The sequence below is a fragment of the Microtus oregoni genome, unplaced genomic scaffold (assembly GCF_018167655.1).
Source record: "Microtus oregoni isolate MIOR12 unplaced genomic scaffold, Mior012 000018F_ref0000195, whole genome shotgun sequence".
NCBI classification, from domain to species: domain Eukaryota; kingdom Metazoa; phylum Chordata; class Mammalia; order Rodentia; family Cricetidae; genus Microtus; species Microtus oregoni.
Window position 1 is genome coordinate 40643518 of NW_024543077.1, and position 288358 is coordinate 40931875.

Below are 288358 nucleotides of genomic sequence, written 5' to 3' on the forward strand. Positions count from 1 at the left end.
TGACAGCTGTGCAGATGTCCTAGAACATGGGGTGGGGAGGCTCCGGTAGGACGCCCTGAGGAAAAAACAAACCACTAATCATTTTCAGAAGGTTCAACAATTCTTGAGGGATTTTGAGGGCAATAAAAACAAAGCATATGTCTATTTTTAAAAATTAGCTATCTCCCCCCCCCCCTTCCCTTGTGAATGGAGGACATGATCCAGGGTTGCTCGGGTGCCAGGGAAGTGTCCTGCTATTTTCCCACATTCCCAGGCCCAAATCAGCCTTCTAGCTGTATCTGGTTTTCTTTTTTTCTGAAGATTTATTTCTTTTTTTTTTTTTTTTTTTTTTGGATTTTTCGAGACAGGGTTTCTCTGTAGCTTTTGGTTCCTGTCCTGGAACTAGCTCTTGTAGACCAGGCTGGCCTCGAACTCACAGAGATCCGCCTGCCTCTGCCTCCCGAGTGCCAACGCCCGGCTCTGAAGATTTATTTCTGTGTGTGTGTGTGTCTTTGTGTCTGTGTGTGTTGTGTGTGTATGTGTCTGTGTGTGTGTGTATGTGTTGTGTGTGTCTTTGTGTCTGTTGTGTGTGTATGTGTCTCTGTGTGTGTATGTGTTGTGTGTGTCTGTGTGTGTTGTGTGTGTGTGTCTCTGTGTGTGTATGTGTTGTGTGTGTCTGTGTGTGTATGTGTTGTGTGTGTCTGTGTGTGTTGTGTGTGTGTGTCTCTGCGTGTCTGTATGTGTTGTGTGTGTCTGTGTCTCTGTGTGTCCATATGTGTTGTGTGTGTCTGTGTCTCTGCATGTCCATGTGTTGTGTGTGTCTCTGTGTGTCGTGTGTGTCTCTGCGTGTCCGTATGTGTTGTGTGTGTCTGTGTCTCTGCGTGTCCGTGTGTTGTATGTGTCTGTGTGTCCGTATATGTTGTGTGTGTCTTTGTGTGTCCATGTGTGTGTTGTGTGTGTCTTTGTGTGTGTATGTGTCTGTGTGTCCGTATGTGTTGTGTGTGTGTCTTTGTGTGTCCATGTGTGTGTTGTGTGTATGTCTTTGTGTGTTGTGTGTATGTCTGTGTGTCCGTATGTGTTGTGTGTCTGTGTGTTGTGTGTGTATGTATCTCTGTGTGTCTGTGTGTGTATGTCTCTGTGCGTCCATATGTGTTGTGTGTGTCTTTGTGTGTCCGTGTGTGTGTTGCGTGTGTGTGTGTCTTGCATGCATGCACACGAGTGAAGGTATTTGTGGAGGTCAGAAGAGCTGGTAGAGTTGCAGAAGGTTGTGAGCCAGACTCTGTTGAGAATCACACTTGCAAGAGTGAAAGCTTGTAAGGAGAGGGCAAAGATTGAATTCAAGTTTCAGGCAAGCCTCCCCCCAGGCCTCAGACATGTTAGGCAAGTATTCTCCCCAGAATCACACCCCACCCCCAGTCTTTATTCACAAGGTGGTGATGGTCATGTGCTTGTCTTACCAAGTTTTCAAAAAGTAGCTTTTCTGAACGGGTTACCAGCTCATGGAAAAAACAATTTGGTTTTAGATTCTAACACTTGTGGGTTTGGTGTGAGAAGTCCTTCTGTATATGTGTTGCTTTTATTGGTTAATGAATAAGGAAACTGCTTTCGGCCAGTGGCTTAACAGAATATAGCCAGGCTGGAAAAGATATATACAGAGAGTAGGCAGAGTCAGTGAGACGCCATGGAGCCTCCAGAGGGGAAAGACGTGAGATTCCAGCTGGAACTTGGCTAGTAGGCCATGAGCCTTGTGGTAAAATATAAAATAATGGAAACGGGTTAATTCTAGATGTAAGAGTTAGCTAGCAATATGCTTAAACTATTGGTCAAACAGTATTGCAAATAGTATAGTTTTTATGTGGGGCCAGCCTGGTCTGCAGAGTGAGTTCCAGGGCAGCCCAGTGCTGTTACACAGAGAAACCCTGTCTGGAAAAGACAGACGAGTCTAGGTTGTGATAAGGATGGATAACTTTGAAATATGTCTTGTGATTCATGCAAAGAAATACCCCTTTGTGCTCACACACTTCAGTAAATGTCAGGTTGCTTTTTGTTTCTATTTTTGGTGTCTGTTGTTGCTTTCAAATTAGATATTCTGCTCATTTAGGCAATATTTTGTTACCACAGTATTTGGAATATAATCTGACTTTCTGGCATGTACCTGTAATCCCAGGACTTTGAGGGCTGAATCAGGAGGATTAAGAGTTTTCGAGCAGCAGGCTTAGGAGTTGGCTCAGTAGTTAAAGCCTTTCCCATGCAAATGTGAGGCCTAGAATTTGGATTCCCAGAACCCACTTAAGTACTGGGTGGATGTGTTGACCTGCCTGTAATTCCAGAACCCAGAAGGTGGAGATGAGGGATCCTCGGGACAAACTGGGTAGTTAAACTAGCTTTATCTTGAATTCTCCACTCAGAGATTCTGCCTCAGTGAATAGGTGGAAAGCCGTGGAAAAGACTCCCAACACTTCCTCTTGCCTACACACCTGGGCATAAGCGGACATGAACTCTCACTTGTATTTGCCCACACATCACATATATAAACACAAATGTTTATATACCACATATACATATGCTTTAAAAAGCATAAAAGGAGCTGGGCAGTGGTGGAACACACGCCTTTAATCAAATCTCTGTGAGTTCAAGGCCAGCTTGGTCTACAAGAGCTAGTTCCAGGGCAGGCTCCAAAACTACAGAGAAACCCTGTCTCTAAAAGTCAAAAACAAAAACAAAAAAAACCCAAAAGTACCCCCTTCCAAAAAAGCCTAAAAGCCTGGGTTACCTAGTGAGTTTGAGGCCAACCTAGGCTACATAGCAAGACCCTGTCTCAAATGACAAAGCAAGTATATTAAAGGAGTTAAGTTTGAATTCCTTACTAGGGTATACAAACTTCTTCCGAGTCTTCCCTCTGAAGTACCCTTGCTTTCCAGATGCTGGCCTTCTTCAGCAGCTTCTGCTGCTGCCTCCTCCTCCTCTTCTTCTTTTTTTTTTATAAATTTATTTTATGTTTATTGGTTTTTTTGCCATGGGTGTCAGATCCCCTGGAACTGGAGTTACAGACAGTTGTGAGCTACCATGTGGGTGCTGGGAATTGAACCCAGGTCCTCTGAAAGAGCAGCCATTGTCTCTTAACCGCTGAGTTATTTCTCCAGCAATTCTTTTGTTTTTTTCGAGACAGCGTTTCTCTGAGTAGCCCTGGTTGTCCTAGAACTCACTGGCCCAGGCTGGCCTCAAACTTAGAGATCAATTAAGACTGGACAGGTGACAAGAGAATGGAGCGTCTCCAAGCAGAGGAAACAGTAAGTGTGACGGGCTCAGATGAAGATACCCGGAATTTGGGGAAATGAAAGAATATCGGTGTGTCTGGAACCTACTGAGGAAGAGTTAGGCAGAGAGGGGCCAGGACAGGTGTGGAAAGCCTTAGCATTGGTTGGCATCTGAAGAGAGACAGAAAGCTGTGCGGTGGAGTGAGCTGGTTTTGTGTGGGTTTTTTCTGCTTGTCACTCTGCTCCTGAAATAGGGAAAGTGCAGGCTGGCCTACAGAGCAGGCTCCTGAACAGTCAAAGCTACACAATAGAGAGACTGCCTCAAACAAACAAAATAAGACAAAGGAAAGGAAGACACACGAACAACGTGGGTAGGTGGAGGGGATAAACTGGGGGGAGGGTAGGAAATTTGGAGAAGCGGGGTGCTTGGAAAAGTAGCCATGTAGAGATTGTCTAGGAAGACTGGCTAGGTGAATTCAGGGTAACAGGTCTATTTAAAGGGGTGGAAGTGTAGAGAATGTTCCTTTCACATGAGTTTCAGGAAGTCAGATAATAAGGCAGAACGGTTTACTGGTTTTCTTGTAGGCTAAGATGACCTCTGGAGTTTTGATTCAGACCACGGAGTGTCATTTACTGCAAGAGGAGCTATCTAACGGCAGGCAAGTGTCCAGGAGTGGATGAGCCCTGTGTGGCCTGGGTTGGAGACAGATACAAGATCTACAGGAGAGGCTGGACAGGCAGCTAAACAGCCGTCAGTGTGATGAACTGTTTGAATCTAGGCACAGATATCACTGTTCCGACTGAGAGGCCCGGTGGACCGGTCCTGAGGTTCTTCCCTTCAGGATCAGAGTACACAAGCCATTGAGCCTTGAGGATCTAAGGTAAACAAGCAGTAGGTTTTCAGTAGAGACCATCGATCAGCAGTTTAAGCTTTGATAACCCTCTTCTTAAATAGGAAATAGAATTCATATTTCTTGGAGAAAATAACACCCAATAAATCCTATCTTAAAAATTTTATTCTATTATCATGTATGTATGTATGTATGTATTTATGTTTTCAAGACAGGGTTTCTCCGTGTGGTCCTGGCTGTCCTGGAATTTGCACTCTTGACCAGGTTGGCTTCGAACTCACAGAGATCCACCTGCCTCTGCCTTCCGAGTGCTGAGACTAAAGGTGTGCGCCACCACCGCCCTACATATCTACTTATTTTTCCTTCTAGTATTTTATGTTCATATTTTGCATTGCTGTATATAATGTAAGACGATTTCCAATTCTTTCATTTTCTTTTATTTTTTTCCCCTTTTATTTATTTCTCCCACTTTAAAATGGAAAGAATTTATGGTCATACTGATCAATTTAGTGGTATATAAGTTCTGTTCAATCACTTTTTAGAAGCACTTGAAGGATGGAAATGGTTCTATTAAAATTAAAGGAGTTTAAAAAAAAACTACAGAAAAAATAAGACTCATAAAAACCCATTTCAGTCTGACAATTTTTGTAGAGAAACCTAGTATTTTGAGAGTTCCGAGCAACTCTCCCAGGACAGCGTCAGAGGCCCTGGCAACCTCCAGGAGTGGCAAGTGATAACAGCGGCTTCCAGTGGTGGCTTCCACAAGCTATCTTAAGAAGTTCCTATGGGAACGAGCACCTATGCCCCAGCCAGGATACCCTGCTGCCACAGTGACCACTGGAACCTCTCAACCTCACCTATACCTAGAGGAACAACCACCAGAACTGTGGTACTGCCTCAACTTGGAGGAGTGACCGCCGGAGCTGTGGCCCCACATGCACCTCGAGGAGCAACCATCTGAGCCTTGGGCCATCTTGCTCCTGTAGGAGCCATCACTGTTCTGCTTATACCTGAAGGAGCATTCAACAGAGCCACAGCCCCAACTACACCAAGTGGAGAAAGAGGGACTCCCTGAAACACAGGCTCCATCTATACCAATTGGAGGAAGAGATGGGTAGACAACAAGGTAAGAAACACTCAACAACATAAAGAGCGATACGCACCACCGGAAACTAGTGGTTTACAACAAGACCTGAACACCTCAACACAGATGAAGCAGAAGAAAACGACCTTAAAAATAACTTTATGAAGACGATTGAGGCCCTTAAAGAGGAAATGAAACATTCCCTTAAGGAAGTGGAGGAAAAGACAAAGAAAAAATTTGAAGAAATCAACAAATCTCTTAAAGAAAACCAAGAAAAAGCAATCAAACAGGTGAAGGAAATGATTCAAGACTTGAAAACGGAAACAGGAGAGATAAAGAAAACACAAACCCAGGGAATTCTGAAAGTAGAATATTTGGGTAAATGATCAGGTCGCACAAATGCAAGCATAAACATCAGAATACAAGAGATAGAAGACTCTCAGGCATTGAAGATACTGTTGGGACCATTTGGCGTCCTGGCCTCCAGCTGCTCTTCCCTGCCAGAGATCTTTCCTTCTGATTTGAGTTACTTAAAGCTGTGTCTAGTTGTTTACCAGCTCTGCTTCACTAGCTTGTGTTGCCATGGCCTTGAGGATCAGAGGATGAGGTTTTCACCTGTTGGCCCACCTGACTGTGTTGGGTATTTAAGCCTTCAGGGTGGTATTGAATAAGGGGCTTCTTACCAGTGACTAGAGGTCCGTGTCTCTGTCTGTGTGTCTTTGTGTGTTTCAATCTCCAGCCCCTTGCCTGAGGCTCATGAACTGTATGGTAGCGCATACAGCGCAACACGGGTGTTGTGTGCTGCAGATACCATAGAGGAAATAGATTCTTTGGTTAAAGAAAATGTTAAATCCAACAAATGCTTAACACAAAATATCCAGGAAACCTGGGATACCATGAAAAGACCAAACTTAAGAATGATAGGGATAGAAGAAGTCCAACTCTGATGGAGGAAGGTCATTGGCTAATAAAGGAACTGTCCTGGCCCATTTTATTGGTTAGAGGATAGGTGGGAGGAGAAAACAGGACAGAACGCTGGGAGGAAGAGGAAGTGAGGGCAGAGACTCCACAGCTCTCTCGGGAGCAGACGCCTCGGAGAGAGACACCATGCCCCGCTCCCGGCATGAAGCTCCGACCCAGGATGGACTAGGCTAGAATCTTCCCGGTAAGACCGGTTCTCACAGATTATTAGAGATGGGTTGATCGGGATGTGAGAATTAGCCTGTAAGTGCTAGAGCTAAAGGGCCAAGCAGTGCTTAAAAGAATACAGTGTCTGTGTAATTATTTTGGGGCATAAGCTAGCCATGTGGGCGGCCGGGTGTGGGGGACGCAGCCCTGCCGCCCCATATTACCACATATGGCGCCCACGTGGACAACTGCTTCCACATAAAGCCTGAGACAGCTTGGGAAGTAATTCTAGAACAAAATGAAAGCATTGTGCCTGGTTTCTTGGTAGCAGCAATTTCTCGGTTCTACTCTGCTTGCTAGAGGCAAGCAAGCGCCTCATTTAAGAGAGGCTTCCTGACTCAGCTTTAGCTGCAAAGCCTGCAGCTCATTAAGAGGTCCTGCCACGAAACACTTAAACGGTGTTGACGAAAAGCTGAACACATGCTTTTCGGTTTTCAGCCATAACAGGAAAAAAGCTGCGCCATTTAAAAATGCCGGCTTTCTGGGCCGTCCTGCCAGGGCAAACTCTGACTATTTGAGGCAGGAGGGCCGGCTACTGAGAGAGGACTTGAGTGTTGTCTGTTGTAGCTCGCTTGCTGGCTACAGCCAGTACCTCAGCCATGAGGCTGGAAAGCTAAGGAATGGGCTGGATCCAGCCGGCAAAGCCACACCTTTAATCCTACTGATATTGCTTGGTAAATTAAAGACTCGTGTGGTCAGAAAAAGAGAGATATACAGTAAAGAGAGATTCAAAGACAAAGAAAATTTTTAAATGGTTTACAGTGTGTTAAAAATATATGCAGACTAAAAGTTGAAGTTCTTAAAGTAAAAAACATAAAAAAAAGGAAGAGAGTTGTTGTGTGTGGTAGCACACGCCTTTAATCCCAGTGCCTAGAAGGCAGAGACAAACAGATCTCTGTGAGTTCAAGGTGTAGTAGTGTACACCTTTAATCCCAAATGCCTGGGAGGCAGAGACAGGCGGATCTTTGAGAGTTCAAAGACAGCCTGGTCTACAGAGTTACTTCAGGTCAAAGATACAGAGAACCTGTCTCAAAAAGCAAAGAGTTAAAAGTAAAAAGAAACAAAATAGAGGTTAAAACAAAGCTGTACAAAGATGGAAAATACACAGAGAATCTTGATACTGTATGCTATTATGCTCTCTTTGAATTATTTAAATGCTGAGGAAGGAGCAACAGCTGCTAAAAGATATTTATTTATAAATGCTGCTGAACTAATCCAACATAGATATTTTGAATTTGAATCTAAGGATATGATACTTTGGAAAGGAGTTTCTTATTTTGTTTTCACAGAGGATGAGACGCTGTTCATTTCTTCTATCCCGATATGGTATGATGGACCACGCCCTCCTGAAGGGTTGCAGTGAACATCTTTAGAAAATTGCTTCGCTCAACTGCCAACTGAGATGAAACTAGCACACAGGTTATACCATGAAAGACCTAATTAACGACGCCCCCATTCAGCAGGAAGCAGTTTGGAGAGAAATAACTGCGCCCATATTCCCAAATAATGTTTATAAATGTTCTTTTACATTTAAAGGGGGATATGATATAGTTATGAATAATTTACATTAGTATAGATTCTGCTTTATTGATAGAGATTTAAGGTCAATTTTGTTATATATATAAGTGTTTCTGATTTTGATTAAGGTATTGTGATTGTGTAGTTCATTTAAATATGTACTGTATAATTAGGAAATATAGGTTGTTAATGGATAATCATCGATAATAGTAAAGCTTGTAGTCATGTTAGTTAGATTTTCTAGATATATAGAGATATATTTTAGATAGACATTCTTCATGTCTTTCAAAGTTTACAGAATAGGACATTTAATGTTTTAATAACTGAGGACTTTTCATGACAATGAGACACTCTGCTCCTGGCAGCACCAATCTACTTCAAGAGGAAGATGGGCATCGAAGAGGATCCTTATGGAGTTTGATAGCCACTTGGGCAAGAAACTGCTCTTGCCTGGACTATTGCATAAACTGGACACAGAGAACCCACAGAGAGAGGACTACTGAACTTGCCTAAGGTGAGATGATCTTTCGGGGTTCCTGATTCATGAAAGAGTCTGCGAGACATTCTGCAGGACACAACAGATAGTGACTGAACTGACTTTGAATTTTCCTGCTTTATGGAAATGTCTGCTGGATACCATGGGCCTGAAGGCTGAAGATGGATGCCCCAACGGTACAGAGGAACTTTGGGTGACTGTCCAGGCAGCGAGATGTCTCTGTCATTTCTAGAGTTTTAAAAGTTGTTTTTTTCTTGTTTGCTTAGGTAGTATTCTATCTTTCTGGAGTCTTTGACGGAGTTAAGAATAGTTAGTTATAGTTATAGTTTTCCTTAGTTATGATAAAGATTATTGTAACTTTTACTTTATAACTGTTTTGTTATATGTAATTTTGCTATGTTAAAGTTAAAGCCTTTTTTTTTTTTTTTGTTTAAACCGAAAAAGGGGAAATGATGGAGGAAGGTCATTGGCTAATAAAGGAACTGTCCTGGCCCATTTTATTGGTTAGAGGATAGGTGGGAGGAGAAAACAGGACAGAACGCTGGGAGGAAGAGGAAGTGAGGGCAGAGACTCCACAGCTCTCTCGGGAGCAGACGCCTCGGAGAGAGACACCATGCCCCGCTCCCGGCATGAAGCTCCGACCCAGGATGGACTAGGCTAGAATCTTCCCGGTAAGACCGGTTCTCACAGATTATTAGAGATGGGTTGATCGGGATGTGAGAATTAGCCTGTAAGTGCTAGAGCTAAAGGGCCAAGCAGTGCTTAAAAGAATACAGTGTCTGTGTAATTATTTTGGGGCATAAGCTAGCCATGTGGGCGGCCGGGTGTGGGGGACGCAGCCCTGCCGCCCCTTATTACTACACAACTCAAAGGCACAGAAAATATATTCAGCAAAAAATCATAGGAAAAAAACTTTTCCAACTTAAAGAAGGACATGCCTATGAAGGTACAAGAAGCTTACAGAACACCAAATAGACAGAACCAAAAAAAAAGTTCCCTTGTCACATAATAATCAAAACATTAAACATTCAGGATAAATAAAAAATATTAAGAACTGCAAAGGAAAAAGGCCAACTAACATATAAAGGCAAACCTATTAGAATTATATCCTACTTCTTAATGGAAATAATGAAAAGCCACACATTATGCAGATACTAAGAGACCACGGTTGCCAGCCCAGCAAAACTTACCCAGCAAAACCTTCAATCACCATAGATGGAGAAAATAAGATATTCTATGACAAAACCAGATTTCAACAATACCTATCCACAAAGCCATCCCTAAAGAAAGTGCTAGAAGAAAAACTCCAACCCAATGAAGTTAGCTACATCTACAAAACCTCAGGCAATATATGATCTCACAGCAACAAATCCCAAAGAAGGGAACTAACAGATGCCATGACTCAAATGGACTTAAGAGACATCTATAGAGCATTCCACCCAAACACAAAAGAATATACTATCTTCTCAGTACCTCATGGAGCCTTCTTAAAAATTGACCACAATCCAATCTCTCTCATGAACATTGATGCAAAAAATACAATAAAATACTGGCAAACTGAATCCAAGAACACATCAGAAACATCATCCATTATGATCAAGTAGGCTTCATCTTAGAGATGCAGGGCTGGTTCAACATATGAAAATCTGTCAGTGTAATCCACCATATAAGCCACATGATCATCTCATTAGATGCTGAAAAGCCTTTGGCAAAATACAACATCCCTTCATGATAAAGGTCGTGGAGAAATCAGGGATACAAGGAACATTCCTAAACATAATAAAGGCAATATACAGCAAGTCAACAGCCAACATCAAACTAAATGGAGAAAAACTCAAAATGATTCCGCTGGAATCAGGAACAAGACAAAACTGTCCACTCTCTCCATATCTATTCAATATAGTACTCAAAATCCTAACTAGAGCAATAAGACAACAAAAGGAGATCAGGGGATACAAATTGGAAAGGAATAATTCAAACTTTTTCTATTTGCTGATGATAGGTTAGTTTGCATAAGTGACCCCAAAAGTTTTACAGCAATAAACACCTTCAGTAATGTGGCAGGATACAATATTAACTTTAAAAAAAATCAGTAACTTTCCTTTATACAGATAATAAATGGTCTGAGAAAGAAATCAGAGAAATTTCACCCTTCACAATAACTACAAACAACATAAAAACACAATAACACAAACAACTCCAACTAAACATGTGAAAGATCTGTACGACAAGAATTTTAAGTCTTTGAAGAAAGAAATTGAGCAGGATATCAGAAAATGGAAAAATCTCCCATACATATGGAGAAGTAGGATTAACAGCGTAACAATGGAAATCTTACCAACAGCAATCAATGCAATACCCATCAAAATCCCAGGACAATTCTTCATAGACCTCGAAAGAATAGTACTAAATTTCATATGGAGAAACAAAAAAAATCCAGGATAATCAAAACAATCCTGTACAATAAAGGAACTTCTGGAGGCATCACAATCCCTAACTTCAAGCTCTATTACAGAGCTACAGTAATGGAAATAGCTTGGTATTGGCATAAAAATAGACATGTGGACAAATGGAATCGAATTAACAACCCTGATATTAACCCACACACCTATGCACACCTTATTTTTGACAAAGAAGCTAAAAATATAAAATGGAAGAAAGAAAGCACTTCAACAAATGGTGCTGGCATTACTGGATGGAGGTCAACATGTAGAAGATTGCAAAGACACTTCACCATAAATCCATCCACACTGAACCCATAGAAGAGAAAGTGGGAAGTAGCCTTGAATGCACTGGCACAGTAGACGACTTCCTAAATATAATACCAGTAGCACAGACACTGAAACAATTAATAAATGGAACCTCCTGAAACTGAGAAGCTTCTGTAAAGCAAGGGACACAGTCAGTAAGACAAAATGTCTGCCTACAGAATGGGAAAAGATCTTCATCAGCCCCGCATCAGACAGAGGATTGATCTCCAAAATATACAAATAATCCAAGAAACTAGACATCAAATTACTAAATAATCCAATTAAAAAATAGGCTACAGATCTAAATAGAGAATTCTGAACAAATGAATCTCAAATGGCCAAAAGACACTTAAGAAAATGCTCAACAGCCTTAGTCATCAGGGAAATGCAAATCAAAACAACTCTGAGATATCATCCTACACCTGTTAGAATGGTTTAGAAAAAAAACACTGATGAAACAGCTTATGCTGGAGAAGTGGAATAAGGGGAACACTCCTCCATTGCTGGTGGGAATGCAAACTGGTACAGTATGGCGATTTCTCATAAAATTAGGAATCAATCGACCTCAAGACCCAGCAATACCACTTTTGGGTTTATACCCAAAGGAGGCAACCCTCACACCACTAGGACTTGTGCTCAACTACATTCATAGCAGCATTATTTGTAATAGCCAGAACCTGGAAACAACCTAGATTCCCCTCACCCTAAGAATGGATAAAGAAAATGTGGTACATTTACACAATGGAGTACTGCTTAGTGTTAAAAAGCAATGGCGTGCCTGGTGGTGGTGGAGGAAACCTTTAATCCCTGCACTCATGAGGCAGAGGCAGGTGGATCTCTGTGAGTTTGAGGCCAGCCTGGTCTACAAGAACTAGTTCCAGGACAGCTGGGGCTGTTATACAGAGAAACCCTGTCTCGACCCGCCCCCCCCCCCCCAACCCAACCAACCAACCAAACAAGAAAAAGACAAAAAACAAAAACCAATGGCATCTTTAAATTTGCAGGCAAATGGATCGAACTAGAAAGCAAATCATAATCAGCTGTCCTCTGACCTCCACATGTGTGCATGCGCGTATACACATACCAAATGCATAAATGTAATAAACAAATAAAACATGGGTGTACCCAGCTCTTTCAAATAGTTTGGAGCAAACAGAGGCCTAAGCACTTTATAAACTTGCAAGCTAATAGCCATCTTTTTCAGGTGTAAGGGAAGCCTGAACTAATTGATTCAATGCTTGATTACTTTAAATCTATATAGGAGGGTAGTTAGCACCATTTGATAACTTCATAGATACCATCTAACGTGTATTCTAATCTGCAAATGTAACCTTTCTGAGATTTGGATCTTTGTACAGTTAAAAAAAAAAAACCAAAATAAGCAAACAAACCAAAAACAGAAAGGATGTAAAATGCCAGTAAGACTAAATTTCTTTTATTTTCCAGCCCTGCCTATAGGTAGATGGAATTAGGATAGAACAACAAAAAAATTGGGGCCCCCAGAGAGACGTGAATACGTGTTAACTCACAGCTGGAACTGTGGTAAGGAAATGAGTTAGGGGTGGGGGGGAAAAGGCTCAGATCAGAGCCGACCATCCCAGGGGACGCCTCGGTCCCGTACAGCCCGTCCCTCTGGCCATATTCCAGCCTCGGGTCCCAGGGGCTTCCTCCAGCGGGAAGCAGGGACGCGCGTGTCCGGGCGCGCGCCTACGCGTGCACTCACGTGTATACACACACACACACACACACACACACTCGCACGCACACACACTCGCACGCACGCACGCCCGCCCCGCGCCCGCCCCCCCCCTCCCGCCACGGCCAGCTTCCTCCGCCGCCCGCCCCCTCGGGGGCGGGGCTCTTTCTCTTTAAAGAGCCGACGCAGCCTCGGGAGCCGAGCGGCGCGCAGCCAATGAGCGAGGCCGAGCGGCTCGAGCGCGCTGACGCCGCACCAATCAGCGGCGGCGGGGGGCGGGGACACCGGAGGCGACACTATTGTTGATGAGGAGCCGCGGCGGCGGCTGCACCACCTCGTCGCTGGCCGCCGCTGCCCGCGCGCCCCCCGTCCCCGAAGTCAGGCTTCGTCAGCCGCCGGCTCAGGCCTTCCCTCGGGCCTCGCGCAGCCGGGCCCCGCAGCCCAACACCCTCCCCACGGCGCTCGCGGGCCGCTTTCTCCGGGGCGGGGGGGGGACCATGTCCCAGCGGGTGAGGCGCAATGGGTCTCCCACGCCCGCGGGCGCCCTCGCGGGTGGCGCGGTCGGCCCGGCCGGGGGCCCCGGGAGCCGCCTGCAGCCCATGAGGGCGACCGTGCCGTTCCAGTTGAAGCAGCAGCAGCAACATGGCAGCCCCACGCGGGGTGGTGGCGGCGGCGGTGGCGGCGGCAACAACGGCGGCGGAGGCGCTTCAGGCCCCTCGGGTGGCGGCAGCGGCGCCGGCCTGCGCACCGCCTCGCGCAGCATCAGCCCCACGCGCGGCGGCGGCGGCGGCGGCAGCGGGAGCGCGGCCGCGCGCACCAGCCCCACCGTGGCCACGCAGACGGGCGCGTCCGCGACGTCCACGCGCGGTACCAGCCCCACGCGCGGCACGGCGCCTGCGGCCCGAAGCAGCCCTCCGCGACCGCAGCCGCCGCCGCCCCTGCTGGGCACCGTGTCGTCGCCCAGCTCGTCGCCCACCCACCTGTGGCCCGGCGGCGAGGTGAGTGCGGCCCCACCCCCCGCCCGCGTCCGCCACCGGAGGAGGTCCCCCGAGCAGGGCCGGCCCTCGGCGGAGAAGAGGAGCCCCAGCGCCCCGGTGTGCAAAGCAGGTACGTGGAGGGCAGGGGTCCCGCGGCGCGGAGCAGGGACTGCAGCAGGGCTCCATCGGGGCGGGGCTGGGCGTGCGGTCCGCCACCCCCGCGTCGTGCCAGCGCGGGTAACCGCGGTAGAGGTGGTGCCGCCGCTAACCTTGGGCCTGAGCCCATTTGTGGAAATCATAAACCCTGGGATCTGGCCTTGCGTCGCTCCTGCTCACACTCACTCGAGGGTGAGGCTAGGGCTGGTCTGTCACTTTTGTTTTAGTGACGTGGTTAAGGCTTGCAAATAGCCCACGAGTGCTGCTCAGTGTTTTCTGTTCCAGAAAACAGTTTCGGATCTGGAGGAATGAGTGCCACAGCAAAGGCGGATTTGGATCATTGAAGAGTTGTGGAGCTGGGAGTGGTTTTTGCATTTCATAAGACTTAATGAGTAGCAAGAAGGGAGAAGTTAAGCAAGATTGTTTTGGGGTGTGTGCATAGGTATATGTATATATACGTATGCTCACCTGCAATTACATATATATGTAAATGATAAATAGCTAGCCTGAGGGTCTGGGTGTCTTTCTGAGATAATGGTTTTATTTCTCTCGTATTGTTTGTTTGCTTTTTCCCTTTTTGAAACAGAGTCTCACTTGCCCTGGCTGGCCTGGGACTCGCTGTGGAGCCTCTGCTCGTCTTGACCAGTCGCTCAGTCTGCCTCTGCCTCCCTGCAGCTGGAATTAAAGCTGTACCGGTCATGACCGGCCCCGTCTTGTTGATTGTACCTGACAGTTTTCTTGGGGAAGATTCTGGATGGAGGCATTGGTTTCCAGTGGAGTCAGTTCAGAAAGGGTAATTCAAAGGAATATTTAAAATAATAATTGGGAGTTTCAGGAGATTAATACCCATTTCCTAACTAAGTCAGTAAGAAGAAGTGATTTAAGAAATATAGAATGTGACTCGTTCGTACTTTTTTTCATGAAAGGCTTAAAAGTTTTTATTGTATTTTATTTCGTGTGTGAGCGTGCGTGCATTTCCATGGCCTGTGAGTGGAGGTCAGAGGACAGTTTGGAGGTGTTGGGTCTTTCCTTCCATGATGTGGGGTCCAGGGCATCCGACTCTGGTTTCAGACTTGATGGCAAACACCTTTACCTGATGAGCCATTTCACCAGGCCTGTGAAGGATTTTAGACAATATCTCTTTAAGAAAGATTGCCTAGAAAAATGTTAGGTAGTATTGTCTACACTACTAGAGAGAACAGTTCTAAACCTTTTGGGGATACAAAATGCTTCTGGGTCTTTTATTTTTGTCTTTGTTTTTGTAGATAGGCTGGCCTCACCAACTGCCTCTGCCTCCTGAAAGCTGGGATTAAAGGGGGCACTACTTTACCTAGCCACAAATTGTTTTAAAAAAACATTGTTAAGAGGACTCTAGGTTGCAGCAGTGGGCAGGTGGTTTTCATACAGAACCTCGTTCTAGCTTTCACACTGGCCTCTCTACAGGTTGAGAACAAGTGGTGGCAGGTGAGATTTGACTCAGCTTGCACGCCACAAAGAACATGCCTTCAAATTATATCAGGGAGCTTCTAATACATAAGAGAAGGTCTGGGAAATGCATTGCACACCAAAATTACATGTATGTAGTTAATGAATCTGAACAAGATTCCTGCAGTCTGCTTTTGGGTTTCTGGAGCCAGGATAGCGCATCTTGTGTGTGCTGCTTAAGTGGGCAGTAGACGTGGAGGAAGGGGCAGGGTCCCTCAGTCTGATGACAGAGTGTGTTGCTCTTTACAAGTGTATCCTGAGTAGAACTCAGGTCAAATAGTCAGAATGTGAAGGAGAGTGCCCCTTTATGTTGATTTCTAGGGTTCCAGGCTCCTTGTGTGCTCATTCTTACTTTCCAAAGCTCTCCGCGCTCCCCCCTCCCCAAAGAACCAAAACCCCAGAAAAACGAGTAGTTAACTCTTTAGGTGTGAGGGGTATTGCTTGTTGTTAGGTCTTTCAGTCTTCCTCAAGCATAGATGTCTGATGGCTTCTTTTTGGGATATATTCTTTTACACTCTAGTTACATCTGTTCAAAGTGGGGAGAATGTTTTCAGTTCAGCTTTTTGTAGCACAGATCCCCTTTTTGATTAGATTCCCACCAGTTTGCAGGCTTCATGAAATGTAAAAGTTCTCACTGTAGAAACGAAGGTGCTTTTTTGTGTAGGTCTGTCACCTCATGTGACTAAGGTGCTTGGGTTCATCTCCATGAGGTTGCTGGTTTCTGGGTGTCTTACGGGTGGGCAGACTGTCCCATCTGCACCAGGGCTCCAGTATTACAGAGTTCCCAAGTTGGAGACCTTGGGATCTCCAGCTGGTTGATTCTCTGGAATATCTGATCAAGAATGTCTTTCTCGCCGGGCGGTGGTGGCGCACGCCTTTAATCCCAGCACTCGGGAGGCAGAGGCAGGCGGATCTCTGTGAGTTCGAGACCAGCCTGGTCTACAAGAGCTAGTTCTAGGACAGGCTCCAAAACCACAGAGAAACCCTGTCTCCAAAAACCAAAAAAAAAAAAAAAAAAAAAAAAAGAATGTCTTTCTCTTGACTATGATGAGGGCACCCAAGCACCCATTGATGGTAGCTATTTAAATGGCCGACTCAGAGCCTGCTGTTTTCTTAGCAAAGCGGTTTGTCTGGGTAGGGTACTTTCAGAAGGTAAGTAGGCAGCGGGGCTAATGTTGAAGTTTTTTTGTGCTTTCCCTTTTACTTGACTTTATCTAATTTAGCATAAGAACCGTCACGATAAGCTTTGGGTAGACTCCGGCTTTTGTGCCTGTGTTCAGTCACTTAACGATCACGTGGTATGGAGAAGCGAGTAACATGTTAGTGATAGCGTCCATGTTGTGTGAAATTTATTTATTTTTACATTGTATATGTGAGTTGTGTGTATACGTTGGTACATACGTGATAGGGTCACGTATGTGATGGTCCAGGTGGCATTCTGCTGGAGTCTGTCCACTTTTTCTACCCTTGGTTCCGGAGGATTGAACTCGGATCATCAGGCATGGTGATTTACCTGCTAGTAGCTTTAGTTATTTAAAAATTGTAATTATATTTTATTTTATTCTGTGTGTGTTCATCCACATGGATGCCAGGGTTCATGTTGCATTTATCTAATTCTTTATGAATAAATAGTCAGGAGTCAGATATTGGGATAAGAACCTGAATGGCTGGAGAAGTCACAGAGAAACTAACTACCTGTGACCTGTGTCTTCAGTTCCTCCATCCAAAAAAGACTGAGATCTCTCTAAGGATTACCTCCTTATTCCTGTCTCTCTGTCCTCAGTCCTCCAAAACCTTTATGGTTAATTTTGCTCAGCTAGTAGCTTCCTCCACCCTTTGATTCAAAGCAAACTTTATTGCCAGAATGCGATCAAAATATCACACAACAGGTTCATGTGTGGAGGTCAGAGGACAGCCTTCAGCCTTCGGGAACTGACTCTCTTTCCACCATGAGGATCTCCGGGATCAAACTCATGTTGTTAGGCTGGGTGGCAGGCACCTTTACCTGCTGAGCCATCTCTGTCCCCCTCTTTTTATTTTTAATTGACTAATAATTGTTTATGAGACATTTGTTTTCTATACATAGATCTTTTTTTTTTTTTTTGTAGCCTGTTCTGGAACTAGCTCCTGAATGCTGGGATTAAAGGCCTGCATCACAGTCTGTTTTGGAAATTTAAGCTTACTGTAGTAGCCGCAGAAGGTGTCTGCTGCGTTATCACAGCAATGCAATCATGCCATAGTTAACTGTATGTAGTTAGGATTTAACACTGCATCCTCATTGTTATTTACATTTCTCTTGAGAATAGAGCCATGCTTGGTGTTTGCATGTGTAGGCTTTGACAAATGTTACCTTTTAATATAGGTTTATGTGTGATTTACAGTGGTGATGAAGCAGACTATTGTCACTTTCAGGCAATAGTAAAACATGGGATACACATATTTTATGCATTTATGATATGAGCTAGCATTTAAACTATTTCTAGGCTATGCAGTGTTTCTGCGAGCTTTTTCAAATTTTAGCAGTCTCCACCAAAATCCTTATGTCAATGGACTGGAGCAGTTCAGACCTGTGTTCTTCCGTGTCAGCTGTAGCCACCTATGAATCTGCCATCTGGCTGTGCCTTGTGTCCTTTGTAACAAATTGGTAATACGTGTAAATGAATTTTCTGGGTTCTGTAAACACTCCAGACTATTACTAAACCTTAGAAGGTCTTCTCGGGAACTTGTGATCTGTTGCTGTTTGGTCAGAAGTCCAGGACTTGCATCTGAAGAGGAGGGGGCAGTCTCCTGAGGTCAGGCTCTTCTTATGGCTTAAATGTTAATGTCCCCACATGCTCCTGAACTTTAGGAGGAGGGATCTAGCTGGAGGAGAGTTACCTTGAGGGGGTCATTTGTGTTGTGTCTTACCCTGATCTCCTGTATTCCATTTTCTCTGCTTGTTGGCTGCCATGATACGGAATAATGTGCTCTGTCATGCCCTCCTTGCCATAATTAGGATTGATATCTCTGAAACTGGGAGCTAAAACAAGTATTTCCTTCAGTTGTTTCTGTCAGGTATTTTTTTTTTTTTGCTACAATGATAGGAAAAGAAACTTGGACAGCCCTGAAGCTGTGGCTGGTATCTGCCCTAGCTCAGGGTAGTTAGAATCAGAATTGGACTCTTAAATTTCCAATTGGTGACCACAGAATTGGTTGGTGCTTGAAAACACCCCAGGGTGCTTGTTAAAAGTCAGTATTGCTGCCTGCACTCCTTTAATACCAGCACTCGGGAGGCAGAAGCAGGTGGATTTCTGTGAGTTCGAGGCTAGCCTAGTCTACAGAGCAAGTTCCAGGATTGACTCCATAGCTATTGAGAAACCCTGTCTTGAAAAACAAACCCGAAAAACAACAACAACAAAAGAGTCAGTGTCTGGGTCTAATTTTAGGTCTTGAAAGTCCCTCCTAGTAGTGCAGAGCCTTCAAAGACCTGGCTTGAAAACCGTGGGGGGAAAAATCAATTTAGTATTTATGTGATTTTTGTGCTGTGACTGATGTTGTTGATAACAAGATGTGTATTGTTTTGTTTTTTTGTAACAGGATTGTCTATGTATAATCCTGGCTGTCCTGGAACCCTCTGTCTGTAGACCAGGCTGGCCTTGAACTCAGAGATCCCCCTGCCTTTGCTTCCCAAGTACTGGGATTAATGGCATGAACCACTACACTGGGTTTAAACCATTTTTTTAAAAGATGTATTTTCTTTTACGTTATGTGCCTTATATGAATATGGCCATTAATTGGGGTGGGAAAGTGCCAAGAAAAGATGTAGTACATCCTTTAAAAAATGCATATTTTAAATTGTATATGTATGTGTTTAAGCATTCTTGTGTCAACATGAAGTAGGTGCCTGGGAGGTCTGAATAGGATGTTGGCTCCTCCGGGAGCTGGAGCTACATGTGGGTTGTGAGCAGCATGGTGTTGGGTGCTGGGATCTGAATGCATCTTCTGGGAGGATAATATGTGCTTTTAATCCTGAGCCATCTTTACAGCTCCAGGAGATGCACTTCTTTGAACTGGTAGGCATACTCAAGTAGGGCATCAAAACTCCTTATTTGTGGCAAGTTTGAGGTCTGTTTTGTAGTACTTACTGAAATAACTCTGAAAATCCAGCATCTCTCTAACATTTGGAGGATAGTTGCTGATCTCACACTTTCAGGGGAATCATTTTGGCTTGTAATGTATTTTTTATAATTAAAGATGAAGCATCGTAAAATATTAGTTCTACATTTTGGCTTGTGTAATTTTCACTTAAGTTCAGTTCTGCATATTTGGTTGAACTAACTACTGTTACTGTTCAGTACAAACATATTTTAAAAAAACTAAAATCCTTTACAGACAACAGTTAAAAACAAAACAAAAACCACAGTGCTCCAGAGATTCAAATTAACCAGGCAGGACAGGAGCATGAAACATAAGTATATATGTATAATGATTGCTAGTGTTTAGAGTGAATAATTCTTCAAGCATGGGTATAGAAGTTGTCTCCGAGAAGGTGGCTTTTGATGATTGGAAAGGGAAGAACTGTACTTGGCTGTTGTCTTAGAGCAGTGACAGTACATGCCATGCTTAGTCATGTATCACTTAAAATATACAATCTAGGGGGATATTGGAGTAGGAAAAGAGTAGAAGACGTATTTCAGAATATCCCTGAGTAGAATAATATGAACTACTTCAATTTGGACTAAAATGAATCAGAATATTTTCCATAGTTAATAATACTTGTTCTGGAGCCAGACGGCCATGGTTCACATCTGCCGTTGACATTTACTGACCAGCTCTTAACTTAGGTAAGTTTACTGCTTGCAAAAAGGAATACTCCATAATACTTAACTCTAATAGAAGATTGTCGTTAGAATACAATCCTTGTAATCTGGGTGTGGTGGTGCCAGCAATCAGATCAGACTGGTCTCCATAGGGAGTTCAGGACAGCCAAGGCTACATAGTGAGACTTTGCCTCACAAACAAAAACTTACTAAAAAAAAATCTTTGTTAACTGACAATAGGATATAAGTCTTCTTAGTGTTAAGTATTTCTGTATAATCTTTGCCATCTTATCAAGGTAAATGCTAATTTATTTATATTCTTAGACTAAGGTATGGGTTCTAGTGTAGGTTTACGATGAATGAAGTAAGAATTTTGAGATGGGAGACTATGGAGGTTAGTAATTTACAAAAGTATCAAACACCTGAATTGAGATGTGGGCATGGCACCCGCGGGAATGATCAACGACCTTTTGATGTCATGTATTGGATGTGGGATTGAGAAGAGGAGTTGAGAATGGTAGTGGAATTGATTCTAATTGGTAGACAAGCAAATTTAGAGTAGAGAAACAAGCCGAAATCTTAGACATCTTTTGTGCCTTCTGAAAATCTATGTAATTTTCTATAATATGCCTAATAACACTTTTAGAACTCATGAATGAAGTTTGAAAGGGGGTTAAAAGGGGCTGGAGAGATGACCCAGAGGTTAAGAGTACCGACTGCTCTTCCAGAGGTCCTGAGTGGTGGTGACATGGTGGCCGACAGCCATCTGTAGTGAGATCTGGTGCCCTCTTCTGGCATGCAGGCATACACACAGACAGAACACTGTATACATAACAAATAAATCTTTATAAAAAAGCACTTGGGAGGCAGAGGCAGGTGGATCTCTGAGTTCGAGGCCAGCCTGGTCTACAAGAGCTAGTTCCAGGACAGGCTCCAAAGCTACAGAGAAACCCTGGCTCAAAAAACCAAAAAAAGAAAAAGAAAAGGGGGCAAGAAATTGGGACTCAACTCACCTCAATTCAGAATGCATCTGTTAAACACTTTTTGCTGTTTGTATATGGACACACCTAAAAGGATCAGTTGCTGGAGTGTATGTGATGATGGAGAAAACAAGCGTGTCAGGGTGTTTTGTTTTTGTTTGTGACAGCTTGGTGGAGATTGCAGGTGTGCCAGAGAGGAACTCTGAGAACTCAATAGGAGGAGAAATAGATTGGTACTGAGAAAGTACAAGAAAGCCTGCATTTAAGGGAGGCGGTGTTAAAGATTCGTTTAGATTCTGTGAAGAGAACAGTTAGTCTGAGTTGATAGAACAGGCTTTTGAATTGGCGTGTCTCAGTCAGTTGATGGTGGCTGAAAGTGTGCTATCAGCATGCTGGGCCACAGATCAGACCAGAGTACCGAGGGAGGGAATAGTGTTTGTTATTTTTGTTGTTACCGTGTTGTAATATCACAGCATTTTAAGAACAGGTTTATTTTTGTTTTCTTTTTCTGGTTGTATGATCCCCCCCCGCTTGTTTTTTGGTTCATAGTTTGAGGGTATGATCCGTTGTGGTGGGGAAATTTTATGGTCTCAGGAGTGTGAGGAAGCTGGTCACATTGTGTAGTCAGGGAACGTAAAGATAGAAGGAAGCACAGACAGGAACACCACTGATGCTCAACCCCTTTTCTCCTTTTTATTCAGTTCAGGATCCCAGCCTATAGAATGATGCTGCTTATATTTACAGTGGGTCTCTCTACTTCAGTTAACTGGGTCTAGAAACTCCCTCATAGACATGCCCAGAGGCTTAATTTCTTGAGTGATTCTAGAGCCAAGTCGACTATGCTGTCATGAATCCACCCCATCAATCTGCCACCCAGAGATCACTTTTAAGATATAATCCCCCACCCCTCGTTTCCATAGGCTCTTGGCTATCTCTTAATGTAAAACAAATTCCATCTGACTTCCAGCGTCCCCATAGTCTTCCAAAAGACTGTCCAGAACTGTCCAGAAGAGTTAAGTGCAGAGCATCTTCTGAGATGCAGCAGACCCCTCTCTCTCTCCCTTCTCCTCCCTCTCTCCATCCATTCATCTATTTATTTATTGACTTTTCTAGACAGGGTTTCTCTTGTGTAGCCTTGGCTGTCCTGGAACTCGTTCTTCTGCCTCTCAAGTGCTGGAATTAAAGGTGTGCACCACCACTACCTGGCTCCCCACACTCATAAATCTTTAATGTCTGCAAAACCAGTAGCATGTTCATGGCACTCTGAGTTCTGCTTGAACCCCCTTGCATTAACTTTTGACCGTATTACAGACTGACTTTGGGGAAACACTTCCCTAGGCACGGTGTTGCTGGCAGCACACCTCTTCTTCAGTGGTATTCTCAGTTTAGGTACTCAAGTGAACGTCACAAGGTGGAACCATCATTAGGTAGAGTCTCCGGCAGGGCACCTTTCCTGATATCCCAGGTGGCTAGCATCATTTCTTTTTAGTGGGGCGTAAGCTCTTCAACAAGACAGCTGCTTTCAAAACTGCCTTGTCTGTAACTTTGTAGGCACACTCTTTTTCTTGCCAAATTGTGTATTTTCTTATCTTTCTGCTGTGCCTGTTGCTCCCTTTCACTGTGGACCTGAATAGGGAGTAGTGACAGCTGTGGCCAAAGCCTGAATGCCACTCGGGTTCTTAGGACATGGGCTGAGTGAAGCCAGGTGTTTTGCCGACACACCACCTGAACGAACTCTAGCCCAAATCCTAGTACAGTCCTCTCTCACCTTTGAAACCTCGTGGGTCAGGCCCTCCTTGCCCATGTTTATCTGAGTATTGTCTTTCGGGTTCCCACCAGAATGGCTGATTGGGGCTTTCTGCTTAGAATTTGGAAGTCTTACGGCCCGAGGTTCTAAACTCTTCCACATTCCTAAGAGCCTGAGTCAGGTTGACCAAGGACCCTCCACAGCCACCCCCAGGCCACCCCTGTCTTTGTGTCACATTCCTGTCTTAGACAGAATCCCTGACAGACGCAGTTTAAGGGTGGGGTTGCTCTGTCTCACAGTCGAGGTACAGTCTGATATGGTGGAGCAGTGCTGGTGGCAGGAGGGTCAAGCGGATGGTGAGATGGGCCTGCTTTAAAGAAGGAGAAAGGTAAGTGCTAGCGTCACTCAGTCCACACCCATGGAATGGTGTGACCCTCAGTTGGGGTCGATCTCTTCCCACCCCAGTTAACCCAGTCTAGACCCTGTCTCATAGCGCGCTCGCTCACTGGCTTGATAACTAACAGTGGATATTAACCAATTAACAGTGGGTATTAGCCAATTAACAGTGGGTATTAGCCAGTTAACAGAGGGTATTAACCAGTTAACAGAGGGTATTAACCAGTTAACAGAGGGTATTAACCAGTTAACAGAGGGTATTAACCAGTTAACAGAGGGTATTAACCAGTTAACAGAGGGTATTAACCAGCTAACAGAGGGTATTAACTAGCTAACAGTGGGCATTAACCAGCTAACAGTGGGTATTAACCAGTTAACAGGGTATTAACCAGTTAACAGAGGGTATTAACCAGCTAACAGAGGGTATTAACCAGTAAACAGAGGGTATTAACCAGCTAACAGTGGGTATTAACCAGCTAACAGTGGGTATTAACCAGTTAACAGAGGGCATTAACCAGTTAACAGAGGGTATTAACCAGCTAACAGTGGGTATTAACCAGCTAACAGAGGGTATTAACCAGCTAACAGAGGGTATTAACCAGCTAACAGAGGGTATTAACTAGCTAACAGTGGGTATTAACCAGTTAACAGAGGGTGTTAACCGTCTTATGTTGCTGTGATGTCAGTGGAAGGAAGCAGGCTGACAAAGCGCTGTGCTAGGAGGGTCCATTTATTCCAGGATGAGGAAGATTTCAGCATGTTTGTTGTTTCAGTAAAACAGGGAAAAGTGCAGGTCATGGGATGATGGCCGTGAAAGATGGACAGGTGTTGGCGCTAGCACCTGGTCTGGAAGTCTCAGAAACCACTGACAACGCCTCTTTTATCTACTAAGGAGGGAAATGGGCTTGGGTGTGGTGCAAGATGACAGATAGCAATAGAAGGGAAGGAAGTTGAGAAAGGCAGCTACTTCTGTCTTTAAACTACTGGGGGAGGGGGAATACCACGCTCGTCTTAATGCTATGTTTTTAAAATTAACTTTTTAATCAGACTACTTGTAAATAATTAAAAATTACAAAAGTGGTATACTTATAATCAAATCTCTTTTATTCTCACTCCTGCAGCCCTTAGAACAATAATTTTCAACTCTTAGCACTTTTTCTATGTTTAATATTCATATATGCATATAATGTGCTGATCAAATCTGCCTCCCATTTCCTCTTCTTGGGGCTTGTTTTTGGTACTTACTTATTGCTGCTTTAAGGTTTTTTTTCCGCCTCAGTTTTATTTATTGTAATGATTTATTTCTACAGAAAATTCAGGCTTACCAGTGGTCTTAGGGTTTTATTGCTGTGAAGAGACACCATGACCACTGCAACTCTTACAAAGAAAAACGTTTCATTGGGGCTGCCTTATATTTCAGAGGTTTAGTGCATTGTCATCATGGTGGGAAGCATGTCAGCATACAGGCAGACATGGTGCTGGAGAGAAGCTAAGAGTTCTGCATCCGGATCCACAGGCAGCAGGAGAGAGTGCTACACTTGGCTTGAGCATCTGAGACCTCAAAGCCCACCCCCAGTGACACACTTCCTCTAACAACGCCACACCTTCTTATAGTGCAACTCCCTATGAGCCTGTGGGGCCGTTTTCTCTCAAACCATCACACACCAGTAGTTGTTATTCATTGTTAATGTTTAAATCCGATTATGTAAGTACTGTTTGTATCAGATCCTTGTGGTGTGCTATAGTTGTGTTTCCTTCCTTGATAATGTTTTACGTTCCTTTTTGCTTGCTTGCTTTTGAGACAAAATTTCTCTGTAATAGCCTGGCTATCCCAGAACTCACTTTGTAGGCCAGGCTGGCCTCAAACTCACAGAGATCCACCTGCCTCTGCCTCCCAAGTGCTGGGATTAAAGGCATGAGCCACCACCACCCTGATTTTCGTTCTTTTGTTTTAGTTTTATATTCCTTGAGGTGAAAATCACTTTGTTGGTTTTTTTTTGTCATTTTCTGTGTATTTTAACATAAATTTATTCTGAAACTTTTGATAATAGAAACTTTCAAATATTTAAAAATATATCAGGTTTGCACCTGTCTTAGTCACTGTTCTATTGTGAAGTGACATCATGACCAAGGCAACCTATAAAAGAAAGCATTTAATTTTGGGGCCTTGCTTACAGTTCAAAGGCTTAGTCCATTATCATTGTGTCAGGGAGCATGGCAGCAGGCAAGAGGTAGCTGAGAGCTGCATTTGTTCCACAAGCAGAGTCTGGCGTGGGCTTTTGAAACCTCAGCACCCACTCCCAGACACAGACTTCTTCCAACAAGGCCACACCTTGCAGTCCTCCAATACTGCCGCCTCTGATGATTCAGCATTCAAATGTATGAGCCTGTGGGGGTCATTCTTATTGAAACCACACCAGCACAGCACAGCACAGCACTCATTCTGTTCTAAGCTGACCTGCGGATCTGCTCTGTGCCATGGTTGTTACCCGGAACTTCCCTGAGAACTGTCTTTGTGTATTGTTTCCATACTCTTAAATTTTGGCCAGTACTGCAGTTACACCACTCACGGCTTATATGTTGTTAGGGATCAGACTCAGGCAAGCACTCTCTCAGTTGAGTTACCCTCCGAGCCTTCGAATACTCTTTCACATTAAAGTTTTGCTGTGCATTCATTGAGCTAAATCTCTACCTGTAGCTTATTAAAAGGTGATTTTTTTTTTTTCGGTTTTTGAGACAGGGCTTCTCTGTAGTCCTGGAACCAGCTCTTGCAAACCAGGCTGGGCTTGAACTCACAGAGATCCGCCTGCCTCTGCCTCCTGAGTGCTAGGATTAAAGGCCTGCGCCACCACTGCCTGGCTAGAAGTGTGATATTTTTAGTTGGCCCATTTTTATTTGTGATCTTAAAGTAATATTTTTGGGTGGGAGGATAAAATGTTTTTGGAGCCCTTGCCTTCAGAGAGCTAACTGTAATTCTGCAGTTTAACTGCTTGGCAAAATGTGTCCTTCTCATTTCTTCTACCCCCTTTCTTCCTTTGCAGTTATATGACTGTGTTAACGTCTAAATAGTAAAGAATACAAGCATTTACTGATGTTTAAGTTCTAGATCATATCATAGAAATCCAGTTGACCATTGTTATAAAAAACAACTTTGTGTATTTCTGCATTTGTATAAATGTGATTGCCACATAAATTTATTACAGACTAAAGATGAAGGTGAACATTTTCATCATTTTCTACCTTCTAATTACAAAATAGGAGTTGCAGTGTAATGTTCTCATACACGCCATCGTATTCACATTTCACCCTTCTCCCAGATAACTTGCCTTCTGCTTTCATGGTGTATGTTTCCCAGTAGCACCCACAGGGTCTCAGCATTCTCTGACCTCAGACTTACTGTATGGTTAAGGATGGTCTTGAACTCCTTATGCTTCCGCCTTCTAGTGCTGGGATTGGGAGGTGTGTGTACTATGTTTATGCACTAGGAAGCCCTTTATCAACCGAGCTACACCTCCAGCCCACTCCCCACTTAAGACAGGTTCTCAAGTAGCCTAGGCTAGCCTTGAGCTTATTAGGTCGCCTTTGCTTCCCAAGTGTGTTTTTTTTTTAAATTTATTATGTATACAGTATTCTCAGTATTCTGTCTGCATGTATGCCTACAGTCCAGAAGAGGGCACGAGATCTCACTACAGATGGTTGTGAGCCACCATGTGGTTGCTGGGAATTGAACTCAGGACCTTTGGAAGAGCAGGCAGTGCTCTTAACCACTGAGCCATCTCTCCAGTTCCCCCCCACCCAAGTGTTGAGAGTACATGCCCAGCATTATTGCCTCTCTTGTGCTCCAGAGCTTTCTCCTTTCTCTCCTTTGTGCTTCTGTGTCGTGTGTGTGTGTGTTCCTTAATGCTCTCAGGCTTGGCTTATTATTTTTTTTAAACCTAGAGGTACATCATTATGTCATTCATTTTTATTACACTGGATTTTTAGTGTAAGGGCTCATAGTAATAAACGTTCCTCTTAGAAGTGTATTAGCTATATTCCAAGGGTTCTGCTAAGATGCACTTGTACTTTTCATTCGATTGTAGGAATTTTAAATTTTTTGTCCTGATTTTCTCAGTAGCCATTGGTCATTCTAAAGTGTACTGTTTAGGCTCTTGAATTAGTTTTATTCTGCTATGGTCCAATACTTGTCCATACTGGGTGTCATGGTCTAAGCTGATGAGGACCACTGAGTGATGACAGAAGACTGGGACCTTGGGTATGACAGTAACAAAGCACCTAGGACTGCCCAGGGTGGGAACACCTGGAGAACTGCCACAGAAGCGCTGCCCGTGATGCTTGAGCATTGCCGGGGCATCAGCGATGATGGTGGTCTAATAAGGTACCAGAAAAGATTTAGATTCTTTTGTATTTGTTAAAACTTACTTTGTTATCTGAGGTGTGGTCTATCTTAGAAAAGTTTCCTTGGGCTACGGAGAAGAGTGCATTCTACTTTCGTTGAGGGAGTACTACATAGACAGTTAGGTTCATTTGATCTGTGGTGAGTTCAACTTTGAAGTTTGTTGATTTCGTTTGTTCGAATACCCAGTTGAAGACGACAGGGGTATCAAAATCATCTATAAATTACTGCATTAGTATCTGTTAAGACTTTTAATGCCCATTAGTGTTTGTTATATTTAATTAGGAGCCCTAGTATCTGGCACATGTTAAATTTATATTTTTGTATTAATATACAGTGACCTTTATCTGATTAATTTTGTTTTGAAGTCTGTCTTTTCATATATAAGAATAGTTGTGTCCGTTTCTTCCACCTCCCAAGTGCTGGGATTAAAGGCGTGTGCCACCACTGCCCAGCTAGTTTTTGATCTTGTCAGGCAATCTACATGCTTTATTGATGAGTTAAGACTGTTTGCTTTTTAAGGTTCTTGGGACATAACTACTAATTTCTGTAATTGGGTCTTAGCTGGGTTCTTTTCTTTCTCCCTGATTTGCTTGTACTATGTTGGGCGTGATTATTAGTTCTCACTTGTTTATGTGTTCCTCTCTTTTCTGTGCTCTTCAAGACTGAACAGTATTCCTTCCAGGATCTCCAGCAGTACTGGCTTTCATGGTCACGAACTGCTTTAGCTTGTTCTTGTCATGAAATGTCCTTACTCCCAATTTAAAGATTCATTTATTGTATGCGTCACAGTAAATCAGAGGATAACTTGCAGGAATCTTTCTTTACTTTCATCATAGGGGTGCTAGGGTCAATCTCAGGTTGTCACGTAGGCACCTTAGCCCACCGTGAGCCTTCTCAGCAACTCCCTTCCCTTAATTTTAAAAGACACTTTGCTGGAGGTGAATTGTACAAAGTAAGCAGCCATCTGACCTCACAAGATAGTTTAGGGAATTTAAGTTCAGTTGTCTAGTTTAAAAGATATTCTTGCTGTCATAGCTTGTGTTTAGTTTCTGGAGTATCTGGAGGTAATGACTGGTGACAGCTGAGCCACAGAGAAAGAATATTGGGGGACATTTCATAGTGATTGCATGGAGGGGCAAGTAGAGTGTTGTCAGAAGTAAAATTTCTGTTGTATCTTCATATGTATGTTCACCAAGATGGTTCTGTTTTTTCTTTTGGAGAAACATTATCTATCTTAGGGTTCTCTGAGTTTGAGGCCAGCATGGTCTACAGAGTGAGTTCTAGGATAGCCAGAACTGCAGGAAAGATTGTGTCTCAGAAAATAAAGCACTGCTTACTCTAGCAGGGGTGGGAAATATTTTGTCTTTCAGAAAAAAAAAAAAGTACTTGCGGTCTTAGGGTTTCTATTACTATGAAGGAAAACCATGACCACGGCAACTCTTAGAAGGAAAACACTTAATTGGGGTGGCTTACAGTTTCAGAGGTTTAGTCCATCATGGTGGAACTTCGTGGGGTGCAGGCAGACATGGTGCTGGAAAAGGAGCTGCGAGTTCTACATCTTGATCCTGTAGGCAGCAGAAGACTGTCCCACACTGGGCATAGCTTGAGCATATATGATCTCAAAATTTGCCCCCACAGTGACACACTTCCTCCAATAAGGCCACATCTCCTAATAGTACCCCTCCCTATGGGCCATGACCTATGGGGTTCTTCTTCAAACCACCACGTCTGCTTTTCCATATCAGTTATGTCTTCTGCATGGGTGGGTCTTCATCTTAGTGCCACATAGTGCAGAATTGTTCTGTTTTATTCTCAGGAAATACCTTAAGAAATACTAGCGTCGAAAAAAAACAAGAGGATAAAATTTGCTGCTGCCCAGTGTGTTTCTGGGATAAAAACAAAAGATGTCTTCCTCCTAAATTCTCCAATTTGTTGTTTTCTGGAAGCTATTCTGTTGACCAAATCAATTTGAATTATAAAAAAATTATTCCTGGAGATATTTTGGCAAAAACGGAACATAACTAAGAAAAAAGTTCTTTATATTGTTTTAGATGGAATTTTTAGGTACGTCATTGTGAAAGTATTTCCTTCAATCATCCTCCAGAAAGAAAGAAACCAACCAGCCGACCCCAAACTGGATGAACATTGCCTTTTTGGTAGTTGTAGAGAAGATAGGGTGGGTGTTGGTGGTGTCTAGCTCTGAAGCCCATGCTGGCCTTGACCTCATCATCCTCGTGACTTTCAGGTGAAGGGATCACTAGCGCACGCTGCTTGGTCTGCTTCCCTCCCTCAGTCTTTGAAATCTTTAACCTTTGAAAGCTTTATTGGGCCCCATACCAAAGCAGTGTTAAAGCAATTGCTTCGTGTGATTTTTGATTTTTTTTTTTTGTTTGTTTGTTTACTAAGGTGGTGGTTCTCCAGGTCTGAGGTATTTGTGTAAACTGTCAAGATGTTCAGTTGTGGTTTCTACAGTGTTTAGTTGTAAAGATTCTACAATGAAAACAATAGACATTTGAGTGTAAATAGAAAATTATATTAAGTATACATTCGTGCTCTAGAAAATATTCCCCGGCTACGACTCAGCTCGTAGATTACTAAGATGATAGGAGAACTGTTAAAAGACAGAAAGCAGCCATGAGTGATACAGCTGTGTCTGCAGTGCCTCCCAAAGGCACATGGGTGACTACATGTGCACATTGTGTGCATACACAAAAGAAATAAATATTATTTTAAAACTTAAAGGGCTAGCAAGATGATTCAGTGGGTAAAGGTGCCAGCCACCAAGCCTGGCAACCTGAGTTTGATCCCCAGGTCGCACATGGTAGGAGGAGAGAAATGACTCCTGCAAGTTTTCCTCTGACCTTCATACATGTGCTGAGGTAAGCATGCTCTCTCATGTGCACACACACAAGTAAATGCATTTAATACTTTTAAGTCCTGTAAAATTTAAACATGATTTGAAACACATGTAAGGTTGTCTATATACACTCTGTAATAGGCAGGTTCCAAACAGCAATCAAATCTAGTGAGTCTTAAGGAAGGAGAAGTACAGACTGCCTGGAAACTCAAGTGTCTTCAAAGCTGAGACTTGAAGAACTGACATGAATGAATTATTTGGGAGGTGAAGCAGAGTGTACCAAAGGGTAGAGGCAGAAAAGAACACCAAATAGATCAGAATATGGGCAGTATGATCATCCTCAGACAGGAGAAATGTACATTCCCATTTTCTGTACCACAGTGCTAACAGTACAGCCATCTACATCTGAGGCCTCTGTACAGACTTCTTTTTATTTCATCGGTGACAAAACCTTTTTCCATTCTATTCACATTGGCCAGGTGTAGTGGTCTTACCTACACTTCCAGCTTTAGGAGCAGAGGCAGTAGAATCAGGAGTGGGAGGCTAGCCTTGGCTGCATAGCAAGCTAGAGGCCAGCATGGTAATCTGTACTTATTTATGACGGCTTTCTTGCTACAAATAGCAGAGGTAGTTATAGAGACGATAAATTAATTAAAATTAAAAATATTTACTGTTGGGGACTGGAAAGATGGCTCCGTGGTTAAGAGCACTGACTGCTGTTTGAGAAGAACCAGGTTCAGTTCCCAGCACCCACATGATTGCTAACAACTGTCTGACTCTTTCACACGGACGTACGTGCAAGCAAAACATTGATAAACATGAAATAAAATAAAATACATTAATTAAAAAATATTTACTATTGAGCTGGAGAGTTGTGGCGCAGGCCTTTACAGGCAAATCTCGGTGAGTTCAAGGCCAGCCTGGCCTACAGAACTAGTTCCAGGACACAGAAAAACTCTGTCTTGGAAAACAAAACAAAAAACCCAAAACAAAAAAGCTCTACTATCATGTCCTTTCCAGGGAAGAGTTTGCTTTTTTTATTTGTTGGCTTTTCAAGACAGTTTCTCTGCTTTCCCCTGACTATCCTGGAATTCATTCTGTAGACTAGGCTAGCCTTAAACTCAGAGATCCAATTTCCTCTGCCTCCTGTGTGCTAAAATTAAAAGCGTTTGCCACTATGCCTGACTGAACTTTTAAAAATTTCAATAGGATGATATACTGTTTACAAAATTGCACACTTTTTGATGAATGTAGGTCCATGTGTTTATGTATAGTTGCATGTTTGTGTTGATGCTCATGTGCATGTGTGGAGGATAGAGGACCTTTCTCCTCTCCCATGCTCCCCATGCTCCCTGTTTACTCAGGAGATCTTGTCTTTTTCTACTTCCCATGTAGATTATATCCATGTAAGTCTGTCTTTGTTATCTAGGTTCTCTGGGGTTGTGGACTGTAGGCTGGTTTTCTTTGTTTTATATCTAAAAGTCACTTATGAGTAAGTACATATATTTGTCTTTCTGGGTCTGGGTTACCTCACTCAATATGATGTTTTCTAGATCCATCCATTTGCCTGCAAATTTCAAGATGTCATTTTTTTTTTGTGTGTGTGTTTTTTTTTTTTCGCGTTGTAGTACTCCGTTGTGTGAATGTACCACATTTTCCTTATCCATTCTTTGGTTGAGGGGCATTTAGGTTGTTTCCAGGTTCTGGCTATGACAAACAAAGCTGCTATGAACATAGTTGAGCTCATGTCCTTGTGGCATGATTGAGCATCCTTTGGGTGTATACCCCAAAAGTGGTATTGCTGGGTCTTGAGGAAGGTTGTTTCCTAATTTTCTGAGAAATCACCATACTGATACCCCACATCCTCTCTAGCATAAGTTGTCATCAGTGTTTTTGACCATGCTTTTAGGTGTTAAAGTGGAATCTGAGTTGTTTTGATTTGCATTTCTCTGATGACTAAGGATGTTGAGCATTTCCTTAAGTGTCTTTCAGTCATTTTAGATTCCAGAGGACGTTTCTTCTTGATTGTGCTTAGAAACGCCATCCAGTGTGGCCTACAGCTCAGTAATCAGACTAGCCAATGAGTTAACTATCCTCCTCCCTCTGCCTCCCCAGTGGTTGGATTACAAGCTGTGCCACCATGCTTAGCATTTTTACATGGTTACCTGGGGTCCAGTTTAAGCTCTCATGCCCGTAAGGAAAGCACATTTTTCACCTGAGCTGTCTTCCTGTCCCTCAACTTTAGTTGAGTTTGGAGTGCGGTTTTTTTTTTTTTTAAACGTAGAGCTCCTTCTTTGGGATGAGTTGTATTTACCCCCCCCCCCCCCCCCCAAACCCCTCGTGTGTGTTCCCAAGCCTGCTTGTGGAAGCCAGAAGTTAATGTCAGGAATCATCCATGAGGCAGGGTTTGTTTATGAAAACCAGAGCTCTCCAATATGGCTAGTCTTGAAACCATGTGCTCTCGGAATTCTGCCTTTACCTTCTGAGGCTGGACTGTGTGGTCATTTACGTGAGTTCTGGGGACGCCAGCTCGTCCTCATGCTTGCATGGCAAGCGCTTTAACCACCGAGTCATCTTCCCAGCCTGTTTTACTTGTTGAGATAATAAACTTATAAGAGCAAACTATTAGTTTTTGATCAAATTATGTTCTCTATATAAGTATCATGATTGAACACTTAAATATATAAGAAAGAGGTGACAAGAGATGAGAGAGGTAATTACTTTTTGTGCTATTGCAGAGACAATTCTAATTTTCTTAAAGATGTTTATTTTATTGCTTATTTGTTTATTATATATGCATATGTCTGTAAGCACCCTCAGGGCGTTGATCCCCTTGGTGACAGACTTACAGGTGATGGTAAATCATCTGATTTGGGTGCTGGGAACCGAGCTCCAGTCCTGAAAGACCAGCATGCCCCTTAACTGCTAAGTCATCTCTCATTACCTAATTGTATTTCTGTGTGTGTAGGGGGACATGCCATGGTGTGCTTGTGGAAATGAAAAGACAGTTTTGGAATCTGTTTTCGTCTCCCTTCTTATGGGTTGGAGGGATCAAATAAGTTGTCAGACGTGTGCAACAAATGCCTTGACCTGCTGAGCCATCTCCCCAGCACCTACGTTTTGGTTTAATTCAAATTTTTGCATGGTTGCTCAAAGCTGTACTCTTTTCCAGGACAGTCTGGTCCACTTAGTGAGTTCCAAACTAGCTTGTGCCACAAGGTGAGACCCTGTCTCAGTCAAACAAAAAATCCTAAGAATCCAAAAGAAAGGACTGCTGTAACACTTTCATTTTATAGAGAAGGAAGTTGATAATGCAGAGATAAGCCGCACACCCAAAGCCAAGAACTTGCATTCAGTAATTAGCAGGTTGGGGAATTTTTCTTTTTCTTTCCTCTCCCTTTAATTCTTTTTTTTTTTTTGGTTATTTTTGATGTCTGTCATGTAGCCTAGATTGCCTTTGAGCTCATTCCTTCTGGCATGTCCTGCTGTGCGTAGCCAGCTCAGGATTTTAATTCATCTGGTGGTGGAGCCTGTGTTTGCACCATTGTATTTTACTGCCTGTTTGTGGGCATAACAAGGGGTGAGGTGGGAAAATTGGTCAAGGTTCAGATGCTATATTAACATAAATCACTTTTAAAAAGAGAAATACAGGCCAGGTGGTGGTGGTGCTCACTTTTAATCCCAGCACTTGGAAGGCAGAGGCATGCGGATCTCTGTAAGTTCTGGTCTACAAGAGCTAGTTCTAGGACAGGCCCCAAAGCTATAGAGAAACTCTGTCGAGAGAGAGAGAGAGAGAGAGAGAGAGAGAGAGGAAAGAGAAGAGAGAGAGACAGAGAAATAGGTTATTTTCCTATAGTTATTCCACAGCATATAGTTTACAAACTATTTTTGTCAGGAAAAGGTAAAACCTGTAAGAGTAACCCGAGCTGTGAACCTCTGAGCCATCTCTTCAGCCCCACCTTAAATCTTGTTGATTGCCATGGTTGTGGGAAACAAAGTATTAGATGGTGTTTAATATTCCGGGAGTGCCCTCCCTCAGGCTCCTCGGTTCTCTCTCCAGCTCAACCAGTCTTCAGTTACTTCAGCCTCTGTGTGTTCTGCTCCTCAGTCCTTTCAGAGGTTACCTTGTCCAAGCTTCTGCAACATGTTTTGTGTGTTAGCACCGGGGGTATTTGTTGGCTTTGGGTGCCTTACTTGCTCTGTTAAAGCAGCTTTCCAACCTCAGAAACCCTTTTCTCTTCTTCATTTCCGTATCTGTAATAGATGCTCAGTGAATGAAGGCAGCCCTGAAGGGCCAGCTGGGGGGGTTGGTCCAGAAGGAACTCACTTTTTTCGATTATAAGGCAGGCAGTTCTAAATACAGGTCACATAGAAGTAGGAGAGAGACTTGAAGCAAAAGATGTGGGCATCAGCATGCACAGTGTCATGTGTATATTGGCTGCCTAATTCTGAAAGTGCCTTCTGAAGTCTGAAACTTAAAAGTTTGGTTGAAATTGTGTATACCTTTTGTATTTTGTTCCTTTACTATCTCTCTTTGAAAACGAATGTTAATACACAGGTTTTTTTTTTTTTTGAATGCTTATGGATCTGCTAATTTTAGTGTGTGAGTGCTTTAAATCTTATTTTTAATTCTTTGTAAGCTAGAACACAGAAAGAGGCCCTGGCATGAACTAGGGTAGTGTACACTCTGATTATATAGTTGGCTGAAGCTGTGCCTGATAGAGGGCTAAGTCTGTACTTCATTGTAAAGCATTTCTTCTTACTATTTGCTTTGCATCTTAATGTAATGAGAAAAGCATTGCCGGTGCTGGTTGTACAGTGATGAATTAAGGGCCAGTCTTTCTAGGTGTGGCATACCGTGGTAGTTTCTTCTATGGCTGAGGCAGGAGGATCACAAGTTTAAGGCCAGTCTGAGCTACGTAGTACCTTGGGAGCTAGCACCAATTTTTTTTTTTTTAAAGTCAGGTTGGGTAGCTTACACCTGTGAAGCCCAGCACTTGAGAAGCTGAGGCTGGAGGATTACAGCAAGTTCCAGGCAAAACCTGGCCTACATGTAAATTTCAGACTAGTCAGAGCCGCATAGCTAGACCATAGGTCCAATATCATATATATATATATATATATATACATATACATACATACACATACATGTATATATATAAAACCCACTAAGCCGAAACAGTACAGGGCTGGTCATTGCAGAGTTTTTAAAGGCTTTGCTTCATTTCTTTCTCTTCATAAGCAACCTTAAAAAGATTGTCTTCTTTTTCTTTGCCCTTCAGACTATCTATCCAGTGAGATTTCTACCTGATCACTTTATTTACATTTATCTGGAAAGGAAGTATAATGCTCTCTACATGTTAGGAGTTTCTCATCTATTTGTATGTGCACACATATGTCACATATATACGTGGAACATCTTTTATTTATTCTTTGACAATTTCATACATGTAAACAATACATCTTGGTCATATTCATCCCAACCCCTTTCTCTCCCACTTCATTCCCTCCAGAAACTTCCAGCACACCCTTCCTTTCATGTTCTCTCTCTTTTTTGGGGGTAACTTAGTGAGTGTTGCCTGCTTGTGTGCAGGTAACGACAGCTGTAATGAGTTCATGAGCACAAGGCTGTGTCGTGTCCAGAAGATGGCATTTCACAACACTCCCAATTTCTGCCCCCTCCCCCAGGATGTTCTAGGGTGTGTGTGTTCTTGATACAGACGTCCCAGTTAGGGCTGAACACCCAGGAGTCACTTACTGGGTAACTGGATCTCTCAAGTCTCTCCGTGAGCTGCTGACACTGCAGAATTTTAAAGCCTCCACAAGCTTGAGGATATCTCTAATCTATATTTTGAAGCATAAATATTTAGAAGACAGTTTGACAGCTTGTCTATTTAACAACAGCAGAGGAGACAGAAGCTGAGACGCAGTCTGAGGATTTAGCAGACGTAAAAGGTCTCTCTTGTAGCACAACTATTATAAACCCAGAGACAGATATTGGGGCTCAAACTGAACATCAGAAAAGCAGAACAGCCAAGCAACTTGAGAGTTTTAACCTCTACCAAGGCTCAGACAAACAAAGGGGCGATCCTGTCCTCAGTGTGACTGCAAACTGCAATGCTCTCTACCAAACCTCAGACTGCAATGAGCCCTTGTCTCCTCCTGCCTTAAATACCCCTCTGCCCAGCCATATCACTACCATCTCCACCTCCCTGGTGCTGGGATTAAAGGTGTGTGACTTCTGAGTGTTGGATCACCTTTGTGTTGGATCACCTTTGTGTGAGGTCTATTTCTTTTTTAGATAGCTGCAATCTCGTAGCCCAGGGTGGCCTTGAGTCCTGAAATTAAAGAGGTGTTTGCCACCACTCCCTGGCCTCTAGTGGCTTATCTCTGCACATTGATCTTCAGGCAAGCTTTATTTATTAAAACACAAATAAAATATTACTATACTCTCTAGTGGCTGCCTGCTCTGCTTCTCTGATCTCTCAGCTTTCACCCCCTTAATACCTTACTCTGGGTTTTTATTATTAAGAACAATTAGAATTTGTTCTACAGTTTCTGTTTTGTTTTTGTTTTGTTTTATATAGGGTCTCTGTGTGTAGTCCTGTCTGTCCTGGAATTCACTCTGTAGCCCAGGCTGACCTCAAACTTACAAAGATCCTTTTGCCTCTGCCTCCAAATGCTGGAATTAAAGATGTGAGCCACTGTACCCAGTTTCAAGCAGTTTTTAACTGCGGTTCCCTCTTTACCTGGTGGCTTTAGGTTGTGTCAAGTTGACAATAAAAGCTAAGACAAGAGGTAATCTCTAATTCAAGGTCTCATTGTAAGATTTAAAGGAAGTAATGTATAGAGAACTGTCAGTGCTCAGCAAATGTTAATTGCTCAGTGTTGGTTGTATTCACTATTTGTTTTGCTCTTTATTATATAGTCCTTGACTCAACAAATAAAACAATTCCTGGAGAGATTTGTGTATAATTTCAGGTGACAAATTGTAAGTCAGTTGAAGCTGAAGTATGAGTACGTGGACATGAAGATACTTTTGTTTCTGGTTCTGATGCTAACACTGTCTCTCCTAAGGCAAACGGAGAAAATGGGACAAAAGATAGGAAGCAGCTGTTAGTTTGGGAGTGTACAAAGCAGCTTACTGCAGAGAAAAATGGAGCCTGCTGGGAAGAGACCTCTCTGAAGGGCTGAGAGGTGGTGGTGGTGGTGGCAGTGCCCAGAGAGAGCGTTGTGCCAGCCCACACGCTAGGGTAAGCTTACACGGTTGCTTATCACATAGCAAACGTGTGGGAACGTGATTTCTGACAGACTTCCTGTGTGCACACAGGGGCATCTCAGAACGTGGTGCCTGATTAGATTGGTGGGATAGAAATAGGCTTGAGGGAGGTTGCATTGACCGGAAAGAGTTAGTCCTGGTTTCACAGAGGAAGGATTTACATAAAAAAGACAAAACTTCAGAGTCTCCTTCTGTCTTTGCTTAAAGGAGTTATGTAGAACTTGCTTATCAAGAAGCTCCCTCAAGGCTGGACAAGGAATGACCCGAGAACAGTTTTTAAACAGAACGTGTTTAAACACTGGCCAGACAGAGTGATATTTTGATCTTTCACATGTTTAGTAGAGTCTCTAGAAGGATCATGCCTTGATAGTAGGGCTAAATTCTAGAGAAAGGGTTATTCTCATTATTTTTTTTTTCTTAAAGTAAGATCAAAACAAGCTTTAAAGGATCAAGTTGATCTATAGATTTTGTAACTGACTTTCAAAATAAAGCCCAATAATTTTCAAAGGACGATAGAAAAATCCAAGTACTTGAACATTGTCATAGTATCTGGAATCTAATAAAGCAATTTATTCAATGCAAGAATATGTGAACTGTAATGAAGAGATGGTAGAATCCAAGAAATAAGTGAAATTGGCAAGTTTTATTTAGGGTTTGTGTGTGTGTGTGAGCGAGAGAATATGAGAAGATTTTGTGTGTGGCCATGTGTGTGGATCTCAGGACAACTTTGTGGGGACTGATTTTAGAAATCATTGAACTTGAAAGCATAATGATAGAAACTACCTAAAAAACACAGAATAAAGACTCCAACAATATAGATGGAATTGTACTTCCAGAAATAAAGGTGGAGAAAAGAGAATCTTAAAAAAGACTGTTGAAAATTTTCACCTTTATAAAAATCTAACCTAATTGGTTGAAGTTCAGTTAATCCTGAGAAGAATAAACTCATAGGAGATTATTTAAGGCAGATTGTAACCAAACAACTGAGAAGTTGTGTTGGATAAAAATAGCTGAGAAAATGTTATTGAGGAACAACAAAAGAAGAAAGATTTCTTGGCAAAACCAAAGTAAGGCAGAAAACAGAATGGAATATTTTGAAATGGTAGGAGGTAAATTGTAAAACCAATTACCACACACAGCCAAAATGTCCTTTAAAGGCTATATGTACTTTCCATATATGGGAAATTGTCCTACCGGGAGTAAAGGTGGCTCTTTGTGGGGAAGGGAAATGATATCAGATGGAAACTTACCTTTACAAAGGAATCGACGGCACCAGAGGCAGCAGACGAGTGAGATAAACACATTTTTATTATTATTTGATTTCTTTACAGGATGATTGCTTTATTACAGAATTATAACACACTGTGGCTCTATAATGTATGCATAAGATCTGTGACCACAATGATACAAAGGACAGAAGCAGTAGTGGAAATAGTCTTAAGTTGTATGTAAAATGGTATAACCTAATTTGAAGACATGCTATGATACGGTAAATGTGCATATGGTTAAAAGCCCTTAGAATAATTGAGCAAAACTTAAAAGAAAAATATAGTTAGTGTGTCTGTAGATGTTTAACTAGTCAAAGTTTGGAAAAGGGGAGAAAGAACAGACGGTTGGGACAGGGAAGAAATAAATAGCAAGATGGTAGATCGGTGTGATTGCATTGGTTGGTGTAAACATTTCAGTGTGTGGTGATGCACACTTGCTATCCTAGCTCTCAGTAGCTGGAGGCCTGAGGGTGACACAGCTCAAGGCCAGCCACTGTTAGTGAGTTTGAAGGCAGCCAGAACTACAGGACCCTGTCAAAGGAAGGAAAGAACAGACTTTAAGAATATCACTAAGGAGAAAGAGGATCATTTCTGCTGTGTGATCCCCCAAATGCCCTATATTAGGGGTTCAGTCCTAGATCCAGCATGTTTGTTATGTGTGCCACTTGTAGAGAGAGGTCAGAAGAGGGCATTGGGTCCTCTGGGACTGGAGGTAAAGGTGCTTGTGAGCCACCTTGTGGTTGCTGGGAATTGAACCCAGATCCTCTGGAAGAGCAGAAACTACTGAGCTATCACTAGAGGATGGCCTTTTGAAAATTTGTGGGAGTAGGGTGGACTTTGTTAGGTTTGCTTACAGTCTTTTCATTTTTACACTTGAAAAGTTTCCTCCCTTTCCCAATATCTACCTTTTCTACTTGTTGATTTTGTGGATAATAGAAGTTCTACAGGTATGCAGATATAACACAACATAGCAAGGGCCACAGACCTTGTACAAAGGAATATCTAGCGGTCAAGATTTCAGATGCTCTGCTAGTGTCATTGACGTTTACAGAGAACCAGTTTGTCTGGAACTGGGAGTTGGAGCTCTGAATTCCAGAGCTCAAGGCATTGATTGAAAATTTCAGTGTTACGACTTGCTGTGCATAGTCTTTTCATAGACTTTGTTTTTTAAAGAACAAGTTAAGCATGTTTGAGCCATTGTTTGGATTTACTTTGAGCAGAAAAGTGTCTGAATTTATTGCACATACCTGTTAATAGAAGACACACCAGAAGACATTTTCTTCTCTGCATATCAAATCTGCCACATTTGGGATAAGTGATGATTTTTCCTCATAACTAAGGACATTAATGTTTCCCCTGTTGGCCATTTACAGAGACGCTTTTATATATCAGGTATCTTAACAGTGGAACGAAGCAGACTTGCTTTTTACTCTGTTGCTCTGTTTAAGAAGCACGGGACTTTTTCCTTGACTCACTTCTGCCTCAGCACATGGGAGTGGGGAGCTTTTGTTTCTTGGGTATGGGCAGCTGTTGAAGGAAAATTTCTAGAGGAATGACTTCATAAATTAGCCAAACTAAAGAAAGGGATATGAGGGTGATCTAAGCAGAGAAAAACAGACCTGGAGACTTGGCACACACTGGAGACTGCTGTTGACAAGATTCTAGAGGGATTGAGACTGAAGATAATCTGCCAGGTCATAATCTGTCAGCTATCAGGGGCTCTTCCTCGGACTTCTTATAAATACAGCCTTTGTTCACTGAGGCTGGGGATCTTTGAGATTCCCTCCCCACCAACCTCTTCATAATTAATTAAGGCAATAAATTTGTCAGTTTTCAAAACTTGGATTGAAAGAGAATAATGCCAGGGTAGGGGTATAAACTGTTGTGAGCAGGCTGCGACTTACTCTGTTTTCCAGGTTGACCATTGCACCATAGGCTTTAGAAAATGTGTGGTTTAAGGGAAGGGGTGGGGTTCTACAGAAAATGTTCAATATTTTTAAAGTTTTAAAGGAAGATTTATTTTTATCATTTTATCTTATGTATATATTTGTGTGTCTGTGTGAGGAAGATTTATTTTTATCATTATATATATATATATTTGTGTGTGAGGAAGTTATATCTTTATCATTATATATATAAATTTGTGTGTCTGTGTGGGGTCTGTGCACACACATATGTGCAGATTCCTGAGGGTCCAGATCCTCCTAGAGCCAGAGTTAGAGACGCCAGAGGTCCAGGATGTGCTTTTAACTACTGAGCCACCTCTCCAGCCCCTTTTAAAGTTAGTTTTTTTCATTGTATTTCTTTACGTGTGTGTGTGTGTGTGCGCGCGCGCGCGCGTGCATGCGTGCATGTCAGTCAGAGGACAGATGGGAGTCAATTCTTGCCTTCTACCTTGTGGGGACTTGGGATCAAACTCAGATCATTAGACTTGGTAGCAAGCGCCTTTACAGGCTGAGTCATCTCTTTGGCCACAAGGAAACGTTTAGGATTTTACTTGGGACTGTATGTAACTCTTCCTTTCTCTGAGTCATTATAAAAATAATAGTCCCAACAGTCTGAGGGTGGGGTTGGTAGAGGTTACTTCTTGGGCAATCGGAAGTCCTTGACATGAAATCAGGCCCATTTGTGAGGTTTGTTTGATTAATGTTCTAACAGGAACTGAAGCAGTGACCGTTGTTGTTGGTGAAGTGTGCCAGACAACTTTACCTGTTCAACTTTCCACGAATATGCACAGGTTTGCTTAATTGTGGATGTTCTTTTTGTCCCCAATGAGACGGCTGTCTTGCAGCTATCCCAGGTGGTGATTATTTAGTTAGAACATGTATGATCATGTATATTGCTTTTCATTTCTCACAGTAAATCGGGTACACATTTTCTTGAATTTATGAATTTGACATTTCTATTCTGTTAAATCAAAACATGCTGTATGAAGAAGCTGTAGGTACATGGAGAGATAGGGATAGTTCTTTTGGTTTTTTTTTTGTTTTGTTTTTTGTTTTTCTTTTTTGAGACCAGGTTTCTCTGATAGCTTTTTACAACAGGCATTGCTTTAATGAAATAGTTGCCTTTGTGAAAGCAAATTATTATATGAGACATATGTGTTGAAGTACCTCTTGGGACAAGCACCAACGCAGCTGCTGTGTTATATATAGTCATGTTTTGTTAGTGGATATGAGTCTGGTAACTAAACCTTTTTTTTAAATATTTATTTATTTATTTATTATTCATACAGTATTCTGTGTGTATGCCTGCAGGCCAGCAGAGGGCACCAGACCTCATTACAGATGGTTGTGAGCCACCATGTGGTTGTTGGGAATTGAACTCAGGACCTTTGGAAGAGCAGTCAGTGCTCTTACCCTCTGAGCCATCTCTCCAGCCCCCGGTAACTAAACTTTTATACTTAGTATTCTCACACATACATGGCCTTAAGAAGAGCAAGGTGCTGGCCATTATGTAAATCTAGAATGATAATATTGTTCATACAGTCTTCTTTGTGCCTGTTTGTATGTGTACACACGCACATAAGTGCATATAGGGAGTTATTCTTAGTTACTCTCAACTTATTTTCTGAGACCATGTCTCTCACTGAACCTGGAACCCATTGTTTGGCTAGCTTGGGGCCAGCACTCCACAAAATTCTTCCTGTCTCCTTTGTAGCAGTGGGATTACACGCACACGCTACCATACCAGTTTTTTACGTGGTGATGGAACTCAGGTCTTCATACTGAATGGCAAGTGCTTTACCGACAGCCATCTACCTCACTAGCCCTTTACTTACTGTTTTTTAGCCTGAGTTTGACCTGCATCATTGATCTCAATAGTTGAGAAGCTGAAGCCGGAGGAGGGTAGCTTGAACCAGAAGTTGAGGCCTGCTTGGGCAATATCATAGCAAAAAGAAAAAAATAAAATAAAGCCCATGTTAGAATTAAACTTAAGCATAAATTAACCATGCTTACACTTACCTGACTTCCTTCCCCCCCAAAAATAAGAACAGTGAGTGCGGTTTCTTCTGGTGTGTATAGTGAATGCATTTGTACATGTTTAAGAGTGTGCGTGTGTGTGGCCGGGCAGTGGTGGCGCACGCCTTTAATCCCAGCACTCAGGAGGCAGAGGCAGGTGGATCTCTGTGAGTTTGAGGCCAGCCTGGTCTACAAAGGGAGTTCCAGGACAGGCTTCAGAGCTACAGAGAAACCCTGTCTCGAAAAACAAAACAAACAAACAAACAAAAAAAAACCAAAAACAACAACCAAAAAAAAACAAAAAGTGTGTGTGTGTATGTGTGAGTGCCCACACATGCATGCGGAGGCCAGAGGTTGAAATTGGTGTCTTTTTTTTTTTTTTTTGAGACAGGGTTTCTCTGTAGCTTTTGGTTCCTGTCCTGGAACTAGCTCTTGTAGACCAGGCTGGCCTCGAACTCCCAGAGATCCGCCTGCCTCTGCCTCTCGAGTGCTAGGATTAAAGGTGCGCGCCACCACTGCCCGGCTTGAAATTGGTGTCTTTGAGAAAGATTTTATTGGGTACCAGGAAAATAATCAGTTCTGTAGAAAACTTCTAGGCTCACTCCCTAGAGATTTCGATTTGGTAGTTTTAGCTTAGGGTCCAGGAATGTGTATTTGTGGAAAGAACCTAAGAAACCTCAATTCAGATCTTAATATTACAGCAGGTAGCTGTCTACTAGGCAACCCCCACTCCCACTCTCTTGTCCCTCCGCCCCATGCCTACCATGGTTTTTCAGATGGGGAGAACGCCTGCTTAACTGGTGATGCATAAATGATACACAGATGTGAAGAAAAAGGGTTTAATGATTAAATTGGGGCTGGATTTCTATAATCCCTTTGATACTCTGATTGCTTTGTATTTACATCTTAAAGTGATATGCTTTCCTTCTCTTTCCTCTTTTAGTAGTTAATGTCTTCCTTCTGTAGTGCTCCTTCCCATTAGCACCTGTGATGTCATTCTTTGGTCTGCCTTCTCGCTCTGGTTATGGAGAGAGCCTTATGATCCTGAAGAAACCCTAGCTTTGGTCACACCATGGTCAAGGGCGTTCAGGAGATAAAAGCAGCTGAGTTGTTGGGGCCAACAAGCATTGGGGGAGATTGACCATGAAGTAGCGTTTGAAGCTGAATATTGGCACGTGCTTACTTTGAGAGCCGGTGACAAGAGTTCAGCTCTCCAGGCTGAATCCCGTGCTTTTCTTCATTCCAGTCACCCTCACCCTAATTCTCATATTGTCATCTAGTGTTTTGGTTCGATTCTGATTTTAAGATCTCTGAATTAGTAGCTGCTGTTGGGTAAATGCCTTTTTTACTGTATCTTGAATTCTAATTGGTCTTAGTAAGAAAAACCTGGAGTCAGATTTAGGGGTAAACCCGGAAACATTAGAGATTCAGAGCAGCTAGCCACTAGAAAGACTTCTTACCTCTACCGAATCCTCAGACTGAATGGGCTAAGCTCTCTCTGCAAGTCCTCAGCCTGGATGCCCTGAGCTCCTGTCTCCTCCCGTAATTCATTCTTCTCTCTGCCCAGCCTGTTTCCACCACTCTAGTGCTGGGATTAAAGGTTTGCGCCACCACTGCCCGGCCTCTGGCAGACTAGCGACTTGGCTGCTAGCGACTTGGCTGCGCACTCTGTTCTTCAGGCAAGCTTCATTTGTTAGACCACAAACAAAATATCCCCGCGTTTTACAAAGCGTACTGCTCAGCAGTTCGCTGCTAAAGAAAAATGCTAGGCTGAAGGGTAAAGGTTCTGATCTAAGAGCATTTTCCTATTTTAGAGCATACCCCATAAATGAAATTATAGTATATAGCGATTTGGAGTCAACTGTGAGTTGTGTTATCAATACCTGTTCCTTCTGTTTTTGTGGTAGGGTTTTGGCCTGAGCCTGGGCTTTGCATATTAGCTTGTTCCTGTTTGTTTACTTTTATAAAATGTAACACTTAGTTTCTTCTTTTCCTCCTAAACTTTTTTTTTTTTTAAGTAAATACTTTTGCTTTATACCTAGGTGACAAAACTCGCCCACCTTCCTCAAGCCCCTCCAGTATTATCCGGCGCACTTCCTCCCTGGATACGCTTGCTGCTCCTTATCTTGCTGGGCACTGGCCCCGAGATAGTCGTGGGCAAGCAGCACCCTGCATGAGGGACAAAGCCACACAGGTAGGTTTCTTTTACTTGTTCTATCTACTCTTAGGCACATCAGAATTTCCTCAGAAGTGTTTCTGAGGTTCAGGTTCCCTGGCTGAGCTTCCAGATACTCTCCTGAATTGTGTTTCCTTGGAATGGAATGTACTTTTCAAGAAGGTTTCAGAAGTAATTCCCTTACAGATAGGTAATGGTGGGTGTACTTTTACCCATTTGTTACTTAGAAGTTAGGGTAGAATTTTACAATATTTTCATATCTGGAATTTGGGTTTGAATATTTGTAATAGTAGGTTTACTCTGCATAGTATTTAACATTTTTGTGTCAAAAACTTCATATACTGGGAAATTGTATTATATCACTAGTACTCTTTAATTATTGTGTGTCTGCATGCCTTTGCCATAGAGTGTGTATGGAGTCAGTTCTCCCTTTCCCCGTTACATGAGCTCTGAGCTTGAAACACAGGTCGTCGGCAGTGCACCTTCATAAGTTCCATCACAGGCCCCATTGCTAACGGATCCATGAGTGTAAACGTCTCAGAAATGGAAGTTCCATACTTTTACATTTATAAAACTGATTAATTAAAGGAATTTTAGAAAGTTCATTCATATAATGATTCATATTCATAGTTAAAGAATTGAAGTTCAATAATGTGCAGGCTTTTCATGATTGCATGCTAGTTTGGAGTTTCTTTTTATAGTATTACCACATTGTAATTAATTAAATATTTGTATAATCCTTTTTTAAAGACTACATAGATTTGTCTGGAGGGAAAGAAAAGATTCCTGTTGTTTTTTTTTTTGGTTTTTCGAGACAGGGTTTCTCTGTGGTTTTGGAGCCTATCCTGGCACTCTTGTAGACCAGGCTGGCCTCGAACTCACAGAGATCCGCCTGCCTCTGCCTCCCAAGTGCTGGGATTAAAGGCGTGCGCCACCACCGCCTGGCTTCCTGTTAATTTTGAAGATAAAGAAACTATGACAGTGAGAAGTTATATAAGGTACATAGGTTCTCAAGGCTAGGAAGCAGAAAAGTCTTAGAAATAAACTTGACCCCAAAGCCATAACCTTAACCTGGTGCTGGGATTAAAAGTCTGTGCTCCCACACCTCGCCTGAGAGCACAGGAATACTAACTACTGCTACCGTTCCTCTCTATACTCTGCTAACAGCCTACACCATATTAATAATGGACATGAAAGGGAGGTTAAAGTATTTATAATTAGCTAGTGCTAAGGCACCTTTGGAGAGCTTGTGGCATTTGAAATGTGCTGGAGAAGTGGCTCAGTGCTCAAGATCATTTCTCTTGCACCCGCATGGTGGCTCTCAGTCATCTATAGGCACACAAGGTGTACATACATGCATGCAGGCAAAACATTATACACATAAACAATAAAATGTTAAAAGACTAAAATTTGTTCTAATAATACTTCTGACTTTAGCTACATTATTTAACAGAATAAAGTCCCGATGCTATATTGTTAACTACTTCTTATTAAAGTAACTTTTCTCTCCCCTCTACATAGACCGAGAGTGCGTGGGCTGAAGAATATGCCGAGAAGAAGAAAGGGTCTCATAAGCGCTCAGCGTCCTGGGGCAGCACAGAGCAGCTTAAAGAGGTCAGCAGTGTCCTGTGGCCAGTTCCTCTCCTGGCCAGGGAGGGCACACATGTGTCCGTGCTCATGTGTGAAGGGTGTATGTGTGTCTGTGCATGAACATGTGGAGACCAGAGATCTGTGTCACTCGACCTTTTGAGATAGGTCTTTGACCAAACCTCTTGCTGTACAGTTGTTTTGAGCGGCCCCATCAAATGAGAGTAAAGACTCACACCCAGATTCCTTGGTCAAATAAGCAAGTGTTATTTTCTGTCAGACAGGGCTCTCTCTCCTAAGCAGGGTTTGGGAATATAGCATTGACCATAGAGAAAAGTGGGACTTACATAGCCCTCCAAAATGGCAAGACCTACAGGGTTTTCAAGAGGAATTTCAGAATTGACCAAAAGCAGCTTTTTTTTGTTAGTTTTTTTTAAAGGATTTTCTGGGCTTAAGGTGAAAGAGAGGGAGGAGAGGGAGAGGATGAAAATGGAAGCAGGAACAGGCTTCATATTTCATCAAAACATAGAAAGCCGAGAGGATAGAAAGTGGTGGAGTAAGTTCAAAGCCTCCCCCAGTGATGTATTTCCTCCAGGAAGGCTCACCTCCAAAAGGTTCCCTTCTCCTCAGACAGCATCATCTGGTGGGACCAAGAGTTCAAGCACATGAACCTGTGGAGGACAGTTCTTACTGAAACTAACACCCTTGACTTGATTTGTAAATATCAGTTAATTTTTGTATTGGTTTGAAACTCGTCGAGTGGTGGAGCCTTCTTCCTTTAATCCCAGCTGAGTTTGGGACCAACCTGGTCTACAGTAGAGCGAGTTCCGGGACAGCCATAGCAGTTACACAGAGAAATTCTATCTCAAAAAACAAAACAAAACATTTTTGAAACTCAATAAAGAAATCTAAATAAAAGTTGATAAATGGTAAAGGCAACAAGGGAATAAGTTATTTCTAAGCACAATTTAGAAAACTCTTTAGTACTTGAGAAGCTTCAAGATTAAGAACAGTGTTGAGTACACTTCCGTTTCTCTTTAAAGGAAATATATACATGTATGTGTGAATATATATATTCAATTAGATTTTGTAATATGGTTTAAAATTTCAAAGTGTTAAGGGTGAATTTTACTGGTTCTTATTAAGCAAGAATGTGTTTATTTGGTATGGAAAACACTTTTGATTCTGCCTGTTTTCCTTCTTTTCAGATTGCAAAATTACGCCAGCAATTGCAGAGAAGCAAACACAGCAGTCGTCATCATCGAGATAAAGAGAGGCAGTCTCCATTCCACGGCAACCATGCAGCTATTAATCAGAGCCAGGTAAGGAAAGAAATGGCTTTTCTTGTAAGTGGTTTCCAATTGTTTAGGGCAGAATGTCCAAAGCCATGTGAGTAGTAATGACAGAGACTGATACAGAAAGCCTAAATTACAGTTTGGTCCTTTATATAAAAAAGTTTTCTATTTTGAGTTGATAAATTCTCATGATTATTAGTTTATATAGGTTGTATGCAATAGAAAATGAGTAAAGGAATATTTTTTGAAATATTTTGAATGTTGTAAACCTATAGTTTGATTCTAGCTCCTAGTAGGTTTTTCCCAAGTATAATACTATACTTAAAAAACGTGATTGAGGGGGTTGTAGTTAAATAGAATTTATTACTCTAGCAGAAGAATGCCCAACTTATATCTCCAGCTCTGGGGAATCCAATTCTTACCCTCTTCCTAGGCATCTGTATTCACATGCACAGACACACACAGATGTACAAATACACAATTAATTACAAAGTAAATCTTAAAAAATAGAAGTATTATTGGATGTTATTGTTTGTGAGAATCTGAAATGTTAACTGTCAACAAAGATATAAACGTTAATATGGAATAACTGTCGTCATTGGAATAGTAACGGAAAATCACCATCTTTCCATTCAAAGGGCTAGAAACTCATGATTTTACTGTTCTCATCCTTTCTAATTAACTCGAATAACTGTTAATTTCTTTAAAAGTAAGACTGCTCTGTATTCCCGATTGTATTTTCTTTCCAGGTCAATTTAGGGTTAAGATTGAATTTTACCAAATTAAATGGTGCATTATAAGAGGTGATCGGGCTTTGAAGTGATTTTTGAATACCATTTTATTAAGCCGGGCGGTGGTGGTGCACACCTTTAATCCCAGCACTCGGGAGGCAGAGACAGGTGGATCTCTGTGAGTTCGAGGCCAGCCTGGTCTACAAGAGCTAGTTCCAGGACAGGCTCCAAAGCTCTACAGAGAAACCCTTTCTCAAAAGAATACCATTTTATTAATGTGAAAAATTTTAGCTAGGTATACTGACAGAAACCTGTAATCTTAGTATTTGGGGAGGCTGAGACAGTTATATGTAGCAAGAGTTTCTCCTAAAAACCAAAAAGCAACAACAATAACAAAATCATAATTTTTTTTTTTTTCTGGGAGACAGGGTCTCTCTAATTTAGTCCTTGCTGTCCTGGAACTCGCTCTGTAGACCAGGCTGGCATTGAACTCTGAGATCCTCCCACCTCTGCCTCCTGAGTGCTGGGTTCAATGAAGTGTACCACCACCATCCAACTAAAAGTTGATTTTTCTTAATAAAAGTTACCAAGCTTAGTCTTGTAAAATGGCTCAGAGTACAGCATGCTTCCAAGCCTGAAAACACCCATATTTAGTTACAGAGCTCACATGGTAGAAGAAGACAATTGACTCTCTGTAAGTTCTCTCTGCTCTTCACTCGTGAGTGGTGCATGTACGTGCACACCCGACACACACACTATTAAAGAAAAAAGATGAGTTTGGTGGTGCATGCCTTTAATTCCAGCACTCAGGAGGCAAGAGGATATCTGAGGTGGAAGACAGCCAGGCTGTCTAGGGAGTTCCAGACCACCCAGGGTTACATAGTGAGACCTTGTCTCAAAAAGCCACACCCATATAAACCAAAAAAGAAAATTTATCTAGCTTGAGTTTTTATACTTAACAAATAAAATACTTGTCTTGTGTATTAGCTAACCCCAAATCAGGCAAATCCTGACTGTTCTATTGCTCATAATGTTGTTTAATTGAAACTCTCAGACTATAAACATATTAAGTTATTGATACGGTGTTGCTGAGGTAGGTTCTTTCTCTAGAGGAAAAAAAATAATTGAAGCCATTCAAACTTCCGAACAGTTTATTAAATTTGTTGGCATTGTAGTACTCATTAGGAAAAATGGCAGTAAAGAAATAATCTCATTTTGAAGGGATGTAAGTAAATAGTTCATCATAATGCTGACAGGATGAAGTCACCGTGCCAGGGTCTCTCTCTGAACTGACGGTGAGTCCTTCTGAAAGGCGTCTTAGAGAACGTGTTGTCTGGTTGGAGTTAGCCCATCTTCAGAGGTAGATAAAGTCATGGCCACAGTAGGGGTAGCAGCAAAAGATTGGGAGAGGTAGACCAGGAAGCCTGGAAGGTTTCAGACTCGTTATTAGCACAGTGGCTTTGTTCTCCTGTACCAGGGAACATGTTTTCTAGTGTTGGAATAAAGCTCATGATCTCAGGCGCGTTTTGTAGTGACCATTGTAGGCTTGGAGGGCATGGTATGATGGCTCAGGAGAAGACAAACACGCAAGTCGGGAAATCATTAAAGAACTCGTAATGTGAGTAACGTGAACCTGGTCATAGACTAGGAAATTGAGACCCTGAGAGAGCTTACGGGACAAGTTTGGGTTCTAACCTAGACATTCTGACATGAGGTTCTGAGTTTTTATGTTTGCTGACTGATGGCTGCTAAATAGGTAATGATGAGAGATGAATAAAAGATGAAGCCAATTTTAGCCTCTGAAGTACAATTTAAGTCAGGGTCACGTCTACCAAAAAGTTACCTTCTGGGCATGGCATAGGTCTTGGCTTCGGAACTCACTACACTGGTTCTCAGCAGAAAGCCTGCGTGAGGCTGTTGCCCATCAACATTTCGTTATCAGCGTGGAGGGGCCCATGAGGCCCCCATACCTCACTGAGGCTCTATTGGCAATAATGGTGATGGGAGGAAGGGGCAGCATTTCCTTGAGTGGTGTGGCCACTGATTAATAAACTGTGGGTCATACACAAAAGAAAACATGGATTCGGGGATGGGGACTTGCTGAGTAGAAAGGGTTGCAGTGGAGAGGGGAGTGGGTGAGAGGAGAAAATGGGGGTGGCGTGAGAACCTCTAAAATTCATTGTATGAATGTATGAGACCATCAGACAGGGGTGGGAAGCGAGTCAGAATGGATGGGTACCGCGCACCGCACCCCCGTGTCTGCGCTCTGGCACCCAGTTCGCGAGCTTCGGGCATGGGTGCTGGAGGTTAAAATACAGACACACATAGACAGAGAGACAGCGACATGGGTCATCCTTGATATAGAGATAGCCACGCCCCAGCCAAACCCACCAGAAACCACTCTCCTGCCATCAGAACTCCTGAAGGTCTCGTGCTCAGAGCAGCTGTAGGCACTCAGATCAGGGGAAAACAAGAAATTCAGGATCTGAGGTCTCGCTGCTCCCAACAGATGGGAGACCTACAAGAGCCACAGCTGAGAGTGGGTCGAAGAAGCAGGGCCACAGTGCAGTTCTGGGTTAGCTGTGGCTCCCAGAACACAACAGCAGAAGCCACTAATTAGAAGATTTGTTTCATTTACTTTTTTAATCACAATAAGAAAATATGTCTCCCAAGCTGTTTTTTTGTAGTTCTGTTCCTGAGGATCCAAGGAGTACTGTTTGGTGGGAAGAATAAGTGGCTAGGAGCCACTTGAACGTAGATTTCCTGTTTCCCAAGGATTCTTGTACTCTGTTTGTTTTGTTTTGTTTTGTTGTTTATGTTAAAGATGATCAGAAGTAAAAGATAAGAAATAAAACCTCATGCTAAGTTTGTGTCAATGAGGTGAATGACTGGAGACCTGCTAGCGTTTGTCTCTTTGGCCAGCTCCCTGTCAGACACATCGCTGTCGGGAACTCGGAAGATACCCCCAGGAACTCTGCACTGTGTTCTATTTTGAGCATCTTGTTAGGATGCTAGGCAATATTTTAAATTATTTAATATTCTGTAATTATTTAATGTTACCTATTTTTTAAAAAGTTACACTGTGACAATGAAAATACTACTAGTAAGAGAAAATCAGAAATGAATTTCATAGAAAAGAAAATTTTATTTATTTGTTTATTGGTTTTTAAAGACAGGAGTCTCTGTGTAGCCCTGGCTGTCCTAGAACTAGCTCTTGTAGACCAGGCTGGCCTCAAACTCCCAGAGATCCACCTGCCTCTGCCTCCCGAGTGCTGGGATTAAAGGCATGCGCCACCACCGCCCAACTTGAATTTTATTTGTTTCCTGAGCAGAACATATTAAAGCCTATACAGTATTGGTGTAAAGAAAGTTGTTTGCAGTTATATCCTCCTATTGTATGGACAGATTCTGGAAGGGGCTCTGCCTTGCGTATCCTGGGAGTTAAACTTCCTTGTCAGGCTTGGTGGCGAGCACCTTTACACTCAGCCACCTCACTGGCCCATGAAAGTGTTTCTGAGGTTGATGTTATTGCAGTATTTGCCATTTTCATAATGGCCTTTCTAGTGTATGACAGGTGTGGGCAAATCTCTTGAGAGTCGGTCTTCGCTGCCTGGGGGGTTTGAGCTCGAAAGACATCTCATATATCCTAAGATGCAAATCTGGTTGCTTTCAAGTTCTGGAGGTCTGTGGGAGTTGTCTGCACTTGATTCTGAGTTATGGCCCCTTGAAAATTCTTTGTCCCTCTTCACCCTTGCTTAGGCTCCTGCTCCAAAGAGCACGCTTACTCCCGCCGGCCCCATCACCAAGTCGACAGGCTCTCGGTTCCGGAACAGCGTGGAAGGACTGAACCAGGAGATCGAGATCATAATTAAGGAAACCGGGGAGAAGGAAGAGCAGCTTGTTGTAAGTAGTCTTCATCCTCAGAGGGGCCCACTGTGAGCACCAGAGCACTGAGACAGGTGCCATTTTTGCTACACTTTTATGGAGGGTGGGCAAACTGTTTGTAAGAAGCCTTTCTGCTCCCTGATTGTCGTGACTCTCTGGTTTGATTGCTAGTCTGCATCTTCATGAAGTGCACTTAGAAATAATCTACTTGGCCATTTCACACAGAAAAATTGATATTTAAACTTAAAAAAAAAAGTATTAGAATGTATTTATCCCAGCATCTGTTCTTTAGTGAGGAGGGAATTAGTTTGAAGAAATACTTCACTATTGCAGAAAACTATTTTAACTGTGTAAAGATATATTACATTCTTTTATGTTGCATTTGTCTGACTCTGAAGCTGTGTTACTTTGCCTGTCTAAAGCACCTGATTGGTCTAATAAAGAGCTGAACAGCCAATAGCTAGACAGGAGAAAGGATAGGTGGGGCTGCCAGGCAAGGAGAATAGATAGGAGGAAGGCAAATAGAGTGTAGAGCCAGAAGAGGGGATGAGAGTGCTCCAGGTGCCAGCCACCCAGCAAAAGTGGAGTTAGAAGAAAAGAAAGATAATAAAGGTAGCTGGGCGGTGGTGGCGCACACCTTTAATCCCAACACTCGGGAGGCAGAGGCAGGTGGATCTCTGTGAGTTCGAGGCCAGCCTGGTCTACAAGAGCTAGTTCCAGGACAGGCTCCAAAGCCACAGAGAAACCCTGTCTCGAAAAAAAAAAAAAACAACAAAAAAACAACAACAACAAAAAAGATAATAAAGGTAAAAGCCCAGAGGCAAAATGTAGTTGAAGAGAAAAGGGATCATTTAAGTTAGAAAAGCTGTCTAGAAACAAGCCAAGCTAAGGCCAGGCATCCATAAGCAAGAATAAGTCTGTTTATATTTATTTGTGACCTGGCTGGTGGGCCCCCAATGAGCATATAAAATTCTCCTTGAAGGTGAAGACAGCTGGGTGTGGGTCCCCTGTAGTCCCAGGTACAAGGTTTCCAGCTGGCTTATATAACTGAAATCATATCTCAGACAAACAGAAAGGTAAAAGCTTGAAGTTTGAAAACACTCGACTCCGTGGGATGGAGCAGGCCTCTCCTCACTAACTCCCTCTCACTAGAGAGAACGGCTGTGATTAACCCTTCACTCACGAGGAGGCGGCTTTGGGGGGAACTGGCCAAGGGCCCAGCTAGCGTGGCTGACTGTCAGTTTCACCTTCGCCTCTGCTGGGAACCTTGTGGCACACCGAAATTCCTCCTTTTCTGTGATAAATTTTTATAGTAGTTTTATAAGTGACAGTGCATGATAGCATTTGGGGCAGCAGACGTTGCCCTCTTGTGTGCCATGCCCTCAGAAGACAAATATGTCACAGTCGGATCAGCGTGGAAGCCACTAATGAGAAAGGGAAAGGCCCAGTAATAGAAGGGTGGATGCTTGCTTGCTTGTTTTTGAAATGTTGTTTTGCTATGTAGCCCCGCTATCCTGAGAATCAAAACCCTCCTGTTTCACCCTCCCAAGTGCTGGGCACATTTGTGGCTTAGAATTTGATTGTTGAGTTTCTGACTGCAGAGGAATGTGACATTGGGTACATTGCTGGTCAATTTCAAAAACATGTATTTTTAAATTTCGTAACAGCCCCAAGACATCCCCGACGGTCACCGTGCTCCTCCGCCCCTCGCCCAGAGGAGCAGCAGCACCCGCAGTATTGACACCCAGACCCCGGGGGGCGCAGACAAGGGGAGCAACAACAGCAGCCGCTCGCAGTCTGTGTCCCCCACATCCTTCCTCACCATCTCTAATGAAGGCAGCGAGGAGAGCCCCTGCTCCGCTGATGACCTGCTTGCTGATCCCAGGGATAAAGGTATGATGGGGTGCAGTTGCCTCGGGGGGTGACAACAGGGTACTTCCTGTCTGAGCCTACGGCTCTGTTGCTTCTCTGCGGGACACACGTGTCATTCTCTGTGGGACACATACATCGCTCTCTGTGGGACACACACATCATTCTCTGTGGGACACACACATCATTCTCTGTGGGACACACGTCATTCTCTGTGGGACACATACGTCACTGTGGGACACACACGTCACTGTCTGTGGGACACATACGTCATTCTCTCTGCGGGACACACACGTCATTCTCTCTATGGGACACACACGTCATTCTCTCTGTGGGACACACACGTCGCTCTCTATGGGACACATACGTCATTCTCTCTGTGGGAGACACACGTCATTCTCTCTGTGGGACACATACGTCATTCTCTCTGTGGGACACATACGTCATTCTCTCTGTGGGACACACATGTACTCTGTGGGACACACGTCAGGAATTTTGGTCAGCAGGAGCTCAGAACAATTGGAGCACATCTGCCTTCGCTGAGGTGCTCGGATGGTGGTCTAGTTAGACTTTTGTTTGTATCTTTATTTTGCAGAATTTATGGTGAATATGGCTTCCTTATTATTGTGTAGCCCAGTGATTCTCAACCTTCCTAACACTGCGACCCTTTGATACAGTTCCTCGTGCTGTGATGACTCCCAGCCATAAAATTGTAATTTTGCTGCTGTTAGGAGTCGTAATGGAAATATTTTTGGAACTAGAGGTTCATTAGGGGTTGTGACCCTCAGGTTGAGAACTGCTGGACTAGAGGATTATTTTCCTGGAAAGAACTTTGTTCTTGATCATTTGACTCATTGGAATTTTATTACCTTAATATTTTTTAATTAAATGTGAAGCCTTCAATTTAGTGCTTTTTATAGGATACTTCTAGCAAGGATTAACTTGCTTTATCTCAAAACAAAATGTTTAAAGCAAACTGTCAGTCAAGGCTGGAAAGGTGGTCCAGTGGTTCAGAGCCTTGCATGCAGAGGATCACAGTTCAGTTCTCAGCACCTACATCATCTCTAATAACTCCAGTGGCAGGGGATGTAGGTACACAGGCAAGCAATTGGGCAACCCATACGTGTGAGAATTTTAAAAAAAATTTAAAGTAGGAGGTACTAATACATAAAAATAACCTAAAACCAGAAGCAATTTGAATATTAAGTACAAAATCTTACCTTTTAAAAGAAACATGTGTGCTCTTCTAGAGGACCCAGGTTCCATTCCCAGCAAACCACTTGGTGGCTCACAACCATCTGTAGTGAGATCTGGTGCCCTCTTCTGGCCTGCAGGCATGCATACAGGCAGAACACTGTATACATAATTTTAAAAAGGCTCAGTCGATAATGCACCTAGTATACGAACAGGAAAACCCAGTTTGGATCCAGAGCGCCGTGTAAAGGCTGCACCTCTGTTAATATGAACATTCACTTCCCACACACGTGTGCAAGGATCAGCCTTGCTGAATTTCTTCTGTTGAAGATGATGTAAAGCGTTTCCTGCATTTTTGAGAGTTGATTGTTACTCTGAGTATATAATTGTCAATGCTTTGCATAAGAGCATATTATACAATAGTAGAAGTGTGTGTGTGTGTGGCCATTTCAGAAATAGTGTGAAGTTGGGGCTGGAGAGATGGCTCAGTGGTTAAGAGCACTTGGCTGTTGTTCTAGAGGACCTGGGTTCAGTTCCCAGCATCCACATGGCAGCTCACAGCTGCCTGCAACTCCACTTCCAGAGGATCTAATACCTTTACACTAGTGCACATAAAATAAAGTTAAATAAAATTTTTTTAAAAAGAAATAGTGGGGCTGGAGAGATGGCTCAGAGGTTAAGAGCATTGCCTGCTCTTCCAAAGGTCCTGAGTTCAATTCCCAGCAACCACATGGTGGCTCACAACCATCTGTAATGAGGTCTGGTGCCCTCTTCTGGCCTACAGACATACACACAGACAGAATATTGTATACATAATAAATAAATAAATATTTAAAAAAAAAAAGAAATAGTGGAAGTTTTGTCCTAATCTTCAACCAGTGTCATTTTTTAAAGTGAAACTGAATTCAGAGACACAAACATCACTTTTCAAAATCAAACACTTAAACACAGTACTTAAAGGGGTACTCTTGAATACCGCATCTTGAGGAATTGTAAAATTTGGATGTAAGCATCTTTTCCACAGTAAAAACACTGGCTCATACCTGAGAGTCATGACTCTAAGCTGGAGTGTTCATGTGGTCTGATGGCGTGTGCAATGAGGAGTGCGCGTGTTGTGTGACGGCGTGTGTGCAATGCAGAGTGTGCATGTAGTCTGACGGCGTGTTGTGTGACGGTGTGTGCGCAATGCGGAGTGTGCGTGTGGTCTGATGGCGTGTGCAATGCAGAGTGTGTGTGGTCTGATGGCGTGTGCAATGCGGAGTGCTGTGGTCTGATGGCGTGTGCAATGCAAAGTGCGTGTGGTCTGATGACGTGTGCAGTGTGGAGTGCGTGTTGTCTGATGATGTGTGCAGTGTGGAGTGCGTGTGGTCTGATGGCGTGTGCAGTGTGGAGTGCGTGCTGTGTTCTAAGCCCAGGCCGCTGTGCTACAGGGTAAGGGACTGCGACTCCTGGGATTCCATATGTGTTTGATGTTTTGGGTTCTGCACTAAGAAACCTTTTATTCTTGCCAGCTTTTCTGTAACCCACATTGAATTATGGGGCACCCTATGGGGTCACAACCCATAGCTTCATCAGTTGAGTTGTAAAACAGGCTGTGATCGCAAACGCCTACAATCTCAGCACTTGGGAGGTGGAAGATAAAGGGCTGTTTTAGGTCATCTTTCGCTATATGGTGAGTTCAAGGCCAGTCTGAAGTATTTGTCAAGAAAAAAAGCAGGCTGGATTTTAAACCACATTTGTAGACTGTTGCTAATTAAGACTTCAAAAAAAAATTGTTAAACTTGATGGTGGTGATGGTGCACGCCTTTGATCCCAGCACTCAGGAGGCAGAGGCACGAGGATCTCTGAGTTTGAGGCCAGCCTGGTCTACACAGAGAAACCCTGTCTCAAAAAAATCTAAAAAAATTTTTTAAAAAATGTTGATTCTATGTTTGATTGATAGTATCTGTTAAAATCTGCCCCTTAAACCCATCCTTTCTTCTTTAGCTGTCCTAGAAATAATTGTGTTTTCTGGTGCCTTTGATTTTTAGAGAAGAGTGACTGATGGGCACCTACGAATTTCTTTTATTAAAAAATACGGTCACAGCATTATTTCCAGTCAGAAATTTATAGTTTAGATGACAGGTTGAATTTTAGAATACTTATATAACATACCAAGAAATTTAAATGACTGTGGTATGAACTGAGGACATGAGCACTGAGCACAAGCGTGAACTGGGAGTGAGTTCAGAAAATGAGTAGGATTTATCTCTTGTAGATGATGGCAGGTGTGGGCAGAAGGAAGTGTCTGGTGTACTCTGAGACCTACCAGAGGAAGAGCAAGGTGAGGCTGGGAAATTGGCAGGGCAGGCCAAGAGTTAATAGCAGGCAACCATTGAAGAGTCATTTCAAATACATGTGCTAGGGAAAGTAGATACTGCTTGAGTGTATTCAGAGAGTACATGGCATATAAATCAGGCAGCCAGATGTGTGTGCAGTCCAAGGTGAGTGATGAGGCCTTGTCAGGAATGCAGTAGATGCTAGGGTGGAGTTAGTGGAGAAAGCATTCTCCCTCCCTGCCTTCAGACAGTTCCTGTGCACAAGTCCAGGATTATTACTTACAGTATCAGTATGCATTTTATAATGGTGTCTTTAATAACTCAATGTCTTTTTTTTTTTTTTACAGAGAATGGAAACAACTCTCCTTTGCCAAAATATGCAACCTCACCAAAACCTAATAACAGTTACATGTTCAAAAGGGAACCTCCAGAGGGCTGCGAAAGGGTCAAAGTCTTTGAGGAGTGCTCGTAAGTACCCCACATAAACACACACACTCGTAAGTTAGAGTTTTCAAACAGGTTGAAAGAGTAGTGTAGCAGTCACAGGTCTGCCACAGATTACATAATTGTTAGCATTCTCTGAAATGTTTGCTGAAAATAGCCCCAGAATTCTAGTAACGTGTGTATTAGCATTCTAAAGAGCGATGCTTAATATCTGCCAGCATTCAGTCATTTCAGTTCTGTGTGTGTGTGTATGTGTGTGCGCGAAGTGAGTGAGAGCTCTCTCCTAGCAGGGGGTCCTGAGGCTTGAGCTCAGGTTGTCAGGCATGGGTGAGCCGGCTCCCCTGACTCCCTAGAGTCCCTTCTGTGACTTTCTGCATCTCAACCCAATCACTTATCTGTTTACTTACGATTTCACCTTCATCCATCTTGTCAGCTGAGAACAGTATTGTTGTGTTGTTATCAACTTTTACAATTTTTAAATTTTTATGGAATATCATCAAGACCAAAAATATTTGTGGGTGGGGGAATAATTTTTGGAAGACCTGGCAACAAGGAAGAATTTTGCTTCAATTATAACTTTAAAGACGAACTGCAAAGATGGTTCAGAGGTTAAGAGCACTGGCTGCTCTTCCAGAGGTTCTGGTTTCAATTCCCAGCACCCACTTGGTGGCTCATAACCATCCGTAATGAGATCTGGTGCCCTCTTCTGGTGTGCAAGCAGAACACTGTGTACATAGTAACTTTTGTTGTTGTTTTTTGAGACAGGGTTTCTCAGTGTAGCCTTGGCTGTCCTGGAACTCACAGAGATCCACCTGCCTCTGCCTCCCTAGTGCTGGGATTAAAGGCACAAATCACTACTGCACAGCCATAATAGGTCTTGAAAAAGAGAGTACTGACTGACTGCTCTTCCAAATGACCTGGTTCCATTCCCACCATCCATGTAGCAACTCACAACTGTCTATAATTCCAGAGGACCCGACGGCGACACCCATGGCAAAACACCAGTGCACACTTAAAAAACAAACAGGGCTGGAGAGATGGCTCAGAGGTTAAGAGCACTGACTGCTCTTCCAGAGTTCCTGAGTTCAATTCCCAACAAACACATGGTGGCTCACAGCCATCTGTAATGAGATCTGGTGCCCTCTTCTGGCCTGCAAACAGACAGACAGAACACTGTATACAAAATAAATAAATAATTCTTTTAAAAAAACTTCAAAGACTGAGATATAGCTAACAGTTTAAGGCTCCTGGGTGGTTCCATCCCCAACATCACAAAAAACTGAAGCAAGCTTTCTGTTGTTTTGATTTCACGTTTTCCTTCTTTTTATCTAAAAATCTTTTTTTTTGGCTTTTCGAGACAGGGTTTCTCTGTGGCTTTGGAGCCTGTCCTGGAACTAGCTCTGTAGACCAGGCTGGTCTCGAACTCACAGAGATCGCCTGCCTCTGCCTCCCGAGTGCTGGGATTAAAGGCGTGCGCCACCATCGCCTGGCTTTATCTAAAAATCTTAATAGTTGGTTCAGAAGAATACCTTTTAAATTTTTAATTATACTTGAAAAAACTGGTGTGGAAGTGCAAGCTTTAACCCTAGCACTGTAGAGGCAGAAACAAAAACCCAGAACCAGCAAGCAAGCAAGCACACTTGGAAACCACTGCTCTTCAAGGGGTAGCCCTGTGGGGTTACACACTCTTGGTGTCGTTGGTGTCTTTGGTGTCTCTCTTCAGAGTCTTGGAACAATTATGTTGGAAAACATATTTGTCTCCTAGCATGTGGGCTTTCTTTTGCTTAAGTAAATGCTTATCTTACGGACCTGTTTTTAAAAAATGTGTCTGTGTCTTAAAAATGATATTATTTCCAGTATTCAGTGGCTTACAGGATTGGTTGTCTGTTTGTATCCAGGCCAAAACAACTTCATGAAATTCCAGCCTTTTACTGTCCTGACAAAAACAAGGTGAATTTCATTCCTAAGAGTGGCTCTGCTTTCTGCCTGGTGAGCATCCTCAAGCCGCTTCTTCCCACACCAGATCTTACCCTCAAGGGCTCTGGCCACAGCCTGACAGTCACCACCGGCATGACGACCACTCTGCTTCAGCCCATCTCCATGGCCTCCCTGTCAGCAAACACAGAGCAGGACAGGGTGTCTCGAGGAACCAGTACAGTCCTGCCCTCGGCCTCCCTCCATGCACCCCCAGAACCCATCGAAGAAGCCGAAGGATAGGTTCTGGGAACTGAGACCCCCGCGGATCATGTGACTGTGATGGTATTGTGTCCTCCCGGTTGGCTGTGAAGTGCTTTGGCTTTCCAGTGATGTGTGACCACGAGGCCACTGGAGAACGCGTCCCCTGTGAGTGCTCTGCCCCACGCATGAAGGCCGCCGACAGTACTCGCCTCTGTTCTGGAAGCACTGGCTGAAACATGGAAGGAACAGATCACATTTTCATTTGTTTTCAAATTAGACTTGTTTAAAAACAAAACAGACATAAAACCTAATCCCTACAAACACGATTTCTGAAGGGAGATGTGATTGATGCTGCAAGAAAACCATCTTTTATATGAAAATGACTATTTTATAATACCAATGTCACATTGTCTGAGTATCAAACAGGACGTTCAAAGGGTTCTTTGGTGGCTTCTGTTTCTTCTTTCCCTTTTCTAGATGTTGCTTTTCTCGGCTGTTTTCAGCGTTGGGACCAAAGGGATTGTTGACGTTTCCCCAGCAATGTCAATCTCTTGACTGTGTTCTTCCAAATAAGAATTGATAGGTAAATGCATTGAACCAAGTATATATAAAAAGATAAAAAGCAATATTCGTACATTATGTGATTTATGTTTTTTGATGTCAGAAGTTTGTGCTTTGGGTGAAGTATTTGTGAAACTGCTGTTTTCTGCACTGTCCTGCTCACATCACCGTGTGTGGTCAGCGAAGTGAGTCTGAAGACAGATGCTTTAACACGAGTCAGCGAGCCAAAAGAAACTGAAGTGTGGATCGTTAGCTAGGAGTGTGGCGCTCTCTGGTCTTCTGTGAACTGTGTGTCACGTGGTTCCCTCCTTTGCCGGGTGTCACTACCTTGAATCAACCCTGTATCATAGCCCCAAGAGACCCTGAAATGGCTGTGCATGGATTTCCTCCTCTGCTTTCGTGGTGGTGTTGTCTTGTGGATTTGGTCAGGGTTAGTAGTTTGCCGGGAGTAATCCATTGAGTAGCATTGGTAGCTGAAGAATCCTGAGGACTGACTTTTTCTTTATGGTGGTTGGCACTGAGATTTGTTTGCCTACACATTTTGCCAGTCTCTTCTCCGACATTCTACACACCGGAGGAATAGACAAGAGGTTTGGCGCTTAAACGGCTGGTACCTTCGGGAAATTTTACACAGTTTTGGATTTAGGCTCCTCTGATAACCATTGCCAGTGTCCTATGACAGTATTTAATTTCTGGGGTGTGGTAATAAAATGAAGGAGTCGCTGTTTGGAAGTGAATCCTGTCAGTGTTGGTGAAGCACGGTTTGAACCCCGTCACACACTACAAAGTTTTAAAGCCTGCAAGAGTGGACTGCCACGTGGAAGGCTAATTCCACACACTGGTCCAGTCTTTCCAGAAAGACCTCGAGGTACTAGCTGTGCATTTCCTGCCAGGTGTCAGTTACCTGGCACTTTGACTAGTCTCTCCTTAATTTTAAATGAGGATATTTTAGGTTAATCAGATAACTTTGAGCATCTATGTGAATCCATCAATTTTTGGTTACGAAGACTGATAAATTTTGTTACTTTTGCCACCCAAAACTTAACTTTCTGGGCATAGCAAATCGTTGTTTCTAAGTCAGAACCTCAGTTGTTTGGGGTATAGACTTTTTGGTTGGTTGGGGTTTGTTTTGTCATTCCTGTTGACTTTACTATTTTATCAGTATCAGAAGTACAGAAGAAAGGCTCATGGCAGTCAGTTGAGTTGATCTGAACGGAGAATGAGGTGTTTAAAAGCAAGAGCTTTGTTTGTTTTATGTAGACCTAGCTGGTCTGGAACTTGCTACGTGGACCAGGTTGACCTGGAACTCAGATCCACCAACCTCTCTGCCTCCCGAGTGCTGGGATTCGAGGTGTGTGCCACCATGCCCTGCTTGTCATCTTTCTGATCCTGTGGGTTTCTCCCACTTGAATTCTATTATATTTATGTTTTATTATTTTGTTGTTGTGCACCACCACTGTCTCAGTTTTCAGAGTGTTAGTGTGTAATCGATTTCTCCCTGCCGTGCCGTGCTTGTTGGGCAGGCGAGCCCTGCAGTCATGCGTACCCTCACGTAACACAGTGGACACAGGTCTCGGGTCAGTCTGCTCTTGGAACTCTGAAGTTTGGCTGGAAGAATATTGTGAATTTACAAGTAAATGAATTGTACGGCAGCCAAACACTTTGAGTTTTAGAGAAATAGAACCTGAGACCTGAAGAAAAAGAAAGGTCTAGGTCCCCCAAAAAACTCTGAACTGCCAGGGCCAAAGGGCTAATTTTTAAGCACATGAGCTTTATTGAAGTCTTAAAATATGTTAACCATAGGTCCACCTAGCTATTTTACTTAATTCTTAATTTCCAGGTGGTTGGTCTTAAAAATGGGTCTACTCTCCATAGAGTTCACAGACCCTACTCCATCATGAGGGTTATTCTGTAGAAACTGTACAGCCGTAGAGACAGTGGAAATACAGTTTTTTCCAGTGCTGGGGATTAAACCCAGGGCCTCGTGCATGCCAAGCAAATGCCGTCACTGGCTTATGTCCCCAGTCCCTAATTTAAATTTTTAACTAAAGAAGTTTACTTCCATTGCAGTAAAAGTGGGTGGCATGTATTCTCCCCCCTTTGGCCAAAGGAGCTGTCCCCTAGTTATTTGTCTATCTACCCACCCTCAAGCAGTTTCTGCCCTGCCATGATAACACAGGTTTACTGCCTCTGAGGTGGTAAGTCTGTTACTTACCATTGCTTTATGGGCAATCGTGTTTATTAAAATAATAGTTTTGCTTTCTTGGGTTAAATATGATAAGAATGTCAAAATTCTTTCTTGAACAGATTCTTCCTTTTGTTTACTGTGTTTCTTAGACCCTAGGACCATAGCCAGACCTGCCTCTGAGAAGATGCTGTTGTTCACTGGGGTGAATCTGGCAACAGGGAAAGGCTGCTTGTCTTTATTTTTTATTGTTTATGTTTTGATTAAAGAAACAGTTGGCTTTTCCTAAAAGTTGTTCTAAAAGAAAATGGCAGAGTGTATAGCCGTCTCTGGGATTAGAACTGAGGCGCTAAGGTTTTCCTTCAAGGAAACTAAATTCAAATTGTCATTACTAAATTTGTAAAGTTGAGATTCATTCCTTAATGTTGGATTTGGGGCATGTCAAAACTGGACCAATGGAAGTGCTGAATTTGCAAAACAAAGCCAAGATACGTAACTGCACTTTAAGGTTTCTGGGTAACTCTGCCTTCATTCGCGACCCGCAGAGCGGCTCTGAACAGTATTTTGTTTATACAGTCCTGTTGGAGATATATAATTTATGTTTTTTAAACTCTGCATCTTTGTCTCTGTTGATGTAAATCTTTTTTAATGCAATTTTTTAAAGTTATAACAAAATTCTCCCCCGAAAACAGCATTTCCAGCTATAATAAGTATTGTTGTGGACTGTGTCCCTGCAGCTGAGCACTTCCTGCTGCCTCACAGGGGATCGAACTCCTATGTCCAAATAAAGTCTGTTGTTCTTGAGTTCCCGTGTGTTTTTATGAATATTGCCACAAACTCACATTTCATTTATTTATTTATTTATTTATTTATTTTTGTGACACATATTCTAATAGTTCTTAATAAGAACCCAGAGTCAGATATCAGGGGGTGAAAGCTGAGAGATCAGAGAAGCAGAGCGGCCAGCCACTAGAGACCTTTTACTCCCTCAGACCAAAAGGGGTGATCCTGTCCTCTGACTGGACTGAACTCCCGTCTCCACCTCCCTAGTGCTGGGATCACCTTTGTGTGAGCTCTGTTTCTCTTTTAGACAGATCCCTCTTGCCTCCTGAGTCTTGGGATTTAAAGGTTTGGCCACCGCTCCTTCATGGCTTAGCTCTGCACTCTGATCTACAGGCAAGTTTTATTTGTTAAACAATATCACACGTTTTTAGCATTTCTAGCCTGATGGAGCATTTGTGTAGTGTGTTCTCGTCCACAGGTTGGCCGCTTCTCCCGGCTCTGGAAGTGGATGTAACCTATCCTCGTGGTAAGTACAAAGCAGACGTGACCACACACAAGCACACAGACTTGGGTTCAGTCACAAGTAACCCACTAAGTCCATGTTTGCTGCAGCGCATTTAGCTGGGGAAGTCAGTAGTCTGTAGTACATGGAGGAGGCTTTTTCTTTTAATTGCTGCAAGATTGTTTGATCTCAGCAGTGTTGAGTCTGTGTCTACGGAGTAGAGCTGGCCAGGTTCGACCAGTGAAGGAGGAGGCGTGTTTATAAGTGAAAGATTTGTTAAAATTAGTAAAGTACATATTTCTTTTTTTTTTTTTTTTTTGGTTTTTCGAGACAGGGTTTCTCTGTGGTTTTGGAGCCTGTCCTGGAACTAGCTCTTGTAGACCAGGCTGGTCTCGAACTCACAGAGATCCGCCTGCCTCTGTCTCCGGAGTGCTGGGATTAAAGGCGTGCGCCACCACCGCCCGGCCTAAAGTACATATTTCTGAGCCAGGAATGCTGAGGTAGGAGGCTTACAAGTTCAAGGCCAGCCTCTGCTGTGTTTGTGAGATTGTTTCAAAAGAGAAGCCTGGTTGTTAGGAACACTAGCTGCTCTTCCAGAGGGCCTGGGTTGGGTTCCCAGCCCCACATAGTGCAGCTTCCAACCATACTAAAACCTTGTAAACCTATTAAGGACCTCTTACTAAATTCCAGCACTTGGGAGGCAGAGGCAGGTGGATCCCTTGAGTTCGAGGTCAGCCTGGTCTACAGATGGAGTTCCAGGACAGCAAGGGCTACACAGAGAAACCCTATCTTGAGGCAAAACAAAAAGGTAAGTACAAAATAAATGTGCTGTTTGTGTATATTGTATGTACCACACACACATCCACATATACTACCTCTTAACTGTAACTCACCCCACCCCTACCCCTGCTTTTTTGAGACAGTACTTACTCCTAAATTGCCCAAGCTAGCCTCAGACTCATTATGCAGATTAGGCTGACCTCAAACTCATGATCCTTCTGCCTTTGCTTCCTGTATGTTTGGGATTACAGATGTGTGCTGCTACGCCCATGTCAAAATACCGTTTAATTTTCTAATGTGGTGTAATACCATTGGGCCAATGGATAGTCTTTGTATCTCTTTGGTTCAGTGTTTTTAAACAATGGTCTAGACTTGAATTAAATAATTCAGCCTAGCAGAATAGAAAAGTTTTCTCCAGTGTAGACAGTTGAGCTCTGGCTGTGTAGGTGCTAGGGGAGCTGTCTACCACCTCATAAAATAGTTATACCTCATAAAACTGTCAGAGGTACCCAGCAGGGTATAATGCAAAACTGTTTCTTACTGAAGAGTACGATAAAAACAGCAAAAATTACTGCATTAGATGCAACTTCCGTGTGGTTTTTGGGGGTTGCTAATGATAACGGAAAGCATTTAATGGGGGGCTGAGAATGTTGGAGAGGAACAGACGGATCTGGCACTGGCGCATAGTAGCTGAGCGCTTCACGTCCTGATCTGCTGGCCGCAGGCAGGTGCTAAACCCACCACAGTGACCCATCTCTGACAAGGTCACACCTCCCAATCCTTCCCAGACTCTGCTACTGCCTTGTGATTAACCACAGTTGGTTTGATTTTAGTCCATTTGAAACACACAGGATTGGAGAAATGGCTCAGTGGTTGAGAGCACTGGCTGTTCTTCTGAGGTCCTGAGTTCAATTCCTAGCACCACATGGTGGCTCACAGTCTCTATGATGAGATCTGGCATCCTTGTCAGGCCTGCAGGCATACACATAGACAAAACACTGTACATAATAAATCTTAAGGAAAAAAGAAAACACATAGTAAAAAGGTTTGTTGTAGCCAAGTGGCGGTGGCACACGCCTTAAATCCCAGCACTCAGGAGGCAGAGTGGATTTCTGTGAGTTCCGAGGTTAGCCTAGTCTTCAGAGTGAATTCCCGGTCAGGCTCCAAAAACTACAGAGAAACCATCTTGAAAAACAAAGATTTGTCATGAATGTTCTTATGAGTAAAAACGAGTGTTTGTCTCCACCTGCCTGGGGCAGCCTTGCTGGAGAGGCCTCAGGTGGTCTGGGGGGTTAGTGCTGCCTCTGCTGTTTAGTGGCCATGGAACTTGGAGCCTGAAGTCACCGTTCTGAACTTAAGGAGCTGCTGTCCCTTGATTAGGTTATTAAGAGACGAGAGAACTGGAAGAGAACATCTTCCCTTTTTTGTCAGGTAAGCGTAATCATAAAGAAGAAGGATGAGGGGTCGGTGATGGAAATGGTCTCAAATTCACTGTAGTGCCCACGGTATAGTCAAAAGACGCAGCCCAGACCTGTTGTCAGACACTGTTACTTCACTCTTTGTGGTCTCCCCAAGAAGCAAGGGACTGATGCGCAGATAACAAAATAGGAATGAAGTAGCCAACCCAGGTCACGCCTGCGAAGTGTCAGTCTCCAGAATTTTCTCTAGAACGAGCAGCCGTGTGGCACTCACCTGTACCGGCAACACTAAGGCATCCGGCAGCGGTTGCCGGTCACAGCCTTGTCCTTGTGGGCTCCGCCAACTCAGCGCACCGAAGGAAGGACGCCGCGGAGATACCAGGTCGTGACCTAAGAAGTTGGTAACACATGCGCTCTGGTTTCTGATTTTGCTACATCTGCAGAAGTGAAAAATGTTTTTCTCTAATCTGGGGAACTTTCCTTTTAGAGAATCTGAAATTAGCTCCCATCGTGTGTAATCTTGTTGAGATACTGCTGCTTGCTGGCACCGTGCTGTGGAGGGGGTGCAGCCCCTGAGCGCTCTAGACAAGTACTCAGCAATATCCCCCAGCACCCGGGAGTTCAAGGACAGCCAGGGCTGTACAGAAATCCAGTTATAATAAACACTTCAAAAGCCTGACTAATGGCATCAAGCAGGTCTTTTACTTTGAGTTAAAAAAAAAAAAAAGATTTATTTTGTATACAACATTCTGCCTGCAGGCCAGAAGAGGGCACCAGATCTCACTATAGATGGTTGTGAGCCACCGTGTGGTTGCTGGGAATTGAACCTCTGAGCCATCTCTCCAGCCCCGTTTTGACTTTGTGTTTACTCTTTTGGCCAGTGAGTGAGTGGCGGAGTATGTGCTGACTGATGGCTCAGAGGCCCCATCCATGGTGCATGGAGTTTTCACTGCACTTTGTAGCTTTTGGAATGGTGCAGAGGCCACGGAGAGGTATAATCCACTTTAACCTCCATTTTCTCCTCAGCCTGAGCATGGCACATTTAAACTCCTGTCTGTGATATGTCTTAATGCATTATTTCTAGTACAATTGGACTAATGTTTTTAGTTTGATTTTCCTCCTAGTTTCTTTATCCCAAGAGCCAAGTCTATTTCAGTGCTCAAAGTGTAGCCCTGCCACTTTACACTTTATCCTTTTATTTTTTATTGAAAAAAGATATATATATATATATTCCTTGTTCTTTTACTTGTTTTGATTTTCATATTTTGGGAGGTTTTGTTGGTGTTGTTTGATACAGGGTTTGTCTGTGTATCCCTGGCTGTTCTGGAACTCACTCTCTCACTATGTAGAGCAGGTTGGTCTTGAACTCACAGAGATCCACCCGCCTCTGCCTTCCAAGTGTAGGGATTAAAGGCGGAGCCACCACTGCCCAGCTTGTGTTTGGGAATTTCTTTCTGTTCTTGTCTTCAACAGATCAGGCTAAATGCCATGGCATTTCATGGGTTATTATTTCTAGTTCTATTTCAGATTTTGATATTTGATTGAATTCATTATGGAAAACAGATCATTCTTTTCTTGTACCTTGGATTGAGCTCTTCTGTGCAAATTGTTCTTTTTTTTTTTTTTTATTTGAGACAGGGTTTATCTGTAGCCCTGGCTGTCCTGGAACTTAACTTTGTAGATGGAGTTGGCCTCGAACTCAGAGATCCCCCTCCCACCTCTGCCTCCACACCTGGTTATTCTTTTATTTTTAAGGATTTGTGTATGAGAGACAGACATATGGCAGAAGATTGAGACCAAAGGTCAGCATGGTGTGTCTACCTGTGGTTCTCCATCTTTATTTCACATTGTGTATGTGTGCAGATGTTCGTGGGTTCTGGAAGAGGGTGTCGTGAGTCATCTGACGTGGATGTTATGAGCCAAAATGAAACAGAACCTAACATTGGACCGTCTCTCCAACACCTTTACCTTAATTTTTAAGATGGTGTCTTTCACTGAGCCTAGAGCTCACTGGACTGGCTGGCCAGTGAGTCCCCAGGATTTGCCGTCTCCACATCCAAATGCTGGGTGACTGAACAACCATCACTTCACCCATGAGCCAGCTAGTCCTTAGGGCGTCTGTAGCAGCATCTCATGCTCTTTGGCAGAGGGAGGTCCAGAAGTAAATCTCAGATTTTTTTTTCATATTTATTTATTTATTATGTATACAATATTCTGTCTGTGTATGTGTCTGCAGGCCAGAAGAGGGCACCAGATTTCATTACAGATGGTTGTGAGCCACCATGTGGTTGCCGGGAATTGAACTCAGAACCTTTGGAAGAGCAGGCAATGCTCTTAACCACTGAGCCATCTCTCCAGCCCCCTAAATCTCAGATTTTTAAATAGGAAAATAGTGTGAACTTAGATTGAATACTTTAGAGAACACATTGCTTTATGCCATCTGTAATCTGTATTAAAAGCAGCTCAGAAAGAGAGCACGTTTAAACTGACTTTGTCCTAATACTGTAAGCCTTGTGTATTTCTAGATCTATAAAATAGGGAATATGGCTGGGTGTGGTGGTGCACACCTTTAATCCCAGCGCTCAGGAGGCAGACGCAGGTGGATCTCTGTGAGTTCAAGATGCGGTGTTAGGAACTGCTCCTGTTGGTGATGTGGAAGTTCCTGGAGGTTTCACATCACTGCAGCAGTCTGAAACTGTCGGGTCTGTCTTTGCTCCATTTCCATCCTGCTATTAATGACGGAACGAGGTGTCTCTATGATCGTGTGTGAGCGAACGGAACATCGCATTTATCTTCCAAATGCAGAAAAGCACAAGTTTCTCTAATTTCAGTAAAGCGGACTGAATTCGCTCGTTCTACGTTGTAATCAGGGAAAAAGCTTTCTATTCTGTTGCTATTCCCCCGAACAGAAAACACCGCCAGCATCAAAAAACTAACCCCAAATGATCGCCGCTTTATATCCTATTAACCCACTCACAGCAAACTGACTTGAATGTAAAACACTTCCCAAAGAAACACGCCATGCTCCTGAGATTCAGACGTAAGTTTGGTTTCTCAGTATTGCAAACTCGGGAGTTTCTAAAAATTTCCACATACAATCAACAGCTTTCACGTCCAGCACAATAAATACACGGGCTTCTCAGACACCAGACCCTCTGTCCTGTCCTGAACACATGTGTCTGTGTGTGGTGGTAGTGAGACTCCTCTCCACAAAGGCCAGTGCTGCACAGTTGCTGCCTTGAGACCCCTGAACCTGGGGCCCCAATCAGGCATTGAGAAGTCCGTCATCTGAGTGTCCGATGGCGTCTGGGTTGGAGAGCGGATCCAGGTCTGCAAATAGATTGAACCAGGCTGACATGTCTTGGTTACCATTGTTGGGGGCTAGTGAAAAAGAAAGACATTGAAGAGATTCAGCTTTTGGCAATAATATTTTTGTACTACGTTAGTGATTTTTGACGCAGATGCTCCTTAATAATAAAGTTGGCTGACATCGATTCACTGTGTTCCCTTAAAGACAAATTGAAAATGCAGGAAATGTGTGCTTTGCTGAGCCTGAATTCAGTGTCTCGGGGATGGTGACAAGGATCATGTGAGAAACAATCTCAGGTGATTTATAGAAGGCTCTCAGGTAAGGTTGCAAGTTACAGTAACTTCCTCCTGAGAAAACTTGAACTCTGCTAAAGGCCTCTTTATTGGGGCTGGAGTGATGGCTCAGTGGTTAAAAGCACTGGATGCTCTTCCAGAGGAACCAGGTTCAGTTCCAAGGACCCACATGGCAGCTCACAGCTGTCTAACTCCAGTTCCAGGTAATCTGACTTCCTCACACAGACATACATGCAGGCAAAACACCAATGCACATAAAATATTTAGCCTTGCGGTGATGGCGCAGGTCTTTAATCCCAGGAGGCAGAGGCAGGTAGATCTGAGTTCAAGGCCAGCTTGATCTACACAGCCAGTTCCAGGACAGCCAGGGCTATACAGATAAGCCTTGTCTCAAAAAAACCTAAATAAATAATGTCATACTTGAAAAATGTTAGACATAAAGGAAAAAAACTCTAATTTTTATTTCTCTTTTGAGGCAGGCTCTTGCTGTGTAGCTCAGGCTGGCTGCAGATTTGTGATCCTCTAGATTACAGGTATGTTCCATCATGCCCAGTGCTTGTCAAAACATTTGCTAGCAAGGGCTGGGGAGATGGCTCAGCAGCTACATACATTACATACATGCCAAGTTTGATCCCCAGGGCGCACATAGTAGAAGGAGAGAAACACACATGTTTTTCCCTCTCTAAAGGTAACTTTAAAAAGGTAAAAAAAAAAAACCAAAACAAAACAAAACGGCTGGGTGGTGGTAGCACATGCCTTTAATCCTAGCACTCAGGAGGCAGAAGCAGGTAGATCTGAGTTTGAGGCCAACCTGATCTACAGAGTGAGTTCCAGGACAGGCTCCAAACCACAGAGAAACCCTGTCTTAACCCCCACCCCCCAAAAAAGTTAACACATTTTGATAAGAACATTTGATAAGAAATCCAAGTGGTTTTCTTGTATGTTTTTGCGTGTGCTAGTTTGAATGTAATTGGCCCCCATAATCTCATTGGAAGTAGCACTATTAGGAGGATGGCTTGGTTGAAGTGCGTATGGCCTTGTTGGAGGAAGTATGTCACTGTGGCTGGGCTTTGAGGTTTCTTATGCTCAAGATACTACCTAGTGTGTCGGATGACTGCAAGATGTAGGACTCTGAGCTACTCCTCCAGCATGTCAGCCTGCACGCCACAACACTCCCTGCCGTGATGATGGACTGAACTCTGAAACTGGAAGTAAGCTCCCCCCATTAATTTTTTTTTTTTATGAGTTGTCATGGTCATAGTGTCTCTTCACAGCAATGGAAACCCTAAGACAGCTTGGTTTTGGTTTTTTGAGACAGGGTTTCTCTGTGTAGACTTGGCTGTCCTGGAACTAACTCTGTAGACCTGGCTGGCCTTGAACTCACAAAGATCCGTCTGCCTCTGTCTCCCGAGTGCTGGGATTAAAGGTGTGCACCACCACTGTCCTGCGGTAGGTCATTTCCAAAGGCCCTTGTCTTTGGGGTACTGTATTCAAACACCATGACCAAAAGCAGCTTGGGGAGGAAGTTAGGACAGAGGCTGAAACAGGGCAGGAACCTGGAGGCAGATCTGATGCAGAGGCTGTTTACTGGCTTGTTTCCATGGCCTGCTCCATCTGCTTTCTTATCAGTCCAGAGATGGAACTACCCACAACGGGCTGAGCCATCCCCCATCAATTACTATTTAAGAAAATGCCCTATAGGCTTGCCTACTGCCTGGTCTTAGGGAGGAAATTTCCCAATTGAGTCTCCCTTCTCTTTCATTCTGGCCCATCCTTGTGAATATGGGTATTTTCTTCTCATTGTAGCCACAGTATTGCATTCTTATTTTTTTTTTTTTTATGTGTTTTGTTGGGGCTGTCTTGTTGCTATTTTTGTTTCTGTAACAGTCTTGCTACGCAGCCCAGGCTGGCCTGGCTCATCCTGTTACAATGTTTGAGTACTGGCATCTGGGGATTAGAAGTATGTGTCATGGCTGGTGCACATGTCAGGTTTACATTGTTTCAATTATGTGATAGACTGAGTCCACTCTGTACTTGATGGATGAACACTCTACTTCTCAGCTGTCTCTGGGTCCTGGATTTCAGTTTCAGCTTGCATTTACATTAACACTTAATGAGTTAATTTTTTCTCCCTTTTTGTTTGTTTGAGACAGGGTTTCTCTGGGTAGCCCTGGTGGTCCTAAAACTTGCTCTGTAGACCAGGCTGGATCCGCCTGCCTCTGCCTCCCAAGTAAGTGCTGGGTTTAAAGGTGTGTGCCATCACTGCTTAGCATGAGTTAGTTTTTTTATTTTTTTGGTTTTTTGAGACAGAGTTTCTCTGTAGCTTTGGAGTCTGTCCTGGAACTCGCTCTGTAGACCAGGCTGGCCTCAAGCTCACAAAGATCTGCCTGTCTCTGCCTCCCAAGAGCTGGGATTATAAGCATGCGTCACCACCGCCTGGCTGTGTTAATTTCTAAGTTACAGATTTTTCAATATTACTATTTACCCAGAGTTGACACCGCCTTTTCCCTACTCTTCCTTCCCTGACAAAGCAAAGCAGCCTCCGACATACAGGTAAACAGTGTCTTTCTCACGACCTCTGCTTGTTTTTGTTTGAGACTGAGACTCACTATATGGCCTAGGCTGGTCTTGAAATCATAAAGATCCACGGGCCTCCACACCCCGAGGGCTGGATTAAAGCCTGTGCCACTATGCCCGGTAGTGTCTTCACTTTTTGTGTTTGGTGAGCCATGACTGTCTTCCACAAGTCCACGGTAGTGTCTTCTTTTTTTAATATTTATTTATTGTGTATACAATATTCTGTCTGTGTATATGCCTGCAGGCCAGAAGAGGGCACCAGACCTCACTGCAGATGGTTGTGAGCCACCATATGATTGCTGGGAATTGAACTCAGGACCTTTGGAAGAGCAGGCAATACTCTTAACCTCTGAGCCATCTCTCCAGCCCCCATGTGTCTTCACTTTTTGTGTCTTCACTTTTTGTGTTTGGTGAGTCATAACTGTCTGCCACAAGTCCACATGCACTGTTTGTCCTCCGCCATCTGCACTGGAGCAGGCTGAGGAACAGGTACAGCTCCTAGCACGTCCAGGCCAGCACCACACACACAACCTATAGCTACATAACCGGGGGCCACTGGGACTGCAACCTTTGCTCCCTTTTTGGTTATTGGCTTCTGTGAGGTAAACAGGCCTCCTTCAAGTCCCGGCCATGATATACTCTGTTGCCACATGTGCAGAAGCAGTGACCAACTGACCACAGACTAAAGCTCCTAAACCATGAGCCACAATACAGCAGAATGCTAGTGTACAGAGAGAGGAAACAGATCACGGTCCAGGCGCTGAGGATGCAGCGAGCAGGTTGTCTAGCATGTAAGGCCCTAGGTTCTATACCCAGCACCACAGAGGAGGAGGGAGGAGGACCGGGAAGAAGGAAGCAGGGAGAAAAAAATTATGATTCAACAACTATAATAAACATTATGTAAAATTACTAATGATTGATATTATAGGCCTTCACCTATAATCCTAGTTCTCAGGACGTTGAGGCTGGAAAATCAAGAGTTCAAGGCCAGCCTGGCTACACAGTGAGGTCCCTGTCTGCCATTTAAATTATTTCAGTTCAGAGCTGGGTAGTGGTGGCTCATGCCTTTAATCCCAGAATGTGGGAGGCAGAAGCAGGAGGATCTCTGTGAATTCAATGCCAGCCTGGACTACAGAGCGAGTTCCAGGACAGGCTCTTAAAGCTACAGAGAAACCCTGTTTTGAAAAACCAAAACAAAACAAGAAACAACAACAAAAAAATTCAGAACACACAAAATACAGAACCAGGTGTGGTTTGCAGGGATTATGGTTGCCAAGTGTGGCAATGTTCTGAAAAACCAAACACTACATAGGGATACTTTATTTTTTCATTTTTTTAAAAATATTTATTTATTATGTATACAATATTCTGTCTGTGTTTATGCCTGCAGGCCAGAAGAGGGCACCAGACCCCATTACAGATGGCTGTGAGCCACCATGTGGTTGCTGGGAATTGAACTCAGGACCTTTGGAAGAGCAGGCAATGCTCTTAACCTCTGAGCCATCTCTCCAGCCCAATTTTTTTGTTTTTCTATAATGCTAAATTTGTTGAAAAAATTTAAAGTATTGCTATCATAAGAATTTTGAAAGTCTGCCCAACACTTGAACAATTTGAGCAAAAAATGATTAGGTTATAGTGATTATAAACTACAAAAAATAATTCAAATGGATAAGAGATTATGCATGGGAAGAGACAAGCCAGTTTAGAGCAGTGTAGACCAATCGTGTGTTCAGGAGGATACCACCTATCCTTACGTGGCAATCATCAGGCCAAATGATGTGCCCTGTCACCAAAACACAAAGCCTGTCCTTCCAGTGACAATTGGAGCATCTGAAGCAATGAGATCGGCGGATGGGGAAGCTGGATGGCAGCCCATGTCGGTACACAGCGCTAATCCCACAGATTTGAGGTTGTATCCGAGGTGCCTGGGTCATTCCTATCCAAGTCATCTTCTGAGCTGGGTGGCTAAGTGATGGAGCACATGCCTACCACGGATTATGCATGGCTTTTTCACACTATGAGGCAAAGTGGTCCTTTTCTAAATTCTCCTGAATTTTACTATTAATGAATGCAAAGAAATGACTTACATTTTAATTTCTTTGGACGCTGTGAAGGCAGTGGCAGGGTATCTGGGTGTTCTGATCCCTCTTGGGAGCCCCAGCCTTTGGGGGAGGACAGACAGAGAAACAAGGGTCAACAGCGAGATCCTCCTGTCTGTGCCAGAGAAGCTCTTGATTGGCCAAGCCCTCTCCTTAGTGTGTAGCTTAATAGAGAGTGAAGTGTGTTTATAGCTAAGGATATTGAGAGAGGTTTGCAGTTTCTACACTTTTTCTGATTTGTTGGATTACTGTTTTTCCTTCCTTTCCGTATTTGATATTAAGGATTGCTCGTTTACTGTGCTAGACATGATGGGCTAATAATGCCCATTTTTACTTTTAGGATATTAACAAATCCTTTAATCACTTTGCATATGCCTGTGGTTTGCCTTTAGATTCAGTGTGAACAGAAGCGTTTTACTATAAAGCACAGACATTGACTGCTGCTGGATGTAATGGAAGTTTTTCAGGACACAGTATCTGGGGGACGAGATACAAGGATATAAGAGAAACTACACAGCTATGAAAACAGGAACCAAGTCACTTCAGTCCCAGAGGATGTGAACACCACTGCCGTGTGTGTTAGAAAGTTCAAGGATTGGATTAGAAGACGTGAGTCTGAGATCACGTGAAGACCGAACGGGAGCTGAAGGAACAATAGTGGCCTTTTAATCCCAGCACTCTGTGAGTTACAGCCCAGCCTGGTCTACAGAGTGAGTTCCAAGACAGCCAGAGCTACACAGAGAAACCTTGTCTCAAAAATCCAAAAAAGGAGAAGGAGCAGAAGAAAGCAGCTGCTGCCGCCATGGTTCCCTCAGGGATCTGGAAGTACTTGGTGGGGCTGGAGAGATGGCTCAGAGGTTAAGAGCACTGACTGCTCTTCCAGAGGTCCTGAGTTCAAATCCCAGCAACCACTTGGTGGCTCACAACCATCTGTAATGGTCTGCTGCCCTCTTCTGGCCTGCAAGTGCACATGCAAACAGAAAACTGTACACATAATAAATAAAGAAAACATTTTAAAAAAAAGTACTTGGTGGTGGAAAATGGTATTTTGCAGTGAGTTGGAGGTGAGAGAGAAGATGCAGACATATTTATCCCAAAGGCCGCGCTGACACCAGAAGTGTGGAGGGGGAGCTGAGGGGTTGATGATGGATTCTTGCAGCAACACAGGCAACCGTGTGAAGTTCTGAGTGGACTGGAGCCAGACTGGGCTCAGTGTGACAACAACAGCCCAGGTCCAGGGGCAGACGACTCCCAACGTGTGGCCATGGACACAGGGCAGTGGGATTGCTGGTGACTCCTCCTCTAGACAGCCCTCTGCCCATATCCCCACCTACTCCAACTCCAGTGTCCTCCACTCCGGCTGCCCCCACCTCTTTTTCTCATTCTGAATCTTTTTTTTTTATATAGCTCTGCTTGGAGTCTGAGCAGTTATTTATTTTATTTATTATTATGTATACAGTGTTCTGCCTACACACCAGAAGAGGGCGCCAGATCTCATTACAGATGGCTGTGAGCCACCAAGTGGTTGCTGGGAATTGAACTCAGGACCTCTGGATGAGCAGCCAGTGCTCTTAACCTCTGAGCCATCTCTCCAGCTCCTCATTCTGAATCTTGTAGGTAAAAATATACACCAAATTTTTCTAGGGGTGGTGGTGGCATCATCTGACCCAGGAGTGGGGAACACATGGGTTTGGAGGAGGCAGCGAGGACACAGCCCTTGTTTCAGACTTCTTGATAACCACAGTGCTCTTTGGATTTGATGTTTTTTTCCTGTTGACTGCTGTAACTGCAGATTTTATCTTGTAGTGGTGAAGTTAAAATCAATTTCCCTTGATTCTAGCATCAATAACCGCAATAGTTTTGCTTAGCAAACACAAAGCACGCGTCCAAATGTCTCGTCAACACTTACTTTTGGAAGCTCCTTCCGCATGAAGGCCGAGGTCCAAGAGCTGTGAAGGGAGGAACTGGGAGGATCCCACCGGAGGCTCCTGGGCTGTGAGGCCAGCACTGGGGCTCCCGCAGGCTGTCTGGCATTCCTGGGTAAGCTCACTAGCACTCGAAGAAGTGGGGCTCAGGAGGCTGTTCAGAAATGCGAATTCCTTCTCAAAGTCATCTCCTTCCAGCGAGTCTCTAGGCAGAGCTTTTGCCACTGCTGGTTGAGAACAGAAAGAGGAAATGAGAGGAGGATGTAGAAGAACTAATTCTGCTTTTCCCTTATGGCATTAACATGATTTTAAACAACTATATTTGCACGGACGTTGGTGGCTCACTTTTAATCCCAGCATTTGGGAGGCAGAGGCAGGTGAATCTCCGAGTTTGAGGCCAGCCTGGTCTACAGAGAGGGAGTTCCAGAATAACCAGGTCTAAAGTCTCAATAAAACCAACCAAACAAAAACCCTTTCCTATACTCTTCCTCCTTCCTTGATGGCAGTCTCAAATTTGGCTCAGATTGTTCATCCTGTTACCAGTTTATCAAGAGATTTTAAAATTATAGTTGGATTGAGTCTGCGGTCTTTTCCCAGGGGTCACAAACTATGTAACAGTTCCCTTCTTACACCCAATGTGGTTCCTGGGCAATGAACTCAGTCATCAGGTTTGCTGGCAAGAGCCATTCCACCCACCCCCAACCAGACGTTTTGGATGGGTGTTGGGGATCCAAACTCAGGCCCTTGTGGACATCTGCGCAATCCCTGCCTTGTTTTCATATTATTTTATATGTATAGTGTTTGCCTGCATGTATGTACATGTACCAGTGAGCATGGTTGTTGTCCATAGAGGACAAAGAGGGTGTCAGATCACATGGACCTGGAGTTACAGATGGTTGTGAGCCACCAAGTGGGTACTGGGAATCCAACCTGGGTCCTCTGGAAGAGCAACCAGCATTTTTAACCACTGAGCCATCTTTTCAGCTCCACTATTAATATTTTTTAGAGATTTATTTATTTATGTATATGGGTGCTTTTGTCTGCATGTACATCTGTACACTAGAAGGGGCACTGGAATTCATGAAACTATAATTCTAGAGAGTTGTGAGCCACTATGTGGCTCCTTGGAATTAACTCAGGACCCATTAAACACTGAGCCATCTCTCCAGCCTTCTGCTTGCTGTGGGATAATGTTTTTTGTACACTGTAAAGATTTATCACTCATATTGGTTTAATAAAACATAGATTGGCCAGTAGCCAGGCAGGAAGTATACACGGGGCAACCAAATAGAATTCTGGGAAGTCAGTCACCAGCCAGACACAGAGGAAGCAAGAGAGAATGCCTCACTGATAGAAGGTGCCAAGTCATGTGGATAAACATAGAATTAAGGGTTAACTTAAGTTGTAAGAGCTAGTTAATAAAATGTCTGAGATAGGGCAGGAGAGATAGCTCAGTGGTTAAGAGCATTGCCTGGTCTTCCAAAGGTCCTGAGTTCAATTCCCGACAACCACATGGTGGCTCAAAACCATCTGTACTAAGGCTTGGAGCCCTCTTCTGGCCTGCAGGCATACACAGAGACAGAATATTGTATACATAATAAATATTTTTTTAAAATGTCTGAGATAATAGGGCAAACAATTTGTAATTAATATAACCTGTGTGCTTTGGGACTGAACAGCAGTAAGACAGAAACCTCCATCTATACTCCTCTTAATATTTTTGTGTGTGTGGTTTCTTTTGTTTCTCAATACAGATTTCCTCTGTGTATCTTTGGCTGTCCTGGAACTCATTTTGTAGACCAGGCTGGTCTCAAACTCAACAGGGATTCACCTACCTCTGCCTCTCAAGTGCTAGGATTAAAGGTGTGCACCACCATGCCCAACCTCCTCTTAATAATTTTAATAAGAGGGGCTGGAGAGATGGCTCAGAGGTTAAGAGCACTGGATGCTCTCCCAGAGGTCCTGAGTTCAATTCCCAGCAACCACATGATGGCTCACAACCATCTCTAATGAGATCTGTCGCTCTCTTCTGACGTGCGGGCATACATGGAGACAATGTTGTATGCATAATAAATAAATAAATCTTTAATAAGAGTGCAATTCTGCTTCTTACTACCTAGCTCTGGAATTCTTTTCTCAAGCCATAAATCTTGGGTTTTCCTGAGTTGAGGTCCCCAAAACATTTAGGGGGCCTGTCTCTTCAGGGTGCTGGAGGTGACAATAGAGTTGTTCTTCTGTCCCTTATCACTGCAGAGAAAATGGTAGTTTCAAGCCAAGAGCACCTAAGGTCCAGCTACCTCTCCTCACAAGCACTCAGTTTCGAAGGGGCCACTCAGAGGTCAACCATCAAACAGAACAGGATTCATAACCCTCTTGCTGTACAGAATTCAACCCTAAGAACATTCTCAGAGATAGAGAAGCTGTGCTAAGAGCCCCAGGAAAAAGTCAGTCTTGCCAGACATATAGGCTAAACCATAGCCAGCTACTTTGCCTGAAAGAACCAGGGGGAAAAGCTCAAGATAGCCTCAAACTGGTGGCAATCCTACTGTTTCAACCTTAGAGTGCTGAGATTTCAGGTGTCAGTCACTGTGCCCCAGGGTGGAAACCTGAGGCAAACGTGGACGCAGGGCGCCATCTAGTGGTGAAGCAGTGGAAGTGTCCACTGGCTCAGAGAAATCACGCGGGTCGCCATCTAGTGGTGAACCAGTGGAAGTGTCCACTGGCTCAGAGAAATCACGCGGGGCGCCATCTAGTGGTGAACCAGTGGAAGTGTCCACTGGCTCAGAGAAATCACGCGAGGCGCCGTCTAGTGGTGAAACAGTGGAAGTGTCCACTGACTCAGAAATCACGCTGGTCGCCATCTAGTGGTGAAACAGTGGAAGTGTCCACTGGCTCAGAGAAATCACGCGGGGCGCCATCTAGTGGTGAACCAGTGGAAGTGTCCACTGGCTCAGAGAAATCACGCGGGGCGCCATCTAGTGGTGAACCAGTGGAAGTGTCCACTGGCTCAGAGAAATCACGCTGGTCGCCATCTAGTGGTGAAACAGTGGAAGTGTTCACTGGCTCAGAATTCACACGGTGCGCCATCTAGTGGTGAAACAGTGGAAGTGTCCACTGGCCCAGGAAATCAAAACTGACATTTTGGAAGGGCAGCCACAAAGTCTTCAATGTGAAAACACAGTTTGTGGATTAAAAGCCAGGCAACTGGAGTAGAAAATATGAAACTGGGGAAACAAGAAATGCAGCACAGCACTAAGGAGTCAACATCCAGTCATTGTAGTTCAAGAGGGAGGTGAGAAGGTCAAATAACCAGAGACTTCCCAGACCTAGAGGGGGCTATGAAGGCACAGGAAAGTCAGAGGAGGATATTCAGTAAACTCCCCAGTGTTAAAGCAAGTGTACATAAAGCCGTCTGGTTCTGCTTGGAGCAGCCTATGCCACAGAATACTCACAGCTCAGGAGATGGTGTGAGGTGTTCACGGTATCCATGGAAACTGGTAGCCAAGAATACCAGACCCAGAAAAGCTGTCTTGTAAAAATGAAAAAGCAAGCGAGGCGCTAGTGGCACACACGCCTTTTATCCCAGTATTCGGGAGGCAGAGGCAGGTGGATTGCTGTGAGTCCGAGGCCAGCCTGGTGTACAGAGCGAGTTCCAGGACATCTAGGACAACACAGAACCCTTGTCTTGAAAAGGGGGAAGGGGAAGCTAGCGAGGAAAGCAGTACACACATAACCCAGAAGGCATAAAACTCACATATTTTACAATTCTGTAATACAAACATGATGCATACGCTATGCGTGCCATTAGCAATGGCCTAACCAACAGATAGTGAAAACAACAGTAACTACATTGTTAAGAGAAAGGTGTAAGATGAGTCCAGCAGATATGGCACTTGCTGCCCAACAGACAAACATTTGATCCTGAGGACAAGCAGTAGGAGAAGGGAGTCAACTCTCACCTCTGCACGTGGACCGCGGCGTGCGAGCATCCACATACACAGTCCCACACTCAAATAAATGTAACTTTTTTTTGTCTTGTTTTTTTTTCAGGACAGGGCTTCCCTGTGAAACCCTGACTCCTAGAATTCTCTCTGGAGACTAGGTTGGCCTCAAACTCAGAACTCAGAACTTGGCGGCCTGCCTCTGCCTCCCAAATTCTGGGATTAAAGGCATGCACCACCACCAATTGCAATAAATGCAATTCTAAATAATCAAAAACAAAGACTGAAGCCAGGTACGGTGACATATATATATATATATATATATATATATATATATATATATATATATATATATTTAGGTTTTTCGAGACAGGGTTTCTCTGTGGTTTTGGAGCCTGTCCTGGAACTAGCACTTGTAGACCAGGCTGGTCTCGAACTCACAGAGATCCGCCTGCCTCTGCCTCCCGAGTGCTGGGATTAAAGGCGTGTGCCACCACCGCCCGGCCTGACATATACTTTTAATCTCAGCCGGGAAGCAGAGGCTGATGAACTGGATCTCTGAGTTCAAGATCACTCTGGTCCAAAGAGCAAGTTCCAGGACAGCTGGAGCTGTGTACAAGCAAGAACCTGTCTTGAAAACAAAACAAAACCCAAAGGTTGGGCACTATGGTGCACACCTTTGATTCCAGTACTTGGGAGGCAGAGGCTGGTGGATCTGTGCTAGTTTGAGGCCAGCCTGGTCTAAACAGAGATCCTAGCTCAAAAAATTAGGATATAAATTGAGACATCAAAAATTCAAAATAGGCCTGAGGGTGTAGCTCAGTTGATAGTGTCTTGCTGGGCATGTACAAGGCCCTGGGTTCAGACCCTAGAACTACATAAGATAGGTATGTTGGCACACCTCTATAATTTCAGCTCTCTGGAAGCAATGTAAAGAGGATCTTAAGTTCAGTGTCATCTTTAGCCAGTTTGAGGCCATCTTGGGCTACAAGAGATTCCACAAATGTAGACGGTTTTCGATTTTTTTGTTTGTTTGTTTTTCAAGACAGGGTTTCTCTGTGTTGCTCTGGCTGTCCTGGAACTCATTTTGAAAGAGATCTGCCTGCCTCCCTGAGTCCTGGGATTAATTGTGCACCACCACTGCCTGGCTGGGATTTCATATTTTTAATATTTATGTATATGAATGTTTTGCCTAATATGTGTGTGTGCGTGTGTGCATGCGTGCACCATATGTATATCTGGTTCCTTGATCTGTGAGCTGCCATGTTGGGTATTGGAAACCAAACCCAGGTCCTCTGAAAGAATCAGCAAGTGCTCTTAAAACTTCTGAGCCACCTCTCCAGCTTCTAGAAGATTTTTTGAAACTAGTATTTTCACTCTTTGTGATCAGTGTTGAGTTGTGACTATTACAATATTGCATCTTTTAAACATAAGTCTTAAGGTAATCCACAACGCAAAGACTGCAGCTGACAAACCAAAACTGAAAGGACTCAAAGCACACTCTGCCCCTCAATGGAAGAATGGATAAAGAAAGTGTAGAACATCTACACATTAGAGTACTACTCAGCGGTAAAAAAAAAAAACAATGACATCTTGAATTTTGCATGCAAATGGATGGAAATAAGAAACGCTATCCTGAGTGAGATAACCCAGACCCAAAAATATGAATATGGTATGTACTCACTCATTAGTGGATTTTAACTATAAACAAAGGACATTGAGCCTATAGTTCACGATCCTAGAAAAGTTAATAGGGTGAACCCAAAGAAAAACATCTATAGATCCTCCTGGAAATTGGAAGCAGACAAGATTGCTGGGCAAAAGTTGGGAGCATGGGAGTGGGTTGGGAGGAAGGGGAGAGAGAAGGGAGAAGAGGAGGGTTGGGGAGAGCTTGCAGGAGTGGGATGGTTGAGACGGAGGAAGGGCGGATATGGGAGCAGGGAAGGAGAGATCTTAATTGACAGAGCCATTTTGGTGTTGGCAAGAGACTTGGCTCTAGAGGGGATCCCAGGTATTCACGGTTATGTCCCCAGCTAGGACCCTGGGCGGTGGAGGAGAGGGTGCCTGAACTGGCCTTGTCCTGTAATCAGACTGATGACTATCTTGAATATCACCATAGAACCTTTGTCCGGCGACAGTTGGAGATAGAGACAGAGACCCACATCAGAGCACTGGACTGAGCTCCCAAGGTCCAGTTGAAGGGCGGAAGGAGGGAGAATATGACCAAGGAAGTTAGGACAACGAGGGTTGATCCACCCACTGAGACAGTGTGCCTGATCTAATGGGAGCTCACCAAATCCAGCTGGACTGGAACTGAACGAGCATGGGATCAAACTGTACTCTCTGAATGTGGCTGACAATTGGGGCAGACTGAGAAGCCAATGATAATGGCACTGGGATTTATCTCTACTGCATGTACTGGCTTTTTCAGATCCTATTCTATTTGGATGCACACCTTCCAAGGCCTGGATGGAGCGGGGAGGGCCTTGGACTTCCCACAGGGCAGGGTATCCTGCCCTCTCTTAGGACTGGAGGGGGAGGGAATGGGGGAACAGGAGGGAAGTGGGAGGAGGGGAGGAAGTAGAAATTTTAAATGGTATTATTTATAAAGTAATAAAAAATAAAACTTTTGGAAAAAGAAAAAGTGACAAATTATTTTGACATTAAAATATAGCCATTTCAGGTGAAGGCGTCTGCCATCTTACCTGGTTCTCTCTCACCGCTTTCTTCCTCTTCTGACAAAGCTACCCTACAGTAAAAACAGAGACATTAGTTAAAATACGTTTGAGGATCATAGCTCTCAGGTTCATGTAATTATAATTTTAATTCAGGAGGTACATAAAACTTGTCTGGTAGGTCAAGTCTGTAACAGAGTATGCCCTATTTCTATAGATTTTATATATCTGTACAGACTGTAAAAAGCTTTATTCTTACCTTCTTTTTCCTTTTTTATGGGGGGGGGATTTCAAGACAGGGTTTCTCTGTAGCCCTGGCTGTCCTTGAACTCACTCTGTAGACCAGGCTGGCCTCAAACTCAGATCCACCTGCCTCTGCTAGGATTAGAGACCCGCACCACCACCGTCTGGCTCCTTGTTCTGGTTTCCTACCCCTTATTTCAGGAAACACTAACTCAGTCTTTATCAGGATTTTAGGCACTGGACCAAAACAAGGCTGAAAATTCCTTATTTGGAAATTTGAACTCCAGAATGTCCACAGCCTTTTGAACACCAAGATGATAGGAGAAATGGAAAACTTCGTTACCACGAGGCTTGTTTTATGAACACACGATTTAAAGGAGAGTAACATTGCCTCAGGTCACACACAACTCACACCAGTTCCTTTCCTGTCTACCATCTCTTCTTTTTAGTAAGGACATCTAAAAGAGCAGGGAACATGTGTAGAATTATGCGGAAATTTCTGGAGTCTTTGCTCTCACTGAAGAAACCACTGCATGCCAGCAAGCTGACTTTACTGTGTTTTAGAGTATTGCCTATAGACTTTGAACCTTATTATTTGAATTAAAATTATCCTAATCAATTAAAAATATATAAGAAAGCATAAATAAATTTTATGTTTAGACTTGGATCCTATACCTAAGATATCTCAGTATGTTTATGCAAATATACCAAAATTCTTTTTTAAAGTCTGAGAGTTGGAACACTTGTACAAACACCTCGGGTAAGCGCCCTTGCTCTGTGTATCCCAGAGCTTCTGGCTGCAGAGCGTGGTGTTCCATTTTAAACCACTGGGGCCTGGGGTGGCCTTTACTTAACTTGTAGGAACTAAAATAGAGGAGACAAACACCCCACTTTGTGGCATTCTACTTTAAATAATAAAGTGATATTTGCCAAAGAAGATAAGACAAGCTAGCTGATGACATCCCTAGTCAATGGTCACTTCAGTAGGTATCTAATATGCTGAGTTAGAACACCTTGTAACAGGAGTGGAGCATAGAAACAGGAGAGATTGAGCTGTTCTTCCTGGGCTTTGCAGCTGTCAGTACCGAAGGCTTTTAATACGTCTTAAAAGACACTTAAAGACTAATACAGTAGCAACTTTAAAAAATACTAAGAACAGGGGAGCTGAAGAGATGGCTCAGTGGTTAAGAGCACGGACTGCTCTTCCTGAGGTCCTGAGTTCAATTCCCAGCATCCACATGGTGGCTCACAACCATCTGTAATGAGGTCTGGTGCCCTCTTCTGGCCTGCGGGCATACATGGAGGCTGAACACTGTGTACATAATAAATCTTTAAAAAAATACTAAGAACAAAAACAAAAAAATCCTTTCAAAGTAAATAGAAACTTAGGATTTGGAATGAAGTTTCCAATGATAGTATACATATATGATATGTTTAAACAACTTGGATGAAAATGTTTGGGACTTTGCTTGATTGATAAAAGAATAGCTTTATACTATTGAAGATGCATAAGATTTTCAATAAAGCTTCTCTGTGAGAATAAAAAAACTCCATTCAACTATTTAGTCCTGACTTATTGTTGTTTTGTTTTTGTTTTTTGAGACAGGATCTCACTGTGTAGCTCTGATTGACCTGAAACGCACTCTGTAGGCCATGCTGGTCTCCAACTCACAGAGATCCACCTGCCTCTGCTTCCTGAGTGCTGGGATTAAAGCTATGCACCACTACTTGGCCTCATTCATGATTTCAAATGTCAACATGGAATCAAGGTAAGCTTAAATTATATGTTTTATACATACAGACATTTAGTTTGGATTCCCCAAAGAGAAATAATATGGTTGGGAATCACCACTCAACAGTACCTGTCACTACCAGCAGAGTTTGGCGCTGTCTTGGGCAGCAGAAGAACATGGCCGAGCACAGGGAAGCGGGCAGAGTAAGGCCTTAGCCCCTAGTCTCAGCTGTGTCCTTGGAGATGGGCTTCTCTAAGTGGCTAAGCTGGGCCCTGCCCCTGCTCCTGCTGTCCCTTCCAGGCTCCCCAGTGGAACTCAGTTCTCGGCACAGTGCACAGCCCTCCTCGTGAGAGTCTGGAGTCGTCACCACAGCGTTCGCTGACTTACTTGTTGAGGTTTGCAGTAAGACAGCTGCCTTCTGCGTCTTCTTCCTTGCTGTCTGCAGTGACATTGCCTGGTTTGTCTTGTAGTCGCTAAGGATATAAAATGTAATAAGTAGATTGAAAAAAAAAATCTATTCCTTTTTTCAAACAAAAGGAGCGTAAAAACGTTAGACAACCGTATAAAATAGAAATAGTTCTGAATAGAGAGTCACGAGAATGTGGTTGGTGTAATTTGCACTGAGCCCCTTGCACACCGTTCTTCATCCTGGCAACCTGTGGTGGGTTCAAGGAAAACACACTGCGCTGTTGGCCTGCACTGCAGTCCTCAGCACATAGCTAAACATGTTCCACTTCCATTCTGAGGAGAAATCAGCCACATAATTTTGCCTAAATAACATACTATCAACTGAAGCATTTATTATATAAAAATTTAAAAAGCAACTTTAGCAGGGCAGTGGTGGTGCACGCCTTTAATCCAAGCACTCGGGAGGCAGAAGCAGGCTGATCTCTGTGAGTCTGAGACCAGCCTGGTTGAGCTATTTTCAGGACAGGCTCCAAAAACTACAGAGAAACCCTGTCTTGAAAAATCAAAAAAAAAATTGCAACAAACAAACAAACAACCTTTAATCAAGGGCAGCCTTGGGGCTGAAAGGTGTTATCTTGTCAAAAGACTTTTAAAAATGAGTGGGCTATGGTGGTTTGTGCCTTTAATCCCAGTGTAAGTCCTCTATGAGTTCAAGGCCACAGTAAGACCCTGTCTCAAAAAAGGAAAAACTTAAAAGATGTAGTGACATTTCATTTGTATTTTAATGAATAAAGCGTGCCTGAAGATCAGACAGTAAAACAGCCCCACTGGTCAGCAGTGGTGGCACACACCTTTAATCCCAGTTGCCACACTAGTTTGCCACAGAAGCCAGGCGGTAGTGGTGCACACCCTTAATCCCAGCACTAGAGAGGAATATAAAACAGGAGGAGACAGGTCTCAGACATGGTCTCATTCTGAGATTCCTGGAGGCAGGATCGCCATTCTGGACTGAGGTAAAGGTAAGAGCCAGTGGCTGGCTGCTTTGCTTTTCTGACCTTCAGGCTGAACCCCAATATCTGTCTCTGGTTTTTTATTGATCATGCTAAAAAAGGAGAATGAAGAAATGAATCAGCAGTTCAGAACACATGCTGTCTTTCCAGAGGACCCAAGTTCAATTCCCAGCACCCACATAAGGCGGCTTGCAACCACCTCTAACTCCAGTTCCAGAGTGATCAGACACCTCTAACGTTTGCAGGCACCCGTGTACATGCATACACATGCATGCGCGCGCACACACAGACACTTCATCCAGCTGAAGCAAGAATGGCAAGTTAAAAGGCACTTAAAGCTGGCCCATCAGAACGGAAGGAGTGACCATCACAGCATGACCTTGTTGAATAGCACACGTGACTGGGCGCTGTGAAATACGGAGAAACTAATCACGTGTGAGCACACTTTTCACATATCCTCTTTTGTTTCTCTGTGAACCTGCAGTGGCACCATGTCAGGGCCACGCTGTGTGATGTGAGCGCCAGGAACCTCAACTGTGACATCAGGGTAAAGGCAAGAAGGAAATCTGCCTTAAACTTCTGAAACTGACAGGCAGGTAACCTGGCCTGCCTTTCTATCACTTGTTACTTCAATTGTTTTCCTTTTTGTAGATTTTGATAGCCCCTGTGTATTTTCAGGGTTTTGTTTGTTTGTTTGGGTTTTTGACACAGGGTTTTCTCTGTGTAAAGTTGGCTGTCCTGGAACTCGCTCTGTAGGCCAGGCTGGCCTCAAACTCACAGAGATCCACCTGCCTCTGCCTTCCAAGTGCTGGGATTAAAGGCGTGCGCCACCACCGCCCAGCATATTTAATTTTTTTTAGTAAATTTCATTCTATACATCTTTTTAAGAAAGACTTATTCTTAATTGTGTGTGCAGATGCCACAGAGCCTGGAAGAATATGATGTCAGGCCCCAAAGCTGCTGGAGTTATAGGAAGCTGTGAGCCACCCAACATGGATGCTGGGAACCAAACTTGGGTCCTCTGCAAGAGCTGAACTCTTTTCTTTTCTTTTCTTTTCTTTTCTTTTCTTTTCTTTCCTTCCTTTCTCTCTTTCTTTTCTCTTTTCTTCCCTCCCTTTCTTCTTCTTTCTTTCCTTCCTTCCCTCCCTTCCTTCCATATATATATTACTGAGTCACTGCCTCCAGCCCCGCGTCTCCTGTGTTTCTACTCTTCTTCCCTCTCCTGTCACACCAGTACCTCAGCGTGCAAGGTCCCTGTGTATTTTAGTGCAACTGGTGACTTCAGAACCTAGAGGGTACAGATCCTAAAGAGAGGGGAAAATGTTTCCCAAGGTTTCATGAATTTGGAACTTAGCTTAGCTAAGGGCAGTTTCGGTGTTATTACCTAATAAAGTGTGATACAGCTGAAGAAGTGAACCCAGGAGACATACCTTGAGAGCGACGAAGTCATATGGATGAAAGTCAGCATAAGCCTCCTGGATTTGGGACATCATTTGAGCTGTTTTCTCCCAGAACCCAAGCAATGTTCTCTGCGGAAAAAGGAAAGAGAACACTACAGTCCTGCCCCTTCTGAGACTGTTTGAGGCTATAGTGTTCAACAGCAGACAGGAACTGATCAAACTGCCCAAGTATGGGGAACAGAAGGAACTATGGCTCACAGTTCTTCACTAAGGTTAGCACCCGAGTCTGCATAGACATATACCAGAGAAGGACTATAGCTCATAATAAGAGAAAGAAAACCAATGTACTCCAAAGGCATAAGAACATGAATCTCCATGTGTGTAATCTTTATGTTAGCATATATAAGCATTTATGTGTGTGTGCTTACAGAGGTCAGAGAACACCTTGAGGGAGTTGGTTCTCCCCTACCATGTGGGTCCCAGGGATCAAATTCAGGTCATCATGCCTGAGAGCAAGCATCTTCACATGTTGAACCATCTTGGCCCATGCGAATCTTTTTTTGAACGTTTTGTTTTGGTTTGTGAGACAGGGTCTTACTATGTAACCTTGACTGGCCTGGAACTAGCTCTATACACCAGGCTGGTCTAGAACTCGGAGATCCACCTGCCTCTGTCTCCTGAGGGCTAGTATTAAAGGTGTTTGCCACCACTGCCCTATAAGAATCTTTTCATTACAGAGAATATTTCCTACTGAATTTGGCCTTTCATTAAGGCCTCAAGAAAGACTTGACCCCTCAAAATGTGTTACTTAGCTAACTCAGGTAATTTGTAATCTTTCTTGTTGCTTCAAGATTCCTGTCTCAAGACAAAGGCTGAATAGCGAGAACAGAGAAGCACCGGAGCTATTAGCTGTTGAACTACAGATCGTCAAGGCTTTCGTTTCACCTCATCTTTTCTTGAGTCTTGAATTCCATAGTACTAAATGGAGTTAAGCATATTGCTTTAAGACAGCAATGAATAACCACCTCCTTCCACTATTCCTTCCTTATTCAAATACAGTTTCTACTTGCTGTTTTCAAATACACAGCAACCTCAGCAACTACTACTTGTAAATAGCCAGCATTCATCGTAGATTATTCACGTGACTTTAGGGCAACATAATGCACGTTGGGGTATTTGTTTAACAATGCAAAGATGTGTTGCATTTGTTTATGTTGTGGAATATTTGTTTAATTATGTAAATATGTCTTGTATTTGCTTAACCATGCAAAGATGTGTTACATTTGTTTATGTTTAGAATATTTGTTTAACTATGTAAAGATGTATTGCATTTGTTTAATATATAAAGATGTGTTACATTTGTTTAACTATATAAAGATGTGTTGCATTTGTTTAACAACCTTGCCTGTCTAAGTCACCTGATTGGTCTAATAAAAAGCACAATGACCAATAGCAAGGGAAGAGATATAGGTGGGACTTCTGGGCAGGGAGAGTAAGTAGGAGGAGTTTAGGCTCAGGGGAAGAAAGAAAAAGAGATGGCAGGGGCCAGACAGACAGACATGGAAGAAGCAGGAAAAGCAGGATATACAGAATGAAAGAAAGGTAAAAGCCCCGAGGCAAAACATAGATGAATAGAAAGAGGTTAAATTAAGTTAAAGGAGCAGGTGGAGCAAGCCTAAAGCTGAGCCTTCCTAATTAATATTAAGTCTCTGTCTTTATTTGGGAGCTGGTTGGCCGCCTAAGGAAAATTTCGCTACAGGTGAGACTTGAGAATTTAGTCACGTCGGATGGCAGATCAAAGGAGTACATGATCTCGACTGGGCTAACTTAGGTTTTTAAGCCCAAATTATCATTTACTTAATTGTCATTGGTTTCATTTTATTTATCTATCTATCTGTTTATTTATTTAGGTTTGTTGAGACAGGGTTTCTCTGTGTAACAGCTCTGGCTGCCCTAGAATTTGCTTTGTGGACCAGGTTAGCTGCAAACTCAGAGATTTGCCTGCCTCTGTCTCCTGAAATTAAAGGCGTGAGCCATCACAAATGAACCTTGCTTCATTTTCTTTACTTGATACAAAAGTTTTCAACCTTTTTGGACTATGGTGTTCTTTTTGCTTTTTTGTTTAGTTTGGTGACAGAGTCTGGATGTGAACCCTCAGTCCTCCTGCCTGTGCTCTGGAATGCTGAGATTACCTGGCTGCCCCTACAGCTGGCTGCACCTACATTATCACTGCCTCAAACAAAAGTATATGTAACCAGAGTTTATGAGCCTTAAATTTCACCTCCTCACCATTTTTCCTTTCTTTTCCTTTTTTAAATTTTTTTTTAATTTTAATTTAATTTTCTTTTTTTGAGACAGGGTTTCTCTGTGTGGCCCCAGCTGTCCTGGAACTCAATTTATAGACCAGGTTGGTCACTAACTCAGAGATTGGTCTGCCTCTACCTCCCAAGTGCTGGGATTAAAGACTTGCGCCACCACTGCCTGGTTTACCGTGCCCACTTTCGACCTCAGAAAGTCTCTAAGTCTTTCTGCTAGGACCCCAAAGAGGACAGTGTCTCTCGCAGTCAGAGCCTTATGGTTGGTTCTCTGTCTCATTTACAACTGTCACTGGAACCTGACCAATGACATCAATTTTCTTGTACCATTAGAGAACTTGTAAAAAGGAATCCCACTACTTCTCCTCTGCGAGAACGTGCTGACCATGAGTGGGGGGGGGGGTACCTGGTAAGTAGTGAGAGAATGAGACAGCATATTGCAGCGACTGGCTCCAAGCAGATCCACTTTCTGACAGACATCCATCTTTAACTTGTCAAAAGAACCTTTGCTATTTCTCACTTGGATCTGTACCTGCAATCACAAAAATGTCCATTATTACCAGTACCAAAAAATGGAAATCTAATGGGCCTGAAATTAGTTTCTCCAGAACACGGGATTGTAACAGTTCCTTTCTCTGTCATTATCATTCCGTGATTAGTGAGAGAGACTTTAGCTACTTTTTGACAATTGTAGGCAATTCTTTCTTATATTTATCTTTTATATATTTGCTCATTTGTGTAGCAGGGGGCATGTGTGTGTGGAGGTCAGAGAACAGCATGTGGGAGTTGGTTGTCTCCTTTCACTATGTGGGTTCTGAGGATGGAATTCAAGTTCTCAGACTTGGAGGTGGGCGCTCCAACCCTCAGAGTCACTTCCCTGGCATCCGATAGCTAACTACTGGAAAATCATTTGGTTAAGAAGAAAACAAGTGCCCCAGATAAAAATAGATGCTTGAGATGTTTAGGATATGTACTGTATATAGTAAGAGTAGAAACAAAATTTGGAAGGGCTAAGGAGGTGGCTCAGTGGGTAAAGGTACTTGCCACCAAGCCTGGTGACTTGAGTTTGGTCCTCGGGACCCACACAGTAGAAGGAGAGAACCAACTCCCAGTTGTCCTATGTCAATGACATGTATGCTGTGGCATGTGTTCTCACACATACAACATAAATGAATAAATGTAATAAAAAGTTTTAGGGAAAAGCATATTCTAGTGATATATGTGCATTTCACAAGCAATAAATAAAATAATAAATTTAGAAGAACAAGTAGAAGATATGGTCAAATGTTGGGAGGCATTACTATTTCTAAATCATTGAGGTATTTATAGATTTAAATTGTTTCTTAATAAATGTCATCGGACAACATAAACACTGACTTTGAAATGTTTATTCATTGACTTAACTAAAATTTACAAGTTGTCCAGTATATGAAGCACCATTCTGAAAACTGAGCTTTGGTGACAAACAAAACATGTGTTCACCTCACCGCTGTCAGGCAGGGAGGGGCAGAGAAAAGGGAAATCTCTGCAGGAGGGACTCTGAGCCTGGAAACGTACTGAAGACGTGAACAGAATTTGAACGACCATTGAACCACCAGGAAGGCCCGTGGCGAGCTGGGGTAAAGTTTGCACAGGAAGGAGGGGACAGCTACACTAAGACTCTTGGGGCGAGTGGCCCAGGACAAGGGGCAAGGCTCAGAGGAGCAGGGCCTTGGTGAGAGGGGTCAAGTGTCGGAAAGCTGTGCGGGGGATGAAGGGCCAGACCTCTGCAGGATTCGGAAAGGGGACAGACAGGAATCTGTACTTTTGTCTTATGTACATGTAACAGTCTGAAAATACGGAATTCAGCGCTCCAGAGCTTTCTCAGTGCTGTCCAGACACACTCAGGAACTAAATGCTGTCGTCAAGGGTTACCAGGGAGTAGGACTAGAGGCTGCTCTGGCTGCAGGAGGAGCACTTGCTTATTTCACAGGACTGCTGACAGGAGCCAGTGAGCTGTGCTTGCTAGAGTTATGTCATCGTTTACAGCTGAGAACACACCACCACCACCACCACCACCACCACCACCCTATCGCGTGCAGTGTGTACACCTGTAGTCTCAGCTCTCGGGAAACTAGGCAGGAGTGTGCATTCCTGCCCAGCCTGGGTTAGACAATGAGATCTTATTTTTTTAAAAAAAGGCTAATATTTTATTATCACTGTTAAATTATTCTGCATTAGTTCTCTATGTTAGTGTCAAGAAAAGGAGGGCTGGAGAGATGGCTGCTCTGCTCTTCTGGAGGCCGCACAGCCATCTCTAATGGGATCCAGTGCCCTCTTCCGGTGTGCAGACACGCAAACAGAAGCACCCACATACAAAAGAGACATGAAGAGACCCAAAAGAAAGGAAAGGGATACATTTTCTTACTTTTCTAAACTTTTCCATTTGTTTTAAGGTGTCTGGGTCGAGCTCCTGGGATGCATCCTTCATCCACAGCAGGGCTCCTCTGTATTCCGTGCGAGCCTGCTCCATACGATTAATGGTCATCAAAGTGTCAGAAACGGCCCTCTGGCTGAACGTTGCTACTTCTTGCTTAAGACGAGACAGGGGAGTGCACAAGGCCAATCTAATAGTAGAGAGGTAAAGATCAGAGGATTGCACATCTGTAAACAAAATTCTAGACACATTGCAACATGTATTTACCACGATGATGAGTCACAAGTATGCCTACAAGATTGAGAAAGCAGACTGAGTTTCTAGGAGAGATGTTCCTACAGGTCCACCCCTTTTAACTTTAGGAAATATGACTTGGTAGCATTGCGGGTGTTGATCCAGATAAATAACCCAGCAGGCACGCTACCATCTAAAAAGAGTTCTGAGACCACAAAGGACTCCTCACAGAGCGCTCAGTTGGCAAGTGTAGGGAGAAGCAGGGCTTTAAAGGTTATATTAAAATGCTAAGAACTGAGGAGGATACAGTTCTTGACAGCTGAGGACAGGAACACAGGTGTGTAAGGAGCACAAATCAAACCCAGCTATGCTAAGGCTGCTTTCAATACAGTGGCTCAATTCTTTTAAGGAGGATTTCTACACTAATACAGCACTGCAGAATAAAGTTGGGCCAGACATCACACTGCAGAACCCGATGAGGTCAGTGTTCTCATTCTTTCTGTATTACAAGGATTTGAGCTGTATCTAGAGAATGTGTGTGTGTGTGTGTGTGTGTGTGTGTGTGTGTGTGTATGAGGTAGTCTTTGTAATACAGATCTTTATGCTAAACACAGTGAAATAATAAGTAGAAAGCATATAGTTAAGAAAGAAGAAAAACCAGGCTGGGTTTGGTGGGACAGGTCTTTAATCCAAGCACACGGGGAGGCAGAGGCAGATGAGTATTTATGAGTTCAAGGCTAGCCTGGGATACATAGTGACCTTTTCTAAAAAAAATAATAATAATTAAATTGAAACTTTTTAAATTTTTTTTTATCATAGATAGTATATGTCAACAAAAGTGACTTGAGGGGCTGGAGAGATGGCTCAGAGGATAAGAGCATTGCCTGCTCTTCCAAAGGTCCTGAGTTCAATTCCCAACATCCACACGGTGGCTCACAACCATCTGTTATGGGGTCTGGTGCCCTCTTCTGGTCTGCAGGCATACACACAGACAGAATATTGTATACATAATAGATATATATATATTTTTTTTAAAAGTGACTTGAGGAAGGTGTAGTGCAAGGTTCCTGTGTCCACTGGGCTGCATGAGGCCCGGGGGTGACTGTCAGCATCCCAGAAAACAGAAAGGGAAAAAACAGTAACACGTATTTTAAATATTAACCATTCTGTGACTCTATTATAGTAAACCATTTGAGAAATAGAAAGGTAGCTCTAAATGCTGCTTTTAGGGATCAGGCAACGAAGAACATTAATTTTTAAGTAATTCTTTTGAGTGCAAATGAATAATTAAAAGCTAGGCATAAAATATATCTCCCCAAACACATTTCTCGTGAATGCCTTATTACAAGCTCTCTTTGCTAACTGTGGGAACTGAGCACACGCGTCACAAGCAGATGCGACGACAGTGAAGGAGGAAAAGCCGGGTGAACCTTTGCTTGGCTGAAGAGCACAGAGCCTTGCCAGCTGCGTTCATCATTTTACCAGCTTGAGTGGTGTCCCGTTCTGCTTGGAACTTTAAAAAGAGCCCGAGTTCATTTTCTTCCTCTGATATAACTAGAGAAAAAAAAATCACAGTTTAGTTCATTGCTTCGTTTCATCGTTTTCTTAAAACATACACTAGGCAGGAGACACGATTCTACAGGTAAAGGGGCCACCAATGCTGACGGCTTGAGTTCAATCCTTGGGACCCACATGTGGAAGGAGAGAACTGACCCTGCACACACGTGCTATGGCAGACACACACACGCGTGCACACACACACACACACACACACACACACACACACACACACCACAGGATGGTTGCTTTTTTTATACAAAGTATTTGTTTCTTGTTTGAAATTGAATTGTCTTGGTTCCCACTCTGGTTTTTTTCCCAGTGCTCCCGATCTTAGACCCACAAACATCTACAGTCCTGATGTCACCTGGTGCACTACCACCCAGCATGGACCATGAAGGGATGGTCCAGAGTGTGCTGCCTGATGTGAGAAGAGATGGAGGAAAAACAGACTTTGACTAATCTGACTACTTTCATATCTGTCATAGCTAACAAAAAACAAAAACAGCGGGGCCGGGCTAAGAGTGGGTGGAACTCGAAACATGTGTTCTGCACACGTGAGGCCCCATGTGTACACAGAAGTAAGCTTAGGTTTTGGTTTTTTTTGGATTTGTTTTTGCTTTTGAGACAGGGTTTCTCTGTGTAGCCCTGGCTGTCCTGGAACTCACTCTATAGACCTCGTTAGCTTTGAATTCACAGACGTCCGCCTGCTTCTGCCCACTGAGTGCTAGAAATTAAATGTACACACCACCATCGCCTGGCTCTGAGACAGGGTCTTAGTATGCATAGGATAGCCTTGGCTCCCTGTGTAGCCCAGGTTGGCCTCCAGGTCGTGATCTTCCTGCCTCAGTCTTTTAAGCACTGGGATTGCCTGGCTTGCATGTTGTTTCTAGGAATACATTTTTGTTTGTTTTTGAGACAGTCTCCCCTACAGAACCCTGGCTTTCCTGGAACTCAGAGATCCACCTGCCTCTGCCTCCCAAGTGCTGGAATTAAAGGTGTGCACCACTATACCCAGCCTGGAACTCATTATTATTACACTTTACAAAAGTGTCAGACTACATTGTTCCTCACCACAGAGTGGATCCAGATGTAGAACTCTCAGCTCCCTCTCCAGCACCATACTTTCATGCCACCATACTTTCTGCCATGATGGTAATAGACTTAAATTTTGAACTGTAAACCAGTCCCCCCCGCTCCATTTAAACATTTTTTCTTTATAAGAGTTGTCATGGTGTCTCTTCACAGCAATAAAACCCTAAGACAGCATCCAGTGTAGGCAGTACTGCATTATCAGATCCAGCACAGTGGCTCAGTGGGTAATGGCACTTGCCACCAAGCCTGTGACCTGAGCTTTGGTCCCCAGAGTCCACATGATGGAAAGAAAGAATTGGCTCTCACAAAGTGTCCTCTGACTGCATGCCCTGACATGTGTATAACCTAACCTCAAGCAAGAAGTAATTAGTAAATAATAGGAAAGTTAAAAGAAGAGCACATTCTAGGTGTAAAAAGAAGCAATAGAGAGAATATACAGAATGCTGAATATTATAAGAGCACAGGGGAGTTATAAAGGAGAGGGAATTTGAATTTAGGTATGGGGATTAAGGGAAGGCCTCGTCAAAACGATGGCCTTTGAGGAAAGTCTAAGGAAAGTTAGGGAGCATATGATGCAGATATGCCTGTCGTAAAAGAGAGCGACACAATTCAGTGAAAGGGTTTCAGGACATGAGATCAGAGAGGTAGCCACATCTAGTAAGCCACTATAATTGAAGTAGAGAAAGAAATTCAATGGCCAAGTTCCAATCGGAAGTGGTCGGGGACAGAGAAGAGCCTGCCAAAGGCAGGATGCTGAATGAAGTTGAAGAGGAAGACCACAGCGGGGTGGGCTTGTGGGAGCGGAATAAAGGAGGGGAACTGAGGAGGGGGTAATCAGCCATGGGGATGAGAACTGGCTTTTCCTTCCTGTGACCTTGACAAGAGATGCTGGAGGAGAGGAAAGAGCAGAAGGAAAAAAGACAAGTGCGGGGGGATCTGCCTGGAAACTGAGCGGTCAGGAAGGCGGAGGCAGGAGGATTCCAGGCCAGCTTGGGCTACAGAGCATACAAACAACATTATCAAACGTTCCTGTGAGAGAAAAAAAAGAATGAGGTACTGATTGTAAAATCTACAGGGGCCAAAAGAGGTTTTGAAAGATGGAACAAACCTTAAAGTTCACCAAGAGTAAAACCAGAGTAGAAAGTGAGTCTGGGTTAAGGGATTTAATGAAGTAAAAAGGAAAAGATGGACACTGGGGATTTGAGAACAGGTCACTGTCAGTATTCATATTTTTTAAATTTTAAATAAAACCTCATTAAATAGCTTGATAAACAACTACTTTACCATTAAGTGCTCATTTTCAAAAATGCATACCAACAATCATTATTTTAAATGGGAATTATCGGATAGCTATGATGTCATACCATTGAGTCTTAGCTGATATTTCTCAACTATCTTCAGAAGTTCATTGCATGTCTCCTGGATGGAGTGAAAAACCTTGAAAAATAAATTTTATTAGGACAATTTAAAGAGCAATAAACAAATACAACTTTTAGCACTTCAAAATGAGAACATTTGCATAAAAGTATCTATTGGGTTTACTTCATAAATTATGTCAATTTTCTTGGCTGTGATGTACCTCTCTTAAACATATGTTAATTATGTCCATTTCATAAATATCATGTCTATTTTTATTGACTGGGATGTACTTCAGGCTTAGTTTTATCATTGATATAGAAAGCACATGGATAAAAAGAGATAAATGTGTGGAATTTATCTATAGAATTTGTTCTCCCTTCTGCTCCCAATTATCTGAACATGAGAAAGTTATATACAATATAAACAATTTCAACAACACAGGAAAAAGAGAGTACTTTAGAAACAGGTGATGCTCAATATGAGGCTTTTTCTAATAGTGTCAAAGCAAAACAGTCCAATAAGTTTATTACAAAAAAAAAAAAGATGTAGCCGGGCGATGGTAGTGCACGCCCAGCACTCGGGAGGCAGAGGCAGGCGGATCTCTGTGAGTTCGAGACCAGCCTGATCTACAAGAGCTAGTTCCAGGACAGGCTCCAAAGCCACAGAGAAACCCTGCCTCGGAAAAAAAAAAAAAAAAAAAAAAAAAGGATGTATTGGGCTGGGCAGTGGTGGCAGATGCTTTTAATCCCAGCACTACAGAGGCAGAGGCAGCCTGGTCTACTGAGTGAGTTCCAGGACAGCCAGGGCAACAAAGAGAAACCCTGTCTCAAAAAAAAAAAAAAAAACAACCCAGAAACAAAACGACGGTAACAAAAAGAATGTATGGGACAGGCGTAGTGGTACAGCCTGTGATGGCAGCAAAGGGGGAGGAGCCCTATACTGTGGTCACGCATAGCCACCACACGTAAAGCAGCACATGCAAGTTTATAGAATTCTAAAAGTTTAACTTCTGCTGTGCTTTGAGTCAAGATGACACAATGTAGTATAAATTCTAAAAGTGGCAAGAATTCTGGAAGTTCTCACCGTAAAGAAACACCACATGTTTGAGCTGTGTAACTAAAGCATTAACTATCAGATATATGGATTGAAGGTTTCATGGTATCCACTTTATAAAAAGATTTATCTTTACTTTTATGTGTTATGTGTTTTGCCTGAAGGTGTGTCTCTAACCACATGCTTGTCTGGTGCTGCTGCAGGCCACAAGAGGGTGTCTGATCCCGAGACTGTGGGTGCTGGTAATCAAACCTGGGTCCTCTGTAAAGCAGCCGGTGCTCTTAACTGCTGAGTTTTCTCCAGCCCTCTCTCCATTAAACTCTTATGTTTTTATGTATCAGTTAAACTGAGTTAAGAATAAAAAGAATATCATGACACCAAATACAAACTGCTTTTGGAAAAGGCTGGGATGTGGCTTAGTGGTTGAGCACTTGCCTCCCATGCATGGGTTCAACCCAGAACTGCCAAAGAAAATTATTTGAAAATAAATTATTAAAATTACAAAAGCTTGCTTTTGGGTTATTTTTGTTTGGAATTTCCCCTCTTTGCTACTGTAGTTAATCAGAAACAGAAAATTAAGAAAATATCTGGTGAACTCTGACTTCAAAGTTAAGCCCACAAGATGAAGCCATATACCTGGTGCAACTCTTCATACATAAACTTTCCTATGTGGATTTCAGAGTGATCTCCTCTTACCCGGTCTTAAGCTGAAGAAATTCCGTGAACTGTCCAAAGGACCCTGACGTTTCTAGATGGGAAGTTCCACCCTCAGATTATTACGTTCTCAACATCACTAGGGAGCGTCACTGCTAATGTATGATTAAACCTGGGGAGTATTTATAAGAGTCGCTGGAGGAATAATAATAACTTTAGATGTGCTTGATAATGAATTAGATTTGGCATCTGGTCATGGCCATATAAAACTCAGTTTTTGGGGCTGGAGAGATGGCTCAGAGGTTAAGAGCATTGCCTGCTCTTCCAGAGGTCCTGAGTTCAATTCCCAGCAACCACATGGTGGCTCACAACCATCTGTAATGAGGTCTGGTGCCCTCTTCTGGCCTGCAGGCATACACACAGAAAGAATATTGTATACATAATAAATAAATAATAATAATAATAAAAAGCTTTGTAACAAAAACCCTCAGTTTTCAGGGGCTGGAGAGATGGCTCAGCAGTTGAAAACAAATAAAAAAACTGGCTGCTTTTCTAGAGGACCCGGTTCACCTCCCAGCACCATCTGTAACTTCAGTTCCAGGGGATCTGACGCCCTCTTCTGGCTTCCCCAGGCATGTGGTGCAAAGACACACATGGAGGCAAAACACTTACCATACATGTAAACTAAATAAAAAACAAAAATCAAATTTCAATGCATGAAAGATTACAAAATGATACAAACAGACTGCCCATCAAGATGAGGTGATTACGGCAGGAGGTTCCCACAGTCCTGCAAGACTTCCTACTACTGTATGTTATTTTCATGACGAATTTTACTTTTTACTTATGTTTTTTGGAGATGGGGGAGGGGTCTTATGCAGCCCAGGATGGCCTTGAGCTCACTAGATAGCTGAGGATGACCTTAAGTTCCTCATCCTCCTGCCTCCAACTCCCAAGTGCTAGGATTATATATGAGCCATCAAGCCTAGAATTTTTTCAGTTTTTAAGAAAAATAGTATAAATATGGAAGAACATAGCTGATTGCCAATATGTGTAATGGTCAGCATTACAATAAAATGTTATAGAGTGCCTAACCATATAAAACAACACAGAAATAGTTCCTTCTGTGGGATTGTGTGTGTAAACAGTTCTGAGTGTTACTACAGCAGTCTGCTCACATCCCCACACATGAATCACAAGGATTACTCTGCAACACAAATAAATAGCAAATGCTTCTTTTCATTTCCTGCTTTTTCAAGACAGGACTTCTCCACTGTGGGTGGAGCCATCCCTGGGCTGGCAGTCCTGAATTCTGTAGGAAAGCTGGCTGAGCAAGCTATGAGGAACAAGCCAGTAAGTAGCTCGGCCTGAGGACCCTTCCCTGTCTGGGTTTCTGTTCTGACTTCCTTCAATGACGGACTACAGATGTGGAAGAGAATAACGGAAGTCTAAGTCAAATCTCTCCTCCCCAACTTGCTCTTGGTCATGGTGTTTCATCACAGCAGCAGCAACCCTAAGACGCTCCTTAAACTCCTTGGTGTGCATGTTTGCGATAATCTCCCTTGGAGTCCCAGATAATAACCAGTTCCACACAATACACAGTCTTCACATTTACCTCAAGCTTAGCATCCAGTTCTGCATCAGATGCAACCACATGCTCGTCTTCCTTCTTTCCTGTGGCTTTGATAAAGACCTGTTTAGTCTTCCAGTACTTCTTCTGCATTCTGTTCATCACCGACTGCTTATCTTCTGCTCTGAGCTGCCCACAGGAATCCATGGAGTAACTAAAACACACTAAGATTAAGCTTCTTTTAAAAACTTACCAACAGACTAAAAAATTACATTTAAAAACTTACAAGACTGACACCTAGCTGGCTTGTCAGTATTTAATTGACAAACCAAAATTGATATCAAATATAAACATGATAATGCTTGCTTTATATGATCTAGGTTTTTTCTATAATTACAACTATAGAAAGAGAGAGATAAAAAGATTAATATTACTTGTACTTTTGTTATGAAGCAAAAGTGTTAAAATTGTTATTCTATAGTTATGACTGGAAAGAATTCTATTTAATCAATATCTAATAGCAAACATTTCTTAGTTTATTACTCCCTCTAGTTTTTAATTTTTGCAGCATACTGAAGAATGAAATTTGCATACATATATACATTTTAAATATATTTACAAAAGATGTTAGATGAATATAACTTAACATTTTAGATATGTAAAGATTCAGATACATGCACATCTTTAAATATTAAATAAATACTGTAATATCCATAAGACAACAGAAATGAAAACCTTAGATATGGAGGAGACATGTTATTAAGAAAGGGACAGACACTGTAAGCCATCATCATAAACTTGATGGGTGGTTGCTTTAACAGAGATGACACAGCTACATATAAGAAAATGAAATGTGAAAAGCATTTTGTAAAGATGTTTAAAAGAGAGACAATAATAATTGCTTGATACTAAAGCCCAAAGTATTCCTGTGGGCCGGGGGAACAGAGCGGAGATGTCCGTGACTCAGTCGCTTGTCCTTGTCAGCAAAGAAACAGACTCGCTTCCCTTTCATTTGGAAACACTTACTAATTAAGTTAAAAGTAGTCTAATGTCTAAACTCCCAGGGCCAACAAGAGCAAGAAAGCCTACCACAACACAAAAGCTAGGGAGAAAAGAGGAAGGCAGCCTGACAGACAGCAGACCCCAATTTACTAGAGTAGGATTGCAATATTTAAAATCATATACAGGGGCTGGAGAGAGGGCTCAGTGGTTAAGAGCATTGTCTGCTCTTCCAAAAGTCCTGAGTTCAATTCCCAGCAACCACATGGTGGCTCACAACCATCTGTAAAGAGGTCTGGCGCCTCTTCTGACCTTCAGGCATACAGACAGAATATTGTATACATAATAAATAAATAAATAAATATTAAAAAAAATAAAATCATATACAAACTTCCTTTTAAGCACTAAAAATCCAAAGTCATAAAAAAGGCTAGAACGCAGGGTTAGAGTATTTGCCTGACATGTTTGAGGCCCTGACTTTAATCCCCACTAGTCCAGAATCAAACCCAATTAAAAATAAAGTCCTGAAAAACTAAAAACTACAATCCACAACCCAACCACCCATTTTAGGTGATGTGACATTCTCCTCAAACAAAATGACACAAAAGGTAAAAAAAAAAAAAATGTGTCAAAAGTAGATCTTACCAATGTATACCAAGAGTTAACATGTGGTATATATCAATAAATCATAGAAAATATTGAAACAAGTCAGAGATTCCAGTTACAAACTTCAAGTAGTCTAATTAAAAATCAACTACATGGGGGCTAAAAAAAATGGCTCAGGAAGAGCACTGGCTACTCTTCCAGAGGACCTAGGTTTAATTCCCAGCACCCACAGGACAGTTCTCAACCATATATAACTCCAGTCCCAGAGGAGTCAATTTCCTCTTCTGGTCTCTGTGGGCACCAGGCATGCACATGGCATACGTGTACACGGACATACATGCTGTCAAAACACCCATACAAATTTTAAAAAAATGAGTAGAGGGGATAGAGAGATTTCCCGGTGGTTAAGAGCACTGGCTGCTCTTCACAGGGTTCAGGTTCAATTCCCAGCATCCACATGGTGGCTCATGATTGCCTGTGTATACCTCCAGTCCCAGGGGAATCTGATGCCCTCTTCTGACCTCCGGGGGCACTAGGCATGTATGTGATGCATATAAAAATATACAGACACACATGGTGCACATAATACGTGCAGGCAAAACATCTACACATAAAATAATAAATATTTAAAACAGGGGTTAGATAGCCAGTGTGGTACACACCTCTATAATCCCAGTACTTGGGAGACTTGGGCAGACCTAGGATACACAGTGAGACTCTGTCTAAATAAACAGACAGATAAATCTGGCTGAAATCACGTATGGACAGAAGGAATACAACAAAAGTGGACTCAAAATGAAACTATAAAAATGATCAGATTTAAGGAGAGACAAGTAGGTATTGGGAAGAGAAAAGCTATAAGAAAAAGACAAGATAGAGTGGGACAGAAAACACCCAGAGAAATACAATACCCCTCAAACTTGTGGATGACAGTCATGATGTATAAATGCAATGAGCTGGATAAACCTAGGTAGGATAACACAAATAACACAAATAAAATCTTAAGTAGGTACATCATAGACAAGCTGTTTAGATCCAAAGATGGAAAAACACTTTCAAAGCACAGAAAAATGTTTAATCATTCTTATTATTCTTTATTATTATTATTATTATTATTATTATTATTATTATTATTATTTTGAGATAGAGATTTTCACTCTAGCTCAGGCTGATCACTAATTGACCAAGTTGGCCTTTAACTCATGGTGATGCTCCTGCCTCAACATCCTGAGTGATGAGATAACAGACAGAAGCCACTGGGCCTGGATAAGAAAATCTATCTTGAGGGCTGGAGAGATGGCTCAGTGGTTAAGAGCACTGCCTGCTTTCTAAAGGTCCTGAATTGAATTCCCGGTAACCACAGGGTGGCTCACACCCATCTGTAATGAGATCTGGTGCCCTCTTCTGGCCTGCAGGCGTGCATGCAGGCAGAATACTGCATAATAAATAAATAAATAAATAAATAAATATTTTAAAGAAAAAAAGAAAATTTATCTTGAAAAACAATGAAACAAAAATACAGATGAGAGCTAAGTTTTCAATAAAATAGCAAATTTAAGTAAAATAGAAAGCTAAACTTAAGATATTTGAAGGAAAAACCACATTGACGCGTAATTCTATATTTACGAAACCATCCATTAAAAATAAGCTATTGTGGGAGTGTATACCGAAATCAAAGAACAAAAGAGGTTGAGGCAGGAATACCATAAGTTCCAGGCTATCCTGGGCTACACAGTGGGACACTATCTTAAAATAAGAAAAAAGCAAAGATGCAAACAAAAATGAAGGCATTTTCAGATACAAAACTCAGAGAATTAATGGTTAAGGTATTTCAGAAATGCCACCATCTGGCTAGATTATAGCTTCAGCGTTTGCCCATCACTCCTGTTGCGTGAGTTCAATCCCCAACATGGCTAACAACAGGAATAGCATATGTTTGGGCACACACGATAGCGCTGGTATTGTTGTCACTTCTGGATGGCGAACTTTGTCATCAGAAATGTATGGTCACGGCGTGATATCTCAGGATAGAGTTCAATTCCAGAACTCACACCCGCCTCCTGAAAGTTGTTCCCCCATCATGGTACATGCATGCACACACCAATAAGTTTAAAAATGTAAAATGCCAATAGTTCAGCCAGGCCAAGTGGCTCAGGCCTTTAATACCAGCACTTGGGAGGCAGAGGCAGAGGTAGGGGGATCTTTTTAACTTTGAGGCCAGCCTGGTCAACAAAGAGAGTTCCAGAAGAGCCAGGGCTATTACACAGAGAAACAAACCCTGCCTTGGAAAAAAAAAAAAAAAAAAAAAAAACAAGCAAAGAAACCAAAATGTCATCAGTTCATCGTTAATTGATGGGAAAAGAAAATGTGGCATATTTACGTAATAAATATTACTCAGTCATAAGAGAGTTACTGACAATGTGTCTGGACATGCTGAGTGGAGTAAGTGGGGACCCAGAACACAAAAACAGCAATACAGCACCCTTCAACCTGCTTCTGCCGCCATATTGCCTTCTCTTCCTCCCCTCTCTGCATTTGAAGGATCCTTGTGATTACATCTAAGCTACCCAGACAACCTGTTTCTACCTCATGAGTCCTACCAACCTGAGAAGTCACTTTTGCCACAGAAGGTAACAGCTCTCTGGAATCCAAGACCCTGGTGACTAGATGTTATCCCAAGTTTTTATCCTTGTTTAGCAAAAGAAAAGGCTCAGGTAATTCACTTGGGAAAGGTACCTGGAAGTCTTAAAATGGCTTCGTTCTGATTTCATACAAGAGAACTGGAGAAGGGTCTTTTCCAATGTTTGTAATACTGGTTTATTGATGCCAGTTTTCATGTGAGTCTGTTTATTGTTCCGGAAGGGCAGACTATGTTTTCTAGAGGCTTTCATGGTCGACCCTTTATTTCACAATGATAGCTATAGATTTCCTCTGAGGCAAATTCAGATTACACTTCATTATGTTCATGGAATTTCTTGGCCACAGCTGGGAGGGGTGCAGAGATGGTGTCACCTGAACATCCGAGTGCTGCCAACACTCGGAACTCTCATTCCGTGAATTCTGGGGCCTGTGCTCCTGCGGGAGGGAGGGAGCCAGTGTACCCCATCCTGTGCGTCACAACATTTACAGCAGGGCAGGTCTGCTCTGAGAGCCATCGTCCCATGAGCGAGCCTCAAAGCACTTGTTCACTTCTCTTCTGGCAACTTTGTTACCCTGTTTATTGTGCCTGGTGTGTGTGTGTGGGGCGGGGGGAGGGAACACATGGAGGTCAGAAGACAACTTACAGGAGTTGGTTCTCTGTGTTTCTAAGGATGCAATTTAGGTTCTTAGGCTTGGAGTCACACCCCTCCCTGCTGAGTTATCTCTTTTCCCCTTGCCTGAGGGGGACCATCAGCTATTCTTTTGACATGCTATTGGGTGTGTGTAGGAAAGTGACTAATTACCATTATTAGTCCATAGACCTGGGGAAACAGACTACATGACTTACAGCAGCTTGTATGTGAATATTCTACCTGTTCTCTATTTTGCTTTAATGTCCAACATTTTTATTGTTATTTTGTCTTCCAAGAATACTAAGATCCCTCATGTACCCAGAGTGCCTTCTGGTGTTTTGTTGGCCGCACACACACGTGTTGTTTGCTTTGATTATGTGCTTGCCTTAGTATCATCCTAAAGACTAGTAAGGAAGAACGGGAGGCAAAGTGTATTGATCCTGCCATTTTAAAATACAAAGTTTATTATTTATACTTTTGGCAGTTAGTCACCCTCCCCACCGTCCTTCTGGAATGCTTGTGTTACACGTAGGAGCCTTTCTGGTGCATATCCCCAAGCCTTGTCTCATATGCTTTGCTTGTCTTTGGTTCCTTTTCCTATGTCCTCTCCATATGGCGGCTTACAGCAGAACCCACATAAATGCTGGGCGTGGTGGCCTGTACCTGTAACCCCAGATCTGGGGTGGGAACAGGGTAGACTAATCCCAATGGTTCACTAGCCAGCTAGTCTGGTCAAAATGACAAGCTCCAGATTCAGTGAGACCCCTGTCGTGAAAAGGTGGACAGTGGTAGAGGAGGACCCTCAGCTTTGACCTCTGGCTGCCACATATAAACATACAGGCAAGTCAGAGCACACTCACGTGTGTATGCGCGCGCGCACACACACACACACACAGACACAGACACAGACACACACAAAAACACACTCACACTCTCAAAGAGCAAGAGCAAAACGGTAAGCAATTCACAAAAGAACTTTAAAAGTTCAATGAATATACAAAATTATATTCCACCAATAGCTAAAGAAATACAAACAACCCAGGTAAAAGAGGTGGAATTCCAAGCCAAACAAAGAAATACAGTGTAATCCTGTCTCAAAAGAGAGAGGAGAAAATGTCAGATGAGCTATTACTTCAAAGTACTTAAAGCTTTGAAATAATAGTTTACATAACTCTTTTCTCTAAAATTAAAATATCTCAGATGCAAAATTCCATATCTTAAAGTTCTGATGTCAATAAATAAATGTCAGATATAATGATGAAATACAATCAATTTTAAGGAGACACTCATGTCCGATAAGCATGTGCTCTAATCTCATATAGATCCATTTTTGGCAACTTGAGTGAGCTCTGAAAAGCTCACTTCTAACTTGCCGAATCCTTGAAACCAGAGCCAATCACAGGACAGCAGAACAGACAACTGAAAAAATGGGAACATATTTATGGTGGCTACAGTTCTTTACAGTTTTTCTGGGCTTCGCCTGTGAGAACCTGACTGAAGAATTTATAAATGGCCCTCATTCCTCAGTGGTGTAGAACTAATTCAGCAAGATCTAAAGTTGGGGAATCAGTTCTCAGACCTTTAACCACCTTTAGATAGGTGGAAGTCTGGGAGCTCTTCTGTAGATACTTTGTTTGCAGAACTTCCCTAAGGTCTGCATGGAACACAGCACTCAGGAGACCCCTGACACCACACATCAGCACCTCCCTTGACGAGAGAGCTGATTTTTTTTTATAGATTTATTTATTATGTACACAGAGTTCAGCCTCCATGCCTGCAGGCCAGAAGAGGACACCAGATCTCATTACAGATGGTTGTGAGCCACCATGTGGTTGCTGGGAATTGAACTCAGGACCTTTGGAAGAGCAGTCAGTGCTCTTAACCTCTGAGCCATCTCTCCAGCCTGAGAGAGCTGATTTTTAAAATGTCTGTCCTTTGACTTTAACTGCAGGATTAAAAAGGCAAGCAAGGTAGGCGCCCGAAAACCCACAACAGCTTGTGGAACATTAAAAAAAAAATTCTTGCCTAGACACAAGGCATGGTTACGTAGAAAAGAATCAGGGCACACATCAGACTGAAGTAAACCCATCATCCCTCAGCCTTGCTGGCCTCAAGAACCAACGGAAACCGCCGTACAAGCAATCAGTTACAGCAGCACTGAGTTACAGCAGCACTAAGCAGTCAGTTACAGCAGCACTAAGTCAGCTACAGCAGCACTAAGTCAGTCAGCTACAGCAGCACTAAGTCAGCTACAGCAGCACTAAGTCAGTCAGCTACAGCAGCACTAAGTCAGTCAGCTACAGCAGCACTAAGTCAGTCAGCTACAGCAGCACTAAGTCAGTCAGCTACAGCAGCACTAAGTCAGTCAGCTACAGCAGCACTAAGTCAGTCAGCTACAGCAGCACTAAGTCAGTCAGCTACAGCAGCACTAAGTCAGTCAGCTACAGCAGCACTAAGTCAGTCAGCTACAGCAGCACTAAGTCAGTCAGCTACAGCAGCACTAAGTCAGTCAGCTACAGCAGCACTAAGCAGTCAGCTACAGCAGCACTAAGCAGTCAGCTACAGCAGCACTAAGCAGTCAGCTACAGCAGCACTAAGCAGTCAGCTACAGCAGCACTAAGTCAGTCAGCTACAGCAGCACTAAGCAGTCAGCTACAGCAGCACTAAGTCAGTCAGCTACAGCAGCACTAAGCAGTCAGCGACAGCAGCACTAAGTCAGTCAGCTACAGCAGCACTAAGCAGTCAGCTACAGCAGCACTAAGTCAGTCAGCTACAGCAGCACTAAGCAGTCAGCTACAGCAGCACTAAGTCAGCTACAGCAGCACTAAGTCAGTCAGCTACAGCAGCACTAAGCAGTCAGCTACAGCAGCACTAAGTCAGTCAGCTACAGCAGCACTAAGCAGTCAGCTACAGCAGCACTAAGTCAGTCAGCTACAGCAGCACTAAGCAGTCAGCTACAGCAGCACTAAGTCAGTCAGCTACAGCAGCACTAAGCAGTCAGCTACAGCAGCACTAAGTCAGTCAGCTACAGCAGCACTAAGCAGTCAGCTACAGCAGCACTAAGTCAGTCAGCTACAGCAGCACTAAGCAGTCAGCTACAGCAGCACTAAGCAGTCAGCTACAGCAGCACTAAGTCAGCTACAGCAGCACTAAGTCAGTCAGCTACAGCAGCACTAAGCAGTCAGCTACAGCAAACCCTCCTAACATCAGCACCCAGAGCCCAAAGACTACAACAGCCAGGTGAACTGGGAGGGCCTATGGTGCTCTGTTTGCATCACTTTCAAGCAAAGATCAGGCTAGAACAGAACAGCTCCATCCAGCAATAACTAATTACAAAACAAATAACAAGGAAGAGCAGCACTCTGTGCAAGAAAAAGGAGAAACTGCCATAACAGAAAAAAAAAATAGGAAAAAAAAACCCAGTTGAAATTAGTTCCGTAAAACAGAGGTTTGAAAAGCTTTGGAGACAAAAAACAAGATACCCCCATACAACTGATCGTAAGGACTGAAAGCAACAAGAGTTAAGAAAAAACAGCTGGGACTGAAGAGATGGCTCAGAGGTTAAGAGCACTGACTGCTCATCCAGAGGTCCTGAGTTCAATTCCCAGCAACTACATGGTGGCTCACAGCCATCTATAATGAGATCTGGTGCCCTCTTCTGGTATGCAGGCATACATGGAAAGAATGTTGTATACAAAATAAATAAACCTTTAAAAAATATGTACTGAATTTTGAACTACATTACCAACAACTACAGGCAGAAGGGCTGTCTGGAGCAGCAGTCTGGGGAGATTTAAATATGAAAAGTCCAAGGTAATGTGGCTTGAAACAGCATAGTTAGTCAAAATAAGGATGACTGATCTAATGCATACAGTAATTCTGGACAGAGAAATACTGATACTTGGAATAGCCAAAGTAAGAGGGATGTAAAACTAAAATTGAAAGGCTTTACCATGCTCCCGGAAAAACTAATTATGATCCAGACTGTCTCATGAATATTATTCAAGTTCAAAGGAAAATAGAGTGCTCTCAGCACTTGGACAGAAAAATCGGTGCCACCTCCAAATTAAGTAATTTATACTGGTTCAGACACCCACTCTCAACATAAGGTGGGGAAGTGACAGTTAAGGGTTAACTCTTTGGCATGTCACTGTGAGCATCACAGGGAGAGAAAGTAAGTACTGTGTCAGGTGCTGAGGGACAAAGTACCACACGGAATTGTCTACTAGCTAGGATATATAGGAATAGGTACATAACACTCCGTTGTGTGTGTTATTGATGGATATACATTGTTTTCAAACTTGGCATTATCTCAGACAATACGAGGAACATTTAAAAGATATACAAGCATGTTTATTAGATACGTTCCCAGAAGCACAAAGGCATAGGTGTATTTTGAGGTGTTAAGGTTTTGCAACGCTATCCTCCATGTTGTACCAACCAGCACCATTTCCCAACGGCATGGGTTTATGTTGTACTGTGTCACATTTTGGTGAATTTCAGTATTTCAAATTTTTCATTATTGTCTTATGGTATTACGGGATGTTGTTCTTCTTGTCATCAGTACAACTATGATTACCTTACAAGAAATCCTCACAGGATTAGCTCTGCTAAATTCTCTCCTGGAAATGGGGGGCAGCGTTCGATGGGCTCATGAGGCACAGAGACGAACACAGGGGCTCACAAGGCAACACACACACTCGTGAGCCCTCCCCTCCCCAAGATATAAAAGCAGTTACTTCTGAATGGGAAGCTGCTGTCTGGTGGGTAGTGCCTATAAATAACCTCGGTCAAACTCTGGGTCACTGAGCTAGACTTGGGCCGAATCACTCAGTTTCTGTCATCAGTGTCCTATGTAGGGTGAGTCACACAGCACATGGTGACCTTTGATGCTGTAATTATAAGTAGTTTGGGGGGCAATGACCCCTTACATAGCTAACGGAGTAAATGGATGTGTTTGAACTGCCCAATCCATCAGCTACTCCTCCATTTCATTCCCTTTCCCTGAGGGCAAACACTATTGAAATTAGGTCAGCTGATAACACTGTAGTGGCCTCTACCTGTTTAAGTAAACGAAGAACGGCGTATCTCTCACTTTAAACTAGAAATTAAGGTGGAAAAGCTAGGCTGAGAGCTACAACAGGCTGAAGGACGGATCCCTACATTAAACACGGAGCCTGATTGTGAATGAAAGCGGTATTGGCATTCCATTTGTATTTTAATAAATAAAGTTTGCCTGAGGATCAGAAAAGCAAAGCAGCCAGCCACTGGCTCTTACCTTGACCTCAGTCTGAAAAGGGTGATCCTGCCTCCAGGAATCTCATAATGAGACCGAGAGCTGTCTTTTCCCATTTTATATTCCTCTCTAGTTCTGGGATTAAGGGTGTGCACCACTACTGCCTGGTTTCTATGGCAAGCTAGTGTGGCTACTGGGACTAAATGTGTGTGTCATTGCTGCCTGGTCTGTAAGGCTGGCCAGTGTGGTGGTTTTACTTTTCTGGTCCTCAGGCAACCTTTATTTATTAAAATGCAGATGAAATGCCACTACAGAAAGCAGACACTCTTGAAGTAAAATCAAAGTGCCACCCCAGAACACACGTGTAATGAGGAAGCAAACCAGGATTACAGAAAGATCTGGTGGTTTGGACAGATCATGGCAGCTAAGCATCTAATCCAGAACATCTAATCTCTTCAATTTGATAAAGTTACAATTTATCTGAGAGAGCTACAGGGCAAAGTCTGTAGTTAACAGAGTCTGGGTCATGAGACAGTTGTGTAAGTGTGGAGTTTTTGGTGTTTCATTTTTTGAGACAGGGTCTTGCTTTCTTCATTAGCCTGGTTGAAAATTCTCTGGCCTCACTCTACTGGGTACTGGGAACACTGGCGTATGGTATAGCACCCAGCTCTGATTCATGAGGAATAAGGTACAGATATCCATGCCACCTCTATAACACTGCCCTGATTAGTTTCAACTGTAAACTTGATACAACCTAGAGTCACCTGGAAAGAGGGAACTTCAGTTTAAGGACTGCCTCCATCTGCTGGGTATTGTGGCGCACACCTTTAATCCCAGCATTCATGAGGCAGAGGCAGGCAGATCATCCGAGTCTGAGGCCAGCCTGGTCTACAGAGCGTTCCATAAGCAATGTTTCTCTTCTATGGCTTCTGCTTAACTTTTCACTTGTGTTCTGCCCTGGCTTCCTTCAGGGATGAACTGTGACCTGGAAGTGTGAGCCAAAGAAACCCTCCCCTTCCCGGAGTTGCTTTGGTCATGGTGTTTATCGTGGCAACAGGAAGCAACCAGGGCAGGCATGAAGTGCAAGGTGAAACAGGCAGTGCTGGCGCATAAGCCGCAAGCTGCCAGAAGGTCCAGCTGAGACTGTTGAGGAAGTAGACACACACCAAACAACAGGTTTAAAGGGAGCTGAGAAAGCCTTCTGTTGAAGAAGACCCAGCTGGAACTTTCACAGACAGAAGCCAGTGCCCGGCTTTGTCCAAGGACAGGATGACTCCCTTGTTCGGGGCTTAATATGACTGATGACTAAGTTGAAGCCAGTGCTTCTCGGTCATTTAAGAATCAGTCAATAAAAGGCTAGTTCCTGGACAGCTAGGGCTGTTGCTGAGAAACCCTGTCTTGAAAATCAAAAAAAAAAAAAAAAAAAAAAAAAATAGAAGTTAAGCTGGGCAGTGGTGGCACATGCCTTGAGTCCCAGCACTAGGGAGGCAGAGGCAGGTGGATCTTTGAGTTCTAGGACAGCTTGGGCCATGAAGAGAGCCTATCTAGAAACTGCCACCCCCCTCACACATAAGTCAGAGTAATCATCTACTACCTCTGGTTCTTCCAATCTCTCCACTTCTGCAGTGACCCCAGAGCTGAAGCGGTGGATAACTAGAAGGAAAGAGTGTCTTCTGTGCACAGAAGGAGAGTTGCACAAGTGATCTCCCAGAGGTTGTGACAGCATGCACAGCTTCTGCCCAAGCTCACACAAGACAGTCCCAGCATAGAGAGGAGAGATAGGTACAAAGTTGCATCCTCCACGTTCCTGTGGATGGACACACATCCAAGGGCAAACAGGCAGCACAGTAGTATTTCCTGTTGTCTCGGGTGCTGAGGCAGGAGGATTGCTTGAGCCTGAGTAACATGGTGACATACCATGTTATATTTATACTTAAAAAAACTTTTTCTAGGGGGCTGGAGAGATGGCTCAGAGGTTAAGAGCATTGTCTGCTCTTCCAAAGGTCCTGAGTTCAATTCCCAGCAACCACATAGTGGCTCACAACCATCTGTAATGGGGTCTGGTGCCCTCTTCTGGCCTGCAGTCATACACACAGACAGAATACTGTATAAATAAATAAATAAATAAATAAGTAAACCTTTTCTACTGGTCATTGGCAACACACCTAGTCCCCCAAGAGCTCTAATGGAGATTTACAATGAAATTAATGTTGCTTTCATGTCTGCAAATATAGAAGACCCAGGAATCACTTCAACTTTTAAACCTTATTATTAAAGAAATGCACTTTACAAATCTGTAGCATCCATTCCCATTACAGACTGAGGAAATTATGTAATGACATTTTTGAAAGAAGTTGGCACTTTAGATGTTTTGATTCATGATTTATGAGAAGAGATCAAAGTATTAATATTAACAGGTGTCTCAGATGACGTTGAGGGGTTCAAGGCTTCAACAGAAGTGACTACAGATGTGGTAGAAGCAGCAAGAAAGTGCGGAGCCTAAGGATGTAGCTGAATTACTGTGACCTCGTGATATAAAACAGCAGATGAGGAGTGGCTGTTCTGTATTTTTTGGAGACAGGGTTTCTCTATAGCTTTGGAGCCTGTTCTAGAACTCACTCTGTAGACTAGGCTGGCCTCGACTCCCAGAGATCTGCCTGTCTCTGCCTCCTGAGTGCTGGGATTAAAGGCGTGCGCCACCACTGCCTGGCCGAGGAGTGGCTTCTTGAGATACAACCTGTATAGTGACAATGAAAGATTTAGACTATTACAGAAGCTTAGCTGATCCGTGGCTGGAAGGGAGCAGCTCCATTGGAAGAAGTGCTATGCTACCAAGCAGTATTAGTATTTCAAGCTACAGACGATCATTCCTAAAAGTTAATCACTGATGTTAAAAACAACAACAACAAAAAAAAAACAAAATAAAACAAAACTGTTACAGCCACTCCAATCTTCAGCAACTCAGCAAGACTTCTTCCAGGAAAACAGCCACACTGGATAAAGGGGCAGATATAGCACTATTTAGCTTTTAATAATGTATTTTTTTTTTTTTTGGTTTTTTGAGACAGGGTTTCTCTGTGGTTTTGGAGCCTGTCCTGGAACTAGCTCTTGTAGACCAGGCTGGTCTCGAACTCACAGAGATTCGCCTGCCTCTGCCTCCCGAGTGCTGGGATTAAAGTAATAATGTATTTTTTAAATAAAAAAAATCTATGTAATTCTTTTAGACTTAAGCTACTGCACACTTAATACAACAGAGTATACATTTAAAGAATATAAAAATAAAAATTTAAAGAAGACAGTGAGTGTTAAAGCAAAAGATGATTTTACTCAATGTATAATTTTTGTTTATTAATTAAGTTTAGATTGGCTGGGGTGTGTGCCTGTAAACCTGGCATTTAGGAGGTAGAGGCAGGAGGATCAGGAGTTCCTGTCTTGGAAACAACAAAATTTTTATATGCATTGGAAAACTACAGGATAATATATCTCACTTTATTGTGGCGGTTTAAAACTGAATCAACAATATATCTAAACTGCTTGGCCAATGTTGAACTGGGGCCATAATCTCAAATTACAGTTCCAAATGCCATTAGCAAGAATGCTGAACTCCTGAAATGTCAGTCCCCAAGGTCTACATGATACAAAAAACATATTTGGAGTGGGTACAAAGCTAGGTATGCGTGGAAGCCAGCACCCTAAACAAGATTTTAAAAAATTAAAAATAGTAAACTGGGAAAAAGGGCAAAATTTAAGTGATAAATAAAAAAGGCCAAACAACAAAAATAAAAATAATATTTAACAAAAGCCACTTCACATAAAGAAAATTAATTTCCAGTTTTAGAAACATTTTAAAGTTCTTTACACATACCATCTGGTTTTTTTTTTTAAATTTTGTTTTGTTTTTCGAGACAGGGTTTCTTTGTGGAACCTTGGCTGTCCTGGAATTCACTCTGTAGACCAGGCAGCCTTGAACTCAGAGAGATCTGCCTGCCTCTGTCTCCCAAGTGCTAGGAGTAAAGGTGTGTGCCACCACCACTTGGCCCCATTTGTTTTAAAGAATATAAAAATAATAAAAATTTAAAGAAGACATAGTATTAGTGTAAAGAAAAGATTTTACTCAATGTATATATTACAGAGAACCAGAGTTTGTTATTATTAGTATGAAACATTATAGTATATTATGTTTCACATTTTGATATTTGCTCTTACTTTTGTCACTGAAATTAATTTTTATGACAAACATCTATGTAGTGATATTTTGTTATGTTTTAGCAAATACAGTTTGCCTGAAGATCAGAGTGTTGCGTTAAACCACTAGAGGTCAGGCGGTGGTGGCTCACACTTTTAATCCCAAAATTTGGAAATCCCATGCCTTTAATCCCAGAACTAGGGAGGTGGAGACAGGGCTGTAAGGGCCGAAGAGACAGAGCTCCGTGCGGGCTGAGGTGCAGTCTGAAGCAGTCAAAGGACGCAGTCCGAGTAGGCAGTCCGTCTGAGGACTCCTTAGAGGTAAAAGGTCTCTCTAGTGGCTGACTGCATTAATTCTCAGATCTCTCAGCTTTCACTCTCTAATATCCTACTCCGGGTTATTATTAAGAACAATTGGGGGCTGGAGAGATGGCTCAGTGGTTAAGAGCACTGGCTGCTCTTCCAAAGGTCCTGAGTTCAATTCCCAGCAACCACATGGTGGCTCACAACCATCTGTAATGAGGTCTGGTGCCCTCTTCTGGCCTGCAGACATACACACAGACAGAATATTGTATACATAATAAATAAATAAATAAATATTTTTTTTTAAAAAAGAACAATTGGAATTCGTACTACACATCTACAATGAAAATACGACTTCCTGCTTTTCCTATCAGTCTCATGTTTAGAGTTTTGCTGTCTGAACTGGGATCTCAGCACCCTTCTAATTCTAGGATTATAATGATTTACCTAGCAATTACAGCTGCTGGTAATTAGATAGTGCTCTGCCCATAACAGCTTCCAATAGCTACGTAATCAACCATTTTGCACTGTTAAGTAAAAAGAGTTCAAAGAAAACTGGGAATGTTATACACCGATAATAAATATAAGAATGAGGTACCTGTGGCTGCTAATTGTGATGTGGAGACGATTAAAGTAATACCACTTTACAAAACATCGCTTGAGCCAGAATCAAATCAATCAGTACCTGAATACTTAGAACCCAAACCACAGAGAAACATCATCTCCCCACAAATTATTTCAGGGACCTACAGCTGCTAACAGTTATATGTTTTGTGCATGAAAAGCATAGATTACATGAAGTGCCCCCACCCCCCACCCGGGTGGCAAGCCCACAGCCTCACGGGTAGGATGCCAAGCAGGATTATTTTTCCCTTCTCCATCTTTCCTAGAGCATCAGGTTTCGGTCGCCCGCATCGTCGCCCAGGTGAGGTCAGTGGTCAGAGACACCTGGCCTGCTTTCCCCTAGCGGAATCCGAGGCTGGGGTCCCCACCTGGGAGAGGAGGCGACGCGTCTCGCACTTTGCCCTAAAGCACAGCAATGCTCAGGTTCTGCTTTCACCGCGTCCACCGAGCAATGAGGCTGTCAGCAAGGCGTCCCGTAAGGGAACAATAATCAAATCAATTAAGCACGACGTACAAAGGCGGCCAGCGGGACAGGCTGTGAGCAACTGCCCCAGCGGAAGCATCCAGGCCGGCCTCAGGCCGCGGCTTCTCCCGCAGGCGGCGAGGGAGAAGGGGCCGGGTCCGCCCAAGCCGCCGCCTGAGGCCGGCCCGCCGAGAGCGTCGGAACCGGGCGAGCCCCCGCGCCCCCGCCCGCCGTTGTCATGGGAACCAGGTCTGTCCGCCGCCGCCGCCGCCCTAAGGGAGCGGCGGCCCCGAGATTCCCGGACGCTCACCGCGCCGCCGGAGCCGCGCTGCGCCGCTCCTCGCCGCCCGGGCCGCGCTCTGCCGCTCCGAGCTCCTCCGCGCGCCGCCCCAGCCGCCGCCCGCGAGCTCCCGCCCGCTCGCCCGCCGCGCGGGTGCGCCGAGGTGCGGGCTTCGACGGCGGGAGATTTAAAGCCACGCCCGGCGAGCTCCGGAGTTATCGGTCTCAGCTGGCGAACTCCGCCCGCCCTGGAGGAGTTCGCGGAGGTGACCGCCACGGTGGGCGCGTGGAAGCCCGGGCCGCCCTCGCCTCCCAGCCCCCGCCTTCCCCGCGCCGCCTGTGCGCCTCGGTCGCCACTCAGTGCTGGTGCTCAGCGCGCGCAAAGGCTTCGCGTGGGACTTTAAACCCTCATTTTTAAAAGGTGTAAAGAGGGGCAACTGTTAATAACTGACTTCAAAAGGCCCTATACAAAATTGTAGTGCCGCGTGTGACAGTGAATGATAAACCAGTTTTCAGAGTAAAAAGCAAATTCTGAGCCTGAAAATCTCAGAAAAGAATGGAAATGAGCGGTGGCGGGGAGGAGGCAGATATCCTTAATAAATAAATAAATTAAAAAAAAAAGAATGGAAATGAGGCAAAAGGAAAATTGTTTTGATAGGGAATAATAAACTCAAAATGCTCCCCTTTTCAAGTTTGACACCCAAGTTCACCTTTCCTATAGGGTACAGTACACAAGTTCATTGTGTATAAGATACACAGGCTAGCAAGAAAAACACCCAAAGCTTACACTTGGGATAAATAGTCTTGAGGAATTATGGAGAACTACGTGAGGTAAAGGTCCAGGTAAAATATTAATTACGAAGCGCTCGCTGTAAAATCAGAAAAAGAGATACCTTTTCTATAAAAGGCTGATTTGGACCAAAACTTTTCAGTTGAATTGAGATCCTTACCCAGATATTTGAATTTCAAATAATGGGCAAATACTTGAAGCTATATACATTTTTTGCCACCCGCTCCCCCCACCCCCAATGTGTCAGTAGCATTTCTTGCTGTTAAAGTCCAAATCCTTGAAGGATTACGGATTAGCAGGTGGCAGACATAGTTAATTAACTGTATGTCCTCGGATCTTTCCTAGGCCATATAGAGATGGGTAGGTGGGTCCCCAGTTTTTTCTAAGGCTACAAAGAGTTCTAAACAGCCAGGTGCCCAGGGCAAGGAGTTAAAATGGCAGCCATTGCAATCTATTGAATGAATCCAGCTGTCAGCAAAACACAAGGTGAGCAAAATGAAAAAAAGACTCAAGCTGGGCAAAAACTGATGTGGGAGGTCACTTAGTACAACCAAAGCTGTATAGCCCGCAGTGCTGACCATCTGTGTAATGGAGGTCCCTGTGATTTAAGCTAGAAAGGTCCTATGGACAGATGGCCCTGCAGGAAGACTGGAATAACCTACCTCCACCACACCCTTAGCAGCTGCAGGCTGACAAACTCATGGCAGCCTTTTAACTCCCGCAGGATAGGAAAGCAACCCACCCGCTTGATTCAATTTAGGTTGCTCAATGTTCTTCCCCTCCAGCTCCAGGTTAACCCCACTTTAGGCATTAAATTTTGTTTTGAAGACAGGTCTCACTGTGGAGCTCTGGCTGTCCTGGAACTATGTAGAGCAGGCTTGCCTTTGTCTTCCGAGTGTTGGCATTAAAGGCATGGGTTACTAAGCCGGGCTTTCATGCATTATTTGTAGGTACACACACAGATTCAGTCCACGAGGGCTGCCTGGCTCTCTTAACAGAGCAGACAAGGCCTCCAGTTTTGGCATTGTTCTTCAGAGGAAGAGAACTAGACTCTGGTGGAGTCAGCCAGCTCCTATATGCTCTCGAAGAATACTATCTTCAAGGAGACAGACCGTTGGGAGGTTTGCCATGCTCCAGCCTCCAGGACTTGCAGCTGCGAAGAGGAAGGACGTGTGTGTGTGTGTGTGTGTGTGTGTGGTGGTGGTGGTGGTGGGGGGGGGAAGCACGGAGTGGGAGGATCTGAACCTTTCCTGTCCCAGTCTTTCCATACTTTGGTGGTAGATGGAAATTCATTCTTGCAGCTGCCTCCAATCTGAGACTCCGCCAGCGACTTTTAAGTCTAGCCTCTGATATCTGCCTTAATTTCATTAGTGACCTGCTGTCTGCAGACCGCACAGAGCAGAGCCAGTCCCTCAGTTGACATTCCACTGTCACCAAGACTCTCAATTGCTACTTTCCTGTTTGAATTGTTCCCGCATGGCAATTAAGTTTCCTTTAGGTATACACCCACTCCATTCCAGGGAGGGCAAGACAAGAACTCATAGAACAGACGGTCCCAATATTGTTTGGGATCCCTTCTAACCAGCTTATTTGGCCTCTTAACACCTCGTGTAGGTTTCCTCAGAATTCAAATGTGTCAGTGCAGTGCCTGCAGAGGCACAGGGAGAGGAGTTTGGGCGCTGTCGCTCACGCTGGAGTAGACCTGTCATTGTGTCACCACGCTCCTAAAGTATGTCTGATAAACTCAGGCTTCACTAAGCTGGTGGAATCCTCTTTGGTCCACTGTCTACAGTGAACAGATGTGTTCGTCTCCCCAGGAAGTTACACAGAACATGTGTATCATGTTTATGTACCAGTCTGTTCTTTCCCTTAGATGCTTCACTGTTCCAGTCTCATGTATTTCTGCAGCCTTACCTACTAGCACTTTGCCTAATGCATCATTAGGTCCCTTTATTCCCATCTTTATTCTAATGAATGAAGCAAAACAAAGTTGCCTAACGGTGAGCTGACAGGTATTATAATTTTTTTTCTAGACAGGGTTTCTCTGTATGTATCCCTGGCTATCCTGGAACTAGGCCTAATTTTAAATTTAGGAAGTTGCTGAGTGGTGTTAGTAGTAGTTCATCCTGATTCTGATTTTGAACTAGTTATGAAGCCAGTCATGATTTGGAAGTCCTAAAGCTCTTGCTTCCAGTAAGTACTGGGGTTACAAGCATGTGCAATGATGGTTTTCTGAAACAAGGTTTCTCTGCGTAGCTCTCTGGCTGTCTTGGAGCTCACTTCGTAGACCAGGCTGGCCTCAAACTCAGAGGTTCACCTGCCTCTGCCTCCCGAGTGCTGGGATTAAAGGCGTGTACCACCACTGCCTGGTGCAATATTAGTCTTTTCTAGGTTTTTCTTCAAATAGAAAAAAGAAGGGACAAAGTTACTTACTGTATTTGTAATATATCCTTTTATAACAGTTCAAAGGCAAATTTTAATTTCAAACCAGTATTTTTAAAAGTGTACTTTAAAACTCAATTAAATTTTTGGGGTCTGCATAGGGTAAACAATTCAGACCACACATTTATTGTGTTTTATAAAAAGGAAAGACAAAGAGTAAAATGCAGCTATTATGGAAGATGAACCATTATACACATATTAAAGGGCTGCTTCCTATCTCTGCATTGACAGTGGTAATGGAGGACTAGCCACTGACTTCTTTCTCTTTGAGACACTCATGCAATTCTGGCTGCCTAAGAGTTCACTATACAGTGGGGTGTGGATGACCTTGAACTTCTGATTCTCTTGCTGCTAACCTCCCAGGTCCTGGGATTACAGGAATGCCCTACCACACCGACTTTCTTTCCACGTGTTAGAGACAGGACTCAGGGCTTTGCACATTTTAGGGAATCCCTCTCTCAGCTGAGCGACATCCCCAGTCCTCTCCAATTTCATTCATAGTTTATGACACAACAGTAAGACACGGAAGACAAAACAAAACCCAACAATATTTTTGAACAATCCTTCATGTTCAAGCCCCTACATGGGAAGTAGTAGGTGAGTATCTGTAGGAATACAATTTGTTGTCTGCTCCTCCACTCAGAAGTAGCTGTGTGAAAAGAGAGAAAAGTAAATATAAGTATACAGTAGCTAGACATGATTAAATACGACTTTCATTTTGTTTTTTTTTAAATATTTATTTATTTATTTACTTATTTATTTATTATGTATACAATATTCTGGCTATATGCCTGAAGGCCAGAAGAGGGCGCCAGACCTCTTTACAGATGGTTGTGAGCCACCATGTGGTTGCTGTGAATTGAACTCAGGACCTTTGGAAGAGCAGGCAATGCTCTTAACCACTGAGCCATCTCTTCAGCCCTCATTTTGTTTTTTTTGAGAGAGGATCTGTGTAGCCATAGCTGTTCTAGAACTTACTCTGTATACCAGGCTATCCTCGAACTCACAGAGATCTGCCTGCCTCTGCCTCCAAATGCTGAGATTAAAGGCACATGCCACCACTGCTTGGCAAGACATTGCCCACACGAAGTGTGCATATGAATATATATACAAGATATGTATGTATATGCGTGTGCGTGTATATATATCTTGTATTCTGACCATATTTTCTATCTATACCCAAACAGTTTTGCTTCTTCTTTGATGTCATATACATAACACAAACGATTTGATGTATGTTAAACTGCACAGCTTGAAACAGTATTTAAGGGGACATATTAAAACAAACATCTCCGCTACTAGGTTGAGCATCCCCAATCCAAAGGTCTGCAGTGTAGGTTGGAGATGTAGCTCACAGGTAGAGCACATGCTGATACACACAAGGCTTTGGGCCAATTTCAACGATGTAAAGATGCGTTGCTTTGCCTGCCTAAGGCACCTGATTGGTCTAATTAAAAAAACGAATGGCCAATAGCTAGGCAGCAGAATCAAAAGGAAGTTCACATTTAGGTTTGGGACCCATTCTAAGATATCTCATAAATGTGCAAATATTCCAAAATCTGAAAAGCTGCACATCCAAAGCATTTCTGATAAGGAACACTCAATCTACATCACTATACAGTGTACAAAATATTAAAAACAATCAATTATTTTGGTTGAGACACATCATGTTATTTTACTTCCAATGAAGTATTTGCCAAGGTATATAATAAACTAAAATAGTTTTAGACTTAAAAAAAAACAACAACAGGGGGCTGGAGAGATGGCTCAGTGGTTAAGAGCATTGCCTGCTCTTCCAAAGGTCCTGAGTTCAATTCCCAGCAACCACATGGTGGCTCACAACCATCTGTAAAGAGGTCTGGCGCCCTCTTCTGGCCTTCAGGCATACCAACAGAATATTGTATACATAATAAATAAATAAATAAATATTAAAAACCAACAACAACAAAGGCTCCGTTTGCTTTTTGAAGATAGGTTTTTACACTATAGCCTAAGCTGGCCTCAGATTTGCAGCAATGTTCTTGCTTCAGCCTCTAGAACTGAGATTACAGGTGTGAGCTACCACATTTAGAAATAATCACGTTGTAAAAGAGTATATTATTTTCAGGCAAATGTACACTGCAGATTATATCAAGTAGCTCTAGGACCTACATTCTGAAAGAATTCTTGGACAAGAGATAACACATGCACATAAAAATGATTATAATTTTTTTTTTTTTTTTTTGTTTTTTGAGACAGGGTTTCTCTGTAGCTTTGGAGCCTGTCCTGGAACTCCCTCTGTAGACCAGGCTGGTCTCAAATTCACAGAGATCCTCCTGCCTCTGCCTCCTAAGTGCTGGGGTTAAAGGTGTGCACCACCATTGCATGGCTGATTATAATTCTTGAAGTACATTTTTTAATCCATTTCTATTATGTAGAATTAATTATGTAAACTACACATGCAATTCCAGCACTCGGGAGGATGAGGTAGGGGAGGCTGCTGTTAGCTTGAGGTCAGCCAGGGCTACATATCAAGACCTGGTCTCATCACAAAAAACCTTCTAAAACAGGTATTTCAAACTAGAAATACTGTGATACAATCAGTTTGAAGTAGTGAATTTATGGACCATATGGGATTTGGATATATAGCCAAGTAGTAGCCCACTTGCCTAGCATAGGTGAACCCCTGGGGGTTCAGTTCCCAGAACTGCCAAAAGAAACAAAATGATATATTGGGGGGGGGGGGGGGAAGACTTGCTTTAAAACTTCAACTTTTGTTACTCTTAAAGAGCAAATCTGTTTTCAGTTTTTTGGTATGAGATGTAAAAACAATTTTTTTGTAGCACAAGCCTGTAATCCCAGCACTCAGGGGGCAGACACAGGCGGAGCTCAGAGTCTGAAGTCAGCAGTGTCTACACGGGGAGTTCTAGACAGCCAGAGAAAGACCAGATCAGATCAGACCAACCAGAAAGATCCTGTTAACTTTAAGCATAAGGTCTATCCTTTCTTCACCAAGTAATTTGTAAGTTCTTACCCCTGTGTCTGTCCAGTCCACACTTAGAACTTTGTCTTCATGAGCAGCTAGATCATAGAGAGGAGCCTTACAACTAAAGATGAAAATACACACGTTACATGCATGCAGTGTTTCAATACAAACATACAATTAGTAATACTTCTCATTTATTATAACAAACACTCAAGAAAAATGCTATTTAAATACAAAAATTTATTCACAATAAGGTCAATTTCACACTTTTATACTTTATATTTCTATCCCAAATCTTTTCCTTAAGTTTGGTATGTTTATATTCCTAAATACATAAAAGCCAGATGGGCAACAGACACAATCAAATCAAAACTCTCAAATTTCCCTCATAAACCTATTTTTCTAAAATATAAAAACAACCACTTAATTATTTTGTGCATGGGTGTTTGCTGTGCACCATACACTCATGCCGTGCCACAGCGGTCAGAGTTCCAGATTTCGGCTCCCATTACCATCCAGTCCTGCAGGGGGATCCAGATAAAGGATAAAGTCCCCAGTGCTAAGACTACCAGCATGCCCAACACCATTCACGTTGTTTATCTAGGTTCCAGGGTCCTCATGTGTGCAAGGCCAATGCTCTACTTACTGAGCTATGCCTACAGCCCAATCCTGGGACTTTTTTTGAGTATTAGTATTTGTCACACGAGGTAGTATGAACCAAACCTGGGTCTTCTGGAAAAACAGCAAGCGCTCTTAATTGCTGAACCATGCTCCAAGTCCCAACATTTACCTTCTTGTGTCCCACAGCTTGACAATGTTATCTAGAGAGCCTGAAATCAGCTGCTGTTCATGGGTAGGAGACCACTTCACTGATGTTACCCAGCCTGTATGTGAGGTGAGGGACAGCGACACCAAAGAACCATCTGGATGAAGACGAAGAAAATGCAGTGGTTTTAGGAAAGAGAAGCAGAAGACACCGAAAGAATTTTCATAGAAACTTATCCTTTTAAATATTCCCCACTGGATACAACATACCTTTAGTTCGGGGATCCCACAGTCTAATATGCCTATCTGTGCTTCCAGAGGCCAAACGTTTACAGAGGGGAGAATAGGAAATACAATTAAACACTTTATTTCCTGTCTGAAAATAAAAGGAAAGAACATTTAACCAAAGAGAAATTTATTACTGACAAGCTCAATGTTAAGTAGAGGAACACCAAAATTAAGTCTTACCAAAGTTGACTTAAGGCCACCAGACTCAACATCCCACACTCTAATTGTGTGATCCCAAGATGCACTGCAGATTTCTTCAGTATCGGACCAAAGCACCGAGGAAACTGCTTCGGTGTGGCCAGAGAGGGTCACCAAGGGAGTCTAGAAATAAAAGGCCCCCAGAAGAGAAAAATATCTTCACCACAGAGTAACTGAAACAAGAGTAGATTTTAGGGTCAGGTGTGATGATGTACTCAGGAGGCAGAGGCAGGGGGATCTCTTGTGTTCCAGGCCAGCCAGGGATACATAATGATACCCTGCCAAAATAAAAGAGATGTCAATGTCTAAAGTAGATAGGCCTGATTTTTCCCCAGTGGATTATTGTTTTTATAGTAATTCTCCAAGATAGACATTTCTCTCTTTGTCTTATATATGAAGGGGCTCAGTGGATAAGTGTCAGCTGTCAAGACTGATGAACTAAGTTTAACCAAGGGACCCAAATGGTGGAAGGAGAATCAATTCCCAAAAATTGTTTTCTGACCTTACACATATGACATCACACACAGTAACATATACCACATAAACTAAAAATTGAAAAAGAAAATCTTGAAACTACTGGTTTCTACATATAAACAAGCTAAAAATATGACCAGGGATTTCACAATTCAGTATCAAAGCACTATCTAGGGCTTAAATTATATTCTACTGTATTTAAACAAAAACAAAAGTACAGTGCTACATAATTTCTTGTCTATTTTCAGACAATGTTTCATATAGCCAATGCTGGCCCCAACTCACTATGTAATTGAAGTTGGTCTTGAATTCCCAGTTCTCCTGCCTCTACCTCCCTAGTGCTGGGATCATAGGCATGTGGCAGTATGCCCAGCTCTAAATGATACACTTTATTTAAAGTCAGGGGATAGAAAGATGGCTCAGCAGTTAAGAGCATTGGCTATTCTTCCAGAGGACCTGGGTTCAATTCTCAGTCACTCACATGACAGTCCCAGAGGATCTGATGCCTTCTTCTGGCCTCTTCAGGCAACAGAATGCATACAATATAGAGACATACACTCATACTCATAAAAATAAATACATTTTAAAATAAATTTATATATAAGTTAGTACATAGCTAGATGCAGTGAGGCGAGCGTTGTAGTTCTGGGTACTGGAGAGGTTCCAGCAAAAGGACTGGTTGAGCCCAGAAATTTTAGGACAGCTTGGGCTACACATGAGCTCTTCTTGCTTTCAAAGAGGCATACATTAAGTATGTTAGATAATGTCAGCCAGTTATAGCTCTAAAAAAAAGTCATTATCTCAAGTACTTGTAGGCACGTGGAACCCAAAGTTGGGAAACTTACAACACCTAACATTCAACAACAAGGAACACCTGCACAGCATCTGTCTAGCATACACGAGGCGCTAAATTCAATCCTTTCCTTAAAGTTCTAATTTGTAAGCATGTGTCTTCATTCATAGCTTTTAAAAATGTTTTTATTTATTAATTGATTGATACTTGTTTCTTTAAGACAGGGTTTCTCTGTGTAGCTCTGGCTGTCCTGGAACTCACTCTATAGACCAGGCAGGTTGGCCTTGAACTCTCAGAGATCCACCTGTCTCTGCCTTCCGAGTGCTGGGATTAAAGGCGTGCAGCACCACTGCCCAGTACGCTTAAGCTTCTTAATGTATGTTAAACTTTAATTAAGAGCAAACAAACATAAAACCAAAACTGTACTGATTTCAGTGAGAAAATCTGTGTATAGGTTTTCTGTCTGCATTGTCACCATGTGCACGCCTGATGCAAGAGGAGGCCAGAAGGGTGCATTAGATCCCCTGGATCTGTAGTTACAGGAAATTGTGAGCTGTCATTCAGAAATGAGAAATCAGCCTGGGTCCTCTGGAGCTAGTGGTCTATTCTGCTGAGTCATTACTCTGTCCCATCTTAGTTTCAACAGTTTTATATTTATGTTAGTGATGACTATAATAACTAATGTATGGTCATACGCTCAATGGCACAGCTGACTCACCATTCTCCTTTCCATTAAATAAACAAGGTCAGATAGCATAACAAACACCTTTATATCAAAACGGGATCAAAGTCAAGCTCATAAAAGCAGACAGTAGAGTAGTCATCGCCAGATTTGGTAGAAATGGGAAAATATCAGTCAAAGAGCACAAACTTTGTTATAAAAAATTGAAGAGCTAGTGCACTGTGGGAGGTGATGGACATAGTAATTTGAATATGATAATCATTATGTAAGTGTATCTAATTACATCAAATATATTCAATCACGATTTAAGGTGGAAGAAAAAAAGTCAGGTATAGTGACACATTCTTGAGTCCCAGCAACCAGGAAGCTGGAGAACTACTGTAGTTTGAGACCAGTCCAAGCCAGTGAGTTCCACATCAGCCTAAGCAAGAGTCCGTCTCAAACTAAACAAACTCTGTTTAATGAGATCTAACTGCTAAACAATAGAATTAAACTTCACATTAATGACTTCTAGTGATTCAGGATACAACTAGCAGCTCTAAAATGGATTTTATCTTCAGTATATGAAATAAATAGTATTAGACAGTCAGATAATTACTGCCAATCAAGAGTTAATGATAAAAATGTACCATGATAACCCTATCACTCTGTAAGCTTGATTCAGATGTTACACTATCCAAATTCTCAGAAAAAAAACCAGTACATACTGAAGGAAAGCATAACCATGGTTGAAGCAACAAGATAAAGGAGAATACAGGCAAAACAGGAGGTGGGTGGAGAGCTAGCTCAGCAGTTAACAGCACTGACTGCTCCTCAGAGGACCAGGGTTCAATTCCCAGGACCCACATGGTGGCTCACAACTGTCTGTAACTATAGTTCCAGGGGATCCAACACCCTTACACAGGCAAAATACCAATGCACATAAAAATAAAAATAATTAAAAAAAAAAGATTTGCTGAATTATCATAGTTTCATCAAACAGATCAAAGCCAAATATAGTCAATGCTCACAAATACTTTAACAGACAGACTATTACAGAAAACGACAATTAGTCAAATGCAGAAAATAACTGATCATGGGATGCCCAGCTCCAATGGATACATCTACAACACAACTCCTGTACTTAAGGCTCAGGGAACATTGTAGAAGAGGGGACAGAAAGATTGTTAAAAGCCTGAGGACCATGAAATCTGAGATTGTCTCTCTTAAAAATGACAGGGAAGCTTCATCAATGACAGCCTCAGCAGTAGGGCTGCCTAACTAAGACTGGACAAGGACTCTATCACTATAGCCATGCTAACACAGAGGGAGGCAATCTCATGGGGCCTCACACTATGGAACTAAGGATGAGAATGATAGAAATATTTTCTTCCAGAGATGAGCTTCTTAAGGATGTATACATGGAAGGAGTTGGAGGTTGGCTAGGAAAGGGAGAAAATGATGTGATTATTATTTTAATTAAAACAAAAACAAACTTACCCTTGTTAGCCCCAATTGCTCTGTTTTCTGCTTTTTTCTTGGCCGATTTGTGGATTCTTCTATTTCATCTTCTTCATCTGTAGGAACTACATCATAGAAAATAGTATTTAATATTGAAAAATTTAGTTATTATTAATGGTAAACTTCAAGAATGTCCTACATTTTGGGTATACAGTTTTCTTTTTTGACTAATTAGGGAATGCATATTCCTTGTTGTTTTGGTTAACACAAACTGTATATAAACATTCTCTCTGACCACTGGGGACTGTAGCAATGTTAAAGCACCTGACCAGCACACACGCGGTCCTAGACTCAATTCTTAGTAGTAGCAAAAGTAAAAACATTTCCTGGACTGGCAATCAAATATGGAAAAGACTGTTTTTTTTTTAAAAGCATATTAAAAAAACTCAAAATTAAACTGTTTGAAATCTTACTGTTTTTATGCTCATTGTTAAGAATATGGACCATTTTATCAGAATGATGAAAAGCTGCTTCCTGTTCAATTTAGACTAAGTTACTATGGCCATATTATACTTATGCCATGCAGAAAATAACGTAAACACAGGTTAGAAGATGTACTTTAGCCATGCTTAATCTCACTATTTCCTTTTTTAAAAAATAAAAATGCTTCATAGTTGTTTTGTAGTGCTAGAGATCCACGCTAGCGCCAGGCAAGTACTTTATCAATGAGTTATTTATGTCCAGGTCCTTGGATAATTCTTAATTCTTTTTTTATTTGGAAAGATCTTTGTTATAAACATCATTTAGTCAGGGAGAATACTAAGACTGAAAACTATAGATTTTAATATTTTGTAACTTTCATGAATATTGATTTATTTTTCCTAACTAGATTATAAATCCCTTAACAGTAATAGCTGTACCAAACAGTATCTCATTACCTGATACTATCAAAGAATAAGACATTTCATAAAAGGAAAACAATTGAAACTAAACTACATTCTTTTTCAAAAATTGTTTGCTTTAAGCATTTTTATAACATCTACTAATATGTATATTTTCTGCCATATTACACATAATTATTTAAAGTTGATTAAACTGGTTCTGAACTCATTAACTACTTTGTGAGATTTAATTGGGGTCTGAACTGTAAACAGCAATTCCACCAGAAGTAATGGGGTCTTTTGATCTTTTTACATATACAGCTGTTAGGTCTCAAAGTTTAAGAAGGTGTGTGGGTTTGTCCCCATTCCTTTTGTTCCCATCAGCATTTCCTAACTTCTTTTAAGAATCTGTCCTCTCCTGCATCTGTATTTTCAAAATAAGCTGGTATGGTGGTGCATGATTGTAATCCCAGCATGAGGAACACCGAGGCAAGAGGATTACAAGTTTGAAGCCAGGATGTTTTATATGGCGAGTGCCAGGCTTCAGGACAGTGAGGGATCTATAAAAAGATCCTGCCTCAAACAGAAAATTTCAAAGACATTTTTATATGTATGCATGTTTTGCCTGCATTTATGTGTGTATACCACATGTGCCTGGTGCCCAGGAGCCAGAAGAGGGTGTCAGATCCTCTGACACTAGAGTTGAGGATAGCTGTGAGCTGCTATGTGAATGTGTGAGCTAATCTGGGTCCTCTGCAAGAGCAGCAAGTGCTCTTAATCACTAAACCATCTTTTCAGTCACTCAAAACTCATTTTTAAGTGACTTAAGATGAGTTAAAACTACTCAAAAAATAACTTCCAGGTTTTTTTTTAATTAAGTGCATTCTCAGATATATATATATATATATATATATGTAGCAATCAGTGACTTTCAAATAAAAAGGTGGTAGAGTTCAAAAAGAATCAAAAAACTTAAAACAAATATAATTTGTCTTCATACTATACTTCTTTTTGTATATACTAAAATACTTTGGTCTATTTTTACAGCAAATATGAGAAGTAAAAGTTTCACTAAAATTCTAGAAACATGATTAATAAGTCAAAGTACAAAAAAATATTTATACCTGTAGACCAGATCTTTAGCATCTTATCCCAGGAGCCACTGCAAAACTAGATACATATGAAGGAGAAAGCATATGTAATAACTTACATTATTTGCCCCTTGCCCCCATTTTTACTTTCCAAATTTTGCTTTGCTTGTTTCATCTCTGTACACAGGCTCTGTAATCGTTACTACTCGATAATCATACTTGGCTTCCCAGTCTTCTGGAAGCTGTGGCCTTGATCTCCATGATAACCAGCTGCCATGCTTATAAGCGCCCGAGTCCCACACAGCTGCTTAGATCAGAGTGGGCAACTAACCTATACTGAGCACCTTTACAAATAAATCCTGAGAAATAAAGTTGGACATTTTCTAGGGGAAAGAAAACATATTTCCCTGCAAGGGACAAGGGATAAAACTAGAAGTATTTCATGTAGAGAACACCGGAATATGGCTCAAATCGAACACAAGTGACTTGGGAACACACAAAGGGTTGAGGTATGCCCGCTACATTTAGCTCTCATTTCAGAGCTTTGAGGCCCAAATGCATTATCACCTTCTTGTTCTGACTTGTTCGTTCTTTCTTTGGCTATTACAACTTTTCTTTTGTGTTTTTAACAAACTGAAGATGAGTTTCTGCCCATGTATAAGTAAAATATAGGTCTAACTTCCTAGTCAAAAGACAAGAATGGTTAATTCATGTAAATCTGTACTCAACAACATATAATCTCTGTGACTCAAGATAAATCATAAACCTTTATCATTGAGTGCATCAAACATTCTTTGTTACTCAAAGTTGCAGAACACTTTTTTATTTATTTATTTGTTTGTTTGTTTATTATTTATACAGTTAGCCAGAATAGGGCAGCAGACCTCATTACAGATGGTTGTGGGCCACCATGTGGTTGCTGGGAATTGAACTCAGACCTTTGGAAGAGCGGGCAATGCTCTTAACCACTGAGCCATCTCTCCAGCCCCTGCAGAACACTCTTTTTTTTTTTTAAATAAAATATTTCTTTATTTATTATGTATACAATACTCTGTTTGTGTGCATGCCTGCAGGCCAGAATAGGGCAGCAGACCTCATTACAGATGGTTGTGAGCCACCATGTGGTTGCTGAGAATTGAACTCAGGACCTTTGGAAGAGGAGGCAATGCTCTTAACCTTTGAGCCGTCTCTCCAGCCCCCCGCAGAACACTCTTAAATCTGCGATTCTCCAATGCAGCAAAGGGAACTTTCAAATAAAAGAGAGTCTGCAACCCTTCATAAGGCAATGAGGTCATTACTTTTTGGTTTGTATCCATTTTGTTATAATAAAGAATAGGCCAGGGTGGGCAATGGTGGCTCATGCCTGTAATCCCAGTATTCGGAAGGAGGCTGAAGCAGGCCAGTCAAAAGGGATATGAGGCCAGACTGGACCACATAAGTAGAATTTCAGGACAACCTGGGCTACAGTGTTCTTTGATGCAGTGAGAACCTGCATCAAAGAACAAAAACAACAGACTGAGGATTTAGTTTCAGGTCAAGTATAAGATGTATGTTAACACTAATAATAAAATAAGCCGTTAACATTAGCCTTAGTGTGCTAAGGCTTGGGTATCATCTAGATGTTTAATAGATGACAGAGCACTTTAAGAGAATTTGATAAGGGCAGGAGAGATGGCTCAGAAGTTAAGAGCACTGACTGCTTTTCCAGGGATCCTGATTTCAATTCCCAGCAACCACACGGTGGCTCATGAGATCTGGTGCCCTCTTCTGGCCTGCAGGCATACATATAGGCAGAACACTGCACACATAATAAATAAATCTTAAAAAAAAAAAAGAATTTAATAAATTAAAAAAATTGTCAATGACTATTATTTAAGGTTATCTAAAGAAATTACTAGTTTACTTGGTAGGTCTCTCTCTCTCTCTCTCTCTCTGTAACCCTGGTTGTCCTGAACTCACCCTGTAGACCAGGCTGGCCTCAAACTCTGAGATCTGCCTGCCTCTGCCTCCTGAGTGCTGGGATTAAAGGTGTGCACCAACACCGCCGGGCTTATTCCAATTTTTAAAATGTAACTTATAGAATATAATAAAGACAGATATCTAGAAGAAGTAAATCTAATAAATATATCTATCTTATTGTATTTACTTTAGATATAAAGTCTTGCTATTTTTTAGGCTCTGATTGTTATGGAAGTTAGAAAATCATTAGGACTATATATGTATGTATATATAAAATGTTTACTCAGCTGCTTACATTCTAACTCAACACAATAGTGGCAACACACTGGCTACTCACTTTAGTTCCTGAGCTGTTGACTGCTATGGAGTCCACACTCCCAGCATGACCTCTGCAGCAGTGTAGGGCTTTCACTTTGTTCTTCTCCACATTCCATTCCCATAAGAGAACCGTCTGATCCATTGAGGCACTCAGTAGCAAGCAGGACAAACTGTCTGAAGAAAAGAGAAAACAAGAAACAAGTTAGTACAAAACCTTAACTGCATCTTATTTTGTAATCACTCAGCATCTTTGTGACTGTTTTAATAATAATCAGATGGACTGATTTTGAAAGAGAGTTATCATAGTAAAGAGGAAAATGCACCTGCAATCCCAGCCCTCAGGAGGCCGAGGCAGAAGGGTGGCAGTTCCAGGCCAGCCTGGTCTGTACAGTGAGATCCTGTGACCATACCACCCCCTGCTGTCGCCAAAAAGAAAAGATTCTTTAAAAGTAGGAAAAATGCATTCAATATACTTAATAACTAGAACATGTACAGATAATTTTAGTAATGATTTACTTCTGTAAATTCCTGGATTTGAAGCTAGTAACATGCCTCAACAGCAGTGTGCTTGCCCAGCACGCACAAAATCCTGGGTTCAGGTTCAAGGACCAGGCAGAAACAAACAGCAATCTATGGATTTAAAAATTATTAATTCTTGCTGGATGGCGGTGATACACGCCTTTAATCCCAGCCCTTAGGAAGTAGGGGCAGGTGGATCTCTGTGAATTTGAGGCCATTCTGGACAGCCAGAGCTACACAAAAAACTAAAACCATAGAAACACACATACAAGTGCTTCTTCTTCTTTTTTTTTTTTTTGGTTTTTCTCCTTCCTTCCTTCCTTCCTTCCTTCCTACCTGTGTTGTGTCCCCCCCCCCCCCAGGGTTTCTCTGTACACCCAATTACTCTTTTACTAGACTAAAATAAGTTCAATTTTAACTCTTAGGACTCCTTTTACGTATAATCCTACCTTTTTACTAGACTAAAATTAGTTCAATTTTAAGTCTTAGGGTTCCTCTTACGTATAATCCTACCTTTTTTCACCCAAGCCACATCTTTCACAACATCTGTATGTCCCGCAATTGTCATTATTGACTTTCCTTCCAAGGACCAGATCCGAGAGGTCTTATCATAAGAACCAGACAGGATCCTACAATGGGAAGAAATACTATGAAATACAATAAGATGATGACCAATTGTTTCTATGGTAATGGCAAAGTAAACTCCTCTTTAACATGAAGAACAAGATGTCAAAGCAGCAGCTCAGATGTTACACTAATTTTCTGAACCACTGAAACAATGAGATTTCACTTTTATTGTTGAAAATGCTATAAATTTCAAAGCAATACAAACTGCTTGTAAAGCCTAACATTCCTTAATTAACCACTGAATACTATTCAAAAGAAAAACAGGGAGGGCATATAGCTCAGTGGTCAGCACTTGTCCAGTAAGCAGAAGCCTCTCAATCTGATGTCCAGCACCACAGACATACACACCCCCTACAATACCAAAGCAAAAAGGAAAATCATGAAGAATAAAGAAAAACCAAGCCATGCATGGTGGCACACCTTTAATCCCGACACTTGGAAGACAGAAGCAGGACGATCTCTCTGCTCTTGAGGCCAGCCTGATCTATATAGGAAGACACGCACGCACGCACCCTAAAACAAAACACTTAATAATAAATAAAAATAAAATGGCCCCGAAAAAGGAAAGATGGAAGTAAGGTACTCCTTTGATCAACTCCTAAGGTATTTTTCTTTTTTTTTAAAAAATATTTATTTATTTATTATGTATACAACAGTCTGTCTGCAGGCCAGAAGAGGGCACCAGACCCCATTACAGATGGTTGTGAGCCACCATGTGGTTGCTGGGAATTGAACTTAGGACCTCTGGAAGAGCAGGCAATGCTCTTAACCTCTGAGCCATCTCTCCAGCTCTTTAAGGTATTTTTCTTTAAGTAAAGCCAGTAGGATTAGGATCAGTAGTAGCCATTTGCTTTAAGACAGTGGTTCTCTGGGCTGTGGTGGCGCACACCTTTAATCCCAGCACTTGGGAGGCAGAGGCAGGCAGATCTCTGTGAGTTCAAGGCCAGCCTGGTCTACAAAGTGAGTTCCAGGACAGGCTCCAAAGCTATAGAAAAAACACTGTCTCAAAAAAAAAAAACAAAAAACAAAAAAAAAAGAAAAAGTCTCTCTCTAGTGGCTGGCTGCTCTACTTCTCTGATCTTTCAGCAAGATAGTGGTTCTTGCCAGGTGGTGGTGGTGGGTGGTGGTGCATGCCGTTAATCCCAGCACTCGGGAGGCAGAGGCAGGAGGATCTCTGTGAGTTTGAGGCCAGCCTGGTCTGCAGAGCAAGTTCCAGGACAGGATCCAAAGCTACAGAGAAACTCTGTCTTGAAAAACCAAACCAAATCAAACCAAACCAAACAAACAAACAACCCCCCCCCAAAACAAACAAACAGAAAAGAAAAAAAGACAATGGTTCAAGACCCCCATGGGTCAAGACCCCTTTGGGGGTCACATATCTGATATCCTGCATATCAGATATTTCCAATTCAAAACACTAATAAAATTACAATTATGAAGTAGCAATGAAATAATTTTATGGTTGGGGTCACCACAACATGAAGAACTATATTAAAGGGTCACAGCATCAGGAAGATTGAGAACCGGTGCTCTAAGACATTCATCCATACCTCCTTGACTTCAGGCTGCCCATGTTAGCCCTACAGTAGCATTCCTGAATCTTCATGGTGGTAGGTTAGGGGGATCTGCAGCCATAAACATTAATTTTTTTCTCCTCTATGAAGCAGTGTGTATCTCTGGTCTTAAGTATCAACGACTGCTGACTTATATAAATACAAATATCACAACATTTTGAAACAAAGAAAATCTAATAAAACACTTTTTTCTTCTTCAGTGCACTGACTGCAAATGCCTGTTTGGCATGGTCACCAATACACACAGCACAAAGTTGCTTTTATGAAAAAAAGGAATCAGAGAGAAACAGTCACATTGTGGATGACAAAGACTGAAGAACGCACATAAGAAAAAAGAATCGGGCTGCAGAGATGGCTCGGGTTAGGAGCACTGATTAGAGGTTAGGCTCACAACCATCTATAATGAGATCTGGTGCCCTCTCCTGACATGCAGGCAGAACACTGTATACATAATCATGAATAAATCTTGAGAGAGAGCCGGGCGGTGGTGGCGCACGCCTTTAATCCCAGCACTCGGGAGGCAGAGGCAGGCGGATCTCTGTGAGTTCGAGACCAGCCTGGTCTACAAGAGCTAGTTCCAGGACAGGCTCCAAAACCACAGAGAAACCCTGTCTCGAAAAAAAACAAAAACAAAACAAAAAAAAAAAATCTTGAGAGAGAAAACAAAAAGCACACCCCCGGGCATACCATTCTTCTGTCCCTTCAATCGAGCTGATCCAGTCATCATGGAACATACATTGCTCTGGCTGGGGTGCGGTGTATTTTTCCACATATTCTAGTTCCACAACCTCTTCCTAGTCACACAGAGAACAGAAAATAAATCAGGGGACAGTTTCAAAATATTACTTTGAAGACAGAAAATTTGGGAGCCACTTAAAAAGTCAAGGTTTTCTTTGGCCTCAGATTCAGCTAAGAATATAAAAATTAGTAGCCTCAGAAAACTTACGTTGAAAGTGGGAATAAAAGGGGAGCTTTAGAAAACATTTAGTTTTATCTTTAATTATGTGTATGTGCATGGGCACATGTGCATGAGGACGGGTGGAGAAGAGAAGCACTGTATCCCTTTGGAGCTGGAATGAGAGGCAGTTGTCAGCTGCCCAATGTGGGTACTGGGAACTGAACTCAGGTCCCCTGGAAGAACAGCAAGCACTCTTAACCACTGAGCCTTCTCTCTAGCCCCCAAAAGAGAGATTTTATGTAAGAAAATATTTAGATAAACAAAAATAAAAGCATATTTCTCAGTGAGGAGAGAACTCTGTTCAGGATGATGAAAGAGTTCAGGAAATGGGCAGTGGTGATAGTTGCACAGTACCATACTTCACATTACTGAACTGCACACTTAAAAATGGATAAAATGACAAGTTTGCTCTTACATATTTTATAACATTTTGAAGTCACAAAATATAGGAGAACTTACAAATTATATTGTAAACAATTTTATTACATTCATTTATCTTGTGCGAGTGTGCATCCATGCATTCCACAGTGCACACGGAGGTCAGAGGACAACTTGTAGGAATTGGTTCTCTCCTTCCACCAGGTGGGTCCTGGGGATGAACTCAGGTCATCAGGCTTTGTGGCCACTGCCTTTACTCAGTCAGACCATCTTGCTGATTCCAAATATTCCTTTTGTTTTTCTTGTTTCAGACAGGATCTCACTATATAACCCTGGTTAGTTTAGAACTCATATGGAGACCAGGCTAGTGAACTTACAGAGACCTGACTACCTCTGCCTCCTGAGTGCTGGGATTAAAGGTATGCACCATTACTCTTGGCTGTATTCCTTTTGTTTTAGATTTATTTTTATTTTGTATCTTGCCTGCATGTATATGCAGTGCCCAAGCAAGCCAGAAGAGGGAGTTAGATCTCCTGAGACTGAGTTACTGACAGTTGTGAGCCACCATGTGGGTGCTGGGAATTGAACACAGATCCACTGAAGAGTAGTTAGTGCTTTTAACCACTTAGCTATCTGTCCAGCTCCTGGTGATAGTCTTAGTTATAAAAACAACATTAAAGAAAGTTTGCTGGGTGGTGGGGCACACCTTTAATCCCAGCACTTGGGAAGCAGAGGCAGGCAGATCTCTGTGAGTGTGGGACCAGTCTGATCTATAGAGTTAATTCCAAGACAGCCAGGGCTGTCTTGAAAAACAAAACAAAACCAAAACCAACCAACCAAACAAAAAGACAAAAGAAAGTTTAAAAATTATAGGGTATCACAATCACTATAACCTAACCCACATTTTCTAAGATATGTACAATGATGCTGTACTCCTGCACTTGCTAGCAGGCCTGAGGTCGTAAACTCAATCCCTGGGACCCACAGAAGAGCACTGACTCCCACTCTCACACTAACTGTTCTCCATCTTCACATGCAGGCTGTGGCACCTACACACACCATATAATATGTAAATAAGTAAATGTGATTTAAAAACGTTTTCTGAGACACTTAAAAAAAGTCAAAAGGCCAGGTGGTGATGGCGCACGCCTTTAATCACAGAACTCTGGAAGCAGAGGCCAGCCTGGTCTGCAGAGCAAGTTCCGGAATAGACAGGGGTACACAGAGAAGCCCTGTCTTGAAAAACAAACAGAAAACAACCAAAAAAAGAGGGCAAAATAATTTTGGGTGTTGAAAACAATTGAAGCTGATTCTATAAGCAGTTACTTAAAATATTTAGTAATATATTAAATCGAATATAAGCAGTACTTGGATTTACCGATGAAATATTTTCCAGTTCCATGTGTTTGACCAAGGGCATTCGAAGAAACTGGCCCTTGATAAGGAAATCGAACTCGACATGTTTGTGGAGCTCTGCAAAAGAGTAAGGGTTTTAAGAATATCAGCGTCACATGTTTGGGAGCCCCAAAGCAATCACGTCTGCAGTACCCATTGCTGTCCAGTTGTTCCACAACTTCTCAGGGCTCATGTAGCATACCGAATGACTTGTTTTTGTTAAGACAAGGTCTCTCTGTGTAACAGCTCTGGTTGTCTTGGAACTCACTCTGTAGACCAGGCTGGCCTCGAATTCACAGAGATCTGCCTGCCTGTCTCCCGAGCACTGGGATTACAGATGCGCACCACCACTGCCTGGCTGATTTCTGGCTTTTTGAGACAGGGTCTTTGGAACTCACTATGTAGACCTGGCTAGCCTTGAACTCACAGAGGTCCACCTGACTGTGCCATCATGGTGCTGGGATCGAAGGTGCGCACCACCATGCCACTTGGCTACATGATTTCTAAAGAACCAATATACTTTTCTCTTAACTTATACTTGGTTTTAAGGTGGTGTAATTATTTTAGGAGCCCGGGTTCAAACCCAGGTATTTGTATGCTAAGCACACGTTCTAACACTCAATTAACTCATCTAACACCCTATCAATCTCATCTTTTTGTTTTAAAAGAATGGTTTATTGAGTACATAAGAGGTCAACAGACTAGAAAATAGCTTGAATACCACCTGAAGCCCATTCTTTGAGTTTTAAAAAGATTCCGTTATACAGAAATGTACAACATACATAAAAATATAAATAACCGTGAACACATACATCCTGCTTTAATACTAAACAACTCATCAATAATTTCTATTCCTGTCTCCATTCTCTTTTAAAGCAACCTCAGAAACCATACCATTTTGTTTGTAAATGGCTTTATTATGTGTCTCTAAAATATAAAAACTTAAAACACAATGTTAAATATTAACTATGGCCAGGCAGTAGTGGCGCACACCTTTAATAACAGCACTTGAGAGGCAGAGGCAGGTGGATCGCAGTCAGTTCGAGGCCAGCCTGGTCTTCTATGAAGAGACTTTCAGGACAGCCAAGACTGTTACACAAAGAAACCCTGTCTCAAAAAACAAAACAAACAGAAATTAGCCATGTTATTATCAAATACTCAGGTCATTATTCATGAGGGTTTTTTTTCTAATTAATGTAACTTATATTTTGAAACTGGGTCTTACTGTGTAGCCCACACTGGTTTCATACATACATAGCCCAGGCTAGCCTCTAGAGGCTAGACAGATAAATAGGGCTATCTCAGACTCATTGTCAGTCTCTAGAGCACTGTAACTGCAGGTGTGTATCACCAGGCACAGCTGTTCATTTTGTGTAGTAGGCTTTTGAAAGCTGGCACCTAACTGGTTAATGTGTTTACTCAATCTTTAAAACTCCCCCTCCTTTTTCTTGTCATTTCCTCACTGAGGAAAGCAGGTCAACATCTTGTATTTCTTACATTCTGGGCTTGGTTAATTACATCTCCAAAGTGTCTTTCTATTTTTTATTTTTATTATTGTGTATGCATGATGTGTGTTTGTGGGCGTGTACGCCATGGCACCCATGTGGTGGTCAGAAGACAACTTCATGGAGTTGGGTCTCTCCACTTTTACTTGGGTTGTGAGGATTAAACTCAGGTCACCAGGCTTGCACCACTGGACAGCAAGCCTTTAGCTAGCTGAGCTATGTTGTGGCTCTACAGAGTGTCTTGTGTTCCTCTATCCTCTACTATATCATGTAAACCAGTGAGCCTTAAATGATTGGTAAGACTTCAGTTTCAACCACATCAAAACAAAGGCATTAACCAATTGTGTCTTCTTTTTTACGTATGTGCGTGTGAGCATACGTGAGTGCATGAGTGTGTAAGTTCAAGGCTAATGTTGAATGTCACTCACCACCTTAAATATTAAGGCAAGGTCTCACTGAACCCAGAGCTTGATGTTGGGCTAGTCTGGCTGGCCAGCTCACTCTGGAGACCACCTCTACTCCCAGTGTGCTGAGATTATAGGCGGGTTCACACCAGCCTGTCCTAGAGATCTGGACACTGGTCTTCATGCTTCCACAGAAACACTTCCGTTCACTGAGCTATCTCTCCAGACCTTATTTTTTTCTTATAATTTATTTTTATTTTGTGTGCATTGGTCTTTTGCCTGTATGTACGTCTGTGTGAGGGTATTGGATTTTGAAATTACATATAGTTATGAGCAGAGATAGGTGAATCTCTTAGTTTGAGGTCAGCCTGGTCTACAGAGCAAGTTCCAGGACAGCCAGGGTTCTACAGGGGAAATCCTGTGTCAAAACAAAATTGTATTTATGTGTAGTTGGTGGCACTGTGTCCTCTCCTAACTTCTTGGAGCATATATACCTACCATTTTTGGTCCCCAGCAATTTATTGATGATGTTACTAAGGTCAGCAACTTCAGAGGCAGCGGGGATTGAGAAAGGAACATCATCTACGGCATAGCTATAAAAGGGAAATGATATGTCAGTATTATGTCTACACATATTTTGGCAAATCTCAATTTCTTCATTCAATAACTATTTACTGGGTCCTTCATGCCAGACATTTGCTACAAGGCAAAACCAAAATGATGTAAAGTGTCTTTATTCTCAAAGAATCAAGCAGGCACTTGGGAGGAAGAAGCAGATGGATCTCTGTGAGTTCAAGCCCAGCCTGGTCCACAGTGGAGTTACAGGACAGCCAGGCCTACACAGAAAAACAAACCAAAGCCGGGGGGTGGTGGCGCACGCCTTTAATCCCTCCCAGAGGCAGACCAAAGGAACTTACTCCTATTTCAGGCAGTGATTTTACTTTAAGAAGTGTTCAAAGATGAGACTAAAGGTACATAGTGTTTTAAATCCCATATACTATGAAATAGTTTTTAATTCTTTGTGTAGGCAACAAGGAACCACTGTAGCAGTCCAAGTTAAAGAATAACAGCAGTACTTTAGTTAGATCTTCATAGCTGTGCAAACTAAATTAGAATAATTTATGACCGGAGGCAGAATAAAAGACCCAAAAAGAAATAACATTTGCAAATCATTTATCTGGTAAGGAATTTGTATGCACAATATATAAAGAACATTCAGGAATGAAGTCTTTTTTAACGGGCAAGGGATTTGAATAGATGGTTTCCTAGTGAAAGAGCAAGGACCAACAGGCACAGAACCAAACCACAATGAATATCACTTTGTACCCATTATTGTGCAAATAAAGTGTTGGTGAAGATACATACAGAGAAAGAGGAACCCTCATTCACTGATGGTGGTAATGTAAAATGGAGTAGTTACTGTGGAAAAGAGTGTGCCAATAGCTCTAAGTTAAATGTGGACTTGCCATTTGACCCCAGAACAACACTCTGGGCATGGTGGCATAGGCCTTTATCCCAGCATTTGAAAGGCTAAGGCCAGTAGATCAGTGGGTAGGCCAGCCTTCGGTCACAGTGAGTTCCAGGCCAGCGAGGGCTGCACATAAAAGTGTACATAAATACTTGCACAGCCACTATTCACAATAGCCAAAAAACTCAAACAGCCTAAATGTCTAACAGGACAATAAGAGAAAACGAGCCATACAATGGGCTATTTAGCCATAAAATAAATGAAGTATTATGATAGTCTGCCTTATGTTTAAACTATAAAAAACACAGTAAGTGAACGATGCCAGCCACAAAAGACCACAGTTTGTATAATCTCATTACACAAAATGTCCAGCATGTACACATACACAGAGATGGACGGCCTGTGGGTAAGTGGTTGACAGAGGTGGGGCGTGTTTAAGGGACTGAGTGGGAACTAAAGAGTGGTGAACTTTTTATAAATGAATTGTGTTGATGGTTGCACAATTCTACTACTATGATGCACCTGAATCTCACCCATGCTCCGTATGTATCACTAGTGAATCTGCCATCTATATGGCTTATTTATATATAAACACATAAATACACACAAATAAACATATACGTGCACACTGTCCTGGTTAGTTTTGTCAATCTGACAGAAGCTACGGTCATCTAAGAGGGAACTTCAATTAAGAAAATGCCTCAATGAGATTGGCCTGAAGGCAAGTCTGTGGGAACATTTTCTAAATTAATGACCAATGTAGGGAGAACCAGCCCACTGTGGGAAGTGCCACCCCTGGGCAGGTGGTCCTGAGTTTGTCTATAAATTGAGTTCCAGGATAAGTCAGGGCTATAGAGAAACCCCGTCTCAGAAGAGGCAGGCTTAGCTAGGCATGGGGAGGGCAGGCTACAATGCAGCATTCTTTCCTGGTTTTTGCTTCAGCTCCTGCCTTGGCTTCCTCTGATGGTGATGTGTGACCCAAATAACCCTTTCCTCCCCAAGCTGCTTTTGGTCATGGTGTTTTATCACACTATGTCTTACCACACTAACTGGGGCACACACACCTAATCAAGTCGGTAACTTCATAGATCCAATTCCTAATATGGTTGAGAAGAGCAAATGAAGCCGTGCTTTCAGAAACCATGAGACACCATTAGCGGACAGCCTGTAAACAGAACTGTCACTATTCACCCCTCAAATTATGAAGTAGTGTGTGCATCATTCCGAAAGCAAACTCGAAGCCCGGTTCCTTCCACACACATTCAAATTATAAAGCGTTCACGAAGGTGGGTGGAAAAACGGAGATCCAGGAAGCCAGCTAAATCGTGTCCACCGCTTCCAAACGGGACGACATAGGGCAGAAGTGAGGGGCACGGGAAGGGGAGGGCGAATGAAGTCTTTTTTATTTTTATTCTATCCGGCACTCAGGTTATCTTATTTGCATTAAATCCTTCTAATTCCGGCCAGATACTTATTAAACTCCTTTCAGCTTTGATTTACTAAACCTTGTCTGTTTCTTTTAACGTATATTCCCAGTCAAAACCGCAAGGACTACCAGTGACTACAGGGTCCAAACCCAACGGGGTCTTAAAGTCAGATCGGCTCCGGGAAGGCAGGGGCAAACGCCGAGACGCATACTTACTTCTTGTTCTCGGTGTAGAACCGTGCCTGGAGTTGTGCCATGGCGGAAAGTGCACACGAGACTCCTCCACAAAGATCTGTGCGTTGACAGTCAGCACGCGGCAAGAGCCTTGGAAGGTAGGATCTGCTACCTTCAGCTTCCTCAGACCATACCACGAGGTTCTCGTTGCGCAGGCGCCCAGCCCGCACACATCAACTACCTATCCCGAGATTCAGGAAACATCGATCAGTCAAGCACAGTCTTGAGAGCAGCCAGTCCCCTAAACACTTCTATGTTTGCGCTATCAGACCCGTAATCGATTAGGAAGACAGACAGGGAAAAGAACTAGCTCGAACCTGATTTTTTTAGAGAGTGTCTTTAGGCCGGATACTTCGGCCTCAGCGCCCAGATACTACAAACCCCAGAAGGGAGCGCTCTGAACGCCGGGAGTGGAGGTTTTATTTATTTAGCCACACGGAACTCAGGTTCTCTTATTTGCCTTTAAAACTCCCTTCTCCGGTCAGACATTCCATTTCCTGCTCCCTAACCCTGGGTGACAAAGGTCCCCCGGTCTGTTTTTTATGCGTCGTTACAGCAACAGCCGGACTCAGCCCAGACCATGTGTTCTTACCTCAGGCTGCAGAGCGGAAGTGCTGAGCAGGCAAACGACTCGGAAGGGACCGGGGCGACGGTGGCCGAGAAGGGCCCAACCTTAAGGGCCTGAATTGCGCCTCCCGGAGGGGAGCGCGTGCGCAGTGCGCTGGTCTCCATGGCAGGGCCTCGGAGCCAAGACGAGGTTGAGTAAACTCGTTTTGAATTTTCTCCCTTCTGCTCCGGCGGACTCCCCTCTCGCGTTGCGGGGCTCACTGCGGCGGCAGGCTTGGGGGAGCGGGAGGTCTGGCAGAGCTGTCTGCGCCCACGGACCGGACACTCCCTCCCGACCTCCCCTTCTTCCTCCTGCCTCCGCCTCCTCCCATCACCTCCTGAGCCTCCCGGGCGGGGAGCAACCGCCGCCCCCGCCCCCGCCTCCGCCCCCGGCTGCCGCGGCCTCGCTGCCTGTAGTCCCGGCGCCTCGCCGGCCTCCCGGGAGGGGACCCGCGGCCGGGGGGAAGGCAGGCGGCAGCAGGGGGAGGCTAGGTGTCCTGCGGAGGGGGCTGAGTCCGAGAGCACCTGCCGGAGAGGGGCCGCTCCCCTGCTTTCTCAGCCTGAAGTTTAGAAAGGCTTCCTCTGCACCTCTCCCCTGCTTTCGGACTGTTTTTGCTTTTGAATTGAACTCACTCAAAGGCCTGTGTCGGTCTCAATGGTCCTGATTGTTACTTTAATTATTTTCCCGAGTGGAGAATAGATGGGGATACTTTAAGATCCCAAAGTCACATTCTAAGGCATTTGCCCAAAAACCTCCAAGGAGTGCGGCGGGTGGAGCGGTTGGCACTCCGGGACAATAATTGAGAGTCAGGCAGAACTGGATTGCAAAATGTGTGGGCTTAGCGGTATGTGTGCAGGTGAAAACAACGGAAGCCTTTCTTTTTTTTTAAATATGTTGCCTAATATTTAAATCATCTGTAGAAAATTAGAAGTGATCTAAACAATTAAAGGCAAAAAACAACCATTTGTTAAGTGAGCAATGACAGTAAAAGCATGACAGTTTCAGTGTATCCACCTTACAGAATTGCATGCCCTGTAACAGGAATGCCTGCATTTGATTCTACCTGTGCTACATAACCTTTGTGTCACACTTTGATCAACTGCGAGAATTAAATGTCACATAAGAAGCACTCTAAATGTTAACTATTGACTTCGTAAGAGCTAGCAGTACAAGTTTTAAATAGAAACGTCACTGATGTAGGTGGAGGCATAAAATGAGAAAACCTCTGCCCAAGCTCCAGAAAGAAATCACTTTGATAAGACTTTACATGTAAGCCATTACAATGTTGAGGATTTACATTAAATAATCTGCGACAGCTGAAACTTGAAATTCCTAACTTGAAGTGTGACTATTGAATTCTTACTTACTGATAGCATATGATTGATTAATTAGCCTTTTAAACTTTCTTTAATTTGAACTTTATCAAGTTACCAATAGTTAAAAGTCAATACTTTTTATTTAATGGAGCTATGATTAGGAAGATGTAGAACCTGAATTACTCAAGGAAAAGACGTCAATTTGCAAAGCAGAAATCTTGGATTCACTAAAAGATGTTTTTATTTGGCTAAGATGTTTAGTTAAGGAAAAACTAGTTATTAGTTTTGCAAAATGTAGAATACCCAGCATGATTTTTTTCTTCCGTCAGTAACTTGGATGTCTTCATTGTATCCAGGCAGTGCTTGGGATAGCATCACTAATGCTTTTGTGTCTTGGTTTCCTAAAAGTTTAGTTAATATCAACTGAAAAACCTTTGGGATTCATTTACTGTGGTCCTCATGAAGACTCATTGTTATCTGGAAGACCCCCAACAGGGAAAAATATTTCTTTGTATTTCAATCTTTTGTTTTGAGGCAGGGTCTCAGTCTTTCTATGTAGTCAGGATGGATTTGAATTCACTGTGTTTTCCTAGATTGGCTTTGAACTTGAGATCCCCCTGCCCCTACTTCCTGAATACTAGAATTATATATGCCTGCTACCACACTTGGCTGTTGTTTGTTTTGAACCTGAATCTAAAGTTCTGGAATTAGGGTTTTATGTGTTCCAGGCAAACACTCTCCTCCTAGCTATATCGTAGCCCAAGTTATGGGTTCTTAGGAGAATTACGATAGTTCCCTTTTATTCATGGTTTTGTGTTCCCCAGTCTCAGTTACCTGCTGTCAATATTAAATGGAAGGCCTAGAAATAACTCATGAGTTTTAGATTGTATGTCTTTCTCAGTAAGTAACATAATGTCTTACACTGTGCTATCAGGGATATCATGTCCAGGGACAGTATCCACTCCACTGCCCACCTGTTGGTAATAATAACCTTTTTGGATATTAAGTCAGTAACAATTAATTAATTAATTAATTAAGCCTGTGTTTCAGTAAGTGCAAAGGTGATGACAGTGGCAGCTCACATATGCCAAAGAGAAGTTTTAAAGTGTTCTACGTCAAATGATGGAATTTTTAATTTGGGAAGAAAAGCTGTAGGCTAGTTTAGTAACATCTACAATCAACAAGCTATTTCAGAGACCACATCATGGAAGTTTCACTAAAGTATATCGTTAAGACCTTCTCTCTCTCTCTCTCTCTCTCTCTCTCTCCTTAATTATAAAATCATTTGTTTGTGCTCGCTTTAGGGATCCTGGTTCCAGGTATTCTCATGGGCTCAGACTGTGCCCCCAAGGATAAGAGGGTGGGCACCACTGTGTTTGGCTTACCCTTAAACAGATAATAAAGTCACTTTGGAATCTGTGTAAAATTAAATTAAATTAAGCTCTCAAAGAGCAAGGAAATAAAAAGGTGTGTGTGTGTGTGTGTGTGTGTGTGTGTGCAGGTCAAGAGCTGTAGAAATCACAATTATAGGTAAAAGTGGTAAACATGATCCTTAACTTTTCTACTAGAAAGTAAAATGTTTAAGTTGGAGCTGCCTGCCTCTGCCTCTTCAATACTGAGATTAAAGACATGCACCATCACACCTGGTTTAGGTTATTAGTTTTAAAGGATGTGTTTTAATCCAGAAAGGTTAGGGGAGCAATACAAGATTAATGGTGACAGTTTTCCAGGAAGTACACCTGAGAAATTACTCTTAAAGCTTTGGACACATAAACTTGCTGTTGATCAAAGTCGAAGATCCATATCCTAAGTAATAACATTTATAAAGAAACATCCGTGTCTGGACTAGTCTCCAGCCTTCTGCCATGCATTTAGCATGTGTAAACAGTCAAACAGCTGTTAGAAAGTGAAAACACAGAAGCCGTAAGTTTCTTACCAACCTTTATTTTTTTAAAAAATTCATTTTTAGTAGTTTGTATATGTATGTGCCTTGTTTGTAGTTTATACACTTGAGTACAGACCCACAAGGCCAGAGGAAAGTGTGGCATCCCCATGTGGAGCCACTGCACATGGGTGTTGGGAACTGAACCTTGGTCCTCTGCAAAAGCAGTATGTGTTCTTAACTACTGAACAATCTCTCCAGCCTGGAAACCTATACTTTTGATACAGAATAAAATCCAGTTCTGTAAAGTGATAGGAACATCCTAGAAGGCCATTTCCCAGAAAAAGAAAAGCAAGCTCTCCAAAATTTACTAAAAATAGACTCCAGCCTGGCGGTGGTGGTGCATGCCTTTAATCCCAGCACTTGGGAGGCAGAGGCAGGCGGATCTCTGTGAGTTCGAGACCAGCCTGGTCTACAAGAGCTAGTTCCAGGACAGGCTCCAAAACCACAGAGAAACCCTGTCTCGAACCCCCCCCCCAAAAAAAAAAATAAATAAAATAAATAAATAAAAATAGACTCCATCATTTAAAAAACTAATGTATTTTTACTTAATGTCCACTGGTGTTTTTGTGTGTGTACATTTGTATGACACAAACATGAGCCACCATGTGGATACTAGGAATTGAACCCAGGGCCCCTGGAAGAGCAGCCAGTGCTCTTAACTGCTGAGCCATCTCTCTAACCCCCAAAGATTCTATCTTTAATGCTTCTTTCTGTTCCCTAGTCCTGGTACTTCATGCTTACAAGATACATTTGTCAGCTCTAGGATTGGAGGTTGTAGGTATAGAAACCTTATTTTCAGCTCGTGGCTTCCAAAGATGCTCTACTGGTAATTACTTTCATTGAGGGGAAAAAATATGTGGCTACAGAAATCTTTGTTTCAGTGATTATTATCGAATGTTGGGCCTAAAATAAATGTCTAATTGTAGATAAGGAAGCAGGACAAGGGTTAAGTTGCCTCTTCTAGGACATAAGTGGTGTCAGACTTTAGCTCTTTCAAATGAGCAGAATAATGTTCTACCATGTTAGCCTGTCAATAAACAAAACGTATACCGTGAAATGTAGTAGTTTTATTTGTGTGTAGAAGAGTAAAATATACATTGACTATTATTTCCTTGCAGAGAACATGCTACTGTGAAGACATAATTACAGTTTTCACATGAACAAAGCTAGCACTATTGTAATTTAGTGCCCCAAAGGAAGACTGTCAATGTGTATAAAAGGACATTTCTGAGGCTAACAGAATGTAGGAATCCGAGCTTGAAACCTGAGCCACTGCCTGAAGGTAATAACTTTTTAAACTTTTTTTTTTTTTTTTTTTGGTTTTTCGAGACAGGGTTTCTCTGTAGCTTTGGTGCCCGTCCTGGAACTAGCTCTTGTAGACCAGGTTGGCCTCGAACTCCCAGAGATCCGCCTGCCTCTGCCTCCCGAGTGCTGGGATTAAAGGCATGTGCCACCACCGCAAGGCCTAAACTTTTTTTTTCAATTCATTAGTTGTCTTTTTGTTTTTTACATTTTTTAAAAAAAATATTTATTTATTTATTTGTTATGTATACAATATTCTGTCTGTGTGTATGCCTACAGACCAGAAGAGGGCACCAGACCTCATTACAGATGGTTGTGAGCCACCATGTGGTTGCTGGGAATTGAACTCAGGACCTTTGGAAGAGCAGGCAATGCTCTTAACCACTGAGCCATCTCTCCAGCCCATTTTTTACATTTTTTATGTTTTAATAGTATAAATTACCAAATCCATCCACTGTTCCCGTCCCCTCCCTCCATTCCAACTTCTCACCCCCTGGTCACTCTCAACTTCATGTGCCTTTTTTTTTTTTTAACCCACTGAGTCATCTCAGTGCTGCCAGTGTGTACAGGGGTCATTAATGCGGGGCCATCTACTGGAGCCTGAGTAACCTCTCAAGGTCGAATCCCTGAGGAAAGTAATTGTGCCTCCTCTCACAGGAGCCGTCAGCTGCCAGCTATCCCCAGTTGGGGTGGAACTTCGTGACTCTCACTTCTTTCTGATCCTGTCTTATGTGTGCAGTCATAGCTGCTGTGAATTGATGTATCTGGCAGAGGGCTGGTATCTGGAATACACAAATGACTCAAAAAAATAAACACAAGAAAATAACCCCCAAACAATCCAATTAAACTGTCTCAGAGTGGAACTAAACAGAGCTCACAAGGGAAAAAAATTACTAAGATTTTTTTCTTTTTAATGTTCAACAAGCATCTTGAGCTATCAGGAGATTTTATATTACTCTCGTCAGAATGGTTAAAGTCAAACAAATGCTGGCAGAGATACATGAAAAGGAGAAAGATTATTTGTTTATCGATATTATTTGTCTGAAGTTAAAAATCATTGAAAAATGAGTGTCTATTGCTTAAAGATTAAAGAACACTCTTTGAGTCCTTTGAAACCTAATAGGTATAAGGAAGAGTTTTAGATGGATGAAGGGAGATATCAGCCTGTTTTATCAATATGCAGAAGCTGGAATAAGAATATCTGTTCTATCTGTGGTCACCAGAAACTGTTACTGTGGGCACTAGAAACTCTAAGTTGAAAATGGTTCCAAGGAATCAGCTAAGTGCTCTTAATTGTTTAGCTGTTTTTTTTTCAGCCCAATTTTAGAGATTTTAATATTTAAATTTTTTATTTATTTACTGACTTATTTAGTGTGATCATGCATGTATGTGCACACATGTGCATGCTTGTGCTTATTCAAGCACACACTACTGTGCACATGTGGAAGCCAGAGAACAACTTGCAGGACTTGGCTCTCTCCTTCCACCATCTGGGTTCCAGGACTCAAATATGAACCACGAGGCTTGGCAGCAAGCACCTTTACCAGCTATCTCCTAAGCCCAATCAGAGCAGAGTTTGTTCACTGTGATTATATTTGGGTGTTTTCCATTCATATGCATAATTATGGTTTACTTTTCATTTAGGTATGGTGAGACCAACAGACAAAGAGAAGATAATCTGTTATTCACAGTTCTCAAAAGGAGTGGGCATGCTGTACCCCAGAGAACCACACAGTGTGACCCCGAGGTTGGTGGCAGGAACACGTGGGTGCAGAAGACTGCAGAAGAACCTTGCTTGTGGTTTTTGAGAGAAAAAATGGGCAGAGAAGCCTAAGCAGACTAAGCTGGCTTGAGATCAGGAAGTTTGAACAAACTTATTGTATTGTATTGTATTGGTCTTAGGGAAGTTAAAGCTGGGTGTGCTGTCCCAGAGGGTCAGAGAGCCTATAATGAAGCTAGCTGTGGGAGCCTAGTATTTGGACTTGTTTGCATAGGGAGATTAGTTTTGCCAGAGCATCTTTTATATCTCTAGTCCTTCCCTGGTCAGTGAGATTCCAAAGATGCTGAAGGGTCATAACAAAAACTAGGAAACATGATTAATATAAAATTGAAATTAGTTTTAAATTTTCTTCCTTTGTGCTCTTTCCTTATAGAAGGAATTAGGAGCAGTCCCTCTTTAGTCTCGAAGAGCTGATGCAAGATTATAGTTGCTTGGTTTCTAAAAATGTCCTTATATAATGTCTTGCCTTGATACTCATTTTGTGGGAAGATTTTTCACTTCCAACGTTTTTAAACATGTATAGGACTGTTCAACCTTTATAGTTCTAGAATTTATTTTGGTAAGTTTTCTTTTTTTCTAGGAACTTCCCATCATATCTTTGCCTTAATGTCGACTTTAGGTAGTCCCTTTTTTATTCCTGATATTAATTTGATTTGTGTTTTTTCCCTATTCTTTAAAAAATAATTATTAATTAATTAATTTGCTTTTTCGAGGCAGAGTTCCTCAATATAACAGATCTGACTGTCCTGGAACTTTATTTGTAAGTCAGGTTGGTCTCAAACTCACAAAAATCTGCCTTTCTTGCCTCCCTAGTGCTGGGATTAAAGGTGTACACCATCACCACCTGGCAAAAAAAATGCTTATTTTTCAATTATATGTATATGGGTGTTTTGGCTACATCTATACATGTATATTATGGTCATGCTTGGTGCCTATGGAGGTCAGAAGAGGGCGTTGCATCACCTGGAACTGGAGCTACAGTTTGTGAGCTGCCATGTGGGTACTGGGAACTGAAGTAAGAGCCAAGTGCTCCTAACCATAGAGATCACCTGCCTCCACCTCTACCTCTTGAGTGCTGCGATTAAAGACGTGCACCACCATGTCTGGTTTCTCTCACTCTTTCTTGATAAGTGTTTTCTTTCCCTAGAGAACTACTTGTAATATTGATTTGTTATTGTCTTCACTGTTTATTTTAATAATATTTAGTATGAGTTTAATATATATTTCTTCTATGTTTACCATTTTTAACTTTATTCCTTAGATACTTACTGTTTCCTTTTTCAAAGATTTTTATTCATTGACAAAAATTGTATTTATTTATAAAGGGGAACATATTTGATATGTATACATGGTGTGGTTAAATCAAATGAATGAACATTTTCATGACTTTTATTCTCTCTCTCTCTCTCTCTCTCTCTCTCTCTCTCTGTGTGTGTGTGAGACAGATGGGGGGGGAGAGAGAAAGAGAGAGAGAGAGAGAGAGAGAGAGAGGAGATATTCTGAAGACTGTTCCAAGAACTTTATGCATGCTAAGCAAGTGCTCTACCACTCACTGAGCCATGCCTCATCCCAATTACCAGTTTGGTTTTTTTGTTAATGGTATATCTTGGCTGGGCGGTGGTGGTGCATGCCTTTAATCCCAGCATTCGGGAGGTAGAGGCAGGTGAGTTTGAGGCCAGCCTGGATTGCAAAGCAAGTTCCAAGACAGCCAAGGCTATACAGAGAAACCCTGTCTCAAAAAAGAAAAAAGAAAAAAAAAACACAAAAGAATGGTATATCTTTTTTAAATTAATTTCATTTTTAATGCTCTCTCTCTCTCTATATATATATGTGTGTGTGTGTGTGTGTGTGTGTGTGTGTGTGTGTGTAAAACAACCATATATTTGTGTCAGGAACCCTTAGAGACCAAAGGCATCAGATTTCTTGGAGCTTGTGTTATAGATGGTTGTGGGCCACCCACTGTGGGTGCTGGGAGTCAAAATCAGGTCCTCTGGGAGAGCAGCCATCTCTCCAGTCCTTATCAGTCTTTTCGTTTTAGGGATATTTAAGGGGCCAGAGAGATGAATCAGCAGTTGCGAGCTCTGGCTGCTCTTCCAGAGGACCCAGATTCAGTTCTTAGCACTTACATGGCAGCTCACAACTTATAACTCCAGTTCCAGCACCCTCATAAGACATACATGCAGGCAAAACACCCATGCTCATGAAATAAAGGAGAGAATGCTTAATTAAGATCTACTCTCAACAGCTTTCAGGTATCCAACATTGTAGTCACTGTGAGATACGATAGCTCTTTTGAACTTGTCTATACTGAAATTCTGAGAGCCCCAACATTGCAGTTTTATTCGGTTGCACCTGTGGCCTAAGACTCTGATGTTTGTGCCGACTCACAGCCAGTACCTGTGACCTAAGACTCTGATGTTCATGCCGACTCACAGCCAGTACCTGTGACCTAAGACTCTGATGTTCATGCCAACTCATGGCCAGTACTTGTGACCTAAGACTCTGATGTTCATGCCGACTCACAGCCAGTACCTGTGACCTAAGACTCTGATGTTCATGCCGACTCACGGCCAGTACCTGTGACCTAAGACTCTGATGTTCATGCCGACTCACAGCCAGTACCTGTGACCTAAGACTCTGATGTTCATGCCGACTCACGGCCAGTACCTGTGACCTAAGACTCTGATGTTCATGCCGACTCACGGCCAGTACCTGTGACCTAAGACTCTGATGTTCATGCCGACTCACGGCCAGTACTTGTGACCTAAGACTCTGATGTTCATGCTGACTGATGGCCAGTACTTGAAGATCTGGATCTCTAATCATTCGGAGTAGTATTGGTTTTTATTGTTTGTTGTTTTCATTTTTGGTACAGGGTCACATATAACTGAATGTGGCCTTGAATTAATTATGTACTTGAGGCTGATCATGGACCTATCTGTCTCAGCTTCACAAATACTGAGATTATAGTTTTACACCACAATTTCTGGCTGGAATGGAGTTCTAAGTATATCTGTAAATCAAGTTTGCTTGGGGTTTTGTTTTTTCTTGTTTTCATGTTTGATGACTTGATGTGAGGTGGTATGATGAAGTCTTGCTTTGTGATAATGGCTTTGCCAGTTTGGCTCCAGATTCTATCTAGTTTTTGTAAGTTACTAAGGGAAATTTCAAAATAATAGCAGTTGTATAGCGACACAAAGCCATTTATGAGTGCTTTCATTGCCATCTCCAGGCCGACCTTGTTTTATGTGTAACTCTGTCTGACTGTACTCCTTTCTCTCAGACTTTGAATGTGACATAACTTTATATCACAAATTCAGTTTTAATGAGCCAATATAGAGTGTAATTAAGAACAGAATGAGGGAACTATGTAATCCTAACATTTTTATTTGCCTTAAATATATTATGGTGCCTTGGCAAGTTAATTAATAAAAACAGTAATTTCCTATCTATAGAATGGAAATTATTTTGCCTATATTGTGTAAGGTACCATGGTTATGGAAGACGAAATATTTATTTGGGATTAACACCCCCATCAAAATGTTAGTACTACAGTTGATGACCAGATGTTTACCCTTTCAGCTGTTAACTAATAGGAGAAAAATGAGACTGAATATGAAGCCAGCATGGAACAGCAGCGTTTGTTAGGAGCCAGCTGTAGCGATGGGAAAGAGTCCGAAAGAGGAGCTCAGGAATCCGAGGTAGGGATTCAACTGCAAGGGTTTCTGGTCTTACGAAGAACACCATGCATTTAACAACTTTTCATGCTTGAAAATAGTCTTTTACTCAGTGATACAAGATTTTTAATACACCAAGGATGGTGGTACACACTTGTTTTCCAGGCATCCAAGAGGCACAGCTCAGGGCCAAGAGTTGAAGGTCAGGCCTGGGGTGCGTATTTGAGACTCTGTTTCAAAAAAGTTTTGATACATATCTCTCATATATTTAATTTTTAATATAGAATTTTTAAATAATGCTTAGATATAACCATAAAATTTTTGTACTCTCTCTATAAATATTGAATTATATTTAATCATTTCCATATGCATCCCTGGGAAAATAAAAAGTTAAAACATGTGGAAGTCAATGCTTTCACTCAAGACAGTGGTTCTCAACCTGAGGGTCATAGCCCTGTTTGGAATTGAGTGACCCTTTTGATAGGGGTCACCTAAGACCATCCAAAACCACAGATATTTATGATTCATAAAAATAGCTAAATTACAGTTATGATGTAGCAATGAAACTAATTTTATGGTTGGGGTTCACCATAACATGAGGAATGGTATTAAAGGGCCGCAGATTTGGGGAAGGTTGAGAACCTTAAGAAATACTTTGGGCTGCAATGTAGCTCAGTGGTAAATTGTTGCCTAGCATGTAGAAGGTCCTGTGTTCAATACCCATCACTAAGAATACCCAAACTCTGCAGGCATAGCAGTGCACATCTTTAATATCAGCACTCAGGAGGGTTTGAGGCCACACACGGTCTACATATCTCCAGAAGAGCCAGGATTATATAGCGAGACCCTGTCTAAAAACAAAACAAAATAAAAACTCTTGTAGTAAAATGAATAATGAACTGAAATATAAATGTCCTTCTATGTTTATTATCAGTCTTTTTAAAAACTGTAAAAATAGACCAAGTAGTGGTGGCACACTCCTTTAAACCCAGCACTAGGGAGGCAGAGACACTGTGAGTTTGAGGCCAGCCTGGTCCACAGAGCAAGTTCCATGGCCAGGGTGGTTACACAGAGAAAGCCTGTCTCAAAAAATCAAAAACAAAACAAAACAACAATGACAACAAGAAAACCTTTGTAAGAATATGGTATATTTTTCAAAGGCATTGTCATTTTTTAATTAAAAATTTATTTTTTGACTTTTCAAAAGCATATAACCTGTATGGACTCTGGGGATCCTTCCTTTGGACAGAATGAGCCCCCCACCATTTTGCCTGTTACTGCTGAAACAGATGATCCCCTCACATCACAGGATCTTCCAGAGACACTGACTGATACACAGGCCCTTTGTGCAGAGCAGTTCCATCTTTTAGACCCAAATGGGCAGCCTCTTCAATATGACCTCCACTCACAAATGGTGAGTATATTTTATAGCTAATGAGTGTTATGGTATTTAATAATATCTATTAATCATACTAAATGACCTTAGTTTCTTGATACTACTAGCTTATACTTTATATTGAAAATATTCTTTCTATGACTTTTTTTAAATATGGGTATTTTTGCTTTTAGGAGTGCAAAGACTACAAATAGTATTTAAAGCAGTCCTTCCTCTCATGTCAGGCACACTGGTGTGGTCTATAGCTAGTGCTTAGATACTCAAGTTTGCTTGTAAGTTACTTTTTGTTTTTGGGGACAAGATTTTGTATAGCCTAACCTGTCTTTGCCCTCTCTGTGTTATTAAACTTCATGCATGTGCTATCATGATTAAGACCATAGGTGCTTAAGACCATAGGCGATAGTGAAACTGATTGATTTGAATCTTAGCTTCAACACTTGTCCACTATGGGACCTTTGGAGAAATTGGCAGACTCAGTGCTGTGTCTGTGGAGTGAAGTAATAAGGCCATCCTAGAAGTAGGTGTCCGCTTCAGTAACCTAGTAGCCCTGGTAAATCAGAATGGCATATCGTTTCTTTAATGTCTCCAAGACGATCACTACCAGCCCTTCAGAAAATAAACAGGTGCTTCATGTAATCCCACCTACCCAGACAGGAATGGCGCAGGTGACCATACCTCGGGAGCCGCTGGTGGACGCGACTCGTCCCCAAGGTGAGTCAGTATGGGATGGGAGCAGGCATTGACCGTGCTTTAAAGATTAGGGTGATAGTCTAGAAAATTTCCTATGGACATCCATATTAAAGTTCATCTCTTTAGGTAACATTGTGAATTAAGTAATTAGAAAACATTTTTTTTATTTATTTTTATTTTTAGTTTAGCCCTAATAAATCTTAAGTTCATTTTTGAACTCCTGTCTAGGTTAACTGTCTATTTGATTTTGGAATTCTGTGAAGCTGGTTGACTCTTGCTTCCTCCCAAATAACCAGTGAGCATAAGATAAATTCTTCTTAATTATAGAAACAACAATGAAATTGCAACAATAGCACAAATATAGTACCTAGCGACAGGAGATTTTTATATTTGTATTTTATTGATTTTTTGCTAGCTTTGTGACCCATTCTTTTTTTTAGTGTGTTATTTGACTCTTCTCCTCCTCCCCCATTCCTTTGTTTCACATTAAGAAGAGAATCAGGCTTCCATTCACCCATTTTTTTTGCCCGTTTGATAGTATCCCTATTAATTTTTTCTTTCCCTTTGCAATATAGTTGAATCTCTTTTTAACGTCATTGCTACACTATTTTGTTGCTCTTTTATACATAGTTCTTTTTGACTTTATGATTTGTTGTCTTTATTAATAGTCATTAAAAGTTAAAACAAAAACATGATTTACAGGAACATTATAAACACAATGTATAAGTAAGTTTTTGTTTTTGTATTACATGTGAAACTCTTTAATATAACAATTATTTTGGCTATTTCAAAATCATAACTTAAATATAAGTATAAAAAGTTAACTACAAAATTTCATAGCCATGCAATTTAAATTGCATTTTAAAATTTTAAATAAAATGCAATTTAAAAGTAATTAAGTTTATCAGTGACAGTCTCAATAAATTATTTAAAGTTTTTTTAACTTCAGAACAAGTCTTCTTTTTCCTATTTAAGTGATTTAATTTTAGTTAAGTAATCGTCATAATGTTATTCAAGATACTGATGTTTCTTATTTTTGTTGTTAAGATGCCTCTGAAGAGAAACCCATTGACAGAAGCTTACCAACTGTAAGAGCAGATACTCTAGAAGCCAGTGCCAGTAACTGTATTCTTCATTCACAAGCATCCCTTGTGCTACCCAGAAAGTCAGGGACCAGGTGAATCATGGGAAAGAGGAGCTTGTCTTTGGGGTCACGATGGAAGTCTGTTTTTAAGTGATCATATCTAAAGCTGGCAGACAATAGAAAACATCAGAAGTTCACAGAGAGGAGGCATTCACCACATGTGTCTCCCTTTAGTTCACAGAGAGGACACGTTCACCACATGTGTCTCCCTTTAGTTCACAGAGAGGACACGTTCATCACATGTGTCTCCCTTTAGTTCACAGAGAGGACACGTTCATCACATGTGTCTCCCTTTAGTTCACAGAGAGGAAGCGTTCACCACATGTGTCTCCCTTTATTTTAGTGCATCTTGGCAAGGACATATTCCTGTTTTTTTTTTTTTTTTTGAGAAATGTTAAATGCCAATAGTACATTTCAGAATAAAGACATTCATTCTAGTTCCTAAGATTTTTAAATGGTTTAACAGCGTTTATATAGATATAATTCCTATATGGTAAAGTGCAATTTTTTTTTTGATTTTTTTCAAGACAGGGTTTCTCTGTAGTTTTTTGGAGCCTGTCCTGGAACTAGCTCTTATAGACCAGGCTGGCCTTGAACTCACAGAGATCCGAATGCCTCTGCCTCCCAAGTGCTGGGATTAAAGGTGTGCGCCACCACCGCCCGGCTGCAATTTTTTTTATTAGCATTGTGTGTGTGTGTGTGTGTGTGTGTGTGTGTATGTTAGTTCTGGAAATTGAGCACAGGGTCTTTCTTGGGCATGCTAGGCAAATATTTTCCACACAGTTACAAAAACATAGCCTGTCTTTTGCTAAAATCTACTTGGTTTTATCTTTTTTCCTAAAAATAACATTTTTCATGATGATTCTAGGAAAATATTGATAATATCCCTATTAATTTTCTTCCTTCCGTTTGCAAAACTTCTTGTTTTTGGAATTTATTTTAATTCTATGTGTATGGGTATTTAGCCTGTATGTCTATGCACCATATGTGCAGTGCCCTTGGAGGCCAGAAGAGGGCATTAGGTCCCTGGGACTGGAGTTACAGTTGTTTTTAAATTTATTTTATGTGAATTGGTGTTTTGCCTACATGTATGTCTGTGAGGGGTGTTGGATCCCCTGGAACAGGAGTTATAGACAGTTGTGAGCTGCCATGTGGGTACTGGGAATAGAATCTGGGTCCCCTGGAAGAACAGTCAGAGCCCTTAACCGCTGAACCACTTCTCCAGCCCCTCCCTTGAAGTATCGTTTTACGTGTTTATATTGCTTTAATTGTTCTATGAAAATATTTTGGCTGGGTGGTGGTTGTGCACACCTTTAATCCCAGCATTTGGGAGGGAGAGGCAGGTGGATCTCTGTGAGTTAGAACCAGCCTAGGCTGGCTCCAAAGCTACAGAAAAACCCTGTCTCAAAAAAACAGAACAAAACAAAAACCAAACCAAACCAAAACAAAAAAGAAAGAAAGAAAGAAAACATGTGAACCATTTGTTTATATTTTTGTTTTTTTTCATCATGTCTAGGAATTTTTTCCTTCTTGATTTCTTCAATGACCCAGTTATCATTCAACAATGTATTGCTTAATCTCCATGAGTTTGTAAATTTTTTGAAGTTTCTATTGCTGTTAATTTCTGGCTTTATGCCAGGCAGTTGTAGCCCATACCTTTAATCCCAGCACTTGGGAAGCAGAGGCAGGAGGATCTCTGTGAGTTCAAGGCCAGCCTCGTCTACAGAGGGAGTTCTAGGATAGCCGGGGCTACACAGAGAAAACTCTTTTTTCAAAAACCAAAATATTGAATAATAATAATAACAATTCTGGATTTATTCATCATAATCAGCAAGAATACAGGATGTTGTTTCAACTTTCCTACATTTGTTGAGACTTGCTTTGTGTTTTAATGCATGAGCTATTTTAGAGACAGTTCCATGGGTTGTTGAGAAGAGCGTGTATCCTCCCTTGTTTGGGCAGAATGTTTTGTAGCTGTCAGTCTGGCCCGTCAGTTAGTTTGGTCTGTAATGATGTTTAATTTCAGTGTTTCTTTATTCATTTTTTGTGCAGTTGAGTTGTCCAGTAGTGAGAATGGGGTATTGCGGTCACACACTATTACTGTTTGGTGGTTATCTGTGATTTAAAATCTTGTAGTATTTGTTTTACAAAAATACAAAAATGAGTCTGTATTTGGTGGACATGATGCTTTGAGAAAGGTCATCCATGGTTCATCTTTTCTAACACAGTGGTCCCCAGTAGTGTCCTTGTCTGTGGAGATCATAGGACTTTGCAGGAAGAAGTAGTCACTGGGGGCAGGTGTGGAGGGTTTGGAACCTTGCCCCACTTCCTGCTGTCTCTCTCTGCTTCCTGTGTGACTTCTCTGCCATGAGGGACTCTCTCTCTCTGGAACTGTAAGTCAAAGTAAACCCTGTCTTCTATCATTTGCTAAGGTGAGTATAGTTATCGCAGTGGGCATATAGACAAAGTCATGCCCTGACCCATAATGCGCAGCACAGGCAAGATGATCTTTGTGGTGGCATGACTTGGGTGGACCTTTGGTACTAGCTAAACAGTCGTGGTGTTTCCAGGAATGAAATAAATAAGAAGCCTACTGTGTTTTTGTTTGATCTGTATAAGCAAACATATTCTCAGACTAATGAAAGTCTACATTGGATGGTGGCAAGAAGGAATCTCAGTCACTAAACCAGTTTTTAGATATGATTAAGTTTGCAGATACAAAACCCCTTGAATGAAAAGAAGGACAGATTCCCCTTAGGAAAGGACCTTGCTAAAATACCTAAGAATTTTGCTATTAGCCTTTCTCCTACATTTCCCCAGAGAGACTTCCCCTGTTTTTTTTTTTTTTTTTTTTTTAACCAGGCTAAGTGTACACTGTGGAAGTAATTAGACCTTCCAGGGTCTTTTGGATACTGGTTCTGAATTGATACTGATTCTATTAAATCCCAAGAAGCATTGTAGTCCTTCAGTTAAAGGAGGGGCTTCTGGAGGTCAAGTTGATTAATGGAGTTTTAGTGAAGTCTGTCTCACAGTAGAACCAGTGGGTCCCTGAACTCATCCTATGGCTATTTCCCCAGATCTAGAATGTATAATTGGGATGTAAGATAGACTTAGAAGTTGTCAGAATTCCTACAGCTCTTGACTCTGGCTAGCCCCACTGTTTTGCCTGTGCATGACCACCAACTCGACCACTCTTCTGCCAATATAGCTTTTTTTTTTGGTTTTTTTTTTTTTTGGTTTTTCGAGACAGGGTTTCTCTGTGGCTTTGGAGCCTGTCCTGGAACTAGCTTTGTAGACCAGGCTGGTCTCGAACTCACAGAGATCCGCCTGCCTCTGCCTCCCAAGTGCTGGGATTAAAGGCGTGCACCACCACCGCCCGGCTTGCTTCTTTAAAGGAATACTTTACAAATACTTCACGGTTTTAGACGCACGTGTGTCCTTGATGATCTGGGCAGTTCCCTGGGTATTTTAAAAATGAACTCAAGATCTGAGCCTCTTGATTGACACGATTCTGTACGGTTTTCTGAATGAAGAGAGTGGCTTGGATGCACACTTTCCTAGACCTGGATGGAGGGAGGAGGGCCTTGGACTTCCCACAGCGCAGGGCACCCTGACTTCTCTTAGGACTGGAGAGAGAGGGGGAGGATGGGAGGAGGTGGAAATTTTTAATAAATAAATTAAAAAAAGAGAGTGGTGAACATTTTCATAGGTCACCTCTGGCCATATCTAAGAAGAGTTTATTGCTTTATCTTTTAGCCCCATCAGGAACTATAATGTAGATTATCAATAAAAAAGTTACTGTGGCAGGAGAGACTGCTCAGCAATTAAGAGGTCGTTGATATGATCCTTTGTGAAAAGGAAGAAATTGTTTCTAAAGGTTTTATAGAAAAAAAAAGAGATTCCTAGAATAAACCAGAAAAACATAAATCAATGGCATGGAATACATCTAGCATTAAATACATGTACAGAAATTTTTGTTTGTTTTTAAAAAGGAGTCAGAGGCTGGAGAGATGGTTCTGTGCTTAAGAGTACTTGTTCTTGTAGAGGACCTGGGTATGGTTCCTATCACTCATACAGTGGGTTACAGTTCCCATAATTCCAGTTCCAGGGGATACAATGCCCACTCTGACCCCAGTCACATGTGGTGGTGTGTTAACTTACATGCAGGTTAACTATGAAGATACATAAAATATTTTTTTAAAGATGTGGGGAGATGGCTTAGTTAGTAAAGCATTCGGCACGAAGTACAAGGTTCTGTGTTCAAAACCAGGTGTAGTAGTTCTTGTCTGTGGCCTCTGGGAAGTGGGCCCAAAGGAAGACTGAGCCCTTGAGTTCACTAGCCAGCCAGTTTGCAGAGTTAGTGAGCTCCAGGTTTAGTGAGAAACCCAGTCTTAAACAAGGTGAGCCAGATGGTGTGGTGGTGGCGCACACCTTTAATCCCAGCGCTTGGGAGGCAGAGGCAGGCGGATCTCTGTGAGTTCAAGTCCATACTGATCTACAGAGCAAGTTCCAGGACAGTCAGGGCTACACAGAGAGACCCTGTCTGAAAACAAAACAAACAAACAAACAAACAAAAAACCTGAAAAGTTAAGGGTGACTATGGAAAATATCTGATGTCAACCTCTGGTTTTGATATACATACGCACACATGTATATGCACATGTGTGCCCATATATTACAGTATCACACACACATTACGAAGTAAAGAAAAACAAAGCAGTTAAATGTTTTGTGTGTGCATGACTGTGTATTTACATCTACTCTTCTCTCCCAGACTGCTCGAGGAATCTTTGCCGTCTCCTCTGCAGCCACTTTCTTCTAACACACCTATATGGGCCTGCCGTCTTAGGAGTTGTGAGGTGGGTTTCATTTACCTGGTTATGGCAACATTTCATCCCTGACTGAACATTTTTGCATACAAATAGTAAGTCGCTATCTGTCATATTCTGTATGCATTTATGCTTAATCTAAGCTCGCTTGTTGTTTCATTCTTTAAAGATAAAGGCTCTGGTAAAGCGGGAGTTTTGCCTATTGTGTGGTGCCTGCCTGTACTCCCAGCACTTGGGAGGTGGTGGCCGGAGAATCAAGAGTTTAGAATGTTCCTTGGCTACATGAGTTTGAGACCAGCTTGGGCTACATGAAGCCCTGTCCCTGAAATACAGACTGGAACAAGAAAAAAAGCGGCAGTCATATAAAGCTCTTCTGGCTCTACTCTCATTTCTTCTCTGTGGCTGACTTTCCTTGTTATCATCCCTTTCTACTTTTGCTTTGAATTACCTCCTGCCTCCCTCCCTCCCTCTTTCTCTCTCCGTTTTCATTTATTTCTTTTTATAGTCTCACTATAACTTCCTCAAGATTTGCTTTTGACCTTGTCTTCACTTTATCTTTTGAAGGATTTTACCTATTTTGTTGACTTTCAACTATAAAATATTTTGTTTGTTTTATTTATTTTTAAATATTTATTTAATTTTAGTATGTATACAATATTCTGTCTGTGTGTATGTCTGCAGGCCAGAAGAGGGCACCAGACCTCATAACAGATGGTTGTGAGCCACCATGTGGTTGCCTGGAATTGAACTCAGGACCTTTGGAAGAGCAGGCAATGCTCCTAACCGCTGAGCCACCTCTCCAGCCCCCTATAAAATATTTTGCAAACCTGTATCACCAGTTCTGTAATTCTTACTGTTGTCCCAGACCTTCAGCGTCTTTTTGGAAGTTTTATTTAGAGTTTACCTTATATTCACTGCAACCATATCAGTTCTGCTTCCTAAATTCTTTGCCTGTTCCATTAATAAACACCGTTTCCTTAGATATCCAGACTCAAAGTTTTAGACTGATTTCTTTGTTTCATTCAGATACTTAGCTGGCTTTTGTTGTTATTGTTTTGACTGTGTGTTTGTTGGAGATGATCTCACAATGTAGCCATAGCTGGCCTGATACTCACTATGCAGACAAAGCTAGCTTTAAACTTGTATTAGTTGATCTGGGGGTAGAATTTTAGATACCCAAGAGAATGGTATATTACATGTTCTTCAAGCTTTCTTTTCTAACTTACATCTGTTTGACGATAGCACTTGAGTTCAGATCAGACCCCACTGGTTGTACAGGCCAGTGGTGAGGAAGTGAACTGATGCTGTTTTATGTTAGGAAACTGTCTTGTTAAACTAACTGTTCCCTCCCTTTACAGAAAATTGGAGACTCCTACCGTGGCTACTGTGTGAGTGAGACTGAATTGGAAAGCATCCTAACTTTTCACAAGCAGCAAACCCAGAGTGTCTGGGGCACTCGCCAGTCTCCAAGCCCAGCCAAACCTGCCACGCGCTTGATGTGGAAGTCCCAGTATGTCCCCTATGACGGAATCCCGTTTGTCAATGCAGGTACTTCTCATCAGTTACTTACAGCTCCCCAGCAGCTGTGCTCTTTGTGAACATGTGATTTCTCTGTGACAGGATACATTTCATTTTGGTAGGTAAGAATTTAATTTTAATTGCTGGAAATGAATATTAAACTAAAAAGAAGACAGCAAATATAACTAATTTATGTCATAAAATTAGTTTTACTCTATGACACTGAATAAATAATACTTCATAAATAGAACTTTAAATTGCAAGTAGATCTATAGACAACATTACCTAATCAAAAGTAATTCTTTATAGTCTCACTAACAGAAATAAATCATCTCTCAGATAGATAGATGATAGATATATGGACAGACATATAAAATTTCATTGTTTAGAACAGATTCTACAGCCAGATAAGTTCCAGAAGCTTTGTTTTTTGAGGTTTTTAGGCTTCAGATTTACTCATAAAGAATTGATGTGCTAGGGGGAGAAGAGTGGGGGTGGGAAATGGGAGGCAGGGAGGAGGCGGAAATTTTTAATTAAAAAAAAAAGAGGAAAGAATTGATGTGCTGTGGGGGGCGGGGGGGCTGGAGAGAAGGCTCAGAGAGAGGTTAAGAGCACTGGCTGTTCTTCCAGAGGTCCTGAGTTCAATTCCCAGCAACTACGTGGTGGCTCACAACCATCTATAATGAGATCTGGTGCCCTCTTCTGGTGTGTAGGCAGAACACTGTATACATAATAAAAGATAAATTAAAAAAAGAATTAATGTGCTGATTTTTACTTCTGTTGACAATGTTATAAACTTCTCTACATGCAATCCCTGGCTTAGTATTTCCAGACTTTAAAAAAATATCCATGTTAGGCCGGGCATAGTGGCATATACCTTTAATCCCAGCATTCAGAAGGCAGAGATAGGAATATCTCTGAGTTTGAGGCCAGTCTGATTTATGTAGTAAGTTCCAGGACGACCAAGTCTATATATAAACAAAACAAAACAAACAAACAAAAAACTCATTCAGAAGTACTGGGCACAACTTTATAATCCAGCACTCAGGGAAGCAGAGGTAGAAGGCTCTGTAGGAGTTCAAAGCCAGCCAAGGCTACTTAGTGGACCCTGTATCAAAAAAGAAAAAGAAAATTATGGGAATTTTCATATGTATCAAAAATAGAGGTAAGAATATAAAAACTGTCTGCATTTTTAGTAAGAAATACTGATGTTTTGCTCCATAAGATTATGTAATTAATACTATAGATTTTGAAATTGCCACAACCAAGTTGTTAAAGATCTGCCTAGAATATATGAGCACCTAAATTACTGTCATTGGTTGGTTTTGGGCTACAGGTAGTCGAGCTGTGGTAATGGAGTGTCAGTATGGACCAAGGAGAAAAGGTTTCCAGTTACAGAGACTCAGTGAACAAGGAAGCAGGTCTTGTCATCTCTACAGAGCTACGTGCCCAGCCAGGTAAGCTATTTTATCTTACTTTATGTTTCTACATTGAAGTTTTAATTTTTTTTTTTGTTTTTTTGTTTTTCGAGACAGGGTTTCACTGTGGCTTTGGAGCCTGTCCTGGAACTAGCTCTGTAGACCAGGCTGGTCTCGAACTCACAGAGATCCGCCTGCCTCTGCCTCCCGAGTGCTGGGATTAAAGGCGTGCGCCACCATCGCCCGGCAGAAGTTTTAATTTTGAATAGCAAATAGAAGCATTTCTATTAAGTTTAAACAGTTCAGTTATGTAAGTTGTAAGTTCTTTTTTCCACTACTGTTTTGTATCTTTCTCATTAAAGCTTCAACTCTCTTTTTAAAAGATTTTATTTATTTATTAAGTGTCCAATATTCTGCCTGCACGTGTGCCCACGCCAGAGGAGGGCGCCAAATATTACTATAGGTGGTTGTGAGCCACCATGTGGTTGCTGGGAATTGAACTCAGGACCTCTGGAAGAGCAGCCAGCGCTCTTAACCTCTGAGCCATCTCTCCAGCCCAAAGCCTCAACTCTTAACATTTTTTTTTGTCTCATCTTACAAAGATTTTCTGTATATGGATGTGTATGTGTATGAATATACACATATCCTCTTCTACCCTAAAAGGTCAGTAAAGCCTGCTAATATTTTCTTTCCTTAAACTGAGGTAATAGTATTCCCTCTTTTCTGCTGCCTGAAAAGACTATAGTGAATATTTATCTTAGTTAGGGTTTCTATGGCTATGAGGAGACACCATGACCATGGCAACTTTTTTATCTATCTATCTATCTATCTATCTATCTATCTATCTATCTATCTATCATCTATCTACCTACCTATCTACCTATCTATCTAATTTATTTATCTATATATTTATTTATTTGTTTGTTTGTTCATTCACTCATTTATTTTACATACAGTGTCCTGAGTGCACGAGGGCACCAGATCTCATTACGGATAGCTGTGAGCCACCATGTGGTTGCTGGGAATTGTACTCAGGTCCTCTGGAAGACCATATAGTGCTCTTAACCTCTGAGCCATCTCTCCAACCTGACCATGGCAACTGTTACAAAGGAAAAACATTTAATTGGGTGATTTATAGTTCCGAGGTTCAGTCCATTATCATGGTGGGATGTGGCGGCATGCAGGCAGACGTAGTGCTGGAGAGGGAGCTGAGAGTCTACATCTTGCACAGATGACAAGAAGTAGTCTGAGACACTGGGCATGACTTGAGTATATATGAGACCTCAAAGCAGGCTAGCTTCATATACACTGTGTGGCCAAGGGTGGCCTTGAATTTCTCATCCTCCTGCCTCTGCTTCTTTAATTCTGGGATTTACAGATGTTTACCAATATACCTAGTGACAAACTCTGTATTAGATCAAAACCACAATCAATAACCTCATTTCAGTTTATTAGTAGGATAAATAAGTATAATGGTAATTGTCAGGGAAAGGTTATAATTTTTAAAATGTTGACAAGGAAAAAAAATGCTTCTGAGAGATTTTACCAATTTACACTCATACCAGAAATGTATAAGAGCCATAGTAATTTTAGGCAGAGGACTAGGTTGTCATTGCTCTGGGTGAGAATAAAAAATATGAATCAATGAAGGATTTTTTCTTAATATTCTATACTCTCTTAGACATTGAAACTGTTCAAAATTATTAGTAAAATGAATAATGTTAAAGGCATATTGGGCTGGGGGATAGGAAAGTGGTACAGGTAGCCCAGGTGTGTAGCTGTCCTGGAACTTGCTATGTAGATCAGGCTGGCCGTGAACTCATAAAGATCCTCCTCTCTTTGATTAAAGGCATGCATCACCACGAGTGGCTTAATTTATGTGTTGTTGTTGGCCAGGCAGTGGTGCTCACCTTTAATCCCAGTACTGGGGGATTGAGCAGAGGCAGGTGGATTGCTGTGAGTTCAATGTCTCCCTAGTACACAGAATGAGTTCCAGGACAGGCAGAGATATGCAGAGAAACGCAGTCTTGAAAAAAAAGAAAAAAAATTTACACATCTTTGTTATATGAATGAATTTAGGTAATGAGAGTTTCAAGGCGATCAGCTTGGAAGAAGATCCATAAAATAAACCAAATGCAAATTATGGCTTCCAGGACAGGGAAGGAGAAAAAGGTTAAAAAAAAGTCTATATTTAGATATTTATACTCAGTTTGTGATCATTGTTGATTTTCTAAGTATCATGCACTCAATATGACAGCTTTTGTAAGCTTCTGAATACTAAATTCAATGTTCTCTAACTTTTCTTTTGAGTTCTTTATTGATGTTAGGTATTTCTTGAGATTATAATGAAGAGTTTCTTCTTTGTATTGCATAAAGGATTTACATTAAAAAGGTACAGAAGTTCCCTGAATATAGAGTGCCTACAGACCCCCAGATGGACAGGAAGATGATCAGAGTGGAACAGGAGAAAGCCTTCAGCATGCTGAAGGAGAACCTGGTGGATGCTGGGGGTGTTCTTCGGTATGATACTCAGACAGTATGTTTTCAGTTGTTTCTTCGAGGACTGGCTTTATAAGTTAGATACCTCACCAGTATTAAACTTATTTACTATTGTATATGTTATTAAGTTTATTACCTAAAAATTGTGTATAACTCAAAGCATACGTTGTTGATTACTATGACAGCCATCTGTGAATTTTAAGCCCTAAGTAAAATTTTATTTTATGCTTCATGTTTTAGATAGAAGGAACTATAATATTTCTGGCTTACTGTTCTTTATTTGTTAATCCAGGTGAAGAATTTATTATTGCATGAGGTCAAATCTAAGGAAAACTTTTATATGATCGTTTATAAAAATTTAAAAAATGAAGTCAATAATTAGGCCCTTCAATTTTTAAAATATGCAGCTCTAATATTTTTATTTTAAAAATATCATTAGATTTTAAATTTTTATTTTGTGTTTAAGAGGTTTTCCTGGATGTATATATGTGCATTTTGTGTTTAAGAGGTTTTCCTGGATGTATATATGTGCATCGTGTACATTTTGATGCCATGGAGGTCAGAAAAGGGCATTGGATCCCCTAGGACATGAGTTAGAGATGGTTGTGAATCACCATGTGTGTGCTGGGAATCAAACCTGGGATCTCTGAAAGTATACCAAATACTCTTAACAACTGAGTTATCTCTCCAGCTCCATACTATACAACTTGCTCTCTTTTGTTTTTATCGGTTTATATCAAGCAGAAGTACAGGGGGTCAGTGGGATAGCTCAGTGAGTTCACTCTCCAGGGCCCACATGATAAAAGGCAAGAACTGACTCCTTCAAGTTGTTCTCTGACCTCTACATATGCATGCTGACACATAGGTGTCCCCACATATACACATACACAAATAATAAATGTAAAAGACTATCCAAGTGCTTCACCAAAAGTTAAATCGCCTCCCTCCCTCTCTCTCTCTCTCTCTCTCTCTCTCTCTCTCTCTCTCTGTGTGTGTGTATCATGTGCATGCCTGGTACCTATGTAAATTGGAAAAGAGCTTTGGGTCCCTGGAGCTGGAGTTACAGATGTCTGTAAGCTACCATGTGGATCAGCAAGTGCTCTTAACTTCTGAGCAATCTCTCTACCCTCATATATGTGTAAATCCTTGCATTGCCTTAACACAGGGTCATAGTAAAAGTTAATGAAGTTACCTCTTTGAGTATAAAGTCAATCTTAGAGGAGTTGAACATAAGACATTTTAAATTTTGTTCTACATAGCATAATCATATGTGATTTTTGTTTAAAAGATTATTCCTTTTCTTGATGCATATTAGCCTAAGTAATATGATTTCCACTTTTGTCTGAATTATCAAATTTTAATATTTAAATTTTAATAATTTCAAATGTTTTCTCTTATCAGATGGTATGTGCAGTTACCTACACAGCAAGCTCATCAGTATCATGAATTAGAGACTCGTGGCCTCTCTCCATCTCCTTTTCCTATGTCTTCTCTTGAAGAAGAGGAAACTGTAGTCAGAGATGAGAACTGTGCGTTGCCCTCACGTCTCCACCCACAAGTAGCGCATAAGATTCAGGAATTAGTGTCTCAGGGAGTAGGACAAGTGTATGCAGTGAGGAAGCAGCTCAGGTACAGGAGAAGCAGCGTTTTCTTTTACACTGGTTGCCTAGGTGATACACTAAGCATTGATTTTCCAGGACATATGCATCTCATCTGTGAACATTGTTTTCAGCCAATGCTTGGCAAGCTTCATATGGTATTTCTTAATTTGAAGGTGATAATTTGGATATTATGTTCTGAAAAGTTTGAGGGAGACTCTGACTGCAGTACAGTTTGCTGTATTGCTTTTCCTTGGTCCTTGTTTCTGTCTTCATGCATTGTTTGTTATTAACTACATACCTATTACCTTGTGTTCCAATTATTTTTTTTTGTTGTCAAAGATAAATTCTAAATGCTTATTTGAGACACTAAATCTTTGGCAGATTAGACTATTTCTACGTGATGAATTTATTTTATTTTACTAGCTAAGGTCTTCCTGGCCTTTAATTCACTTATAAAGCCCAGGTTGGCTTCCAGTTTTCAGCAATCTCAGGAAACTAAGTGCTGGTATTAGAGGTGTGAGTCACTATTCCTGAAATGAATTGAATTACATGATACATATTTTTGACATAAAAATGTGTAGAATCAGAAAATTAAAAACCTAAATTAAAGTAATTATTTTAGATTATTTGAAATTAAATAGAATTTTATTGTAATGGGGAATGAATATGATCAAAATAGAATATATACATGTATGATGTTCTCAAAAATTAAAATATTTGATTTTTAAAAAGATAAGTTAAACTATTTACTATAACTGTGTTATATTCGATTATAAATATGTATCACAACAACATTAATTAAGTATCTTGAGTACCATTAAAGATACGTCAAAATACTACAAATACAAGTTCCATTAGGCTGGAGGTGATGGCACACACCTTTGATCCCAGCACTCAGGAAGCAGAAGCAAGTGGATCTCTATGAGTTCAAGGCCAGCCTGGTCGTCAGAGCTAGTTCTAGGACAGGCATGGCTACACAGAGAAACCCTGTCTTGAAAAAAGAAAGAAAAGGCTTTTCATTAGATGAATAACTATCCAGATAAACTACAATGATAATTATTGTAATAAGGTGATTGATATATGTATATCACATATTCTGCCAAACCTTTAACTATATCATTTTACACATGAAAAAATAGAAATTAAAAATTGCTAAGTAATTGCCTTGAAAGACAGTGTCAGAACTGAAACCTGGATCTGGCTCTATAGCCTGTGGGTAATGTTATGATACTTTGTTCCTTTTGTTTACTGTGTACTGAAATCTGAATAAGAAAATGAGAATTATAAGAATTAGTTTTTGTTTGTTTGAGATTGGGTCTCACTGTATAGCCCTGGCTAAATTGGAACTCACTATGTAGACCAGGTGTCATAGAGATCTACTGGCCTCTGCATCCTGAGTGCTGGGATTCAAAGTGTGCACAGCTACAGTGAGCAGACACCATATAACCTTTCTGTTTTCAGAAATAAAGATTTGTTTTCATTGAGTTGCCTACAGAACAAAGCCAAAATTTAGTAAAGCCATCCACTATTTACTAAAATTTGGCTTATTCTACTTATTTCAAATTTTTACAATTCTTATTCTACTTATTTAAAAAGAGGTTCAATGAGAAAGAAAAGTAATAAATCTCTGCAGGTCTAATAAATGTAATATATAAAGCAAAAATGTATTAAACATGTAATTGTGTAGCAATGCTACTTTTCTTACACCATCTTGCCTTCCGAAATCTTATTGTCTCACAATATTCGAACCATCAAGTTTCATGTAGTATTAATTGGTGCCTTTAGAAGCAGTGTAACATTGTGTTTACATATACAAATTGGAAATAGGTCCATGTTTTCTTACTTATTAAACAGGTATATAATTCAGGGCAACTTCAACTTGTGCAGCCTTCAACTCCCTCATCTGTAAGGTGGAATTGATTCTTGCACCGGGTCACATGGTCACAGTAATAGTTGAAGGAAATATCTGTAGTGTGTTCAGAATTGTGTCTGATATGGTAAGCACTTAAAAACATTATAATGTTCAAATTGAGGATTGTGGTCCAAGTTTAATTCATAAAAATGTCCAAGCTCAGTTGGATGGTGGTGGCACACACTTTTAATCCCAGCGCTTGGAAGGCAGAGGCTGGTGCATCTCTGTGAGTTTGAGCCAGCCTGATTTACAGAGTGAGTTCCAGGACAGCCTGTGCTGTTTACACATAGAAACCCTGTCTTGAAACAAGCAAACAAACAAAATAAAATGCTAAAGCTCTGTAATAGTGTGATTTGAACCAATTAAAATAGCACCTTTTGCTGGGCAGCGGTGGTGTAAGCTTTTAATCCTAGCACTTGGAAGGCAGAGACAGAGAAACTACAGAGAAACCCTGTCTTGAAAAACAAAACAAAACAAAACAAAAAACAAACAAACAAAAAATAGCATCTTTCTTTAACCTTTGGTTTGTTTTTTCTTTTCTTTTCTTTTCTTTTGAGATAGGATTTCTCTCTGTAGTTTTAGAGCCTGTCCTGGAACTCGCTCTGTAGACCAGGCTGACCTCGAACTCACAGAGATCTGCCTGCCTCTGTCTCCTGAGTGCTGGGATTAAAGGCGTGGGCTACCACCACCTGGCAAATTCTATGTTTTAATGAATAGAAAGAAATCTAAAATGGCTAATATTTTATTATTTACAGAATTATTTACATACATATGAATTATTTATAGAAATATGAATCATACTTTATTGAAAGAGAAACTTTCAGTCAGTCCATAAGGGCATCATTACAGTTATATTTTTATTTTATATCCTCCACAGAAAATTTGTGGAAAGAGAGCTGTTCAAACCTGATGAGGTACCTGAAAGACATAATTTGTCCTTTTTTCCAACTGTAAATGATATAAAAAATCATATCCATGAGGTACGGAAATCCTTGAGGACGGGAGATATGGTATCTAATCCAGAGATTATTCCAGCAACGGTACGATCACACCCATTTCTTTGTTTCATTAGAGTCCTTCCAGCTCCCATTAATGCATTAGCGAGTCTCTAGTTCTGGTAATACTTAATAGAAAAGGCTACTGTTACACCATCTCAATTGCTATGATTTAAGGAAATACATTAGGTAATTTTCTAAAATATGAATTCCACAAGCTCTCAGATAATGACTTAACTGCATATTTCTTACTACCCTCACAAGGAACAGAAACAACAGTAGATTTCCAAATCTAAGTATAACAGAGAAGAATCAATATTTTTTCTTTATGAGAATTACTTTTTATTCAGTTTACAGACATTTATTGAGCACATACTGAGTATATCCCTTGCTCATTTTAAAAAATAGATGGTCAAGGTCAAGTAGTTCAGTTTCAGGTGCACAAAGTGAGCTCTCCATGCCATATATGAATATCAGTGTTTACCTCATATTTTATATCGTCATTTCTCTGTCAATATTAGTAATTTCTGAGATATTTTTACCATAGTTATCCAGAAATTAGTGATTACAGTAGAAGTAGTGACTAATTTAGGAATTAAAATCTGAGTAGCTTTAACTTTTGCCTTCTTGACTTTTTACTTTCCAAGTTTTACTATCTGAACATTTTTGAATTGTACTTATTTCTTATGTATGTGGATGTTTTGCTTGCATGCCTGGGTCCCATGGAGGCCAGAAGAGGGTGTCGGATTCCCTGAACGTGTGGTAATAGGTGGTTGTGAGTCATCATGATGGGCTCTGGGAATCAAACCTAGGTCTTCTGGAAGATCAGCTGGTGCTTCACTGCCGGGCATCTCTTCAGTCCTAGTACTTGGATATTTCAAATGCTAGACCTGCTGGATGGTTTCTCTTTGTTTATTGTGTATCTAAACTTATTATTATTCTACCAAATTCAAGAAATAAAATATTTTCCTTCTACACTTCCTATCCAAATTGCTGATATCTGAGTTCATAGACCCTAACATAGTGGGACATACTTGTGCTTTGAGAATGTAGACAAGTAGAGAGTGATTACAGAAAAAAAACACGAGTGTAGTGAAACTAAAACAGGAAGCTGGGGGAGAGCTCATTCTGTAAAGTGCTTGCTGCACAAACATGCTGGTCTAAGTGGGATCCCCTAGGACTCACATAAAAATGCTGAGCGTGGTAGGCGTGAACTTCCAGTCCCAGTGCTGGGGGGTGGGGGCAGGATGGAACTAGCTGTCTAATTGGTGAGCTCCAGGCCAATAAAAGATGCCATCTCAAAGGAAACAGACTTAGTGCTGTCTTCTGGATCCATATGCATACATGCACAGGCGTGCATGCGCGCACGCGCACACACACACACACACACACAGTGAGAGAGAGGGAAGAAGGGAGGGAGGGAGAGTAAAAAAAGAAAATAGAGGGCTGTAGAGTTGGCTCAGAGGTTAGGAGTGGCTGTTCTTCTAGAGGTCCTGAGTTCAATTCCCAACAACCACATGGTGGCTCACAACCATCTAAAATGAGATCTGGTTCCTTCTTCTGAAGGCAGAACATTGTATGCATAATAAATAAATACATCCTAAAAAGAAAGAAAAAGAAAGAAAGAAAAGAAAGAAAGAAAGCAGACTGAGCAAGCCATAAAGAGCAAGCCAGTAAGCATCACTCTTCTGTGGCCTCTACATCAGCTCCTGCTTAAAAGAAAAAGAAAAGGAAAATAGAGTTGGCTAGATGATTCAGTAGGTAACAGTGCTTGCCATTTCCAAAAGTTGTCCTCTGCTTTCCACATGTATGCCAAACCATGTGTGTACACGAGACACAAAATAAGTAAAAGAGGCCAGGCGGTGGTGGCGCACGCCTTTAATCCCAGCACTTGGGAGGCAGAGGCAGGTGGGTCTCTGTGAGTTCGAGGCCAACCTGGTCTACAAGAGCTAGTTCCAAGACAGGCTCAAAAACCACAGAGAAACCCTGTCTCGAAAAACCAAAAAAAAAAAAGTGTACATTTTTAAAAGAAAATACGATGGTTGTATTAATGTCTTAAGATTATTTTCAGTATAACTCCGTTGCTTTTGCTGAAACAAATGTTCTCACTTCAGCTTCAGTGGACTACAGATAGCGGGAATATTCTCAGAGAGACTGTAACAGTTACATTTGCAGAAGGTAGGTTGTTTCTGGATATTTTTTATAACATAGAAATCAATTGGTGTTATATCTGGAAAGAAGTTAACTATCTCATATAATCATTAAAAAAAAAATCTCTGCATGCTCCTGTGTCCCGGTGTGTGTGTGTGTGCTGCTGGTCCTCCTTCGTGCACTGCCAGAGTTCAGGGATATATGCGTTTGCTACCTTGCCTAGCTTACTGATGATTTTTTGAAGTCCTCGATTCTGATAGTAATGATTGTTATAAAATTCAAGAGAAATAACTGTACATCTCCTGTTCAACTCAGGAAATTCACTGGGAGAACCAGTTACCAGCAGAGTGGGGGCAAGTAGGTCCCCAGAGCCGTTCCACTTGCTCTCCCCACTTCCTTCATTTCAGCCCAAAATCTCTTCACACTTACAGGTAGGCACCCATTAAACGCTAAGTTTAATCTTATTCTTCTTTCATGATTCCTCTTTTAAGGACTTCAGAGAATTGCTGTAAAATTACAATAATGGCCATATATTTCTTTATTATTTATTAATTCTTGAATCCTTTATGCCGCGATTGAAGGTGATAATTTGGATATTATGTTCTGAAAAGTTTGAGAGAGACTCTGACTGCAGTACAGTTTGCTGTATTGCTTTTCCTTGGTCCTTGTTTCTGTCTTCATGCATTGTTTGTTATTAACTACATACCTATTACCTTGTGTTCCAATTATTTTTTTTTTGTTGTCAAAGAATATCCATGAGTATGTCATACTCAGTAAATCCAAACATTGTGATATAACTCTTTTCTCTTTAGAAGGGTTTGAAGTTACAGCCAAGACTCTCCTCTCTTGATGGATCCCAAGCTCTGGTATCAGAAAATGGCCACCCTTCCTCCGGTCCTTCAGGACTTCTGGATACAGCAGGAAATGCTGTAGTGAATAATCATTCTCTACTGCTTGGTCAGAGTCAGAACCTTCGAACAGACACATGCCTAACGCAAAACAGCAGCTCTGCCTCTGCCGTGGGAAACCTCCCAGAGTCAGTTCACAATCTCGAAATGGGTCTGCTGGTGGAAGCTGAAGCTGTTGAGGAAACAGGGAATCTGGAGGGAAGTGTAAACAGGGTTCTGTTGGGAGATGTGCAAACCGTTCCGGTACAAGTCGTAGGCAGCCATCCAGCTCTGAGTAAGTGACCGTCAGTTTACAGTTGCCTGGTATCACCCCACCAAACAAGGGAAAAAGCATTCATTTCTACCCAGTGGGATTATAGTATTGTAAAGTTCAAATAAAATTATGAGAGGAAGATATTTCATTAACCTAATATTTTTTGTTATTATGTCTAATTATTTAATCCCAGTGAAATTATTCGTTGTCTATCCCAGCACTTTAAAGGCTTAGGCAGAAAGATTGCAAGTTCAAGGCCAGCCTGGTCTACAAAACAAGTTCTATATCAGCCTGAGCAACTTATCAAGACCCTGTCTCAAAATAAAAAGAGAGCTGGATGGGAGAGTAATTTATTGCTTAGCAGGTCCTAAGAACTGGGTTCAGTCGTCAGTGCAGACAGGAAAAGAAGGAAAGAGGAAACTATTCATTTTGAATAATTTATTTTTATTTATTTATTTTTTGATACAGAGTCTCACTGGCTGTCCTGGAACTCACTATATAGACCAGGCTGGCCTCAAACTCATGTGACCACCATGCTTAGCTGGATTTATTTAATTTATTTTGCATACAAGGGTTTTGCCTGTGTGTATGGTATGTATGTGCAGAACATGTGTTCCCGGTGCCCAGGGCCCTAGGGCAGAAGAAGGCCTTGGTTATCCTGGAACTGGAGCTATGGATGGTTGTGGATCATCATATGGGTGCTAGCAACCGAGCCCAGGTGCTCTAACCTCTGAGCTATTTCCCTAGCCTCATAGCTCGTTTCTTGATTACCTGCTTTTCCATGGAAAGTCTATGGTGATGTAAAACTAGCAAAATTATTTTAGAATACATAAAATGTGTTAGAATGCATAGAATGTACTAGAAGCAAGTCATGTAAGGAAAACTACTTTAGGGCAAAGATTATGGAGAGATGACTCAGAGGTTAAGAGCAGTGTCTGTTCTTCCAGAGGTCCTGAGTTCGATTCCCAGCAATCACATGATGGCTCACCACCATCTGTAATGAGATCTGGTACCCCCTCTGGCCTGTAGGCAGGCATGCAGGCAGAACACTGTATATAACATAAATAAATAACATTGATAAATGTACATAGAAAGGATGGGAGTAAGTAGCCAATAAAGAGTTAGTAATAAGAAGTTGGGTTATACACTTAAATATTGAGTTTTGTGGACATTTACAAAAAATCAGTAAGATTTGAGCACATGAGTTTGTTTGAAGACCTTGTTATCTTTTGTTGTTGCTAACCCAGTCGTCATAGTGATAAAGCGTGTTCGCTCCCACCTGACCTCACCACATTACTTTCACACAGTTTCTATGGGAAGAGATCAGTATGCATTTTACTTTGAAGTATAAACATCTTCACGGAAATTATCCTTACAACATGTATTTGCTCTATCTTAATCACCATTCTTTTGGTAAATACAACTGAATAGTTTCTTTTAGAAAGGGTTACAGCCTTTTAAATTTATAGGGAAACACAGTTGTATGAAATTCACAGAAATCTTTTATAACTACAGAGTAACATTACAGGTGAGGAGAAAAATGAGTATATGAAAATATATTGTCGTAACACCATTCGAAAGTTAGCTGTATTCTCATTCTACAGATAGAGAAACCAAGGCTCAGGGAAGTTAATTGCCTAGTGCTCACATTTAGTCAGTGATAGAGGAGAGGACTAAGCCCAACTATTTTAATCCTTACCTCTAAGGCTTGCTTTCTCCCTCTGTGTTGTCACATAGGATTTCTGGGAGCATTAATCCAAACTGCTTTCAAAGAAACCCCTTTTAATCCAAATTTGTATGATTTATCTAGTGAGGTCGTAATCTGGGGGGTTATTTCACCAGGATTGTGGGGTCCTCTTTCCTTCTTGGCTCGTTGGCTGTCAGGCTGAGAGGGGAAAGAGGTTAAGGGTTTGACAGGAAGGTTTGTAGGCGATCCGTGAAAAGTGGATGGAAGGAAGGGGGCACCCATGACACAGACATCGGTGAGAGAGTACAAGGAATATGTAGGACTGGGGAGCCTGGGGACAAACCCTATCAGAAGGCTTATCCTGGGGCAGAACAGCACATCTCTCCTATAGCAGAGCCCCTAGCACGAATCTTCTGAGCAGATAAGGTCAGTCCCCCAACCAGGGACATTCCCCAGACAAAGACAGGTAGAGAGCTGGAAGCTCTGCTGGTGGGAGGGAGCTCCATGCTTCCCAGCTAATGAGAAGATGCCAGGCCATGGCAGACTGCGACCTCTAACTAGCCAGCAATGTATTCCTCCAGGATGTGAGCCGTTGGGTTCCCCATGTTGCTGACTGAACTGCAGTATAAAGTCCAGTATACCTCTAACAATATGCATGTGGCCAGCATATCAGTAAGCAGGTCGCCATCCCTCTACCCTCTGCTCTCTAAGAGCAACTGAGCAGAGGTTCTTGATAGAGAATGATGATCCGAGGCCAGGTGTGGTGGTGCCTGCCTTTAATCCCAGCACTTGGTCTCTAGGTTCAAGGCCAGCATGGTCTATATAATGTGAACCTGTCCCCAAAACAAAACAAAAGAACAAGTGAAGATGCATTGTATTGGCCAGTTGACAGTGTGCTGGCTCTCCATTCATGTGGTTGTAAGCATGGTGGAAGGTGCTCAGGTGTTCTGAAGTGTTCTAGTTCAGCAGACATAGCTCACACAGCTGAGACAGGGCCATCATTTTAAGATGTGCTGCTGTGTTTTCTAATATGCCAAATATTTTTTTTTCAATTTTACCATGACCCTTTTCTAAACTGTGGTTTATTTGAGTTTATTCTAGGTTCAGATTGTTTTTATTTTTTAAAGATAAAGTCTCATGTATACCTGAATTCCTGATCCTCTGCTTTCAACACTCCAGTGCTGGCATTACAGGTGTACACCATCATGTCTGGCTTTAATTTGTATACTTTTAAAGAGACCACAGTGTAATAAAATATACTAACCCTTTTGTGTCTTTTGTTTGGTTTTAAAGTTGAAGAAAGTCTAGAAGATACTCTGTCTGTGAACCAAGTTAAACAAGAACCCAAAGAGTCAACACTGTCTATAGGATCAAAAACTTTTCTGGACTGTAAAAAATTATCTGCTACATAAAATGCTTAAAGCTTTTCAAATTCTACAGCTCTGGTTCTGATGTCTTAAAAGGTGAAGATTGACGGGCATGGCATGTCAATCATTGGACCAGAACACAGTGATGAGCAGCTTTGACTTAAAACTTGAATATTTGTTGTCAATTCCATATTTGTATTTCTCTCAAGAAGTATCTTGCTTTATTTTGTATTCGTATTTTTTTTTTTAATTATCCAGTAAGACAAGTGTTAAAAGATCATCTGAACTTCACAGTAATTTAGTGTGAACAAAAATAGTTATCTCACTCCTGGAAATACCTAGTATTGGTTCTTATAAGACAAAAAAGACCAACAGTCAGAGTGTGTGAGTGTGTGGGGCATGTGTTGTGTGCTCAGAAATTTAAAATTGTGTGGAGAGTTTCGATTAGCTAACAGGTTAGAGAATTTGTTATGTGTCTTATTTGAAAAGATAGAGCAATAGACTTACATGAAAGCACAGTGCTGCCAGTCACATTCCTGTAGATTTGCAAAGTGGCCCCCAGCCACCAATCCCATTCCTATACGTTTGCATAGTAGCCGACAGACACCAGTCACATCCCTGTAGATTTGCATAGTAGCACACAGCCACCAATCACATCCCTGTAGATTATCATAGTAGCACACAGCCACCAATCACACTTCTGTAGATTTGCATAGTAGCACACAGCCACCAATCACATTTCTGTAGATTTGCATAGTAGCACACAGCTACCAATCACATCCTTGTAGATTTGCATAGTAGCACACAGCTGCCAATCACATCCCTGGACACTGCATTTGTGGTTTATTCTCTAGGCTTTATACCTTTAACTATAAATGAATGGTACTAATGGTCTTCTGTCAGAAAGTTAAATGACTTGGTAAATATTGAAAAGTTTAAGTTGAATTAATCAGATTAATAACACAAATAAATGAATTTTATATGAGATTAGAAGTAAATCCCTATTTAGGAATAGAAAGATGAAAAATTCAGAGAATGGGGGAAATATAATTCTCTACTGTTTACAGATCAGTTAAGGGAGCTTGGTGGTAGCAAAATCTTGTTGTTTTTTAAATATTCAGTTTTTGGCTAGAAAATAATTTAAGTGATATTTACATTTTTCTATACTAGAGTTCTTACTGAATTGATAGTATTACAATGTATATATTTCAAGGTATAAAACTATATATAGTTTAAAATTTAGTCCATATTTAAAACTTGAAAATGTTCAATCTGATATTTGCTTATTAAATATGTATATTTATATCTAGTACCAAATAACTAATAATCAGTACATTCATTATAAGTTCTTTTTTTGAAAGATTGGGTAACTAGTAATTTCAAATATAACTGTCATGAAATTAACTGAGCTAAACGCAGTGGTGCTCATCTGTGATCCCAGCACTCAGGAGGCAGAGACAGGCCAATCTCTGTGAGCTCAAGACCAACCTGGACTACATAGACAGATCCTACTAAGAAAGAAAGAAGGAATCAACCTATATTCATTTATGAGTGTATTTAAATTTTAATTCTTTACTAAAATAAGAATTTCAAGTGGATATTAAAGTTTACTATTCAAAGCATGAACAGTATACTATGAAATTTGACCTCAGTACTTGACATGGGTATCCATCACCTTTGGCTTTTCTGTTGTGTCTCCCATTCTCATTCATGTTTTAGGTACATGGCCTGTATCTAAGTATAAAACACTGTTCTTTAGAAGTAGGTAGAACTCTTAGGTTCATTATCTTTACAACTATATCTAGTCAACATAAAGTTTATTATTTATCTTATCGAATGCAAATTTCATATCTAATTATATGTACATTGTTAGTAAGAACTGCTTTTTCTTTCCTAAAAAAATGAAGATATCTAGTGACAGCATTTATAGAGGCAGGTTGCTCAATCTGAATATATTATGCTAAGTTCAACACAACTCATAGTCACTTCAAAACCCGAGTTTCCTTAGTCTGTACTTATGAGGAATGAGATCATATTAGTATGTATTTACAACTGTATGATAGGTAATACTTTTTGTTATCCTTGTTATAGAAACTGTTTTTCCAGAACTAATAGGTTTTCACCTTCCAATGATGATTAAGGTTTATTATTAAATATCTCATTCATTGAGCTGTATTCTTTGGGAGACATTCCTTTTTGATGTTGAATTGTTAGGGAGCGATGCTTGTTAAGAAATAAGCCAGTTTCCTGTGAGGATTCAGAGCTTAATGTTTAATCAGGAACAAACAGTTAAAATATATTTCCAAGTCAGGCAGTGGTGCTGCACACCTTTAATCTCAGTACTCAGAGGCAGAGACAGGCCAATCTCTGTGAGTTCAAGGCCAGCCTGGTCTTGTAGTGAATTCCAGGACAGCCAGAGCTACACAGAGAAAACAACAACAATAACAACAAATATATATATATATAGTTGTATATACACACACACACATATATACATATATATTTATATTCCTGTCACTCCATTCTAGCAATGGTGCACATCTCTAATTCCAGTGGATCTCTGTGAGTTCGAGGCCAGCCTGGTCTACATAGCAGGTTTCAGAACAGCTAGAGCTACAAAGTGAGACCCTGTCTTCAAAAAAATAAAAAAAAATATATAATTTCTGCCACTTCATTCTGTATGAATAGGTCTTCTGTTAATATTTTTTATTATTAAATACAAGGAAAGAAGGCTACATATATTCTTCCTGCAACACAAAACAGAAAACTGACCACTTAAATACCCAATTGTATGTCCTTTTTTTTTTTTTAGGAGAAACTGCAACTATTAACTTTTTTGTGAGTAGTTATTCCACGAAATGGTGTCTAAATGTGTGTAAAAATCATTTGCCTTCTAAACGCCTGTATAGTTGCAGCATGCCAGTGCTGGCCAGTTCCCATGTTCAAGTGTTTAATTCTCTCTAAATGTACCAGATCTTAAAAACAAGTATAAAAATTTCAGTATCTGTATTTGGCATTCCCTTAACAACTCCACAGCAGAGTTTGGCAAGCGTTCCTTGGATCATGTGTTACAAGGTGTGGCATCTGCAGTAGTAGGCTGGACATTTAAAATAAGCAGTTAGAAACTCACAATCACAGGCTGGCTTCCTTGAAACCTGCAAGCAGACTTTGTATATACAGCAGTAAATTACCGATAAACAGCCACAACACACTTTCTCAGTAGTCATTTTCTGTTAGCAGCTAGTGTGCTTAAACCTTAACATCTTACGCAAACTAAATGTTTCCTAGCCACCACAGAAGTGCTAGGAACATAAGCTTTGGGGCCCACCAGTGTGTGCTTCCTCTTCTTTATATCCTGTCAGACTATGACTTAATCAGTGAGTATGAGACTGTTTTCTTTATAACAGGTTTGTAAAGAGATTTCAAAATGTATGTATATATTGTAACCTAATGTACAGTGCTCCTGTAATAATGTAATTTTTTCATTAAAAATTCTGTTTTTTTCTTATGTGTTAGTTTTTGAAAATATTCTTCTCCTAGAGATAATGAAAATTTTGTTAATCTTAAATAAGATGCTGATAAGTGCTTTAGTACCTGAGAATTTTAAATAGAGATTTATGTCAGTTTGAAGCCTGATAGTTTTTAAGGATTAACTGCCATCAGCATATATGTATATGCTACATATGTATATATATGTATATGCTAGTAGATATATCTGTATCTATGAATATGTATATCTACATATATACTAGTAGATATATCTATATCTATTTATGAATATGTATATCTATGTATATACTAGTAGATGTATCTGTATCTATCTATGAATGTGTATATCTACATATATGCTAGTAGATATATCTATATCTATTTATGAATATGTATATCTACATATATACTACTAGTAGATATATCTGTATCAATCTGTGGATATGTATATCTACATATATACTAGTAGATATATCTATCTATGAATGTGTATATCTACGTATATGCTAGTAGGTATATCTATATCTGTCTATTTATGAAATGACTTGGTGGGTAAAGGTTCAACTGTGATGTCCTGAGTTCAATCCCCCCAAATAGATGTAAAAGTGGAAGAAAGCAAGCCAACTCCACAGTGTTGTCCTATGACCTCCACACATGCATCCCACACAATAATAATTTACAAACAAAAATTTAAAGGCTAGCAATATGACTCAGCAGCTAACTCCACTTGCCATTAAGCCTGATCACACTAATTTAGATTCTTTGACCCAGGAGGGAGAGTACTGACTGCTTCTGGTTGTTCTCTGAGCACCTCTAGCCATGCAGGAGGGGTCAGGGGTCTTCCCCTGGTATGGAGGGCCTAGAGAGTGGGGTGTCATGCCTGGTGGGTGGTCACTTATCTCTTGGTACTCTGTGTAGTAGCAGGCTGTGTGTCAGAGTTCCACTGAGGTTGCCCAAATTTTTATATTGTGGTGTGAGAAAAGATTGATGGCAAAATGGCACTGAGCAGAGATAAAAAAGAAGAGAGAAAATGAACTAGTAAAATATATTGGAAGAAGCAGAAGGGTCATTATATTTAACCTAGTTTTCCATCATATTCTGATAGCTAAAATTGGAGCAGGTAGATGCTGTAGAATCTGTCTTTGATCCTGTGGTAGGGTTGAGGGGCAGAGGACTTGAGTCATGTTCATGTTGTATGCTAAGTGCAGTGGTGTGTAGGTACAGGTTGGCCCAGCCTGTGAGAAATTATTTTCGTTGTCCATCGAGAGTTTAAAATTCTGGTTACTTGAGACTGACCTTGATGAGAGTCATCACATGATGGAATGTCACAAGCACTACAAATCAACCCTTTCTCCCTTTCTCCTCTTTTCAGAGACAAATTTTAAATATTTCTCATCTTAAAGGTAGTCATACTTATTTTAAACTCATCATTGTGTGTAGGTAAGTGAATAAAGAAAAAAGAAAAATGACTCATACTCTGAAATTTCACAGCATTTGTACCATAAACAGAAGGGATAAGAAAAAAAGGTGACTCTGTGTCTAAACTTTTTCTCATTAATTGATATACTATCCATTTCATTCCTAGAATTCTCCCTACTCAGTGTAGTTCCTCATGCTATGTTGAGTTTCAGTTGGGTCTGTCTATCCCAGGGTGGCCAGATCAGACTTTTCCTTTTTTCTTTTTTTTTCTGTCTCTTTCATTTGGATTTTGGACACTGGACGAATCTAAGTATAACTTTTCTGATACTTTAGGCTCCTTTACTTTTTCTAGAAATGCCCCATTTTTCATGTGTCAGTTTGTTTATCATATGTCTGACCTCCATACCTGCTTAAATAGCATGAGTGTATTTTTCCCTTTACCTCTCCATTGTCCTCCTCTGTGTGATTGCTGAGTTGCATACTTGCATGAGCTTGAAATATTCCCTCATAACTTGAACAGATTATCTTTGGACTTTCACTTGAGTACATTTTTAAACTTTTTTATTAATGAGATTGAGAACCCCCAAAATATTATCCAATAACGGAAGCATCATAGCTCTGAGCTATCAATACTTGTGCAGAGGAACATTAGGGAATTCTGAGTTGGAGGTGTCCTTTAATGGAGACATTTGTGGCAGATTTTCACAGCTTCTCACCAGTTTTTTCTAGTCTCAGTCTCTCCAAGAAAGGTGATGTCAGACATTCAGGATCCAATGTGGCAGAAGATCTATGGAAAATGACCACTTACACATTGTATCTTAGTGCTGCAATGTCCCTGGTAACTGCTCTCCTCCTGTCCTGAGTTGATGAGGTGCCCATGCCATAACAGTGTCATCTAAACCTAGTCCCTGAGTCATACGGTCTTTCTGAGTCTCTTCTTTATGATCACTGAGAGACCAAAGCAGACACAGTCCTTATTACAGGTCTCTAATTATAAAAATTGGTCCATAACATAGATTACTGTTTCCCGTGATCTTTGCCTTCCACTTTCTATGGTGACCTCCAACAGGAGCAGTGAGACCAGTACCCCACATCCTACCAGAGGCCCCATGTCCTTCACATCCTTTAGGCCTCTTTGAAGACCTTTATTGACCCTGAGTGAACCCTTACTTGGGATGTCTCAAAGGGTTGTAAGAGTTTCCTGAGAAATTCTCAACAACATGTCATCAGCACAGATCCTAAATCTGTTTGGCAAATGCCTTGGCCTTCCTCCTGATCCTGCCTCTAGACTGCAGTTCCCCTGGTGCTTTTAATAAAAAATGCTCACAGACCACTGGGGGGAGAAGGTGAGCAGTAGTGAGGGTGGCCACACCAGCCTGCTGAGAGGAAATGCTTAAGCAGCAAAGCTACAGGCTGGACAAGGCCAGACCACAGGAAGGAGAATCATGAGAAACAGCTAGCTGAGCCAAGCTAGGATGCTGGGAGGAGAAGTATAAGCAGCAATGTAACAGGCTAGTCCAGGCCAGGCTGCTGGGAGGAAAAACGTGAGCAGTAGCACAGAGGGCCAAGCCAGGCCAGGCCAGGCTGCTGGGAGGAGAAACACGAGCAGTAGCAGAGAGGGTCAGGCCAGGTTGCTGGGAGGAGAAGAATGAGCATAGTGTGTTGTACTGGGACAGACCACTGGGAAGAAAAGTGGGAGCAACAATGCAGTGGGCCATGATGGTAGCAGTGGCCTCCAGACATTATCTGACCACTGGAGCTTCAGCATCAACCCTGCCAACACCAGGAGGAATGATCATCTGAGCCTCGGGCCCATAGGCACCTGGAGGAGCAATGACCAAAGGCTTTCTTCTGCCCACTCCTGAAGAAGCAATCAACAGAGCAACCCCCCAACTATACCATTTGGATAAAATGGACCCCCTGAAACACAGACTCTACCTGTTCTGATTGGAGGAAGAGATGTGTAGACAACAGGGTAAGAATACACTCAACAACATAAAGAGCAAGACAACACCACCGTACACTAGTAGTTCTACAACAGCAAGGCCTGAACATCACAATGCAGATGAAGCAGAAGAAAATTACCTTAAAAATAACTTTATGAAGATGATTGAGGTCTTTAAAGAGGAAATAAAAATTAAAGAAATGGAGGAAAAGACAAACAAAAAATTGGAAGAAATCAACAAATTCCATAAAGAAAACCAAGAAAAAGCAGTCAAAGAAGTGAAAGAAATAGTTCACGACTTGAAAACTGAAATAGAGTCAATAAAAAATAAACACAATTTAAAGGAAAATGGAGATAGAAAATCTGAATAAATGATCAGAAACTACAAATGTAAGCGTAAACAACAGAATAGAAAAGATAGAAGAGAGAATCATAGGCCTTGAAGACATGATAGAGGAAAGAGATTCATAAGTCAAAGAAAAATGCTAAATCCAACAAATTCTTAAGACAAAATACCAGGAAATATGGGACACCATAAAAAGAATAAGGAATTGAATAAAAAAGAATAAAAATAATAGGAATTGAAGAAAATTCAGCTCAAAGGCACAGAAAATATATTCAACAAAGTCAAATGAAAAAGTGTTCATAACCAAAAAGGGTCAAACCTATAAAAATGCAAGAAGCTTACAGAACATCAAATAGACTGAACCAAAAAAGAAATTCCCCTCACCTCATAATAAAAACACTAAAAATACAGAATAAAGAAAGAATATTAAGAGCTACAAAGAAAAAAAAAAGCCAAGTAACATATAAAGGACGACCTATCAGTATTACTCCTGACTGCTCAGTAGATACAATATAAGTCAGAAGGTGAGGCTAAAAGATCGTGGATGCCATCCAGACTAATATTCCCAGCTAATCTTTCATTCAACATAGATAGAGAAAACAATATATTCCATGATGAAACCAGATTTAATCAATACCTCTCCACAAATCCAGCCCTACAAAATGTACTAGAAGGAAATACAAGAAGAGATACAAGGAACATACCTAAACATAAAAAAGGAATATACAGAAAATCAACAGCCAACCTCAAACTAAATGGCAAGAAACTCAAAGTGATCCTTCTTAAATCAGAAACAAGAAAGGACTCTCTCCATATCTATTCAGTATAGTACTTGAAGTTATAGGTTATCGCTACAGCAATATGACAAAAAATGAAGATCAAGGAATTCAAATTACAAAAGAAAAAGTCAAACTTTCATTGTTTGCTGATGATATTATACATAAGTGACCCCGAAAATAACACCAGGGAACTCCTACAATTGATAAGCACCTTAATTAGTAGCCCTCCTATATATAGATGATAAGTGGTCTGAGAGAGAAATCAGAGAAACATCATCTTTTTTTGTTTGTTTGTTTGGTTTTCTTTTGTTTTGTTTTTTGTTTTTCGAGACAGGGTTTCTCTGTAGCTTTGGAGCCTGTCCTGGAACTAGCTCTTGTAGACCAGGCTGGCCTAGAACTCACAGAGATCCGCCTGCCTCTGCCTCCCGAGTGCTGGGATTAAAGGCGTGTACCACCACCGCCTGGCTAAACATCATCTTTTTAATAGCTACAAATGACATAAATTATCTTGGGGTAACTTTAAGAAAACAAGTGAAAAACCTGTATGACAAGAACTTTACATCTTTGAAGAAAGAAATTGAGAACACACCAGAAAATAAAAAAAATCTCCCATGTTCTTAAATAGGTAAAATTAAATAGCAAAAATGGCAATCCTGCCGGTGGTGGCACATGCCTTTAATCCCAGTACTTGGGAGGCAGAGGCAGAGGCAGAGGATCTCTGTGAGTTCGAGGCCAGCCTGGTCTAGAAGAGCTAGTTCCAGGACAGGAACCAAAAAGCTACGGAGAAACCCTATCTCAAAAATCAAAATAAATAAATGAATAAATAAAAACAAACAAACAAACAAACGGCAATCTTACCAAAAGCAATCTATAGATTCAATGCAATACACATCAAAATCCCAGCAAAATTCTACACATACCTCAAAAACATTACTTCATATAGAAAAACAAAAACCCAGGATAGCCAAAACAATCCAGTATAATAAAGTAACTTCTGGAGGCATCACTGACTTCAAACTTTAGTATAGAGCTACAGTAATGAAAACCACTTGGTATTAGCAGAAAAACAGATAGGAGAACCAATGGAATCAAACTGAAGGCCTGGATATCAATCTATACACCTATGAACATATAAGTTATGACAAAGAAGCTAAAATTATACAATGGAAAAAAAAGAAAGCATCTTCAACAAATGGTGCTGATATGACTGGATATAGACTCGTAGAATCCCCATGCTCAAAACTCAAGTCCAAATGGATCAAAGACCTGAACACAAAACAAACCACACTGAACCTCATAGAAGAGAAAGTGGGAAGGAACCTTGAACACATAGGCACAGGAAACCACTTCTTAAATATAACCCCAGAAGCACAGGCACTGAGAGAAACAATTAAGAAATGGGAACTCCTGAAACTGAAAGCTCTGTACAGCAAAGGACATGATCAATAAGACAAAACGGCAGCCTACAGAATGGGAAAAGATATTCACAAACCCCACATCAGACAAAGGGCTGATCTCCAAAATACACAAAGAACTCAAGAGACTAGATATCAAAAAAATAAAAAAATCCAATTAAAAAAAAGAGTACAGACCTAAACAGAGAACTCTCAACATAGGAATCTCAAATGGCTGAAAGACATTTAAGGAAATATCAACATCCTTATCCATCAGAGAAATGCAAATCAAAACAACTCTGAGATACCATCTTACACCTGTCAGAATGGCCAAGAACAAAAGTACTGATGAGAAGTTATGCTGGAGTGGTTGTGGAATTAGGAAACACTCCTCCATTGCTGCTAGGAGTGCAAACTGGTACAATCAGTTTGGAAACCAGTATGAAATTTCTCAGAAAATTAGAAATCATTCTATCTCAAGACCCAGAAATACCACTCTTAGGCGTATACTCAAAAGATGCTCAATCATACAACAAGGACATTTGCTCAACCATGTTTATAGCAACATTATTCGTAATGTCCAGACCTGGAAACAGTCTCAATGCTCCTCTATTGAAGAATGGATAAGGATACATTTACGCATAAGTTGTTTTAGACATAAAACAAAGAATAACCAGCCTACAATCCCCAACCTCAGAGAACCTAGACAACAAAGAAAAGCCTAAGAGAGAAATACATGGATTTGACTGGGAAGGAGAAAAAGACAAGATCTCCTAAGTCAGCTGTGAGCATGGGGGTCAGAGGGGGAGAGCAGAGCAGAGAGAGGAGGAAGGAGAGTAGGGAATATATATGTAGCCCAATTAAAAATAATAAAATATAAACAATATTTCAAAGCCAAGTGCCTATGAGCTTGAGATAGATATATTTGTTTTTCAGTCAGTGTTACTTTTTGGTGGGGTTTAGGCAGTGTAGCACTTCCAGAGAAAGTATGTTAAGGAGGTGAGCTGTGATATTAAAAAGACTTGTCACACTTCCAGTTTATCCTTTATGTTTCATGCTCCCCACTGAGGATGTGAGCTCTCTACTCCCTGATCTGCTTCCACTCTTCTCAGGCTTGATGGACTCATGCTGCTGGACCAGTGAGACCATAGAAACCCTTTATTCTGTAAGTTGTTTTCATCGTGCTGTGTTGTCATGTCAAGAGATAGTAACTAACACCTCCTCCATCCCTCCTAACTTACAGTCAGGCCTTCTGCTTCTTGTACATGTAGATCGCAGAGGCACCAATTACCAGTAGCATTTTGGGTACAAGAAGCACAGCCACAAGGATTTCAGCAGTATCTGATGTCTTCAGTTCTGGAAATCAAGTGGTAGGAGGAACCATTAGAGAAGACACAAGGAGTTTATCATCAGAGATCTTTACCTGGGTCATCTATGCACTCAAGCCCGCCAAAACTCTGAGGAGTTTGTATCTTACCTTCCTAATGCTGCAACCCTTTATTCCTCATGTGGTTGTGACCATCAACCATAAAATTACTTTTGTTACTGCTTCATAACTGTAATTTTACTACTTTTATAAATCATAATATAAATATCTGATATGAAACTGCTTTTCTGTTCAACCAGCAGACAGGTTGTGAACCACAGGCTGAGAAACACTGTTCTGTACTCTGACATCCTCCTCTTTCTTAGGGATCTTCTTACTAAGTTGTCCAGTGGTTTTTACAGCACAATCATGACTGCAAGCACTTCCTCCAGAAGGGCTAATTTTAGAGAGCAGATGAGCATGAGAAGGTTGAAGGACACAGCTCAGCAACATACTGTGCCATTAAGTAGAGTTCTCAGTGAAAGAGAAACGTCAGGCCTCAGAGATTGTTCCTCTGCAGCCCTGTGCAATATATGAGTTGTGCCTGAGATTGGAGTTGAAAAGTGTTCTGCCTTGGTTGGATCTTGGGGACCCTGGGGTCTCCTCCCTCAGAAATGTTCCTGGCATTTCTCATAAGAGAAATATTCATAAGAAATACCAGTTACTTGATCTTTAGGGTATTTTGTGCAGCATGGTGAGCACTGCTATTCTGAAGCGTAAGGGTTGGTTCTTCCTCAGCTTGGTGACGTAACAGGTCTATCAAGGGACTAATCACAAATATCTCATGTTGTTTCATAAAATGTATCTGAGAATAATTTAAACCCAAGCTGCATATTAGAACATTCTTGAGACATTTAATAATTTAAAATGCCAAAACCCATATCACATCAAATACAGAAACATGGATCTTAGATTTATCTATGTTTCCCACATTATTCCAAAGAAAAGAGAAAAACCAGGTTGAGAATCACCAACCCACACCCTCAACTTAATTGATAACTAAGGCCTGGAGCGGGAAAGTAAGTGTCCAAGGTCACATGACTTCTGAGTAACAAAGCTCACATTGATGAGACATTTCCTACAAGTCAGTAGTTTCTCTAAATGTATTATATGACTTCACTCCTCCAGTATAGCAGACCTATATACTGCGCTTGCAGGGAGAGTCTGTGAAGTGAGTACCCCCTGTGGACTCGCTCTACATGGAGACCAAATCCAGGACTGTGATTGGAGATCATCTACATGGAGACTAACTCCAGGACTGTGATTGGAGATCATCTACATGGAGACCAACTCCAGGACTGTGATTGGAGATCATCTACATGGAGACTAACTCCAGGACTGTGATTGGAGATCATCTACATGGAGACTAACTCCAGGACTGTCACTGGGGATCATTTACATGGAGACTAACTCCAGGACTGTCACTGGGGATCATTTACATGGAGACTAACTCCAGGACTTAAGTCTCCATTGCCCAGAACCTCCAGTTCCTGTGCAGGTAGGACACAAAATGTTTCCAGAGAGACCCAGAACAAAGATGTAAACCAGGGGTGAGAGATTCCACAGTGAATGTGGGCTCATACCAATGGATCTCAGTGTGCTGTGGACAAAGAACAAGTAAGAAAACCATACTGTGCCCTGGGCTTTTCACTTTTTGCCTTGATTTGTTTTCTTCGTGGTGGGGAGGAGACTCACATCTTTGGGAAAGAGCTCATGCTTGCCTGCTTCTCGCTGTTTGACATCTAGAACGGAACCTGGCATACACTAGGCTCAGGTTGTCTGGCAGAAAGAGAAGTCTTAATTGGGTGAGGTAATACACTCTGGACACAGTAGGCCAGGTTTGTCCCTGAACATGGCATCAGCTGTCTTTATGTAGCCACTAGGCTGGGACAGATTAAGAAAGGTAGATATTGTGATGCAGACAAGGGTATGAGTCTACCCCCAATTACCAGAAATGGAACCGCTAGCACATAGCATGTCCTCTCCTCAGCTTCCTTGGCCTTCAGCTGGGTAAAGTCACCCTATGAACATGAGGGTCACTTACAGGCTTGCTTCTTCATTGTTGATCACACAATCTTGGACGCATTTTGACTTGTTGGCAATATGAGGGGTGAGGAGGACAATGCAGTACTTACCAAGCACATACAGCACTGTGCCTCCCTCTGACTGAATCTCCTTGTCAGAGTCTGTTCTGATGATCTTCACACAGTAGTAGGTACCAGCATCATCAGTTGTGACATCACTGATGCGGATGGAAAAGTCCAGGTTGTTTCTCTTTGTAACATCTGTAACATTTGTGACTCTGGGAAACTTCTCTCCTGTGAAACTATATATTAGTTTCCGACACTGTCCTGTGCCCCTGAACCACAACATGGGCCCCACTGGGAGCAGGGAAGTCACAGTGCAGTTCAGAGTGGCTGACTCTCCAGCAAGGACAGAAACTGCTTTCTCAGGCTGAATCACCTTCAGATCCCGTGAAGCTGCTCCTGCAGGAAACATCAGTTAGTGCTCATCATGACGAGAACCCACAACCTACAGGCTCCTCTAGATTGTCATCAAATACTGCAACTTTCTAGACCTCAGCATGGGGTGATCACAGTTCCCCTCACTTGGGCCTCTTAGCAAACAAATGTAAGAGAGGAAGAAATGAGTCTCAGAGACAATGAGTCTTTGGCAGTATTTTTGTGAAGACCCAATATTGTTTGACATTCTCATGCCAGTATTACTTGGTTTTCATTTTCTGTGCACATGGCATGTTGCACTTCTTATACAATAGTACTGGATGTGATTACATGACTCTTTGAGACCAGTGATGTAAATGTTAAGTTTGAGGTATAGTTAGTGAAATGTACATTTGATTACCAGATTCTAGGGGAGGTCCCAAGTCAGGGGGGTTGCTTTACCAAGTGGAGTGATAATTTCATAGATATTTCCCAACATGCAATAACATGCACATTAATTAGAGAAATAAAGGCCCGGTTTAAGTTACCAGTTTGGTGTCACAGACCTTAGAACTGAAGTTATACTAGTTATAAGTCACCATGTGGGTGCTCAGACTGAAACCTGGGTCCCATGGAAGAATAGCAAGTGGTCTTAACTCCCAAACCATCTCTGTCTGGTCCCAACATTATAGTAACTTCCAGGGTGACATAACAGAACAGATTCCTACAAAGGTAAAGGGTTAACACAACAGAAAAGTTTTATGTCACGCTTTGGAAGTCAGAAGTTCTAGTTTGGTGTGACATGGCTGCTACCAAGGGGTCACAGTGCCCCGCCCTCCAGGAGGCCCTGTTTGTTCCCTTGCACTTGGTGTGGTCATCTGGGGACACTCTCTCTTGTCGCCTTTTTTCTCATCACAGCACCCTATTTACCCATTTACTCTTAAGTCCCATAGCTGACACATCTGTCTCCTTCTTGCCTGAACTTGGTGATCTTGTAGGACTGCATTGTGCTGCACTGTCCTATACTACTGGACCAAGACTGTGCAACATTCATTTAAGATATGAAAAGAGCAAAAGGAAAGTAAGGAAAAGTACTAAAGAAATGAAGAGTCTGAATAGCAAAGTATAACATCAAATGGAGAGAAACTATGAGAAGGAACTGAATGATATTGAGAAGTTGATATAGAATTATAATATAATTATAATATATTATTATAATAATAAATACAATATTTATTATTCCAATGGACAGTCTCCACAGAGGATTTAGCCGGTTGCAAAAAACATCTAAAATCATGGAAATATGTATCATAACATTACTTAGGCAGCACTGCAGGGGCAGAGGTACAACAAATAAAAAAAATTTTGGTATTTGGAGTGTAGTGACAAGATTATTGGAAAACCACTGTTGTCTAAAGCTTTCCTGATTTATTAAAATATAAGAACTATAAGTCCAACAAACTGACTAATTCAGTGTGAAATAAACTCAGAGACACACACCAGCAGACGCTAGAATCCAACAGACAAAAGCAGAGTAGTAAGAGTATGCTGAGTGCTGTCTGGATGAAGCATGACTCATCTTGTCCTGCTAAATGATAGGATCACAGCTCTTATCAGAAGTGCTAACATCCAGGAGGCCATGAGACAGTGTGTGTACTCACAGTTCTAAAAGAGAAAACACATCCAGAATTTAAATAAAACCCAAGATTCCACACAGTGCAACACTAGGGAACCAAAACAAGAGAGAAAACAGGCTTTGTAGCTAAAAATCTGAGTTTATTACAATGATTCCTGTTTGGAGATATCAATACCTGTCCTTCAGGAAATGCTAATGGGTTTCCCTTGTGTTGAAATAAAGAATCCCAGAGAATAAAGCCTAGTTTAGAAGACAATACAACTCTGAGTGTACTCTGAATTTTAAAATTTCATAAAGCATCCCGAGCTCCCAACTTATACTTAGGCTTTTTGACGATGGTGACTTTAATCTTCCACCTGGTGGTTCTCATTAATAGCCTGAGGGAAAGACATACACCTGGAGCTGCTAGGAAGGATGGGAGACACTGCTAGGTCTCAAACAAGAATGTCTGATGTGGAAAATCTGCTTCCCTTGATAACTGAAGCCAAAAGCAAAGGGCAACTTTGTGAAATTAAAACTTGAGTAATGAGTAATAACAAATCTAGGAAGCATGTTGATAGTCTTATAATACTTACTAATTAAAAATGAAATATGGGAAAAAATAATAGGAATGGGGTAGACCATATGAGCCTATACAATAATTTACATTTTGGCATAGCTATGTGCAAAATTATATAAATAATTTTCTCAAAGTTCCATAATTTGTTGAACTGGAAATCCTAAATTCCTTGACCAAATGTTTTAAGAAAAAATTTAGAAAAATCATAAAGATTAAAAAGACCTAATTAGTTTTTGTATTAAGATAAGGTTAAGTCCAGAATTTGAAAAATGTAGCAACTATCAAAACGTCGTGAACTGATTTAATATTGTATTTAAAAACAAAGTTGTAATTTGAAATTTTATTGAGCAATGGGACCTATAATGTAGAGACAGAGATGAAACAAAAAGTATAGAAACATTATGTATGGCTTGCTTTTCCAATAGACATGCTTAAACATGACACACGAGTAGTAGCCAGTCCTCTGCAACATTTCTTATTAGCAGTGATACTCTAACATACTTAATAGAAACTAAAGTAAAATAATGTCTTTGATCCTTACAAAGTAATTTGATTCTATAAAAGTAAAATGGTAAATATGAGGAGATTTAAAAGTCAATGTCATGTGCCCGGGACCCACCTCATCTTTCACAAAGAACTGAAGCAGTAGCCAGCTGCTCCTTGAGTCAACCAACTATGAGAGAGAGAGAGAGAGAGAGAGAGAGAGAGAGAGAGAGAAAGAAGGAAGTCATCAAGTGAGTGCTAGGACCTTGTGTTTCTGGGAGGAGAGAACAGAAAACTGAACTAATTATCCTGACACCTGTGAAATCTGGTTTGAAGAGTGGATTTGAGAATCTCATCAAATTTTGTTTGCGTGGATGAAGATGATCCCAGCTAGAAGAAGCATCCAGTCCTTCCCGGCTTTAGCCTATTTAGGGAGAACTAGAGTCTGCACAGCAGCTTTGCTTGGGAGAAACTCCATCCTTCTTCTCTGTCCCATCTCTAGAGTCCAGGCTGCTCTAACTGTGTACATCTAAGCAAGGGAAGAGTGTTGTAATAGGGAGCGGCGGGCTGCGTCCCCGGCACCCGGCCGCCCCCACGGCTAGCTTTACCCGAAATAATTACACGGAAACTGCATTCTTTTAAACACTGCTTGGCCCATTTCTATCTAGCCTCTTCTAGGCTAGCTCTCGTACCTGGACTAGCCCATTTCTAATAATCTGCTGTAGCCCACGAGCTGGCTTACCAGGAGTGATCTTAACCTGCCTCTGTCTGGAGTGTGAGAATCATGACGACTCACTGACTCAGCTTCTTTCTCCCAGCCTTCTGTTCTATTTACTCCACCCACCTAAGGGTGGGCCTATCAAATGGGCCTAGCAGTTTCTTTATTGCTTAACCAATGAAATCAACAGATTGATATATGACACTCCCACATCAGAAGAGTTTCTGACTTTACCAAGTTAGGGTTGTGGAAGGTAGAGTCCTTTATACCCTCATCCGTAAGTACACAGAAATCCCAGAACACTACCACAGGGGGTGCAGCCTCAGTATTCAATGTATCCAGGGGAACAGCAACAACAGCCAACCTCAAGCCTGTCAAGTGCCATGGGATGCAGGGGAAAATTGTTTCAGCAAAGAAAAGAGCACTTTACACAACAGTAAAAGTGAAGGATAGTTGATAAGTTTTGTCCACAGTCTCTACTTCATAGTCAGGACTCAACAAATTCTCCCGTACATGTGATTTGCTCAGTGTGCATCTTCCCATGTGACTCACACTCATTTGAAATTGCTGATTGATGTAGAAATAGAAACCTTGTTTCCCATGTGAATGACATTTTCAAATAAAAACTGTTTGCATGTAAGGAGGAAGCTGAAGAGCACAGGAGCAGAGACCCACAGACCCTGTGCCCATTTCACCAGCTAAAGCTCATGGAATAGAAGAAAGTCTCTGGGAGGAGTGATGGATAATCCTATGACCTCAGTCAATCAAACTGAATTCAAACCAGAGCTCTAGACATTGCCGTCAGGGTTGTTTGTGCTTCTTCTTCTGTGCTGTGGCAGTGTGACAAGAGCATTAACCTGACATGTAGGCCCACATGAGGTAGAACAGAGGAGTACATTCTACAGTAGTTGGGACATGGCGAGTGCTCACGCACATGGCATTGAAAAGTAATTTCTCAGATAATTTTCTAGGTCATGGATCTTTCACTGACACTGGGTATCTGCATGGTGTCATGGAGCTTGGTCCAGATTATGGAGCTGTATCTAGCTCTAGGTATAGATGTACATCTGGTGATAGTTATGGCTTGCTAAATTATCTTTCTATTTATTTGAAAAATAATGGAGGGTGCAAATAAATAATATTACATCTGACTCCATGTTTCAGACAGTTCAGGGATCACAGTGCTGACTGTCTCCATTGCTGTGGTCTCAGGGGAGGCAAAACTTCCTCACGAAGACAGAGTATAATGGGGTTCATGTCCACCTTACTTTCTAACACCCAATCATCTCTCACAGTAGTTCCATCAGCTGGGAACAAAGGCTTTAATACACGAATTTTTGGGTATATTTCATACTCCAAGTATGACATTTGTACTAGACAACTTCACAATACTGAAGTAAATTCCTAAGATAAATTAGCCAATAAAAGCCAAAGTTGTACTAAATATCACATTTTAGAAATTTCAGTCTGCTGGCTATTTTGTTGCATTGGAGACTGTAGGAAAACAGATGATTATGGTATGGAGACAGGAATAACGCAAGCAAGGCTGAAATGTGAATATAAAGGCAGAGCAAGGACACACAATGTCTGTCAGTGAAAAATATTTTCCTTTAATGCTGTCATGTGTATTGGTGTTGTCCTTGTTCCTGTAACAGTATATAGACTGAGCAAATTGTTTTTATATATTTAGGAATGTGTGTGTTTGTGTGTGTGTGTGTTTGAAAGAGAGACAAAAACAGAGATACAGAGGAGATATGCATATGAAGTGAGTGAGGGAGAAAAAGAAAGTGAGAACAGTTAAAGAAACAGAGTCAATGAATAAGAGAATGGGACTAGGGAAAAAAGATGTAATTATATATTAATTTGAGATATTAAAAAACAAAAGTTTCAGAAAGTGCTAAAATCTCCAGAAGGTCTTATCAATCATTGCTAGTATCAGCTGCAGTCAGAGTACAGTGAGGACAGATTAAAAGCTTGACTTCTATTATCAGATGACACAATAGCTCCCCTAACCAAAGTGGGGAGCCTGAGGGATGATAAGCCCTGATCTGAAGTCATTAAGTTTTTCTAACGGACAAAGAAGGAACTGAGGACAAACAACCTTTGAGAATCATGGCAGGGACCACTCAGAGTGTCAATAATTCTTATTGATGAAGGGAAACAAAGCTCCCTGGAGAATATCAACAAGATCAGGGATGTGTGAGTACCTGGTATAGATGAATTGCTCACACCCTACATAGCAAAGCCATAGCCCAGTACCTCATAATGTGACTATATTTGAAACAGGGTCTTTGAAGGAGTAAAAGTCAATTAAGGTGGATCTTAACCCAATGTGACTGCTTTCATTTCAAGAAACAAAACATCCACAGAAACAGTCTGAAGTGAGATCTTGTATGGAGAGAAGGAGAAGGTAGGATTCACAATAGGAGAGGCATCATGGAAGAAAATATCTTAGTGGTCATCTTGACCCTGGGTTTCCAGCCTCCAGAACTACGATAAAATGAATGACTATTGATTGTATTGATTACCAGTCTGTGGTACAACGCCGTGGCAACCCTACCAATAAAACACAAGCACTAGTAAGACAGCAGCACTCAGTGAGAAGTTTGTGGTCAGATGAAGGAACTGGGGGACAGAATGAGGAAACTTAGTGAGAAGGATGATGATGGCTGAGTACTGCCAGAGACACTTCCCTCTAGATGAGGAAGGAACTGGGGGACAGAATGAGGAAACTTAGTGAGAAGGATGATGATGGCTGAGTACTGCCAGAGACACTTCCCTCTAGATGAGGAAGGAACTGGGGGACAGAATGAGGAAACTTAGTGAGAAGGATGATGATGGCTGAGCACTGCCAGAGACACTTCCCTCTAGCCATGTCACTGCCCTGACTCAGGAAGGGAGCAGAGAGTGCCGAGGGTGGAGACAGGCCATCCACTGCTTTGGAACTGACATGCTGTCTCTGATGGGACTCAGAGTTCCATGGATTTAAGTGGAGTTCTACTGAAGTAAATTTGTTAGCTTTAATACTAGAAAAATTTAATTATTTTTAATGATTTCCAGATAGAATGTTTCTGGTCACCTACGGGAACCCATGGACTCACAGAGCAATACTCCAGACACTGCCTCTAGAAAATGAACAATGTTCTGAGATTCTCTCCTGTGGCAGTTCTATTCACAGTGAAGAGGACACTAGCCCACTGGAGCATGTGGCTCTAACAGACATTGACCTTCTCCCCTATTCGTTCTGCCTTGCTAAAAACCATCAGATTACATTCCTGAAGCTAGTACCCTAAGGTCTATTCTCTTATTTGGACAATCCCTTTTCCTGGGGCTGACTGCCAACCTTCTGTTATCAATGTATTAAAACCCAGCAATCAAAAGCCTTCTTGGGCTCACCTAATTAACATGCCCAATTAAGCACCTCTTTCTAACAAGGGGTTTATTATTTTCCTTTATAAAATGACATTTTCCTATGTGCCACGTCTGTCTCCTCTTTATCCAGAGGCAGTACTTTGTTTCTCCAGGACAAATATCCCAGCTCCCTTTCCCTGATTCCCTTCCCCTCTTTCTCTGCTTCCTGTTATTGTCTCTCTGGGGTAAATAAATCTTTGTCCTGAGAACTGGGTCTGAGAACTTGACCTTGGGAGTCCTGAGTCAATACTTTCCCCTTCACACAGGAGGTATGGTTGTACTCCTGAGCATGCTCACCTGGGAGTCCCAGCAGTATAGTCAGCAGCAAGACATCGTGAGTAGTGTGAAGCCAGGAGTCCAGGTCAAGCATGTTGAGAACGAAGGACTTACTAAGTGCAGTGTCTGTGCTGGTGAGATTCCGGGTGCTAATCTGCAGATACTAGGTTCTAATCTGGTATATCTTATTTTGCATAAGGGGTGTGACTGTATTGTGCTGAAACAGGAACCATACTGGCTATTTTGAAATAGACACATAGTCTTGCAAGCCGATGGAATAGAGGAGTTATTTATCATGCATTGTAGAGGGACTGAGATATGCCTAGGAAAAGTAATCTTTTCTCTTTCTATAGAATTTATAGAATAACAAATACAAGTCACAGAGTTAGCATAGCACACCTTCTCATAGTTACTTTCTATGTATAGGTGTGTGATAGAGAGGACAAAATCTATTCTCTAGCATATCTCTGATGTGGTACAGTATTGTGTTAGTGGGAATCCCTGTGAAAAGTCTATGTCTACAGAGGTTGTTGAATAAAACTCAATGACCTTGGAGGGTTTGGAATGTTGCAGGTCCAGAGTCCTATTATCTCATGCTGTCATTAGTTCCTAAAGATGTATTCTTCGCCCACTTTGTGGTTTGGGAGCTAATATCCTAGTGAACAGATTCAAAACACAAACTTTGGAGTGTTTTAACAAAACCAACCAAAGGTCCAATGAATGCTATCAGATAGCATCTGAGACTTGTAGCTGAGATCCCTCTCTGCCCATACCAATCTCTCTGGTGAGCCTAGCCTTGAATGACTAAGCCATCTCTCCAGCCCCATCAATGCACTTTTTTTTTTTCAAATGCCTTGTTTTGTGACTTTCATTGTTTTGTAACTATAGATACCTCACAAAACAGACTTCACATTGGAACACAGAATTTGGGATAACCTAAATTTGTGTTTCTGGGCCATGATGACTCAGATTTGCCTCCTGAATAAACTGACTCATTCGTGAGAACTGTTGCTGTGATCTTACACGGACAGTGTTTAGCTACAGTCGTCATCCTGTGCTTTAGAGTTCTAGGCTTTCCACTTAGTTGCACCTTATGCCCTTTGACCAACACCACCCCTGGCAATTATGTATTTGAGTTCTTTAGATTTTACATGTGAGATCACATAAAAGATATTTTTCTAGCTTATTTCACTTATGGCAATGTCCTCCAGGTTCATCCATAACAACAAAAAAATAAAAGCAAGCAAGCAAGCAAAGCAGCTTGGATGTATAGTCAGACTGGTCTCAAACTTGTGAGTCTCCTGCCTCAGCCTTCCAAGGTATGGGATTATAAGACCTGCTTTCTCATTTTTGTTTCATGAGTAAATGAAATTCTCATAGATGACAGTTTCCTTACTCTCTTGACACTTATGTTGCTTCCATGGCTTGACTCTTGGATGAACATGGAGTCAGACACTATTAAGGTTTTGACTTTACTTTCTTTGACTATACACACTCAGTGGATTTGCTAGATCATCTGGTAGTTCTAATTTATTCTAAAGATTTTCTTACATATTTTAAAATTACTTGTGCATATGTGTGTCTGTGCATATGAGTGAAGGCTACAGTCCAAAGAGAGTGTCAGTCACTCTGTAGCTAGAGTTAGGCTGTTTGTGAGTCACCCAGTGTGGGTGCTGGGCATCGAAGTTGGTAAGAACACTGTGCACTCTTATCCACTGAGTCATATCTCCCGTCCTCCTATTTTTAGTTCTTGAGAAAGCTCTGTGCTGTTTTCCATAATTCCTATACTAATTTTATATTCTCACCAACCAATACAAGATCAACAACAACAACAACAACAAAATAGTCACTGAAGGGCCCAGCCATGACAAGTTCAATAGAGACCTAAATTTTATTTTACCCTAATGCAACACCTGATTCCAAGAAAGACCACTCATGCACCACCCTGGAACAGACCATCCAAGAGAAAATACCTAACATTCCACAGCCTCCATGCACCCACCCATCCCCCTTTCACCAGGACACCATGAGTGAAATAACTAATTAAAGCCTGCTGCAGAAGACAGAAATTTAAAAAAAGCCTTGAGAAAAATTTGAGAACTTCACATTGAAAAAGTAGGAAAACAATTAGTAGTCACAGGGATAAGGCCCTGCTTCAGTTAGGGAGCTAGGGGGGGGGGCAGCTCCCACTCTGGAATAAATGAAACCTGGGTGAACCTGGACCAGATCTACAAGGAGGAATGGAGAAGTGAGGGTCAAAAGCAGAACAAGAACCCAAACTCCAGGAGGAAATTACCACAGTGGAGCACTTTGTCTGAATTCCCCGTGACTTACACCAAGGCAATGTGAGCACACAGCCTTTGAGCCGCCCTAGCCTCTGGAGACAAAACATGGGTCCTCCCATTTTCCTAGCCACCCAGTGCACATGGTACCAGCAAATGCTGCTGAGTCCTGTGGGAAAATAAACGCTGATTTTCAGGGTCTGACTTATCCTGGAATACCCTCCCAATACTGTCCTATGTTTTCTGTCTTATTATTTTTATTCATCTTTATATTCCTTACTTTTTATTTCTTCCCAGACAGCTTTCTGGTTTGGTTTTGTTTGTGGAGACAGAGTGCCAAGAAGCCCAGACTACCCTTGAACTCCTGAAGCTGCCGCTTTAGCCTCCCAGAGTCATGATTATAGTCATGAGGCTCCTGCCTGGCTGACTTACAGTGGTGGATCTTTCCTCTCCTTCTCTCCAAAAACATCAATGGAATTTGTGCTTTTATCTTTTTTCCTAGAATAATCTAAGCTTTCATTCAGAAGACCTAGGTATCCCCATACCAATATCCAGGTGTGTAAGATCTAAACACTTTGTGATGGAAACATGGCAGAGAGTCAAAGCATTCTGTGCGCTTGTCTGACACTGGATTGCTTCTACTTGGTTTTCTTTTGACACTTGCAACAAAGTTGTTTGAAGTAAACCTAAAGAAAATTGGCCTTCCTAATACAAACTGATACATGCATTAAAAAATTTAAGGGCCATTTTCACCAATTCCTTTTTTCCAATATCTGGTGCTGACTGAGAAATAAAATGGGTAGCCAAGACTATGGCTCCTGTGGTCTCTTGGAACCGATTTTTAAAAAAATGTCTGGATTTTCATCAGCTAGCTGTGTAATCTCTTGAAGTTTGTCAAAATTAACTACTTTTTCTGATACCAGTTTCATGGCAAAGAACCATGATGTCCCGCCTCTGTCAGCGCTTTGGCCAGGTTTGTAATCCCTGTGTGGTTCTCTGGCCAGCATGGCCACTTCCCCATACGGACTGTACTGTCTACCAAACGAGTCTGGTCTGCATATTGTCTCAGTGCTTCCTGAATTCTACGTGGCTCCTCAGGAGTGAGAGTAGAAGCTTGGAGGATGTAGTAGTCATGCCAGACTAGAACATAGGTCTGGGACAGATAACAAAACTCTTTAATATAAGCAGAAGGATTAGTAGAAAAGAAAGACAGCCACTTTTTTATCTGAGAGATATTCGGAAGAGAAAAGGGAATATGGACTTTTATTGCGCCATTGACTCCCACCACTTCCTGAAGAGGGCAGAGAAGAACAGAATTATGGTGGGATCTGGTATAGGAGGAGACAGGGGAGGATTGGGAGGGGCTAGCTCAGTGTGAACAGGGGATCCAGGGATTGGAAGTTGTGGTAGGAGGGGGAGGTAGGGAAGGAGGGGGGAAAGGAAGAAGTTGACCTTCAACTTCCGGTTCGCTAGGGAGGCGGTAGGTGAGGGTGGGGAAGGAGAGAAATGTGGAGAACATTGCTCGCATGTGGGGTGGGTAGTGAGGGTTTGAGGGAGTGGGGGAGGGGCAAGTGCCTCTGGCTGCATGGTCCAATTGGAATTATCAGGGTCCCAATTCCCAGTAGACCGGGAATTTGGAGGTGCCGCAGTCCTAGCATCCCAGACCAGTGCTGCAAGACACTGGCTACTGAGGGAGGGCCAGGAGTGCAGAGCCCCAAAGTCATGGATAGTGGAGAGCTCTATTTGTCCCCACAGTGACAAAATTTTCTAGGTCTTGAAGGATGGTAAGCTCAAGGCTTCCCTCTGGTGGCCAATGTGTCCCATTATCAATATCTTATTGAGGCCAAATCTTAGTGCACAGGGAAATTAGCCTTTAGGGAAAGTTTGTATCAGACAGTTCCAATATGTAAAGATTTTGTAAGAGACATCCCAGGGAGGATAGCGAATTTGGCTTCGAATTGCAAGCTCCCATTTTAAAAGTCTATGCCCAACTGTGTGGCTCAAGACTATTACAGCTCATCTGCCCAGATAGATAGCTCTTAGGCCAGAATGGGACTGTGAAGATTGAGTGCTAAGTGTCCCTAAAATAAACAAAATTCACCTAGATGAAAGTCTGTTTTCACCGCTAGGATCAGGCTCTTGGCGCGGACTGTGTCTTCCACAAAACCCTGGTAATCAACAAAAGTAAACATGAATGGGTCTCCCAAAACCCTATAGCATGGACAAGAAAAAGGAACTCATTAGGACACAGCCGCTGTCGTCCAGGATCCGGTTTTAGCCTGGCATGGATTTCTTTGCTTCTGGCCACCTTGATCTCAAACTCTGAATGTAGCCCTAAAAAACACTTTATCTAATTTCCGTCTTTAGTCTTTTTCTGAATTTTGGTGATCTTTTTAAATGAATCACACTGATTCTTAGCTTATTCAAATCTCTAGACAACAGCTGCCAACATCAGTTTCTACCTCAGTTTACCATACTGTTTCCATGATTGCAATGCAATATTTCTAAGTTAATTTCCATCTTCAGAATTATATAGTTGAGGGGGTGGTGTTCAGTGGTATAGCACAAACTTAACACGTAGGAGGGCTTGAGTTCAATCCCCAAAACCAAAAAGGAGAAGAAGGAACTGGTTCTCAATTTAAGGGTCCTCGGATCTTAAATCAGGGACAAATGGCTGAGGCGCCTATTTAACATATCAAAGCCTACCTGGCTGCCAGGTTGTCCCAGCATCCTTCAGTCCCTACGTGTTCCATGTTGCCCCACCCAACCCTACCCTGAAAGTTTCCCTCTCTCCCTTTCCCCCCTTTCCTCACACAGCCCAGCTCAGTTGGCTGGTCATGTACACCCTGGACTTTGTCATATGCATCTGGCTGTTTAGCTGTTCTCTTCCTCAGATCTACAGTAAAACTTCTTCTCCGCCATACCTAGGTGCAATCGTGTTCTCCTTTTATTTCTGAGTGGCTCCTAGTAGGTCAAACACTGCAATGATGGCAATATACCCAAAGGTGTATAGGTAATTAACTCAATGGCTCGAGAGAGAAAATACAAAACTGAACAGTTCTGGAATCGGATGTGGATCTAGGAGGTGAATAACCAATTCCCTCACTTACTCAACAACTTAATGGGTGGGCATTGTCCCTAAAGTTACAATTTCTGACACAATCTGACCTCCTTTACTATCGTCAAGTGTAGAGGAGTCAATGAGTCTACACTCAATTACACCGTAATTCCTCATCACAGGCTTTCCTTATCTCCAGCACAATTCTGCAATGGTCTTTAGCAATTGCACTGTAAAGCAGAGACACACAACCCACTTAAAATCACTGCAGCAGCTCCCAGCCTCACCCTGGGGCCATACACTGGACTCGTGCTCCATACCAGTAGATACTTTTACTTCCCCTTCTAGAAAACCAGGAGGGAGAGGTAAAGGCAAACTTCCAGCCTCCAGTGGGGCGCTGGGTGATGTCATGGGATCTGCACCCACAGGCCACAAGGCCTAAATCCTTGCGAAGCTGACTACTGCAGCCCAGCAGGGGGTGACAAAAGACCATTATGGATGCTACTTGAGCTGACACTCATGACCCATATTGCCACCAAAGACCACAAAGATTCCAAGTCTTGTTTGCCACCTGTGACCATTTTTGTGCTCAAAGACCATTCTTCCACTGTGGTAATACTGATCTTAAGGGCCTTTACTGCTACCTAGTACTATATAGACCCAAGCTGTGGTGCAGAGACATGTCTAGGTTTGTGGCCCCACTACAGCCAGAGTCTGTGTTGATGTCTGTGGCTCCTGAATCCATTGAAGGTCATGCCAATGCTTGGGGTTCTGGGATGGTACCTGGGGCCATGTTGCTGTTCAAGGGCCACGCAACCACTTGACTGGTGCCAATCTGAGTGTCCTTCTAGGGCCATGGAGATATCCAGGCTCAGACTGCTGCCAAGGACAAGTCTGGGCCCATGTTATTACCACAGCCAGGGTCTTTGTTGGGATGCATGGACCATGTTGCCACCAAAGGCCACATGGATATCTGAGTATAGACCATAACCTGTGGTTATGTTGGTGTCTGGGTCCTGTCCTACCGTAGGGGCCATGGCAATCTGAGTGACTTCTGCTGCTACATGGGGCCATGGTTGCCCAAGTCTGGGCTGCTGTCAAGAGTCATGTCTGACTCCATGTCTCTACAGCAGCCAGGATCTGAGTTGATGTCTGTGGCTCCTGTTACCACCTAAGGCCATGAAGATGAGACTGTGTTGGTGTCTGTGTGGAAAGCTGCTGCTGTGGTCACCTTGATCTGTGTGGCATGTGGTTAATTAATTTTGCATGGTTTTCTTTTGTGAGGGAATTCTGCAAGGGTGATGGGCAGACACTGGGAAGTGAGCAGAATTGTGTGCATGATGTGAAATTCCCACAGAATCAATCAAGAATTATGGTTAAGGAGCTGGAGAGATGGCTCAGCGGCTAAGAGCATTGCCTGCTCTTCCAAAGGTTCTGAGTTCAATTCCCAGCAACCACATGGTGGCTCACAACCATCTGTAATAAGATCTGGTGCCCTCTTCTGGCTTGCAGACATACACACAGACAGAATATTGTATACATAATAAATAAATAAATAAATATTTTTTAAAAAAGAATTATGGTTAAAAAGAAAAGAGAGAGAGAGAGATAGAAAGTGTTGAAAATGAACAGGATATTTAGGGAAGATGACCTCTAAGACATTAGTTTCTGCTCGCTTCAGCAGCACATATACTAAAATTGGAACAATACAGAGAAGATTAACATGGCCCCTATGTATGGATGACACGCAAATTCATGAAGTGTTCCTTATTTTTTTATTTTGAATGGTATTATTTATAAAGTAATAAAAACAATAAAAAACCGAAATTATAGATGGAAGGGAGACATTTACTCTTAGGACAGCCTTTTCTACATTCTTTTTATTTCATAATTTATTCATCAATAAATTATTTAGTAGAATTAAGAAAATCTGATGGGGGAGGGGGCTGGAGAGATGGCTCAGTGGTTAAGAGCATTGCCTGCTCTTCCAAAGGTTCTTTGTTCAGTTCCCAGCAATCACATGGTGGCTCACAACCATCTGCAATGAGGTCTGGTGCCCTCTTCTGGCCTGCAGACATACACACAGACAGAATATTGTATATATAATAAACAAATAAATATTTTAAAAAAAGAAAATCTGATGGTATATTAAAGTAGGCTAGTAAATAATAGCAATACAATTTCAAGTGTTTATAGGCATGAAGTATTCCACATACTTGAAGTTATATGCTTTGGGCCTTGTGGAAATGTAATTAAGTGCTACTTTTGGAAATGTGATGAAAAGAACATTTAATAAATAACTTAAAAAACTAGTTTCTTCTGTCTAGAAGCTCAAAATGGCCTTGGGGCACCTTGTTCTTTCCAAAGCCAGAGAGAGCAAAAGTGTTTGGAGACTCTGATCCTTATCTCATTCCTAAATGGTTTTAGGGTTATAATTTAGAGTAGCTACAGAGGCCCATTAAAGAAAGCTCATGATTAAGAGAACAGAAACTGTGGCCTGAGTGGAGACCCAGGGTTCTAGGTGGGCAGTGTCCATCACCTAGTCATAGGACCCTCTGAAGTCACACCAAAGGGATAGGGAGAATAATTTATCCTAGAGAGGCATGATGGTACAGCACACAGTCAATCCCTGGACTCTGGCAGTAGAGACAAGAAGATCTTAATGACCCTTGCCTACATAGCAATATACAGGCCTTTCAACACTATGTAGTAAGACTCTGTGTCTAAACTTTTTCTCATTAGTTTATATACTACCCATTTCATTCCTAGAATTCTCCCTACCCAGTGTGGTTCCTCATGCTATGTTGAGTTTCAGTTGGGTCTGTCTATCCCAGGGTGGCCAGATCAGACAATCCCCTTTTTCTTTTTTTTTAGTCTCTTTCATTTGGATTTTGGACACTCATTGAATGTAAGTATAACTTTTCTGATACTTTAGGGTCGTTTACTTTTTCTAAAAATGACCCTTTTTTTAAAAATATTTATTTATTTATTTATTTATTTATTTATTATGTATACAATATTCTTCCTGCATTATGCCTGAAGGCCAGAGGAGGGCACCAGACCTCATTACAGATGGTTGTGAGCCACTATGTGAATGGCAAAACTGCATATTCTGCTATTTAAAACCCTCATGAATTTATTTCCTACTGCTGCTTTTACATGTCCAGTCAAATGAATTGTTTTAGTTAATTGTGTTGTACAAATGATACCCAACACAAACACTTTTTTAAAACTTATTAAGATTTTTGTTTTAAAGGTTTAAGTTGACATTTTCACTTCTTTTGGTAAGGATGTATGTTGTGTGTTTAACTTTTATTAACTAATATTAAAAAACTGTGATATGTGCATAGAATATTATATATGCATGTTCATGTTTAAAAATGGCTGTCGATAAAATAAAAATCAGGTTTCCTTTTTATAAAAAATAAAAGAAAAGGAAAGTAGGAACAATAAAGTAGAGTTTTCTCAAGACACTGTCCTAGAGTTCTCATCTTTCTTGAGTTTTTTATGATGATTAATTCAACTTTGTGTCAAAATTAAATTGAAACACTCCAGATTATATTGAATGTGAAGTTCAAATACCAAGTTTATGTTATCTTCAGAATTGTCTCTGCCCTCTTCCAACTGAATACTACTAATAATTATATAATAAAAATAATCAATAATACCTATTTTGCCTTATATGCTTGACTATCTTTTCACAAGGATGCTCACAGTCCCATACTTTACCACCCATGTTCAAGTCTCAACAGACCCAATTACAGTCAGAAAGGAATTTGCTCTTCATTCCTCTAAGAGCAGCCGAGTTAAAATGCCAGCATCTTAGTTAGGGTTACTACAGTTGTGATGGAACACCATAACCATAGCTACTTGGGAAGGAAAGAGTTTCTTCAGCTTTCACATCATAGTTCATCATCAAAGAAATTAATGACAGGAACTCAGACAAGGCAGGAACCTGGAGCCAGGAGCTGACACCAAGGCCAAAAAGGGAGCCGCTTACTAGATGGTGGGTGTAGTAATCATCAAGGAAACTTGGCTCTCTGCTAGAAGTGTTCTATAGTTTTGCATAAGAAGATTGTAGGGGACCTCAAAGTTCTCCCCGCAAGACAAAGTTCTCAGCACTTTTCCCTAGAGGGACAAAGGGCAGGGAACAAGAGACAAAGAAAGGAGATAGAGGACAAGGGAGAATGGGAAGGAACAAGGGAGAGGGAGAAGGGACAAAGGACTACCTCAGTATAGAGAGGAGGCACACATGTCCCATAGGAAAATGGCAGTTTATAAAGGTAAAAAGAGAAACCCTGTGTTAGGATGAGGTGTTTAGTTTTAATTGGGCATGTTAATTAGGTGAGCCAAAGGTGGCTTTTGTTTGATGGATTTCTATACTTTGATAGCTGGACCTTGATGGTCAGTCTCAGAAGGAAGAGACATCCAAATAAAGGAATGGACCTTGGTGTCTGACTTTAGAAATGTAATCTTAACAGTATTTCATAAGGGAGAGGGAATGGTGGAAGTGCAAGGCCTGCAGAGCCACGTTTGCCATGCTCAAGCTGGCTAGGATCTCTTAAAAAACTGTACAGAGTTGTGGTTAAAGTAGTAAAGCTACTGAAAGGGCTTCAATAGCTAACATACTGTAATCTACCAAACAAAAAACTAGCTCAGTTCCCTTCCCTTTGAAAACAGTGCTTTTTAAGGACCTCACAGTCCTAAAGAATTTACTTCAGGCAGCTTACTCTCTCTGAAATTCATCTAAGCAGAGTCTAGGACTCCTCCAGTCATATTTCTTTCTTTCTTTTTTTTTTTTCGAGACAGGGTTTCTCTGTGGCTTTGGAGCCTGTCCTGGAACTAGCTCTCTAGACCAGGCTGGTCTCGAACTCACAGAGATCCGCCTACCTCTGCCTCCCGAGTGCTGGGATTAAAGGCAGTCATATTTCTTAATAAAACAAAAGCTCATGGCAAAGAACTGGATACAGGCTTGGCAAACTTGCTGACTGCAGACCTGGAAGGATCCTGGATTCCGATGGGAGTTAGGCTGAAAACTTAAGCAGGGCAGAGTTGGCCAAGAGAAAGGGGATAATCCTTTGAAATCCTATTCAATCATATGAGTTTAAAAGCCTGTGCCATGTTTGATCTTACAGAACTATGTCTTTAATCAAATCACCATGGAGTAATTTTTAATCTTGGTAGTATACTGTTCTCAGCAGAGCGTTAAACAGCAAGTACTCAGAAGAGTGGCATTTTACTTGTTCAAAACTCTTTACAGTATGTTTTAAAATTTAATCCCCAAAGACTTAGTTCTTGTTTTTATAGTGTGGTAGTAGTAAATTTAAATGCTGTGAAACAGGGAACATTAAACTAGGAAAATTTTCTACAATGAGCCAGACAGTTATTATCTAAAGCTTGCATGCTCATTTGTAGACTATTATTTCCGCCATTCCTTCTTTCTGTTTTTTTAACTCTTTACTATTTCCTTCCTGCTGTGTGTGTGTGTGTGTGTGTGTGTGTGTGTGTGGTGTGTGTGTGTGAGAGAGAAAGGGGGGGGAGAGGAGAGATAGATGAGAGAGAGAGAGAGAGGAAAGAGAGAGAGGAGAGAGAGGAAAGAGAGAGAGAGAAAGGAGAGAGAGGGAGAAAGGCGAGAGAGGAGAGAAAGGAGAGAGAGGAGAGAGAGAGGAGAGAAAGGAGAGAGAGGGAGAAAGGCGAGAGAGGAGAGAGAGAGGAGAGAGAGGAGAGAGAGAGGAGAGAAAGGAGAGAGAGAAGAGAGAGAGAGGAGAGAGAGAAAGGAGAGAGCAGAGAGAGAGGAGAGAGAGAAAAGAGAGAGGAGAGAGAGGAGAAAGAGAGAGGAGAGAAGGAGGAGAAAGGGAAAGGAGAGAGAGAAGAGGGAGAGAGGAGAGAGAGAGGAGAGAGACAGAAGAGAGAGAGAGAGAGAGAGAGAGAGAGAGAGAGAAGAGAGAGACATCTGTGTTTCTGCATATTGGTGTGGTTGTTTGAGGAGTCTGGGCAGCCAGGAAACAAACAAGAGGCCTCTTACAACATAGTGAAGGTAACCCATGACAATGGATTCCAAACACCTAGATGCACTCAGAAAGGGACTCTTCATATTTTCAAGAGCATATCAGAACAATTTCCAGACTTGAGATTAAGACTATATCACAAGAGTAAGTTAATGACAGTCTGGGCTGGCTGAAGTCATCTACAGGCCTGTTCGGTGCCATGAAGATATCGTGGGTGAAAGATAAACATGGTTAGCATGGGTCCTCACAGTTCAGGTTGGCTGAAGGCATCTCCACGTTCTGCCATATGAGGAGGTGCCAGTTTAGTAAGCAAAGACATGATGGACAAACTGTAGAGGAAGTAAAGCAGAACAGTTCATGTGCTGTGGAAAGAAGCAGATTGAAGAAGCAAAGACCATGATGAGGACCTGGCTGATGTGGGTGGGCTGCTTGTTACCTGGGGTCAGGGTGATTCATGAACCAGACTGTGTTGAGGACCACGTCTGGGTCCTGTGGTCCTACTGCAGCCAGTGTCTGTGTTGACACTCATAACCCATATTGCCACGAAAGACCACAAGGATTTCAGGAGTCTTGTCTGCCACCTGTGACCATTTTTGTGTTTAAAGATCATTCTGCCACTGTGGTCATGCTGATCTGAATGACCTGTGCTGCTACCAAGTGCCATGTAGGCCCAAGCCGTGGCATGGAGACATGTCTAGATCTGTGGCCCTACTGCAGCCAGAGTCTGTGTTGATGTCTGTGGCTCCTGAATCCATTGAAGGTCATGCCAATGCTTGGGGTTCTGGGATGGTACCTGGGGCCATGTTGCTGTTCAAGGGCCACATAACCGCTTGACTGGTGCCAATCTGAGTGTCCTTCTGGGGCCATGGAGATATCCAGGCTCAGACTGCTGCCAAGGACAAGTCTGGGTCCATGTTATTACCACAGCCAGGGTCTATGTTGGTATTCATGGACCATGTTGCCACCAAAGGCCACATGGATGTCTGAGTATAGACCATAACCTGTGGTTATGTTGGTGTCTGGGTCCTGTCCTACCGTAGGGGCCATGGCAATCTGAGTGACTTCTGCTGCTACATGGGGCGATGGTTGCCCAAGTCTGGGCTGCTGTCAAGAGTCATGTCTGACTCCATGTCTCTACAGAAGGCAGGATCTGAGTTGATGTCTGTGGCTCCTGTTACCACCTAAGGCCATGAAGATGAGACTGTGTTGGTATCTGTGTGGAAAGCTGCTGCTGTGGTCACATTGATCTGTGTGGCATTTGGTTGGACATAGGCTAGAATCTCCCCGGTAAGCGCACCTTGGGGTGCTACACACAGATGATTAGAAATGGGCTAAATTAATATGTGAGAATTAGCCTAGAAGAGAATGGGCCAAGCAGTGATTAAAAGAATACAGTTTGTGTGTTGTTATTTCGGGGCATAAGCTAGCCGAGCAGGCGGCCGGGGTGCTGGGAACGCAGCCCCGCCACTCTTATTACTTCATATGGCGCCCCACGTGATGGACTAAACCCATTTAAAAAACCTGAGAAGGCTTAAAAATAAGGGAAAGAGAGTTTAACACAGATTTTTGCTGTTTGTTGGTGGCATGCTGTAGAGAGATTTCCTGATTCGGCAACAGTAGCAGAAAAAACGCTGTGTCATTTTAAAGTGCGGTTTCCCGGGGCTGTGCTGCCATTGCGATCTCTGTCTGGCTCCTGCGGGAGACAGAGCTTTTGAATAGAGCATTTGGAGTAAAGTGCTACGATTTGTTTGATGGCAACTAGACTCGCTGTGTTCTCGGGTCTGCTCTGCTTGCTAGAGGCAAGCGGGCGCCTCATCTGAGAGAGGCTTCCTGACTCAGCTTTAGCTACAGAACCCTGCAGCTCATTAAGAGGTCCTGCCACGAAACACTTAAATGGTGTTGACGAAAAGCTGAACGCATGCTTTTCGGTTTTCAGCCGTAGCAGGAAAAAAGCTGCGCCGTTTAAAAATGCTGGCTTTCTGGGCCATCCTGCCAGGGCAAACTCTGACTGTTTAAGGCAGGAGGGCCGGCTACCAAGAGAGGACGTGAGTGTTGTCTGTTGTAGCTCACTTGCTGGCAGGGACCTTGAAATGCCATACAGTTGTTGCAGTAAACATGGCTACAGCCTGTATATCTGCCATGAGGCTGGAAAGCTAAGGAATGGACTGGATCTAGCTGGCAAAGCCACGCCTTTAATCCTACCCATATTGCTCAGTAATTTTAAGGCTCGTGTGGTCAGAAAAAGAGAGATATACAGTAAAGAGAGATTCAAAGACAAAGAAAATTTCTGAATGGTTTAAAGTGTGTTAAAAATATATGCAGACTAAAAGTTGAAGTTCTTAAAGTAAAAAACAAAAAAAGAAAGAGAGTTGTTGTGTGTGATAGCACACGCCTTTAATCCCAGTGCCTAGAAGGCAGAGACAAACAGATCTCTGTGAGTTCAAGGTGTAGTAGCAAACACCTTTAATCCTGAATGCCTGGGAGGCAGAGACAGGCGGATCTCTGAGAGTTCAAAGACAGCCTGGTCTACAGAGTTACTTCAGGTCAAAGATACAGAGAACCTGTCTCAAAAAGCAGAGTTAAAAGTAAAAATAAACAAAATAGAGGTTAAAACAAAGCTGCACAAAGATGGAAAATACACAGAGAATCTTGATACTGTATGCTATTATGCTCTCTTTAAATTATTTAACCGCTGAGGAAGGAGCAACAGATGCTAAAAGATATTTATTTATAAATGCTGCTGAACTAATCCAACATAGATATTTTGAAAATGCCTTGAATTTGAAATTTGGATCTAAGGACATGATACTTTGGAAAGGAGTTTCTTATTTTGTTTTCACAGAGGATGAGACACTGTTCATTTCTTCTATTCCGATTTGGTATGATGGACCACGCCCTCCTGAAGGGTTGGTGTGAACGCCTTCAAAAAATTGCTTCGCTCAACTGCCAACTGAGATGAAACTAGCACACAGGTTATACCATGAAAGACCTAATTAACGACGCCCCCATTCAGCAGGAAGCAGTTTGGAGAGAAATAACTGTGCCCATATTCCCAAAAAATGTTTATAAGTGTTCTTTTACATTTAAAGGGGGATATGATATAGGTATGAATAATTTGCATTAGCATAGATTTTGCTTTATTGATAGAGATTTAAGGTCAATTTTGTTATATGTATAAGTGTTTCTGATTTTGATTAAGGTATTGTGATTGTGTAGTTCATTTAAATATGTACTGTATAATTAAGAAATATAGGTTGTTAATGGATAATCATCGATAATAGTAAAGCTTGTAGTCATGTTAGTTAGATTTTCTAGATATATAGAGATATATTTTAGATAGACATTCTTCATGTCTTTCAAAGATTACAGAATAGGACATTTAATGTTTTAATAACTGAGGACTTTTCATGACAATGAGACACTCTGCTCCTGGCAGCACCAATCTACTTCAAGAGGAAGATGGGCATCGAAGAGGCTCGTTATGGAGTTTTGATAGCCATTTGGGCAAGAAACTGCTCTTGCCTGGACTATTGCATAAACTGGACACAGAGAACCCGCAGAGAGAGGACTACTGAACTTGCCTAAGGTGAGATGATCTTTCTTGGTTCCTGATTCATTTTGAAAGAGTCTGCGAGACATTCTGCAGGACACAACAGATAGTGACTGAACTGACTTTGAATTTCCTGCTTGATGAAAATGTCTGCTGGATACCATGGGCCTGAAGGCTGAAGATGGATGCCCCAACGGTACAAAAGAACTTTGGGTGACTGTCCAGGCAGCGAGATGTCTTTGTCATTTCTAGAGTTTGAAGTTTCTTAGTTCTTGTTTACTTAGGTAATATTATATCTTTCTGGAGTCTTTGATGGAGTTAAGAATAGTTAGTTATAGTTTTCCTTAGTTATGATAAAGATTATTGTAACTTTTACTTGATAACTGTTTTGTTATATGTAATTTTGCTATGTTAAAGCCTTTTTTTTTGTTTAAACCGAAAAAGGGGAAATGATGGAGGAAGGTCATTGGCTAATAAAGGCACTGCCCTGGCCCATTTTATTGGTTAGAGGATAGGTGGGAGGAGTAAACATAAACAGAACAGAACGCTGGGAGGAAGAGGAAGTGAGCTCAGAGACTCCACAGCTCTGCTCTCCAGAGCAGACGCGCCGTGCTCCTGGCTCCTGGGCAGAAGCATGCTATGAAGCTCCGACCCAGGATGGACATAGGCTAGAATCTCCCCGGTAAGCGCACCTTGGGGTGCTACACACAGATGATTAGAAATGGGCTAAATTAATATGTGAGAATTAGCCTAGAAGAGAATGGGCCAAGCAGTGATTAAAAGAATACAGTTTGTGTGTTGTTATTTCGGGGCATAAGCTAGCCGAGCAGGCGGCCGGGGTGCTGGGAACGCAGCCCCGCCACTCTTATTACTTCATTTGGTTAATTAATTTTGCATGGTTTTCTTTTGAGGGGGAATTCTGCAAGGGTGATGGGCAGGTATGGACACATTGGGAAGTGAGCAGAATTGGGTGCATGATGTGAAATTCCCATAGAATCAGTCAAAAATTATGGAGAGATAGATAGATAGATAGATAGAGAAGGCGTTGAAACTGAACAGAATATTTAGAGAAGATGACTTCTAAGAAATTAGTTTCTGCTCGCTTCAGCAGCACATATACTAAAATTGGAACGATACAGAGAAGATTAGCATGGCCCCTGCACAAGGATGACATGCAAATTCATAAAGTGTTCCTTATTTTATATTTTAAATGTTATTATTTACAAAGCAATAAAAACAATAAAAAACAAAATTATAGGTTGAAGGGAGATATTTACTCTTAGGACAGACTTTTCTAAATTCTTTTTATTTCAGAATTTATTCATCAATAAATTATTTAGTAGAATTAAGAAAATTGGATGGTATATTAAAGTAGGCTAGCAAATAATAGCAATACAATTTCAAGTGTTTATAGGCATGAATTATTCCACATACTTAAAGTTATTTGCTTTGGGCCTTGTGGAAATGTAATTAAGTTCTACATTTTTACTTTTGGAAATGTGATGAAAAGAACATTTAATAAATAACTTAAAAATACTAGTTTATTCTTTTTCTAGAAGCCCAAAGTGGCCTTGGGGCACCTTGTTCTTTCCAAAGACAGAGAGAGCAAAAGTATTTGGAGACTCTGATCCTTATCTCATTCCTAAATGGTTTTAGGGTTATAATTTAGAGTAGCTAAAGAGGTCCATTAAAGAGAGCTCATGATTAAGTGAACAGATACTGTGGCCTGGGTGGAGACCCAGTGTTCTAGGTGGGCAGTGTCCATCACCTATTCATAGGACCCTCTAAAGTCACACCAAAGGGATAGGGAGAATAATTTATCCTAGAGAGGCATGATGGTACAGCACACAGTCAATCCCTGGACTCTGGAAGCAGAGACAAGAAGATCTTAATGACCCTTGCCTACATAGCAATATACAGGACTGTCAACACTATGTAGTAAGACTCTGTGTCTAAACTTTTTCTCATTAATTGATATATTATCCGTTTCATTCCTAGAATTCTCCCTACCCAGTGTGGTTCCTCATGCTTTGTTGAGTTTCAGTTGGGTCTGTCTATCCCAGGGTGGCCAGATCAGACAATCCCCCCCTTTTTTTTATTCTGTCTCTTTCATTTGGATTTTGGACACTGGACGAATCTAAGTATAACTTTTCTGATACTTTAGGCTTCTTTACTTTTTCTCGAAATGCTCCATTTTTAAAAAATATTTATTTATTTATTATGTATACAATATTCTTCCTGCATTTTGCCTGAAGGCCAGAGAAGGGCACCAGACCTCATTACAGATGGTTGTGAGCCACCATGTGGTTGCTGGGAATTGAACTCAGAACCTTTGGAAGAATAGGCAATGATCTTTACCTCTGAGCCAACTCTACAGCCCGAAATGCCCCATTTTTCATGTGTCAGTTTGTTTATCATATGTCTGACCTCCATACCTGCTTAAACAGCATGAGTGTATTTCTCCCTTTACCCCTCTATTGTCCTCCTCTGTGATTGCTGAGTTGCATACTTGCATGAGCTTGAAATATTCCCTCATAACTTGAGCAGATTATCTTTGGACTTTCAGTTGAGTACATTTTTAAACTTTTTTATCAATGAGATTAAGAACCCAAAATATATTATCCAATAACAGAAGCATCATAGCTCTGAGCTATCAATGTTTTTTATGCAGAAAAACAATAGGGAATTCTGAATTGGAGGTGTCTTTTAATGGAGACATTTGTGGCAGATTTTCACTGCTTCTCACCAGTTTTTTCTAGTCTCAGTCTCTCTCCAAGAAAGGTGATGTCAGACATTCAGGATCCAATGTGGCAGAAGATGAAGAGAAGATCTGTGGAAAATGACTACTTACACATTGTATCTTAGTGCTGAGATGTCCCTGGTACTGATCTCCTCCTGTCCTGAGTTATGAGGTGCCCATGCCATAAAAGTGTCATCTAAGCCTAGTCTCTGAGTCCTACGGTCTTTCTGAGTCTCTTCTTTATGATCACTTAGAGACCAAAGCAGACACTGTCCTTATTACAGGTCTCCAATTATAAAAATTTGTCCATAATGTAGATTACTATTTCCCATGATCTTTGCTTTCCACTTTCTATGGTGACTTCCAACAGGAGCAGTGATGCCAATACCCCACATCCTACCCAGGGTCCATGTCCTTCACATTCTTTAGTCCTCTTTGAATACCTTTATTGACCCTGAGTGAACCCTTACTTGGTTTCCTGAGAAATCCTCAACAACATGTCATCAGCACAGATCCTAAATCTGTTTGGCAAATGCCTTGTCCTTACTCCTGATCCTGCTTCTTCTATGTTAGTTCATAGACTGATTTTCCCCTGGTGCTTTGAATAAAAAATATTCTGACAGACCACTGGGAGGAGAAGGTGAGCAGTAGTTTGGGTGGCCACACCAGCCTGCTGAGAGGAAATGCTTAAGCAGCAATGCAACAGGCTGGACAAGGCCAGACCACAGGAAGGAGAAGCGTGAGAAACAGCTAGCTGAGCCAAGCTAGGATGCTGGGAGGAGAAGTATAAGCAGCAATGTAACAGGCTAGTCCAGGCCAGGCTGCTGGGAGGAGAAACATGAGCAGTAGCACAGAGGGCCAGGCCAGGCCAGGTTGCTGGGAGGAGAAACATGAGCAGTAGCAGAGAGGGCCAGGCCAGGCCAGGCCAGGCCAGGCTACTGGGAGGAGAAACGTGAGCAGTAGCAGAGAGGGCCAGGCCAGGCTGCTGGGAGGAGAAGCATAGGCATCAGCATGAAGGGCCAGACTGGGTCAGGCTGCTGGGAGAAGAATGAGCATAGTGTGTTGTACTGGGACAGACTACTGGGAAGAAAAGCAGGAGCAGCAATGCAGTGGGCCATGATGGTAGCAGTGGCCTCCAGACATTATCTGACCACTGGAGCATCAACCCTGCCAACACCAGGAGGAATGATCATCTGAGCTTCGGGCCCATAGGCACCTGGAGGAGCAATGACCAAAGGCTCTCCTCTGCCCACACCAGAAGAAGCAATCAACAGAGCAACAGCCCCCAAGTATACCAATTGGATAAAATGGACCCCCTTAAACACAGACTCTACCTATTCTGATTGGAGGAAGAGATGTGTAGACAACAGGGTAAGAATACACTCAACAATATAAAGAGCAAGACATGCCACCGGACATTAGTAACGGTTCTACAACAGCAAGGTGTGAACATTCCAATGCAGATGAAACAGAAGAAAATAACATTAAAGATAACTTTATGAAGATGATTGAGGTCTTTAAAGAGGAAATAAAAATTAAAGAAATGGAGGAAAAGACAAACAAAAAATTGGAACAAATCAACAAATTCCTTAAAGAAAACCAAGAAAAAGCAGTCAAATGAGTGAAAGAAATAGTTCACGACTTGAAAACTGAACTAGAGTCAATAAAAAATAAACACAAACCAAAGGAAATATGGAGATAGAAAATCTGAATAAACAATCAGGAACTACAAATGTAAACATAAACAACAGAATATAATAGATAGAATCTTAGGCTTTGAAGACATGATAGAGGAAAGAGATTCATAAGTCAAAGAAAAATGCTAAATCCAACAAATTCTTAAGACAAAATACCAGGAAATATGGTACACCATAAAAAGACCAAACCTAAAAATAATAGGAATTGAAGAATATTCAGCTCAAAGGCATGGAAAATATATTCAACAAAGTCAAATGAGAAAGTGTTCATAATCTAAAAGGGGTCAAACCTATAAAAATGCAAGAAGCTTACAGAACACCAAGTAGACTGAACCAAAAATGAAAGTCCCCTCACCTCGTAATTAAAATACTAAAAATACAGATTAAAGAAAGCATATTAAGAGCTACAAAGAAAGAAAAAGCCAAGTAACATATAAAGAACGACCTATCAGAATTACACCTGACTGCTCAGTAGAAACAATGAAAGTCAGAAGGTCAGGCTAAAAGACCATGGATGCCATCCAGACTATTATATCCAGCAAAGCTTTCATTCAACATAGATGGAAAAGACAATATATTCCATGATGATCCAGATTTAATCAATACCTATCCACAAATCCAGCCCTACACAATGTACTTTAAGGAAATACAAGAAGGGATACAAGAAACATACCTAAACATAATAAAGGCAATATACAGAAAAATCAACAGCCAACCTCAAACTAAACGTCAAGAGACTCAAAGTAATCCTACTGAAATCAGGAACAAGAAAGGACTCTCTCCATATCTATTCAGTATAGTACTTGAAGTTATAGCTTATAGCTACAGCAATAAGACAAAAATTGAAGATCAAGGGAATTCAAATTCGAAAAGAAAAAGTCAAACTTTCATTGTTTGCTGATGATATTATACATAAGTGACCCTGAAAATAACACCAGGGAACTCCTACAATTGATAAACACATTAATCAGTAGCCCTTCTATATATAGATAATAAATGTTCTGAGAGAGAAACCAGAGAAACATCATCTTTTTAATAGCTACAAATGACATAAATTATCTTGGGGTAACTTTAAGAAAACAAGTTAAAAAACCCGTATGACAAGAACTTTACATCTTTGAAGAAAGAAATTGAAGAAGATTCCAGAAAATGGAAAATTCTCCCATGTTCTTGGATAGGTAAAATTAAATAGTAAAAACGGCAATCTCACCAAAAGCAATCTATAGATTCAATGCAATACACATCAAAATCCCAGCAAAATTCTACAAATACCTCAAAAACATTATTCAACTTCATATAGAAAAACAAAAACCCCAGATAGCCAAAGCAATCCAGTATAATTAAATAACTGCTAGAGGCATCACTGACTTCAAATTTTAATAGAGAGCTACAGTAATGAAAACTACTTGGTATTGGCAGAAAAGCAGACAGGAGAACCAATGGAATTGAATTGAAGGCCCGTATATCAATCTACACACTTATGATCATATGATTTTTGACAAAGAAGCTAAAATTATACAATGGAAAAAAGAAAGCATCTTCAACAAATGGTGCTAATATGACTGGATATTGACTTGTAGAATCCCCATGCAAAACTCAAGTCCAAATGGATAAAAGACCTCAACATAAAACCAACCACACTGAACCTCATAGAAGAGAAAGTGAACACATAGGCACAGGAAACCACTTCCTAAATATAACCCCAGAAGCACAGACAATGAAAGAATTAATAAGTGGGAACTCCTGAAATTGAAAAGCTTCTGTACAGCAAAGGACATGATCAATAAGACAAAATGGCAGCCTACAGAACGGGAAAACATATTCACTAACCCCACATCAGACAGAGGGCTGATCTCCAAAATACACAAAGAACTCAAGAGACTAGATAGCAAAAAAACAAAAACAAAAAACAAAAAACAGGCCAGACGCACAGAGGCACAGCGGCCGGCGGCGCCAGACGCACAGAGGCGCAGCGGCGGCGGCGGCGGCGGCGGCGGCGCCAGACGCGGCACAGCAGCGGCAGCACGGCGGCGGCGCCAGACGCGGCGGAGAGGCGGCCAGACCCAAGCGGCTGGGACAGGCGTGCAATAAGGAGAGCAGATCGCCCTACTACAATTGAATCAAAGAGGTAGGCCTTTGGTTGACCAGGTCACTGGCACAAGGGGAGCCTGGTCCTGTCCTGAAGATCCTTCGGAGGGGTGAGAGGGTTCTTGGCCTGCAGCAGGAACCACGAAAGAGAGTGAGGGCATTTTGTAAGCGGAGCCCTTGGCCAGCAGGGAAACCTGATCCGGTTTCTAAAGGATCCATTGGATAGGATCAATAGGAGGAGATGGGCAGGCGCCAAGGCAAGAACTCACCCAATAATCCGAAAAACAACATGAAAACATCAGAACCCAATGATCTTACAACAGAAGTATTTGAACAACCTAACACAGAAGAAGTGGAAAAAATCGACTTTATGAAGATAATAGAGTCCCTTAAACAACATGTAAAAAATGCCCTTATAGAAATGGATGAGAAGTATAACAAAAAGTTTGAAGAAATGAGTAAATACGTACATGATACCCTGGGAAACCAAGAAAAAACCATCAAACAGGTAATGGAAACAGTTCAAGAATTGAAAACTGAAATGAAGGCAAAGAAGAAAATACGAACTGAGGACCAGCTGGATATGGAAAATATAGGCCAACGAGCAGAGTATACAGAAACAAGCATAATCAATAGAATACAAGAGCTAGAAGAAAGACTCTCAGATGCTGAGGACACCATAGAGAAAATAAACGAACAGATCAAAGAAAACAGCAAAGCCAACAAATTCTCAACACAAAACATTCAGGAACTATGGGACACAATAAAAAAACCAAACCTAAGAATAATAGGAATAGAAGAAGGAGAAGAGTCACAGCTCAAAGGCTCAGAAAATATTTTCAACAAAATTATGGAAGAAAACTTTCCCAACTTAAAGAAAGATATTCATTTAAATATTCAAGAAGCATACAGAACACCAAACAGACTGGATCAAAGAAAAACATCTCCTCGCCATATAATAATCAAAACACAAAATATACAGGTTAAAGAAAGAATATTAAGAGCTGCAAAAGAAAAAGGGCAAGTAACTTATAAAGGTAAACCGATCAGACTTACACCTGACTTCTCGATGGAAACTATGAAAGCCAGAAGGTCCTGGATAGAGGTTCTGCAGAAGCTAAGAGACCATGGATGCAAACCCAAACTACTATACCCAGCCAAGCTATCGTTCACTATCAACGGAGAAAACAAGACATTCCAGGATAAGAACAAATTTAAACAATACGTAGCCACAAATCCAGCCCTACAGAAAGTAATAGAAGGAAAATCGCAACCCAAGGAATCCAACACTGCCAACACTGCCTACAATAACCCAGGCATCTAATGACCCTTCACGAGCACATCTCAAAGAAAGGAGACACACAATCTCTACTACCAAAAGCAATAAGAATAACCGGAGTAAACAACCACTGGTCATTAATATCACTTAATATTAATGGGCTCAATTCACCTATAAAAAGGCACAGGCTAAAAGATTGGATACGAAAACAGGATCCAACATTCTGCTGTTTGCAAGAAACACATCTCAACCACAAAGACAGGCACCTACTCAGAGTAAAGGGTTGGGAAAAGGTGTTTCAAGCAAATGGTCCTAAGAAAAAAGCAGGTGTGGCCATACTAATTTCTAACAAAACTGACTTCAAACTAAAATCAATCAGAAGAGACCGAGACGGTCACTTTATACTCATAACAGGAACAATTCATCAGGAGGACGTCTCAATCCTGAATATATACGCCCCCAATATAAAAGCACCTACTTATGTAAAAGAAATATTACTAGAACTCAAGGCAGACATCAAACCACACACACTAGTAGTAGGAGACTTCAACACACCTCTCTCTCCAAGGGACAGGTCAATCAGACAGAAACCTAATAGAGAATTAAGAGAATTATTGGAGGTAATGAAGCAAATGGACTTAACAGACATCTATAGAACATTCCACCCAAATAGGAAAGAATATACCTTCTTCTCTGCAGCTCATGGAACCTTCTCAAAAATTGACCACATACTCGGAAACAAAGGAAACCTCCACAGATACAAAAAAATATCAGTGTCCACCTGTGTCTTATCAGATCATCACGGATTAAAGTTAGAAGGCAACAACCACGCTGCCCCCAAATAAACCGACAAACTCATGGAAACTGAACAGTCAACTACTGAACCACACCTGGGTCAAGGAAGAAATCAAGAAAGAAATTAAAGTCTTCCTTGAATTTAATGAAAATAAAGGGACAACATACTCAAACCTATGGGACACAATGAAAGCAGTGCTAAGAGGAAAGTTCATAGCACTAAGTGCCCACTTAAAGAAAACGGAGAATGCATACATTGGGGACTTAAAAACACACCTGAAAGCTCTAGAAAAAAAGAAGCAGACGCGCCCAGGAGAAGTAGAAGACTGGAAATAATAAAACTGAGGGCTGAAATCAACAAAATAGAAACACAGAAAACAGTCCAAAGAATCAATGAAACAAAAAGCTGGTTCTTGGAGAAAATCAACAAGATTGACAAACCCCTATCCAAACTAATTAAACGACAGAGAGAGAACACGCAAATAAATAAGATCAGAAATGAAAAGGGGGACATAACCACAGACACAGAGGAAATTCAGAGAATCATTAGATCTTACTACAAAAGCCTGTATGCCACAAAACTGGAAAATACAAAAGAAATGGACATTTTTTTAAATAAGTATCATATACCAAAGCTAAACCAAGACCAGGTGAATGATCTAAATAGACCGGTTTCTCGCGAAGAATTAGAAATGGTTATCAAAAATCTCCCTTCGAAAAAAAGCCCAGGACCAGATGGTTTCAATGCAGAATTCTACCAGAACTTCCAAGAAGAATTAATACCTATACTCCTTAAGGTATTTCACAATATAGAATCAGAAGAGTCATTGCCAAATTCCTTTTATGAAGCTACAGTTACCCTGATACCAAAACCACAAAAAGACCCAACCAAGAAAGAGAATTACAGACCGATCTCACTCATGAACATCGACGCAAAAATCTTCAATAAAATACTGGCAAACCGAATCCAAGAACACATAAGAAAAATTATCCATTATGACCAAGTAGGCTTCATCCCAGAGATGCAGGGCTGGTTCAACATACGCAAATCTATCAATGTAATCCACCATATAAATAAACTGAAAGAAAAAAACCATATGATCATTTCACTAGATGCGGAAAAAGCATTCGACAAAATTCAACACCCCTTTATGATAAAGGTCTTGGAGAGAATAGGGATACAAGGGTCCTACCTAAATATAATAAAAGCTATTTACAGCAAGCCAACAGCTAACATTAAATTAAACGGAGAAAAACTCAAAGCCATCCCACTAAAATCAGGAACACGACAAGGATGTCCACTCTCGCCATACCTCTTCAATATAGTGCTTGAAATTCTAGCAATAGCAATAAGACAACATAAGGAGATCAAGGGGATTCGTATTGGAAAGGAAGAAGTTAAGCTTTCGTTATTTGCAGATGATATGATAGTGTACATAAGCGACCCCAAAAATTCTACCAAAGAACTCCTACAGCTGATAAACAGCTTTAGTAACGTGGCAGGATACAAGATCAACTCCAAAAAATCAGTTGCCTTCCTATACACCAAGGATAAGGAAGCAGAGAGGGAAATCAGAGAAGCATCACCTTTCACGATAGCCACAAATAGCATAAAATACCTTGGGGTAACCCTGACCAAGGAAGTGAAAGATCTACTTGACAAGAACTATAAGTCTTTGAAGAAAGAAATTGAAGAAGACACCAGAAAATGGAAAGACCTCCCTTGCTCTTGGATTGGGAGGACCAACATAGTAAAAATGGCAATTCTACCAAAAGCAATCTATAGATTCAATGCAATCCCCATCAAAATCCCATCAAAATTCTTCACAGATCTGGAGAAGACAATAATCAACTTTATATGGAAAAACAAAAAACCCAGGATAGCCAAAACAATCTTATACAATAAAGGTTTGTCTGGAGGCATTACCATCCCTGACTTCAAACTCTATTACAGAGCTACAGTATTGAAAACAGCTTGGTATTGGCATAAAAACAGAGAAGTCGACCAATGGAATCGAATAGAAGACCCTGACATTAACCCACAAACCTATGAACACCTGATCTTTGATAAAGGAGCTAAAAGTATACAATGGAAAAAAGAGAGCATCTTCAACAAATGGTGCTGGCAAAACTGGATGTCAATCTGTAGAAGAATGAAAATAGATCCATATCTATCACCATGCACAAAACTCAAATCCAAATGGATTAAAGACCTCAATATCAGTCCGAACACACTGAACCTGATAGAAGAGAAAGTGGGAAGTACTCTACAGCACATGGGCACAGGAGACCACTTCCTATGTATAACCCCAGCAGCACAGACACTAAGGGCATCATTGAATAAATGGGACTTCCTGAGGCTGAGAAGCTTCTGTAAAGCAAAGGACACTGTCACTAAGACAAAAAGACAACCCACTGACTGGGAGAAGATCTTCATCAACCCTGCAACTGACAAAGGTTTGATCTCCAAAATATATAAAGAACTCAAGAAACTAGACCGTAAAAGGCTAATCAACACAATTATAAAATGGGGCACTGATCTGAACAGAGAATTCTCAACAGAAGAACTTCAAATGGCCAAAAGACACTTAAGGTCATGCTCAACTTCCTTAGCGATCAGGGAAATGCAAATCAAGACAACTTTAAGATACCACCTTACACCTGTCAGAATGGCTAAAATAAAAAACACCAATGATAGCCTTTGCTGGAGAGGTTGTGGAGAAAGGGGTACACTCACCCATTGCTGGTGGGAATGCAAACTTGTGCAACCACTCTGGAAAGCAGTGTTTCGGTTTCTCAGGAAATTCGGGATCAACCTACTCCTGGATCCAGCAATACCACTCTTGGGAATATACCCAAGAGAGGCCCTATCATACAACAAAAGTATATGCTCAACTATGTTCATGGCAGCATTGTTTGTAATAGCCAGAACCTGGAAACAACCTAGATGCCCTTCAACGGAAGAATGGATGAAGAAAGTATGGAATATATACATATTAGAGTATTACTCAGCAGTAAAAAACAAGGACTTCTTGAATTTTGCATACAAATGGATGGAAATAGAAAACACTATCCTGAGTGAGGTAAGCCAGACCCAAAAAGAGGAACATGGGATGTACTCACTCATATTTGGTTTCTAGCCATAAATAAAGGACATTGAGCCTATAATTCATGTTCCTAGAGAAGCTAAATAAGGTGAATCCAAAGACAAACACATAGGCATCCTCAGGAATATTAACCTTCATCAGGCGATGAAAGGAGACAGAGACAGAGACCCACACGGGAGCACCGGACAGAAATCTCAAGGTCCAAATCAGGAGCAGAAGGAGACGGAGCACGAGCAAGGAACTCAGGACCACGAGGGGTGCACCCACACACTAAGACAATGGGGATGTTCTATTGGGATCTCACCAAGGCCAGCTGGCCTAGGTCTGAAAAAGCATGGGATAAATCCGGACTAGCTGAACATAGCGGACAATGAGGAATACTGAGAATTCAAGAACAATTGCAGTGGGTTTTTGATCCTACTGCACGTACTGGCTTTGTGGGAGCCTAGGCAGTTTGAATGCTTACCTTACGAGACTTGGATAGAGGTGGGCAGTCCTTGGGCTTCCCACAGGTCAGGGAACCCTGATTGCTCTTCGAGCAGATGAGGGGGGGGGACTTGATCGGGGGAGGGGGAGGGAAATGGGAAGCGGTTGTGGGGACGAGGCAGAAATCCTTAATAAATAAATAAATTAAAAAAAAAAAGAAAAGCTGAAATCATGAAAAAAAAAAACACACAGAAGCCACTTGATCCTTTCCCAAGGAGGATTTATTTGACTTTAAATGAGTAAAGATAATGGTACTATAAAACATGGTGACTGCCAGGATATGAGAGGCACAAGTTGAGAAGGCTTTTTGTTTCCCTGAAGTGGAATTGATCTTCAAAATAGTAGAAAGAATGGACATGTAAGAGGCAGATATTGTGATAAGGGACAACAGTAGTGTGAAACCCGCAAAAATGAATATAATGAATTCAATATCATTTGTGTTGCTGCAAGACAAGGCTATAAGTGGGGATGCATCACAAAAAAAGTCCTGGATGACATTAGAGTTGCAGAAATCCAATGTAGCCATACATAACATATTGACAGTGGCATCCAGAGCTCCAAGCACATATGACCCACCAAGAAGGGTACTGCAGAATCGGCTAGACATAACGACTGAATAGTGCAGAGGGTTACAGATAGCTACGTACCGATCATAGGCCATGGAAGACAGAAGGAAACACTCAGTAGCAGCCAAAAGGACGAAAAAGTACATTTGAGTGAAGCAGCCCACGTAGGAAATATTCTTAGAAGAAGTCAGCAGGTTCTCTAATGTTTTAGGTGTGATGGCAGTTGAGTAACTGAGGTCAAGGAATGACAGGTGGGTGAGAAAAAAATACATCGGAGTGTGAAGCTGGACATCTAGACGAATGATCAGTATCATGCCTATGTTCCCCAGCACAGTGAGCAGGTATATCAGGAGAAAAATCACAGAGATGACCAGCTGGATCTCCTTGGAATCTGTCAGCCCCATGAGGATGAAATCAGGCTTACGTGTATAATTCCAGGTATTCATTGTGAGCTACTGTAAACTGTTCAGGAATTAAAAGTGATACTTATGTTGAATGAATGTCAATAAAATATTTTATGTATGTTTTAAAATCAATAATTGATGTATGTTGCTTCAAATATGATATAGCTTTTTATGGTGTTGCTTTTTAAAAGAAATTTCAAAAAGATAAGCATAATATTTGTTAATTATGCAATAAAGATAATGGATTTCTTTATGTTTTCAATGAAACTCATCCCATTTGTAATAAAGAACAAAGTGCAGAATATTAAATAACTAAAATAACTACTGAGGATTTGGTTCAAATGCTCTTAGTTATCTGTATGTATTCTGACTACAGGACATGCTTGTCATTCTCCTTTGTTCTTTACACTTTGTGTTTAAGAACTAAACTCTTCTTTAATCCCAGCACTTGGGAGGCAGAGGCAGGCGGATCTTTGTGAGTTCGAGACCAGCCTGATCTACAAGAGCTAGTTCCAGGACAGGCTCCAAAACCACAGAGAAACCCTGTCTCGAAAAATCAAAAAAAAAAAAAAAACCTAAACTCTTGACTATATAATAAACAAAGGCAGAAAACCATTTCAAGGTGTTATTTGCTCTTCATATTCTTAAAACATGAATCATCTCTCATTACTAATAAATCTTCCTATTATCCTATTTCCAGAAGTTTTTTGACTGAAATGAGACGTAGGACTATTCATGAAAAGATTATCTGCCCAAGCAGTTCAAAATCCAAAGTTCTGCTGAAAGTATAGTTTCAAAATATGATGCTTACTTTTAGAATATCATATCATTAGCTGTATATGTTTTGTCAGAAATCCTGACAGCCTTGTGAAAGTCCCAATCTTAATGTGTTGAAACAGTGTTACAGTAAACACCTTGTTTTATTTTAACAGTTCTAAGTTCTTATAAATGCCACAATACTTACTGAGAGACAAGTTGTTGAGAAACAACCACAGACAGAATTTGCAATATGATATGCCTAAAATTCTGACAACTTTCAAATTTTCCTTGATATTTCCAAATATCTGTAGATCCATTTTCTTTAAAGGGTAAGGGAAGTCAGTCAAACCGTCTTATTCATTCTTGTTGAACTAGAACACTCACACTATGAACAACATGAGTGCTAGAATCTCTGATGAGCCTCAGTAGAGCAGTCTGTGCCCTTCCTCTCTACCCAATAACCATATAGAAATTTATAGAAGGGTATTGACCATCATGTAGCTCATGGTTGTCCTCAGGGGCCAATCCAATTTTTCAGCAAGTTTGGCATGCCTTTGAGAAAGAAAGCTCATCGAGTAATTGAGCCAAAGTTTGTATTTTCTCTAGAAGCTCCACAGTGAATAATGCAAGCAATTCTTCCCTCTAATGATACATTTGCAATGTAGAGTGGTCATATTCATTCATTTTTTATTAATTCAGAAGAGAGAGATGTTCACAGTTATAGGAGTTTATCAGATTGATTCTATAAAAATAATTTGTGTTTATTAAAAACAATAAGCTATACAATATAATATCAGCATGCCTCACTTCTACAGCCTGCTTAATATTTATTTTCATTTCATTAAACATGACCGATTAGACACAAAAATTAAAAATTACTAACAATTCAAAAAACACATAGTGGTGAAAAACTTACTAAATTTGTATGGGATCATGTTATATACTATCTTAAAAGAGAATAAACTGATTTAAAATATGATTTTAATAAAGCTAAATAAATTTTGAAGAAGTTATTGGGTTGTCTTTAGGAGTGTTAGCAGGCAGTGTGAAGTATGTTGCCTGTAGTCGTTAGGCCCACTCTGACCTCTGTTAAAGCTGCTAGGACTGTGGGACTTGTATGGAAACCAAGGGAAGATACAGTCTGGAATTGATGGGTGGGGCTTAAAGTGGTTTAGTATACAGTGGGTATATTCTTACCTGGGGTGCCCAGGACCAGCCTAGCCTCCCATAAGTATGCAGGTTATGATGCCTCGTTGGGAGCCCAGGAAAGGAAGTCAATTTATTTTATTTTATGTGTGAGTACTTACATAAGTTTATATGTACCATGAGTTTACAGTACCCAAGAAGAATAGAAGAGGGTGTTAGATCCCTTGGAAATATAGTTATGTACAGTTGTGAGTAGACAAGTACATGCTAAGAATCAAGGCCAGGTTTGTTGCAAAACCAGCAAGCACTTTTATCTGCTGAATCGTTCCAAACCTTAATTTAATTGTAGACTCCGTGACCCTTGTTTATGGCTAGAAACCAATTATGAGTGAGTACATCCCATATTCTTCTTTTTGGGTCTGGGTTACCTCACTCAGGATAGTGTTTTCTATTTCCATCCATTTGCATGCAAAATTTTAAAAGTCATTGTTTTTTACCGCAGCGTAGTACTCTAATGTGTAGATATTCCACACTTTCTTCATCCATTCTTCCATTGAAGGGCATCTAGGTTGTTTCCAGGCTCTGGCTATTACAAATATTACTGCTATGAACATAGTTGAACAAATGCTCTTGTCATATAATACGGCATCTCTTGGGTATATTCCCAGGAGTGGAATTGCTGGGTCCAGGGGTAGGCTGATCCCGAATTTCCTGAGAAACCGAAACACCGATTTCCAAAGTGGTTGCACAAGATTGCATTCCCACCAGCAATGGATGAGGGTACCCCTTCCTCCACAGCCTCTCCAGCAAAGGCTATCATTGGAGTTTTTTATTTTAGCCATTCTGACAGGTGTAAGATGATATCTCAAAGTTGTTTTGATTTGCATTTCCCTGATCGCTAAGGAGGTTGAGCATGACCTTAAGTGTCTTTTGGCCATTTGAACTTCCTCTGCTGAGAATTTTCCGTTCAGTTCAGTGCCCCATTTTTTAATTGGGTTAATTAGCATTTTAAAGTCTAGTTTCCTGAGTTCTCTATATATTTTGGAGATCAGACCTTTGTCTGTTGCGGGGTTGGTGAAGATCTTCTCCCAGTCAGTAGGTTGCCTTTTTGTCTTGGTGACAGTGTCCTTTGCTTTACAGAAGCTTCTCAGTTTTAGTAGGTCCCATTTATTCAATGTTGCCCTTAATGTCTGTGTCACAAAGTCTACAATTGGTGATCCCAAAGAAGCTAAGTAAGAAGGTGAACCAAAGGAAAAACATATAGTTGTCCTCTTGGCTATGGGAAGTAGGCAAAATTGCCGGGGAGAAAATTGAGATCTTGGGGGTGGGGTGGGATGGGGGTAAGGGGAGATGGGGAGAGAAAAGGGAGAAGGGAAGAATGGGGGGAACTTGGGGAAAAAGGAGGATTGGAATAAAGGAAGGTTGGATAGGGGAGCACGGAAACACAATTCTTATTTAAGAGAGCCACCTTAGGGTTGGCAAGAGACTTGAACCTAGAGTGGCTCCCAGATGCCCAAGCCAAGGTCCCCAGTTAGTTCCTTGGGCAGCTGAGGATAGGGAACCTGAAATGACCCTATCCTAGCTTACTTTCTGTGTGTAAGAAAGTACTATCTATTTATATTTGTCACATCTAAGATGTTACTGTGAAATTCACACTACCTCTTGCCAGCACATCAGAGAATATTTGACATTAACATAGACTTCTCAGACCCTGCCGTTTTTAATAGTTATTTGATGTTTTATTTAATATAAACCAGAAATGAATTTGTAGACTGCCAGATGATCATGTGCACAAAAGCTACATGATATATCTGTGATTGGGACCAATGTCAATATGCTAGAATTAAAATATGAGGCATTTTGTAACTGGTAGTTTAATAGTGATCATGTTATTTATTCTCTGTCTGAAGCAGACTCATCAGTATAAGAGGCCCTCTTAACACAGCTAGTGAGATGCTGCACTGAGCCTGAAGAACAAATATGGTCACTTACTTAATCACACTAAAATAAAGAAAACACTAAACATAAAACATACAAATAATACAGCTAATAACTTCTGTGAAATAGAAATTAATCACAAAAGGGGGATGTCTACCATCAGATACCACTTCAAATATACCAAGGAAGAAAGATTTTATTAATAGAAGAAACAATATTTTCAATTATTTCCATAAAGCAATATTCAATAGAGAAATAAAAAGAAAAATATCCAATAAATATTTGGACTAACCTTTAGAGAGAAATTACAAGACTTCCTACCTTCAAACTCACATGGCATGACACATTTAATAGATGAGTTTTGGGCGAAGACATCATGTTTTACTGATTGTCAGTTATAAAGATTGGGGAGTTACTCTACATGTAAACAAAATATTTATATCATTTTTAATAAGTTATAAAGCAGAGTCCAAATTTATTCTCAGGGAAAAGCAATTTAAGCTCACAGAATGGTTAAAAAATTGCTATATAAAACAGTTTCAAGAAGATTATCAAGACTTAGTGTGAACAACTGTATATGATTACAGAAGCCTGCAAACCCAGCATTTGGAAGATGAAGGACTCAATATCAAAATTTCAAGGTCATGTTGGCAACACAGGTGGGACCACCCTCACCTATAGGGACCTGTATCAAAACACAAATTAAATCCGCTCTTGCTCATGTGGCATGTAGTGTGTTGGATTCATTTAGTCTCATTCCACTTAAGAAAACTTGTCTTCTTTCTCTCAGTAAGTGTAATTTGTGAACAGCTCCTTGGATATTTTATTTTCATTTGCTTTATTTTAAGAAACAACAAGAACATCAAGTTTGGTAAATAGGAAAAGGTCAGCTCTAGGGGGAGTTTTAGAAAAATTAGAATGATAAAATATGTTATATGAAATTCTCAGATAATAAATAACAACGAAGAAATGAAAAGACAAAGCCAAACTTATCAAGAAATAAATGACTGAGCTCGACAAATAAAATTGTAATTAATTAGGACTTTTTGTTTGTTTGTTTTTCTATTTCTCAGCTGCCACGTTCTCAGAACAAAGATTTTTCTGCCCCAGAGTAACCCAGGGCAGGGATATGGAACAAACCCAGGAGACGGAAGATAAGAAGGAAAGAGAAGGGGAAGGGAACAAAAAAAAAAGGGTGCAGGAATATTTTTGTTGGAAGAGAGGCAAAATTATGCAAAGAACTACCTAAGAATAGAGGAGGAGACAGACACATCCCATGGGCAACTGGTGTATAAAGGTAAAATGTGAACCCATGTGTTGGAATGAGGGGTTTAATTGGAATTGCCAAAGGACACATTTTATCGCTGAATGTTAATACTTAGCTGAACCTTAGTAATCAGCTTCAAGAGGAGAAGTAGCCAAATTATGGGTGCACGTGGATGGGTATTTGGAATGGGATGAATAAACAGAGAAGATGAGGGAAGAGGGGATGAGTGAAAGAACACAGGGAGAGATGCCTGAACAAAAGATTTACAGAGGTATTTAGAAACCTTCTAGAGTAGACACTCCTTAACATATATACACACATGAATGGAATCGTCAAATAACAGACAGAAGGGAGAAATCCCAAGTTAAATATAATTCACCAACAAGTAAAATATCCAGTAACATAAATGAACCATGTCTAGTTAAGTCTTTGACCTAAGTGGCCACATGGAAACTCCCAAATGACTCAGCTATTGCCAAGACTGTTGGTTGCTCTCCACAAGCTGACAGCAAGGCTCTATTACTGAAGAAAACACCCATGCATCTAATTGCAACAATGGAGTCAAGCTAGTGTCTAGCTAGAGACTTCACACCTACCATCTAGTGTTTATGGTACTTGAATGTACTATGCATGCTACCAGAGGACAATGGCAAACACCAACTGAGCTGCAAGCCCTTCTATCTGCAATGGTGACACAGTGCCATAGTGGCACAAAAATTGTAGGCAGAACCATCCACTGTCTGATTGGATTTAAGGGCTGCTCCATGAGAGGGAATCCATCCATGGCTCGGCTCCAGTGGCAAAGTTCTTGACATTTAATAGGACAGGGACTTAGGAGAACAGCAAATACTATTGTTCTGAGGAACAGAGCAATAAAAGTTACTTCTAATGAAATTCTTCTGTACCCACATATTAATGTCTTACAAATTCATCAGAGAATCTTCCTCATATAGCAAATGGGAACAAATTCAGAGACCCCAAACTGAAAAATTTACAGAAAAAAAAACACCTTGGAATACTCAATTCTAAACAGGATGATTTCTTCACTGAATCCTATAATTTGATTTCACCCTTAGGTGCCACAGTAGAGACAGAAGATCACCATGAGGCCTTCATTTTCCAAAGTAGCAGAGAGATTTAGTTTTCTTGGAAAAGATTGACACCCAACAAGATCATTTCTGTTACTTTATTAAAACATATACAAGGTTAATTTGGGTTGGGAAAGATTCTAGCTATCAAAGACCTTTTGCTCTTGCTGCCTTTAAGAGCAGACAGCTGACAAAACCTCATTACCTTTTGGTTAAACCCAACCATAATCGAATGTAAGAATTCTAGGTTTGCAGGAAGGGGTGTCTTAGAACCAAGGTCAGCACAGCTATAAACACTCATAATACCAAGTGCATATGCCCAGAAAAACATTTCTTCAAAGTTTAAACATTCTGGAAACAGTTTCTCAGCCTCTACTGATTAATCCAACATAGCACAGGCTTTTCTGAAATATTTCACTCAAACCAATCCCAAAGACTTTACTACAAATTACACTCAAAGCCTGACACAAAGTCTTTATTTTACATATCACTACATTGTCCCTTTTTTTGTTTTAGGGATTCTTAGGGATGGCGTTTATGTCCAAGACTATGAAGTTATACAGTAAATATGGCCTTTTGTCTAGTTGTAGTACAGTTTCATGAAAATAAATCAATATGCATTTCAAAGCCAATAAAGCTTTCCTAACAAAGAGATTTATAAAACCCACAAGAACAAGGAACTTATCAAAAAGCTTCATGGGATTAAATAAAGCTACAATATCTTCAAGACATTCTACAACATCCATCCCTATTACATCAGGCTCTCTCAACCACTATTTTCTATCAATCTTATTTTGTTGAGTTCAAAGTTCAGGAGAAAATATATGCTACTCTTTAATAAATTCATCAGTTTGCATTTCTTTTCGAAGAACAGCTCCAGCTGAGGTAGTAGTAGCAATTAATAAAATGATTCCCAGGACCACAGCAATTATCAATGCATTGAGTTTTTCTTAATATTCTTTCAGGAACTCCTGCACTAGCATCAAGCAGATGAGTCTTGACATGGTCATAACAACTTTATAGGTATCCAGACTGCTGGTCTTGTTCTGAGAAAATAGATTTTCAAATTTCACATCTAAACACACACTAGCATCGACACAAGTATGAAGAGTACATCATACTAAAATAATGCGATAATTATTAGAGTACCATTGCAAAAGTCTTTCAGTAACAAATAAGGTTGTGGTATACAAGCCACAAAGGAATAAATATTATCTAAATTAAAGGAAAAATGAAATTTTTCATAATCAAAGCTTGAATTTCTGTTCCTTTCTTTAAGTGTGTGGAAAGCACTTGTCAGTTTCCACAAATTAGTCTGAATGGTTTACCAAATTGTAACACAGAGCTCAATATTCCAAGTTCATGCCACTCAAAATTTCTAATAAAAGGAGAGGCAAATTCCATAGTTTTATTTGAATTCGATCATTGATAAAACAATACTAAGTAAGAATATAGTTCTTGAGTGGCATCATAAAGGTTTCAATCAATGAATTTTCCTTGGGATATATTAACAGGGACCTGAAGATTCTTAACTATACATTGCTGCCTATGTATCAGATTCCCTGTTAGTGGCCACAATTTGCAAGATGTAAATTTATAGAAGTAATGGCATTAAGTTTTTGTTCCTCAAATCTAAATACACTAAACATAGCAAGTTTTCTATAAGAATTCTTGGTGCTCTTATCATTAATTATATATAAAATTTCAGACATTGTATTTAAACAATGATTTTCATTACCAGTACAAAGAGGGATTCCTTTTATTACCACAATATAATTTATAATTTCCCTACCCTTCTCCGCAAGTTGAGTTGAAGCACAATAGTCCTAGGACCCTGTAGAAAAGCATATTCTTTGACCACCACAAGAATACCAATGTCTCTCCAACTTACGCCTATATTAATTAGAGGATTGAGAATATAAGCATAATAAGTATGATTAGTCCCTGCTACCTCTACAGATCCCATCACATCAGGATTCTGAGAATTTTATGGAAATAGAAACATAAAGATTTTAAGAGCCAGTGGAAATGTAAGACATCAAGAACACAAGACACAGCAGAACAGATGTACATATGAATTCACAGAGATTGTGGCAGCAAGCACATGGCCTGCAAATGTCTAAGTCAGGTAGGGTCCCAGATCTCAGACGGTAAATGGGCACAAATTTCATTCTTAAGTGAGAAGCTATCTCGAACTGGCAAAAACACTATCTTCAAAGGAAAATTAAATCTCTTTAACAGAGTTTCGATTGCCATCGAACCACACTTACAAGCCTGTCCCCTGTCCACCAAAAGATGACAAACACAAAGTAAACTCAACTATATTTTTAGAGGTATTTTGTATCATGGTGTTTAATCTGGACATTTTTGTTTTTTACCTTACTGGTCTTTTGCTTATGTATTGTGATTTCTGATTTTCTATATGAATCGATGCATGTGTCTCAGTGCTATCTATAATGCTACAGATACTGTTCACCTGTGTGGCAAACACAGGCACTAGAAGTTTTGTAATTATAGAAACAAAAATACATGAAAAAAAGGTAAAACCAAAGTTAAGTGAATGGAAAAAAAGAAAAAGGCCATAAAACCTGAAATGTTATATGACAGACTCAGGGTCAAAAATGACAAAAAACCAGTAAATGAGTAACCTACAAATGTTTGCAAATCACTACTTCTAATAACAAAATTAAGCTAGTTGTAATGTAATAAAGATTCTAGAAAGCACAGAGAGCAGAAGATAAATAAAACATGAACTCCTTTCATAGTACTTATATATAATACAGCCAGTACATGGAATAGCTTCTGAAATTAGGGGCATTGCATACACATTAGGAGATTTTACATGAAGAAAATTTTAATTCTATGTCTAGTAAAGACTACATAATTCATGAAAATAGAAATTTATTGTTAAATATATGTCTTAGTGTGTCATCTTTTTTGAATGTGAAACTGGAGGATTACACAACTGATAAGTTTAGAGTGTAATCTGTTTTGAATTTGAAACTGGAGGCTTACACAACTGATAAGTTCCTGCAACAAAAGCATAAGGATGTGAGTTTAGGTCCCAGACCAACGTAAGTATCCTAGCAGATAAACAGATCTGAAAGCCTAGTGCCAGCTAGCAGTGACAGTCACATCCCAAAAGGCTCTGAGCAGCCAGTCTAGCAAGAGGTGAGTACTGGCTTCAATAAAACAACCTGCCTCAAAAGCTAATGTGGAGAACAAGATGGTAGGAAACAATGTGACTCACCGCTTACCCTCATTCAGCTTTCTGAATCCTTATCTTGTCTTCACTAATCTAACAACAGCACCTTTCACTTCTTTGTTCCTGAGACTATAAATGAGTGGGTTCAGCAAGGGGATCACAATTGTATAGAAAACAGAAGCTACTTGATCCTTTCCCAGGGAGTAGGACTTACTTGGTTTTAAATAAGTAAAGATCAGAGAACTGTAAAAGACAGTGACTCCAATGAGGTGAGAGGCACAGGTGGAGAAGGCTTTTTGCTTTCCTGAAGTGGAATTGATCTTCAAAATAGTAGAAAGAATAGACACATAGGATACAGATATTGTGATAAGGGAACCCAGAATGGTGGAACCTGCAAAAATGAAAATAATTATTTCAACACTATTTGTGTCACTGCAGGACAGAGATAAAAGTGGAGATGTATCACAATAAAAATGGTAGATGACGTTGGATTTGCAGAAATGTAGTGTATTCATGGCAAGCACACCAACAGAGGAATCCACAGTTCCAATCATGTAGGATCCAGTGAGCAAGACAAGACAGCATTGTGAAGACATAATGATAGGATAATGTAAAGGTTTGCAGATAGCTATGTAGCGATCATAGGCCATTGAGCAAAGCAGAAGACATTCAGTAGCTGCCAAGAGGATGAAAATGTACAGTTGGGTGAAACATCCTATAAAGGAAATGCTCTTGTTTGAAGTCAGCAGGTTCTCTAAGGTTTTAGGTGTGATGGCAGTCGAGTAACTGAGGTCAACAAATGACAGATGGATGAGGAAGAAATACATTGGGGTGTGAAGGTGGCTATCAACACAAATGATAAGCATCATGCCTGTGTTCCCTAGCACAGTGACCATGTATATCAGGAGAAACAGCACAGAGAGGACTAGCTGGATCTCTTTGGAATCTGTCAGTCCCAAGAGGATGAAGTCAGGTTTATTTGTCCGATTCCAGATGTTCATAGTGAATATCCCTAAATGACAAGAAATCAAAGATAATCTATTGTTTTTAGGATGGCATAGAGATTCTTGTGCATTTTGCTATTGTAGTTTTTTTACCTATAGCATATAACAGCAAATAATTCAATTACCAATTATAAGTACAAAGTGGCATTTGATAATGTTATCATCTGTAATAAAATGTGCTATAATTTAAAAACTTGATACTAGTTTAAATAATATCCTTTTATGAATTTAATACACAGGAAATGTTATTATGTATGTGATAATAATTATCCCCTTATTTTATAAGCATATAAGAGGCAAAAATTCAGTTAATTTTTGTGAATAGAGAAGAATTCATTTAGAGTTTTGGATCATTGTAAAAATGTAAGATACCAAAGATGTTAGTCATAATCTTTTTCCAGTTAAGTCTAAATGAAATGTCACACATTTAGTGAACAAAGATAGAAATCAACTTTTATACATCATTTCCTGCTTTTTCCAATATCATTTAAGTCTAATTGATTTTTACAGAATTTCAATAGCCTGCATTAATAAAAATAATTATCAATAAAAATGGAGTAAGTTTTGAATATTCAAAACAGTTTTAAAATAATATTATTCATGAAGTATGAATCATATCCGGGGTTCTCTCTTTCCACCTATTCTGTTTGACACAATCCTGATGTTACCTTTAAAAGCACCAAATGGCATGTATACTTATATTTTTAATATAATCTTTATTTTAATTACTTTAAGTCTTTACAGTTTTAAAAATACTTACTCTGAATACCAACCTTGATAGAAAAAAATGAAGTCAAAATACTTCCTATAGCATTTGACTGGAAATATTCAATTCCCAAATTTTCTTACAAATTAAAGAGAAAATTTATTTAAGGATTTGAATATGGTAGCTTAGAGCTTTTGTTTTCCCTTTGACTATTTTTTCCATTTTTTTCTAAACTCATTTTTAGAACTTCAGAAGTAAATTAGGTTATTCTTGATATTTTCCTCAGGTCTTTGCCAAAATCAGGTTTCATTAGAATTTATGGCCCAAATTTATTCCATGAACAATTGTGAATCTGAGCAGCGCAATATATGCCTTTTGTCTCTAATTATTAACTCCAGGACAACTCATATAGTGTTATGAGCATCATATAATGTGGTCATTCTCAGGAGGAAATTTCTAAGACAGATTTCTTGGCAAAGAGCAAAGGACAGAGGTCAAAGGACTAATTTAGAAAAGTTTTTCCTTTTCCCTGAGAGCCCACAAAGAAGAACATAAAGCTGTGTTATTTTTTCTGATGTACTACATTTATTTATATACCCATAAATACAATAAAAAATAAAAACTAAATGTCCTTCAACTGGCAGTGGATAATAAAATGTGATACATATTCAAAATGGGCTACAATTCATCAATAAGAAAATTAAATCATAAACTTTGCAGGTAAATGTCAGGAACAAGAAAAGATCATCTTGAGAAATGCAACAGAGACCCTCAAAGACCAATCCTTCATGTTCTTTCTCATCTGAGTCTACTAACTCCAAAACATTAGATAATAATACATATCTTTGACTAAATGAAAAAAAATGCTAGGGCTCCTCAACCGTGCAATTATTTTATTGTAGATTTTGTTATGGTATTTTTTTTCTACTGCAAAGGGAAGTTCCTTGATGAGAAGAGAGAACCGCACTTATCAGTGAATATATGGAGACATTTTCTATTGTTTTTACAAAACATTTTTAAGTCCAGCAGAATCACTTCTTCGATTTAAACTTTACTGTTCTATAATCACAGTCTCATTGTCAAAGTAAGCATTTTCAAATTAAAAATAATTTCCTCTAGCCACAGTTTTTAAAAATGCTCTGATGTGAATAGAGTGTTGTCTAAATGTATTTTAAATTTCGTTTATTTATGGGTATATAAAGAAAAAAATAAACTATTCAGAGTCTGGGGCAGTATGGAACTATAGAGAGGGAAATAGCAGGGAAAAGTAACCTATTGGGGGAAACAGGCTCTAACTGGGCACGTGTAAAAGGTAAATATTGAAGAAGAATAGGAAGGTAAAATAACAGATGGGTACTTAAAATGTCATAAGAAATCATACTTCTAAATATTTACCTAAAACACGTATACGATATGTAAACCTCTATAAATAAACATATATATTTAAAATTAATTTTTTTTCATCTTGGTAAAAAGGCTCCTTCCAATAGGCAAAGGTCATCTAGCAAAAATTACAACATCAAGCACAAGAAGTCACTTGACTTATTGATCAGAGTTTCCAGGTGACAATCATATATTAACATTTATTACTATCGCCATCAGTTTCCACTAATAGGGAAAGTCTCTATTGTCAAACAAACCATGCATTTCAGATACAGGACCAAGAAGTCAAGAACTAAAACTGACCAGAATGGCTTCTCACTGCATAGTAGGTTTTATGGTCCCATAAGTTTCATGCAAGTTTCCAATAAAAAGAAACTACCAAAACTCCTATATACATATAATATCGATGAACCACACCAAGTAACAGAACGGCAAAAACAAAACAAGCAAACAAATAAGCTGGAAAAAAAAGGAAACCATAAAACCAAGAGTATATTAGTGGCACATGTATCTTGATAGTAACCGAAACCTCTTAAATTGGATTTAAAATTGATTCAACAATAGTGAACATTTGCCTGGTACTGAACACCTAGACATCTATTAAGGTTTAATGAAGTTATGGATTTTCGAGAAGCATCTACAGCTGAAACTTTAATAAATCAGGATAATATTTAAATACATCCTAATTGTTTTTCTTATATCATCAGGTAAGTGTAGAACTCAACCATGATCATGAAGACTTCTCTTTCAACAAGCCAAAACAAAATAAAAAAAACCACAAAATGCAAAATCAAATTATATACATATACATATATATATATATATATATATATATATATATATATATGAAGCATATCCGGAATCACCCTTCTGGATACTTTACCAGGGACCAGGCTAGTTCTAGGGTTGAAACATAAGACATCTCTTACCATGACTAGCACCCATTAAAGCCCATCCAACAACCCAGACTGTATTCCCTTCCTGTGCTCTATATTTAGGCAAACAACTCCTACTCTCCTGGAAACCAGGCTGGGTCTCAGTACTAAAGAATCCCTCCCCCTGGACTCCGTATCCCAGAACACACCTCCAGGACCTACTTTAGCACAGACGAGACTGATCCTTGAGACCTAAGTTAAGACACCATCCAATGTCAGCTCAAATGCCTTAAAGACCAAGCAATAGCCCCAAACTGCAACCACTCCACTGTGCCCATTATTTCAACCAGAAACTCCAATAGGTTTAGTAGATGGAAGATCTAGAAACCCAAGGTGATCGTTCTTAAAGCACTCCCATCATCCTCAAACAGCGCCATATTCTGTCCCACAGTGTCAGCAGAAAACTTTTGCTTTTCTTACCAGGTCGATTTTAGGGACCCAAGTAGACCACTAACCACAGACAGCTAACACTTCCTAGAGCTGACAGGACAGTTGCCAAGAGCAAGTCCTCCACTGAGTTCCTTTCACATCCCACAACTTGGCGGAAAACTTCTGCTCTACTGGAAGCCATGCTATACTAGGAATCCCAGAGACAAAATAGTTATCCAGGACCCAAAGGTCACATTGTTAATTTGAACTGTATAAGCAATATGATATCCAAATCCAGAGAGGTATTGCAGGTTGCGAAAGTATTACTAAGACAGCCTACTGAAGACTGGACACAACGCTATGAACAGACCACGCTGACCTCTTCCTCTCTCTATGTGTGAAGACTGAGGAGACCATTCAATGGCAGGCAAGTGTCAAGACATCCACTGCTGTTATTTTATTGTGGTCTCTAGGGCTGCGTTTTGTCCAGAAATTGTATTTCTCAACTCTACTCTCAAAAGTTTATTTTTAAATAACTTTGAAAATTATTTAAATTAGATCAAGGAAGATGAGTAAATAATAAACTATTTGATATTTTAAGAATGATTTTGTTTCCAAAAGAGTTAACAGAAAGATTACATGAGGGTATTATAACATGCAGATTTCCGACCTGATAAATTTTTGATATGTCATATTCAAAATAATGTAAGAAGAGAATAGTGTGTTGACTCCACATTCATGGAAAACACGTGGTGGCAAATGGATTACAAAATATTAGATGTTTTAAAAATAAATTAGCAGTCCAATTACAATGGTCCTTAAACAATGGATGAAGAAGGCTGAAGCAAAGGATGGAGATGGCAATGAGAATTTCGTGTCTGTCTATCATACAGAGAGAGACACACATGCTCGTTATTAGACTGAGAAGACCCCGTGCCAGAACATTCATAATTGTTACAGGTTATCTTTTTATTTTATTTTATTTATTTATTTATTTTTGGTTCCTGTCCTGGAACTAACTCTTCTAGACCAGGCTGTCCTTGAACTCACAGAGATCCGCCTGCTTCTTCCTCCTGAGTGCTGGGATTAAAGGCGTGCGCCATCACCACCCGGCTGTTACAGGTTTTCTATTCAGGAAAGTGTCAGTTCTGAATTGCCACCCATATTTGTCTGTAACTTAGTTGTATTTATTAATTTAGTTTGAACTCAAACTTTGAAAATACAGATTGTATTTCTTTTCAGATAATTCTTTGTGATTAAGCATAACTAGATACAATTTCAAAAACATAAGGCAAAAGACTTTATATACAAGTAAACTTGCTTCATGTAAATCAATATGCTTATAATGTCATTAGTGATTGTTTCCTCAAATGGATTTCAAACATCAACATAAAATATTGTTTTAGAATTATTCTCCTCTGTTGCTGATGAAATTGAGAATTAAATGATCTGTGAAATTTGCTGAATCATATTAGAAAGGATGCCACCTGACACTGTGGTCACTTTGAAAATTGTCTTAATCATGATGTAATAATAAGATTTGTTCAGGGTAGAATTTTAAGAACTGTAATCACATTTTATTTTTTATATTAGTTGACCAAAAAATCAGATAATTAAACCATGTGTATAGCAAGTATTTCATTAGCCATTATAAAATGTACTTTTCAAAACACATACCTAGAAATTGCCAAGAAATGTTTGTATTACTAAAAATCTACAAAAAATAAGGAAGTAAAACTTTTTTTTTATTTTTAGATGGAGAGGCCAGGGTGATAATTCAAATAAAAGAAAGTTAAATTCTTAGTGTAATTGTTTTCTTAGGTGTCCAGAGTTCTCTCTTTCTTCTTCATAACTCTACTGACAGCACACTTTACTTCTTTGTTTCGAAGACTATAGATGAGTGGGTTCAGCATGGGTATTACAATGGTGTAAAACACAGAAACCACTTGATCCTTTCCCAAAGAGAAAGACTTATTTGACTTTAAATGAGTGAAGATCATGGTCCCATAAAATATGGTAACTGCCAGGATATGAGACGCACAAGTTGAGAAGGCTTTTTGTTTCCCTGAAGTGGAATTGATCTTCAAAATAGTAGAAAGAATGGACATGTAAGATGAAGATATTGTGATAAGGGACATCAATAGAGTGCAACCAGCAAAAATGAATATAATGAATTCAATATCATCTGTGTTGCTGCAAGACAAGGCTATAAGTGGGGATGTGTCACAAAAAAAGTCCTGGATGACATTAGAGTTGCAGAAATCCAATGTAGCCATACATAACATATTGACAGTGGCATCCAGAGCTCCAAGCACATATGACCCACCAAGAAGGGTACTGCAGAATCGGCTAGACATAACGACTGAATAGTGCAGAGGGTTACAGATAGCTACGTACCGATCATAGGCCATGGAAGACAGAAGGAAACACTCAGTAGCGGCCAAAAGGACAAAAAAGTACATTTGAGTGAAGCAGCTCACGTAGGAAATATTCTTAGTACAAGTCAGCAGGTTCTCTAACGTTTTAGGTGTGATGGCAGTTGAGTAACTGAGGTCAAGGAATGACATGTGGGTGAGAAAGAAATACATTGGTGTGTGAAGCTGGACATCTAGACGAATGATCAGTATCATGCCTATGTTCCCCAGCACAGTGAGCAGGTATATCAGGAGAAAAATCACAGAGATGACCAGCTGGATCTCCTTGGAATCTGTCAGCCCCATGAGGATGAAATCAGGCTTATGTGTATAATTCCAGGTATTCATTGTGAGCTACCGTAAACTGTTCAGGAATTAAAAGTGATACTTATGTTGAATGAATGTCAATAAAATATTTTATGCATGTTTAAATATTTCTATAATTGATTTTTCTTGTGTCAAATTGATATATATTTTATGATGTTATTTTTATAAAAAGTGTCAAATGAAATAAGCATGACATTTGTTAATTAGGTAATAAAGATAATGGACTTTTTTATGATTTTAATGAAACTCATCTTATTTGCAATGAGAATCAAAGTGCAGAATATTAAATAACCACTGAGGATTTGGTTCAAATGCTCTTGGTTATCTGTATGTATTCTGACTACAGGACGTGCTTGTTATTCTATTCTATTCTTTACACTTAGTGTTTGAAATCTAAACAAAATTATGACTATTCAATAAACAAAGGTTGAAAAACATTTCAACAGTATTTCATTTTCTTAAAATATGAATCATCTCTCATTTCTAATAAATCTCCATTTTATCCTTTTTCCAGAAGTCTTTTGACAGCACTAAGACATATGATTATCCATGAAAAGATTATCTGCCCGAGAAATTCAAAATCAAAATTACACTAAAAGTAGAGTTTCAAAATATGATGTTTACTTTTAGAATATCATATCATTAGCTATTTTGTCAGAAATCCTGACAGTCCTTGTGAAAGTTCTAATCTCAGGGTGTGCAAACAGTCATACATTAAGAACCGTTTTTTAACAGTTTAACTAATTTCTTATAAATATCAGAATACTTACTGTGAGTCAAGTTGTTGCGAAACAACCACAGACAGAGATTTCAATATCATATGCCTAAAATTTTGACAACTTTCGAAATTTTCCTTGATATTTCCAAATATCTGTAGATCCATTTTCTTTAAAGGGTAAGGGAAGTCAGTCAAACCGTCTTATTCATTCTTGTTGAACTAGAACACTCACACTATGAACAACATGAGTGCTAGAATCTCTGATGAGCCTCAGTAGAGCAGTCTGTGCCCTTCCTCCCTACCCAATAATCATACAGAAATTTATAGAAGAGTGCTGAGCATCATGTAGCCCGTGGTCGTCCTCAGGGGCCAATCCAGTTCTTAAGCAAGTTTGGCATGCCTTTGAGAAAGAATGCTCATTGAGTAATTGAGCCAAAGTTTGCATCTTTAGAAGCCCCACAATGAATAAAACAAGCAATTCTTCTCTTCTAATGATACATAAGCAATGTTTAGTGTATGTATGCAGTCATCTTTTATTAATTCAGAAGAAAAAAAGAATTTCACTGTTATAAGTGTTTATTGGAATGATTCTATAAAAATAAACTGTGTTCATTAAAAACTATAAGCTACAGTACAATTTCAGCATGCCTCACTTCTAACTCCGGCTTATGATTTATTTTCATTTCATTAAATATAACAGATGAGACACAAAATAAAAATTACTAACTATTAAAAACCACATTTAATTTGATGGGATCAGGTTATATTCTGTCTTAAATGAGAATAAACTGATGTAAATGTAAACTATGATTTATATACAGCTAAATAGTTTTTGAAGAATATTTTCCCAGAGTGAAGAATAAAAATGAGAATAAGTCATTTTACTCAAAGAAAACTGGAGTAAAAGACTTCTGCTAATTTGTCATCAAGTGTTGGTGAAATAAAATTCTTTATATGTAACATTGAGTCCTTTAGAAGGGGAGGTAAACATACCCCAGAATCAGGTAATATTTAAATTTTATCAATAGAGACTTTTTTAAATACTTTTTTTGTTTATTATTTTTTTTAGTTGTTGAAAAAAATTTCTGCCTCCTCCCCATTTCCCATTCGCCTCCCCCTCCCCCCCCCACTCCATTCTCCCTCCCTCTCGAGACTGAAGAGCAGTCCAGATTCCTTGCCCTGCGGGAAGTGCAAGGTCCTCCCACTTTTATCCAGGTCTAGGAAGGTGAGCATCCAAACAGGCTAGGCTCCCACAAGGCCAGTTCATGCATTAGAGTCGAAACCTAGTGCCATTATCCTTGGCTTCTCATCAGCCTTCATTGTCAGCCACGTTCAGAGAGTCCGGTCTCATCCCATGCTTATTCAGTCCCAGTCCAGCTGGCTTTGGTGAGCTCCCAATAGATCAGTTCCACTATCACAGTGGGTGGGTGTACCCCTCGTGGTCCTGACTTCCTTTCTCATGTTCTCCCTCCTTCTGCTCCTCATTTGGACCTTGAGAGCTCAGTCCGGTGCTCCAGTGTGGGTCTCTGTCTCTATCTCGATCCTTCGCCAGATGAAGGTTCTAAGGTAATATGCAAGATATTCATCAGTATGGCTATAGGATAGGGTCATTTCAGGTTGCATCTCCTCAGTTGCCCAAGGTACTATCTGGGGACATCTCCCTGGACACCTGCGAGCCGCTCTAGAGTCAAGTCTCTTGCCAACCCTATGATGGCTCCCTAAATTAGGATATATATGTCTTTGTTCCCTTATCCACCCTTCCTTTATCTCAACCATCCCTTTCCCCCAAGCTCCCCCCATACTCCCCTTCTCACGTTTCTCACCTCATTTCCCCTTAGAGACATTTTTGTGTGTATTATATTTTGAATGAACTTTCTATGACCAATGCTATTTGTTAAATGTATCTTATCTATTACTGACTAGACAATGTAGTTTGTAGAAACCAGCATTTAACTATGGGGCAAACAGGTCACCTTAATGATTTCAGACAACTGAGAAGCTAAGGTTGGAATTCTACATCTTTCTACATGAATCTTAGTATAGATATATTTTCATTCTTATACATGCTTATATCCAGTTATGCCAGCACCATTTGTTAAATATGCTTTTTTTATTTTGTATTTCTTGCTTCTTTGTCAAAAATCAGGTGTTCATAGGTGTGTGGATTAATATTTCAGTCTTTGATTTGTTTCCATTGGTCCTCATGTCTGTTTTTATGCCAATACCAGGCTGCTTTCAATACTGTAGCTCTGTTGTAAAGTTTGAAGTCAGGGATTGTGATGACTCCAGAAGTTCCTTTATTGCACAGAATTGTTTTGGCTTTTCCAAGATTTTTGCTTTTCCATAGGAAGTTGAGTACTGTATGTTCGAGGTCTGCGAATAATTTTGCTGGGATTTTGATGTGCATTGCATTGAGTCCATAGATTGCTTTCATTAAGATTGTCATTTTTACTTGTTAATACTGCCTATCCAAGAGCATGGGAGATCTTTCCAATTTCTCCTGTCCTCTTTCAATTTCCTTCTTCAAAGATTTAAAGTTCTTGCTATACAAGTCTTCCACTTCTTTGGTTAGAGTTACCCTGAGATATTTTACGCTGTTTGTGGCTATTCTGAAGGGAAATGTTTCTCTGATTTATTTCTTAGCCAATTTATCATCTTTGTAAAGGACAGCAACTGATTTTTTATTTTTAGTTAAACTAATATCCTGTTACATAACTAAAAGTGTTTATAAGTTGTAGAAGTTTCTTGATAGAATTTTTGGGGTCGCTTATGTAAACCATCTTATCATCAGCAATAGTGAGTATTTGACTTCTTTTCTAATTTGTATCCCCTTGATCTACTTTTGTTGTCTTATTGCTCTAGCTAAGACCTCAAAAACTATATTGAATAGATATGGTGAGAGTGGGCAACATTGTCTTGTTCCTGATTTCAGTAGGATCACTTTGAGTTTCACTCCATTTAGTTTGATGTTGACTGTTGGCTAGCTGTATATTGCCTTTATTATGTTCAGGTATGTTACTTTTATCCCTGTTCTCTTCAAGACCTTTATTATGAAGGGATATTGTATTATGTCAAAAGCTTTTTCAGCATCTAATGATAGAGATGATCATGTGGTTTTTATTTTTCAGTTTGTTTATATAGTATACCACATTTTCTTATTCATTCTTCAGTTGAGGGGCTCTATGCTGAAGAGATACCTCAGCTGTTAAAGGCTAGGCTCACTATAACATATATTTCTGTTATTCTTAGGTTTGTTTTTTCATATTATCCCAGATTTCCTTGGTGTTTTGTGTTAGGATTTTTTTTATTCTTAGTATATACTTTGACTGATGAATTTATTTCTTCTATCATTTCTTCAATGCCTGAGATTTTCGCTTCCATCTCTGTATTCTGTTGGTGATGCTCCCATCTGTAGTTCTTGTTTCAATACCCAGACATTCCATTTCCTGAAGTCCCTTTGTTTGAGTTTTATTTATTTTTTCCATTTCCATTTTTAGCTCTTAAACAGTTTCCTTCATTTGTTTGTTTTTGCTTGGACTTTTTGTTATTATTTAATTTAAATTTTTCCTCAATTTCTTTAAGGGATTTCCTTTATTTCCTCCTAAGGCACTGATGGAGGAAGGTCATTGGTTAATTAATAAAGCTGCTTGGCCTGATAGGTTAGAACATAGTTGAGTGGAGTAAACAGAACAGAATGCTGGGAGGAAGAGGAAGTGAACTCAGACACCATGCCTCTTCTCTCCAGGGCAAATGCAATGAAGCTCCCACTCAAGATGGACGTAGGCTACAATCTCCCTGGTAAATCACTACCGTGTAGTGCTACACACATTAATAGAAATGGGCCAAGCAGTGTTTATATGAATACAGTTTGTGTGTTGTTATTTTGGGGCATAAGCTAGCCAGGCGGCCAGGAGCTGGGTTGCAGAAACGCAGCCCATAGCTCCCACAAGAAAGCACCTCTGTCATCTTCAAAAAATCATTTTGAAGATCGATTTCTTATGCTTCAGCTGTGTTGGATTATTCAGGCCTTCCTTTCGTAAGACAGCTGGGCTCAAGTGTTGCAATATTTTCCTTTCTGTTATTGTGTTCTTACACTGGCATTTTGGCCTCTAGATTTTTGATGATTATAGTTCTAGGTGTTTATTCCTGCATTTGTGGTTTTATGGATGAGTGTTTTGTTCCTTGGTTTCTTTTTCCTCTTTGATCTTCTGACCTGGGGTTCTTAGATGCAGTCTTTTCTCTGATAAAGATGAAATCTTCTTCAGATGTCGTAGGCCCAGATAAGGAGCCCAGGGGAGGGAAATCAGTCTGGAGTTGCTTGGAAGGCTTAAAGGAATTAAGTGGGTGGTTAGTGGTATCTTACCTGTGGTGCCTAGGTTGAGCCTGTCCTCCAATAAAGCTCCCAAGACTTTGGGCATCAATGTGGAGACCAGGAGAGAGGGTGAAGTCTGAGGTTATTGGGTCATCTTTAAGGACTGTTAAGAGACAGTGGGAAATATCTTGCCTGCAGTCCCTAGGATCATTCTAAACTTTGCTATGGGTCTTGTTTAGAGCCCAGGTGAAGGAATGCAGTCTGAGTTGATGGGAGGGGCTTAAGGTGATATAATGGACAGTGGGTGGTGTCTTATTTGGGAACCAGGACCAGTTTGGCCTCCGATAAGGCTGCAAGGTTTTGGTGCTTGTGTGAAATCTGATAGGATGTTAGATGGACCTATTTTAACCAGGGAAAGGAAATCAGAGCAGCAGAACAATAGCATCAACTGCAAGTATTTGTGACTCACACTTAAGTCAGTCCAGGAGAAATGAGGATAAAACGAACCTGTGAGCTACATCAAAGGACATTTTTGACTTTTGTGAACCAATTTCATTCTGGGCCTCTATGTTGTCCTCTGAAATTTATTTCCTGGCATCAGTCTGATCTCCTGAATAAAGTTGCCTTATGATCTCCCTTTTCTGTTATTAGGTTCTGATTTGGAAGAGTCTTCTGTTTTGTGTTAATTTTATTGGTTAACTAATAAAGAAAACTGCTTGGCCTAAGGACAGAAAATTAAGTAGGTGGATTAGAGAGAACAGAATGCTGGGAGAAAGAAGCCAAATCAGGGAGTTGCCATGATTCCCCCACTCCAGACAGACTCAGGTTAAGATCTTTCCTGGTAAACCAGCTCGTGGTGCTACACAGAATATTAGAAATTGGTTAGATCAATATGTAAGAGCTAGCCAATAAGAGGCTGGAACTAATGGGCCAGGCAGTGTTTAAAAGAATACAGTTTCCGTGTAATTATTTTGGGTAAAGCTAGCTGGGTGGCAGGACATAGCCCCACTGCTCCTATTACTACAAGGTTTACTTCTCTGTGTGTATGAAAGTGCATGTGTATATATATTTGAGGCATCTAATACATTGCTGTGAAATTCACACTGGCTCTTTTCAGCAGCTCTAGAGAATATTTGACATTAACATAGACTTCTCTGTGTCTGCTGTTTTTAATATTTATTTCATGTTTTATTTCATGGAAACCAGAAATAAATTTGTAGACTGCCTGATGGTCATGTGCATGAATGTTATATGATGTAACTGGGATTAGGACTAATGTCAATATGCTAGAATTAAAATATGAGGCATTTTGGAACTAGTAGTTTAATGGTGATCGCGCTACTTATTCTCTGTATGAAGCAGACTCATCAGTATCAGAGGTCCACTAAATACAATTAAAATAAAATTAATGAGATGCTTCACTGAGCTGGAAGAATAATTATTATGGTCACAACTTAATCACACTAAAATAAAACAAAACATTATGGAAAAACATAAAATGATGCTGCTAATATCTTGTGTAAAATAGAAATGAATCACAATAGAGGGATGTCATCAGATATCACTTCAAATACACTAAGGAAAGGTAATTTCATGAACAAAAGAGAAAAAATATTTTTAATTATTTATGTAAAACAATATTCAATAAATATTCAAAAAGAAATAAAATGTACAAATTTAATAAATATTTGGACTAACATAGGACCTCATGTAATCAGAGCCACATAGCATGACTCTTTTATTGAATGAGCTTAGGGGCAAGGAGATCATATTTTACTGAATGTCAATTGTAAGATTGGGGAGTTACTCTATATGTGATTAAAAGATTTATATCTTTTGTTAAGAAATTATAAAACAGAGTCCAAATTTGTTCTAAAGGACAAATCAACATAATCTCAAAAATGGATAAAATTCGGTAAATATGATGATATTGTAATCAATAAGATTATCAAGACTTAGTTTGGCCAACTGTATATGATTACAGAAGCCTGCAAACCCAGCATTTGGAAGATTAAGGACTGAATATCAGGATTCCAAGGTCATGTTGGCAAAGCAGGTGAGGCCACCCTCACCTAAAGGGACATTGTATCAAAACACAAATTACATCTGCTCTTTTACATGGGGCCTACCTGCATGTAGTGTGTTGGATTCACTTAGTCTCATTCCACTTAAGAAAACTCGTTTTCCCTCTGTCAGTAAATGTAATTTGTGAACAGCTTCTTAGATTTTTTTATTTTCATTTGCTTTATTTTAAGAAACAACAGGAACACCAACCTTGGTGAATAGGAAAAGGTAGGCTCTAGGAGGAGTTTTGGAAAAATACAGATGATAAAATGTATTGTATAAAATTCTCAGAGTATAAATAATAACAAAGAAATAAAAAGGCAAAACCAAACAAATCAAAAAAGAGGAAGTTTGTTAATGAAATTGTAATTTAATTAGTTAGGGCTTTTTTGCTATTTCTTAGTCTCCAATTTGAATGTAAATAATACACACACACACACACACACACACACACACACCCAGAGACACACACATATAAGTGACTATTGAATGCTGCCTAGGCAACATTAATTACAAAACAAAACATACTACAGTTTTTTGTGCTGCAATATTTTTTTGTTTGTTATATGGAGTTTTCAATTGAATTTTCTTTCCATGGATCAGCTTTTAGCTTCCTTTTACAACTACAGGCACATTTCTTTCATGGTAAGAGCAGGGGTAAAGTCTGTTGGAAATGGAAAAGGACACAATGTGACTATTTACTATTCTCTTCCATCCATGTTGCAGTGTTAGGAGAGCAAGACTATCTTAGGGATCTTGGCAAATACAATGAGACAAACATGTTTGTCTCTGAAATGAGACAGTCTTAAAACACTTTCAAAGGCAACTTCAGTGAGCATAAACAACACCTAACAATTTACAATGGAATGTATGTTACAAAATCAGTGTTCCAAAATTACTGATTGTATTCCTTCTCATTTAATTGTGTTTTCCTGAGCTAATTGAATATTATTTGCAAATAGTGGATATTCTTCAGGAAAGGACATTATGATGATAAAATATTAGAAAGTAAGTATTAATAATAATTAATAATATTGTATTTACTATACTTATATTTGAACATATTTCATCTATTGTTCCATCACATGCATGTAAGGTTACTATGTATATTCAGAAGCTGATGAAAATGAGGATTAAACATTCAGAGAATCATTATTTATTTCCTAGACAGCTAGTTAATATAATATACAAGAATGATTCAAATTCTACTGATATTTTCTCAAAGTTATCTTTTCCATGGTATAAATAAAATTTAGTACATTAAGTTTATTTTTAAGGATTACATATTTATTCTATTAATTTCTACCCTACATGCCTTCAAAAACACATACTAATTTTAACCATGACTGCTATGTTTCCTGAAGATAGAGTTTGGAAACCACAATCCTGAAAATGGCCAAAATAGTGTTTGTGTAAAGGAAACTAAATATACATGACAATTTGGCTGTCAGTGTCATTTTTCTTACAGTGACAAAGGAGATATAATATAAAATAGAAACAATAGATTAGTTACTTAGCGCCAGTGTGAAATTATCTGCCTTGAGTTTTCCCTCTTCTTGATAACTCTAATGACAGCATTTTTCACTTCTTTGTTTCTGAGACTATAAATGAGTGGGTTCAGCATAGGGATCACAATGGTGTAAAACACAGAAGCTACTTGATCCTTTCCCAGGGAGTAGGACTTACTTGGTTTCATATAAGTAAAGATTAAAGTCCCATAAAAGATAGTGACTCCCAGGAGATGAGAGGCACAGGTGGAGAAGGCTTTATGCTTTCCTGAAGTGGAATTGATCTTCAAAATAGTACAGAGAATGGACACATAAGATGCAGATATTGTAATAAGAGACACCATTAAGGTGAAGCTAGAAAAGATGACTATCATAAGTTCAATGTTATGTGTGTCATTGCAAGACATTGCTAAAATTGGGGATGTGTCACAAAAAAAGTGACGGATTACTTTGGATCTGCAGAAGTGGATGGTGCTCATAAAAAGCATATTAACAGTGGAGTCTATAGTTCCAATCATATACGAGGCAGTAACAAGGGCACTGCAGACTCTTGTGGACATGACAACTGGGTATTGTAGAGGGTTGCAGATAGCTACATACCTATCATAGGCCATTGACGCAAGAAGGAAACACTCAGCAGCAGCTAAGAGGACAAAAACATACATCTGAGTAAGGCAGCTAGCCAAGGAAATAATCTTGGTGGAAGTCAGCAGGTTCTCTAAAGTTTTAGGTGTGATGGCAGTTGAATAACTGAGGTCAAGGAATGACAGGTGGCTCAGGAAGAAATACATTGGTGTGTGAAGCTGGGCATCGAGGCGAATGATCAGCATCATGCCTATGTTCCCCAGCACAGTGACCAGGTATATCAGGAGAAACAGCACAGCAAGGGGTAGCTCCATCTCCTTGGAATCTGTCAGTCCCATGAGGATGAAGTCAGTCTCATTTGGGTAATTCCAAGCATACATAGTGAACGACCCTAAAACAGATAATAAATAAAATGTGGTCTCAGCTTGTACAACTTTAAAAAGAGTTTTGTTTAAATGTACATGATAGTATTGTTATAACTTCAGTTGGCTTAATGTTGATGTTTCTTTTACAGCGTAAGGATAAAGTAAAATGGACAGGTAGATATAGGTAACAATTCATATTTGGCTAGAATATGATAAAAGACATACTGTTTTTTTTTCAATTATCATGGTAGTATTTCCTTTAATAGTACCTTGATTATTTTAGAATACTTTTAAGGTTGTATTGGTATGCATTCATTTTTAATGAAGAATCTAGCAAAAATCAAGTTACTTGTCAGAACTCAATTTATTGATGTTGCCTGTTTTGTTTTCTGTAAATTTTGCTCAGAGGAGCATGAATATTGATAGTGTGTCTGGTACAAGGCTAGTCATTAAACTCTGATTACTTACTAGATATAATGAAAGGAGAAAATAACATATATTATCTTTTGTTTATTTTTTAGATTTTACTCTTTATAGATGTATATAGGACACTTGAAAATGTTTAAACACGAATGGAGATGTCATGCTTTCTCTTCCTGTCAATGCATCAGCAAGTATCTTCTAAAATTACATTCATCATTCAGAGACTTCTACTCTATCAACTCTGTTGTTCTGCACATAACTTGATATTTACTTGGATAAGGCATAAATGCTAGGAGCCTTCTTGGTTCTTCCATAGATCCCTTATTTCATCCTAACAGATCTAAACTTTGCCAATTTTAAGAATACTTACTGTGAGCCAAAGTTTGTGAATGGAAAACAACACCAACCAAAGTAAATGAATAAACCTATTAATATCATGCATGTAAAATGATGCTAGTTGTCAATATTTCTCACAAAGGATATATGAAATCCATTTTATGACATGAACATTTCTGCGCTGCAGAATTTATTTAGCAAGCGATCAATGCTTCCATTTATTTCCCCAAACATTCTTATAATATAGAGTTAAGTCACCCTGGAAATTATTCTTGGGTCTCTACAAAAGGGAAATTTTCTCAGGCAGATTTGATTTAAGAACATTGCAGGGAACTACTGTGAATGTAAGCAGAGTAGTACAGGACTTTTCTCTGTTCCAGCATCGGGGCCCTGAGCATCATCTACCACGTGATCTTCCTCAGGGATCAATTTTCTAGCAAGATTACTTGGCCTGCTTTCAAAGACCAAAGTTCAATGTTTTGTTTCCTCCCAAGGAGATTGAAGAAAAAATAAATCTTAAATAAAATATGTAGCTATTTTAAAATCATGCATACATTATTTCATTTTTATTAAAGAGCCCATTTGACTTGATTATGAATACATGAAATAAGTTTCATTTCTCTCAATTCATTGTAGAATTTTATTAGCTTTAGAACAGAAGTATGTCTAGTTTTATTTTTATGAACTAAATTTAGGATACACATTTGAAATTAAAAGTTAATAATTACAAGAATGCATAGATTTTTTTGGAATATATTAAGTATCAGATAATTTCTCACTACTATGGAACATAACAACATATTGTTCATATGCACATTCTAAATGACTTTATTGGTGACAATCTCAAGGATGAAGTGGTGAATTTTTACATGAGGGAAAATTTACATTTAAAAGCGTGATCCTTTCCTGAATAAACTGTTTTCAATAAAAGCAATAGATTATGACAACTTTGATATAAGTCAATTCAGACAATCCATGTCTTGTTAAGATAAAACATTGATATATATATTCATAGTATAGTTTTATAAATATTTTTGTGTTTATGAAAATTCACTGAGATATAATGACCAGTTTTATTGTTTTACAATCATTTTCTCTTCTGTACAGTTTTTGTCTCAATTGCATATTTTCATAATTATTATATATTCATTTTTTGCTATTTTACCATTAGAGATTCATGCACCATGGCCTGTCTTGTGCTTATATTTTACAAAACCCTTTATTTCATTAGTTTTACATTGGATGGGCATCAGTCGTCGCCTGATGTGACCTGAACATCCTCAAGCTGATAAACACATTTTAGCATCACAAGGATGACTGGTCCTCCACTTTGATTTGGGGATTTGACCTGCTTTAGCAGCATAGTATACTTGAACAATTTTCTCAGTGAATTTTGATGTTAGATTTATTTTATAACACCATACTATGGAAATATATAGACACAGTCTATTCTGAAGCTAATAAAATTCAACAAAAAATTGAGAGAAAAGAAACTCATTTCATATATTCATAATCAAGTCAAACTGGCTCTTTAATAAAAGTGAAATGATGTATGCATGATTTTAAAATAGCTAAATATTTTGTTTAAGATTTTTTTTGCTGGTAAATGAAATATTAAAGTGAGAATCAAAATGAAAGATTCTTATGAGTTTTGTATTAATTCATAACGAAATCATTATTCCCAAGTTATTAAAAATGACTCGTTTGGTTGGATCAGAAGAGTGCTGTCATGTATAGTAACACTTCAGAGTGTGAGATGTCGAAATGAAATAGAACCTAAGCCTGGGTGGTAACTGAGAATCATACTTTGGAGACTCTCATAAAAATGGAAGAGGCCTTAGCCTAAGAAGGACTGTATCTTAAAGCCAGCTGAATCTTACTTTTAGAATGGCACTCAATGGATTTGTGTGTGTGTGTGTGTGTGTGTGTGTGTGTGTGTGTGCGTGTGTGTGATATAAATAAAACATTTGTAATTACCACTACTTTTGTGCAGAATTCAAGCATTTTGTATTACTTACTGTCATTACAAGATCTTACCATGGAGAACACACTGTTCTCAGACTAAACATTTTCTTGCATCAGCCTCATAAGTGATGAGAACACAGGCATAAACCTCTGCCTGGCTCATCAATGTATGCATTGTCAGTGTAATGGACGATTAAACAAATCATGAAGAAATACATCTTCCCAAATTAGCACAATGATAATAAAATTCAGGGAAGTGAGCATTTAATATGAGGTGTCAAAATCTCTATTTATGCTTAGACTGCTGCAAATTCGTAGATAAAATGAAGCAGGAGATAGTTTTCAGCTGAATGTTGTAATAGGAGCGGCGGGGCTGCATCCCCAGCACCCCAGCCGCCTGCTAGCTTATGCCCCGAAATAGTTACACAGACACTGTATTCTTTTAAACACTGCTTGGCCCATTAACTCTAGCCCTTACTGGTTAATTCTGATATCCCGATCAACCCATCTCTAATAAACTGTGTAGCACCGGTCTTACCGGGAAAGATTCAGCATGTCTGACCTGGCGGCTTGCTTCATCGCGTGTGTCTGCCCGGGAGAGGGGAGCATGGCGTCTCTCTGAGCTCACTTCCTCTTCCTCCCAGTATTCTGTTCTGTTTACTCCACCCACCTATGTTCTAACCAATAAAATGGGCCAAGACAGTTTCTTTATTTTTTAACCATTGACCTTCCTCCATTAGCTGAACACCACTGAGTAAATAAAAATATAAACTACTCTGGTAGCTTATATATTTTACCATTAGTTTGATAAGATGTTCTAAGTCTGGTAAGATATAAATATGGTACTATAAACATATATTACAACTATGTGCTTTATAAAATTTTGCTTTTATGGTTATATAGGGTTATTACTTAAAGTATCAATGGGAAAAATGAATATATCTATAGAAGCCTTTATTTAATTGTTTAGTATCTGCACAAGGTAGATTAATGTGTAGGCATTCATAGAGAGAAGACTATATGGAGACAGTTGAAACTGTTTGGTATTGTAAATGACAGAGAATATCCTCAGAAGAAATCAGCTTACAAACCAGTTTGCCATGTCTATCATCTGGAAGTGTGTTAAGATTATTTCTATTGTTTAAGTAGTTTGTTAGATGTCATTCACTTACTTCAAACACAGCAAATGAATACCATTAATATCAATATGTGCATATATATGTGTATGGATGTAGGTGTGCGCATGAACTAAATAAGATAAAAATAGGGAATGTTTTTTGCCACTTGTAAAAATGAAACAACTTCAGTGATATCTGTGATCTTCATCTTTGTACTTTAAATAAATTATTCCCTTGTGGAACACATATCAAACACAGCTTTCCCTCCCTCGACTCCTCCCAGTTCTCCACACCACCCCATGCCCACAGATCCACTTTCCCTCCATTTTCTATTAGAAAAGAGAACAGGCTTCCAAGATACAACAAACTATAAAACAAGATACAACAAGGCAAGGCAAAGATCCTTCTCTAGAGAATAGAACCTGATAAGAAGAACAGTGGCAAAAAGAGATGGATGAGTTCCCACTGTTAATTGTCCCTCAAAACCACCAAACTAACAGCCATAACATACATAGAGGACCTGGTACAGATCCTTACAGGCCCTGTGCTGCTTTGCAAGTGTCTACGAGCCCATGTGAACCCTGCTTAGTTGATTCAATGAGCCATGTTCCCATAATTGATTCCATTGCCTCTGACTCCTACAGTCTTTCATTTACTTCTTCTGCCGGATTCTACAATCTCTAATGGGGTAGGAATGCTGAAGACTTTCAATTCAGATTCTTTTCACATGTCTGTCTGTGAATCTCTGTACACACACCATCTGATGCCTAGGGAAGTCTTTCTGATGATTAACAACAAGACAACAATCTATGAGTAAAGTAAAATATCACTATTCTCCTTTTTTGTTTGTTTCTTTTGCTTTGTTGTTTGGAAAGTCATATTTAGCTCCACCCTAAGACCCTAGGTCTCTGGGCTATCCAGTCTCCATTTTATGGCTATCCAGGCAAGTTAGGTCATGATCACCCACCTGTGCGGTGGGCCTCAAGTTAAATCAGACATTGGTTGACCACTCCCACAAAGTTCTGTGCCAATATTGTCCCAGAACATCTTTCAGGAAGAAGTATTTGTTGCTTGAGGATTTTGTAGCTTGGCTTATGTCCATTTTCTTTTTAATGTAAAAATCTGCAAACTATGTTCCCCATGAAAGAGACAAAGAGCTAGGAGTAAAAGCTCTCTGCAGGCACCAACTCAACCTCTCTACATTCAATAAGCTATGTGCATTTTGTCCTTGCAAATGGGCTCTGATTATTCATTTTTGGAGAGAAATCCTCTGTCCTAGTATCTGCCTAGGTTGCTTTGGCATCTCCATGGAACCCTGTTTGAGAACAACTCACCTGAAAGTAACTCATTCTGGCTATTGGAAACTATTTTCACTGGCAACAGAAGATATCTGTTTTGGGCTGTTTATCCTCTATTACTAGTAACACTCATAGATTCCAGGAAATTTCCATTGGACTAGACTTCCACACCACCCCTCAAATACTCCTCAGTTCCAGGTGTCTCTCCCTATACTCTTTCTTCACATCAACCCAAACTCTCTTGCTTCTTACCCCACAAGCCTCCAATTGACCTGTAATTTTTTTTCTCTTTCCTCTTCCTAGAGAGATTCATGCAATCTCCTTAGAGCTGTCATCTCTCTCGGTCAGTGGATTATAACATAATAATAATTTACTTAACAATTAATGTCCACTCATAAGTGAATACATGCAATATTTGCCTTTGGGGGTTTTGGTTGCCTCACTTCGGATGATTTTTTCTAATTGCATCATTTGTCTGTAAATTTCATGGTATCAATTTTATAAGAAGTGAATAATATTTCATTATATAAATACAAATATACCACATGTTTGGTTGAGGGATATCAATGTTGTTTTCAATTTCTGGCTATTATGAATAAAGCTATAGTGAACATAGTTGAATAAGGGGCCTGTGGTAGGATGGGTATGCCCAAGTGTCCTTTGAGGGTATGCTAATGAGTGGTAGTATAAATGGATCTTGAGGTAGACTGATTCACAATTTTCTGAGTCACTGCTATAATGATTTCCACAGTCCCTGGAAATTCCACCAGAAATGCAGGAGTGTTCCCCTTGCTCCACATCCTCACCAATAAGAGAAATCATTTGTATAATTGATATTCATTATTTTGAAAGGTCTAAAATGGAATATCAAAGTACATTTGATTGGCATTTTCCTGATAACTGAGGATGTTGAACATTTAGTGTTTCTCAGCCATTTGAGTTTCTTCTAATGTTTATCTGTTTATATCTGTACCCTAGTTTCAATTAGGCTATTTGATTCTTGATGCCTAATTCCTAGAGTATTCTATATATTTTGGATCTTAGTCCTCTGTCAGATGTCAATTTGGTAGAAATCTTTCCACATTTTGTAGGCTATTGCTTTGTTCAATTCACAGTGTCTTTGCCTTTCAGAAATCTTTCAATTTCATGATGTCCCAATTATTAATTTTTGATCTTAGTTTCTGTTCTATTGGTGTTCTGTTCAGAAAGCTGTCTCCTGTGCCAACGTGTTTATGGCTGCTTTCTCCTTTCTCCTCTGTCAGGTTCATTGTGTCTGTTTTTATTGGGGCTTTGATCCACTTGGACTTGAGTCTTTTTCTTTACATTAAAATGTTAACTGAGGATAGAAAAGCTCAATTAAAATTAAATATTAAATTACTAATAGAAATTGAAGAAGGCACTAAAAATTAATCTGTGTTTTATTGGGGGTTTAAAGTGAAAAATTCATTATGTAGACATAATTTTTTTTCCTAATAGCCTTCTCACTGCTTCTTTTACATCTTTGTTCCTGAGACTGTAGATGATGGGATTCAGCATGGGAATCACAATGGCATAAAACGTGGACACTATCATGTCATGTTCCAAGGCATAATTGGAACTTGGCCGCATATACATGAAGAAAATTGTTCCATAATAGATGGACACTCCAGTGAGGTGAGAGCCGCATGTAGAGAATACTTTTTGTCTCCCTTCAGGAGAATGCATCTTCAGAATGGCAGAAAGGATGAAACTATAGGAGATTATGATAATTAAGATAGTGAATACCTCAATGGAGCTCACAAAGATGAAGAGTAGAAGCTCATTCACCTTTGTGTCAGAGCAAGAAATAGCCAGTAAAGGAGGGATATCACAGAAAAAATGCTTAATTTCATTGGATCCACAAAAAGATAGGCTAGAAGTGGCTCCTGTGTGGATAGAAGCATGCAAAATTCCACCAATGTAGGAGGTAATGATGAGGGACATGTAGACTCTAGGTGAGATGCTCACTGCATAAAGAAGTGGGTTATAGATAGCTATATAGCGGTCGTAAGCCATTGCAGCCAAGAGAAAGCATTCTGTGGTTCCACAACTGACAGCAAGAAACATCTGGGTTGTACATCCAAGGAAAGATATGACTTTCTTCTCTGACATAAAATCTATTAACATTTTAGGGGTGATAATGGTAGAAAAGGAGGCATCTATGAATGATAAAACACTCAGAAAATAGTACATTGGGACATGCAGCTGGGAGTCCCCAATGACTATTGTAATCAGTCCCAAGTTTCCCATTAGTGTGAAAAGGTAAATAACTAGAAACAGGAAGAACAGGATAATCTGAAGTTCAGCATTGTCCGTTAGACCCCTCAGGATGAACAGAGATACTTCAGTGACATTCTCCATTCTGAAATCAATGACAGCCATACTAAATTCACTCAGAAGATAAGCATTCGTAGTACTAAGAAAATAGTAGACTTATCGAGTCAAGAATAAGACATGTTGATGGTGTAAAATGCCTAAGCATGAATAAATAATACAGTGGATGGAACATGTTCATGACCTGGTGCCTTATGTTGCATATAAAACCACCAGCTCTGCTAGCCAATTTATCCCTGCATTCAATCACTTATTTTCATTTTAAATTGTATTAAATTTCACATTTACAATCAAGAGTGGTAGTTTTGGCTTGAGAATTGAAAGCAGGATTGTCAAAAGCTGGAAATCATCCTCACAAGAGCGAAGCTAGCTTGAAGCACATGAGACTGTTAAAAGAAACAAGCAAAAAATTGAAGAGATAAAATTTTCTCTGGTACTTCAGACAAACAAACTTTCTATTAGTGGCAACAAACAAGATAAAAATACAGATACATCTTTCGCAATTGGCCAACATCATTTATAATCTTTCACTTGTAGAATGTAAATTGATTTCACAGCAAAAGTATATTTTGAGGAAAAATATGGTAAGAGTATTGTTCTACAAAGATATTTTGGTTATACAGCATGCTGAAGTAAGTTAATGGTACAGAATAAAATCTTCATGCGTTATAATATTACATGACCTTTTAAGCAATTCTAACTCTCTTAGATCTTATTAAATGTTGTAATAAAATTGTGACTGGTGAGGTGGCTCATGAAGTAAAGTTGTTGCAGCCAAGCTGACAACTTGAGTTTAATCACTGGAAACTCACATTCAGGAAGGAGACAAACAAACCCTTCAAGCTGTCCTCTGGTCTCCACATGGATGCCTTGCCACATGTGTGATGTATTTCCCTAAATAAACAAGACGTGCATGTATTTTATGTGAATTAATTGATTAATAAACTGAAAAACCATTGAAAGTGAAGATTGAACATGATGATCACATATATATGACAGACCTCTCAAAATTTTGGTGCATTATCTTTTAATAATGATAATTAGTAAATTAATTAGATTTATGAAAGGCATATTTCCAAATATTGGTGTCATCCATTCTAGAAGAGGCTTTGGACTTGAACTAGTGAGAAATGAAGAGTGGAGCCACATATCAATAATCTCTGGGACAAAATTCCAGGTTGCATAAACTATCAGTATCATAAAAATATTGTGGTAGCATTTTTAAATATAATATAAACAAATTAATTATAAAATACTATTCACCTCTTTCCCTCATTTCCATTGTCCCCTCTCTCTTCTCTCTCCTTTTGTCCCTCTCTTAATTCTTTTCTTCCCCTTCCCACTCAGTCCTCTTTCCATTACTCATTCCCTTCATCCTTTATTATATTATTTCTTAACACAACATATCCCACCCTCAAAATTTTGATGTGGATGTTTATTTGGTAATGCATGTTGCTTTTCAGTTTGGTGTTTGTACAGTTGCTTTCTTCAAGTGACAAAACTGTCATGAGACCATATATTTTCAATTTTTGAAATTTTTTCATTAGAATGAAAATGTGGGGATTGTTTCTTATAGAAAAGTTCATTGAATGAAAAGCCAAAATCGTTGAAGAAATGAAAGGATGCTCACCAAGGCCAGCTGACCTAGGTCTGAAAAAGCATGGGATAAATCCGGACTAGCTGAACACAGCGGACAATGAGGAATACTGAGAATTCAAGAACAATTGCAGTGGGTTTTTGATCCTACTGCACGTACTGGCTTTGTGGGAGCCTAGGCAGTTTGAATGCTCACCTTATGAGACCTGGATAGAGGTGGGCAGTCCTTGGGCTTCCCACAGGTCAGGGAACCCTGATTGCTCTTCGAGCAGATGAGGGGGGGGGACTTGATCGGGGAAGGGGGAGGGAAATGGGAAGCGGTTGTGGGGACGAGGCAGAAATCCTTAATAAATAAATAAATTAAAAAAAAAGAAATGAAAGGATGACCAAGAGACTGAGGATTAGATACATAAATAAGTTGAGAAAATAATATACTAAAACTGCACAAAAAAACAGAATATTTAAGTACAGAGAACCGGCAATAAAAGAAATCTTCTTTTCAGTGCACACACATTACCTATAACTTTAGTGATGATCTGAAATTTGTAAATTAAAAATGATATAAAATTATCACAAATGTTCAAAAAATAACAGAATCTTAAAATAAGCAATTCACAAATTATGAATGAGTAAAGCAAAATTCATATCATGTTGCTTAGTAGTATTAATTTACAGACCCTAAAAAATAATGTGTTAGTACTTAAAAACCTATAGATTAATGGGAAAAAAAACTATAACCCAATGAATTACCATACATGAGTCCAAAACAAGCTAAGTGAAAAGTGCAGCATCTGTGGTAGTAATCCATTTAAAACATTTGAATAATTATGATGGAAAAGTTTAATGGCTACATACATACATAATTAAATGACATATTGTATGTGAGTAGTGACTTGGACACAGGGTTACTTCTTTTTAAAACTAGAAATTGATAGGGTCAGGACCATTTTCAATAATAAGAACAAGAATTATTCAAGTTTCAGTTCCATAAAATATAAATTTCTGTGGCAAACATTGATTAAATGTAAAGTAATATAAACAAAGAAAAATTTCTATATAATATTCTTTGTGAAAACAGAATTAAAAGAAACAATCAGTGTTGAGTAAAATGAAGTAAATCTACTTTTTGATTATGATTTCCATGTAGAGAATTATATTATTTCTAAAAACACTACTACAAAAAATATAGAGTAAACATTTTAAATAGACATAAATTGCTATATAACCATAATTTCAATGGAGACATGTTTCCAAGTATTTCTTTTGTATGATTTTAGTTTGTGTTGTCACAGTTCAAGCAGGTCCTTCCGGAATGAGCATGAATCCACCTGTTAGACGGTCTTTGATGCTAATTCACGGAGCTGGTGAAGGAGAGGTGACATAACTGTGATCTTTAAGCACTGTGGACAGGAATGATCTCTGGGGTAACACTGCTCTATAGAGATTCTAAAGGCTAAGGGTCGGAGGCTAGGCTTAATCTCACTGATCAACCTACCAGAGAACTTCCATGGGACTGATCTTGGCTCTCTGCACATGTTATATTTCTTCAGCTTGTTCTTTTTGTGGAAGTCCTAACAGAGGAAGAATGGACTGTCTCTGACTCTTTCATCTGCTTTCAGAACCCTTTCCTCCTAGTGTGTTGTTTTCTCCGACTCTGGTATTTATGTTGGCAGTTGTGGGGGTACCTACTCCTGCTTGAGGCCTGGTGTGCCATAACTGGCTATTGTACAAGGAAGAACTGCACTTGGAAGAGGAAAGAGGAAGTGATGGATCTGGGGGACATTGCGGGAAGGAACTGCAGAAAGGGGAAGAGAAAAGCGGCTTAAAATAATGTCCTCCAAAGGCAGTATAAGACAAAATAATACAAAAACACCATTGAATTTGTAATGTGTTGGCTATCTAATGCTGGGCATATGGCCTGCACTTAGTGTAGTTTATACATACACATGTACATAACACACACACACACACACACACACACACACACACACACACATACATGCATGGAGACTCTGAGATTGGAGAAAACTAATATTGCCTTTGCAAGTGCTTGTTAACTGGAGATAGCTTCTTGGTTAAGGATGCAAGATTGTGCCCACTCGTCCCTCTAAGTGTTGAAAACACATCTAGTTTGAACCTGTGCAAGTCCAGTGAATGCTTTACAGACTCTATGAGATCATATGGGCCCCAGTCCTATTGTGTCTCTAAGACACTATTTCTGTTTGACACCCAATGATCTCTCTCTGAAAAATATTTCTGTGTCCTCTTCTGCATGATTCCCTGAGCCCAAAGGTAAGGGGATTGATGAAGAGCTCCAATTTATGACTGAAATTCTTCCAATACCATCCACCACAGTGAAAGGAAACAAAGCATAAAATAAGCATTATATGAGCGACTTCAAAATTACATGTCTAACTGGAAAAACATTACGTTCTTCTCATTATATCCAAATACAGTTTCCTATAACCTTTTAAGCTAGATGTGTTATCTCTACTCTTGACAAATTCCTCATTCCTTGTACTTCAAAGTGCCCTTCCCTCTTCATTGTGAAAATGAGGCACACATCCTGTTTATTACTACAAGAATAAATTATAGAATTAAGATATTTTCTTTGTTGTGTCCCACATGTGGTTACACTGACTTAGGCAGAGCTCTGTATAAACAAGATTTCAGTAAATATATTTTAGTCACCTTTTTAATAGGCAGTAATTAATAATTGTCCTCCATGTTTAATAATGAAGCTGTCTAGTGCAAAACAGCATATTTTACATTTAGGTTTCTTAAAATGTTCTATGCCTAAGCCTAAAAATCAACCTTACCTGTGGAAGACCAAATACAGGTTTAATTGCACGACACAAATGGTTCACTGAAAATTATATATATGCTGACTTTGCTGTGAAGCCCACAGGAAATTCTCCTGGGTGGATGGTTCTAATTATTTTCTGCTTCAGTAAGCAAAGTTATCACTTGTCAATAGAACCTAAGTGGCTGGAAACAATGCAGCACATGCTGATTAGTATATATGCCATGAGGAGAAAACATTAATGATCAAAAATGATGAACTAGAAAAACAAGTATTTCAATATGAGATAAGAGATCTTAAAATACAAGACTAAAATCTTATAGCACATCTTTGATATGGAGTTATATTATAAGTTTTATGGTGCGAGGGCAAGGCTGTTTATATTGTGATAAGTCAATGCTTATGATACAGTGCAGTAATATATAATCACAAAATATCTTCCAAAGGACGGAAGAGATGACCAAAATCATTCAGGCCCTTTACACACTATTCTTGTCCGTTTAAGCTCTTATTTTAAAATGAACAAAGAACAAAATTTGAGAGTATCAGGGGATTATTATTTACAAATAAGATACAAATAAATTCTAGTTGCAGGGTAGTGGTGGTGCACACCTTTAATCCCAGCACTTGGGAGGCAGAGTCAGACAGATTTCGTATGAGTTAGAAGTCACCTTGGTCTATAGAGTGAGTATCCAAACATCTAGGGCTACACAGAGTATCCCTATCTAAAAAGCAAAGAGCAAAACCAGAGAAATGCTAGCAATATTGAGGAGACAAAATCAATCTTACACTCCTTAAGATTTTGTAGAGCTTGGTATTTTATGGATCATGACTATAACTTATAGAGTACTCATTTGAAATATGCTTGCAGAATCCCTCATACACATATATATGTATATGCTCCCATGAACAAATACCATCAGTGATTGACACACTAGCACATGGATGTAGAAAGAGAACACCATGCTCTTAGAGCTGTAATAGAAGAATTTGACATTTGTAAATTAGGAAAATATAATATTTTTTTTCCAAAGCGAGGTATGGAGGTACACACCTAGAATCTTTGTGTTTGGGAAGTAGACATAGGTAGTACACATCTGCATGTGTTTCATGGGGCTGCATAAGTGAGAAGACAGACCAGCTGTCCTCTTGCTTTTAAGAGTCACAAATGATGGAGGAAGGTCATTGGCTAATAAAGGAACTGCCCTGGCCCATTTTATTGGTTAGAGGATAGGTGGGAGGAGTAAACAGAACAGAACGCTGGGAGGAAGAGGAAGTGAGCTCAGAGACTCCACAGCTCTCTTGGGAGCAGATGCCTCAGAGAGAGACGCCATGCCCCGCTCCCTGGATGAAGCTCTGACCCAGGATGGACTAGGCTAGAATCTCCCCGGTAAGAGCACCTTGGTGTGCTACACAAAGATGATTAGAAATGGGCTAAATTAATATGTGAGAATTAGCCTAGAAGAGAATGGGCCAAGCAGTGATTAAATGAATACAGTTTGTGTGTTGATATTTCGGGGCATAAGCTAGCTGAGCAGGCGGCTGGGGTGTTGGGGACGCAGCCCCGCCGCCACCCTTATTACTTCAAGTCACGGTCTCTCAGTGGCTTAGGACTCACTCAACCAGTAGGTCAGCTGCCCAACAAATCTCAAGATCTGATAGAATCCGCTTCCCAGTGCTGGGTTTACAAGCACATGTCACCCTCCTGGTAACATGTGTGCTATAGTCATCTGAGAGGATGAAACTTCAAATGAGGATTTGCCTCCAGAAGCTTGGGCTCTAAGAAGGCAAGCCTGCAAGGACTTTTCTTAATTCGTCATTGGTGATGGAGATCCCAGCCCATTGTACATGGTGCCACACTTGGGCTCTGGGTTCTGGAAGAAAGGAGGCTGAGTAAGGGATGATGAGCAAATAAGTAATAATACTTCTCCTAGGCTTCTGCAGCAGCACCTCCTACCATCTTCCTGCCCAGTTTCAGGATACATAAGCTAAATAAACCTTTTCCTCTGCAAGTAGCTTTTGGTTGTGGTGTTCTACTACAGCAATAGAAACAACTGGTACAAGAAATTCACAGTCCTTTATGTAAAGTACTGCTATTACTGGACCACAAGTAAAACTGGTCAACTTGGTTAAAAACTCATTATTTTCAAATCCTTTCATAATTTGGCATTCTCACAAGCTATACATGAAAGTCCATACTGTTTTACAATGTCAACATCGGCACATTACAGGTAGCATGGACTTGTTAGTTCTGATTATTATGCAGTGATATTTTTGCTATTTTAATTAGTATTTTATTACCCTCTGATATTTTAAACATATTTGTATACACTTCTGTTTGTTTATGTCTTGTTGTGTTTTTTGTGGCATGGTCTGTCTGTGAAGCCTATTATAATCCTGAACTGTGTGTTTTCTTCTCTTAATTGCTCAAATGTTGTAGTTATAGTTCAGGGTTTTATGTTTGATTTCATGTGCCTTCGATTCTTCTGTACATCTTTTCTCTTAAGGTCTTCCAGGTTATAAGTTTCCATAAGTTTGTATTTTACTTATGAAGCTTATTTGCTCTTGTTGAGTTTTAAATGTTATGTTCTATGTTTTGGAATTCAGTCCCTTAACTACTATGCATTTTGCTAATAGTTATTTTCTGCTCTTTGAGTCTTGTTTTTTAGTTGGTAAATTTAAAAACTATTTTGTAACACTAGTTTTAGAGGCTATTCGGAATGGATATCAGCTCTACATCGACACCCTCTGAGGAAATGCTGTGTCCTCCTCATCAGAGAATAGAATCCATATATGACCCTAGGTAGAAACTTGACAGTTTGAACTGGTTCTAAGATTGGAACAATACCTAACATTCTACCCTCTAAGAGTTAATCCAGCTTGGACCATCAATCCTCTGGCCAAGAGATCCCATCAGGATGACTGATTTGACTAAAACTGTGGTAAGGAGATAGGAAGAATGTTAAAGGGGTAACATGCTTGTCTTTCCAGAAACCTTTCCTTCAGGGCAGCTGTTTATTGTGCCACCATCATTTAACTTTGCTAAGCCTGGCTACTTCCTCTCTTCATTTTCTTTTTTTTTTTCAGATTTTTCTTCTCTTTTTATTTTTTTTATATTTAAATTTATTTATTTATTTTTTTCTATTTTTTATTAAGAAAAGGAAGAAAAAAAACAAGTTTCCACCTCCTCCCAGCCTCCCATTTCCCTCCCCCTCCTCCCACCCTTCTCCCCCTCCTCCCATTCCTCTCCGCCCTCTCTCTCCAGTCCTAAGAGCAGTCAGGGTTCCCGGCCCTGTGGTAAGTCCTAGGTCCTCCCCCCTCTGTCCATATCTAGGAAGGTGAACATCCAAACTGGCTAGGCTCCCACAAAGCCAGCCCATTGTGTAGGATCAAAACCCCGTGCCATTGTCCTTGGATTCTCATCCACAACATTGGCTTAATTTCTTTTTCTTTTTTCTTCCTAAGAAATGTTTGCTGCACTGGCATGATATTTTCTTGTATTCCTCAAACTCATCATGTGTGCATTATATTGTGCTATTGACTTTAAATTGTAGGTTTGTTCCTATAAAGTCTTTTCTTTTAACTCTTCAATCATAGAGATAGAATAGATACTCTAAAATATAACCGATACTATTTAGTGATGTTATTGAGATTTCTCTTTATATGCTATACAAATAAAGAATAGATGAAAAATAATAACCTTAAATTGACTTCTTTTATTTTTTGGCTTTTCAAGACAGGGTTTTTAAATTGTTTTCTGTAGAACAAATTGGCATTTGTTGATCTGTACAGTTGTAGTGCTTTAATGAACAATATTTCCTTATGCTCAAAGTTCTTGCTCAGTTCCCAATCCTATCATTTACTGTATGTATAAGAAATAATTGTGCTTTTGTTACAATTCCACAAGGCACATTCATACTCAATAAAAAGCCCCGTAATATGGAGAAAATATTCACTTAAACTCAAGAATACACCTGCCATATTTATTTTGCTTTATTTATTTTTATTCCAAATTGGTTTACATAGTGAATTATTTTTTAAATTTACATTCTTATTGATTTTACATACCAATAAAAGTTTACCCTCCCCGCTTCCACCTGCTTCTCCCATTCTTCCCCCATACCACCAACATCCACTTCTCATAAAGGTTACAGGGAGTCAAGAAGACCTGGCATATTCAATTGAAGTAGGACCAAGCTTTACCTGCAGCATCAAGGCTGAGAAAGGCATTCCACCATATGGAATAGGTTTATAAAAAGTCTGTTCATGCACCAGATATAGATCATGGTCCCACTATAGGAGTCCCACAAACAGACTAAGCTACAAAACTGTGTCCGCCTGCAGTGGCCAGAGTCCAGATTCCTCCTCCAAGAAAGCCTGCCAAACAATGACTCTTCCCCAGGGAGGGTCAAGACCACTCCCACAGGCTATTTAAACTGCGCCCCAGAGAACAAACACATGGTCTTCTTTTTCCCCCTCTGGTGGTCTCCCCAGTTCTCAGTCCCCCTCACCGTGTTTTCTCAGAGGGCCAGCAAGGAGTGATGGCATCCATTAAACTGAGATTCATTTAATTTGGTTTGATTTGGTCTGATTTGGATTATTCCATTGGTAGAGAAGCTTACCAGGCCAAAGGAAAAAAAAAACTTAACAAATGCAAGAATCTATTTAATACAAGTTTGCAAACTTGGTATCTCCATGTGTCCTGTACTGGAATAATCAAAGAAACTTGAACTCAGTTAGAGTTGGGTTTTTATAGTAGTAAAGTTGGGGGTGAGGGATTTCTATGGTTCAAGAGCCCAGATTGGCTGAAATTTGTCTAGGGCTGTCCTGGTGAATGTTTGCTGGAGGGTGATCTTATGTACAACAGTTGGAATGTTAAGCATTTCCTTTGGATGGTCTGTTCTTGGATGATGCTCAGGTAATCTCAGGTTGTGATCCTTCCAAAAACCAGGTATTTTTCAGAGTAAACTACTGAAACTCAGGCCTCTCGTAAATTTATCATGGCTGAATCCTGCACTAGCAGGTAATAATGGTTGGAAGTAAAGAACATCCTTTTTGGAGGTCAGTTTCTATTCAGCTTATCATGGCTGGCTTGTACAGTCAGAAGCTGATGACTGGACATGCCTGCCAGCCAAGTGAAGCCCAGCTAAAATGGATATAGACGAGAGACAAACATTAAAATTTAGGAATTTAAAGGAAAAATTACAATGGAAACTCTCAGAGAAGGGACAAAGTCTCAAGAGAGGAAAAGGAGAGAAACATCCTTAGGAATAGGCAGGTAGGGAACTTTAGGTTGTACTTTCTGGAGTCTTTTTGATCTGTGAGAAGTGGATTTAAGTCTCAAGACTTTTTCTATAAAGTTTATATAATTTTTTAACATTGTGAAAATATATGTTTTAGTCTTATTAATATCCCCCCTGTTTATAATCTGTACTGATATTTACATTGCAGAAATGGCAGAATATACTCTTGCCAGAAATGAATCTGGTTAAAAATTTTAAATTTTTTTCTTTGTCCAGAAAACTGTGATAGATGTTTTCTGCACAATGAAATGCATCTTTGAGGTCTATAGTTAGGAAACTGCCAAAGGGAATTTGAAATCTTGAGCTTGTGGCTATGATGATAGTGGTGGTACTCTGCCAGAGCTCAGTAAATAGCTTATCAGAATTCTGCCAATTAACGTTAAGACTAAGAAATTTTGGAGTCTTAATTATAACAGCAGCATAATGAGAGAAATCTTAAACATATTTTATTTTTTAAACATCTCAAATCACTTTTTTTAAATTTATTTATTTATTTTTTCATTGAGAAAAGAAAGAAAAAAAAAACAAGTTTCCACCTCCTCCCAGCCTCCCATTTCCCTCCCCCTCCTCCCACCCTTCTCCCCCTCCTCCTACCCTTTCTCCCCCTCCTCCCACTCCTCTCCCCTTCCCTCTCCAGTCCAAAGAGCAGTCAGGGTTCTCTGCCCTGTGGTAACTCCTAGGTCCTCCCCCCTCTGTCCATATCTAGGAAGGTGAACATCCAAACTGGCTAGGCTCCCACAAAGCCAGCACATTACGTAGGATCAAAACCCCGTGCCATTGTCCTTGGCTTCTCATCAGCCCTCCTGAGTGAGGTAACCCAGACCCAAAAAGATGAATATGGGATGTACTCACTCATAATTGGTTTCTAGCCATAAACAAGGGTCACGGAGTCTACTATTGGTGATCCCAAAGAAGCTAAGTAAGAAGGTGAACCAAAGGAAAAACATATAGTTGTCCTCTTGGCTATGGGAAGTAGAAAAAATTGCCAGGGAGAAAATTGGGATCTTGGGGGTGGGGTGGGATGGGGGTAAGGGGAGATGGGGAGAGAAAAGGGAGAAGGGAAGGATGGGGGAACTTGGGGAAAAAGGAGGATTGGGATAAAGGAAGTTTGGATAGGGGAGCACGGAAGCACAATTCTTAGTTAAGGGAGCCACTTTAGGGTTGGCAAGAGACTTGAACCTAGAGTGGCTCCCAGGAGCCCAAGCCGAGGTCCCCAGTTAGTTCCTTGGGCAGCTGAGGATAGGGAACCTGAAATGACCCTAGCCTAGAGCAATACTGACAAATATCTTGCATATCATCATAGAACCTTCATCTGGTGATGGATGGAGATAGAGACAGAGACACACACTGGAGCACCTGACTGAGCTCCCAAGGTCCCAATGAGGAGCAGAAGGAGGGAGAACATGAGCAAAGAAGTCGGGACCACGAGGGGTGCACCCACCCACTGAGACAGTGGAGCTGATCTACTGGGAGCTCACCAAGGCCAGCTGGACTGTGACTGAAAAAGCATGGGTTAAAACTGGACTCTCAAATCACTTTTTTAAAAATCAACATTTAAGCTTTTTATCCTCAGACCTTCATAACTTGCATTTACACATCTCAAGTCACCTTCTTGTTCCTGGAAGCATTCTTATTTACATACCTTAAGTCACTTTCTTTGTGCACTTTCTTAGACCCTCAAATTCTATTAGATCCTTGGCAGACCCAGATGAATCTCTGTGAGTCTGAGTAGAGTCTGGTCTATAAGAGCTAGTTCTATGGCAGGCTCAAAACCTACAGAGAAACCCTGTTGTGAAAAACAATAAACAAACAACAAAAACAACAAAACTAACCTACATCTTAAATTTTGGATCATAAAACATTTTTCATTTATTTTAGCAGTAAGTACAGGTGGCTGACTACTGAAAGCAATCACTGTCACTGTAAATTTTCTTTAAACGAAGGAGTGGTAAGATGTTATACTGAAATCTGTTTTGTGAATTTCTCTCTCTCTCTCTCTCTCTCTCTCTCTCTCTCTTTCTTTCTCTTTCTCTCTCCGACTCTGTTAATAAGCTGAACTGTGTCTAGACTTTTTATTGGCTCTAAGAGAGTGAGACCTGTGACATAAATCTTACAGGGAGCTGAGAAGACAGCTGAAGCCTTTTTTGCTGCTTTTAAACTGACAAAGCTATTCGTCATTTCTTAGTTCTGAGAGGAATAAATTTTATCTAAGTTATTGATTTAAAAATTGACAGAGACTTACTTGCTGGCTGCCTAGACAACTACTCCAGGGTCCTTCATGGTCAATGACGGCAGATGGTAGGATAACTTCTGGCTTCTGGCTGGCAGAGGTCCCAGAAGATCCCATAGGCTTCTTTGGAGTAAGGACCAGTGGGAGGACAAGCCTACCATTTGCCTTAGGCAACTCAGGGCAGTCAGTTTCCCTGTGTCCTGTTTTCTCCACCATCTGAAGAGAGTCTTTGCAGTAGATGAAGTGAAAGACAGGTTTTCTCAGTGGCTAGGGATGCCACTTTTGTGCAAGTTTTGAGTAGATCTTCTTCTGTGCCCATCTGTCTTCTCTGGAGAAAACAGAGGAGCTGTCTGGAGCTGGCATACCTCTATTATAAAAGCTTTTTAGTAAAATAGAACTCAAGTCTTAAAAAAAAAAGAGAGAATAAGGCAGTTTGCTATGGCTTAATATGTCAGAGCAGAGCACATCATTCAAATGTTTCCTATGCACACATATTAGAGTCATCTTGCAAGAAGCTTTATTTTATTTAAGTCTGTGTATGGACTGTGTTTATATATGTGTGTATGTGTGTTTGTATGTTTGTGTGTATGCATATAAACATATACATGGCCACATGAAGACCTGAAGTAAACATCATGCTTATGATGCAAGGATGCCATCTCCTAACCATAAATACACAACACTTTAGGTCAAAGGGGTTATGAGAATCTTGATTGTTATCCATGCACTATGAACTCATAGATATGAAGTTTCAGTGACAAAGTAATTCTCAAATATTAAACTTTTCGATGAAGAAAGGACGTTCTATAACAGCCTAGAAAAAAAGGAAAGAAATTTGTAATTGTTGTAAATATAGACATATATTTGTAGGTAACAAAGTAGAACATGCACAAAATTGCTAAAAATTACAAAACCATTGCTCCTTTTTTATTGATTTTTAGTATTTTCCACATTGTTTGCAAACTTAACATAAACAATTTCTTGCAGTTTAATTATGCTTATCGATATTTTTTTCAATTCAAAATGAGAACTAAAAATGTGTTTTCTTTTCATTTTGCCTATTTATGCATTTTTCTATTAAAATATTTGTAATTAATTTGGGAGACACAAGACAATATTCCTCAACAAATGCAATGAACATTGAAAACATTACATGATTGTAAGCTCTGTAATGACAATGCCATGTTTCATGATTATTATCTTAAATCTCCTAAGCCTATCACCTAATCAGATGAAATTAAAGTTATTCTTGATCTTGTACAATAAAAGAAATAGTGTCTAAAATTTTATATTTACTCTTAATTGTCTGTGTGTGTCTCTGCATTTCTCTCTCTCTCTGTGTGTGTGTGTGTGTGTGTGTGTGTGTGTGTAGCTGAGGGCACTTGAAATTAGGAGATCATAAAAGGGCATTGGAATTACAACAGGGTGGATTGTAAGCTTTTTTACCATAGCAACACATGTTCCTAAAGACTGAGCCTCCTGTCCGAAAGGAAATAAGTCTTAAACTATTAGCATCCTAATAATCAAAACTAAAACATGGTGAATCTAGAGTTCAAAACACACAATTTTTGACCCAAAACAGGAGTACTTAGCCATTCTGTGAATTCCTTCTTGAGATTAAAAATCAAATGCTTTATTTTCATTACACAAAAGTTATAGCTTCATAATTATTTAAAAATGAGAGGATATACAAAATATCACATAATATAATTTTCTAATCAGTTGTCTTTAAAACACACATATTTATACCACAGATTCACCGTATATTTCACTTTACTATAATGTAGATTTCAAAAACAATTCCTTAATAATATTTAGCATAAAGTTGTATTACATAAGAAAAACACCACAAAAATTTAAATAAAACATTAAATAAGTTTTCCACAAAGACCAAGGAAAGATATAACAGGAAAAATAGAAAGAGAAGAGTCTAAATATAAGTACCAACTGCTATCTTATCTCCATGGGGTCCTCCTTCTTCTTGATAACTCTCCTGACAGCACTTTTTACTTCTTTGTTTCTGAGACTATAGATGAGTGGATTCAGCATGGGGATCACAATGGTGTAGAAAACAGAAGCCACTTGATCTTTTCCCAAGGAGTAAGACTTCTTTGGTTTTAAATAAGTAAAGATGGTAGTGCTATAAAATATGGTGACTGCCAGAAGATGAGAGGCACAAGTGGAGAAGGCTTTTCGCTTTCCTGCAGTGGAACTGATTTTCAATATGGCAGAGAGAATGGATGTATAAGACATTGATATGGTGAGAAGAGACACCAATAGAGTTGAACTAGAGACAATGATTATTATCATTTCAATGGCATGGGTGTCAGTGCAGGACAGGGCGAGTATTGCAGGTGTGTCACAGAAAAAGTGATTGACGACATGAGAGCCGCAGAAACACAACCTGCTTAGACAGAGCATGTTGACAGATGAATCAAAAACTCCTATCATGTAGGAACAAGTAAGGAGGGCACGGCAGCGTCTTTTAGACATAATAACTGGGTAGTGTAGAGGGCTGCATATAGCTACATAGCGGTCATAGGACATGGAAGAAAGAAGAAAACACTCAGCACCAGCAAACAAGACGAAAAAGTACAACTGAGTAAAACAACCCATGAAGGAAATTTTCTTTACGGAAGTCAGTAAGTTCTCTAAGGTTTTAGGTGTGATGACAGTTGAGTAGCTGAGATCAAGAAATGATAGATGGGTGAGGAAGAAATACATTGGAGTATGAAGCTGGGCATCTAGATGAATGGTACATATCATGCCTGTGTTCCCCAGGACAGTGACCAAGTATATAAGGAGAAACAGGGGAAAGAGTACCAGTTGAATTTCCTTGGAACTCGTCAATCCTGTGAGGATGAAGTCAGGCTCATTTGTGTGATTCCAGGTGTTCATGGTGGATGATCCTAAACTGATGAGAAATCAAAAGTGATTTTAGTAATAGCTGTGTTTGGGTTAATATCCTCTTAATTAAGAATCTGTGCTTGGAAGAACAAAGCAGCCCAAGGAAGAAGGTGAACTTGATCTAAAACAGGTGGCCTCTGATATTTTCACCATTGGTGGGGGCCTGAAATCACAGTCTTTCAAGATTACTTAGGTTTAAAGAATTCTTGCCAAGAAAAATGAAGGAAAACAAGGAGAGTTTGTCTACTTTAAAGTACCTAGGATATAACAGGACCTTTATGTACACACAAGTTGTAAAGTGTGTGTGTTGAAGGAGGGGTAGAATATTAGCACTATACTTTTACAGGGTGAAGAAGATAAAAGATATTATTCCTTATCACAAACACAAATTTTTCAGTGTATGATAGAAAACACCAACATTTAATATTTATTTTGAGTTTGAAATGATAGACGATGGCTTTTCACTTCATCATCTCTGTTCTACTTCCTGTTACTTAAAACTGGACCAAGCAATATCACTCCTGGGAATATACCCAAGAGATGCCCTATCATATGACAAGAGCATTTGTTCAACTATGTTCATAGCAGTATTATTTGTAATAGCCAGAACCTGGAAACAACCTAGATGCCCTTCAATGGAAGAATGGATGAAGAAAGTGTGGAATATCTACACATTAGAGTACTACGCTGTGGTAAAAAACAATGACTTCTCAAATTTTGCATGCAAATGGATGGAAATAGAAAACACTATTCTGAGTGAGGTAACACAGACCCAAAAAGATGAATATGGGATGTACTCACTCATAATTGGTTTCTAGCCATAAACAAGGGTCACGGAGTCTACAATTGGTGATCCCAAAGAAGCTAAGTAAGAAGGTGAACCAAAGGAAAAACATATAGTTGTCCTCTTGGCTATGGGAAGTAGACAAAATTGCCGGGGAGAAAATTGAGATCTTGGGGGTGGGGTGGGATGGGGGTAAGGGGAGATGGGGAGAGAAAAGGGAGAAGGGGAGAATGGGGAGAACTTGGGGAAAAAGGAGGATTGGGATAAAGGAAGGTTGGATAGGGGAGCACGGAAGCACAATCCTTAGTTAAGGGAGCCACCTTAGGGTTGGCAAGAGACTTGACCCTAGAGGGGCTCCCAGGTGTCCAAGCTGAGGTCCCCAGTTAGTTCCTTGGGCAGCTGAGGATAGGGAACCTGAAATGACCCTAGCCTATAGCAATACTGACAAATATCTTGCATATCATCATAGAACCTTCATCTGGTGATGGATGGAGATAGAGACAGAAACCCACACTGGAGCACTGGACTGAGCTCCCAAGGTCCCAATGAGGAGCAGAAGGAGGGAGAACATGAGCAAAGAAGTCGGGACCACGAGGGGTGCACCCACCCACTGAGACAGTGGAGCTGATCTATTGGGAGCTCACCAAGGCCAGCTGGACTGTGACTGAAAAAGCATGGGATAAAACTGGACTCTCTGAGCATGGCAAACAATGAGGGCTGATGAGACACCAAGGACAATGGCACGGGGTTTTGAACCTACATAATGTGCTGGCTTTGTGGGAGCCTAGCCAGTTTGGATGTTCACCTTCTTAGAAATGGACGGAGAGGGGAGGACCTAGGACTTACCACAGGGCAGGGAACCCTGACTGTTCTTTGGACTGGAGAGGGAGGTTGAGAGGAGTGGGGGGAGGGGGAGAAGAGTGGGGGGAAGGGGAGAAGGGTGGGAGGAGGGGGAGAAGGGTGGGAGGAGGGGGAGGGAAATGGGAGGCTGGTGGGAGGTTCAAACTTGTTTTTTTTTCTCCTTTTCTCAATAAAAAAATGGAAAAAAATTGAACTTAAAGTTGAAATACAATTGAAATGGTACAACATATAACTGTTCACCTAGTGAATTTATACATCTTTTCTCTTTTCTATGCTCTTTCTTTTCAATTACCTCATAACTATGAGGGGAAACAGTTTTCACATTATAAAGTCGAAAATTGTGAGCTCAGAAGTAAATCAATCACAAAAGATTATTTCATTCTCTAGACATTTAATATAGGACATATTTGTTTGTCAATGTGGTATATTAATTAAAGTTTCCATTGTTACTTTATGCTTATAAGTGTTTTGCGTGGATATAGTTTTATTTTATGCACCGTGTTAGTGCAGTTTGTGGGGAAGGGAGAGAAGTATGTCAGATCCTCTGAAACCGTAGTTACTGTTAGTTATGATCTGCTACGTGGATACTCTGAATTAAACTCAAGTTCGCGAGAAGAAGAACAACCAGTGTTCTTAACAACCAATCTATCACTTTATCTCTTTAATTAAAATCTTCATAAATACTTTTATGAAGCTAAAGCTAATAGTTTGAATTAAGCATTTTGAAGTATAAATATGATATATCCCAAAATTAGAAGAAATTTTTTGTTCACAGTGCTATCCTTGCTGATCAGTTTTAATATTCATGTATATGTGACACCACAAATATTATAGTTACCTACATGTTTCATTTTTTAAAAAAAATGGAGCTTAGAAAAGTTGCTTCAAGGAAGAACAATTAAAGCACTGTGATTCTTCCCAGATTCTTAACCAAGTACTTTATATCATTTTAAAGAAACCATAATCAGACTTGATAACTAATCAATAATAGTGGGTAACATTTATAGCATATAATTTAGCTCCTTTTTATTCACAAAACCATTGAACACATTATATATAAACTTCAATTTTCATTTAATTATTGTGGTAAATTAGAATTACAGATATTATAATACTTGACCAATCTAAACCTAATAAACTATACTACAATACATTTACATTGAGTGCAAACCCTAACTTTGACAACACTACATTTCTATTTTGCAAATACCAACGCTGTTCATTATAAGATCCAAATAAAATTTTCTAGAAACATCTAAACTTGAGGATACTTACTGTGAGTGAAGGATTGTCAGGATATGTCTTCCTCAACTATAGTTGAGAAATGTTTCAACATTAAAATTTTCTAGTGTATAAATTATAAAAGCTTTTAAATGCCTTGTACTTTTCCATAACATAATGTTTGTTTTTCTTGGAGTGGTTATTTTTAGATTTTTGTCCATTTATTTTAATTAAAAATTTTCAATGAAAACAACCTACAGTGAAATTTTGTTTTATTCCAGGCAAATGAAATTTTTAATTAGAAACTGGTCTTTAAGATATGTCAAATACTTAAACTCAGAATAGCATAATGCATTGCCTCTCATCCTGTTGTGACAAAGCACCTCATATAACCAACACAGAAGATCATTCAACAGGAGACTGTCCTTAGGGAACAATTTCCAGGGGAATGTGCTTGGCATACTTTCCATGTCAAAAGTTCAAGGGCAAATGAGCAATGGTTTGTTCTCTCAGAATCTCTATTATGAACTTCACTCTCTCTTGGTCTTCTTTCCTCATACTTTCAATCATAAAGTTAACTGATATAATAGAGTTTTTACATTGCATAATAAATAAGGTTCTTTTTTAGGATGAGAAGAAATGTTCTAGAAATAATTATTTTAAACTTCATGTAAAATAAATATAATTCTTTATTGTGAGGATTTAAAAGCATATTTTTTCTCATAAGAGTAGACACATTAATCAGAAAAAACTAAAGTACAAAAGATTTCTCAAAAGTAAGAAATTCAAATTCATTCCTGATATTTTTCTAACATAATTTTAATTTGCCTCAATTATTTTCTCTTTGTGGGTACATAATACTAATGGAGCACACATTTATATATTTTCATAAATTTTTTGTTTGTTTTTCTTTCTTGAGACAGACTTTCTCTGTGTAATAGTCCTCCTGGCTGTCCTGGCATCTGCTTTGTTGACCATGCTGAGCTAGAACTCACAAAAATCTACCAGCGTCTGTATACCAAGTGCTGGGATAAAAGGCATATACCACCACCGCCTGGCTATTTACTTAATTTTATTATACTATAATCAATATTATAACCTCAATTTATATTTAAAATTACAAAAAAATTAGTAAATATTGTAAAGAGTTTTGAATAGTACAGAATAATTTTGTATACAAAGTATGTGATATATACATTTATTTATATAGTAGGAAGCAGCTTCAATAGTATTGATAGATTAATATTTATATAGTAATCACTATAGTTAGGAGTAAGCAACTCGGGGCAACTATTATAGTCTTATACCTTTACCATTTCAATATGTCCTAAATTGCATTTAAATTTTTGCAATTTGGTAAGTTTTTTAATAGAAATGTAATATATGAATAATGCAAACTCCAAGAATATCTATGGCTAACAGCAACATCACTAAGTTATTCTACATCTATCACACTGAGTGGAAAAGTGGTATTGTTTTGAAGTTTGACACAACATCTTTTAAATTGAGTGTCTTTTCTCACTGTTCAACAACTAGAAGAAATCTAACATCCTAGTGGTGTGGCACACAGTGTAAATATTGTCATCTTCATCATCTAGTATGGGAAAGAGCAAGAGATGTGGAGTAGTAAAGCAAAAGAAGTGATTGTAATAGAAATAAACAAACTTGTGAAAGTACTGCAGGGTATAAAGGTAAAAAAAATGGAATACAAATGGCTGGAAAGTGCCTAAAGAAGCTAAATATCTTAAAAGACCATATATGGATATTTAAATATAATTTTGATAGTTAAAACATGTTACTCTCATGAATAGAAATAAAACAACAATGTCTTTCACTCCTGGGTACAGACAGATGGTATAATGTCAATCACAAGAAGCAGAATAATAGACATAGACATTTATTAATACAAATTAATATTTGAAATTATTTGCACATGCAACAATACACATGAATACCAACATCTTTTTTATAAAAATGAAAATAAATTCTCTTTATGAGATACTCATTTGAAATATAATATTGCAATAACTACAAAAGAAATGTCTATAATTCACATGATAATCATAGCATATAATTATTTGTTCACACAATCCCTCATTATATTCCTTCACAGAGGAAGAACAAATTGAAGCTACAATGGCAGAAGAAATATATTTATATAGAGTTTTGCCAAATGCATTGCGTCAGTAAAGTATTTCAAGACTATCCTAGAAATGCAATTTTAACACAATTAAACAATGGTATAGAGGTCTATAATCATGCCAAATAAATATAAAAATAAATATAGGTAGAATTTTACTAAATGTACATCACTTTGCACAATAACAAAGTAGAAAGGTTGCAATTCAACTGAGTCTGTGACTGAAGCACAAGAATGTTTTATAGCTAAATGGAGAAAAACTATAACTGTTATGTTCAAATGGTCAAAATTTTGTTCCTCAAAGACACAGCATCCATATGGTAGCTCACAACCATCCGTAACTCCATTGCCTGGAGATGGGATGTCCTCCTCTGGCCTCCATGTGCACCAGGAACATATATGGTGGTGCACTTATACTCAAATAGGTAAAACACTTGCATATAAAATAATCTATAAAAAAGAAGGTTTATGCCTTAGTGTGATAGTGTGCTTACTGAAATATGTCTTTTAATCGCCTAATATATTTTTATTACATGAATAATTATGAGTTAAGTGACCTTCTGATGTATTTGGTATATCACATGAACAAATAAAATAATGATCCATATCACAAATTATAAGACTAATCTCTCAGTAAACTAATGTTATCTTTTGAAGTCACTCTACAATTTCCATTGAAGTAACTATTTCAAATGGCCAAGATCTTTTCTTATTTGCAATGCACATGATTTGTCATAGAAAAAGTTTCCTGTGGATGACTCTCAAGAGAGCATTTTTCACATCTTTGTTCCTCAAACTGTAGATCAGTGGATTTCGCATTGGAATTACAATAGTGTAGAATACAGAAGCCACCTGTGCCTGGGTGAGTGATGATGTGTTATCAGGTTGCAAATAGGTGAAAATCAAGGAGCCATAGAAGACAGTGACCCCTGTGAGGTGGGAGGCACAGGTAGAAAAGGCCTTCCACCTGCCAGCGGCTGACTGGATCCTCAGGATGGCTGAGATGATGATGAGGTACGTGGAAGCGATGATGAAGAGAGAACTGAGGAGTGTGAAGCCAGCTAAAACAAAGATCACCATTTCTGTGCTGAAGGCATCTACACAGGACAGGGCTAAAAGAGCTGTGGTGTCACAGAAGAAATGATTGATGTAGGAATCACAGAACGGCAAACTGCTTATCACACAGATGGAGATCAGGGAATTTGTGAATCCAATCACATATGGTATCAGCCCCAGCCAGTTACACACCTTCTGGGACATGATCACAGAATATAGCAAGGGACTGCAGATTGCTACATAGCGATCATAGGCCATGGAACCCAGAAGGAAACACTCACTGCACACCAAACCAACAAAGAAGTACATTTGAACAAAGCAGCCTACAAAGGAAATTGATTTCTGTGTGGATTGGAAATCGAATAGTGACTTTGGTGTTACCGTGGAGGAGTAAAATATGTCAATGAATGCTAAATTGCTGAGGAAAAAGTACATAGGCGTGTGAAGCTGAGAGTCAATCCTTATTAACAGGATTAGCCCAATATTGCCCAAGACAGTGAAGAGATAGATGAAGAAGAAAATTAAGAACAGACTGACTTGCAATTCTGGATGATCTGAAAATCCACTGAATATGAAGAGTGTCACTTCTGTGAAATTATTCTCTGCCATTTTTGACAACTTAACTATTGATTTACCTTGAATAAACAATAGGAAAATTTAAAGAAACATTCAAGACAGAAGGTCCTAGGATCAGTGTTATCTTCGCCTCCAGCATTGAGATCAAAATGAAAAGGTAGTAAATGTTGAAAGATGTTATGGTTTTGGTTATTTTTAATATATTTTAATTCATTATTTATGTGTGTATGTGCATGTATCTAACTAAATTAAGGTATCTGTAAAGTCCAGAAGGAAATGTCGGAAATGTGTGAATTGAAGAGCAGTCTAATATGGGTGACATTCACCAGTCTCCTCTGAAGGAGCAGAAGGTGCTCTTACCCTCTGAGCTCCATCTCTAGCCTTTGACTTATTTTAAAGCAAATGGAAAATGCTAATGGATATCCAAATGAAGGTTTATGTAGAGGTTTGAATGTTTTACTGCCTCATACCCATAATAGTTACAAGATACTCCTGTTAAATTTACTGTTTTCTATCAAACTCTATCACTGGGACAAAATTTTACCCCTAGCAATTTATTTATTGGAATCGATCACTAAATAGATTTATTTATTACAGTCTTAGCCTACTTTTAAAAATAAACTGTAATTCATGTACTTAATTATAATTTAACTTTTGGTTAATAAATTTTTAACGTTTAACTTACAACTTATGGACAAGATGAGCACACCTGATATTGTCTCAGACTCAGTACATTTCGGATAGCTTTCATGATGGAAAACTATAAACACCCAGTCCACATTTCATTTTCATAAAAAATTTGTTCATGCTTCTCTATTTTCTGTCATTATTTTTCCTGTTGATGATTTCAGAAGTGGCAGACTAGAATGTATAACATAGTTCCAATTCTTTCACCCAAGAATGTTGAGAGCGTAACTATATCCAGTTTACATTTACACATGACATCATGAAGTAACAAGTTCTTTGTTCGTGAGTAGTTCCCAAAACAGTGATGAAAAATCTGAAAAAAAAAATTTAAACCAAAACATTGTAAGATGATCTCATGCAAGCAGGAGAAGCTTCTTTTTCAATTCACTGACAAATAAATAAGTAAAAGTGAAAGTCGCTTACCCAGTTAATGCCGATTTGTTTTTATATTTAACACAGCATGCCAAAGGGTCTTGATTCCTATTGCACCTACCTAATCATTTAATAATGCGCCTCCTTATCACAGTGTTCCTATGTATTTATTTGCTTATTTAGTATGAAGTTTTACAATGGCAGCATGTTTCTTGTCTGTCACTAAAATAACTTTCTTATATCTACTGAAACATGCAAATTTGTACAAGGAAAAAGCAATCCAGTGTGAGAAGAATAGGCATAATATAGCTATATCTACAGATATACTTGCCCAAGAATCTCATGGAAAAATTATGAAGCTTACATACACTTGCCCAAGAAATCTATTTCTCTTTCTGTACCCGTTCATTTACTTTTATATCCATTACTTTTACCTCCTTGGCTGTCTGCGTTCCAGGACTCATCAATGCAGTTCTTTGGGTCTGTGATTACTGGTCTTCGTGTGATTATTTCACACGAAGTTATTTTCATCAATTGTAAGCCCTTACACATGCCATGATATTTATAACTGCTAGTGCCTTTGATAATATAATATTTCTAATTGTTCTATTTATTTACCTTTCCCTGATGAAGAAGAAAAAAAAGCTAAATTAACTGTCATTTACTTTATATGACTTCCAGCAAATTAAAAGTTCTTAGTTTCCCTTAAACCTTTATTCATATTCCAAATGTTTTATTGGCAGCATATTTCTAAAAAAGGTTGTAAAAGGGCAGCAATCTGTGCTTCTGCTATGGAGACTTCTTATATACGGACCTTTTCAGATGCTTAAGCTCACATAATAAAGGAGCTTTCAATTTGCCACATTTGATCTCCTGAGGCTTATGTTTTAATTGCACTCTAAGGTCTGAACCTAAATCGAAGAAAATATGTTCAGTGGAGACATTATTACAACACTAGATTTTGGTGTCACTCATCTGTGGCATTTAAAAGTCAGGACTGAGCGACACTGAAATGTCACAACTCTATGCTTTTTTTTCTTTACAGTATGTTAATTATACTCAGAAATTAACCATTTTGTTAACATAAACATTTTTATATGGAAACTAAGCTGATAAAGATTATTTAATTATTTAGAAAACATGAATATGGACTTGTTTCGATTGGTATGCATTAACTTTGGGAGTATGTCTTATCCTCTCTGATCCATGTTGTGTATGATTGTCCTATGACAACATAGACAAATACCTTGCTTTTTAATGAAAATTACATTTGATGATATATCATAGATGAAGATTTAGCACAATGTTGTGACTAACACAGATATTTAATGACTATTCACTTCAATCCTTAATCTGATTTGTTTGTGAAATATTTTATACACACATGTATAAATATTTATACAGTTTTCTCCAAGTATGATATTTACTATCAGGAGAATCACAGTTTCTGTCAATTATAAAAGAAAGCAATGCAAAGATTTAATAATAATTTACTTTTCAGCTATATAACCAAACATAGTATTCTAAGACTCGAACCTATGACTTTCTACTGCATATCGCTATGAGTGAGTGGGGAAGTTTTTAATCATACTGGTATTGCTCCAAATAGTTTCCTTAAAACCACAAATGCATTATCACATACAGAATGCCACATTGCACAGGACTCAAAGCTTAATTCTTAATTTTCTTACTAAAGAATATATCCTCATATCTTTGCATAGTATTAATATCCCAATATTTAAAAACTGTTACAAGTATTCCTTTCATGAATTGGCTACTTAAACATTTTTTTAAAAATTATTATTCTCTCCTATAATACATCCCAACCACAGTTTCTTCTTCCTCCATTCCTATAACCTATAATGTTTTGAAAACTATATACTCATGCATGTAGGAATACATACATACATGTAACAAAATTTTAAAAATTATGAATTTGAAACAGAGCAAGGTGGAGTCTAAGGGAGAGTTTTGACGGAGGGGATGTATCAAGGTTTATTTTAGAGATAAGCCCATTAAACCTCTTAGGGTTCAGAAAGATTCACTATGGCAGGTGAAAACTGGCTGAGGAACGGGATCTGAGGGGTAGAACGAACTGACTGATTCGAGCACATCCTAGGTGTTTCTGTATTCCTTGGGAGAAAAAGGGAATGAAAGGAAGAAGTGAAGAAATAGAGGCCTTTCTCAAAAAAACTCTCAGTTTATAAAGGCATACAGACAAGTTAGCAATTCCACAGGAGGAAACATTCATATCAAGCATGCATTTGCACAGACATAGAAAACCAGTGGATCTGACAAGGAGTCACCTTATATCCCAGGGTGGGTGTGACTGTGAAGCTTCCCAATGGCTGGGAGCACAGCCTTCGTATCCATGGTGACCTATAGGCTTGGTGTATTAGTGTCCGATTGGTTGAGTGAAAGGGGATCTCTTTGGGGGATTTTTCTTTTGACTCCAGCAGAGTGCCCAAGTGACAATTTTTCTCTCTGATGCTAATTTTAGTGACTCAGGTTTTTTCCTGTATAAACAGTTAATTTCCTGGGTTATGATCTTATGTTAACTGAAACCAAGGTGAAGGGTATATACAGAATATTAGTAATTTGTTAAGTTAAAACAGAAGACCAGTAGATTACACCTTCCTGAGTTTGATATTAGAGCAAATATACTCCCTCCTGTTTGGGGCTTCTTCCTTATCAGTGAGTACTGTCAATAAAGAAAGTTGTGGAAAACTAGTTTTATGTGGATTTGGTCTCTGAGAACAAAGGTTTGACTGCTCAAGTGCTTTCATGCCAGGGCTTCACTGTGTGGAAAAGGTACTCTGTTGCCCACATAAAAAGTCAGGTTTATAAACTGCTCGGATACTATAGAAGGAAGAAATGCCATGACTTCACAATATTTCTACAGAATTGACAATGACTTATCCAAAAAAAACGGCGTTCCCACAGTTCTGCAAAACATGTTTCTCCATATGAAGTGTCCAAACTCCCGTGGATTAGTTCAATAGATCTGTCAACTGTTCATTTACTGAATAATACTTGTGCAGTAAATACTTGTGGGCTCACCACATAAATGGAAGGGAGAATAAAGTAATTATGTTATAATTTAAACAACAAAAGAAACAATTTAAAAGAAGATGAGAAGTTATTCCATATCACTGATTTCTTCAATAAAGAAATACTAAATACCTTTTATATGATGGAGATTTTCTTATAAATACAGGGACAATAGAGTTGAACAAGATAAAGTAATTTTATCACAATAATAAGTATCCAGAAATGGAGATAGAGGTGGAAAACCTTGCACCTCCTCTACTGTTCAAGGAACATCAGATAAAATAGAATGAAAAGACAAGGGTAGGAAGACAGAGAAGAGTACTACAGATTACTTTCTACCGGACATGACATAGTGCAGCAATCATGCACACGGAGAAGAAGCGGCAATCTCTGCAAAAATAGCACAAAATAGTTAGACAAGAAGAAATTTGGGAGAAGTTGAGAACAGTTGTAGGATTTTGCAATAGAGTTAGGAATAGTGGTAGCCAATAAGTGAAAGTAATTAGGGAATTCATAAGATTACAATGAAGTCTATGCCTACATTAAACTGTTAAAGGTAAAAGGGGGGAATCTATTGTTTACTAAATATTGAAATTTCTATTGTTCTAAATGAGTGATGGCATAAAAATATAAAATACGTGCTATTTATTAATGTTAAGTGGAAGAAGGCTTATTTATATGCATAAAACATTGTGTCTTTGATTTTCATCTGTCAGACTTCTGGAATGTTTGACCTGTGGTCTGTGCTCACATCCTTTGACTTGAGTTGTTTCATCTGTAAAATTGTCTAGCCATGAGGAGCTCTAATAAAGAAATATAAATACAGGTTACTTCTGCAATCAGTTCTTCTCAATTATGAATTTTTATATTATTTTATTCTCCTCTTCAACTCTGTTCTTGAAGAAAAGTGACAATCCTATTTTAAAATAGCCAGTGCTGGAAAATGGAGTCAAACAATTATAGAGAATATCAGATGTTTCAGAACATCATTTAAGAATGAAATGTAGATACCATTGACAGGAAATTACTGAAGAGAGGATTTCTAAGATTCTTCAAGGGGGAAAAAAAACTTGTTTGACTGTTCTTAGCTATATTAAAGGCCGAGTTTGTAAAAACAGGAATGGTGCTAATCCATTCTTTGTGGCATCTTCACTTAATGAAGGAGAGAAACTACCATGAGACCTTTCCATGCGAGGTTTTATTGTTGTTAGAGAACAAGAAGCACAAGCTCAAGTCTTGAATAAAACAAACACATTATTAGGTTCAATGTGTTGTGACTGATAGTGAGGTCTTTAATCCATTTGGACTTGAGTTTTGTGCATGGTGATAGATATGGGTCTATTTTCATTCTTCTACAGGTTGACATCCAGTTACGCCAGCACCATTTGTTGAAGATGCTTTCTTTCTTCCATTGTATACTTTTGGCTCCTTTATCAAAAATGAGGTGTTCATTGGTTTGTGGGTTAAAATTTGGGTCTTCTATATTATTCCCTTGGTCGACTTCTAAGTTTTTATGCCAGTACCACACTGTTTTCATCACTGTAGCTCTGTAATAGAGTTTGAAGTCAGGGATGGCAATGACTCCAGACAATCCTTTATTGTATAGGATTGTTTTGGCTATCCTGGGTTTTTTGTTTTTCCATATAAAGTTGATTATTGTCCTCTCCAGATCTGTGAAGAATTTTGATGGGATCTTGATGGGGATTGCATTTAATCTATAAATTGCTTTTGGTAGAATTGCCATTTTTACTATGTTGAAGTACCCTACAACAGATGGGCACAGGAGATCGCTTCCTATGTGTAACACCAATAGCACAGACATTAAGGGCAACATTGAATAAATGGGACCTACTAAAACTGAGAAGCTTCTGTAAAGCAAAGGACACTGTCACCAAGACAAAAAGGCAACCTACTGACTGGGAGAAGATCTTCACCAAACCAGCAACAGACAAAGGTCTGATCTCCAAAATATATAGAGAACTCAGGAAACTAGACTTTAAAATGCTAATTAACCCTATTAAAAAATGGGGCACTGAACTGAACAGAGAATTCTCAGCAGAGGAAGCTCAAATGGCCAAAAGACACTTAAGGTCATGTTCAACCTCCTTAGCGATCAGGGAACTGCAAATCAAAACAACTTTGAGATATCATCTTACACCTGTCAGAATCGCTAAAATCAAAAACACCAATGATAGCCTTTGCTGGAGAGGCTGTGGAGGAAGGGGTACCCTCATCCATTGCTGGTGGGAATGCAATCTTGTGCAACCACTTTGGAAATCAGTGTTTCGGTTTCTCAGGAAATTAGGGATCAACCTACCCCTGGACCCAGCAATACCACTCCTGGGAATATACCTAAGAGATGCCCTATCATATGACAAGAGCATTTGTTCAACTATGTTCATAGCAGTATTATTTGTAATAGCCAGAACCTGGAAACAACCTAGATGCCCTTCAATGGAAGAATGGATGAAGAAAGTGTGGAATATCTACACATTAGAGTACTGGGCTGCGGTAAAAAACAATGACTTCTCAAATTTTGCATGCAAATGGATGGAAATAGAAAACACTATTCTGGGTGAGGTAACCCAGACCCAAAAAGATGAATATGGGATGTACTCACTCATAATTGGTTTCTAGCCATAAATAAGGGTCATGAGGAAAGGGAGAAGGGGAGGATGGGGGGAACTTGGGGGAAAAGGAGGATTGGGATAAAGGAAGGTTGGATATGGGAGCACGGAAGCACAATTCTTAGTTAAGGGAGCCACCTTAGGGTTGGCAAGAGACTTGAACATAGAGTGGCTCCCAGATGCCCAAGCCGAGGTCCCCAGTTAGTTCCTTGGGCAGCTGAGGATAGGGAACCTGAAATGACCCTAGCCTATAGCAATACTGACGAATATCTTGCATATCATCATAGAACCTTCAGCTGGTGATGGATTGAGATAGAGACAGAAACCCACACTGGAGCACTGGACTGAGCTCCCAATGTCCCAATGAGGAGCAGAAGGAGGGAGAACATGAGCAAAGAAGTCGGGACCACGAGGGGTGCACCCACCCACTGAGACAGTGGAGCTGATCTACTGGGAGCTCACCAAGGCCAACTGGACTGTGACTGAAAAAGCATGAGTTGAAACTGGACTCTCTGAGCATGGTGAACAATGAGGGCTGATGAGAAGCCAAGGACAATGGCATGGGGTTTTGATCCTACTTCATTTGCTGGCTTTGTGGGAGCCTAGCCAGATTGGATGTTCACCTTCCTAGATATGGACAGAGGGGGGAGGACCTAGGACTTACCACAAGGGCAGGGAACCCTGATTGCTCTTTGGACTGGAGAGGAGGGGGAGAGGAGTGGGGGGGAGGGGGAGAAGAGTGGGAGGAGTGGGAGGGAAATGGGAGGCTGGGAGGAGGTGGAAACGTGTTTTTTTTTCTTTTCT

The 288358-nt window shown here is 40.5% G+C and overlaps 12 protein-coding genes and 2 non-coding genes across 20 annotated transcripts; 4 read left to right on the forward strand and 10 right to left on the reverse strand.

Moving 5' to 3' along the window:
* Positions 1-13041: 13041 nt before the first annotated feature.
* LOC121458877 (protein FAM117B-like) lies at positions 13042-64351 on the forward strand. The gene is made up of 8 exons (XM_041668233.1): positions 13042-13926; positions 45167-45318; positions 46822-46914; positions 48096-48209; positions 52673-52816; positions 54466-54691; positions 58527-58647; positions 60522-64351. The coding sequence occupies exons 1-8, from the start codon at positions 13125-13127 to the stop codon at positions 60838-60840; spliced, it is 1971 nt and encodes a 656-aa protein (XP_041524167.1). The 5' UTR covers positions 13042-13124; the 3' UTR covers positions 60841-64351.
* Positions 64352-69381: 5030 nt separating this feature from the next.
* On the reverse strand, positions 69382-116949 carry LOC121458920 (islet cell autoantigen 1-like protein). Of its 6 annotated transcripts, none has more exons than XM_041668314.1 (12): positions 116896-116949; positions 100943-101111; positions 97626-97698; positions 95040-95163; positions 93367-93565; positions 91366-91491; positions 88675-88773; positions 86214-86299; positions 83881-83924; positions 77219-77461; positions 75298-75372; positions 69382-70411 (listed from the first exon to the last, which is right to left on the reverse strand). In XM_041668314.1, exons 2-12 carry the CDS (start codon positions 101102-101104, stop codon positions 70296-70298), a joined length of 1347 nt encoding a protein of 448 aa, XP_041524248.1. In that variant the 5' UTR covers positions 101105-101111; positions 116896-116949; the 3' UTR covers positions 69382-70295. The 6 variants fall into 6 exon arrangements, with proteins under 6 accessions (XP_041524248.1, XP_041524250.1, XP_041524246.1 ...); XM_041668316.1 differs by having other exon boundaries at positions 97626-97680; positions 100943-101121; XM_041668312.1 differs by having other exon boundaries at positions 100943-101121.
* A 3675-nt stretch (positions 116950-120624) lies between these two features.
* LOC121458926 (ribosome biogenesis protein WDR12) lies at positions 120625-143377 on the reverse strand. 2 transcript variants are annotated; one of them, XM_041668329.1, is made up of 14 exons: positions 143031-143377; positions 142421-142619; positions 139809-139903; positions 137385-137479; positions 135358-135464; positions 132983-133098; positions 131970-132124; positions 129707-129752; positions 127741-127826; positions 124295-124435; positions 124097-124202; positions 123852-123984; positions 123110-123182; positions 120625-120745 (listed from the first exon to the last, which is right to left on the reverse strand). In XM_041668329.1, exons 2-14 carry the CDS (start codon positions 142459-142461, stop codon positions 120668-120670), a joined length of 1272 nt encoding a protein of 423 aa, XP_041524263.1. In that variant the 5' UTR covers positions 142462-142619; positions 143031-143377; the 3' UTR covers positions 120625-120667. The 2 variants fall into 2 exon arrangements, with proteins under 2 accessions (XP_041524263.1, XP_041524264.1); XM_041668330.1 differs by lacking the exon at positions 143031-143377 and adding an exon at positions 142756-142998.
* A 5899-nt stretch (positions 143378-149276) lies between these two features.
* Positions 149277-178089, forward strand: LOC121458995 (calcium-responsive transcription factor-like). Its single transcript, XM_041668455.1, has 15 exons — positions 149277-149355; positions 152971-153089; positions 154273-154479; positions 155052-155172; positions 156199-156328; positions 161070-161154; positions 162483-162672; positions 163979-164099; positions 166437-166580; positions 167961-168188; positions 170950-171112; positions 173182-173245; positions 173534-173649; positions 174031-174400; positions 177360-178089. The coding sequence occupies exons 2-15, from the start codon at positions 153015-153017 to the stop codon at positions 177476-177478; spliced, it is 2133 nt and encodes a 710-aa protein (XP_041524389.1). The 5' UTR covers positions 149277-149355; positions 152971-153014; the 3' UTR covers positions 177479-178089.
* A 4806-nt stretch (positions 178090-182895) lies between these two features.
* Positions 182896-197789, reverse strand: LOC121458841 (tyrosine-protein phosphatase non-receptor type substrate 1-like). The gene is made up of 4 exons (XM_041668165.1): positions 197717-197789; positions 190307-190657; positions 188047-188161; positions 182896-183128 (listed from the first exon to the last, which is right to left on the reverse strand). Exons 1-3 carry the CDS (start codon positions 197787-197789, stop codon positions 188049-188051), a joined length of 537 nt encoding a protein of 178 aa, XP_041524099.1. The 3' UTR covers positions 182896-183128; positions 188047-188048.
* A 6914-nt stretch (positions 197790-204703) lies between these two features.
* On the forward strand, positions 204704-204810 carry LOC121459168. Its single transcript, XR_005975922.1, has one exon. It is a non-coding gene; the product is annotated as a U6 spliceosomal RNA (small nuclear RNA).
* An 8878-nt stretch (positions 204811-213688) lies between these two features.
* Positions 213689-213795, forward strand: LOC121459165. The gene has a single exon (XR_005975920.1). It is a non-coding gene; the product is annotated as a U6 spliceosomal RNA (small nuclear RNA).
* A 2225-nt stretch (positions 213796-216020) lies between these two features.
* On the reverse strand, positions 216021-225797 carry LOC121458842 (olfactory receptor 8H1-like). The gene is made up of 2 exons (XM_041668166.1): positions 224976-225797; positions 216021-216083 (listed from the first exon to the last, which is right to left on the reverse strand). The coding sequence occupies exons 1-2, from the start codon at positions 225795-225797 to the stop codon at positions 216021-216023; spliced, it is 885 nt and encodes a 294-aa protein (XP_041524100.1).
* A 9435-nt stretch (positions 225798-235232) lies between these two features.
* On the reverse strand, positions 235233-236159 carry LOC121459099 (olfactory receptor 8H1-like). The gene has a single exon (XM_041668620.1). It carries the CDS (start codon positions 236157-236159, stop codon positions 235233-235235), a length of 927 nt encoding a protein of 308 aa, XP_041524554.1.
* Positions 236160-241372: 5213 nt separating this feature from the next.
* Positions 241373-242317, reverse strand: LOC121458843 (olfactory receptor 8H1-like). The gene has a single exon (XM_041668168.1). The coding sequence runs from the start codon at positions 242315-242317 to the stop codon at positions 241373-241375; it is 945 nt and encodes a 314-aa protein (XP_041524102.1).
* An 8586-nt stretch (positions 242318-250903) lies between these two features.
* On the reverse strand, positions 250904-251863 carry LOC121459101 (olfactory receptor 8H1-like). The gene has a single exon (XM_041668624.1). It carries the CDS (start codon positions 251861-251863, stop codon positions 250904-250906), a length of 960 nt encoding a protein of 319 aa, XP_041524558.1.
* Positions 251864-258434: 6571 nt separating this feature from the next.
* LOC121458844 (olfactory receptor 141-like) lies at positions 258435-259367 on the reverse strand. Its single transcript, XM_041668169.1, has one exon. It carries the CDS (start codon positions 259365-259367, stop codon positions 258435-258437), a length of 933 nt encoding a protein of 310 aa, XP_041524103.1.
* Positions 259368-273222: 13855 nt separating this feature from the next.
* LOC121459100 (olfactory receptor 8H1-like) lies at positions 273223-274170 on the reverse strand. The gene has a single exon (XM_041668621.1). The coding sequence runs from the start codon at positions 274168-274170 to the stop codon at positions 273223-273225; it is 948 nt and encodes a 315-aa protein (XP_041524555.1).
* A 5747-nt stretch (positions 274171-279917) lies between these two features.
* On the reverse strand, positions 279918-280850 carry LOC121458614 (olfactory receptor 8I2-like). The gene has a single exon (XM_041667927.1). It carries the CDS (start codon positions 280848-280850, stop codon positions 279918-279920), a length of 933 nt encoding a protein of 310 aa, XP_041523861.1.
* Between the last annotated feature and the right edge of the window lie 7508 nt (positions 280851-288358).

Excerpts from the sequence above, each read along its gene's own strand:
- LOC121458877 (XM_041668233.1), top strand. The coding sequence starts at position 13,125 with ATGAGGAGCCGCGGCGGCGGCTGCACCACCTCGTCGCTGGCCGCCGCT. Across the intron at positions 13,927-45,166 it reads CGCCCCGGTGTGCAAAGCAG|GTGACAAAACTCGCCCACCT; the intron begins GTACGTGGAGGG and ends CTTTATACCTAG. Across the intron at positions 58,648-60,521 it reads AAAGTCTTTGAGGAGTGCTC|GCCAAAACAACTTCATGAAA; the intron begins GTAAGTACCCCA and ends GTTTGTATCCAG.
- LOC121458920 (XM_041668314.1), bottom strand. The coding sequence starts at position 101,104 with ATGGATTCCTGTGGGCAGCTCAGAGCAGAAGATAAGCAGTCGGTGATG. Across the intron at positions 95,164-97,625 it reads ATATCAGCTAAGACTCAATG|TTATATCAGAGGAAGAAAAT; the intron begins GTATGACATCAT and ends TTTTTTCTCTAG. Across the intron at positions 77,462-83,880 it reads AAGCGGTGAGAGAGAACCAG|CAGTGGCAAAAGCTCTGCCT; the intron begins GTAAGATGGCAG and ends GTTCTCAACCAG.
- LOC121458926 (XM_041668329.1), bottom strand. The coding sequence starts at position 142,461 with ATGGCACAACTCCAGGCACGGTTCTACACCGAGAACAAGAA. Across the intron at positions 135,465-137,384 it reads AACTGGAAAATATTTCATCG|GAAGAGGTTGTGGAACTAGA; the intron begins GTAAATCCAAGT and ends CTGTGTGACTAG. Across the intron at positions 133,099-135,357 it reads ATTGAAGGGACAGAAGAATG|GATCCTGTCTGGTTCTTATG; the intron begins GTATGCCCGGGG and ends TTCCCATTGTAG.
- LOC121458995 (XM_041668455.1), top strand. The coding sequence starts at position 153,015 with ATGGAACAGCAGCGTTTGTTAGGAGCCAGCTGTAGCGATGGGAAAGAG. Across the intron at positions 162,673-163,978 it reads AATCCCGTTTGTCAATGCAG|GTAGTCGAGCTGTGGTAATG; the intron begins GTACTTCTCATC and ends TTTGGGCTACAG. Across the intron at positions 173,246-173,533 it reads AACAGTTACATTTGCAGAAG|GAAATTCACTGGGAGAACCA; the intron begins GTAGGTTGTTTC and ends TGTTCAACTCAG.
- LOC121458841 (XM_041668165.1), bottom strand. The coding sequence starts at position 197,789 with ATGCTTGACCTGGACTCCTGGCTTCACACTACTCACGATGTCTTGCTG. Across the intron at positions 190,658-197,716 it reads TATACTGCTGGGACTCCCAG|GAGCAGCTTCACGGGATCTG; the intron begins GTGAGCATGCTC and ends TGTTTCCTGCAG. Across the intron at positions 188,162-190,306 it reads CACAGTGCTGTATGTGCTTG|AACTGAAGACATCAGATACT; the intron begins GTAAGTACTGCA and ends CTTGATTTCCAG.
- LOC121458842 (XM_041668166.1), bottom strand. The coding sequence starts at position 225,797 with ATGAATACCTGGAATTATACACGTAAGCCTGATTTCATCCTCATGGGG. Across the intron at positions 216,084-224,975 it reads GAAAGGATCAAGTGGCTTCT|CTGTTTCTCACGCTTCTCCT; the intron begins GTGTGTTTTTTT and ends TGGCTCAGCTAG.
- LOC121459099 (XM_041668620.1), bottom strand. The coding sequence starts at position 236,159 with ATGAACATCTGGAATCGGACAAATAAACCTGACTTCATCCTCTTGGGA.
- LOC121458843 (XM_041668168.1), bottom strand. The coding sequence starts at position 242,317 with ATGAATACCTGGAATTATACACATAAGCCTGATTTCATCCTCATGGGG.
- LOC121459101 (XM_041668624.1), bottom strand. The coding sequence starts at position 251,863 with ATGTATGCTTGGAATTACCCAAATGAGACTGACTTCATCCTCATGGGA.
- LOC121458844 (XM_041668169.1), bottom strand. The coding sequence starts at position 259,367 with ATGGAGAATGTCACTGAAGTATCTCTGTTCATCCTGAGGGGTCTAACG.
- LOC121459100 (XM_041668621.1), bottom strand. The coding sequence starts at position 274,170 with ATGAACACCTGGAATCACACAAATGAGCCTGACTTCATCCTCACAGGA.
- LOC121458614 (XM_041667927.1), bottom strand. The coding sequence starts at position 280,850 with ATGGCAGAGAATAATTTCACAGAAGTGACACTCTTCATATTCAGTGGA.